Below are 281,434 nucleotides of genomic sequence, written 5' to 3' on the forward strand. Positions count from 1 at the left end.
CAGTAGGTTAAGCAACTGCCTTCGGCTCAGGTCATGATCCCGGAGTTGCGGGATTGAGTCTCGCATCAGGGTCCAGCTCCATGGGGAGTCTTCTTCTCCCTCTGACCTTCCCCCCGTCGTGCTGTCTCTCTCTCTCTCTCTCAAATAAATAAATGAAATCTTAAAAAAATTAAAATAAAAGTGGCACTACTGAGCCCATTTTGAAGATGAAGGAACTGAGACTCAGAGAGGTAAGCCATTTGTTTGGGGTAACACAGCTATATGTGGGGCGTCTGGGTGGCTCAGTCGTTAAGCATATGCCTTAGGCTCAGGTCGTGATCCCAGAGTCCTGGGATCGAGCCCTGCATAGGGTTCCTTGCTCGGCGAGAAGCCTGCTTCTCCCTCTCTCTCTGCTGCTCCCCAGCTTGTGTTCCCTCTCTTGCTGTGTCTCTCTCTGTCAAATAAATAAATAAAATCTTAAAAAAAAAAACAAAAACAAACAGAGCTGAGATTCAGACCTGGATCCATCTGATTCCAAAGGGGCTGTCCCCTAAGGGATGGGAATCTTGAGGTCACCAGCAGACCCTTATTGGCTTTGGGCCAGGAGCTAGGTGCTGGACTGGGCTCAGTGTCTGTCCCAGGATGATGACCAGACCCATACAGGATGGAGGGGGTCTAACCCATCCTCAGAAAGCTGTCTTTGGGGGTGCCTGGTGGCTCAGTCGATTGAATGTCTGACTCTTGGTTTAGACTTGGGTCATGGTCTCAGGAGGGAGTCTGCTTGAGATTCTCTCTCCTCTCCCTCTGTCCCTCTTTCTCTTTCTCCAAAATGTGCTCTCTTTCTCTCTCTCCAAAATAAATAAATAAATCTTAAAAAAAAAAAAAAAAAAAGGAAGAAAGAAAAGAAAAAGGAAAGCTGTCTGTGTGCCCAGAGTGCAACCCTATAGTAGCCTTCTAGCTCATTTTTTATTCGCTCTACACACATTTGAACCTGTTCCTGTGCGTAGAGCCATATGCTGGATCCCGGGGAGCCTAGATGAATTGGACTTGGACGCTGACCTCCACGTGCTGCTAGTCTGCTCAGGGAGGTACGTACCTTGCTAGAAAACCTTATTAGAGGGTGAGGGGGCCTAGGGATTAAGCACATGAGCTGTGGCAGTCAGCCGCCTGGGGTTGAGTCCCTGCTCTGTCACTTTGGAAACTAGGTTAGTCCCTTCAAGTTTCTGAGCCCCAGTTTCACATGAGTAAAACGGGGCTGATGATAAGACACGTTCCTAAAGAATATCGTGAGCATGAAGTACTTCTGTAAAGCCTAACAGAGAGGAAACAGCATCCACTGAATATTAGCTCTCTGTCATTAAGTGATGGGTGCCAAGAGGAGAAACTTACTCTTGCTGGGGACAGGGGTCAGGAGAGGCTTTGGGGAGGAGGCCCATCTGGGTTGGGTCCCCAAAGTATGAAGACTTCACCTGGAGAAGTGGGGGAGGGCATTCGGGGAGGGGAGCACTCCAAGGACAAAGGACAAGGACTCCAAGGACAAAGGCCCAGAGCCAGGAAAGGATCTGACCTGTTCGGGTGTGGCTGAGCAGAGTCTGCCGGCAGGAGGAGTGGCAGGAGAAGCGATAGGAGGAAATGAGGGTTTCAAGGGCCTCAAGTGACTTGCTCCTCAAGGTTTGGACTTTAAAAGACTGTGGACAGAGCAGGATTTTAAGAGCTGGGAAGGGGCATGGTTGTGCCAACTGTAGAAAGATGATTCTAGCCAAAGCTTATGGAGTGAAATGGATAGCAGATCTGAGGGTGCACCCCTGTGGGTTCAAGTCCCCCAGTGGCCCCCTCCAGCCTGCACAGGAGACTCGGACTCTCTTACTTCTGCCTGCCCACATGGCCTGCCCACGTGCTCTTTCCTCCGCGTGGGCTACCTTCCCCTTCTCTTTCTGCAGCAAATTCCTCACCCTCCCTCAGGTCTCCGTTTAGCCACTTTCTCTTGGAAAGCTCTTCTAGGCACCCCTGTCCCAGATTAGGTCCTCCTACTCCTACTGCTGTGGACTTGCCCGTCTCCTGGAGGAGACTCAGGGACTGTGTGCTTCCTGCTCACCGGTGCATCTGCAAGGCCCAGCCTCAGGCCCAGCACATAGGGGGCGCTCAACGCATGATCAGAGCGACAAAGGAACTAGCCAGTGAATGGATAAGCTCCTTAGGAGGCAGGTGTGATTGGGGTGAAAAGGATGGGGTCCGAAGTAGCAACGAGGAGAGAGAAGACCAGTGGAAGGTGGTAGAGTTGACAGGACATGGGACTGATGCGAGCATGGTGGAGGCGGGGGTGTAGGAGTGGGGAGACAAAATTGGCCCTAACTTGCAGGTCTCTTCCTTGAGTAAGCCTGATGCTTTAACCAAGACAGGAAACATGGCGGGGAGGTGGGGGGGAACGCCTGTGGGATAAACATCTGCTTTGAGCTCAGGTCATAATCCCGGGGTCCTGGGATTGAGCCCTGCATCAGGCTCCCTGCTCAACTCCCTGCTCAGCGGGGACTATGCTGCTCCCTCTCCCTCTGCTCCTCCCCACCTCACTCATTCTCTCTCAATGAGAGAAAAACCTTAAAAAAAAAAAAAAAAAAAAAAAAAAAGGAAACATGGGGGTGGGAGTGGGGAGAGGAGCAGGCCCGGGCGAGAGACTGGGGTGCTGGCCCAGGCTCTTCCCTGGAAAGCTCTTCCTCCCTGTGTCCCCACTGGTGGATCGCTTCCCTCGCAGGAAGTCACGCTGACCGTCCTAGATAGGCCAGCCCCCTCTGCATTAATCTCTGCCCGCACATCCTCTCCATTTCTTCCCAGTCCTTGCCATGCTTGTAATCAAGTATCTATTGATTTGTATTTTGTCTAGAGTGTGTCTTCCTCACTAGATTGGAAGTTTCAGGACGGCAGGGATCTTGCTGGCTCTACTGCCCGTGTGTACCTGGCAGTCTCTCGGGCACATAGCAGATGGGCCAAACCAGATTTGTTGCAGGAATGAGTGAGCGAATGAAGAAATGAATGAATGAAGGCCTTGAAGGCTGCGAGAAGGAATTTGACTCTTGGCCTGGAGGGAATGAGGAGCCACGGAAAGTTCTTAAGGAAGGCCAGGTCAGGATTCAGCTGGTGTTTTAGAAGCCTCCCCCCTGGGGGCTGTGTGGAAGATTGATTGGGAGGGAAGGCAGGGGGAATTGAGGAGCCACTGGGGGAGACAAAGACACAGCACCTGGGCCCAGGCTTGGGAGTGCTTCCCCACCCCCACCCCCACCCCCGGGGCCAGGCCTGTTGTCTCTGAGCCCAGCAGCGGGCGGTGGGAAGAGCAGAGCTGGCAAAGCTGACACTCACTAATCACGGCCCTCACCCCGGAGCCGCACTGACTGTCTGGTCTCCATGGAGACACGGCAACCTCCGGCCACTTGTTAATGGCAGCTCAACAAGGCTGCAGCAACGGGGACAGGCCTGACCGGCATGTCCCAGCCCCGCACCACCTGTCCCAGGCTGGGCCTCTGCAGCAAACCCCAGGGGCGCCTGAGTTGGGAGACAGGACCAGAGGTCTGGTGGCGGCGAGGCTCCCCCTCCCCCGCCCCTCCCCGGCCCCGCCTCCCTTGGCACTGCCAAGCCGTGAGAGGGCAGAGGCAGCCTCTGCCCCGGCTGACTCCTCCGCAGGGCTGCTGGGAAGCTGAGCTCATGCAGGTCACCCCGGCAGGGCCAAAGGGCTGGAGGGGGATGGTGAGCAGAGTGTGTGTGGGGGGACCCGTTTGCATCCCACACACAAGAGGAATGGAGGGGCGGGCGCTTCGCTTGCCCTGACAACCCTCTGCTCTGCTAGCCCGAGGCAGGGACCCGATTGGGAACCATCTGTCCAGAACCTCTTCCCTAGTTTGCTGTCACTACATCTGAAATCTGAAATGCCACCATTAGCAATTCACTCCTTCGGGAGGCAGCGTGGCATAGCACAAAAAAACACTGGCTTTGCAGTCAGGCGGGCCTGGACATACTGCCTGGCTCTGTCCCTCTGCTCCGGAGAATTGATTTTCCCATCCGCAAAATGGGAGGGTAATTGCACCCACTTGGACACATACTGGAGCGCGCTCCCTTCCCAGGGCTTGCTCCGACTGCTCCTGGAAGCCTGCGCTCAACACCTCAATTCCTCACTCCTCGAGGCTTTTCTTCCCCCTCCCAGATGAGCCAGGAGCCTCCTCCACAAGCCAGGGGACTGCTCCCTCTGCATTGACCACCCTCCTCTAGCTGCCCCACATTTGTCCTCCCCGAAGACTGCCCTGCAGGGTGGGGCAGAGTGACCTTCAAGAGAGGTTTGTCCAATAAACAAAGGAGGTAGGTAGTCTGAGAGCCTCCCTCTGCCTTTTGTCCTCTTTCCTCCTCAGGGGGTGCTTTGCCTTAGGACACTGGTTGAGGGCTTCCGCTCCCTTCTGTCTTTCATACCTTTGTTTGTCCACTTGTCTGCCCATGCATCCATCTTGCAAACACTGTCTGAGTGGGACTTCAGAGAGGACTCAGATGTGAACACAGCCTACAAGTGAGGCAGAGGCCAGATTCTTGGGTCCAGACACCTGAGACACACCTATGGCCTACCGGGGACCTCAGTACAGCTGCCTCTCCCCACTGTGTTTCTCCTTGGTCACTCCCTGGGCAACCGTCCAAGCCAAAAGGGCCCCTGGAACTCTTTTAGTCCAATCGACCGTGGCCAGATGAAGAAACTAAGGCCCAGAGAGGACTGTGGCTTGCCCAGGATCCCACAGCATCTCCGTTTTTGAGTTGACAATGTACCAATTATGTGGGTCTGCTTAGGAGGCGGCTTTTGGCTCTCTTGGCCCTGCTGACAGCTGTGTTCCCAGTGGCAGCTGGAATGCTGGTGGGAGGCCTGTCTGGCCTTTGAACCCTTACTCCCCAGGGCAGAACCAGGTGGCGCTGGTGGGGTCCAGGGCTGGGAGGTGGGGAGCCTCAGGGGGGCCAGCCCAGATACCAGTGGGGGCGTGGGATGACTGAAAGATGAGGAAGCAGCCTTGATCCTTAGAGGCAAACTCCTAAGGCCAGCTCCTGTCCCAGCTCTGCCAGTCACTTGCTAGGGAGCCTTGGGTGCATCATTTGGCCTTTCTGAACCTTAGTTTGCTTATCTGTAAAATGGTACTACCTTTGTAGCATGAAAATGGTTTGTCAACAGTGAGAACTGTATAGATTTCAGGAATTTTTACTGTTGGACTGAAAGGCTAAGTTTCTGAGGTGGGGAAGGACCTGCCTGAGGCCATAGAGTGAACTCAGTCTCCCTCCTACGAGCTCCCTGCTGCGATGAATTGGATACAAGGTCTGAGAGATGAAAGAAGTGTTCAGTCCAGACTATTCACTGAAGGAGGAAACAGGACCAGAGAGGGGGAGCAAGCTGCCCAAGATCACCCAGTGAATCTGGGGCCAGTGTGGGCCCAGAGCCCAGGCTGGGCACAGGGTCCCCCTGCCCAGCTGCATCGCTTGCTCATCCAGCCCCCTTGGTTTTGTCTCCCCCAGTGAGTGGGCGCAGAACAGGCCCAGCTTCCTTCCTGCCGCCCTGCCCGCCGTCTGCCACGTTGGCAGCCGCCTGCACCCTTCTCGCCCCTGCTGCTGCTGCTGCTGCTGCGGCGGCGGCGGCGGCATCAGCCGAGACCAACCCGCCGAGAGTTTGCCCAGAACAGCCAGGGCTGCTGGAGCCGGGGCTGGGTTGGCCGACTCTGCCAGACAGGAGGGAGCGAGCCAGCCAGCAGAGGGAGGGAACAAGGGCCGAGCCAGCCCCCCAGCCTTCCCGGTCCTTCTTGGTCCTTCTTCACCCTCACCAGCCAAGGGAGGGAGTCAGGAGCCTAGGGTGGGGAGCCAGAGGGCTGGAGGGTCCTTGTGTGAAGTTCAGAGAGCTGGGTCTGTCTGGTGGGGAGCACGCATACTTTCGTACACAGAGAAGAGCATGTGGGGGCGATTTGTGAGTCTGGGTTTGCCTCGGTGTGCACAGATGCTGCCGTGTGTGTGTGTGTTTGTGCTGGCTCGTGCGTACACAGGGGGTCACTGTGTGTCTGTGTAAGCACCAGGAGAAGCTACATGTGTTCTGAGTCTGAACACATGCCTGTGTTCCCAGAGATGCTGTGTCTAGCAGTGTGTGCACGTGGAAGCCAACTGTGAGTGACGAGGAATCCGTGTGTGTGTTGAAGGGTCAGTACGTGTGCCTGAGTTCACACACGTCCTGTCTGGGTGTGTTTGGGGCCCCTGCGAATTTGTTGTTGTCAACAAGAGGTTAATGACACAATTGTGAGTCGAAGCTCATCTGCCTGTGCCCAGGGGGCAGTGGCTGTGCGTGCCCAGAGAAAGCCACACGTAGTTGTGAGTGTGTGCATGTGTCCATGACTATGTGGGCTTCTCCAAATGTCCCTGGTGTGGCTCTGCGGTATCTCTGCACCCAGTGGCCTTTGTCAGAGCGGTTACCTAAAGCGAGGCAGGGGATTGCTGCTGTGTGGGACTGACATGCTGGGCTGCGTGTACCGGGCACAGACGTCATGCCGCTGGGCTGCGTCTGCCTGGGGTGGCGATGGCGGTGGTGGGCACGGTGGCGGCGGCGGTGGCTGTGGGTGCTGTACAGGGAGACAATATGCTATGGGTTTGCACTGGTTTCTCTGTACAACGAGGCCCTGTGTGTGATCATGTTTGTGAGTGTGTGAGCACCGTGTGCTGGGAACCGTGTGTGCTTCTGAGTCGGTGGTAAGCTGAGTGCGGGAAGGAGGGGGAGGACGTGGCTGTGTTTGTACTTGTCTGGGAGCCCGGGGTCAGATGTGCTCCACGTGCTACCTCTTGTGTGCACAGGTGGCCGCTGTGTCCAACCGTGTCTTTGTGTGTTTCGGGTCGTCTGAATGTGCACGGGAGGAGGACACAGAGGGGGGATTGGAGTGCGTGCCTGTGCAGGCCCCTTTAACGTGGCAAGTCTAAGAAATGTCGGCCTTCTTGGCAGCAGATCTGGGCTTGGTTCCACTGGGGGTGTCTGCAGAGAGGGGCTCTTAGAAGGGACGTGCTTGAGCGAGAGAGACAGGAAGGGAAGGGGGGGCCAGCCCCAGCTCGGGGTTTCCAGGAGGGAAAGCCAGACATTGGAACTTGTCAACGCTACCTCCTTCCCCACCCCCACCTCCCCGACTGCTGCCTCCCCTCCTGGCGCCTGAAGGCTGCTGGCAACCAGACAGACAGACAGACAGTGCACACATAGACTGGCTTACCGGCACAGAGCCCAAATGTGAGCCCCAGATACACAAGCCTGGATGCCAAAGGTCCAGAGAGGGCAGAGGACATGGCCAAGGGTTGAGGGGTGCTCATGTGTTTATATGTGTTGGGGGGGCAGGGGGTGCTGTTGGCCTCTCAGAAACCAGGCCCTGAAGGAGGAGGCTGCTCTGGTTGGGGAGCTCTGGGGAGGGGGCTTTCTTTGCTCTAATCAGACTCCCAAGGCTCCAGGCCTTCTCCCTATTTATACCGCCACTGAGTGCCTCTGAGAATCTCACTGCCTCAGAATCATCCCCTGCAACTCCTTCTTTGTACAGAGGCAGAAGGGAGACCCAGAGAGGAATAGCCACTGACCCAGGGTAACACAGCAGACCCGGGAACGCACAGGGCTGCTTCTCCCAGCTGTGCATGCTAGCCCATGGGCCGGTTGGTCCTATCCTTCCTTCCCTTGGCACATTCTTTCTTTCTTCCTCCCAGGACTTCAGGATTTGACAATGACTCTTGCTTTTTTGCCTTTTTTTTTAAAAAAATTGTCTTCTAGGGCAGCAGAACCTAGAAGAGAAGAAAATTTGGTTTGGGGCCAAGGACTACTGGGGAGGTGGGATGGGGAGATGAAGTAGAAGGAAAGAAACTCAAGGAGCAAGGAAGGAGGGGAGGGACATGGAAGGAGGGAGCAGGGGGTAGATCTGAGAAGCATTGCTTCTCCTTTGCCTCCACCTCTAGCCTGGGCACCAGGGGTAAACGCTGAGCCCCTTGGGGACTGGTGCGGAGACAGCAGGATCAGAGTCTTGGAGGTTTTCTGGGTACATGTGTGATCTGCAGTGACCACACTCACCTCCTGAGAAATGAGGGAGGGACTGTGGGTGGGAGATCGGGTCTATGTTAACTTAGGGTACGCGGCCTCTTTAGAGTGTGCAGGTGGGGTGTGTCTGTGTCTCAGTCGTGAGTGTACCAGGAGTCCCTGTGTTTACCCATGAGCGTGTGGCAAGCAGACCTGGACTTCACTGGGTTGGAGCAGGATTATGGGAATGTGTGCATGTGTATGTTAGCGATAGGCAGAGGGAGACATTTGACCTGAAGGAATGGTGTGCACGTGTGTGTGTGTGGGGGGGCATAGTTGTGCACTTATGGGCTCTTGTGGAGGCTCTATTCCACGTAGGTGGGTAAGGAGAACGTGTCCAGCTCTGCACACTGTGTGTGTGGCTACGTTTGTGCCGTGTCAGGTGTTCGAGTTGCATGAGTGTTTGTGAAGCGTGTAACTGCAGATGTGTGTGGCAGTGTGCGCGTGTTGGTGACTGTTGTGAGGTAAGTGTGGAGTTGTCTGTGTGAGTCTTGGCCACGGGCTGTGTGTGCTGTTGTGTGTATTTGTCAGGGAGCAAATGTTAGGGAGCCATTCACATGTACGGTTGTATATTTTGGGGGATTGGGTTATACATGTGGTTCCTGAAGCAATACTTTGCTTATTTGTTTTTTGTTTGTTGTCAAACTTCCTACTTCCCTCACGGGAACATAACATAAACTCCGCGAGGGATGGAGAATTTTTGCTGAATTCGCTCACAGTCTCCCTGGCGTTTAGAAGAGTGCCAAAACTCAGTCGTCACCAGAACTGCCTTCTTGACTGAATGACAAAGGAGTGTGTGTACACTTGGCCAGGTGTGGGAAGTGGGTTCTAGGTATGAACTGTGTGTGTATCTGGGTGTGTGAATAGACACGTGTTGTGTCTAGGTGTGTGAGGTCTTAGGCCTGTGAACCAAGTGTGTGCATAGGTGCACACGTGTGTATCTAGGTGTGTGACTGTGGGCTTGAAGCTGCGGCCCTCATGTGAGCACGGCGGTGTTGGGGGACAGGGCTGTGTGTGTGCACAGTTGTGTGTGCATGTGCATGGGGGCGGGAAGGCGCTGTCGGCTGCTCCCAGCCTTCAGCACTCACTCAGCTTCACCCCAGGTCGCCTGCTGCGAAATGTCAGTGGCAGAGAAGCTAAAAATATCCGCTCTCCTCCTCTGCTCACTGCTTGGGCTGCTGGGGCTGTGGGGCCTGGCCGGCCCCTGGGGCCCTGGGGGGAGCAGAAACTGCTGGATGAGGGGCGGGGTCTGGGGTAAGAAAAGGAGGCTCTCTCTTCAGCACACTCCCTCCCCCACTTCTTCGTGGGCTCCAAAGTCAGGTCCCAGGCTCACCTCCATCAGGAGGCCCTCGAGAACCCCCCAGGAGCTGCCACATGCTCTCTCACATGTGCATGCGTATGCGTGTGTGTGTGTGTCCGTCCATCTGTGGTGTCCAGAGCTGCCTGGGAGAGAGATATGGCCTCCATCAGACAGGAGCTCATCTGAGCAGGACAGTGCCTCTTTTGTCCAGGGATTCCAGAGGACGTCGCTTCAGACAGGGGCTCCCAGGGTGGAGCGGGGTGGTGGTGGTGGTGAGCGGGATCTTTTCCCTCCATCTGGGGGCTCCCAGTAAAAGAGCTGGTGGTTTTCTCCCTAGAGCTGAGGGTCAGGGGATAGGGCACAGGACACATGGGCTCATCTGGCAGTTGTCATGGGGCCACTTGGACTCTCTGACCCCAAGGCACAGACGCTGACGCTCAGGGCGGGGAGGAGTCTCTGCTCTGCCCACACCCTGGGCCGGCATGTGTTTGTGCTACAGTATTTGTGTGGGAGCGGGTGGGACAAGTCAGGGCCCGTGGTCTTTCAGGGACCTGTGCCTTTTCACGTGTCGGGCTCCTGGGTGTGTCTTTGCCTCTGTCAGTAGTGTCAGTGACTGTCTGCCTTGGGCAATCAATAAAGCTTTGGAGAGTTGCGGGTTTCTGTGCGCTGTGTGCGTGTGGGTGACCCTGTATGTGGGGGCCCTGACGTAGACCAGCACACTCTAGCTGGGATAAACTGGGTTCGTGGGACAGTTGCTGGTGTGAACACATGGAGGGGGGTTCTGTATACATGTCAGTGTGTTTGTTTGTTTTAAAAATTGTATTTATTTGTCAGAGAGAGAAAGAGAGAGAGGGAGAGAGAGCACAAGCAGGGGGAGCAGGGGGGAGAAGCAGGCTCCCTGCCTAATGTGGGGCTCAATCCCAGGAGCCTGAGATCATGACCTGAGCCAAAGGCAGATGCTTAACCGACTGAGCCACTCAGGCGATCCCATGGGATGGTCGGTACCTATTTATCCTCTGTATCAAGATGTCGGTGTGTCTGGGTTTCAACCACTTGATTACTTTGTTTCTCTGTGTTGGTTTGTCTGTCTGGGTATCATGGTGTCAGTGGGCATCTCTGTGCCCATGTGTGTGTGAGTGCCTAACTCAGTTTAATTTTGTGGGTCTTTATGTTCACATGTCCCTGAGAATGTTGGTGTTCTCTGTGCGGGTTGAAATCTGTGCATAAACTGGGCACCCCCCTCCCTAGTCCCTTTCTTAGTCTCCCATCCTTTCTGTGTTAAAGACCTCAGGTTGAGTATGTGTGTGTGGTTGTGTGTGTGTGTGTCCATCAACTTTCCCCAGCTCCAAAGCCTCCAGGTCTGAGATCTGCCCTCCCACTCTCTCCTGGTTGGACTTGAGGTGGGAGCTGAAGCAAAGAGGGCAGGCAGGCACGGAGCCCACCCGCAGCCGGGGGCCAGGGCCAGGCTGCCATGAGGGCCCTGCCTCAGCTTTCCTCCAAGCAAGCGCTAAGCCAGAGCCTCGGTTACATGTAAACACCAGCTGTGTCAAGACAGCGCAGCTTCTTCTAGGTCAACAGACAGCTGTGGGGTTGCTAGGCAACCGCCTGGTTTCCCCCCCCATTAGGCCCCCCTCCCACTTTCTCTACCTGCAAACCCTCTGCTGGCTCCCCCGCCAACAGGGTACCTTCGCCAGGGTACCACCGTGCCCCTCCATGCCAATTAAAACAGTGGGGCTAAGGGGGCACGGGTCAAGGCTGTATGAAAGGGGACTCTGGGATCGAGGTGTGGGGAGGTGTTAACCATTCCAGTGCCTCTGCCCCAGTCCCCTCAGTCCTCAGCGCACACTGCATCACCAGGCAGACTACAGGCAGAGAGCTGAAGTGTTGGGAACTGATGCCCTCCTCTCCTGCAGGTCAAGCCAACACTGGAGCAATGAAAATGGAGAGAGGGATGTGGATTGTACTACTACTAAGATCGGTCAAGTGCCTTTGTGGCTCTCCCCCCACCCCCAGCCAAGCCTAAGGACAACAGATTGATGGGCCCTCTGGCGACAAAAGGGTTACGTTCCCCCCTTTATTTCCCACCCTCCCAGGATAGCCACCCCCATTCCAAGGCAGCACCTGCGCTCCCAGCTGCCTCGCCTGTTTGGTGCCCGCGCCCAGGCCCAGGCGGGGCAGCCCCTGCAGTGTCCCAGGCCCTCGCTCCGCCCTCGCACTGCTTCGCACCACGGGTCTGGGCCTTCTCCCGGGAAGTCGAGGCCACAAGGGTCCGGGGAGCCAGGTCTCCTGACCGTCCCCCAGGCCTCCGGCCTTTGGAGTGGGGGTCGACGGCCGGGCAGCGGGCCTGAGTGACTTTGGAGGAACTGGACGAAGGAGCGGGAGGAGGGAGCCCGGCTGGCCAGAGGGCAGCGCCCCTGGCCGACCCATTAGTATGCTGCCGCGCTCTGCGCTCCATGGCAACCGCTCCCCCCGCCCCGCAATCCGCGCGGAGCCAGCCGGGCAGCCCCGGGCGCAGTGCGCACCTCTCCTCCCACAGGTGGCGGCGCGCACGGGCGGGTACGCACGCACGCACGCACGCACGGGCACGCACACTCGGGGCGCCTGGGGGCTCGCCGTGGGCGCCAGGTGCGCTGGGGCCGCGCTGCTCCCCACTCCAGGCTCCCGCCGCCTGTGGGCGTGTCCCCAGGTACTCCGGAGTGAGCCCCGAGGGGGGTTGTGTACCTGAGGACGGTCCGCCTTTGCTGGGCGTGTCCCTCAGTGCTCCTGTCTTGCCCTGGTTTGGGTTGTCCTTGAGGGTATTTGCCTGTCTGTGCTCATTTGCGTCCCTATCCTGAATATATGTGGCTCTGGGTGTTGATAGCTCAGGTGTAACAGAGTGTACCTGGGCCTTTGGACATCTGTGTTCCAGTGAGTGATTGTGTCTGCTATCTTTAAGCCTGTGTGTCTGCCCAAGACTGAAAGTGTGCTTATGTTTGTTTCCATTTGTGTGCCCATGGCTCTGGGTTTTCCTCTAGAAAAATGCACTGATTGTGCCTGTGACTGTTTTGGTGTGTGCCTGAATAAGTATTCATCAGTTTGTGTGTTCATGACCCCTTGGTATCTGCATGTGACCCTCTGTCTGGCACCCTTGGGTTTCTGGGCTTAGCAGTGTGTTGAACTGCGCACCTGTGTATATGTCCCTGAGAACCCATCTCTCCATGTATGTCATTGTGCGTTCCTGTGAGCGACCCCAGTGTGTCCTGGAGTGTGGCTGTGTGTCCAGGGGCTGCTGGCTCTGTGCCCTCCTTGGCTTCACTCCCTGCTGCCTGAGTGAGCTGACACCTGCTCCCTGAGCACTGGGCCCCTTCCCCCCACCTGGCAAGGACAAGGAAGGACACGGAGACAGAGTCAGACATGGAGGCAGAGACAGACTTAGAGTGGGGACAGAGAGCCAAGTAGGCTGGAGAGGTGGTGACCCAGAGTCATGTGATCAGCCTCTGAGCCCAAGACCCAGAAGAAAGAAAGAGAATGCCAATATCCGGACATCAGAGAGAGGGAGACCCAGAGTCACACAGAGACCCAGAGCACCAAGTCCGGAACTGCTGAAACAGACCAGAGATCAAGGATGTGGCTCCCCAGCCTCCCTCCCTCGCTCTCCCTCCCTTCCTCCCACTCTGGAGTTTCCAGCCCCAGCTGTGCCACCTCCACATACCCGGAGGAGCAGGAGCAGAGTTCTCCTGGCCCTGGGAGTCGGTGCCCTGGGACTGGAAACCAGTATCCTCCTTGCAGCAGCTGGCTGTATGTGTGTTTGTGTGTGTGCATGTGCGCTGGTGCCTACCTTGTGCACAGCCCTTCCCCATCACACCCCCTTCATCCTGTTGTTTACCTTTTCACAGGTCCAGCTCATGCACATCTTTATGCACATGCCACATAGGCAGCCACACGCATTCAAAGTTAGATACATGCCCTAGGTCTCCTTCTCTAACTCATCTACAAGTAGGGCCAGAGGCCCCCTGGCCACCTCCCCTGCCCCAAGCACATAGCAACCAGCATGTCTCACCCTCCTAAGATCTCCCAGCTAGACATTCACCACCCTTCGGCAACCTCCAAGGGCAGCTATCCCCCTGCCACACATAGGCAAAGACAAAAGACCAGTCTGTCAATTCCAAAAGATGATACACTCAAAGGCAGGCACCCCATCTGTTTTGTTCACTGTTGCATCCCCAAGTGCCTGGGCTATTGCCTGAAATCCTGTAGGTGCTTAAGAAATATTTGTTGAATGAATGTGTTTACAGTGCCTCTAACAGTCACTCGGAAAACCCATAGTAATTTACAGCCACTCGGTGAAAAGCACTAATGGATACCACAGTGCATACACAAGAAAAGCATCTTACAAACACCTGAACACCTAGGATAACACATTAAATATAGGTGTGTGCACACAGGTAGCTGCTTGTGTGTAAACACTCAGCACAATAGCTGGGTTAGTGGTTCTCCACTTGGCACATCAGAACCATCAGTGTAAGCTTTTAAAAATTTCATCGCCCAGACCCCATCCAGCCCAATGAAATCAGAACTTCTGGGCTGAGAACCACTGATCTCCATGAATGGACCTGAAAATGTAGACATGTGGGTTATTACCAGGGATGTGAGTAGAGTGGGTTTTCACTTTTAATAGGACAGCAAAGCAAGCAGACTCGACAACAAATTATTTGGGTTTGAACTCTCCTTTTATCACAATGAGTGGTCTTTGTAAATTACCTCTCTATGAGTTGAGTTTCCGGTCTGTAAAACAGGAGAATAATTACAATAAAGCCTTATCATAGAATTGTTGTGGAGATGGCATGAATTTTATATAGTTTAGAATAGTACCTGGCACATAATTAAAGAAATGATTTCCTATTCTTGTTTTTTTACTTAACCTTTAAGTGAATCTTTTTTCTGTGTGAATTTTTTCAGCAGGATTTTTTTCTTTAAATTGTTATGAAAGAGGAAGTCTCAGACTACTTCTTCCCACTTCCCATGTGATCTTGGACAAGTCACTTACTCCAGGTCTCTGAACCTGTCTTCTCATCTATAAATGGGATGAGTATCTTCTCTACCTCAAGGATTGTTTTAAGGAATAAAAACAGGGAAGTATTTACTAATGGTGGTGAAACCCAAACATCTGGGACCCACATTGTCTTGATGCTTTTTGCAATCAGGTGCAGGGCTGTGGCTGTGGTAAGGCTGAAATTTCTGAAAGAACAGATCAGAATAGGGTGACCCCCCCCATCCCTGCCCCACCCACCTGGACAGGGTCAGAGAGCCTTCCATCCCAAAGGCTGGGCCCTTGGTCCTGGCAGATCTCCCAAGTCTGCTCTCCAAGATGCACCTCTGCCCTCCTCACCCCTTACTAAGCCACAGACTGAGCCCCTCCTTTCCCTGAGCTCCTGTTCTCTCCTCACCCACCCCCCCAACTTCACTTTCCAGGAGCTCCCTCTCCAACATTTTCTCCCAGCCCAGAAACTGTAGCTCTACTCTTTGCAGTGAATCCCCACCTTCCTCCAAAACCCTCTTCAAGTTAATGAGCCCCCTCGCTGGGCTATAATCACCTCCCTAAACTCCCATTTCCTTCATGGGCTGTCCCTCCCAACCCCCACCAATTCCTGGGCACACAAGCTTTCATTCCTTCTCTCCCCATTTCAAGTAGAGCCCTAGTCCCTTCCACTGAATTCCCCCTCCTGTCCCTTTCCTCACAGAAACTCCTCTGGGCACCCTCCCCCTACGGAGCCTTCAGAGCACCGCCCCCCCAACCTGCCCCAACCTGGACAGTGACCCCAAGCTGCTTCTGCTTCCTCAGCAGTGACGAACACACTTATTTTCTCCCTGTAGGCGATTCAGGGGCTGAAAACAAGCTTCTGTCACCTCCTGCACTGGTTTCTTCCATGCCACCTACTCCAACCAGCCTCCTCTGGGCCCCAAAGTGACCTTGCCAAAGCCCCCTCCCGGTCCTCTCCCCCTGCACAAAGTGCAGACCTACCTACTGTGGTGGCCACCTGCCCCACCGCCCCCACCCCAAGGCCTTTGCACATGCTGTTTACTCCTCTGGGAACAAAAGATCCCCTTCCCGACTCTTACTGGGTCTTACTGCTCCCTGCCTCCGCTTGCAACAGCATACTAGATTGTGGCCTTGAGCTTGTGTTGTCTTTGCCTCACCAGGGAGTGTGGTGACAATGTTTTCATCTGAGAGTTGGGGACACATAGAGGGACTTGGGGGGGGTGGATAAGCCTCACATTCGGCAGAGAGGCTGTGGTTTTGGGGGATTGTTTTACCTGCCCCATCTGAATCCTCAGACATCCTCTCTCAGGTAAGGGTCCCCAGAAGCTGGGGGTGTGTGTCTCTCAGAGGGTTCCTCAGGGTCTCCCTGATCTTCAGTGGGGAGACAGAGAGCCACAATCAGCAGCTGATCTATGGGAAAAGCTGCTTGCTAAAGACCAGGCAGCCCAAAGTGGGCATTAATTTGATTAAGGGCAGTCAAGAGCTCCCAAAGTCAGGGAGTGGGGAACAATTTAGCCTTTCCAGGTCCACCAGAAATATGCACAGGATTGAGTTTTCTTTATACATAGTTTACAAATGCTGGGAGGAAACAGACCCAGCATTTGGGGTTCAGGGTAAGAATGGGGAAGGCAGAAATATTGGGGTTACTGGCCTAGTCAAACTCTGGACTTTGCACAGGCAGAAGCAGGTACATCAGGTGTGCTGAGGCAAAATGGGGGCCTGAAAGCCAAAGGACCTGGGGTGAATGAGAGATAAACAGGGGGTACTCCAGTCCTTGTGGGAAAAGGGGTTCCCCCATAAGAGTTCTTGGGCTTAGGAAGGCATGAGCATCTCAAAGACAGGTGTCCCCTGAAACAGAGGAGAACTGTAGGGCCCAGAAGCTGGGATGACACAGTACAAATGAAAGGGCTGGAGTCGGGGTGGGGGGGTGGGGTGGGGTGGGAGGTTGGGGGAACCAGGTGGTGGGTATTAGAGAGGGCACGGATTGCATGGAGCACTGGGTGTGGTGCAAAAACAATGAATACTGTTACGCTGAAAAAAAAAAAATTAAAAAGAAAAAAGAAAAAAGGGCTGGAGTCAAGAGACCTGGGATCTAGGATGGAATGAGAGGGTCCAGAAGCAAAGAAATTTCGAGACCTGATTTATAACAGGGATCCCTCCAGGAGAGGACACATAGGACTTGAGGGGAGAAGGGGAGAAGAGGGGTCTAAGACGCCAGCATTCCTGTACTTGTGGGATCCTAGGACATGGGACACAACATGGGTTTCAGAATCAGGGGAGACCCAGGACCAAGACAGGGTCTAGGAGGCAGAATCCCTGGGTCTGGGACCTAAAGCATGGGCAGGGGCCAAGAAGCCCTGGGGAGCAGGCTGGGATCCCCTTGCGGCAGGGGAGACCCAGGGCCTGGGCTGTAATCTGGGAGGGGTCTGGTACCCTCCAATGCAAAGCTGTCTCAGATCTCTGGCAGAAGGTGGGAACACATGAAGGGGTATTTCAATTCTGGGGAGCCAGTGTCTGGTGACAAAACCCAACCATGCCTTCCATTCCATCCACCCTTCACTCACCCCCTCACCCCCTTTCACAAGACACGAGGTGTTTTTTTTTTTGTTTTTTTTTTTTGCTTTTTTTCATTTCTTTTTAATACAAACTTGGATCTTTGGGTGTGTCCTGCCAAAACAGAAAACAACAACAACAACAGAAGAGAAAACCCAAAAGAGTGAAAAATAAGAAAGAAAGGGAAAAAAAAAAGCTCCCGCAAGAGGTTCTGCCCCTCCCCCCCACCATGCGAATTTGCACACCACGGGACCACAGCAGGTTTACAGAATGCAATATACAATCCACGATTTATAATAAAACAGTATATACAATAAATAGGATATTGTTCATTTTTGTCAAACGACCTGTAGATAAATGTCTCAGTGCATACTTGCAGGGGCTCTGGACACCTCGGGGGGGCCCCCGCTCGCAACCTCTTGCACACGCTCGCGCGCTCTCTCGCTCTCTCTCTCTTTTTTTTTTGTCTTTTTCTAAAACTGTGTTTTGTTTTTAAGTTTTGTACATTTTTAAAAAGTATTTACAATTGCTGGTTTTGTGCAGAAAGGGCTCACCTTCGGCTTCTGCGTGGAGGAGATGGGCGGGGAGGGGTGGGGTGGGGAGATGGTAGTGCAAGGGGGACAGGTGGGGTGGGGGGGGGAGGTGGAGGGGCAAGCGCTCCTGCCAGAGGACAATGCGGACGCTGGGAGGGATCTTGGCGTTGGTTTTCTGAAAGCTGCAAAGAAACACAAAAGAAGAAGCAGAAGTCAGTGGTGGGCACAGACACTGAGCTCTAAGAACAGAGAGGCTAAGAGTGGGACCCCCACTCAGTTCCTACCAGGATTCTGGGAGAAGCTAATCACATTGTTCCTTCTCCCGGAGCACTCCAAATAGCCCCTAGTGAGACAATGGACTGTTCCTGGTCTTCTCGGAACTCAGGTTCCCCATTTGTAAAACAGGTCTGTATCCACAGCCCGCCTCCCTGAGAGGGGAAGGAGGCTCCTGGCGAGGGGTTGGGTTTCCGGGCAGCGCAATCTGCCAGAGACTTGGGCTCTTGAGTCAGACACAGCTGAGTTCGAATGCCAGCACCACCCCTGGACAGCTCTAGGATGCTGGGCAAGTCAGTGCATCTCCATGAGCCTCAGTTTACTCATCTGTAAAAAGTTGATAATCAAACTATCCCATAGGTTTGTTGGGAGGATTCAGAGGCTTAAGATGGCTTAAGCCTGGTACAGGAAACATAAGAAATGATGCTGATTATACACCATTATTATTTTCCTGGGGCCTGAGCCAGCTAGGTGCCCCAAGCCTCGGTTTCCTCATGTAACAATGAGTTTAGTAATTCCTCCAAGCTAGGCTATTTGAGGAATGACACAGTGGGGAGCAAAGGGCTTGAGCACAGACAGGTATGAACTGCACACCTGTGCACTTTCATTTCTTCTAATTCCAACCCTTTCCCTGTGCCCTCCAATGCCGTTCGGTTCCTTCCAAAGGCAAGGTGACGGGGATGTTTGTCTGAATAAAGGAATAAAGAAATGGCCTAACACAATACCATCTGTGTTTGGCTGCTGAGGCTCAGAAACTTCCAAGCTCCCAGACCCTACAGTCACCAGATGCTGGAGCTCTGAAGTATCCCTTCTCCAGGCTTTGCAGAGGCTAGTGGGAAGATGCCCAGAGGGACAGGGATGGACTCCGTTATTCTCAAGACCCTGTCCCTGCACTCGGTGAGTGACCAGCCCACCAGAATTAAGGGGTGGGGGGAGCTACAACTGCCTTCTAACACCCCCTAGCAGAACACCCCCCCTCCCCCACGCCTGCAGGAAGCAGGCGGCCACAGAAAGCCTTTCCTCTTGTCCTTTCTTGGCTCCCCTTCCCAACAGGGCCACATTTAAATTCTGCTCAGCCTCGGCTGCTGTCTGCTGGGCAGTCAGCCCTGGGGAAGATTTTTGTCCTGAGGCTGGACTTGCCAGGACTCCCCCCACCCCCGACCCAAGGCCAGGGGAACCAGGTGGGCTCCCAATAGGTAGAGGCAGCCCCCATCCCAGTCTATCAGCCCAGGTGGCAAGCAGAGGCTGCAGGGAGCGAGGGAGCAGAGGATAGAGTATCCATCCAGGATGGAGGATGGAGCGGAGGATGGGGGAAGGGGTGCGCCTCTTAGGGTGCAGTTGCATCAGAACCGGGGCAAATGGTGGAAAAGCAGCTCTTGGGGCCAGGGGTGCCAATGGGATGGACAGTCCTCCAGTTCGGGTGATAAGCAGACCACCTGGAGCCATAAGGAGGGTATCCATTAGGGCCAGGACGACTATATCTGGGGAATGTGTTCAGCCAGGGCGTGGGGGGGGTGGGGTGGGCTAGAGGCCTTTTCTGTAGGGCAGCTTTACTTCGGCTGAAGAACAGCTGCCAAGCTAAGGAACCTCTGCTGGGGCGACAGGTAGAGTGTGCCTGGGTGACAAGTGAGGGGGAGATTCAGGACTGGCTGCCCCAAACCACTCAGCAAGTGGACTATACTAAGCCCCAGCCTTCCCTGCTCCCCAGAAGGGCCCCGGGGCAGGCTGGGAGCCTCTGCACAAATCCCTGTTGCCCCCGCCCCCTCCGGCCCTTAGCCACTGCCAGTGACCCTCTCCAAGCCAGGTCTCCATGGTGATCTCAGCCCAGCAGGCAGCTCCTGCCAGAACTGTTCCCGCGGTGCCTGCGGCCAGGCAGCAGGGAGGCTTTTTCCGCCCTCTGCTCAGCCCTCCCAGTCTCACCTTCCTCCTCCCCCTGCCCTCCCCACCTTTCAGGACTTGGCCAGCATCTGGGGGATGGTGGGGATGGTGGGGGTGAGGGCTGGGGAGAGAGTCAACTCCAGAGGGTCCTGAGCCGGGAGAAGGGAGGATCCCCCGTAGCCCCGTGAGACCCTGACCTCACTGGGTTCAACTCCACAAAACAGAACTAAGGCTGTGGTGCCAGGCGAGGCCCCACACTGGGCAATGGGGACACAGCGCAGGAGGCAGATCTGGCCCCTGCCCTTGAGGGGCTCATGGAGTCTAGAGGGAAGCAAAGCAGACCCCAGAACCAGCAATCCCAAGGCAGAGAGATGGGGGAGGTGCCAAGGGATGTCCGGAGGGCTCCAGGAGCACCAAGCGGGGCACCTAACCCTGCCTTGGCAGGAGGAACCCTTGCTTTTCAGGCCACTGTTGAGCACGGTGCCCAGCACACGCTGGGGTCGAGACGGTGCTGACTGAATGCCAGAGTGATGACCGCTCTAAGTCTGAGCGGCTCGGCGCGGTCCAGCTCAGGTCTTGCACACCTCCAGGATGCCTCCTAAGGCCACCCTGTTACCATAGCTACTGGTGCACTTCTCATTCCCTTCCACGCTCCTCCAGGGCAGAGACCTGTATGCGGTACCTCTCTATCCCCAGTGCCAGCCTGAGCCTGGCGCCCCAGGACACCAGCCATTGTTCCTGAGACTTAACCTTTTAGTGCCTCTATAATCGAGGACTGCAGAGCCACATTCTACAGAGTCCTCAGGGCCCAGCAGTTTTATTGGCTGAGGTGCCGAGGTGGGAAGCGGTCTCTGCCTGTCAGGAGGGGCTGCACTGGGAGCATCATCAGGGGCTAGCTGAGCAGGCACTCGCAGTGCTCAGCTCACGTATAAATCAGGCCGTCCACGGAGAGCAGCTCTCCCCCCAGAAGGCGCACACATCCGTGCACTCATTCCAGCGACCAGCAGACAGGTATTCACGCCCACTGACTGCCAGGCCGGGAGCTATGGTCTCACTTCCACCTGCAGATCTCTGCCCTCCAGAAAGGGGTCTAACACAAACAAGGCAGTAGAGCAGAAGTCAGAGAGAACGCGTGAGCGTCTGAGCTGGGTGTGCTGTGTCACCTAGGGCAAGTCCTCTCCCTCTCTGGGATTCAGTCTTTAAGTAAAGTAGGGGGCTGAACAGGTCATGGGGGAGCTTAGGAAGACAGGGAACATGCACAGCAGTGAGCAACCAGACTAAAGGAGCCGATGATGTGGTGAGGACATTCCTGGGAAGGGCTGTCATGGATGCATAAAGGGCTGGAGATTAAGTGGGCCTGGGAAAGATCCTGGAGCGCTTCTTGGAGGAGGTGACACGTGAATGAAAGATAGGAACTGACAGGTGGGAGATGGATGGTGGGCAGGAAAGGGGGAGCCCAGACCAGGGAAAGCTAGGGACAAGGCACAGGGCACACTGGGGTAAAGAAAGCTCCCTCCTAATTCCACATTCTAGGGCGGGAAAGGGATGGTATGTGAGGAGGAGGTCAGGGCAGAAAAGGAAGAGCAGAATATCTGGAATACCAGGCTAGTGGCTGGGCCCTTACTTTGCAGGCAAGGAGACTGGAGGGGCGGGGCGGGGCGGGGTGTGTGTGTGTGTGTGGAGGGGATGCAGTCGACAGATGGGAAGCAATGGAGGCACAGGAGAAAATGGGCTGGAATCCATTCATCCAGTAAATATCTGGGGGACTCCAGACACCATGCGTCCAGAAATGCTGAAGAACTAGCACTCTGGGGGCCACAATGAGGGGAACAGATGGGGGCTGGGGGCAGGTTTCAGGGCAGCAACACGGCAGCCACTGGATGACTGACCCAGGACTACAGTTCTGAAGCTTTAAATTTGTTCAAGACCCACTTTCTCTTTTTTCACTTTCTTTTTTTAAAAAAATAAAATAGGCGGGGCACTGGGGTAGTTCAGTGGGTTGAGCCTCTGCCTTTGGCTCAGGTCATAATCTCAGGGTCCTGGGATGAGCAGGGAGCCTGCTTCCCCCCCACCCCCACCCCCCGCCTGCTGCTCTGTCTACTTGTGTTCTCTCTCTCTGTTAAATAAATAAATAAAATCTTAAAAAAAAAAAAAAAAAAGGCTCAGAGCACCTGGGTGGCTCCGTGGGTTGGGCCTCTGCCTTCGGCTTGGGTGGTGATCTCAGGGTCTTGGGCTCCAGTCCTGCATCGGGCTCTCTACTCAGCAGGGAGCCTGCTTCCCTTCCTCTCTCTCTGCCTGCCTCTCTGCCTACTTGTGATCTCTCTCTCTGTTACATGAAGAAATAAAAAAATCTTGAAAAATAAATAAATAAATAAATAAATAAATAAATAAATTAAAATAAAATAGGCTCTACATCCAGCGCAGGGCTTGAATTCATAACCCAGAGATCAACACCCGAGCTGAGATCAAGAATCGGACACTTAACCGACGCCCCCAAGACTCATTTTCTGAATTTCTGGCTCCAGGAAGCTTTTGCAGCCTGCCCTGCTCATGGTTCAAGGTGGGGGGTCCCTGGAATTTCCAGGGGGCCCATTTCAGACCCTGTCCTGGAGAATGATGCTCCCACGGAGACTTTCAGTGGACACCTGTTGACAGCCCGTGAACTCCACGAGGGCAGGACACCGCTGGTCACATTCCGTGGTCTCCCCAGCAGCAGATATAGTGCCTGGCCTGGGGCAGGTGGCTGGTGTTCACGTGTGTTGAGCACAGACTTAACCTACTTCGCCCTGCCCTCTAGCACAGAGGGCACTACGGCAGCAAAAGTGATGGCGACAAAGATGGCAAGTCCGCCAAGATATAACCATGGCGTGTTTACAAAGACACGAGGCACCGAGAGAGGGGATTGATGTAAGGACCTGCGTGGGAAGGGTTTCTGGCTGACGGGGGTCATGTAGAGGTCTGGGTCCTGCTGCCCATCAGGCTTTAGGTCCCTTGGCAGGGGGCGGGGTGTATATGTATTGGTGACTTACCTTGCCTCGGGGGCCCCCCAGGGAGGAATCAGCCCAGTTGCTAAGGCCAAAAACTAGGTGGTGATTCAGAGCCTCCCACCAAAGGACCCACACCCACGTGAGACACAAAATCCTTCCTACGAGACAACAGGGACAGCAGGTGAAGGAGGCTGGCTACCCACAGAGTCCTGAGCGAGGAGGAAAGGGTCAGAGGTGTGTATGAGTCACACAGACTGGGTGACAAAATTCAGCTGGTGGGAGGCATTCGTCCACCCATGTACCATCCACTGACTACATGCTTACTGTGTGCCAGGGACCGGGCTTCATGGGTAATCTCATTAATTCTCACTAGAGACACAGCAAGGTGATGTGACTCACCAGGTCACGTAACTGGTAAGGGATGGAACCAGGCCCTGCACAAACGCTGGTCTGTGCCTCCGGCATGCTCCTCGCTGGCCCCCTCCATTTCCAGGGCCTCACTCCCTTGGGCTCTTCCGGGTCCACAGGGATGTGGGGAGATGGGAGAGGAGGAGTGTGAGAGAGTATGTTCACAGGGAGATTGTATTTCCAGGAAATGAAGGCTTAGAACAAGAAGGCTTGGCCTGAAAATGGCCGCGGGAGAGGCAAGACATAGGATGGGAGGGAGGACGACTTCAGAGTGTGAAGAGAAGCCCACAAGAGGCAGGGCAGGAATGGCTGACCCCTGACGTGAGGGCTCCTTGCTCAGAGCCAGAGGCAAGATCAAGTGACCTCTTAAGGCTTCAAGACGCAGAAGAGACAAAGCCCGGAGCAACTGGGGCCTGGCCCAGGTCCGGGCATGCCTGCTGACCCTGGTTGGCCGGAGGCCTTGGAAACTGCTTCCTGCTCTGGTTGGGCCCCAGGCTGGTGTAACCTTGGAGGACCTGTGACATTTCTCTTGGCCTCAGGTCCATGCCGGAGAGGGAATAAGGCGGAGAGGGGGACTCCTGAGCACCTTGGAGGGCCCTTCCCAATGGCACAGGGTGTGGTAGGACTGACTTCAGCTATGAGGGCCCAATGTGGAGTCGGTCTCCCTAGCTGGGTTTTCCACCTCAGGGTCTGGAGAGGTCTGCGCTGGGACCCCAGCACTCCCCGCCCTCTTCCTCTTCCCTCTGTTCTACCAGCTCAGCTCCCAGACCAAGGGGGTTCCACATTCTCCATTCTGGCTCCCTTGGGCTTTCCTCTTCTAATTCATAGTGGGGTGTGACCCTCCCCTTGCCCACAGTTACCTCTGCCTAGAACACCTTTCCCCTCAAGTCTCTGTCCATCCAAATCTTGCCTATTCAAAGCTGAGCTTAAATGCAGCGTCTTCCACAGAACCTCAAAATCCGCTTAAAATGTCAGACCCAGCGTACCTGGGTGGCTCATCTGGTTGGGCAACTGCCTTTGGCTCAGGTCATGATCCAAAGTCCCAGAATTGACTCCCGCATTGGGCTCCCTTCTCGGCGGGGGGTCTGCTTCTCCCTCTGACCCTCCCCCCCCATGCTTTCTCTCTCGCTTTCAAATAAATAAAATCTTAAAAAATAAAATAAAATGTCAGACCCTGAAACATTTGAGTGTCCAACCAAAGTGTCATTTTGCAGATGGGGAATCAGTAGGTGTGGGGTGTTCAGAGAGTGGTATGGCAGGGTACCCAGGTTCTGGGTGGGAGGGGCATTACTGGGTTCGAATCCCGACTCCACCAGACTAACTTTGGATCCCCTGGGCAAGCTTCCCAGCTGCACCCACTTCCTCAACTCTCTGATGGGGTGACAAGGGGCAGGCACTACCGTTTCCAGCCTGCCATGAAGGCTTAGTGGGGCAGTGTTGCATGAAGGGCCCAGCACAGACGTAGGTCCCTTTTCTCACCAAAAACTCTTGAGAGATGACCTGTGACCTGAGCACCCACCTTCCTAGTACACAAACTTTGTTTCTCCCTGCCTTTGGGCACCTGCCACTTGCCACCAGCTGTTTTCCGGTTCTTTGTGTACCTGTTTTATCTTCCCGGGGTGGATGCTGAACTCTTGAGGACAGGACCGTGTCTGCTTTGTCTCCTCTGTGCCTGGCATCAGGACAGGCAGCAAAAGGCTCAAGATGTGGGGTGGAGCTGAACCCGTGCTTCTCCAGTGCCCAACACCCAAATGCTCACTGCCTGCTGGCGAATGAGGTCTCCCTCCTTCAGCCCTTGCTCTGGGGCGGGGGTGTGTGTGTGTGCTGTATGTGTGGGTATGGGGGTTAGCCTTCTAGCTGATAACTTCAGTGGCTCCCCACTGGGTTTGGAATATAGTTCAAACTCCTTCCGGTGCCCTGCCCACATGATCTGACCCTGCCTGCTTTGCCTGCTCACTCAATGAGTAATTACTATCCTCTTATCGGTTCCTCAAGGTTGAGCTCCTTCCTGCCCCCCGCTTCACCCACTGCTGTTCCCTCTGCCCAGAATGCCCTTCCCACTCCCTGTCTAGCCGGTGTCCCTTCATCCTTCAGGTGTCGACTTCAGGATCTGGTCAGCCTGCTGCAGGCTCCCGAAATCTCCTCGCAGCCCTTCCTATGATAATCCTTACCAAATGCCTTGTGTCAGCCTACATACTGTCTTTCTCTCTCAACTGAAAGCCCTCTGAGGACCAGGACTTCATCTGTGGTGCTAAGTGGGGTGTCCCCAGTGCCTGCTTCGTGGCAGGGGATGGACAGATGTCTCCAGAACTGAATGCATCAGTCTGAGGACAGCACTATCAACTCCCAGCCCTGAGTGGGGAGTGTGGCCAGAATGTGGGGCTGGATGGCATCCCAGTTCCTCCTGTGTTCAGGCCTCACTGGATGGTTCCATTATGTATCTCACTGAGCTGTGACCTGCTCAAACACCCAGCCCCCACACTCGTTTTATTTTCCCATCCAGAGCCCAGGAGGAACGGTTTTTGGATTATTTCACATTTCTGGATTATCCACGAGACATCTCCCCTCCAGTGAGGAGGATCAAGAGTTTGACATTTTAAACCCTAAGCAGCTTCTCCCTGGCCTGCTTCAGATCTGCAGCTCTGCGGCTTGCAGTGAGGCGCATGGGGAATGGAAGGCCATTTTAATCTTGGCCTGGCTTCATTAGGAGGAAAATATGCTGCCAAAAAAAAAAAAAAAAAAGGAAAAAAAAAAGAGAAAGTTTGGTCCACTGTCCATGCCACGCAGAATTGCAAAACCTACGAGATGATCAAAGCCAAATTTCTTGAACAGATGGGGAAACAGAGGCCCAGGGCCAGAGGGAGTAAAAGTGTGGTCAAGGACACGAAGCATGTTGATGGCCAATTGGGGAATGGTCCTTCCCTAGGCCTCCTAATTCCCACGTGCTGCCCCTGGCCACCTTCAGGCACCAAGGGACCTGGGGTCAGGCAGAAAGGGGATAATAAGTTTCCACTGACACAACTTCAGGACCTGGAGTCACCCTGGCCTTGAATGGCCTCCCCAGCACAGGGATGGGACTTTCCAGGAGCCCTGCTGTTCCTTCTCCAGGAAGAGGCTCTCCCAAGAGGCTGCGGTGGCAGCAGGGGTGGAGGGCGAAGGGCTCAGACAGGCCCCTAGGCCACTTCCCCAGCACCCACCACATCCGGGGCAATTCTGTCCAAACAGAACTGTCCAAGCAGTGGGATCTGATAGGCCAGTTGTGGCTGTGTTTCCTGGAGTACCTTGTGCTTTGAAAAAATGATTCCTCTGACCTTGTCCCTTTTAACCCATTTTGGGGGCATTTCCCCTCTTTTATTTTCCGTTTCTGAAAACAAAACCTTGAGAATACTAAAACTTTGACTCTACCTCATGAGGACACCATGCCTGATAAAACACAGGATCAAAACATCCAGCAAAATTTAACTGAACTCTTGGAAAAGCATTTGGCTGTAGGAAAGGGAGACTGGCTTTTCTTAGGCAGGAACTATCCAGCCTGGGGATGGAGCCGCTGGGTGGGTGGGGGCTGGTCAGGCACAAGCAGGACCTCAGCCTTCCTTGTCCACCTCCGGATCCCCATCCCACTTGCCTCCGACCACTGTGAGCCCCGCCTCGGGTCAGAGACAGTGAAAAATAATCTTTGGGTGGGCCCTGAAGGAGACCAGGAAAGACACTTCAGACCATTTTGTAAAGCCCTTGCAGAGTGTAACCAAGATATAGTGACCACACCCTCAGCCTGGCCCTGGCCAGGCACCCTGAAGTAAATGTGGCTCCTAGAGAAACTAGCTAGCCAGGCTGGGTCAGCACCCTGGGTGGGCCCTGGAGGCCAATTATCCACCCTGCTTCTTTCACTCTCCACTCATCTCCCACGGGGCCATGCAAATGTCCTCCCTGGCAAGAGGTCATGGGGTGAGTGTTTCCGGGGATTCAGGTAGCACCTGCCCAGGACCTAGCACAGGCAAGGGAAATAAATATTTGACGAACTGAACCAGATGGCCCCATCCAACCTAGGGTTCTCCAACCATCTCAGTTACTGAATGTCCGAGTGGGTTCCCCACCCGAGCACCCCACCTCTTCCCGAAGACTGTCCCCAACATCTAACCCCAGGCGCCTTCCTGAATCCCAACTTCCTCTTATTGGGGTGCCTGATCTTGTCCTTAAATCCTCCTTCTCACTTCTGTACCCCTTCCCCTTGCCCGAGTGCTAATGTCCTCATCGCCGCCCCCCCGCCCTGCCCCGAGACGCCTACCCAGGCCTCTCCCCACTCTACCCACACCCCCAGACTCACCCAGGAACAAAACCTCGAGGTCCAGTCGGCATTTCAGTTGGCACTACAGGGAGGTGACGGTGAATGTGTCCTCGGGGTGAGGTTCCGCCATGGGCCCCAGGAAGCCGCTCTTGGGGCCCCCACCCAGGCCGGGATGCGCCTGCGGCATGAAGCCTGGATACCTGTAGGCAGTATCCTGCAGGGGCAGCAGCGAGTCCCTCGGCACAGGGGACAGGGTCAAGTCACTAAGGAGCGGGCAGCCATAGCCAGCGGCGGCGGCGGCAGGGCCACGGGGTGGGCCAGGTGGCCGGGCCATCTCCAGTGGCTCCTTGTCGGCCTTGGGTGTGGCTGGCGGGCTAGCCAGGTGTGGGGCACTGAGGCACGCGGCCTCCGTCCTGCCCAGGAAGTCAGCCAGCAGCCCCGTACCCACCTTCCCTTCATAGGGTGGGCTGCGGGCAGCTGAGCCTGGCGGGTACCAATAAGCTGTGCCCTTGCAGCTGGGGGAGTCGTAGTGGGGCTGGCCCAGTGGCAGGTCCCGGCAGCTAAGGTGGGCCTGGGCAGCAGCTGCGTGGCCCAGACTGGCCCCCTGGAGCCCATGTTTGAGGGGCTCACAGGCAGCCAGCTTTGTGGGTGGCGGCCGCAGTTCTTCCTTGAAGCCCAGCGTGGGTGAGCAGGTGGGTGAGTACGCCTTCTGCAGACCAGCGTCAAACACCGTGGGTGGGTGCGCCAGAGGTGGGAAATGCTTGCCGTCTAGGTCAGGGGCACCCAGGCTGGGCGAGTCGCAGTGGAAGCCTTGGCCGAAGGTGCCGTCAGAAGGAGTGGACGGGTTCATGGAGTAGGGTCCCATGAAGTCACAAGGGTCTCGCTCACCCACACCGAAGGCCCGCGACTGGGAGGGCAGTGGCGACATGCTGCTGTCCCCACTGTAGTAGTCCAGGCCGAGGTCTGGGCTGTCCTGGAACAGGGGGTTGACGGGCTGTGGCTTGGGGATAAACTTGGCTTTGGCGGCCGCCCCGCCCCGCTCCTTCTTAGCTGAGCAGGCCCCACCACCCCGTCCACCTCGCGGCTGCCGGGGCCCGGTGCTCCGTTTGGATGGGTAGCCTGAGGCAGTGGCTGAGGCAGAGGACGGGAAGCCCAGGTGTGAGGCCTCGAATAGGTCCACCTTCTTCCGCCGTCCACGGCCCGGCTTTGAGCTGCTCTGGAAGAGGACGCTCTGGTTCCAGTTGTAGCCGGGGGCAGAGGATGCCTCGTTCCAGTCCATCATCAGTTTCTCCAGGCTGGATAGGCTTGACTGGCCCTCGCTGCTCGAGGCCTCGCTGTTGGCGCGCCGGAAACCGCCGCCGACCGGCTGATTGAACTGGGTGCTGTCGGAGGACGATTCCGAGAAGGTCTCGGACACAGCCGTCTGCTGCTTCACTTTCTGCGGCGTGTAGTTGGAGATGTCCAGGATCACGTTGGGCTCGCTGACATGGCAGTCGAAACCAGGATTGTAGAGCTGACTAAAGGCCTCTGAGGCCCAGTCCAGGCCTCCATAGCCCTGCCGGAAAGGCCACTGAGAAGCCCCCGCAAACTGCCGACAGTTTTCAGGCGAGGGCTGGAAGGAGGACGAGGAGGAGGAGGCGGCAGAGGCAGCAGAGGTGGCCGAGGCCGTGGTGCCCTTGGGTACCATGTAGCCACCGGGAGAGACGGTGCTGGCCCGGCTGTCACAGCGCAGGGGTGTGGGGGCGGACCCGGAGAAGGGGGCCCCCTCAGAGCTGTTGAAGAAGGAGGCCTTGCCGGGTGGCAGGCAAGGGCCACCCGTGGGCGGTGGGGCGTAGCCGGCGCTGTGGGCGCTGCTGGGAGAGGCAGGCAGGCTATTGCCACTGCCGTAGGCGAAGCTGCAGTCCTTGCTGTTAGCACAGTCCTGGCCCGTGAAGGGCTTTGCTGGGGCGAAAACGCTCTGTCCGGCCCCATAGCCACCGTACTGAGGTGGGTAGGTGGTGGCGGGCGGGTGGGCGGTAGGCGAGCGGGCCACAGCTGACGGCGGGGGAGCCAGCTTTGGGAAGGTCTCGGATGCCCGGCAGTCTGAAGTGGCTGGAGTTATCCCGTAGCTTGCCGCCCGGCCTGGCGGGAAGGTCTGGCGAGTGGGCAGGACGGGCTGGAAGGAGGGGTCCGCACCGGCCCCGCCGCTGCCCACGGCCACCGGGCTGGCCTTGGCCCCCCGGCTGGGGAAGGTGGCCAGGCCCCGCTGGGCAGGTAGGGTGCTGGTGGGGGGCCCTGCGTAGGCGCCTGATGCCTTCCGGGACTCGGGACGAGAGGCTGAGAGGGCGAAGTCTAAGAGGTCGGAGGAGTCATCCGAATCGAGCAGTGAGCGGAAGTAGCCGGTGAAGAGGTTCTGGCGCTCCTGGCTGAGCTCGGTCTGGCCCGCGGGCGCGCTGGTACCGTAGTAGCTGCTGCGGCCCGAGGCCCCACTCTCAAGCCCAGTGGAGGCAAAGGCCTGGGCCTCGGTCCCCTGGAACCCACAGTTTCGGCCAGCTTGCCCTCCTGGGTGCCCATGGTGAGGGGCCCAGCCACCACCCTTGTCCCCGGCCCACTCAGCGCCAGCCTCCCCAAAGCCTGGGCCACTAGGCACCTGCTCTGGGAACAGAGTCCCATTCTTTCGGGACCGCCTTTTGCGTTTTGGCTTCCCGGTCATGGCATCCACCTCCCCTCGGCCCCTTTTGCGTGGGTGCCCCAATTCGGTGAGGCTGGGACCCCCAACACCAGCAGCTGCCACCGCCACCACTTTCTTTTTCTTGCCGATGCCCTCAAAGAAGTCACTGAAGGAGCATCGGGCCGCCTTGGCAGCATGGCCCCCGCCCCGGCCACCGAAACCGCCTGCTTTACCGCCCCGCCGTCGGAAGCCCTGCACCCGGTGCAGAAAGTGGGAGATGCTCTGCGTGTCGGGTGCCTGGTGTACTGACTCGGGCTCGCTGGGTGTCCAGCAGCGGGGGGGTGAGCACCGCCCAGCGCACTGGCTCTGGCGGTTCAGGAAGGCCAGCTTGGCGAGCACGTCGGAGTACTCAGCCTTACTGTCATTGGCGTCTGCTGCATATGATGGCTGGGGGGAGGCCAACTTCTGCTTCCGCCGCCGCCGTTTCTTCACCTCCGGCATGGCCATGGTGGCCGCAGCCACGGTGGCCGCTTCCGCTGCGACCACTGCTGGCTCCTTGGGCTTGCCGGGACCCAGCAGCAGGTTCTTCGGAGGGCGGCCGCGCTTCCGCTTAAGAATAATGGGCATCTCCCCAGGGGGGAAGACCACCACCACGTTCCGTCCATTGTTCTTCATCTTCAGCAGTGGGGTGGGCTCCGCGGACACGCGCAGGCCCAGCTCCTTGCCCTCTACGCTCAGACTGCTGCTCAAAGAGGACACCTTGTAAGTGGTCTTGTTCCGCCGCCCCAGCGACACGGGGATTTTGGCCATCTTCACCACCATGCGCCGCACGCCCCGGCACTTGCCTCTGCGGGCGGGGACCACGGGAGTCTGGGAAGATTCTGGCTCCAGCTCTGGGACCGGGGCCGGGCCTGGCAGGGCGGGAGGTGGTGGAGGCGGTGGTGGCGGGGGCTCAGCCAAGGCGGCCGCCAGCCCCGTGGGCATAGGCAGGGGCAGCAGGCGGCCCTCCGGTCCGGTGTCAGCCTTGCGCCCCCGTCCAGCTTTCCGCCGGCGACACAGGATCTTTGGCCTATCAGTGCGCCGCAAGGCGTACTTGGGGTGACCCTCAGGCCCGTGGGGGCCATGGGGTGAACACAAGTCCAGGCGTAAGGGCTCACCCAACGGGCAGGGCCCCAGGGGCTGCTGAGGCTCCAGACGGCGGCCAGGGACGTCAAGCAACTTGGGCAGCGGGTCGAGTGCCTGAGGGTCGAGCAGCTGCGACTCCAGGGAGTCGGGCAGGGTATCCAGGGCCTGGAGCGCCAGGCCTGGTAGCCCCAGAGGATCAGCAAGGGGTTGCAGGGGTGGCAGCTCCAAAGCTTCCCCAAGCGGCTCTAGTGCCTGTGGGTCCAGGAAGCGGGGCTGGGGGTCCAGGAGCTGAGGCTCTGGCTCAGGAGATGGTGGCTCAAGGGCCTGAGCCTCCAGCAGCTGGGCCTCGGGGCAAGTGAGGGAGGCCAGCTCGCTGAGGATGTCGGCGTCAGCGAGTTCCGAGTAATCAGGGCCGTCTGGCTCAGGCTCCGGGGGCAGCCCGGTGGCTGCGGCTGTGGCTCCGGGACTGTGGCCTTGGCCAGGCTGGGGGCTGTCCCTAGGCTCGGGCTCAGGCTCATACAGGGGATGGCTGGGCCTCTCTGACTTGGCGTGGGGGGCAGCCCGCTCCTCGGGGCTGCGGATGCTGTTGGCCAGGCTGGGTGAGGAGAAGAAGCTGTACTGAAGGTCACCGGGGGGTGGGGCAGGGGGGCGGCTGAGTCTGAGGCCACCGCAGTCCAGGTGCACACCACTGTGCTGCAGGTCCTGGGAGAGCCGTGTCAGGTCCTTCATGATGTCAATCAACCGCACTACTGGACGCAGCTTCACCCGCCCGTTGTCCCAGCGCCGTTGGGAGCTGTTGCTGTCTCCCGCGGGGGTGGGGCAGCGGGCTTGGGAGACCGGACGGGCTGCCCTCGGGGGCAGCGGGTCGTCCCCCTTGGCAAGGACTGGTGGGCGCCGGGTGCTGGGGTCCCGGCGTGGGGGTGGGCGTGGGTTCTCAGAGAAGGTGTGGGCGAAGGCCTTGTCAGGTGGGCTGGCAGGGGGCCGGGTGGGAAGCAAGGGCCGTGGGGTGGGGGGGCCGCCGGGGTAGTACTTGGGCTCCCGGAGGTAGTCAGGAGAGCTGCACACGGCACTGGAAGTCACCACCAGGCCCTGGGGCTTCACACGCATCCTGACCTTGTCCTCCGCGGGCCGCCGGGCGGGGCCGGGGCTGACATGAGGGTGCGAGAAGCCGGGACCAGGACCTGTGGGGCAGGACGGGCAAGAAGGCCCTCATGGAACGCCCAAGACCTTGGCTTCCCACATCCTCAGGGAGGCCCTGCCACCCCTCCTGGGAGTCCCCTCAAACCCTATTCCCCGCTTTGACTTCCAGCCTTTTCCCGAACCACCGCATGCACCAGGAACCCCTCAGGGGCCCCAGTTCCACTTGTCGGAAGCTCACCCTCTTCTAGACCCTGGCTATGGGCTCAGAGAGAAGAGGATGCCTGCCTGGGCGAGGGAAGGCCATCAGCAGGCTGGGGTGACCACTCCATCCAGATCAAACTTAAGGAGAAGGCCAGGAAATCCTACCCAGGGCATGACCTCTTCCCTCTTACCCACCCACCACCTGCCCCCCACCTCCATTTCAGAAGCCCGGCCACTCACCCTCGGCTCTGCCGCCTGGGCTGTCACACTGGAGATCTCTGTGGGCGACAAGACAGGAAACAGGGGATCTGAATTGTCAGGTGGCCACAGCCTAACCATTTGTGCCCACTGGCCTGATCTCCTCCACACACCACCCCCAGCTCCCTGGTGCTCCCTCCAGGGCACGCACCCTGCTGACCTGGGAGAGAGAGGGCCCCCGTGCCTGGGGGCTCTGCCCGTTGCTGGCTGTCAGCCGGGGGTGCTGTGGAGCAACTTCGGCCTGAGCCCAGGCCTCGGGGTGTGGACAGCGCCTGGAAAGGACCATCGCAGCTCAGGTTTAGTGAGCACCTACTGCGCGCCAGGCGCTGGGCTGGAAGCTGTCCAGGCATCGTTTCACTTAATTCTTCATACAAATCCTGTGAGGTAGGGGCTATTAATAACCCCATCTTGCAGATGAAGAAATGGAGGCTCAGAGATGAAGGAACAGCATTCATTCATATACTCATTACTTATGGAGTGCCTACTTTGCACAAAGACCGGGTAGACAGACAGTGATCAGATAATCATAAATGATTTAATTATTAGTGGGATAAGAGCTGTAAAGAAAAAGTGAAGAGTGCCTCAGGTCAGAGGTGTGACAATCATACCAGGGAGTCAACAACAACAAAAGCTCACACACTTTGGGGACACTTTCTCTACTGCCAAACAGTGGGCTAATAAGCACTTTATGTGGATTATCTCATCTAAGCCCCCTGCAAACCTGAGATCAGTAGGATTACCATTCCCACCTTCACAGAGGAGGAAACCAGCCACTGGAAGGCGGTGAGTTCCACGAAGGCAGGGATTTCTATCTGTTCACTTCTGTGTGTATCTCCCAACACCGTGACCCGCATGTGGCCCATAAGGGTGCTTCAGGAAATATTAACTGTTTCTTATGAATGAATGAATGAGGTGCAGAGAGCAATCAGCCCTGCCTTTTTCCCCGGTGGTTCTCTCTCATTCTTCTCGAGATCCAAAGGTGGGACCCAAGAAGGGTGTGGAGAGAGGGTGAGGGACAAGCACGTGGAAAGGGATGTTCTCTGCCCCTCTCCCACCTTTATCAGAGAGGCCCTCTCTGACTCCCCTCACCGTCCCCCGCCCCCCATCGCACCTCTGGCCACAGTCTGGCCCTTGCTGTGAACTCTCAGAGGCCTTTCTACTTCCCCTTCACACTATCTATCACAATTGCAACCAACTACTTGTATGACTGGCTTTTCGCGAGTCTCCCCCACAGAATGTGGGCCCTTCGTGGGCAGGCCCTGTGTCTGTCTTGTTTACCACTGTATCCTCTGACCCCAGGGCCTGGGCTTTGGATGCTACATAAATATTTACTGACTAACTCCCTGAGCTGGTCAGGGCAGAGCTGGGATTTCAATCCAGGCATGTCTGACTCCCAAGGGAGCCTGGGGACTCGGGGCCCTGACCACGGGGAGGGTCTGAAAGCTTGACCCCGATCACTTCTTAGTGTTTGGCTCTGACCTGACCCCCGGGGTCAACCCCCACCCCCACCCCCACCACACACACATGCAGACTCCCACCAGCTGCTCAGGAAGACCATGGAGTCGACTCAGGGACAAGATGGTGTGGAAAGGAACGCTCTTCCACTCTCCTGTGGTGGGCAGTGCTTTGCAACCTACAAAGCACTTCCACACATGTGACCCACTGAATCTCCCCAGCATCCCAGGAGGCAGGGCCGATTATCCCCATGGAGGCTCGGAGTGCTGGGTGTGGGACTTGCCTGAAGTCACATAGCTGCAAAGTGGCAGGATTCCTAAATCTGCCCCAAGCCCAAAGCCTGCTTCCCCTCCCAGCTCTGCAGCTCTCCCTCCGCCACTCCTGAAGGCGCTGCTCCTAGAGCTGAGGTTTAATTTAAGGCTGGGAGGAACCTTAAAATCTCCAAGCCAGTTGGCTTCCAAACCCTGGGCCTGGGGGAGCTGTGTAACATTCCAGATACCCAGGCCCTCGTCCAGGGGAGTCTGACTCACAGATCTAAAGGGACATCTGGGAATCTGTACTTTAAATCAGCTTCCTCATGGGTATCAGGTTCTGGTGCCACCTTATGCTCTTCCCATTTTACAGATGAGGAAACTGAGATCCAAAGAGGGAAGGGCCTTTGCCCAAGGTCACAAAACGGCCTGGGGAGAGCCCTTCGGTTGCTTATCCAGACAGAACATCCCTCTGACCACTGTCCCTTTTCCCTCTGCAGTTCCCAGGCCTCGGTTGCCCGTCACTGTCCGGACTGCTCCATCACTCAGGGTCCTGCTCTTGCCCAGGTTGTAGGCTGTAGGCTGCAGACTGGCTCCTCCCAGGCCAGGCTCTCACCCACTGCTCTTGCAAGAAGGACTGTGAGTAACAGGCTCACGAAGGAGGGAACGGGCGCAGACCCTGGCCCCTCCAAGTCCCATTTCCAAAGGTATGGTTGACCTGGTATGGTTGACCCGTGGCTCCCGAGAGTCTTTGCGATGCCTCCCTTCCTGAGGGTGGGGCTCACCAAGCCTCCCTGCTCTGGAGACCTCCCACTTGGGGCCCTGAGGGTGTGATCTTGGCAGAAGGGAAAATCTCCTCTCCAGTGGTTGCTTCTGTTCCACGCCCCCCCCCTTGAAGACCTTTGGGCATGTCCTCCTGCCAGACCTCCTGACTCTGTCCACTGCCCTCTCCAGCAGCCTCCAGGATCTGAGGGAAGCAGCTGGCTCCCCTCCCCACCACACCCAGGCAGCCATTTTCTTGGACCCCTCCCAAGGGCACCACCTATCCCATGTCTGTGAACAAAGTCAAAAGGGTCCTTCTGTCTGACAGTGTGCTTCTGGGTCAGTGTGTCTGAGTCTGCCATGGGGACACCAACCGCCTGGGAGGGGGCTGGGGGCCCCAACCTGCTGTGCACAGTGCCGGGAAGCGCCAGCCCACATCCTTGAGTCCCCAGCCCCACCCTCCCCCGCTGCGGCTGTGACCACCCCACCCCTTCCCCAGCCCGCCTCCCCCTCCCCCACCCACAGCCTCCCCAGGGGAGCCAGGCTGCCAGCCCCAGCTCTCACTTCCGGCCTCATGACCCTCTCTCCAGCCGGCACACTCCTCCCCCCACACCATTTCCCTCCCAGCCTGGATTCAAGGCCCAGGGATGTCCTCAAAGGAAAAACAGTGTATCAAAGGGGCTATTACTACTGCTGTGAGCCCTCCCCTGTCACCTCCCTTTGGAGCCTTTATCCCCCAGGATCTGCAGCACCCTTCTCAATCTCCTTCTGCCCCCTCCCACCCACCCACTAGTGCCCAAAGATCTTCCAACCTGACTCCAGCCCAAAAGTCTACCAAAGAGGACACTGATGAAAATAATTAACAGCAGCTGTCACTTATTTGGTATTTAAACAGAGGCACAGAGAGGTTAAGTGATGCCCTTGAAGACAAACAGCCAGGACTTGGAAGAGCCCAAGTCTGAATTTGGGTTTAACTCCTCCGGTGCAAACTTTTTCACCGTCCAGAGAGTCAGCTCCCTCCCTTGCAGCCTCCTCCAACAGTCCCAACCCTCATCACCCGTTCTAATTTTTGACTTCTAATTTACCCCTTCCCAGCTTCTTCATCCCCTCCCACCTCAGTCATCCAAACGCACTACCCTCCCTCACCACTAGGTGTCCCCTTAGAGCCACCGATGCCCCCAAGGGGAAGCAAGTCCTGCCTGGCCTCCTAGAGTCATCAGCCCCCCCCACCCAACCCCACGATATAGCACACCCCACCCCACCCTACCCCAGCCACACAGAGCTCCTTTGTGCAGCCCTCGCCCACCCCCTTCCTGCCCAGAGCGGGGCACCTGGCAAGCAGGTCTTCCTTAGACCCGCCCCTTGCCAGCCCCCTGCCCTGGGTGCCAGGTGTTGCAGGCACCACTGCCAGCTCTGGCTGAACCTGAGGGTCACCCTGCCGGGCGGCCCTCCCTTCCTCCCTCCGAGGTCACCCAGGGACTGCGCTTCCCGCCCTGCTCCACCCCCATCTCCTCCTGCCCTTGGCCCTTCCAGACTCCTGTCCTAGTCTTTCCTTCTGTCTCCCGGAGGACTCCCTCCTCCAGCCCCACCAGGCCCTCCCCACAGCCTCTCACCCCCGCCCACCTCCTTCCCCTGAGAGCTCCTCGTCCCGCCCCCCCTTCCCCGCCCAGGTCTGAAGAACTCCTCCTCCTGGAAAGTTGAAGCTGGAAAGGAAGTGACTTCAGCGATTTGGCCACAAGGCTGGGCACTGCTGAGACCAGCTCTGCTGAAGGCCTGCCCAGCCCACCTCCAAAGCACAAATGGATCCACACACACACACATACCACCCGCAAGTGTGCGCCCAGAACCCTGAACGCGAGCTTCCCGGGTGACATGCAGGGAGATCCCGTGTACACACTCCACACAGACAGTGTGCCCACATATCACCCCAGTGTGTTCAGATTCCTGGTTACACACCTATTCAGTGTGCACTAGCGCCCTGCACACATATACCATCTAGTGTGGCCCCCACCACTCTCCAGGACTCCCACACCTACCCAGGACACACTCTGAATCCTGCACTCAACACTCCCCTATAGTTCCCTCAAATGTCCCCCAGCCCAGAGCACTTATGTAACTCCTGCATACGGAACCCTGTGTACCTAAGGACAGAGCCCTACACACCGGCTCACTCACAAGCCTGAGGGCTCGCACACACGATGCCCTGTGCATTTACAGTTGGGTACACAGAGCCCTGCATCCTTCCATAGCCACACCTCCCACCCTTACCATCCCAGGAGGCCCCACCCCTAGACCTCAGGCCCCAGGAATGCTCTTTTGGAGGCTGGGTGGAGTCCCCAAGCAGGCTGGGCTCTAGGGAGCTTCCTGGAGCCTGCAGGATCCCTGTGTCAGTTCAGGGAGTTGCCTCTGCAGGGCAGGGCAGCCCCACCTGGCCTCTGGAGCCTGGGTGGGCTGATCAGGGCTGGGAACTGGGAGGCAGGTCCTAACCCCCACCCCACCTCGTAAGGATGACCTAGCCTACCTGAATTACCCAGGTCCTCTTGGCACCTCACTTTGGCCTCCCAGCTCTCTGCTTCCAGACTCCAGCAGACAGGGGTCCTGGGGGGGGGGGGTGGTCAGCAGCACACATCACGTACTCTGGTTTCTAACTCTGCCCTGAGTTCTGGTCACTGTCACAACCCTTTTCTCTTCCCAGTTCTCTCAGGCCCACAAGGTACTGAGAAGAGTCCCCAGACTAGGAGGCAGGACTCCAGGGGACTTGCCGCATAATCCATGGGCCTCAGTTCCCCTTTCTGGATAATGGGGAGATTTGAATAAGTGGGGTTAATATATTCTGATTCTATAATGGGTGACTTTTTGGCCTAAGCCAGGGGTGGGGGATTCCTGCTAAGACTGAAAAGTCAGTCCCCCTGACCCTTACTTTCTGGGAGTGGCCCAGGCACAGAACTGGCTTCCCCGTACACTGTTACCTGAACAGGCTGTGTAGACAAGGTCTGGCTCAGCAGGAAAGGCCGGTCTTTGTCAGAGATTCCAGGGTGGTCTCTGAGGCAGCCTGAGAGTTGCCCCGAAACCGGGGCCCTCTGCACGCACTTAGCTGGGCAGGCTCTGGGGTCCAGGCCGATGGGTAGACAGGTAGGCAAGCTCCCATCTGTGGAAGCAAACACAACACCCAGGCATAAGCGTGGACACAGGAGGAGCCAGATAAAGGGACCAGGAGGCTAGCATGGCTGGGGTCCAGTCTCGCAGAAAATGAAATCACCTGCGACTGGGGAACTGCACACCTGTTGACACCCCAGATTGCTGGGAAGCAATATCTTTGTACATGTACGTAGGTACATGCATGAACCTGAACACACATGCATGGGAGCCAGACAGTCCTTGGCTCAACCTTCAGCGTATGATCTTGGGCAAGTCAGTTCACCTCTCTGGCTCTCAGTTTTCTCATCTATAAAGTGGGGCAATATTATGAATTGGGGAGGCATGATTTGGGGAAACCATATACGCTAACAGCTTATTCAGAATGCAGGTGTGAGAACTGCTATTTGAAGACATGGTAAATGCAGATTTCCAGGTGGTGTGTATAGGCTGCTGGCCTTCACTCTCCTCCACGGGCAACTGGTTAGGCCTCTTGTTTTCTTTAATAACCATGGCCCTTCTCACCCGCCTCCCGTTCTTGCACATTTGTCTGCCTCCCTGGGGTCTGTACTAGAGCCCAGAGGGGGTCTGGGAACCAGGCCTCATGGACTGCTTCGGGTTCCGGCTGCCTGGGAATTTGTATGTGTGGCACAGAGCATTCCTGTCTGGGTAAATACACCTGTATGTGGGCTCCTGGGTCTATGCAGCCTTCTGTGCATTTCTAAATGTGCATGTGTCCATGTGTGTTTAAGAATGTACACACATGGGATCCTATGTTTGCTCAGTATGGTGCATGTGGTTACCTGTGTATGTGTGTGTGTGAGAGAGAAGAGGTGATGTGTACCTGGGTTCAGCATCTTCAGTTATACGTGTGGCTGTGTTTATCTGGGTCTATTCAGCTCTGTGTGTGTATGTCCAGCTGAGCCTGTGTCTGCACGTCTGTGAGGCCACGGGAGCGTGTGTCAGTCCCTCTGGAGTCACCCCAACCCCAACTGTGGTGTGTGTCTGCATGTGTACATGCTCCGCCCGTCTCTCTGCATCTCGCTGTGTCAGGAGCTAAACCGGCTTCTGCCTGTCTCAGAGCTCTCTGGATGCGTTGTGGTGGTGGTGGGGGGCGGTGCGTGTGGCTGATCCTCTGCTGTCCCTGCAGGTTTCCCATCTCGAGGCCTGTGACTGCCGGCACTGGTGTCACTGTGGATCAGTGTTACCTCCTGCTTTCTGGGCTTTCAGGGTCAAGGCTGACAGTGTGAATGGTCACGGTGTTCCCGTGGGTCAGTTCTGCTGGGGGTCACCGTGTGCCCGTGAGTGGGTCCTTGTATGCGTATGTTGTATGCCCTCATCACTCAGGGCCTGCGTGTCAGTGGGTCCTTGGGCCATGTCCCTGTGTCTGCACCACAACAGCGACGTGTCAGTGTCAACATGTGCGAGGGGGTCTGTGTGCCACGGTGTGCCTGGCAGCACAGTGGAGACTCAGTGTTTGTGCAGTGCCTTTGTGTATCTCCTCGGTCCGTGTGCGTGTGCGCGCGTGTGCATCGCATGCGAGAGACCCTTTGTGAAACAGTGTGTGTCTGTGTCACTGTTTGTGTGCCTGCTTCCGTCCTCCCTCCCTATCTCCTGCGTGCTCTCTCTCTCTCTCTCTCTCTCTGTAGGAGCCAGACAACTCCCCAAGCCTGGATTAGGGACAATTTATCCACAGGCAGAGAAGGAGAATTCCAACCTGCCAGAGCCTCCCTCCTCTGATCCATCCCCCCTTTCCCCGTGGTTGGGTGGGCACAGAAATGCAGCCCGGCAGCTCCCAAGCCCTCAGGGAGCCCCCACCTCTGCAGTTCCCTAGGGGCCCAGGAGGGCGGAAAAGATGGAAATCTGGGTGGCCCCAGAGCCCTCCAGTGGGGGTGGACTGGCTGCCCCCCATCCAGGCCCCCAGAGCTCAGTGCATCTTGGCCCTGTTTTCCTACATATGGTGGTGGGGGGGGCGGGGGGGGAGTCTGCATGGGGTCTGGCTGGCCCTGTGGGCTGGAGGGACCTCAAGAGCAAAGCTGCTCCCAGCCCCTCCACAACCTGATACTCCCCAACTGATAAACGCCAGCTTCCCCACCACCCCCGAAATGGGAATAACTGGGGAACTTGCAACTGTGCCCGCATAGGCTGGGGGAGATGCTGGGAGTGGGGGTAGTGTGGTGGGGGGGAATGCAGCAAAGGGGGGCACAGGGGGGCTGAGCTGGGACTAAGGCTCCCTTCACGGTGCTCCAGGCGCAAGGCAGAATCACATGTTTCCCATTAGCTGCTCTGGCCTCCTTGTTCAGGGGGTGTTGGCTGGGGGAGATTTGTTCTGGTTGCAGACACCAGCCGAGACCACACAAGAGAGAGAGAGAGAGAGAGAGAGAGAGAGAGAGAAGGCAAGGGAGGAGGAGAGAGAGAGAGAGAAAGAGGGAGAGGAAGAGGTTGAAGCCCAGAGGGAGAGGAAGAGACACAGAGACACACAGAGGGAGAGAAGGTGAGACAGAGAGACATGAGAGACAGAGACAGGCAGTGACAGACAGAAACCGTGAGACAGGCAGGCAGGAACACAAAAGCAGAGAGGCAGAGCCTAGTGATGGGGAGGGGCTCACAGGGGTTGGGGGGCAGGGAGGTGGAGAGGCAGGTGGAGAGGCTGGTCAGAGGCTCAGAGTGCGAGTTAGAGACTCAGAGGGACCAAAGGGGGAGAGTAGCACGGGGCCCAGGGGCAGGAGGGCGACAGGGACAAGGCATGGGGGTGCATCCCAGAGAGGGGCTGGGTGAGGGCACAGAGATGGCCCCGGCGGCGCTGTGAGGGCAGGGGGAGTGGACGCTGCGAGCGGGCCGGGCGGGGGCGGCCAGCGAGCCTGGAGCCTCCCGCCTCCTGACCCTCAAGCCTCGGCGAGATAACAGGCCGAATAGTGCTGACTTGCGGTTCAGAAATCCAATATCCTCCGCGGCGCACTAATCGACTACCTGAGCTCCCGGCCCGCGCCGAGCTGCCCCGATTAATCCTGCGGCTCCACAGCCTTAATTAGTTTAACAGTTTCAGGAGCAGAAGAGGCAGGGACCGGGGTCCCCCCCACGCTTGCAGGGACATGGACGGACCCCCATACCAACGCTGGCGGGTGCCCTGCCACCCCAGTCACACCTGCTTCTGCCCCAGAGGCCCCTTGCCATAGGGCCTGAAGAGCACTGGGTCCTCTTCCTTTCGGGAAACAGTCCCAAGGGTTGGCACCTGGGGCAGAAAGAAGGTCATGGGGGGGACTCAGACACCCCCTCGCACCCCCTCTGCTCCAGCCACCAACCCAACACACTTGTCCCTGTGCTCAGGGCTCTGAATGCTTCCCCTGTCTGCTTTTGAGGGCCCTGCGGCCTGCATGGGAAGGCCCCACCAACAGCGGGCCCCATACCACTGGGCAACATGTTGTCTCTTTAGGGTGAGAGACGAGCTCCCAAGTTACTGACAATCTCCCAACAGCATGAGAGAATCACACATGTCACTCCCCACAACAGCAGGAGAGGGACACGTGGTGACATCTCACACATCCCCAACAGTCAGAGACAGGCATGTGGGGTGGTGACTACCCTCCTAACGGGATGAGCTAAGCACGTAACCTGTCACTTCCCCCAAAGCGTGAGATGGGCACATCTGATACCCCCAGACAACAGGAGACAGGAACACACATTGTCACCCTCACCTCAGTGTAACAGACACATGGCCAGGCACTCCCACACCCGCTAATGGATGTGAAATGTGGAGAACCTGTCTCTCACACACACACACACAGACAAGCCTCATCTTTCAGGTCTGAGGAAGGGACAGCCCCACCCCCCCACCATGCTCACCACCCAATGTGAGTCAGGGACACCACCTCAGCCCTTCCCCGGGGGTCCTCCCTTCAGACACCAGATGGGCACACAACATACCCCCTGACTGCTTCAGACAGGTGACCCCCCCCAACCCTGCCATGGCTCCCCCATCGCTGGCGACAGCCAGTGTGATGCTGTCCTCTGCCTGCAGAGGCGTCACAGCTCACAGGGCATGAATGTCACCCCGGCACTGCCAAAGCCGGGCACAGCCGCATGTTGCCCCAGTGACAAACACCACTGGCCCCAGGAGGAGGTGGAGGCGCACAGGGCTCTGTGCACGACCTTGGTCCCTGGACACCAGGAGGGGAGGCGCTGCGGCCTCCCTCCTGGGTAACTTTGGCTGGTGCTGGGGGAGAGAGGGAGGGAAGCAAGTGGCCCTGGGGCATGCAGACGACCTGGAAACACCACCTCTCCACGCTGCCACCCCTGCCCCATTTCTAAGTGAATGTGGTTGTTCTCCAGGGAGGGGGCAGAAGGAGTGGCAGAGGGAGGGCTGCTGTTGGGGCTTGAGGAGCTGTTCTCAGAGATGGGTGGCAGGGAGGCAGACTGGGGGGTGCAGTTACCATGACCTCAGGCCCCAGGACAGAGAGGGGGTGTGATGACAGCTTCAGACCTGCACTGGTCCTTAGGAAGGCCCCCTCTCCAAATTCAGGCCACAGAGCCTGACAAGGAGGCCAAAGTCCAGGGGCATGACTCACCCAGGGAACAGGCCCAGCCTGCTGGCCAGAGATCGAGGAAGGCCAGGAGCCAAGGGGCCTGGGTTCAAGTCTGAGCTCCTCCCAGGCCAAGCTGAGTGACCTTGGAGCAGCAGCTCAGTCTCTATGGCTTATGGGGAGGGGGAAGGGGCAGCGGTGAGGGGAGGGCCAGAAAGAATCTGGGTCTGGAGCCTGCAGGCAGAGTCCTGGTAACCATGGGAAGGACCTCGCAGTCCAGTCCCTGGACCCACCGTTTCCTCACAAGGAACCTCAGCTTTCTGTACCTCAGTTTCCTCAGCTGGAAAGTGGGAATGATGTCAACCTCACAAGACAATGTGATGTGAAGTGGGCAGGTGCTCAAAAAATAGGAGCTTCTCACTGAGGAGGGGAAAACAGAGAGGGCGAGAGACTCGTCCAAGCCACAGAGCAAGTTAGTATCTGCTGAACTCGCCCTCTAGCTTTAGGTTTCCCACCTGAACTGCTTCCGTAAGACTCCTTGGAGATCAGTAATAAGTTGAGGGCGGGGGGGGCAAAGGGAAGATTTTGGGGTGTTGGTTACAGAGCTGCCCTCCTCTCCTGTGAAGACCAAGTGAACTGAATGGGAGTTTCCCATGCATCCCGACCTTTACCCCAAACCCCACTTGGTTCATCTTCAGACTCTAGAGCAGAGGGCCAGCTCAGGGAGGGAGGCAGCCCAAAACCCAGGCCTCCATGACCAAGGCCTGTATCTGGTGCTTAGAAGGTTGGGGGTATCTGGGATATCAGTTTTCAGAGCCCGCCCATCTTACAGGAGTCCAGAGAGGGACAGGCCTAGCCTGAGGTCACACAGCATGACAGCAGCAGAGCCCAGAGCCCTGGCCAGGGACAGTCTCAGAGCAGAGTCCCTCTAGCCCCTGGGGATGGCTGGAGCTGGGGAGCCCTGGGGGACTGAGCAAAACGTGGCGACAGATGGCCTGCCGAGGCAGCGGCGATCTGGGCGGCTGGCAGGCATGCTCGCTCCCGCGCAGGGAAGCGGCTAATTTTAGCTGAGGCCTCGATGCCAGCTTTGTTCCCCCCACCCACCCACCGAGGGGGCCCAGCATGCCTTGCGTGCAACCCGCCTCCCCCAGGCACCCCTACTCCCCTGCCGGCCCCTTGGTGAGTAGTGCCCAGACCCCAGGGTCCTAGAACTGTCTGCCTGACCAGGTCTCATCACATCCAGAGGCAAGGGCTAGGCCCTGGAGACCTGGCACCCCCACCCCAGGGCCTGTTTCTCATGACTCCAAGTTCATTCCTTGAAGAGGGTGGCAGGGAGGAGAGCCACTACCCAGACTGAGAGGGAGGGCCTGACAGAAGGGTCTGATACTCCTGGGGAGTGGGGGGCAAGGGGAGGTGGGGCACTGTCCACCACTCTATACTTAAGGGGATGAGACCCATATTCTAACCCTGCCCCAGACAGACTCTTCTGTGCTGGAGTCCCCCCTGGTGTTGGTAAGCAAGGGGCAGCAGCCCTTCTACCCCTTCCCTGTTCTGCATAACTTTTAACTGTTCCAGGAACTCAAAGTACTTTAAAGAAGTCAGAGATAGAGCAAGGCACCCTTGTGCCACTGGGGGAAACTGAGGTACGGTCAGAGACAGTCATCAATGTAGCAGGAGAGGAGACCAATCCCAGGGATCTGTGAGACCCAGACATGCTCTTCTTTGAGTTCTTACAGCGAGGGGGCTTCTTGGGCCAGCTCAGCCCCTGAAACTACCTTCTGCCCTGACCTGGGCTCCTAGAAGGTAGACTAGATGGTTGGAATCTGCATTCTAAAACCCCAGAAAGGGAGGGCTGGCACTCTTGGCTTCTGGGACCCCACCTCCTGTAGGTTCTATGGCCTTAGAACCTCCCCTTCCCATCTCAGATTCAACTACAGGTGCCAGCACATCTGGCCCCTATCTGAAAAGGGAATCCTTTGGGGAGACTCTGGAGGGCCCCCATCCCTGTTCCAAACCCAGGGCCATGGGGAAATCACCAAATGGAAAACAGAGGAAGACAACTTGAAAGAAATCTATGTATTTAAAGAGAGTCAGAAGAGAAAGAGAGGGAGGGCAAAGGGAAGGCGCGGAATCCGATTCAGGAAGAGAGAGACAGAGGAGGAGTGTGGGGGGCAAGAGACACAGAGCAGAATGGGGCTTAAAGAGAAGGAGATGGGGAGGGAGGGGATGAGAGAGAGAGAGAGAGAGAAGGAGGGAGAGAGGACAGGATGCTGGAGGAAGGAACACAGCAAAAGGGACTCAGAAGAGAAGGATAGAGGAGGAAGAAAAAGACAAAGACAGAGAGACAAGCAGGATGAGGCAGAGACAAAGACAGAGAGAGAGAGAGAGCAAGATCCACACAGAGGGGAAGAGATGGAGAAGGAGCCTGCCACAGACAGGGCAAGGCACAGAGAACTAAGGACACCACAGGGAGCTGGAGACAGACAGGGACTGACACACCCAGAGACCAACAGAGACAGTCGGGAGAGGGTGAGACACACTCAGAGAATGGGGCGGGAGGAAGGGGGAGACACGAAGTGATAGAGTGTGTGGGAAGGGGTGGGGGGGGACAGCACAGAGTGAGCAGGGAGGGGGCACAAAGAGGGGGGAGATGTCGTCGCCAGAGCTGGGGGGGGGGGACAGAGGACAGAAATGGAATGTGGGTCTGGGCATGAGGCTCACAGATGCATCGGCTCCGGTTTCAGCTGGGGCAGTTGGCTGCTGGGGGGCGGTGGGGGGGAGAAGGAGCAGAGCTGGTGAAGGAGGGGGGCCTGTTGCCATGGTTGCGGGCACGGCAGGGGCACAGCCGGCAGGGGCACAGCCGGCTGGCACTTGGAGTTCTGGGCATGGTAGGGGGCTGACTGAGGGGAAGGGGGGTGGCGATGAAGAAGCTTCACCCTGCCCTCGGGGCTCTACCAGGAAGAAAGTTTCCAGAGACAGGATGGGAGATGTTGGCACTGAGGAGGGCTCTGGGCCCTGCTCAACCCCATGGAGGCTGGAGGGGGGGTGGGTACCACTCCACAGGTCGCCTGTGGGTCTCCCAGGTTTCCCCCCCCCTTGCCGCAGGCTAGCCCCTGGGGACCCTCCAAGCTCCATCCCCTCCAGTCTAGCTGAAGCTCCCGCATGCTGCTGCTGCTGTTTTTGCTTGCAGGGGAGCAGCAAGATTGTGAATTCAGGATCTGTAATCCTAACGCAGAGCCCAGGCCTACCGGGCTCCAGTTGCCAAGGCGACGGAGGGTCAGAGGGCAGCGCGGGGCGCCCGCTCCTCCAAGTCAGAATCCCAATTGTTAAAGCCCAAGAATAAACAGCTGAAGCGCCCGTGGGGGGGCTGGGAGGGGGGCTGAGGTCTGCATCGGCTCAGTGTGGTGTTGTCAAGCGAGATGTCACTAATTGTCTGAAGGAACGGGCTGAGGCAGCTCTTAACTGCTTCTGTGCCACCGGAGACACCTTGGCTGCCTGGCTCCATCCCCCGGGCCTCCCAGCATTCCTCAGGGCCAGGCTGGTGCTGGGAGTGCTGGCCCAGCGTAATCTCTGCCTCTCCTGCATTGAACCCCCACATACCCTGGCTCCCAGCAACTCCTCTTTGCCCAACTTGGAACCTCCCACCTGCCAGCTAAATCCTTATGTCCCCAGAACCAGTACCCCCCAATTACTGGGCCCACAAAACAGCCCAGAACTGCCCGTTTGGCTGTGAAAGCCATCCCAGCATCCCCAGCATCTCCACCTCTGCCTCCCAGAAGTCAGGGGTTCTGATATGGATCGCAGAAGAGGACAGACTTCGGGGCCCTTCAGATCTTCGGCGGCTAGGCAAAGGCCTTCCTAGAGGAAAAAGGTCTGTGGCATCTTTCTGTGCAACTCCTGACTCAGGCACACACCAGAACCAAAAACCTGAATGGGGCCAGGAAACCCCATTTCTAGTGTGGGGTGGTCTACCTGCTTGCTGTGTGACTTCTGGGTACTCTCCCTCTGGAGCCTCCTCCATCCTCCAGCACCAAACATCTGGTAGCGCCTATTCTGAGCCAGGCTGTGTCTGCAACCTGTGCCCAGAGGATCTCCCGATCCGGTGGGTGGGAAAGGCTCTTACACAAAGTAGAAAACAATCTGAGATCCATCAGGTAAGCTATTCCAGGAAAAATACGGAGCAGTCTGGTACACAGTGAGCTGTCCGGTGGACTGCAGCTAGCTAGAAGCAGTAGTGTACTAGCAGCCCTTTATTACAGAGGGTCACTAAAAGGGTGTAGGTAATCAGGAAAAAGGCGGGGGGCAGGATTCTGGAAGGCTTTCCTGAGAAAGTGGTACCTGGTTAAGATTTGGACAGGTGAGCAAGAAGGTAGAGTGCTCCGGAAGAGAGATCTTGTGAGGTCCTTGAAGGGGAGCTGAGCTCTAAGGTCTCAGGGTCGCCAGTTGAGCCCCTTCCAGGGTAGGAAGGAGGCGGCCTTCTGTGGTCTCCCTGCCCCGCAAGGCTGCCCTGCCTCCTCCTCCTCCTCCTCCTCCACCCAGTGCGCCTCGGGATGGCAGGAGATTGGCGCCTGGGGGCGGGGCACCGTGGGCAGGGCTCCCAGGGATTGGTAGTACCTGGAGTGATGTCACGAGGGGCGGTGCCAGGGCTTCGGGCACTCCCCTTGCCTCAGGTCCCAGACCCCTAACCCCAGGCCCGAAGCACAGACCCCGGGAGGGGGCGCTCAGGCTACCTGGCCGCCTCCCCACCATCAGGTGGCGGGTGGGGCTGGGGCGCTGTCCGTGGGCGGGGAGCTGGGCGCGGAAACAGGGGATCCCCCAGAGAGGGCCCAGCCCAGCCCCGGGCTGCATGCGTACAAAAGCGACTTGTTCTTTCTTGGGATGCCTGCGTCTTCTCAAACATACCTACGGCCACACTCCGGGGACAGCTACACCCACACATTGCTGCACAAAGCCTGCCGGGGTGGGGACTAAGGGGCCCTTGCCAGCCCAAGGGGTCAGCTTTAAGAACATTGCCCCAACCACCGTTTGCCACAGGCTCAACACCGTTCATCTCACCCCATCCCACCCCAAGTGACCTGGATACTCCCATAGCCTCACATGCAGCTCTAGAGACACTGATGCAGTCACATTCTCACAATTATCCCCTCCCTCAGACCATCTGTAGCTCACCAACTCCTTCCAGCCAGAGTCAGACCTCCAGCTTCAGCAGGGTCACCGCATCATGTGTGACCTTAGCACACAATGAAACCCATTAAGGTTCCTTTTTACTGAGCACTTATTCTGTGCCAATCCTTTTAATTACCCTTTGTGGGGAATGGTATTAGTCTCATTTTGTGGGTGGGGAAACTGGGGTTTATGTTAACTAGCTCACCTAGGGCAGAAGGATTTGAACCCAAGACAAACTTGACTTCAGAGCCCCTGTTCTCGGTATTGTTTCTGCCAATCATCACACCACCTTACACTCTTACACCCCCCCACCCCGCCACAAAACCACAGAGGGCAAACCCATCTCAGAGTCAAGGTGTAATTCCCCACCCCAAATACATGTCAATGTCACCGCCTAGGATCAGGCAGTTTCTCTCACTCCTCAGACAGTGTACGTGTGCCGAGGGGAAAGAGTGTCCTACCTCTTAAGCTTTGCATCTCCAGGGCTGGCCGTCAGTCATTATAAATGGGGCACCAAGTAGAGCAGGGCCAGAACAGGCTCCCTCTAACCTTTCCAGCAGGCTCACCTCCACCTCCCCTGACCCCAGGATGACAAAGCACTGCCAGACTGGCTGGGGCACCAGGCCTGCAGCTCTCCCGGACCCCTTGGGCCATGATCTTCCCTTACCCCTAACCCCTGCTGGGAACAAGTCGAAACAAACTCCTTCCTGGGGATGTCAAAGCACCTTTCCTGGGGGAGGCGGCTCTGTGATCCCCTGAGCCTGGCTAGGGAGAAGGATCAGGTTACTCTTGCCCCAGCTGTGCTTGGACTCCTTGGGGCTGACCTTTCACCTCATCCAGGCCAGGACCCAAAGGGGACCAGAGTACAGCCCTCACCTCCTGTTAACCCTCTGCATTCCTTATCTTTTCATGGGAGGGGGTGGAGAATCTGCCAGGATCCAGAGGGTCCTGGAAACCCAGCTAAGCATGCCAACCTCGCCCCACCCTCCCATCCTGGGGTCCAGTTTCCCAGAGGGCTTGACAGAATGCTCCTCCCTGCCCCCTGCCCAAGCTGCCCGGCCCTGCCAGGATCAGATACCTCCCTCAGCCTAAGCAGCTGAAAATGACCTGGGCTATTTTCGCTCTAGGATCGCGTTGCAAACTCCCCCTTGAGCTGGCAGCTTCCCACATCCCTCCAGACCATTGCCCCTTACTCCTCATCCCTAACCCGGAGCCATTGACTTAGAGAACAGGAGGACTTTTAAAGACCACAGGCCTAAGCCCCTCCGATGGGGAGACTGAGGCCATGGGGGAGTCAGTCACAGGGCTGGGCAGAGAACCAGGCTTCCTGGGGCTCCGCCCAGGTCTCTTTCTACTGTCTAGCACAGCCTGCTCTGTACCCTAGATCTCAGAGCCTCTGACCCAGCCAAACACCCAGCCGACCTCCTCCAAGCCCCGGAAAGTCACAGTGGAGGCTACCCACAAGTCTCTGGGCTGCCCTGCATGTCAGAAACCGCTTCTGCCACACTCTTCTCTTTGTTTAGAACTGGGACCAGGTCTGTACCTGTATCACAGCTATGTGGATCATGGGAATGTTTTGGCAGGTGCAAACAGGGAAGACAGACAGGGAGACTGAGGCCTAGAGGAACGGGAGGTAGAGTCAGGCTTCTTGAGGTTTATATTGCAAATACTTCCATGTTCTCAGCAGCCCCCTGCTCAAGCTTCTTGGTACCCCCCTTTTCCACTCCTACCAACCCAGCCCCCTCCAGGCCCCTGCCCCCCTCAAGCCCCAGTCCTCCTGGGCAGGAATGTGACTGGTCAGGTCTGAGCTGACCACATGAGTGGCTATAAGGCGACAGACCCCCCATCCTCCCATCCCCCAAGCCTGGGGGAGCTCACATACCAAGGCAAGATTGGGGGGGGCTGCGCAGCTGCTTTAACCCTTTGCAGCCAGGCTTTTAGGGTGAAAAGAGAGGTAACTTTACTTGTAATGGCCACTCCCATTTGAGTGCTGCGGGGCAGTGCGGGGGGGGGGGGTGTGTGTGTCATGCAAGCAGAACTGACTTTACTGAGGAGGTGGAAATGAGGGATTTGCCCTTCTAGTCCCCGGTAAGAAAAATTATCCTTTGCCACCCCAACTGTTTAATCTCATCTCCCATGACATTTGGAAAAACAGTCAAGAGCTGGTGCTGAGGAGAGAGAAGGAAAGAACAAATCACGAACCCCAACCTCAGGAGCCCCTAGTCTGATGGGAGAAATATAACCCTGCCCTGGGGAGTCTGATGGGGGAGACTAGGCACAGAGGTTGGGACAAAGAGCTGTGAGCCGAGCAGGGAAGAGCACGTCGCTGTGCAGAAGTGGGAGGAAGCCAGGGCAGGGCAGGAGCAGAACGAGCCAGGTGGGGTCAGATCAGGCAGGCTTCCCGGAGGCCCCTCGGCCAACACCCCTCCCCCCCGGCTCTGGAATCTCGGGGGTCAGGGCTGAGGGACAGCCCCGCCCCCTGCTCCCCTCGGGCTCAGGAATTCCACCAGCCAGGGGGGGGGGGCAGCTGCTTCGGCCTCAGTCCAAGTTGGCTCCCACTGGACCGGGAACTGCAGCTCCTCCTCGGCCCCCCACCCCCACCCAAGCCCCTGGGCTGGCCCCCAGCCCCCTCCCCTCCCCCTCCCTGGCTGGCACCGTGAGTGCCAGGCGCTGGCAGAAAACAAACCCGCCGGGGTGGGTTTGCAGGGAGCGGGGTAACCTTGACACAGTTGCGGCAGTCGCTAATGGCAGACACACACTCCGCCTGTTCTGGGGGGACTGTTGCCGTTGCTAGGAAACCGGCAGCCGCGTGAATGGAAATGGGTCAGTAAACCTGGGGAGAGATAGTGTGACACTCGAACCACTGCAGCTGCTCCAGCCCACACCGAAATCCCTCCTCTTCAATATTTATCACTCCCGCCTGGGCCCTCAGCTCCTGCCAGACCCTGCACCAGCCTGGCCCTCAGGCCCCCCCCAAGGCTCAACAGGGAGGAGGGAGGAGAGAACAGATGGGGGGGTTGCTTATCCGCTCCTTGGGGGGGCCCCCCAGGCGGGATGGAACTGGTTCTGGAGGAGATTGAACAGGAAACAGAGTCTAATCCTGCGGCAGGGAAGGGGTTAAAAGGTCAATTCACGCCTGTTCCTGACTTAGGCACCGTGGTAAAATTACTGCAAGTGTGAGCAGGCTAGCAACCGCCTGCTTGCCTACCTGCGGAGGCACTGATTAAGACCGGAGACCTCCCTCCCCAAGAGATGGAGGGGGAAGAGGCACCCAAAACAGCGCCAGGATTCGCTTGCAGCTTGAAAACACCTTCCCTTACAGCCAGGCAATCTCCCTAATGTAGCCCAAGCTTTCTAACAGCTAGAACCGATGCCTCTAGCACAATCTGATAAGCACCCCAAATGGACACGGGCTGCCTATTGCCGTACAATAAATACCATCCTGTACACACACACCCCTCCAACAGCCAGACACTCACTGTTCAGGAAACCTTGACAACACCCCTGCATGAACACCGCCCCCCCCCATACAACAGGACAACTGCGATTCAGAACAGTGCAGTTCAGCTCAACACCTACAAACAAGCCCACAAACCTAGGCACAGGCAGAACAGTCAGATTGTGCCCAACCTTCCCAGTCAGGCTGGGAAGTTAGGCCTGTCCTAACCCAAAGCCTGGCTTCTCTGGTTCATCTGTTTCTTTCTTTCCCGTTGCCAGCTTTCTTGTCTTGTTCACTGCCCCCCACCCCATATACTGCCCCTGCAGTCGCTTTTCTGGCCACACCATCCCACAAGCTAGCTGCCCTGGGCACCGCAAGCCTCCCCTCACCCCCCCCCCAAATCCCTGGAGGCTGACCGGTCACTGACACACACATTCCCTTCCCCTAGAAGCAAGCAGTCTCACAGCCCGGGCTGACACGAGCTCTTATTCTTGGGCCTTTCTACTGACAACAGGGACCCTGGGAATCGGCAGCACCACTCACTTGGGTGATATGCCCCCTCCACCCACCACAATCTCAGCCAGTGTCCCTGAATGGTGTGTCTGGGGAAGGGAGTCTCTCCAGTCTTCTAGAGGTGGGGATACCTCCACAGGAATCTCCCATCTGACTCGGTTCTGTGTGCTCCTATCTCCTAGGATACATCAGTCAACACAGTCTCAGAGCCTGTCAGAGCTGGAAGGGGCCTCAGGGAGTCACTAATCCAGCCTTCCCCGCTATGCAGGAGGAAACCAGGGCCCAGAGAAGGGAAGCAGCTGCCCAAAGTCACACAGCCCCATAGTGGCTTCCAGTCCCTTTCTCTTCTGCAGTCCCTCACTGAGAGCTCTCTAAGGGCTGGAGAGAAACTATAGGGATACAGGCAGCCCTGGAGGGCTTCCCTGAGGCAGAGGGAGGTGGGGCTGGATTCAATGGGAGAGAGTCTACAGTCTTAAAGGGGAGTTTCTGAGAACTGACCAGCCGTGCATTCAGAGGCAGGCATCTGGCAGCCCTGGAATCTGGGCCACAAAAATTTGCTCGAATCTAGACTATGCCAAATGATCTGATGGACACTCATCCCTACCCAACTCCCTAGTCCAGGCTCCCCCTCTCGGCCCCCCCACCAAGCTGAGACCTAAACCAGCTGCCAAACCAAAGGTAAAGGAAGACTGATCTGTTCTCCATACCTGGCCTTCAAGGTACATTCTAAGGACTCGCTGCCTTTTATTATTTAAATAAATCTCTCTGCCAGGAAGCCTGGGATGCTCGGGAAAGAGGTGTCCTGCTAGGTAGCTTTTATATCAACTCCATTTTGCAGAAAAGCAAATCGAGTCTCATAGAGGTGGGGCAGTTTGCTCAAGTTCACACAGACAACAAATGGAGCCTTGAGTTCCTTCCAGTACATAAGGAAGGCCAATCCAACAGGAAACAGGGAGAACTGGGGGGGGGGGGGGCATAAAGGGGAGGGAAGAGTGGGAGTTGACACAGGCCCAGGCCCAGGCCCAGGCCCAGGCCCAGGCCCAACATCCTGGGCTGAGGGGGGAGCCAACAGGGATCTGAATTTGAATCTGGATATCTGGGCTCCACCCGCACCCCCTCTAGCAGAGGTGGAGTGAAAGGTCAGCACAGAGATGGGAGGGAGCAGAAAGAAGAATTCGCTTTCAGCCTGCCTAGGCCATACCCTAGGGAGCCAGGCCAGGGGCTGCCTCAGCTTCCCCCAGCCCAGAGCTCTTTTCCAGGCCCCACCCCCACCCCTTAGGAACAGCAGGAGTATTGTGAGACCAGGCCCCCTCTGCTGGCCTCAGTTTCTCCATCTGTACTAAGAGCTCACCAAGCAGGAAGGACTTCTAAGGGCCCTTCCAGCTTTAACAGAGTTTAGTGACCTGTCCTAGTTTTCAGTTCCCAACACACATTCAGAGGTCTCTCCCCTAGTATGGAGCTAGCTGAACAACGTTAACTATGTGCTCAATGAATAAATGAACACAATGAAACCAACATCTTTCCATCCTCCTCAGCCTTATTGAGAGCCACTACTTACCTTGGGAAGCCAAATTTCGCAGGGCTGTTAGAGGGGAAGGGGATTCAAAGACTTAAGGGCTCTGAATGAGGCGGTGTGTTACACAGGTGCCATTTATTTCCTGTCCTCACTCTGTGCAGACACTATGGTAATTTGCTTTAAACATTGTGCAACTTTAAGCTCCATAACAAGGCCACAGCCTACCTACTATTATCTAGTTTTTCAGATGAGCAAAGGGACTAAGGAGTGAAGGGACTAGCTCAAGGTCACACTGCCAGTTGCTCTAAGGCTTTTGTTGAACATGGTGAGGGTGTGATGGGCTGGGGCGAGAAATGGAAGCTGAACAGGGACCCTTGGCAAAGGGAGAGGTAGTCCACCCCAGGCGAGGGAGGTGCCGGAGTTGCCAAAAGGCTCAACAGTTTGCAGAGGCCAAATGGTACTGGAACTAGCAAAGTGTGGGAAAGCATCCCTTCCCCTCCCCCACAAAGGGCCAGGTAGATCTCCTTCCCTCCCCCTACTCACAGTGCCAAAAGTGAGCCCTCAGAGGTCACTTACCTACTCCCCTGGATCTCAGGGTTCCTCTAAAAGGAACCCCCTCCCTCCCGGGAGCCCTTTTCTGGACTTCAGGACCTGCAAGGTGCAGATCCGCCCCCAAAGAAGGCTGCCGCCAACGTCCAGAAAACGTCCAGGATTTTTCCGGCACGTCCGCCCCCCACCGGCTCCGCGGCTGCCGGAGGTGAGGACCGTTGGGGGGGGGGTTTGTTGAGAGAGGATGGCCTCGCCTCCCTCCTAGAAGCCCTGAGGCGCCTCTTGCTCAAGCAGGGAGGCTCTGGTCCGCAAGCCCAGCCGTTCTCGGGCCCGAACGGTCCGCCTCCGAGTTTTCCCGCCGCCGCCGCCGCCGCCGCCGCCTCTCAGGCTACCTGGCAGGCCTGCGCTGCCCCCTGATCCCTGCCACCCCCCCTCCTGATGAGGCCGCGGAGCTTCTGACTCCTGGAGGAGGTGACGGGCCGAGAGGGAAACCAGGCGGCTGGGGGAGGGGCGTTGCCTGCACCTGGCCCCTCTCCGCCGCCCAGGCCGGGAGGGGCGGGACTGGACCCCCGCCAGACCCGAAACGAGCGGCAGGGGGAGGGGAGGTGTGCAGCCCTCCACTCCCGCGGCCGGGGGGCGGGTAAGATCTCCCCCCACCACAGCCCTGGCCGCGGAGGCGCCCTCTAGGGTCGGGCTACGAGGAGCCCCTTCCCGAGCCGCGCGCTCAGCCCGCTCCCCCGGCCGGCCGCGCTCTCCAGCTGCAGGAAATTCCAGAAGCTCTCCATCATCCCGGCGCAGCGCTCAGTCCGGGCTGCCAAGGCTCCCCGAAGGAGAGCCACATGCCGGCCGGCCGCGCGGCCCGCCCTCGCCACCCCCCCACCCCAACCCGGCGAGGCAGCCACGTCGGGCCGGGCGGGGGCCGGGTCGGCCGCCCCTTCCCGCGCCCCGGGCCCGGCGGAATGCGTGGCAGCCCCGGCCGGGGGCTATTTTGAGCGGGAGGGGAGCGGCCCAACCTCGGTGTTTTCGGCTTTTTCCTGGCCCCCGGCCCGCCCTCCGCCAGCCCGGGCCCTCTGCTGCCCGCGGAGTGGGGGGGGGGGGTGTCACGTGGCGGGGGGGAAGAGGAGGGCCGCCGCGATCCGGCTCGGGCTCCGGCCCGGGTCCAGGCCCGGGAGGCGCCCGGCGGCAGTCGGGACCTGCGCTCTCCGCCCCGGCGGAGCGGCGGGATTATTAATAGCGCGCTTGGCTCTGGCGGCGGCTGCGGGGCGCCCGCTACCTGTACGCCCCTCCTCGGACAAGCACTGACAGCCTGGGCACTCCCGCCCCAGCGACGGACTCAGGCCTCACTGGATAGCGCCACTGTGCCCCAGTGGCCAATCACCGGCCTCGATTTCCTTACCTGTAAATTGGGGATGTGCCACCTGGCTTTATATAGTGGTACCAAATAAGGATTTTGCTTGCTCTGTGCCTCTTTTTGGGCAAAACGCCTTCCCTTTTGGGAGCCTCCGTTTTTCCATTTATAAAATGAGGGGGTCCGAGAGAACTCTTTCCAGGGCAAGAATCCCTTACATCTGAATAATGCATTTTCACTTACAACCCGATTGAACTTGTCAATTACCAATAGTAATAGCCAACACTGAGCACTTGCCCTGCATTGGTTAACTCACTTGAAGATAAGGTTCCCATAAAGTAGGTAATATTCCCTTTTCCTGATGTAGAAACTGAGGCCCAGGAAGGTTAAGTGATCTACCAAAGGTCCAATGGAAGGGGCCAGAGTCAGATAAACTTAGGCTCCAGAGTCTGAGTTAACTACTGAACTACAGTACCCTGAGACAAGCAGGACAAACCCTGTCCCTTCTTACAGTGGAGGAAACTGAGGCTTAGAGTGTCATTTGCCCAAAGTTACCTTTGGCCAGTTAGTGGCAGAGGTGAGCATCCAACACAGATCTTCCAATTCCTAGTCTAACACCCCATTGCAGCCCTCCGAATCTGCTCAGCTTCTGCCCTGGGGCAGCTAGCAGGGTTCCCAGGATGGAGTCTTAGAAATGAGCTCACAGGCACTATCCCCATGGCTGCAAAGCTATGTCCAGGGCCCTAGGAATCACCCTTTGTTCCCAAGGGACTGACCCAAGCTTCTGGGCCCAGAGGGGTCACCAATCCACCAAACTCTAGACTTAGCCTAGCCTTAGAGCCATGGAGGTGGAGGAGCTAGGGATGAAGGGAGATGGCATGGCGGGGTAACAGCCTGCGACAGAGCATGGAGTTGCTTCCTGCCCCCACTCAACCTCCAGCAAGGAAGCACAAAGGCTGGCAGGCCCCCCACTCCGCCCCGGAAACCTGGCAGTTTATTTCTGTCTCTGGGCCCCCTGTTTCCACAGAGCCAGTCCAGGAAGGCTGGCAGCAGCTGGCTTGGAGGGGTGGAGCTCCTGCTCCCTCAAGGGTCCAGCTGCTACCCTGCCCCACCCCCACCTGCCAGGCCAGACCAGACTCCAGATTCAGAGGTGACACTGGGATGAGGGAGGGAAAAGCTGGAGGCCACTTGGTCAGGACTACAAAGGAGGGACCCCCCTCCAACTCCCAATCCAGCAAAAGATGCTCTCCCAGGGTGAGCCAGCCAACACCCAGTTCTGTATAACCTTATAAGAGTATAACCTCTGGTGTGTCCAACTCTATTTACTCCAGATCATTCTGGCTGATGATTCCTCTGGATCATGGTCCCAAAGAAAAGCCCATTTCTAAACCTGTGCTGCCCAATATGGTAGAAACTAACTATTGAGCACTGGGAACGTGGCTAATTGGAATTAAGATGTGCCATAAGCACAGAATATGCATCAGGTTTTGAAGTCTGAAATATGAAAAAAAAAAAAAAAGTAAAATATCTCAATACTTTAAATAATGATTATATGTATTAAAGTGATAATATTTTGGATATACTGGGTTGCTATATTATTAACATCAATTCACTTATTTCTTTTTACTTTATTTAATGTGGCCATTAGAAAATTTAGATTACATACATGGCTCCCATTACATTTCTATTGGACAGTGTTGTTCTAGATCCTATGGTACTCTGGCTTAGGGCCAAGACTTTGCCTGCTCTAGATCAGTATCTGTGTGGCTTTAGCTCACCCACTTCCCTATATTCAGACCACAACCATATGTGTTGGTCTAAATCTCACCACCCCACACCACTCCACCCCAGTCTTTTGTGAATCTAGGCTCCACCAGAGATTATGGCTTTGTTTGTTTTAAACCACTCTCTATTACTAATTTCTTGTTCATCAATTCCTAACCCCTAGATCCCAGCAAGACCGTGGATCTCTCTTCCATGTTAACCAGGCTGACAGTCTAACACCACAACCTTATTTGCTTAGATTGCTATCTAGTAAGATTGAAGATCAAGATACCCTTAGGAAGAATGGGGTTCTAGAGTAAGGGTTGGCAAACTATGGCCCGAGCGCCAAATCCAACCTGCTGTCTGTTTTATAATTCAAGTCTGATGGGAACACAGCCATACTCATCCATTTATGCATTGTCTATGACTGCTTTCAAAGTACAATAACAGAGCTCAGTACTCATGACTAAGACCCAGTGGTCTACAAAGCCTAAATTTTTTTTTCTTTTTTTTTTTTTACTGACTCTTTACAGAAGTTTTGCCAACCTCTTTTCTAAATGACCAACAAGTCCAACCCACCAGAAATCTAGATTCCAGCCTAAGACCATGATCTAGTCTAATCTAGATCCCTTCCTCCTTAGAGGATACTGCTGACCAGGGTCTAAACCAGAGCCTGACATGCACCACATGCTGTCTGGGTCCCAGATTCCACTCTGATCTCAGGAGATGGCCTGGGTTACTCTTTTCTGGGATGGAAAGGGTGTCTCCACTTCTGAAGTGCCCTACAGGGATCACAGCCCATTTGAGAATGGGGAGGGAGGGATGATTCCAGAGACAGCACAGGAGGCTGTGTCCAAGAGTTAGTAGTAAGCCCTCCTCTGCCAAGGGGGCAGAGCAGAATCTCACCTAGAAGACAGAGCAGGTCACTTAGCTGGGGGTCATGTGGGACAGATACCAATCCGCCAGCAGCTAGACAAGGGGGCTTTAAATGGAGTCTTCATCTCTAGCTCCACACCCCCAACCACCTGATGCTTATCACGTCAGGTCTGGATGGCACCACTACACACCCCTTTTCCACCATTCACCTCAGCTCTGCTTTTCCACAGCTTTCTCTGAAAGTCCTCTCACACCCACCCCTCCTTGCCACGTCCCCTTCTTCCAACCTAGAATCCCAGCCTTCGTTTTAGTAGTGAAAATCTTGGGCTCTCGCACTGACAGACCCAGGCTTCAACTCCAGCTTTGGCTTGGGGCAAGTCACTCTACCTCTCTAGGCTTCCTTAGTTTCCCCATCTGTAAAGCAGAATAATAATAACGGTACCTACCTACCTCACAGGGTTGTTGAATGGACTTAACAAGATCAGGATGTGTATCACTTTGCCCAGCCCCTGGCCTGGTATAAGCATTTAATGCTAATTGCTATTTTTATTACTCCCGATCATCTAGTTTGGTTCCATGGATGGACTTTGGCAGGTTTGTAAAACCTCACAGAATTTTAGCCGAAATTTGTTTTTGTATTTTTCTGAAGAGAAGACCCATTGTCTTCTCAAAATGGATCCTTAGCTCAAATGTTGAGGAGAAAAAGGGGTCTTCAGTTCAATCCAAATGGGGAAACAAGGACACACAGATGGAAAAGGACTAACCGAGGGCCCCTCAGAAAGTGTGAGGCAGAGCTCGGAAGGTTATTGGTCAGGGATTTGTCTCCCGGGCTCCTCTCCCACTAGTCCAAGCTGTCTCTCCGATCTGACCTTGCCATATCTCGCCCGCTCAGCTGTGACAGTCCCCCAGTGGGCTCCCCACCTCCAAAATGCCTCCACGGAGCCCCCTCCACCTCATGCCACATTCAGCTGCCTCAGTCTCCTTCTCAGGACACAATGTCCCTGCTCCCAAACCTGTAATGGCTCCCTACTGCTGCCAAGGCCCTTTGCCTGACACTCAAGAGCCTCCACAGCCCACCCTGGCCCTCACCAACCTCTTCCTCGCTGTGGCCTCTTATCTGGTCAGTGGAGCTGACTTCTTCCTCGCCTCTCTCCCCCTCCCCACGGTCCCCATACCACCCACATGCTCACTCCGTTCTGGACGGCTTCTGCCCCTTTGCTCAATCACACAGTGTCTCAGGCCCAGCCGGCTGCCCCCGCTCTGCCCTCAGGGTTGCCCCTGGGTCCAGCCACGCTCTGAACTCACCCTGATCAGGCCATGCCGGGGTATGCTGACCGCAGCTCTGGCTCCGGGAAGCAGGCCTCTCTGCTGCTATATCCTCCCCTTCTCCCGTTAGGCCTTCTGTCCTCTAGACTTTTGGGAATAACACTCCCTTGTTGCTGGGAGTCCTAGGGAGTCAGCACTGTCCTCGGAGTTATGACTCCTGGGTCTGATTCTCCTCTTTGAGCCTCAACATCCTCATCTATAAAATGGGGACAGCAATATCTACATCTTGAGTGATTCTCATAAAGGAAAAATGCCTTATAGACTGGAAGGTACTTTTTCTATTAAAACCTGCTGCATGATGGGGCGCCTGGTTGGCTCAGTGGGTTAAAGCCTCTGCCTTTGGCTGGGGTCGTGATCCCAGGGTCCTGGGATCAAGCCCCAAGCTGGGCTCTCTGCTCAGCAGGGAGCCTGCTTCCTCCTCTCTCTGCCTGCCTCTCTGCCTACTTGTGATCTCTGTCAAATAAATAAATAATATCTTTAAAAAACAAAACAAAAACCCGCTGCATGAATAATACTACCAATAACCTCCATTTATGAGTTTACTTAAAACTGCAATCACCCTGCAACTCTGGCCCTCCCCAAGCCCTTTCCCAGTTTCATTTTTCTCTGTGACACTTAGCAACATCTCACACACCATGCATTTTACTTCTTTCTGGGTTAACCGTTTCACCCTCTAAATGTCAGCTCCTTGAGGGCAGGGATACTACCTTGTTCTCTGTTTACTTTACTTTGTTCTCTGCTGTGTGCCCTAGAAAAGTCCCCGACACTAAGTGTGCACTTGGTAGTTGAGGAATGAATGAATGAGCGAATGAATGAATGGAGAACTCCCTGCGCGCCAGGCACTGTGCTAACCACTTCTCATGGGTCTTTCCATCTTAGATGGGTACTTTCATGAGTCCTCGTTCTGAAAAATGAGACCTCAAGTGACTTGCTCTGATCACATGGTAGGAAGCAGCCTGGCTAGGACTGGACTCCAGAGCCTGCCCTCTAGATCACTCTGCTCTATTTCCTGTTCAGATGGGGGCTTATTTCTACTTCTATATTAGCTAAGCTTCTTGAATCTGTCACCCTCCCCATTTCCTTGGGGTTCCACTCTCCCTCTGCCCCTGAGGCCACCAGTCCTCCCAACCCTTATTCTGACCTCTCTTAACCATTTCCTCCACTTTTTAGCCCTAAGCCAAGCTGCTCGTTCTCACCTCAGGACCTTTGCTGATAACAGTGTGCTCCACCTGGACTGAGGGGCTTCCCACCTCTGTCCACTGTGCTCATTTCTCGAGACCTACATCTTCCGGTCTTGACTTGCTCCCTTCCCTGAGCTCATACCTTTTTTATTGCTGGGAAAAACCACTGGGGGAGCAAACGCTGACTTGGTCCATTCCCTCACTCCTTCCTGAATTTGGAGGCCTCGCTCACTTCTGTCTCCCTCCTGGTGAGGTCTCTCCCTCCTTCTTCTGCTAGATCACTGCCCCCACTCCACACCATCTCTTAAGCAGGTTTACAGCTTTGTAATTAAGAGCTTGGCTTCTGAGTCTCTCAGTTTCCAGCCCTAGCCCTTTCTAGCTGTGTTCCTCTGGGCAGGTCTGTATGCCTCTTTGAACCTGTTTCCTATCTGCAAAATGGGGACAATACAAGTACCTGCCTTAGGAGCTAATGCGCCTGGCATATAGTAAGCGCTCAATAATAAATCAGCCTGTTGTTACTTCTACAGCATTCTACTGTGTCGCTCATCCCCTCTAAAAGCCTCAGCCTCCTCTCTGAACAAGCCACCCTTAATGTAATGAGGATACTAGTAAGACTGCTAACATGTACTGACCACTTATTATTTGCTATGAGTAGCAATATGCTTGCTACCTAGCGGGTGCTCACTATTGCTTACTGAATAAATGAATTAACTAGTTTAATACTCACAACAGCCAACAGGGGGGGGCCACTATTATAATACCCATTTTACAGACAAGGAAATCAAGGTCCAGACAGTGTAAGCGACTCAGCATCTCTGGGATTTAAACCCAAGTGGCCTGACTCCAAAGGTGAGATGCTCATGGCCTTCCTCACCCTCACTGTTCCTGTCCTGATCTGCTCCAAGGGCAGACCTGGGACAGGGTGGAGCGGCGGGGAGAGGCCCTTTCCTTCTCCAGAGGTGGGACCTGAGCATCTAGATGGGATGTTCACTGAGCCCCCGCTCCTGAGCTCAAACCCTTCACACTTCATCTCATGTGAGCCTCATCAAATCCTAGAGTCAGTGCCATGCTTACTTCCCCTGGACAAACAGGGTAACCGAGGCTCAGAAAGGAGTCGAGTAACTAAGGTTACATGGGGATCCAAAGCTCAAAACTCTTTTCTTCTGCATCACATTTTGTGATGTTTTTCTCCTGTTGTCTTATACAACTGCTGGTAACTGTTCAGACACACCTCCCTTGTCTTTCCAGTCGGGAGACAAGCTCTCTGAGGGCGCCATCTGAGGTCCACCTTCACTGCCCTCCCCCCACCCCAGCCCGCACAGCAGCAGGTGATCCAGGCCCCACGGAAGGTTTTCCAGTAGCTGATCTGCACCTCCTAGCTAAGCCCACCCTCACGCTCTAACTGCTTCCTCCCATGGAACAGGTCTTAGCAGATTTGGGGTTGGTGAGAGTGGGGCCACATCTCCCTTTCAACTTAGGCTCCAGGCTCCCCCAAGATTCCACATCTCTGGGGAATTCAGGGCTCCTATTTCCCACCTACAGCATGAAGAGGGTAGGATATGTGGTAGCTCAGAACAAGGACTCTGGATCTCTGTGTTCCAAGTTCAAAGGCTGTCCCAAGGTACGAGCTGTGGGACCTTGGGCAAGTTACTTAACCTTTCTAAGCCTCGGTTTTCTGATATGCAAGATGAAGATGATAATGACAGGGCTACTAGCTGATTAAATGAGCATCTATTTCTAAAGCTAGAAAAGTGCCTGGAATATGATAAATGGATTCCACCTAGCCACGAAAGGATCCCCCTGGTAGGGTACAGTGAGAGTGACAAAGCAAACCTCAGATCCAAACAGAAAACTGAAGACACACAGGAAAATGGAAGCCGGACCTCATACCTCAGGAAGCCCCTTGTGGCAAGGACCCATTCCTCCTCTCCCCACAGTGTCCAAAGTTAGAGGACACCAGTTACCGGTCCTAATACCCCTACCCTAATCCCAAGCCACTTCCCGTCCCCTCCCTCCAACTGTTAACTTTCTCTGCAGCCAGATAGATGACAGCCAGAATCCAGGCCCTGCCATTCTTAGTTGCTGTGTGACCTTGGGTAAATCACTTAGCCTTTCTGAATCTCACTTCCTCATCTCTATAGGGGATCATCCTCCTTTAGAGAGTCCATTCTAGAGATTAACCAATAATTGAAAACGTGCCAAGGATGTGTTCACAGATGGACGGACATGCCAGCATCCTACAGGCCTGACCACACAGATGGGTATGCTGTTGTGGGCACTGGAGTGGGCGAGGGGGCTGCCGTTAAAGCAGATCCCCTCTTTGAAAGTTTCCCCAACCAGCCCTTAAGTATCGCACGGGTTGCAAGCCAAGCTCCCTATCCTTTAAACCACCACCCTATGACATTAAAATCTATTTGTTGGGGAGGTGGGGGAGGGAGGCAGGGGCCTTGTGCCAGGCCTCTCTTCACCAAGTTACTGCACAGGGAGCCCTGGAGCCATACTGGGGAGAGGGGAGGGAGGAGTAGGAGGGACCACAAGTGAGGGAGGGTGGGGAGGGCCCTTTGGAGGAGAGCCAGGGAGAGTGGAGAAGACCATTGGGTTGAGAAGGGCAAAGGGGAACAGGGACATGCCCCCAGGGCTCTCCCTCTCCCCCACGACTAACTCAGCAGTTACCTGGCCTGGCCTTCTACCCCTCCGAAAAGGAAGAGGAGCCAGAGGCAGCAAGTTAGGATAGACGATTACCCGCCGTTAATTAATTAAAATAAACAGCAAATTAAATACAGCAAAATTAAAATAGCACAGGAAATTAATTCTCTACCAGCCCCACCTCACAGGTAAGATGCTTAAAGGGCCCCTTGCAGCTAGGATCCAGGGCAGCTGCGGGGGCGGGGGGGGGGGGGGTGGTCAACAGAACATACCTTATACCACAACTTCTGGTGACCCCAGGTATCAATGGTGGAACACACAGGCATTTACGTGCCTCCACCAGCCTGAGAAGGGCCTCCTGGCTCCTCAACCCCAGGGGATTCCAAGCCCTAGGCCACATTCCTGAATTCCAGCCCTGCTCCTCCCTTAGTGGGCAGGAAGGGTCCTGACACCCCTTGGGCCAGGGCCTGGGCATTGTGCCCTCCTGGGCATATGGCCCACATCTACCACTGCGTGGGTCAGGGCAGAAGGGAAGAGGGACCTTGGCCTTCTCTTCTAGGTTACCTCTGGGACTTGGAGTCAGACCCTGGCAAAAATGCCCCTCTTTTCATGCTAAGCTCCTGGGTCTCTTGCTCAGAAGGCCTCAAATCTGTCTCTGGGGAACCCCTCAATTTGCTCCTTTCTTTTGCTCCAAATGCTCAGGAAAAAAGCACTGCTGGGGCCCAGAATCCCAGGCCAGAAGATGTCCTGCAAAGATGGCTAGACCAACCCTTGGGATGTCATACCAGGATCTCCTCCTGTATAGCACTGATCACCTGATCACATAGATGGGGACACTGAGACCAAAGAGGGCAAGGCATTTGTCTGAGCAACAGCTTAGCAGCAGCGCCTGGAGGGAGTCTCTCATGGGCCCATTCCACGTCACCACCACAGATCCACCCCATGCTGACCACCCCAGCCTGGCCGCCAAGGCCCCTCCTCTATGATTCCACCCCAAGACTCCCCAATCTTGTGTCTCCCACAGGGGCCAGATTAGACTCCTTGGTTTGCCCTCGGGCTGTTGTCCACACGGTCCCGAAGCTCTCCCTCCACCTCCACCTGCCCAAGTTCAACCAGCCTCTTCACGGTCTGGCTCAATGCCAGAGCCACCATGAGCCACCCAGACCCTGCCATGTGCTGCCTCGTCCTTCTTTAATCTTCCAGGGTGCTTTGCCTTCCCCTCCATGCTCAGCTCTCTCCTGTCTCCTGTGGTTCTCGGGTGTGTGAACTGCCCAGAGTCACAGACCACACCTCTGTGCCCCCGCACAGTACTAGCATGCAGTAGGTGCTCATGAAATCACCTCTTCATTCGATGTCCCCCATGTCCCATGGATACTGACAATAGTGGTTCTCACCGACTGGGCATTTACTACCCAGGAGCCCGGCTCCTGTTCTGTCCCATCCTCAGCTGATGGGCCTAACTTAGAGGCTGTGGGACCTTCCCAAGGTCACAGCTCAGGAATTGGGACACCACCGGTCCTTGCTCCTAAATGAGTCTCTCTTTTCCCATCCCATTTGCCTCCTCTAGATCAGACCAGCATCATCTCCTATCTGGACTCCTCAAGCCTCTCAACTAGCCTCCCTGCCTCCCATCTCTCCCCACCTTGTCTTGGCTCTAAAGTCTTCCCATGAGTCCCTGTGGCCCACTAGATGAGATCCAAACCTGTGAGCAAGGCATCTGAAGTCTGGGACACCCGGCTTCTGCTCTCTATGCATCTTCTCCTCTAGTCTCAACACTGCCCCTGTGCTCCTGCCATACCGTACCTTGATTTACTTCCAGGCTTTGCATATGATGTTCCCTCTGTCTGGAACACTTTGCCCCTACTTCTCCTGTGAATTCCTACACATCCCTCAACATACAAGACCAAGGGTTACCTTAAAAATCTCATCAGGTGAGATAAGCAACAAACAAACCAGTCACAAAATTGAGAACTCTATGCGGGAAGGACCTGTGTCCCCTGGGTCCCCAGTGCTTAACCAATAATCAGGGCCCAATCAGCACCGTTGATTGAATGCTCCGTATATATTTGTTGGCTAAAGAGAGCAATGACAGAAGAACACAAGGCCGCAGTGTCCGGGGGCTGGAGGTGGAGGAGAAGGGACCGAGGCCAGAAAGGCCAAGGACGTGGTGGAGAACAGTGACAAATGCTGTCAGGGGCTGTTCTGCGGCAGAGCTACACTCTTGGCAGAGGGAGTGTTTGTGAGAGACAGAGGAAGGAAAGCGATGGTGTGAGGGAGGCTCTGAAAGTGTGTGTGCGCGCGCACGCATGTGAGAAAGTGGTGAGGATGTGTGTCGGGGAGTGTGTGTGTGTGTGTGTGTGTGTGCTGCATTTGTGAATGAGTCTGTGAGGGAGAAGGTGAGGATGTAAAGGAGTGCCCGTATGTGGGCTTGGGGGGGTCCATGGAGAAGAAGGCGAGGGCACACAGGAAGGAGAGAGCCCGCGTGTTGGATTGGTGGGTCTGAGTGAGAACAGGTGAGGGTGTGTGTCGTGAGGGTTGTGGGTGTAGGTGCTCAAGGCGGTGCATGTGTGCTCGGGGTGGGGGGCGGGGAGTGGCTGAGAGAGACAACCAGAAAGAAGGGGACTACTGGGGGGCGGTGCGAGTGAGAAACGCTGTGTGGGCAGGGGGGTGCGGCGCTAAGCCTGTGCAGGGGGAGACGGCGGGCCTGTATGTGTCCGACAGGCAGGGCAGGGTAGAGATGTTGGAGCTCCACTGAGGGTGTGGCTGCCGTGGCCTCGACCACGGGCCCTGTGCCAGAGTTGGGGGGGCTGGCCCTGGGCCCAGGGTGGGGGGCTCCGACTGAGAGATTCCTCAGAGTTCTCCCTGGAGCCACAGGCGCCAGATTACCATGTCCCCGGGCAAGGAGGTCGAGGAGGCCCAGATGTGCGTGCTCCTTACATCTGTCCACAGCTAAACCTCTGGGCATTTATTTGTCTTTGTCTGTGTCCGGGTGTGCACGCCTGTGCCTGTGTGTGCACTGCCGGCTGTGTGTCTGTGCCTGCCTTTGTCTCTGTATGTATCTGGGCCTTTGTCTCAGTGTGTGTGGCTGTTGGTCTGTGCCTGTCCGCATGACTGTGTCTGGGTTTGTGTGTGTCTAAGTTTATCTGTGTCTACAGGGCACTGGGCGTCCTTGGCCTGTGCCTGTCCCTGTCCCGGTAGGGCTGCAAGCATCCCCCTGGGCGGCCTATTTGGAGCCGTGGGTCTGTGTGGCCTCGGTGTGAGGGAATGTTGTGCTTCTGAGGCTGTGGGTCTAGAGCTAAGTGTGAGTGTCTGCTTGTGTCTCTGTGTGTGAGACTCTGCTGTGTGTTGTATTATGGAAATGTTTATCTGTGCCTGTGGGATGTGCGTTAGTAAGACCAAGGATATGTGTGTCTGTGTGTGTGTGTGTGTGTTGGGTGTGAGGGTGTGAGGGGTTTGTCACAGACTGGTGAGCAAGTTAATCTCAGACTCCGTGACACGTGGAATAAAATCACGCTCCCATAATGGGATCATTCGTCTTCCTGTCCAAGGAGAGAACCAACTCTTCACCCTCCGCCCTGGGGGAGCCAGTGGGGCCAGGGCCAGGCTCGGCCCCCATCCAGGCCCCCTCTGTCTTTGGCACCCCACCCCCACCTCTTCTCAGCCGCACCAGGCCCATTCTGCCTCCGGAGTGCCCTGGTGCCCACTGCGGGCTGGGCTGGGCTGGGCTCCAGGACATGTGACGGAGAGCCTTAGAGGCCTGTCCTGGGCCCCCCAGCCCCACCCACTACCAAGGAGAGCCCAGCCCCAGATGGGAGGGGGGAAATGCAGGAAGGAGTTTTTGGGCCCCTCCTCCTCCCGGAGGGGAGGGATGAGCTGCAGGCCCGGCCCGGGATTTTCCATCTCTCAGCAACAAGATTCCTAGTGAGCAGGCTGCAGGGTTTGGCAGGACGCCTGCTGGAGACCCGCCCTCACCCGCCAGGACGCCTGGGTCCCCAGGGCCAGGCAGCAGTGGGTTCCCTGGGGAGCCAAGAAGGCCCCAGAACTTCAGTTTAATGCTGCCCAGGCCTGTGGGAAAGCCGACACTTCCAGCCACCCCCCAACCAAGATGGCTCTCCAAGCTCCTAGGCAAACCAACCCCCTTAACCTACCCCCCCACCTTGGGCCTCCCCCTAGCCAAAGCCTTTGCTTCAGAAAACCATCACAGGCCAGCTACCCGGCACCACCCACTTCCCACCTGAACCTCAGCACACGCCCAGACTGGATTCTAGACCTCACCTCTGGGTTTGAGGGCTCCCAAGGCCAGGGCTGTGCTTCTCATCTCAGACTGGGGCTTCTGAGGACAGGGCCTTGTGTCCTGCAGCTGCAAAATCCCTCTTGGTTTTAATGTTCCTTCCTGATTGAGTGGACAGGCACCAAGAGAGGATTTAAAACTCAAGACTAGGGAAACTGAGGCATTGAAGCCTTCTGCCCTACCTGTCACTATGAATCTGAAGCCAAATCCAGTAGCCTGGACACGCAAGGTCTTAATCCTGCCCAATCCTGCAACTCTTTCTTCCCTGTCAGAGGTACCTACGACTCCAGGAAGGGCTGCACATCAGTTGGAGGGTAAAGGGTATGGGAAGGAGGAGTCCCTCAAGCCCCAGTCTTGGATGCACAGCTGGAGAGCAGGTTTGGTAAGAGATTAAGGTCGAGGAGGAGGAGAACTGAGTTGCTCCAAGATTTATGAGCCTAATTCTTCTCTCTTAAATTCCCCTCCAAGCCCCCAGCCCCAGCCTGGTCCCTCCAGGGTCATGCTGTGGCCCCAGGCCAATGTCAGGGTCCTAATCCATCCATCAGGTGTTGCCAGGGAGTTTCCACCCCAATGGGTTCCAAAGGGAGGGGCTCAACTGACACTGTGGACCCAGACTGATGGGGAGGGGGCATGGCCCTAAAGACGCAGCCAACGGCCCCCTACAACCCTTCTAGGAGCTGGGGGCTCACAATCTCCAGGGCAGAAGCTAAGGCTGGTGGGTGGGGCCCAGGAGGAGGCCTTCTCCCCGCCAAGCACCACACCCTGCCCTGCCCTCTCAAGCGGCAGGGAGACCTGGGATCCCACGCGGCCCTCTAGCGCACCTAGTGTGTGACCTTGGGAGGTTGCTGCTCCTCTCCAGGCCTTGGTCTCCCCATCGCCCAGGGCAGGAAATGGCTCATATATCCCAGGTGTCCCCTCTTCAGCTCAGCTCTCTCAGCATTTAGCCCTGCCCTCTCTCCAGTCCAGAATCTGGGCCACATGGGGTGACACTGAGGCAGGTAGGTACCTGGCAGAGCCCTCCAAAGCCTCCCAAGACAGACCTGATGATCTTATGGTGAGTACCCCTCCATCACACATCTGTTTTCCAGAAGTGCAAAACTGACGCCCTGAAAGAGGGTCTGAGTCTGGACTAAAACCTGAGTTTTCTTGGTGGGGTGGTTAAGGGCATGTTCTGGGGACAGACAGAAAGACCGGAATTAAAATTCCAGCTGTAACAGAAACTGTGTTAAAAGTCCCTTGCCTTCTCTCAGCCTCAGTTTGTGCATCTGTAGAATGGGTAATGGGGCCTCCCTCCTGTAACTGGTCGAGCTGAAAAGAGAACAGGCACCTAGGGTTTGGTGCGGGAGAGGAAATGCTTGAACGATGGTAGCTTTCCTGTCATGGTAGCACTAACACGAACCCAAGCAGCCTCAAGGGAGGTGAGGAGGGGTCCCAACCTGGCTGGAGAATGAGCCATCCTCCAGCCAGATTGGGACCCCCAGGGCCTCAGCTCAGGAGGGCCAGCCAAATTCCTTGAAGCCCCCAGCTGTCTCCCCTATTTGTTAAAGGCCTCTCATTAGTGAGCTTGGGCACCTGCCCCTCCACACGTAATAAGCCTCATTAGTATCTTAGCCCCAAGCTCTGCGCCCAGAGTCTATGTGTGTGCACACGCATGAGGGCGGGGGGCTCCAACAGGCCACCAGCCAGGAGACGGCATCCTCGCCAACCACACCCCCTGCCTGTCATCAGCAGGGCCCGTCACCACCCAGCTTGTCACCTGCCTGCCTCGCACCCGCACCACCTGTCACCCACCCAGCTCGTCACCCACCCAGCCCATCACCTGCACCACCTGTCACCCACCCGGCCTGTCACCGAAGCCGCCTGACAGGCATCTGGGTGGGGGACAGGAGATGGAGAGAAGACCACAGGGGTGTGGAGCTGGGGGCCCCAGAGACCCTGTAGGACCCCCACTTCAGCTCGGCATCCTGCAGCATCGCCATGGCAACCTCTCAGCCGCAACCACTTTCCCAAACATCCCCCGCCCACCCCCCCCCAGGCCCTGCTCTTAGCTGAGCTGAGGCTGAGAAGAGCCTGAGTGACAGCAGAATGGGGCGGGAAGGAGGGGTTCATCAGCTGGCTGGCCTTGGCCATCCTTCCCTCTCTGGCCTCGGTGACTCCATCTGCAAAATGGAGGAGGCAGAATGGGTGAGGCCCCACTAGAGCAGGCCTGCCCTTCCCAGCCTGGATTGGCTGAGCAAGCTACCAGCTAACCTGTGAGGGCTGGGGGTGGGACAAAAGGACAGGGCTTTCTGGGTTCTTCCACATTCCTTGCCCCCCCCCCCGCCCCCCGGCCCCACAACCCCAGCCCAGAGAGGCTGGGCCTCTGGCCCAAACTCACACAGCGGAAGAGGAGGAGCAGGCTGGAAGGGAGAGGGGCTCTGCCACAGGCCTGCCAGCTGGAGACATCACACTGGGTGACCCAAGGTGACCGGGGGCTGAGCTGGCCCCCACCTCTGAGCTGCATTATTTATAATACCCGGAGCTTGGAGCTGAGCAACAGCTGCAGCACTGCCCCTCCAGGGGGCACATGCCACAGCGGAATGGAGGAGACAAGGTGCCTCCTCCGGGAAGGCCCCCAGGGTCCTTGGCGCCCTCCGCAGCTGGCTAGGGCAGAGGCTGAGGTGGGAACGGGGCTACTGCTCCATCCTTCCCCTCCCTGGCCCCTCTCCCCTCCACTCCTCCAGGCAGGCGGCGATAGGATTACTTCTGCATGACTGCCCGCTCCACGGGGTTCCAGAGACCCTCCTGCCTGCAGCAATCTTTAAAATTCCTCCAGCCCAACCTCGCTCCCTTTCTCCCTGCAGTGAATGCTCCAGCATCTACCGCAGTGTGCCCGCCACTGCCACCACCAAGCGGGCTGGGGGCCAGGTCCCTTGCACCTGTGGGCAAAGGCGGACTGGTCCTCAGAGTGTATGTAGCCCGGTGACCCTCTGGTCACCCTCGGAACCCTGAGAGCTCAGGCCCTGGCCCCTCTGGCTCCCAGGGCTGGTCTAGCCCCACAAAGCACGGCTCAAACTGGGGTTAGGCATCACAGTGGCACCAAGGTGGAGGGGCACAGATGTGCGAACACACCTGCTGGGTCTTGGTATGCCAGCCCGTGTCCTTTGCTGCTGGAACCGAGAGGCCCCCTCTCTGCTCCCACCTCTCCCACCTGCTCCCACCTCTCTGCTCTGACCCCCGCTCTGCCTCACCGATCTCGGCTACCCCTGGGGTGGGCAGACAGCTGGGCCGGGCCAGAGTCTGTGGCTCCCCAGGGCAAAGAAACAGGCAGGAGATCGATCCACTGAATTTTTTAAGGCTCTAATGGAGCCAGCATCCCAGGACTTGGGGCCTGGGACACAGGCGGTATCTTGGGGACCCCTCCCTCAGTAATGCAGTGGCTTCCTCTTTCAGATCTTGGGGGTTGGGAGAAACTTTCTCCGAGCCTTCTCCCAGCAAGAAAAGGCATGAGGGGCCCCTGGGAAAGAGATGGGATGTGGGGGGCTGCAAGCAATACCCAGAGCCCCCCCCATCTTCCCAGCCCTAATGCAGGCAGAAGCAGCTCAGCCTCTAAATCACTCCCCTCACGCTGCCCTCTGAGGCGGATTCTGTGCATCTGTAATTAGGGGGTGGAACAGATGGTGGAGATTCCGTTTAAAATCATGCATCTAGTAAAGTAACCTTCACTGTCGGAACTGACTCCCAGGGAGACCAAGTCCCGAAGCCCAGATTGGGGGGGGGGGGCATGTCAAGCCAACATCTCACCCATCTCTCTCCCTGAAGCCCCAGGCCCAATGTCCCTCTCAGGTAAGCCCGGGTTGGGGGGGGGGGGGCAGGCTGGCAAGCACCTGAGAATGTGCAGGCCGGGGTAAATCCCCCTACACACACCCCCAGCATACATGCCAGAGCCGGGGCAGGGTTGGGTACTCCGAGTTCTTGGCTGAGAGACCAGGGTGACCAGGTGCCAGGAGCCCCCAAAAGAGGCCCCAAACCCCCAAAGCCCAGGCCAGGATGCCCAGAGCACAGGGTCTTGGGTGGGGCAGCTCTGAACCAGATGCACAGCCTCACTGTCCAGGAATGAAAGGCCTGGGGCAGGGAGGGGGGCAGAGATGCCTCCCCAGGCAGAGGAGGCTCTGGGAAGTGGGGGAGGACTGGACAGCAGAGAGGGAGAGACAGCTACAAGAGCAAGCAAGTGTGTGTGCAGGGCTGGCTGAGGCTGTCTGGGAGGGTGTGTGTGGTGGGGAGGGGGCCTGGACAAGATGTGGAGTGGGGGAGCTGTGATGGAGAGTGCTGTGGGGGGGTGCTGGCATGTGTGGGGTTGGGGGTGAGAGCTACAGAGGAACTGAGTTGAGGTATGTTGGGGGGCGGGGGTAGGACAGAGCTGCAAGGTGTGGGGCTGTCCCTGGGCCCTGAGATGGCCAAGGAAAGGACTGGAGCTGGGGCTTGCTGGGGACATACAGGGGACAGCCTGTTGAAGTGCTGGGTCTATGGGGGAGTGTGCGTGTGTGTGCAGGGGTGTGTGCATGCACATGCCTGGGAAGGTATGAGAAGCTGGGGGGACATTATCTGTTTAGAAGTGAAGCAGAACCGAAGCTATGTCTGTGTTCAAGGTATGTGGCAGGGCTGAAGAGGGTGTTCTTGTTTGAGTGGGTGTTGAGCAGGCAGTGTGCGTGTGTGTGGTGAGTGGGGGAGGCTGTGTGTCCAGAAAGGTGTAGGGGTTGGTTGGTGTGTTCGGGGAGGTGCGGGGCTGCAGCTGGGAGAAACGCTAGGGCTGTAGGGAGAGTCTGAGTGTGCGTCTGGTGAGGTGTTGGGGAAAGTTCGAGTACGGGGAAGGTGTTAGGGCTGCTCTGGGGTCCTGTGTGTATCCAGGGAGGTGGGGGGCTCAAGAGGGAGTTAATAAATGTGTGTCTGTATGTGTTGGGTGTATGCTGGGGATCCTAAGAATCTGGGTTTGGGTTCATGACTAGGGCTATAACTGTGTGTGTGGGGGGGAAGGTGTGTGGTGGTTGTATGTTTGGGGCATGCTGGGGCCAGGTGTGTATATGGGGCAGTGGGGTGTTGGAAGGGTGGATATGTGTGGAAGTGTTTGTAGCTGGAGCAGTGGTGTGTTTAGGGGTGTTGGAGCGGTAAGCAGAGGAGGGACAGCTGGATATTCAGGTGTTGGGGGCTACAGTTGGGCCCCTGTGCTTAGACACGAGATAGGGCTCAGGGTGAGGATAGGTGCCCCTCTGGGGAGATGACGGGCAGAGTCCTAGCCTCTGCTCAGGGGCCGCCTGCTGGAACCCCTCTTTGGTGCGGGAGGGTGCCTGCCCACCCCCAGACCCTGAGAGGGGGTGTGGAGAACGGGGAAGGGGGCTTCGTCCATCTGTCTCAGCCTGCGCCCAGGCCAGAGGAGCAGAGCCGCCTCCTCGCTCCCTGGGGGGCAGCAGCAGATCTCAACCCACCCATCTGCCTTCAGATGGTTGAGGCAGGAGCTTCCACAAAGCTGCCTGGAGGGCATCACTGTGTTTGAAGAGGCCCAGGCTGGGGGCTGGGGGGAGCTGCACAGCAAACAGTCCTCATGGAGGCTCCTTTGAAAACCACTGACGCCAGGAGAGAGGAAGAGGGAGGACAGGGGCGGGTATGTCTGTCCTTGTGCGTCTGTGTGGGTCAGTGCCCAACTGTGAGCCTCAGAGCCCCTTCGCGTGTGTTCGTGCGGACGGCCTCTGTTCCAGCAGCATCCTGGCCTCAGAAAACAGCCCTCCAAGCCTGGCTGCAAGCTCGCAGCCTCACCCAGGCAGCTACCCCCTCCACACACACACACGCACACACGCGCACACTGCCTACACCCACACGCAACCCCCCCCCACACCTTCACATCTGCGTGACACTGCACCCTCACACACATGCAGCTCGCCCCCAGGGCCCTGTACCTGTGCGTCCACACACTCACGACACCCCCCCCAACTCTGCAGACCCAGGTGGCAGCACACACCTGTGACAGGCACACACGTCAGCACACACATGCCTGACGAGCAGCCATCGCACACACCCCCACACGCTCCACGCACCTTGGATCTCCCCGTCACGCCCATGTCCCACCTCACACACGATCATCTCTTCCTCACACCCGCCGTCACAGGCACCCGCCACGCTGTACCCAGACATACGTGCACATGTCTGCAGGTGGTGCACACACGCAGCCTCCCCAGCGCTCAGAGAGTGTCTCTCCCGTCACTCAGCCCACCAGCCAAGTCCTGAGGAAGGCTCCCGCTCACCGAGATGGCCCCCTAGCCTCCCCCCACTGCCAGCTGGGAAGGAGAAGGAGGGTACGCCACCCTCACACTGACACCTGGGACCACTGAGCTTCACCTCCAGGCAGAGCCCTCCCTCTGCTCTGGCGTGACCGCCACTGTCTGGGTGAAGGTGTGACTGTGTGCATGCATGTGTCAGCACGTCCTGGGACCCCATGACGAGGCATGCGTGTCACTGCCTTTAGGGATGAGGAAGTATAGGTATGCGTTCCCCAGTTACACTGTGAGATGAGGGATGAGTGTGAGGGTAGAGATTCACGTCACAGTGTGTGTGTGTGTGTGTGTGTGTGTGTGTGTGTGTAGGCCTGTGTGGACAGGTATGAAGATGGGAGTGCATTTACACAAGGAGACACCCAGTGAGTGATGAGTGTGATATTTTCTGACACAAGTGATATGTCCATCTTGGAGCAGGGGTCAGGGCTGGGAAAACTGCTCTGAGTAACTCCCTCCCCTACAAAGAAAGCAGGGAGGAGGGGGTCTCTCTGCGTGCTTCTCCCTCTCTTGTTCTCTCTCTTTCTCTCTGACCTCTTTAGCAGCTGGAAACTGAGCCGGGGGTGGAAGGAATGGAGACTTGGCTGGCCCAAGGGTTTGGGGAGGGAAGCAGGAGAAAACACCTTCCAGATTCTCATCAAATCCCTGTTTGTGGTCTGTAGCCTCAAGCCTCTCCGCCTCTCCTCTCTCTCTTTCTCTCTATGTCTGGGTTTCCCCTTTCTTTATCTCTTCCTGTCTCTCACCCTCTCCCTGAGTCTCTCCTCCTCCTATCTCAGTCACCTTGTCTCCCTTCTGGGATCTCTGTGTCTCCATGTCTCAGTCTCTCTGTCTGTTTCTCTCTCCCCAGGCTCTTCCATTTTTCTGACTCCTCCTCTCTCTGCCAGCACCTCTGTCTGTCCGTCTCTCCCTGTCCTGGTCCATCTGTCCGTCTCTCTCCGTCTGCCTGTGCGTGGGTGTCTCTGTCCATCTGTTCCACCACCCATCTGTCTGGTTGTCTGTGTTAGTCCTTCTAAGGGTGCCCACTCGCTCCCCAAGGTACCCTCCCCCAGGTCAGCAAAGGCCTCTCCTGGCTCAGGGGGTAGGGGGGGAGCGTGATGCAGAGCTGCAGCTTCTGGAAGCTTCAGTAGCAGCTGGGCTGAGCTGGGAGTTCGGGGCCAGCCAGCTGCAGAAGCGGCCCCTCCTCTGGGCTCCCAGGCCAAGGACCCCAGAGCAGAAAGAGGAGAGAAAGCAGGGCCTCCCTGCAGCTGAGTCTGTGCATGGGTAGGTAAGGGGGGAGGCAAGGGGCCTCACTTCAACAACACCCGCCCCCCAAAGCTAGGCCTTGCAGGGGAGGGATCTTCAGTGCCCACCTTCCTTATCCCCTAGCCAATGGCAGAGATTCTGGGATCCGGGAGGGAGGGGTTGGGGGGGGTGCCAGGATAAGGGAGAGGGAAGGGGCTAAGAGCTCACAGTTTCTTGTCAGCTGGGTGGGAGGGGGGTCCTTCTCTCTTCCCTTCCAGGCAGTCCCTGGGGATGTCTCTAGTTCTCTTCCCAGCTCTAGGTATGTGGAGCTCCCACAGGGGCCATTCCTGCCTCCCAGTTTCTCTAGAACCTCGGACCCATAGGGATTTGAGGGGGGAGATATAAGAATATCTCCTCCATCCCCAAGTGGAGGTTGGTTCTGGGCATGTGGGGACCCTGATCCTGTCTAGGCATTCGCCATTCTGAGAGGCCCCATGCAGCCTACCTACCACTGCCAGGCCAGCACCTCATCCTCTCTCTCTCTCTCTCACACACACACACACACACACACGCACACGCACGTACAGAGCAAACCCTAGCACACATGGCCTGCCACCCCCACTCTCCCACCCAGCAACTCAGACGACTCAAGAAGCCGCCCCACCCCAGAGACATGTGCCCTGCCCTGTGCTGGTGGCAGGCTCCAAGAGGACCTCCAGCACCCAGCCAGGAGCTATGTGACATCCCTCAGTACCCTCCCAGTCTGCTCTGTGCCCCCCATTCTCTCTCCGAGAACAGTCCAAATCCCACAGTCCCACAACAGATGGGGAAACTGAGGAAGGGATGGGAGGTCACAGTTATTCCTCCTGAGACCCTGGTGTGGAATCACAGAGAAAGGGACGCTGACCTACCATGAGCAAAGTCCATACTGGCTGCTCCCGCTGCACAGCCCTACTGCTGGGCCAGGGCCAGAGGCCGGCTCCCTCCCTCTAGAGCTCTCCTTGCCCCTGGCTGGGCCCCCTCCCTTTCTGAGCTTCTGAGCAGTCCTCCCTGCCCTCTCCCTCCCAGCCCTGGCTCTCTCATCCTCAGCTCTTGGAAGCCTGACTCACTGTTTCCCCTCCTCTCTCCCCTCCCTCCCTCTCTCTCCCGGCAGCGGCGCCTCCCCCTCCCCTGGGGGGACTCTGGCCACAAGGGTGCCCGCCTGCTCCTCTCTCCAGGCTCCAGGCCCCCTCTGCACCCAGGAGGCCCCCTGCAGCTGTCCTTATTCTCTAACTACAGACTGCTAGAGTGCAAAAAGCCTAGGTCCCAGGCCTGGCATTGCCAAGTATCTGTGACCCTGAGCAAATGAGTCCCTTCCCTAGACTGGGATTTCTCCTTTCAAACAATGTGTGAGGGGGTCCAATGGACGATACCCCTGGCATCTCTGGGACTCTAATGTTCCCCGCCTTTAAAATCCCAGGTGCCTCTTGGCATGGAGCACACACAACCTGTGGGCACCTACCTGCCTCAGGACCCGCCCCCCCAGTCCAAAGAATAGCTCTGCTCTGTTCCCAGACTTTTGGAGAAGGCAGAAGGGAGAGGCTACCCTGGGGCAGGACCATTAGACAAGTGACCCCTGGAATCCCCCTGGATCCCTATTCTCCCTCCTCCTGTGGGTGTCTTTCCCTCTCTAGTCCACCTGTCCTCCTCCTTCTTCCCAGAGACATTTGCTTGTCTCTCCTCCAAAAACAATGCCTGCTCATTCCAGGCTGTGGGGTAGCGAATGGCACATGCCTAGGGCCTTCTTGGTCCCCTGGGCCCCACCTCCAGGGGCTGTGATCCTGGTTCTTCCCCTCTACTGTTTGCTCTCTCACTCCCTCATCACTGGCTTCTGCCACCATCTTTCCCTTTCTCTACCTGGCATGTGGCTGTCTGGGTCTCTCCTCCCCTCTCCTCGCTCAGTCCCCTAGCTCTCTCCCTGGGGGGGCCCATCTGCTGGCATTAGCAACAATGTTATCCTTGCTCCCTCCTGCATTCCCCATCCTGGCTCCCCCTTCTTCGGAGCTGTCCCAAGAGACCCAGGGGGCCCAGAGACAGAGCTGGTCTCCATCCCATAATAGTGAGTCTGCTTGACCTCACTCAACCAGACCAGAAGTGTCTGGGCATCTGGTATGAAGGCATAGCACAGCACCCCCTGGTCTGGGTGACTGGCATGAGACACAGAGCTCTGTATTCCACAAACAAACAAAAAAGTTGGTCGGGGGTCAGCGGGGGGCGGGGGGGGGGGACATAGGGGGTATGAAGGGAAATGAAGGAGATCAGGTTAGCCATGAGAAAGCCCCTAGCCAATGGGAAACAGAAGCCAAGTGGAGGGAGTGGCTCAAAGTCAATGCTCCAGACTGATCTGAGAACCAGCAGTGTCCCTCTAGGGCTCTGCCAGTCCAGAGCAGCAGCTTCCCCCGACCCCCCACCCCCCCAAGTTTCCAGCCAGGGACATTTGGCTCCTCAAGCCTGGAATACAGCTACAACCTCAGGTGGCGATTCCACCCCTTAATCTCCTGTAGGATTGAAGTCCAACCTCCCAACAGTAGACCTCCACTTTAGCTCAGCAGGGGGTCCAAAAGCCTCCCTGCCAAGATCTAAGCAGGTGGAATGGGGTTAACAGAGCCCCCCAACCCCCAAGCCCCCCTCACCAAAGTCCCACTCAAGGTCTGGGAATCAATGCAAAACAGCCCTGTAACGTGCATACCCCCAAACTGAGAAGCTATGCTGTCCACCCACAGCATCTGGGGGTGCTGGGGCTCCCTGCCCCCCGACCCTGTTCCAGACCCCCCAGGCCAGCAACCGTAATAAACAGCAAGCTCTTTTTCTTTATGACACCAAATTTCTCCAAGCCCAACAGCTCCTTCCATCACTACCTCAGCCATAGATCACATTAAAAACTCACAGAGGGCAACTTAAACACATCACATTTGTTTCTCTCTATATTATTTCAAAAGTAACGGCATTAAAAATGGATTTTACTACAGAAAATAAATATCAGCACGTGGGCCGGGAGCCCAGGAAGGAGGAGGGAGCCCACCAGGAGAACGTCCCCAAGGGTTTGGGCACAGCTTAGGTACTGACCAAGGAGATGGCTGAGGCCAGACAACACCCTGGGGCCTGGGGCGGGTTTGGGGAGGGGGCTCTGGGGAGGGGGAGGACCCGCCCACCCAGGCACCTGCCCCAGTGCCAGACCAAGAAGGACAAGAGTCACGGTTTGGACTGGTGCCCACTGGTCCCCCTAAGCTCATACCCTCACTGATCTATGCAAACCTCAGAAGGGTGGGAGCTCTGGGGCAAGAAGTTCACCAGTCTCTGGGGGTTATTCCAACTATTGACACGGCAGGAGAAAAAAAATGAATTCAACTTACTATCCAGTTTGATTTTCCATTGCTATAAAAATAAATATACATCTGCTCAAAGGAGGGAGATGGCAAGCAGCACGCACATGCCACCTGGGGGGTCCCCCCACAGCTCACCACCACAACCCAGCCTGCCCCCCTCCACATGAGAGGTGTGGGGGGGAATGGACAGACTGGTAATCTTTCACTTGAAAGCCCCAGCTCACACAGCTACACACACACACACACACACACACACACACACACACACGCGGGGCCACACGGAACAGGAACAAGCCAACAATAGAAACACCCCAAATACTCCTGGCAGGACTCTGCCCAGGCCCGGGCACATGCCCCCGCCCCGCCAGCAGCAGCAGCAGCAGCGGACAGAATGTGGCCACCCTGACCCGGAGGCAAAGCTTGTCCTCACACCCTGAGCTCTGCCCAGGGAGCTGGGGCCAAGTCCCGCCTGACACCAACTGGTCCGGCGGGAAACGCCTGCCCAGCCAGACAGGCACAGGCCCCCCAAGGGTCCCTCCTTGTGCTCAGGGACCAGGCTGGTGCAGCCTGGCCCTGCCTCCCAGGGTGACGCCTGGGCCCAAATTCAGCTGGCCCTGCCAGTCAGGCACTGGTGCAGAACCGAGGGCACCAGGCTCAGCCCCTCCCAGCCCAGCCCCAGGGCCCCCAAGCTAGGAGGGAGGGGGGACTCCCCACCCCTCCACATCTGGCCCTGGCCCCCAGGGTCTGCGGTAGAGAATTCCCGCCCCCGCTTCTCTCTCTCTCTCTCTCCCTCCTCCTGCTCTGTGCCCGCTGCCCGACTCAGGGACAGCCCCAGCTCCCGCCTCCGGCCAGCAAGGCCCACATCCTTCCTCCCTCAGCTGGCCCCTTCGACTGGCAGGAGGCTGGGGGTGTCAGGCTGCTAGGGAACCCCTCCAGCTCCCATTAGTCCTCATCCCCAGCCCCCAAACTCTGGGTCGCTGTCCCTTTTCCTGTAGAACAGGAAACAAGGTTATTTCCTAGACTCCGAGCCAGCCCCCTGCCCCTCTGGCTCTGCCCGGGGACCAGGACCCAGCAGGAGAAGGCGCCCTTAGCCAAAAGGCATAGGGATTCAGCAATTCACCCCCAGCTCCCGGCCCAGGGGGCTGACAGCTGTCACTCAGCACCCCACCCCCTGGGGAAGAGGGGGCCCAATTCAATCTGAGCCCCAGAGGAAACGCATTGATAGGCGATTATTTATTTATTTATGCAAAAGTGAGCCGACTTTGTTCGCCAGGTAACCGGGCACGCGGCCCAACCCCTCCGGCCCTGGCCACCCCCAAATCCCTCCTCCGCCCCACACCCCCTCCGGGTCATTAGGTCCCCGCCCCTCAACTCCCAGAGCACCAGCGGAACCTTGGGATTTGGGGGTTGGAGGGGAGGGGCTCCTCCCTCCGCAGTCTCCCCCTTTCCCAGCGCCGTTCCTAAAATCCAGCCTTGTTCTCCGCTCCCACGGTCCCCCCTTCATTCTCTCCCCCCCCACACCACATTCTCAGCAAGCTGGAGAGCAAATTGCAGTTTTAAATCCAAAGACCGAGGGAGGAGGAAGGAGGAGGGGGCGCGCGGCAGCGCTGGGCGCGCACCTCGCCCCCGAGCCGGGGGAGCTGCGGGGCGGCCAGGAAACCCGAGAACCCCCCCTCCCCGCCCCCCCTTCTCGTCCACCTCCCCCTCCCCCTTCCCGGCGCTGCCTGCCAGGCTTCGAGCCGAGCCCAGCCGAGCCGCGGGCCCCGGTGGAAACAAAGACCGATCGCACCGCGGGCACCGCAGCCACCGGGTCCCGCGGACCGGACCGGGGCGCGCGGAGGGGGCGCGGGCCCCCCCCCCCCGGTGCGCTGCACAAAAGAGCCCGGCCGGCCGGTCCCCAGCGGGGTCTAGGGCTCGGGAGGAGGCGCCACTCACCGGAGTGCTGGGCTGCCGGCTCCGTGGGTCCGAGCCAGGCGAGGGGCTTCGGGGGGCGTCAGTCTTCCGGCGGCGGCAGCGACGCGGGCGCCCGGCTGCTGGGGAGAGGAGTCGTGGAGGAGCCCTGAGCCGCCCGCCGTTGCTGACAGCATGGCTCGCGTCTCGGCTCACATTCTCCGCCGCTAACTCCGCTGGACACGGCCCCCCGCTCCCGCGGCGCCCCCCCCACCTCGATCACTCCTTCGCTCTCTGCGCCCCCCTCGCTCCCCCCGCCGCGCACACACTCTCACAGCCCTGGACACCCCCGCCCCCACCCCCCCATTGCAAACCTGGGAGGGAACGCGCCCCGCGTAGTCCTCCTCCTGCTCCTCCTCCTCCGCCCTCCTCCCTCCCGCTCTCTGGCTGTCTGTCTGTCTCTCTGACTGTCTCTATATCTCGCTCTCTCTGCCTTTCTCTGCTTTCCGAGCTGGGTGGGAAAAGGAAATGAGGACAGAAAGCAGACGCTGGCTTTGGGTGGTGGTAGCTGGATTCCCTCTCTCCCTCCCTCCTCCTCCTCCCCTCCCTCCTCCTGCCTTCTGCTCTCTCCGCTGCGAGCGGGGCTGAGCGCAGCCTGGCGGGTGGCTCGCTCTGCCCGCCCGCCCGCCCGCCTGTCTGTCTGTCTGGTCTGCCTCGCTCGCTCCCTCCCTCCGTCTCTCGCCCTCGCCCTGCCTGCCTGCCTCTCTCCGTCTCCGCCGCCGCCGCCGCTGCCTCTGCGAGCTCGCCTTACCTTCGCCGCTCACCATCCGGAACCCCAGGGGGGAGCGCGCGCGCGGCACGCCGGGACTTGTAGTCCCCACCCCGGCCGCTCGGCGTGCGGGGCGGGCGGGGCCGAGCCGCTGCCCCGACGGCGCGGCCGGGAGCCCGCGGGGACTGAGCGCGGGCCCTTCGTCCGGGAGAGGGGCACGTCCTCCGTTTACCAAGGATTCTGGTTCTCCCGAAGACCAGGGGTGTTTCCCTCGTTCCTTGTTCCCTGCGGGGGAGCTCTGGCTTGAGCGGAGGTTGCGGGTGGGAGCGAAGGGGCGGGGTCTGAGGATGGAATGAGTCGAATAGGGAATCAAGGGATTAGCCAAAGGGTCTGCGACTTTCTGGGGCGCCCCAATTAAATGATAGACGAAGAAGAGAGAGGGGAGGACCGGCTTTCCGAGTCTGGGGACGTTCTCCCTTCCTGAAAGGTTTCCTACTGAGTAAAGCACGACGTTTTGACGTGAGCGCTGCTCCAGAAATCTCAAAGCCCCACCACCGCTTCCTCCTCATTCAGGGACCCCGGTCCCAAGCTCTGACCTCCGGGTTTAGCCCCTCCAACTCTTAGTTTTCCTAGAAGTCCAAGGGTGACCAGAGCACAGAGGTCCTGGCTAATCCACAAACAGCACCCCTCCCCCTTCCTGAATCCGACTGAGCAGTTTGGTTGGGTCAGGAAGCAAGATTCGGATTCAACAGTTCAGAGCTCCTGCTGCGGCCTGGGGGCTGGGCTCAGCACTTTCACCTACCTCCTCTTCAGGTCACATCTGTTATCCAGCCCCTAGCTCCAGGCCCCCTGCCTGGCCTATCCCCACAGATGGGAATGTGCCTTGTCTGGGCCTGGTTACCAAGGGGGAAGTGGCTGGACAGCTCAGGAAGGGAAACTGCTGTTGCTTCTGCTGCGATTTACTGGACACAGCAGGGCCCCTCTGTCCACAAAGACCCAGTGAAATGGTACGATTGTCATTTCCATTTTAGAGATGGGGGGAGCTAGGCCCAGGTTCCCTCATTTGGGAGCTGGACCCGGGACAGTCTGATCCCAAAGCCCACTGCTTAATCTCTGGGCCATAGCAGGGGATTGTGACTCCCAGGTCTCTGACCTTCATTCCCAGCATCTGTGTGTCCTCCCTTGGTACTTCAATTCAACAGATGTTAACGGAAATATGCAGGGCTCACAGGGGACACCCACCGGGACACCAAGAGGAACAATGCAGGGTCACTGTCCTGTCTCTAGTATCTACCAACATCAGCCCTGACTAGTGTTCTGCTAGTCCCTTTTCCTCTGTGTGTCTGACATTCCTTGGCCCTGTGTCTGCTGGCTTTGTCTGTCTCGCTCCTCCATCTAAAGTTCTTCCACAAGTGCCTTTGTTCTTGGGCCACCTGTTTCTGACTCCTCCTTTGGCCCTGCAGGTGATGGCCAGAGTGTGACAAAGGCAGGTGGTGACATTTCTCCAACTACAACTCCCCTGTCACCACCTTCCCTACACCTCTCCCCATCCCAAGCACCTCCTTTAAGGACAGTCTGAAACCCCAAAGGGCAAAAGAAGAGGGTTCTGGGGAGCTCTCTCTCTCTCTCTCTCTCTCTCTCTCGGCCCTTTGTTGGAGGCGGGGCTAGGAGGGCAGCAGCAATGAGAGAGATCTAGGGTTCTAAACAGTGTAAACAGTCCACCTGTTTATCTGGCATCAGGGGGCTGGCATGGCCAGCTGGAGAGACCCCCACTGGGAAGCAGCTCCTTTTTGTAGGCAAACCGTGGGTTCAGAGATTTCTTCATTGAATGGGAAGTATTATAAGGTCAGATATTAATGAAAGTAGTGGTTTAAGTTGTGAGGGGCACTGTTGGGTCCAAAGCCTTAAACTAAAGTTATTGCAAATAAATGAGGCTTTAGCATCTTGCTCTAGCTGGTACCCTATGGGAGACACTTTAACATTGGGAGGGTGGAAGAGGCTCCCCTTTCTCCCCATGCCACACACCCCAACCCTCACCTTCATGACATACATGCTTAGTCCTTAGGCTTTGCCCCAGAGCATGGAGATCCTACCTAGTCAGATCCAAGTTTTGGGAGGAAGCTGGGTGTTTTAGGGAAAATGGGAAGCCCCAGGTAGATTGAGATGAAGAGGAACTTGGGAAACTCCCAAGAGGGGAGAGACTTAGTGATGAGGCTCAGAGGGCAAGACCAGCTGGGTGGACCGTGGCACCTGGAAAGAGAGAGTAAGAGAAGTTAGGTTGTGTTTTCCAAGCACGTGCCTTCCATCCAGGCTGTCTCAGCTGGACAGCGTGGCTACTATTGACCCCTAAGGTACTGAGCATCGTGGGACACCAGGCATTACAGGATTTCCCCCGTCATTTAGAGGCTGGTCTTTCTCTTGGAGCTTCTCTAAATGATGTCGGGTTGTGGGAGGTGGGGGGGCGGCGGTCTTCCCAAACTCTGGCAGATTCTTCCCGTGGGCTGCTGCTGCCACCTAGTGTCAAAATTCCGCATCTGCTCCGATAGCTGCAATCTAAAAGGGGGCTACCCAGTCCTCAGAAATAGCGTCAGAGTCCCCACAGGCTGGGCTCGGGAACTCTAAGCTCCCCCAGAAGGCAGACTTGAAGGAGAAGACCTGCTGTTCCCGGAGAGCCTGCATCTTCACCTTTCCGAGTCTCACAATACTCCTACGTGTAAAATAGAGGAGTAATCCCTTCCCTGTCTTACAGGCAGGGCTGTGGAGATTTACTGAGCACAAGGATATGAGAGCACTTTGAAAACTGGCAAGGGTGAGCTGAGGGACTGAGTCATGAGAATAACAATGACAATAACTGAGAGGTCACAGCAGCGTGGAGCCAGGCCCTTGGGGCTCACGGAAAAGGCAGAGGGAAGTGTGAGCCTTGGGTGGGCATGGGCACTGCCTTCCCCAATTACAGAAATTCTAGGGCCAGCCCCACTCTTGGAGCTCACCTCAGGGGAGGAGTGGTTTGCTAGAGAGTGGTTCAGCCCAGTCCACAGAAGGAGAAACTGAGGCTGAGAGAAGTTGAGGGACTCTTCTAAGCCTCTGAGCTACTGGTCCAGAAATCAAGAGCCTTTAGGGCCTCGGTCTTCCCCTCCTCAGGATGGGAATAGCTCAGAGCTGGGGCCCTAGAGATCCTGGAAGCAGGAAGCCCCTCCTCATAATGGTACAGTGGGAACTAAGGCCCCCAGGCCCCCATTATCCCTCCTCCTGGGCTAGCCTCCCCCACCCCCCATGTCCTCCCACATTCCTCCAGGCAACAGGAAACCCCAGCTGCAGCCCAGACTTCAAACAGCTCCTCCCTCTGGGCAAGGGGTGTGGGAGGAGAGGCCAGAGGCCAGAGGGCAAAGGTCAGCTTTGTTCCTGCTGGAGGTGGTGAAGGAGGGGGGGGGGGGATGGGTCCACAGAAGGGGGCAGGGTAGGACCCTTGACAGCCACACTGCGTGTGAGTGAGTGTGTGTGTGTGTGTGTGTGTGTGTGTGTGTGAGGGAGAGAGAGAGAGAGAGAGAGAGAGAGTATGCACGAGAGAATTCCTGGGTCTGTCAGGGTATGGTATGTGTGGTTCTCACTGTCAGGCTGTGTCTGGAGGTAATTGTATGTCCTTGGTTTCCCTTGGGCTCATGCTCCTGAGTTATGCATCTGAGTGTGTATTACTATGGATTTGTTTGTCTGTGGGTGCTCAGCCTGGGATCCCCCAGACGCGTCTGGAGGTCACATCACATGTATCGATATGTATGGTTCACAGACCTGCTCAAAGCTATGCATCCTTCTATTAGTGGGATCTGGTGTGGTTCTTTGTATCATGAGGTATATCCCTGTCCTACCTCTTCCCCTCCCATTCCTCCTCTGCACTGGTCACCAGAGGGTTCATTCTGAAAAAGGAATCTGACTTTGTTACTCCTTTGCTCAAAATCCTATGGCTTCCCATTATCCACGGCCTAGAATCCTAGCCCGAATGCATGGCAGACATGCCCCATGGTAACCTACCTGGTTATCTTCATCTTTAGCCAGTAATGCCCCTCAAATTTTACGCTCCAGTCACACCTACCTAATTGTAACTCCCTGCATGGTCCCCTCTGAGCTCACTTAATTCTGTCGAGTCTAGAATGTCCTTCTCTTCCTTCTTTACCAAGCAAACTTTTACTCCCTTTGCAAGTTTCTGGTGAAGCAACACCTCCACTGAGAAGCCTTCCTGACTTCCTCCTGTCCAGCTGAATTAGGACCCGACCTTTTTCTCCTACAAACCCTTTATCGTCATTTTCAGCCTGTGCCTGTCCTATTCTCGCTACCATTAAGAGAGCAGGGAATTCCCATCCTCAAATGGGAAGTTCCAAAAGGGACCTAGTCTTCCCCTCCCAGGGGAAAGTTTCCTTGAGTTCTGGGTGTAGTACCCAAAATGGACACTAGAGGGAGTATGGACACCACTGTAGGACGGTCCAGGAGCTGATGCGCGCGTGCGTGTGTGCGTGTGTGCGTGTGTGTGTGTGTGTGTGTGTGTGTGTGTGTGTGTGTGTGTGTAAAATGGGGAGTGGGAGAGAACTACTGGAGTAGATAGTAGGTAGTAGGTCCACCCAACTCAGTACCAAAACAATAGGATTCAATATAGGTACCCCCAATAAGTCCTGGCCACCACCCAGATTTCTTCTGTGACTTTTCTCCATGACTAAGGGGCCATACCCCTTGGATTTCTGACCCTTCTGCCTTTTGCCTCTGACCTCCCAACCTTCTTCCATGCCTCATCTGCACCCTCAATCCTCCCATACATAATTATTTGCACTTGCCTGACTTGGCCTTGCTCTACCATATCTCTGAGCACTTGCACATGCTGTTCCCCTCATGTGAGATGATCTCACCCTCTGGCTGCTTCATTGGGCAGACTTTTCTTTCACATCCTCCAAGAAGTCTCCCTTGGCCTCCAGAATGACCTTGCCCCTAAGTGTTGTAATCATTTACTGCTCTGCCTCCTGGTCAGGACTAGCTTACAGGAGACATCAGTAAATGTGTGCAAAATTACTAAATGACTTGGTTCTTTTATGAATATAACCTTCGGCATATATGGGGTTGCTCCAGACTCATCTGCACTATGCCCTCCCCGAACTTGACTCTGGGTTGTTATTATAGGTTTCCATGCTGCTCCATTAAATAAGAGACTATGACACAGTGTGATTGCATGAGACTTTGAAGTGCAAGGTTCAAATTCTGACTCTGCCATCCAGCTGTGTGACCTTGGGCAAATGTTGAAGCCTCTCAGAGTCTTCATTTCCTCTTTTGTACAATGGGAATAATCACATTTCTGCACAGCCTCATAGTGGGGATCAAATTAGATGATGCCTGTGAAACACCCAACATTCATCAATTAGGTGTCCTCCTCCCCCACCACGAACTTGGAAATAAAATTGCCCTCTGAGTCTTTTTTTTTTTTTTTTTTTTTTTTTTTTTTTCAGTTTTTTTTTTTTTTTTTTTTTTTTAAGATTTTATTTATTTATTTGACAGAGAGAAATCACAAGTAGGCAGAGAGGCAGGCAGAGAGAGATAGAGAGGAGGAAGCAGGCTCCCTGCTGAGCAGAGAGCCCGATGCGGGACTCGATCCCAGGACCCTGAGATCATGACCTGAGCCGAAGGCAGCGGCTTAACCACTGAGCCACCCAGGCGCCCCTGCCCTCTGAGTCTTAAGCCAGTAAAACCCACACAGCATCACAGAGGAGAAGAGCCAGGTGGGGGAGTGAATGAGGCGAGAGATGGTTTCGTAAATGACTAAAGAGTTTTGTGAACGGTGGAAACCACAATCAAGGTGACCCGCCTGTAATCTCAGGGAGGCAGGGCCAGGATGTGATTGAAATTGAGAAAACAGAGGTCTAATCAATTGCATTGTGCTCTATCAGAAGGGAACAGAAGGATGCACAGAAAAGGGGGTGCAAGGGAGAATTCATTTGGCCGCATTAGAGGGAGGGTAGGGAACCAGTAGAAACAGGGTTTCCAAGCTCAGTGGGCTCTGGTCTCTGCTGCGGAGCACTGAGGGTCAACTCCAAGAGGTTCACTATTCTGCTGGGCCTTCATTTAAACCAAATAGGTGTCCAGGTACGAGGCATAGCCCCGTTGGACAGGCAAGAATATTCTGGTCCCAGGAGAAAGAGCTGTAGGGATTAAGCACACTGATTTTGGAGTCAGAGGGCCTAGTTCAAGCCCCTGCCCCTACTACTTAAAACTATTTGCTTCACTGTGCCTCAGTTTCCTTCCTAGTGGAATGAAGATACAACAGCCTTCTCCTCATGGATTTCTGTGAAGTTTCAATGGTCACAAGCGCTTAGCAGGATGCCCAGCAGAGAATACGTAATCTGTAAGTGGTAGTGACAGAGAGGGCGAACATGAGTTGAACATTTTATTGCCATTTCACAGAGGAGGAAACTGAGGCATGGAGAGATTAATAACCTTCCCCAAGGTTATATGATCAGTGAGCGAGTGGTGGAGGCAAGTTTCACACCAGGCCTGCAGCTCCAGGGCGGGGCTCTGATCTGCTTACCCCGTGAAGGTGGACACATTTGACTTCTGGCTTGTGTGTCAGGCTCCTGTGAGTTTAGTCAGCCAGAGACAGGCTCTTGGGAAGCCATGGACCCTGAGTTCGAGTGTGCAAAGCTAAGGATCCCACCCCTGGAACCACCCCTCTTAGCAGCCTCTTGGCCTCTCTCCATCTTACTGGTCCCATAAAGGGATCCCCAAGACAGCTCAGTACGGGGAACTCAACCTGCATTGGCCACTTTTCCCTTTTCCTTAGGATACTCAACGTGGGGGCATTTCCAGGGAACGTTTCTAAAAATGTCTAGAGGGGGAAGGATCCTCCAAATATCTACCTGGGGTAGATCAGATCACTTCCCAAAGCCCAGAGTCTAGAAAGATCGTGGGCCTTGGTGTGAGACCTAGGTTCACGTCCCAGCTCAGTCCCATGCACCTGTGTGACCTTGGTGTCCCAACTTGGTCCCATGCACCTGTGTGACCTTGGTACACCATGTAACCCCAGAGCCTCAGTTTCCTCATTTGTCAATGGGGGCTAGTCATAGAATCAGACTCAGAACTGGATTAAATGAAAAGATGGATGTAAACACATTCTGGCATGCAGTGCTTAATAAGTGAGTTATTATTATTCCTTTTTCTCCCCATCCTGGCTGTGAACTCCTCCAGGACAGAGACAGGTCTGGGGTCCTGCCTAGCAAAGGGACCTTCCCAGAGTTAATGCTTAGTAATTGTCTGCCAGTTGTAGCAGTGACTCCTAGCTCCCAGACTCTTCCCTACCCCTAACCTCGTCCATTCCCTTCAGAAGTCAGCAGTCCATGACCTCCTGATGGGACAGGTGGGAACCCTTATTCCTGTTCCTTTTGTTTCCATCTGGAGGCACATCAGTGGCCAGAGTCTCTCACAGCAGCAGCAAGGACATGGGACAATTCTTCATTGCTCAGGTGCCTGGCGAGTTGTTTAATACCCCCAATCCCTGTCTCACTACATGCCAATAGGAGCCCCCAGTCCTGTGACCCAACCTTCAATCCCCTCCAAAACCCTCTAGGGGTCAGAGTTGACTGGAGTGAAATCCAATGAGCTAGACTAGCTCTCAGACCTCTCTCCCTGTCCCGCCCTTCTGTCCTTTTCTTGGGGAGCTGCAGAGAGTCCACTGTGGTCTTCTCCACTGCCCTTGTAAAGAGAGGCCTAATAGATTCTGCTCTTGTGCCAGTGATGAAGGATATATCTGCTGAAATCAAGTAGGGAATTAACAAACCCACGGCACACAGTCTGAAAGCCACTTCAGTAACGAAGGGGACATTTGGAGCTCCAGTTGCCTATCTTCTGCATCCATCTCTCAACCTGTCCTAAACTCACATGGGGACAAGCCTCAGGACTTCCGGGTACCCCCAAACACACTGTGAGTTCCCTGTGTTCAGTAGGCATTAGGGCACGCTTTCACCTCCCCCTCCTCCCAGCAGCCAGAGCAATCACACTCATCTTCCTCTGGCCACCGTTCCCTCTAACAGAAGGGATTTTCATGGCTCAAGGATTCATATCGTCACTTTTCTTATTTACAAAAAGCAATAAACACACACGTGATTCAGAGAGGCGGTGGGTCCTCAGCAAGCCTCTCCCTCACCCTGGGCTTGGACCCCAGGCCCAGACCACAGCGTCCACCCAGCAAGAAAGGGATCCAGCAAAAACCTTCCCTGTCTTTGCAACTTACAGATGCAAGAGAACTGACTAGGAAGTGAACTCAGGGTGGGATGATACGGTAAAAAAGCAGGGATAGGAGGTGAGTGATGGAAAGGATATACAATTTTATAAATAACTAGACAAAGTCTGAGCATTTCTTTTGGGGGAGAGGTGGGGAGAGAGTCTAGAGGTAGGAGCCTAAGTGGGAAGGGGAGAAATAGTGCTTGGGGCCAGAGTCAGGGATGATCTCTAAGCCTGAAATGGCCCCATCTTTAAAAAGAGTGGGGTGCCCTAGGTGATGTCAGAGCAACCTGCTTGTTCTGACATGCTAGGATCCTATTGGGTTCTAAGCCTGGGGGCTTTGGGACCAGAGCCCTGGGGACTGGAAGGGATTGGTGGGCACCCCAGAAAAGTGGTGAATGCCCAAACAGGCTATGTCTGATCCCCAGGCTGGTACTGGGGTTCTGTGGAGGTGAAGTAGTCCTCAAGGAAGGACTGCAGGTACTCGAAGGTGGGCCTCTCCTCTGGGTCCAGACGCCAGGTCTGCTCCATGACTTCGTACAGGGATGCTGGGCAGCCTGGTGGGCACGGCATGTGGTAGCCATGCTCCACCTGTTCCAACACTTCCCGGTTATTCATGCCTGGAGGGAGAGGCTCTGTCAATCAGGGGGCCTAGCCCCTTCCAAAGAGGCAACCAAGAGGAAACTGTCCCCATGACCGCCCACTCTTCTCCACCTCCCCACCCCAGCAAACCTGGGTAGGGTACTCGGCCCTTGCTGATGAGTTCAGTGAGCAGGATCCCAAAGGACCACACATCTGACTTGATGGTGAATCTACCAAAGAGAGCAGCCTCCGGGGCTGTCCACTTGATGGGGAACTTGGCCCCTGGAGAGATTGGGAGAGAAGGGGGAGTCATTGAGGAGGTCCCTGGAACTGCTGGATTAAGAGAATGGCATGGTGGGGTGCCTGGCTGGCTCCATCAGAAGAGTTTGTAACTTTTGATCTTGGTGTTGTGAGTTTGAGCCCCATGTGGGCTGTAGAGATTACTGAAATAAATAAACTTTCAAAACTCACGACCCTGAAATCAAGAGTTGCATGCTCTTCCAACCGAGCCAGCAAGGTTCCCCCTGCCAGGCACTGTTTTAAAGTGATTTACAGGCATTAACTCATTTAACCTCATAAAAAAACAAAACCCCTGCGAGGTAGATACTATTATTATCCTCACTGCACAGATCTGGAAAAGGAAGCACTGACTAGTTAAGTGACTTGCCCAGATCACATAGCTTTGAAGTGTTCACATTCACTCCCAGACATTCTGGCTACAGAGTTCACACCATTACACTCCACTGTCTTTCCCTTGAGAATTACGGTAGTGCCTGGCGTATACTAGGTGCTTGATAAATATCTGTTGACTTCCTTTTCTCTGAATATTTTCATTTTAATTATGAGAAAAAACAGCTCACAAAGGTCAGGTGACTTGCCCAAGGCCACTTGGCTAGTAAGTAGAGGAGCAGAGATTCAAACTTAGAGTTGCCTCTTCTACTACATCAGGATGGGAGAATCCCAGATGTTCTGGGAGCGGAGGGAATGGTTCCTGAATATGGGGGGCCCCATGACAGCCCCTTAGTGTGCCAGGGAGCTCTTGGAAGGTGAGGTGAGGCACGCCACCTTGCTGGGGGTTGTACTCATCATCTTCAATGAGACGGGCCAGCCCGAAGTCAGCAATCTTGCACACCAGCCGTTCCCCAACAAGGATGTTGGCTGCCCTCAGGTCACGGTGGATGTAGTTCATGCGTTCCATGTAGGCCATGCCCTCAGCCACCTAGCGGGGGTGGAGGGGCAAGTTATGGAGAAATGGGAACAGAAACACCATGGCTTGTGTGAGAGATCACCTGAAAACCCCACTTTCCAGATGAGGAGACTGAGACTCAGAGACGGGCAGTGCCCTGCCTCCAGTCGCACAGATGATTCAGTGGATAGGGCTGGATGTACTTCCCGGGGTAGGGCAGGTGTTTGAGGGCACACGGATTTGTGGAGGTTAATAGGAGAGCAGTCTGAAATAAAGGTTGCTGTCCCAGTTTACCTGGGCTGCCATGTCCACCAACTGGGGCAGTGTCAAATCCTGGCCTTCCCGGTCCTTAAGGAACTCCAGCAAGCTACCTGAGGAAAGGAACTCAGAGATATCAGCAAGAGGAAAAAGAAAAAGAAAAAAAGAAATATCAGCAAGACCACCCTCAGCTCCAGGCCCGCCTTCCCTCCCTTGGCTCCGCCCCACCTAGATAGTATCTCACAGATTTGCCCCGCCCCCTGTCCCCCGCCCTCTCACTTAGACCCGCCCCCACCAGGAGTCAGCCGGCTCCCTCAACCCCCCACAGATCTCGCTCAGGACTCGTTCCCATAGGCACCCAGACTGTCTACAGCTCGTTTCTTCTCCTCCTCGGTCCCCCTAGACACGCCCCACTCAGACTGCGCCCCAGATCTTTCCTCATCACAGATTCGATCTTCATTTGTCCAAGCCCCACCACCAGGGGAGACCCACCACCCCACGACCGAGGCTCCGCCCCCAGCCCCTTATTTAAACTTGGACCCGCCCCCCACTACCAGGACTCACTTGATTTCACTCATCCCGGCCTCTTTCTCCGACTCTTGCTCAAAGTCTCCGGTCCCATCACAGGTAGCCCCTCAGGTCCCTCCCCTCCCCCCCGCCCCCGACAACCTTCTGAACTTCGCCCCAAGTCTCGCCCCCCAGACTCCGCCTCCTCACCCCGCCCCTCACCGTGGCACATGAATTCGGTCACGATGTAGATGGGCTCCTCCGACACCACGGCGTACAGCTGCACCAGCTTGTCGTGCCTCAGCATCTTCATGATCTGCGCCTCCGCCAGGAAGGCCTTCGGGGACATGGTTCCCGGCTTCAGGGTCTTCACCGCCACCTTCGTGCTGCCGTTCCACATGCCTGCCATGTGGTCGCGGCTCGTCAGCACCGGCTCCCTGATGTCCCAAGCCCTCGCCCTGCCCCCGGGACCTCCGTACCCAGCCACACGTCCCCGAAGCAGCCGGTGCCCAGCCGGCGCTCGAGCGCGATGGAGCTGCGGCTGATCTCCCAAGCGTCCTTGGCCAGGCCTATTGTCTGTGGCTTCATGGTGGTGCAGGCCACTGTGAGCAGGTGGCATAGCCCGTCGTTTACCTCTGGGAGCAGGGGTGTTGGGGGGTGTTGAAGGTCACAGGCAGGCCAGGACGCCCCACACATTCCTCATCCTACCCCAGGCACCACCACCCCTTTCCCAATCAGTGGAGAGGAACTAGGCCACAGGTGAGGTTGCAGGCTGGGGCAGAAGGCCACCTGACCCACTGAGTAGGTGACTGTGTTGGTGCCCAGGGAAGGAAGTGGCCCCAAGAGGGAGAGATGATCCCTGCAGGGTTTGGTTTCCTTCCTACAGGAGGTAGGAAGCTGGGTGGGATTCTGACAGGTAGAAATGGAGTTGGGGATTCGGGACCGAGGTGTGGACATGAGGCCCTCACCCTTCCAGGGACCTCACCTTTGTTGTAACTAACCGAAGCAGAAACCCAGCATCGGCATCGATTCTCAGCTTCCTCTCAACCCTAAACCCCATCCTCCAAGTCAGGTCTACTTGGCGCCCTGCTCGGCTAGACAGTAGGGGGCGCCCTTCGGCCGGGGACAGCCTTACACCGGTTTCCTCTGGAATCCTACGGAGCAGGATCTTGGGCTGGGAACCCAAACACTTGGGCTCCAGTTCAGCCCCCAGCCACTACCGCTTTGGGGCCTCCTTTCCTTCTCTGGGCCTAATTCTCAGCGGGTTGGCTCGGGGACCCAAAGCACACACCAGCCCGGGAAGCCAGCCCTCACCAATGTAGTGCTGCACCAGCTCCTGCACGGAGTCGAACTGGGCCCGTGTGGTGATGTAGTAGCCACCCGTATCCAGCTTGCGGACTTTGTAATGCTTCACATGGTCGCCTCTGGCCTGGTCCCAATCCCGGATGGACAGGGAGTAGCCACCTGTGGGCAAGGGTCGCCTTCAAGTCGGCTTTCCTCCTTGCTCTCCATCTTGGAGCTTGAGAGGCCCCAGTAGGATGGCCACACCCCCTGGAACCCAGACCCAGTCTATCTCTGCCCTCCACCCCAGTCCCGTTCTGGGCCCAGGCCCTGACCCAAGCCCCTCACCACGGCTTCTAGCCCACCCTAACAACTGGGCCTCCCAGTTGCCCCTTCCCAGGCCCCCACCTTTGGTAGTCTCACTCTCACGAATAAGAAAGGCCCCTCGGGGGTTCCCGGGGGAGAGCAGCTGCCTCTCCGCATCCTTCCTCCCGATCTTTCCAAAGTACCACCTGTTGGGAAGGGCCAGCAAGAGTCAGAGACACCCAGTTCAACCCCCAACTCAGCCTCCTGCAGAAAAACACCTAACTAGCCAAGATTCAATTTCCTCACTGGTTAAACGGGGCTCCTACACCTAATTCGTATCCTGGTCAGGAGAAGCAGACAGACAGGAAATGTGGGATCCTGGGCTCCAAGTACGTGACCAGTAAATGTTAGGCTCCTCCTCTTTGCTCTCTGGGTTTCTCTTCAACTAAAACTGCTAAGACCCCAGTCACTAGTGACCTCCTCAGGGTGCTACTAGTTCCTTAACGCATCTCACGACTGCTCCCCTGTGGGCTCAACTTTGCAGAGGCGGAACTTGAGGCTCAGAGAGGGGAAGTGGCCTTCTTGCAGGACTGGTTGATGAGGTCTACCTGAAATTCTCTACTGCCGAGTCTAGTTCTTTTCCCACCACTCAGGCAATCTCTTAGATCCTTCTTCCCACATCCACCCCCAACCCCCAAACCTTTTCCTCCTGTGACTTCCAGACAACAGTCTTTGCTGCTTCTTTCCCCCTGTTGCTGACTGTTCCTGCCTCGCTCTGACTGCTGCTTTTCCTCCACTCTCTGAAATTTGGATGTTCTTAGAAGGCTAGACTTCAAGTTCAGGTGGCAAGCATTCCTGTTCTATCTCGGATATTCTTCCGGGACTGAACTGTAGCCTTAAATCCACTGTGAAAGCACCCCAAGGGGAATTGAAGGGGATCCACAAGTATCATAGCAGACTCAGATGTCCTTTGATTATAAATCGGTCAGTATGGGGCACCTGGGTGGATCAGTGGCTTAAGGTTAAGCGTCTGCCTTTGACTCACGTCATGATCTGGAGGGTCCTGGGATAGAGCCATGTGTCCCATGTGTTGGGCTTCCTGCTCATTGAGGAGTCTGCTTCTCCCTCTCTCTCTGCCCCTCCTTCCCTCCAACACCCCCCCATGCATGCATGTGTACATTCTTCCCCTCCCTGCTCTTCCTCATCTTGCGTGGGCGCATGTGCATATGTCCTCATGCTCTCTCTCTTTCTCAAATAAATAGATAAAATCTTTAAAATAAATAAATAAGCCAGTCCACACCTAGGTACTAGGCACAGTTTGGGGAACAGGGAAGGAACTGGCAAGTGGCGTGTCCAGGCGACGAGGAAGGATGGGGAAGGAAGAACTGTTGAAGGACTGTGTAAATGGGACACGCTCTCAAGTTTTTTCAAAGGCCTGACCCATAATACCCTTGATAGTAGTTACTTCCTTAATAATTAACTTAATAATAGCAGTACTTATTTTCTGTCATGTGCTGCTTTAATACATGTTATATTCATTTAGTTCTTTTTTTAAAAAAAAAGATTATTTATTTATTTGACAAAGAGAGAAGTACAAGCAGAGGGAGCAGTGGAGGGAGAAGGAGAAGCAGACTCCCTTCTGAGCAGGAACCCACCAAGCAGAACTCGATCCCAGGACTCCAGGATCATGACCTGAGCCGAAGGCAGATGCTTAACCGACTGAGCCACCCAGGCGCCCCATTATTTATTTAGTGTTGTGAGGAAGGTCCTATTATTAAGCCCCACTAGACAGATGAGGAAATGGAGATTACTAGTGGTTAAGCAACTTGCCCAAGGCCACACGCTCTTAAACTGTGTTGCCAGAATAGGAACACAAGCTGTCTGCTCGAGGGCCTGCACTCTTAACCACAACACGGCTCTTAGGCATGACAATGCACGGAGTGCCTCTCAGGGCTTCGTGACACTGCCCCTAAGCTGTGGATGCAAGCATGAACCCCCAATACCTCCCACTTTCTGCATCTTCACCCCTTCCCTCCCCCATGACTCCTACCCCTTTCCCCAGATAAAGGCCTTTGGGCTCAGGACCCCAACCACTCCCCTCTGCTCAGGGACACCTCTCCCCTACCAACAGTCCCTTCCCCACCCCCCACAGCCTTTCCATCCCACCAACCTCTACATATACACCCATTTCTTCCTCCCCCACCCAAAACTTTCCTAAGCCCTAACTTGCCACCAACATTCTGCTCTATCTCTCACCTTCCCTTCTCTTGAAAAAGCACTTCACACTTGGGTCTCCACTTCCTCACCTCCTACCCGCCCCAGCCCCCACCCCCGCCCCAGGCTCTGCTGTCTGGCCCCCGCCCCCACTTCACAGCGAGAGATCTCTCACCAAGGTCACCCCCATTGCCAAATCCAGTGGCAGCCTCTGACACTCCCTTTCGTGTTTCCTGCAACCTCTCCTCCACCCTCTTGGCTGTTCTGACTTGGCTTGGCCTGATTTTTCAACAGCAACTTCTCCTTCAAGACAGCTTTCTCCAAAGTTGGGTCCTAGGGCCAATCTCTCTCTCTCGCTCTCCCCCCCATCCTTCACCCTCCCACGCAGCTTTGTCACCTCCGCTTTGAAGAATACCCAGGGGTTCCCTCTGCAAGAGCCATAGCAAACAAAGAGCCTTAGTGCCAACTATGAAAAGATGCCCCTTCCTCTGGGCTAATTCAGCGGCCTAGCCTGGCCTGGGTCCGGCACCTCTCATACAAAGCACAGCTGAGAGGCGCTTGGGTGGCTCAGTGGGTTAAAGTCTCTGCTTTCAACTCAGGTCATGATCCCAGAGTCCTGGGATTGAGCCCCACATCAGGTTCTCCACTCAGTGGGGAGCCTGCTTCCCCCCACCCCCCCACCCCCCCGCCTGCCTCTCTGCCTACTTGTGATCCCTGTCTGTCAAATAAATAAATAAAATCTTAAAAACAGAAACAGAAACAAAGCACAGCCGAATTCTATTGTTGGCAGTCTTCTACCAGGGTGTCACTCTCTGCGAACCTTAACCCAACAAGTCCCCCCACCAGAACCCAGACACCTATACCTGCTCATACGTTCCCCACTTTAGCAAATGACACCATCGCCCACTCAGTTCCTCAGGAAGACTTTGGGTCACCCTTGATTTCCTCCCACTCCCCAAACGCAATGGCAAATTAGTCACCAAGTTCTGGTGTCTCCCACTCTGCAGTCTCTCCAATCTTTTCTTTTCCCATACATGTATACATATATGCACACAGATTTAAAAAAAGGTTTTTATGAGCCCTGGTTTTCTCATCTGTAAAATGGGACAACAATAATATCGATATTGCAACTAGGAAAATTAAATGACTAAAGGTACGTAAAGTCCCTGTTGTCATATCTTAGGTTATAATGGTACACTATGAATGATAATTTCCTGTCTCATTAATAGGATTAATTCTTTCCCCCGCCAAGATTTGATTGATTTATTTATTCGAGAGATGGCAAGCAAGAGAGAGCATGCACGGGTGTGTGAGTGGGGGGAGGGGTAGAGGGAGAGAGACAAGCAGACTCCACTCAGCTGTAGCCAGATGCAGGGCTCTGTCCCAGGACCCTGAGATCATGACCTGAGCCAAAATCAAAAGTCAGATGCTGGGCCCCTGGGTGACTCAGTCTGTTGGGTGGCTGACTCTTGGTTTCAGCTAGGGTCGTGGTCTTGAGGTCATGGGATCCGGCTCTGAGCTCAGTAGGAAGTTTGTTCTCTCACTCTCCCTCTCCTTCTGCCCCTCCTCCTGCTCTAGCTCTCTTTCTCTCTTTCTAAAAGAAATAAATGCGGGGCGCCTGGGTGGCTCAGTGGGTTAAGCCTCTACCTTCATCTCAGGTCATGATCCCAGGGTCCTGGGATCGAGCCCCGCATTGGGTTCTCTGCTTAGCAGGGAGACTGTTTCCCTTCCTCTCAAAAATGAATAAATAAATAAGACAAAACAAAATAAAATAAATAAGTGAATCTTTAAAAAAATAAATAAATAAAAGGGTGTCTGGGTGGCTCAGTTGGTTGAGCGATGGCCTTTGGCTCGGGTCATGATCCTGGAGTCCCACGATCATCAGGCTCTCTGCTCAGCGGGGAGTCTGCTGCTCCCCTGACCTCTCTCCTCTCATGCTCTCTCTCTCTCTCAAATAAATGAATAAAACCTTAAAAAAAAAGTCGGATGCCACCCAGGTGCCCCTTTAACAGAGTTAATTCTAAGTAATATCCCCTTGTGTTTGTTTAGGGTTTTACAGTTTTTTAAAGCTCGTATGCTGTTGTTATCACTGACAGTCAATATGTATAATGCTTAGCAAGTGCCCTCAGACTATCTGGGTTCAAATACAAACTCCACCAACCTACTAGCCATGTGAACTCAGGAAGAATATTTAATATCTCTGTGCCTCACTTGCTTCATTCATAAAGCAGGATAATATTAGTTCCTCACTCTGCTAATACACAGAAAGCCCTTTGAATAGTGCCGGGAACATAGAACATGGTACATAAATATTATTTACTCTCATAAACGTCATTATTCTCTTCCCTTATTCTCACAATGACCTCACAGAAATATAGGTAAGAAGATAGGCTCAGAGTGGGGCTGTGACCCAGAGGTGTCTTTGGATGCCAGGTTCCCATCCTGTCCATAGGGATAGCCACCTCCTACCCCCTACTCACTCTTCAGCCTGGATGGAATCCACAGGGGCCACGTAGTTGCTGGGAATATAGCCAGTTTGTCCGGAGCTGAGAGAACGAGCTTCCCACCAGTCACCCTCACTGCAGACACAGGACACAGGGCATCAGTGGCAGCCCAGCACCCTGGAGCACCCTGGAGCCTGGCAGGGGCACGCGAAGGCTCAGAAGAAGACTAGCCCTGCCAGCCCCTCACCTTGGACAACCCCCTTTCCCCCCCGCTGCCCCAGGCTCTTGTCTGTTCTGCTCTCAGCCACTGAAACTACCTCAGGAGACTTTTCCCTGCAGAAGCAACATGTCTGGAGATGTGTGGGCCTTCTGGCTTTTGTCTTTGGCTCCTTAGCTGGGCTGGGGTTTGAGTGGGCAGTGGACAGGTAACTCCATCACTTCCCCGCTGAAATCCTCCCCTACCCCCAAGGACAATATATTTCCTTTTGGATAAAATCCAAATTCTTCAATATGGCTTAAAAAGCTCTATAGAATCTGTTTCCCCTGACTCTGTAGTTTCTGCTCTGTCCATTCTACACATCATACTTTATGATCCACCAAGATCAAACCACTTGGTGGTTTCTAGAAGTTATCATTTATTCTCGTGTTCTCTCATTCTCTCTTCCTTCGACACCTATTCATTTTTCTAGTCTCCCCTTAGAAATCACCTCCTTCAGGAAGCCTGCCTTGATCATTAGCCTCAAGACCATATTAGTGTTCCTTCTAGGCCCATATGTCCTCATGCTCCCCCTACATAGTGATTACTCAGAGTTGTTCTTGTCATATATCTGTGTCCCCAACTAGGCTGCTTTCTGAGGGATCAGGCAGGATTCCTCTCTGGGTCCTGCTCCCAGCCCCGGCCACATCCTGAGCCAGGTGGCCTGGTTACTTACGTGTTGTTCAGGATGTGGAACTTCTCACCCTTGGTGAAGGGGAGGTCATCCTCTGTCCGGGCCTCATAGTCATACAGGGCGACGAATAGGGTCACCCCAGTCCCTGTAGAGTCAGGGCTATTCAGCAGAGTAGGGCATGGGATGCGGGCTCCAAGGGGCCTGCACCCCCCAGAGTCCCGTTCCCCAACCAGGCTCTGTGCCTCCCCATGGCTGCAGCGCCTGGTCCCCAAAAGCCTTTGGAGTCCAGTGGATTTCTGATTTGAGCTTCACAGCTTGGCCTCCCATGGATTCAGGACACATGCCTTCCAGACCATCCCTCCCACCCTGGGGAGCTCCTATCACCCATTCCTCCTCTTCCCCACCAAGACTCCCTGCTTGGGCCTGTCATCAGGGGCCCTCTCTCAGATGGGAACAGAGCTGTCTTCCCCTCAGACTGGGATTTCCGATTTAGGGCTGTACTTTCTTCCTCAGACCGTGCTCTGAAAGCAGGGCAGTGTCTCCCACATCATACTCGAGGGTCCTAATGATGCCTCCCTTTCCCCCAGGTTCCTCCAGGGGCCAGATAGAGCTTGCCTCCAGCCCACTAGACTCACCTGAGATGCCCCTGATGGTGCTCCCATCGAGAAAGGCGGGGCTGGTGGACTGAGTGGAGAAGTTGTAGTTGGGGATATGGGCAAAGGAGGACACGGTCCGGGCCTGAGTCGGGTCAGGGCCATAGCGGTCCGCGGCCCCACTGCCCCTGAAGTCACTTTCCAGGCCAACATCCTCCTTGAGCCCTGGCTCCAACTTCTTGCAGAACACACAGCCCATTCCAGGTGCCCTGCTATAGAATGGGGTATGCCTCACTCTGGGGCCCCTGCCAGATAAGCCCCCTGCCTGTGTACACACACATGCACGCGTGCACACGCACACTCACATGGGCGTGCAGTTTCCCCTCTGGGGTCTGCCCTGGTGAAGGGTAAAGGTGAGGTAAGGCTACCTTTGGGTCTACGTCCCAGCTGTTGTCATAGGTTTGCAGACAGACTGTATACCCTTAGTGCGCTTTGGGCTGCTGCTGTGTTTATCGATCGATTTTTGCCTCCTCTTGCTTCAGTACATCGTGTTTTTGTGACTTCTTCAGGGTGCTTGGATATGCTTGTCTCTTTGTGTGTCTCTAAGTATTTGTGAGCTCCCCGTGGATATGTCTATGCGTGTGCAGTCTCTTGTGAATGTTTGTGTGTCTATGTGAGTATATGGGTGTGGGTGCATGTCTCTGGGCATGTGAAGGCTCTGTGTGTGTTCATGTCTTCTGAGTGTGTACGTGCATATGCTGTTTCTGTGCAAGCGCGTATGTGTGTTCCTCTGTATGCATGTGTGTCTATCAGGTGGTCTGTGTGAGTAGGTGCCTCTGTGTCCATGTGTATGACAACGTGCATAGCCCTGTGTGGGAGAGTATGTGCCTCTGTGTGTGTGTATGTGTGTGTGTGTGTATGCAGGTCTGTGTATGGGAGTATGTGTGAATGTCTCTGTGATGTGTGTGTCCAGGTCTCGAGACAGGTTTGTGTGTGAGTGTGTGTGAGCTCTGTGTGTCTGCACCTGGAGATTCCCTGCAGAGGGGGATCAAGGCCATTTCCTGTTGTGGGTCCAGCCTCTGGCCTCTCAAGCTGCCTCTTTGTGGCTCCCCCATCTGTTACCTAGCAACAGGGCTCTTGGAGGAGGAGGGGGCTGGGATGAGTTGTGGGGCTCAGGAAGGCCACCCCACCCCTTTTCCTGACCCCTTTTCCAAAGCCCTCAGTTTTTCCCTCCCCACTCACCCTCAGGCCCCTACTGCAGGGTCAGCAGGGCTGCAGCATGGTCCTCGGGAGGGGCCAGAGACCTGAGGGCGAGAGAGAAGGACATGGAAGGGGAAGGCTCTGCCAAGGCTCCTGCAAAACAGCTGCCAGCTTCTGCCCTCTTCAGGAAGCCAGGCCTGGGCTCTGTCCCAGCATGACTTCTGCCTCCGCTTTCCTTCCCACCGCCCCTGGCAAACTTACACATCCACCCTCACACGTGACACACCACCCACACCAACCCTCTCACACTCATAGCCACCTGACACACCAGCTCACCAACACGCACACACACCAGCACAGAGTCACACACCAACACCCACAGTGGACACTTGAGTGAGTGTGCTCACCAACAACACCAACACACTAACACAACTGAACTCTCATGTGAGGCCAAGCTCTGACGCACAAATACACACGCGCACGCATGTGCAGACACACAGGCTACCTCTCAGGGTGACAGACGCCTCCTCAGATACTTAACTGTTTGTGTCAGACCCACCGCTTTCGTTGGATTTCTATCACACCGTGCTCGGCTCCCTCCCAGGCACCCCGTCACTGCAGGCCACCTCTGCTCCCACCCTGGGCTCCGTGATCCCCAACGGTGCCAGGGTCACACCTGGTGGCAAGGTGAAGGTGGACACCTACCTCCACAGCTCACTCCTATCCCCACATTAGGGAAAGGCCCAGGTCAGAAGCCAGAGCCACCAGGATTCCTTGGGGAGCCCCCCTACATGAGCCGAGACTTTCCCAAAAGCTACATCCTCTGAGCCACAGGACAGGCAGGTCATTGAGCAAGGGCTCCCCACGCCCCACCAGAAACTCTGTCATTGCAACACTCAGAGAGGAACTGCCGGGGAGAGGGTTTCTTAAGCTGTGAGAGAAATGGAGAGTAGTAGGGCGGGGCCAACCCAGTGAACCCTGACTTCCCCCAGAGGGGCTGAGGACCCTTGTGACAAGTGCCCCCTCCTTGCCTTTCCTGACCCCCAAGTCCAGTTCCCTTATGGACATCCTCCTCCCCTTCTCTCTGTGTCCTGCTCCTCCTACTGCATATGCTCGCTCACCTCTTCCAGGAAGCCTTCCTAGCTCTACCGGATCCAGCCGCCTCGCCAATGACTCACTCTGTCACATCGGTGTCCTAATCTTTCCTCTCCACCCGCCAGCCCCTTTCACTCTTCACTGTAACTGTTCTCCGGTGTGTGTAGGGGAGTGACACCCAGCTGGCGAACTGCGAGGGCTGCTGTGGTGAGAACTAAAATAGCCTGTGTTCACTAAGCCATTGCTGAGATCTTCACCTCAGAACCCCTCCCCTGGGGTGCAGCCACTGTGTCTGAAAGGCCCCAGGACACTGAGGGCTGGTCAGGGCCAGAGAGAGGATATAAGTGAAGATGGGGGCATCCAGGGCCCAGGAAGGAAGGGATTTCAGGCGCTGAGGGGACAGATGGGTGTAAGAAGAAAACAAAGGTTACAGGGTGAGAATGAGGTCTTCTCACAGGAAGGCACCAACCCATTGCAAATGGCTCCCTGGGTCTACACCCAGATCCACACAGCCTTCCTGACACGTTCTTGGACGCACCTCACAGAGACACTGAGCTCCTTTATACCCGGACATCTTCGAGGATAGCCACATCCCCCTCACAGACACCCCCGGCCCTCACCCACTCATACGCATAGGTGTACATGCACACACTGCACACGCCTTTCTGCGAGAACAGCACAGACAGGATTTATAGCTCTCATGAGGGGCTGACCACAGCACTAAACACTTGACATACGTTATTGCATTTTATTCTCATAACGACACTCTGACGTATGACTATTATTGATAAGGCAACTGAGGCATGGCGAGCTTGAGAGACCAGCCTGAGGTCGCACACATGATGAATCCTAACATTTGGCTCCAGAACCTGAGCCACTTCTCTCCATCGCCTGGTCACAGAAACAGATAATGACAGCCATTCCTGCCAGCATGCACAGAGGCACAGAACCCCTAGAGGGACACACAGAGATATACAGAGTCCTCTCCCAAGTCATAGACCCATACAGAGCACCTCCGAAAAGAGACACGGATTACAGAGTACAACCTCTTGGGTCCCCACATAGATACAAGGTTGCCACTTCCAAAAACACCCAGATAAATATCACCACAACATTTTTATTTTTTTAATTCTTTTTTTAAGTAGGCTGTAGGCTCAATGTGGGGCTCGAACTCACAACCCAGAGATCAAGAGTCACATGCTCCACTGACAGCCAGTCAGGCGCCCCTTCCCACCCCCATTTTTAAGTCAGTCTAACAGGAGTCCCACATGCTGCATGCCTGGAATGGGTTTAGGGTGTCGGTGAGGGGGGTGCTGTGTACAAATTGTGAGCCTCTGAGAAGGAGGTAGAGGTCTCTGTGGGCTGAGGTAGAGCCCTGATAGGGTGGACAGTGTGAGGAACAGGCAGTGGGGACCAGCTCTCGGGACGTGGTACTCCTCGGCCTGCTGGGGACTGAAGTTCGGGGCTAGGCATGGCTCTCTGGGTACCGGTATGCTAACGGGATTGGGGGGTGTGGGGTGAGGGAGTGGGGCACAGGATCTGGCATCCGCATGGTCCAAGACATTGGTGGGGGGGCATGCTGGATGTGACCACACTCACCTGGTTTGTCAGAGGAAAGAAAGAGATGGGAGAAACGGAGAAAGAGAAGACACAGAGAGAGAGACAGAGACTGAGAGATACAGAGAGAAAAGAAAAACACAGTATGGTGTGCTGGCATACTGACTCTCAAAGGAAAAAAAGGCCCTGACTTGTAGCATTTGCTGACTTCTGTTGTATAAATATTCCCACCATGGCTGATTTCAAGTAACCGAGGTGACTTCTTGAGCGCAGGGCTGCGGAAAGGTTCATGCAATCAGCTCCCCAGAGCCCGGGCTCGCAGGCTCCAGCAGCTCACTGCCAGGAAGGAATAAAAAGAAAGAGACAAACAGAGACAGAAACGAGAAATAGAAAGACAACAGAGAGACACGGACCGAAAAAGAGAAAGGTAGAAATTAAGAGAAACTCGGGGAACCAAAGAGTCAAAGGCAGAGGAGAGAAGGCAGAAGAAGCAGGCTGGGTTCTCTGTGCTCAGGCATCAGCAGACAGACAGCCCCCAGCACTCTCCCTCCTCGCCCACCTCGGATCCTAAGCGGTGCCACCAACTCTGCCGAGAGTCATTTGACTTCCTAGAAGTCTGGGTGGCAATAACTATTGGTCTAAAAATTTCTAATTTATTAAATACTTACCCAGTGCCTGGCATTGTGCCAAGCAATTCTCACATATGATCTCATTAATAACCCTAGGAAGGAGCTTTCATAACTACACTTAAGCAAACTGAGTCGCAGATAAGCAAACTGAGTCGCAGAGATGTTAAGTAACTTCCCCAAGATCACACAGCAAGTAAGGGGAGGCAAAAATGCAACACCAAGCCATTCTAAGCACAGTTCTATTTTGTAGCCCTAGTAGAAGCAATAATGTGTGTCCCTTCAAGGGCACCTACAACGTGCCAGGCCCTATGCTACCTACTCTCAGTCCTCAATGCAGCCCACAGAGGCGAAGCCATGAGCATTCTGGTCACTGTAGGGACTTGGGTCTGTTTATGCCTCTCAAACACCTGGTTGATGGGAATTAGTTTCCAGAGCCTCATCTGTATCAAAATCAGGTTGCAGGTATTTGAGCTGAGGTCCACCCCTGGACCAGGGTGCTCCTGCCTTCAACATCTCTATCTGTGTGTCCCTTCCCAGCCCTATTCTTTTACTTTTTTTTTTTTTAACCCACTCAGGCGCCCACTTTTTTTTTTTTTCTTTTTTAAGTAAGCTCTCTGCCCCACGTAGGACTTGAACTCATGACTCCTGGATCAAGTGCTCTACTGACTGAGCCAGCCGGGCGTCCCTGTTCTTTATATAACATTATTAGCCTGGAACCCTGCATGAAGGCTATCAGCTCTCCAAGCCTCAGTTTTTGCATCTGTACCTTCTGTTGTGGGGAAGGCTTGAAGAGACATGCCTCTGGCCCCGTGTGCAGTGGCCAAGTGAGTCTGAAAACCATAAGCAGCAAAGCTAGAATGCGCCCCCCCCCCCAACCATTTATCAGTTCGCCTCCCTCTGGTGTGTAGAGGGGAAAGTGACTTGCTCAAAGTCAGACAGCCCCACAGGGGATTCAAAGCCAGGCCCATTAATTCAGGTCCAGAATTCAGTTCACACCGTGGCTGTGTTCTTCAGAGCCTGCGCAGGAGGTCACGCTGTCCCCGACGAGTTTACGTCATATTTCCAGCCCATGGCCAAGGGAACGTACCTCCCCTGCCATATGGCAGCTGGCCACTCGGCAGGGAGCCTGCTTCAGACCTAGCCCTGCTCCAGAACATAGAGCCCCAGGCCCACCCACCCTTTCTTGAGGTCCCTGCTTCCCGAAGCCGCATCAGGGCTTTAATGTAGACACAGGACGTCCTGTTCCCCCCTAACCCCTGCCAAGTATCTGTGGGACCTGGAGACAGATTTAAGCTTAATTCTCCATGGCCTGACAACTAGTTGGAGACATTGGGGAAGTCGGTTCACATCGCTGAGCTGTACTTTCTTTGCCTAGCAAATAGGAATATAAATCTCCACCTCAGGGCGCCTGGGTGGCTCAGTGGGTTAAGCCGCTGCCTTCGGCTCAGGTCATGATCTCAGGGTGCTGGGATCGAGTCCCACATCGGGCTCTATGCTCAGCAGGGAGCCTGCTTCCTCCTCTCTCTCTGCCTGCCTCTCTGCCTGCTTGTGATCTCTCTCTGTCAAATAAATAAATAAAATCTTTGAAAAGAAAAAAAAAAAAAAAAAAAAAATAAATCTCCACCTCAGGGGGCTGCTTCTGAGCATCAAATGTGAAAGTACCAGGCACATAGCTGGTGCTCAGCAAACTTTCACTTCCACTCCTTTATCTTGAGGAAGGCTCCTCCAAGGCCCAGGGAGGGGGAGCAGCAGGGCCGGGGAGGGGGGCGACGGGGGGGGGGGGGGGAGGAGGGAGTTCCCAGGGTGAGGGCTGAGCTGGTTCAGTCACCTGGGGGATTTCAAGAAAGAGGGAACTGGGACTTTGGGCAGCAGCAGGAAACCACCGTCCTGCAAGAGTTCCGGCTACTCTTCAGGGCTCCGGGGTGGCCAGGGGCAGGGCACAAGTCTCAGCCTGGCTATGCCCCATCCCCTCTATGAGGCTTCCATCGCTCACCCATAGAGGCCCTCCGCCCCTCCCTGAACTCCAGTGTCTCTTACTAACCCCCAACCCTTTCACAGAAGCCTCATCTCTCATTGAGCCTCTAACTATCTCACGCCGCCATTCTCTCTGGAGACCTTACAACACCTCACCCCTAACACCCAAGGCCTAAGAAGACATACCCCTGACTCTGACTCTACCACTTGGTGGGCCCGGTGTGGTGGGGGCATGTGAGAGAGGGGCCCTAGCTCTATCCCCCATGTGATCCCGAAGGTGTCAGCTGAATTTTCTCCACTTGAGGTCTGCTTGGTGCAGAAAGGGACCTGGCTTCTCCTTCCCCTGCTCTGGGGTCCCTCTACCCAGCCTCCCAAGGTCTAGCCACTTCCTTTGGCCAAAGTAGCTCCAGGTGGCTAGAGAACACCCAAGCACCCACATATACATTCACAGGCTGTGCTCATTCACTCAAAACCCAAATCATACTCACACTCTGACCGCCCACTCACAGCTTCAGGCCGACTGGGTTCGTGCCGCCCATGAACTCCACATCTCCCACAATTCATCAGTCAGCGGTCCCCTATCCACAAGGCTACAAGGGTCTAGCAGGGATGAGGAGGGAACACAGGTCTCAGCTCTGGCTACTTCTTTCATCACATCAGGGACAAGATGCTCTGGATTCCGAATCCCTGCTTCTGGTCCCAATCAGTCCTTGACTGCTGAACCTCGCTCTTCCTATCCGTGAAGTGAGAACAGAGCCCTGCTCTCCCATTACATCACAGATGCAAGGATACCAAGAGACTCAGGGATCACTGGGGATGGTACCATAAGGGTTGGGGACAGACCTCAAACCTGCTGACTTCCCCAGTATGGGACTTCAACAGATCCACAAACATTTATTTACTAGATGTCACTTGTGTGCTGGTCCTGGAGGCCCTGACAGGCTTTCTGTAACCCCTCCATGAGAAGGTGAAGGAAAGCATCCCGCCTAGGTCAGGAATAACTCTTAACCCCTCCAGGACACTCTGCAAAAACCGCTTTCTAAAGCACCTGATTCTGGGGATTCGGGGAGAGAGCGGGTGATGGGACCTAAGTAGGGACAAAGGTGATTTCCCCCATAATTCAATTGAGGAAAATGAGGCCCAGAGAAGCCCTATAACTTGTCTAAAATCACACAGCAATCAAGGGCCCGGTCTGGCTAAGCCCCTGCGACTGCAGATCCTCGCCCCAGGATGCCTGAACACTGAGCTTCACTGCCTTACTCCTCTGCGCAGAAACCTGCCCCTGACTGAGGATCCAAAATGCGGGCGGAGGGGTACCAAGGGGGCTGCATAGGCAACGCGTCGAACAGCAGCGAAGCGGGGCTCTGTCTCTCCACCCTCTGGTTGCTACGGAGACAGCCTCTCCGGGCAACTGCGGTCAAAAGCAGGATTTCCGTCGGGGCTGCCAGCAATTCCCGGATCCCTTGGGGAACGTTGGACCGAGACCGCCCCTGGAGGCGGGAAGGGGGCACCCAGAGAGGCCCATCCCTGCTGAGGGCGGGGACTTCCCCAGGAAGCCGGGACCCACGCCTCTAGCGCCTTGGAGGAGTCCCCTCGCCATCCGGGACCCGCCCACCAGTGCTGGCGCGGGAGGGTGTGGGGGACTGCAATCTTGGCAGCCTCCGCGCCCCACCAGGCTACGGTCTTCACCCTCGACTTCTGCTGATTTGGGATAGGGGGGGACTTCTCGGACTCCCGGAATCGTGCCCCACATTCTGCATCCTCCAGAAATGGTTCTCCTTGACCTCCTCCAGCAAACGCCCTCACCTGGTCTCCCAGCACACACACCCCCCCCCCCCAACACACACACCTAGTTCCCCTCTTCCAGAACGCTCAGCTTCTCCCCGGAGCCTCACTTTCAAGGTCCCCTCAATTTATTCCCCAACCCCCTTGGGAGGATCTCCTTAGTCCCTCTCCCCTGACTCAGACCCCTTCCCAAATTCTATTAATTTCACTCTACAGGTTCCCTCCGTTTGCCTACCGTTTTCCCTACCAGACCTTTTTAGGGGGTCTCTTTAATCTACTTTCCTCATATTCCTTCAGCCCCCCCCCCCCCGATTTTATCCGTCTCCTTCTCCAGGTTTCCTCAGTTTCCCTCCTGAGGTCCTTTTCGGGGATGAGGTCCCTCCTCCTCCAGGTCCTTTTCGGGGGTGAGGTCCCTCCTCCTCCAGTTCAGCCTTCCTCCCCGCACCCCCCCCCCCCAGCCGTCCCACCGAGGCGCCCGCGGGCAGGAGGCGGAGCACCGCGCGGCCGGTCCAGCCCCACCTGACGGCCGCCTACCTGGTCCCCGGGGAGGCCGCCTCGGACGGACCCCAGGCAAGCCGGCCGGGTTCCCAGCAGCTGCGAGTGCAGACGTTGTGGGGGACGGGGTGGGGGTAACTGAGGAGCTGCCGGCCTCTGACCGCCGCCCGCTCTGGGCCGGGAGGAGGAAGCCGCCTCGGACTTCTCTTATTGAAGCCCTGCGGCGGCGACGGCGGCGGCGGCGGGGAGGACTCGCAGTCACGCCCCAGCCCCAAGCCGGCTGCCCCAGGCGGGGAGGGGCCCTCAGATCCCAGGCCCGCCCGCCCCCACTGCCAGCCTTCCCCCGGGTGATGGGGGGAGGGGGTTGGGCACTCCCAGCCCTCTCCCTGCACCCCAGCTCCTCCCCGCAGACCAAAGGCCCCAGCACAGCCTTTCTAAAGGCCCCCTTCCAAGGGGCAGGTTCCTCAGCCTCAGAAGCACCTGCTGTTTTAGACTGATTCGATTTCAGATTAAGAAGGAACTTTTCTCTATTACTGAAGCTCACCCCACCCCATTTTCACAACTGGGAAAACTGAGGACCAGATGCGGGCAGGTCTTACCCAAGTTCTCCGGCCCGTTGACTTCAGATCGCTGTCGCCAGAGCCACTGCGGATCGGATCACCTTGCCTCGCCTCCCTCAGGAGCAGGACAAGTGGGGGCACAGGACTGTAGGAAGGTGGGGAGCAGCGCGGGATCCTACTCTCAGGAGACTGCTTTTCAGAGGAATCGGCCCTCAGGCCACACTGAGGAAGGGGAAGACTGTCAACCTCCCCCTCCAGCCACACCCAAGATTTAGAGAAACTGAGTGTCATCCTCTAGCACAGTTCCCAGCCTATGTGACTAGGAGGGATCCTTGATCACCACCCCCCACATACCTGGGGTTCAATCTCACCTCCCATCACCGTTCCTTCCTCACCTTTAAACCAAGGACCAGGAGAATCCCTCCTCCTCTGGGGAGGAGGAGATGTGTGTGTGGGAGAGCTGTTTGGTGAAGTATGTGTATTGCGATTTGAGGGGAAGGCAGGGAGGGTGTGTGAGCACAGATGTGTGTGTGTGTGTGTGTGTGTGTGTGTGTGTTGTGATTGTAGGCAATGAAATCGATGACTGCAATTTTGTAATCAACAACTGACTGGGACATATTTTGCAGGCACCTGTGTTTCTATGTATGAGCAGGGATGTGTGTGTGTATGTGAGCGTGTGTGTGCATGCACGCTCAGGTATGTCCCGATGTGACTGTGGGATGTAGATAAGAATGCTCTTCCCTTAGGAAAATGGAAGGAGAGATGGGGAGGAAGATGCCGGGTATGACGTAAAGGTACAGGGACTTGGGAATGGTGCTTCCATGTTAGCTGAGCAGCATCAAAGCCATCAGTAAACACTCCCTAACTCGCTATTGGTCCACATGTCAATTAACAAACAAACAAATATTTATCATTGTCTGCCAGGTGCCAGGCTTAGGGGACACAGAGATTAATGAGACTGATCCCTGTCCCTAAGGGATCCCCCAATTTACCAGGCTCTCTCTGTCATCCTTCAAGTTCTGGCTTCTCAAGAGGCCTTTCCTGACTGTCACCCCTATACCCGGTGGAGTACTCAGCACCTTCTACACGGTGACCCCTGCTTCCAGGGTTTTCCTTGAGGGCAAGGACTGACTGGTTCTTGTCAATGCTCCTAGCACCCAGAGTAGTACTGACACAGAGTAGCATGCGGTCTCTGGGTGTAGGAATGCATGAATCAATCAAGGAACAAAGGAACTAACGGATGAACAAATGAAAGCCCAATGAAAAGATAAATAATTGAAGGTAAGAGGTAAAGAATGAATGAAAAAAATCAAGAATCAGTGACTGAATAAGCAAATGAATGGAAGAAGAAAATTATAATTTTTTTAAAAGATTTTATTTATTTATTTATTTATTTAAGAGAAAGGGTGAGTGAGAGAAAAAGCACGCAGGGAGCCCGACTTGGGACTTGATCCCAAGACCCTGAGATCATGACCTGAGCCAAAGGCAGACTGAGCCAAACAAGTGGCTTTTGAAATACAAATTGGACCATGTCAGTTCCTCACTCAAAATTCTCTAATGGCTTACCTCCCAGTTTGCTTGGAATAAATAAACATAAAATAAAATACAATAATAAGGGGTGCCTGGGTGGCTCAGTGGGTTCAGTGCCTGAATTCAGCCCAGGTCATGATCTCAAGGTCCTGGGATCAAGCTCCGCATATGGCTCTCTGGTCAGCGGGGAGCTTGCTTCTCCTCCTCTCTCTGCCTGCCTCTCTGCCTACTTGTGATCTCTCTCTCTGCCAAATAAATAAATAAAATTTTTAAAAAATGCAATAATAATAAAAAACAGTAAAATTCAAGTGCCTTGTCATGGCCTCCTGGGCCTTGTGTGCCTTGTCCCTGTCTCCCTCTTCAGCCCCACCTGGGCCATCTTTCTTCTCAGCTACACTGGAATTTTTCCTAGTTCCCAGAAAAACATTGAATTTTTGCCTCAGGGCCTTCTCACATGCTGTTCGTTCTTCCTAGAACACACTTTTCCTTGCCTTTCACAGGACCGGCTCTGTCTGTCTTTGATCTGAAGAATGACTCCTCAGAGAAGCCTTCCCTGACCCACCCAGTCTCTCAGCGCCTAGTTTGTCTCTTTTGTGGCAGTTGTCACAATCTAAAAAGCTGTATTTCTCAGCTCATTGTTTATTGTCTATGAACCTCTTGATTAGATCAGGACTCTGACCTCAAGAGATGCTTGGCATCACTCAGGGCAGACAGGCAGAGTCTAGAACCCTCATTCATCCATTCAGCATAAACTGGTGGTTAGGGACAGACTCTGGGCCCCGACTGCCTGGTTTGTAGACCAGCTCTGCCTCTCCTAGCTCTATGACCTTGGACAAATTACTTTACCTTTCTGTGCTTCAGTATCTCCATCTATACACTGGAGATACTAGTAGACTCTATCTTAGAGGGATCCTGGGGAAAATCAAGGAGCTGTTAGAGTAGCGCTTGGTACATAGCAAGAGCCATAGAAGTGTTTGTCGTCATTTATTCAAACATTCCATCAAACCTCAGACCTTTCCTGTGACTTCCTTGTGCTAGGCTGGGGGCTGAGGTCTCAAATAGGAATCAGGCTCTAGTCCTTGCCATCTATGTGGCACAGGAGGCTGGGGGGCATGGGACAAAGAGGCCATAGGAGGGGCCTGTTGAAATCCCCCCTATCCTTCTAGCCCCCTCACTCACATTTTCCACTGGAACAATTCTGAAAACTCGTACCACAACCAAATACCAAAGTCCAGCAAACCTGCGGAGACCTGCCATCCATTTCTCATCTAGCCATCACTCTCCTCCTATTCTCGCTTCTGTTTTCAAGCAGCCTAGATTCTGTTGTCCGTCCTTATATCCTCCTTGGCAAAGAGCGTGCCCTGGTCTTCCTCCCTCCCCTTCCCTTGTTCTTGCCCGGAAGTCCCCAAGCCTGTAGCAAGCCAACTACCCACCTTCCCTGGGGTTGGAGGAGAAAAGCATTTACCAGGCAGACAGGGTCACACCTCCCAGCCTCAAAAGGACATGAACCAGACCCCACAATCCTCCAGTGGGTTTCCCAGTAAGCTGGCCCTGTTGGTCTGCCCAGAGAACCAGTTCTCATCCTTTCTTCTGTCTTCTACCTTCCCTCCTCCTCCCTCCCCACTACTGAGTACTTCCCACCTTCTGAAACCCACTCTCAAGCATCATCCATCTCTCCCTTTCCACAGAATTATCCTTATAGCATACAAATAGATTCTAGAATTTCTCATTTAAAAAGAAGAAAAACCAAAAACCTTCCCTCAGAGAATTAAGCATTTATCCTGCCTTCTTAGGAGGAACTGCATGCAGTTCATTCCTAGTTGATGAGGGAAAGCTTTTCTTTGCAGAAAAATGCCAACTAATACACTAGAAGGAATGTGAGAACTAGAAAAACCCCATTTGCAGCCCCAGTTAGATAATCAATTTAGGCAAGAATCATCAATGATGTGCGAGTGAGCTTGGGCAGCCATGACAAAATACTATAGGCTGGGTGGCTCATACAATTTATTTCTTCCAGTTAGGGAGGCTAGAAGTCCCACATCTAGGTCTGGTGGGACTGGTTTCCGGCGAGAGCTTTCTTCCCAGCTTTTGGACAGCCGCCCGTCTGATGCATTCTTACATGGCAGAGAGAAGGTGAATTCTCTCTCTCTTTTTTTAAGAAAAGCATTTTTGTTATTTTTTTAAAGATTTTGTTCATTTTAGAGGGAGAGAGAGTGCACACCCACATTCGTGTGCGAGCGGGAGGGATAGACAGGAAGGGAGAGGGATGAACAGACTCCACACGCTCGATCTCACGGGCTCAATCTCGTGCCCTGAGACCACACCCCAAGTGGAAATCAAGAGTCCGTTGCTCCACCAACTGGCCACCCAGGCGCCCTGGAAGGTGGACTCTTCGGTGTCTCTTTTTAGAAGGACCCCAGTCCAATAGGATTACAGCCCCACCGTTATGACTTCATTTAACTTTAATTATTTCTGTACATGCCCTATCTTCAAACGCATTCACACTGGGGGTTAACACTTCAACATATGAATTCTGGGGAAACACAGTTCAGTGCACAGTAGATGCCGAAAATACCAGGTGAAAGGTTTTAATTTTTTTTTAAGACTTTATTAGAGAGAAGTAGAGAGAGAGCACAAGCAGGCAGAGTAGCAGGCAGAGGGAGAGGGAGAAGCAGGCTCCCAGCTGAGCAGGGAACCTGATGTGGGGTTCAGTCCAAGGACCCCAAGATCATGACTCGAGCCAAGGTAGATGGCCAGCCAACTGAGCCACCCAGGTTCTTCCAGGTGAAAGGTTTTAAAGAACAGAATGTTCACACGGTGCTTAATCCTGTATTTACAAACGGGACCTTTCCAGGGCACCCGGGTGGCTCAGTGGCTTAAAGTCTCTGCCTTCGGCTAGGGTCATGATCCCAGGGTCCTGGGATCGAGCCTCATGTCGGGCTCTCTGCTCAGCAGAGAGTCTGCTTCCCCTCCCCTGTCTCTCTGCCTGCCTCTCTGCCTACTTGTGATCTCTGTCTGTCAAATAAATAAATAAATTCTTTAAAACAAACAAACAAACAGGGGCACCTGGGTGGCTCAGTGGGTTAAGCGGCTGCCTTCGGCTCAGGTCATGATCTCAGGGTCCTGGGATGGAGCCCCACATCGGGCTCTCTGCTCAGCAGGCGCCTGCTTCCCCCTCTTTCTCTGCCTGCCTCTCTGCCTACTTGTGAACTTTCTCTCTGTCAAATAAATAAATAAAATCTTTAAAACAACAACAACAAACAAACAAACAAACGGGACCTTTCCTATTTAGTGGGGACATTCAGTGGACACCTCATAAATGGAATCAGCTGGCACTGTGTGCCTCCTCACGTGATGACTGTTAAAGTTTACATCATCACCATGAAGAATTCTTGCTACAGATGCTTAATCTAAAAGCAATCAAGGGGTCAACAAACCATGGGTCCTATGCAACTGCAACCCTCTGCCTGTTTCTGTGCATCCCCTGAGCTAAGAATGGCTTTTACATTTTTTAAAAGATTTTATTTATTTATCTGAGAGAGAGAGAGAGAGAATGAGAAAGAGAGAGCATTAGTGGAGAAAGGTGAGCCGGAGAACCAGACTCCCTGTTGAGCAGGGAGCCCAATGTTTGACTCGATCCTGGACTCCAGGATCATGACCTGAGCCAAAGATAGCCGCTTAACCAACTGAGCCACTCAGGCACCAGGCTTTTACATTTTTAAGTGGTTCCAAAAGACCAAAGGAAGAGGGATGCCTGGCTCAGTTGGTTAAGCGTCAGACTCTTGATTGCAGCTCAGGTCATGATCTTAGGACCTGGGATCAAGCCCCACATTGGGCTCTGTGCTCAGCTCAGCTCAGAGTCTGCCTACACCTCTCCTTCTGCTGCTCCCCTTCCCCTGTTCCCCACCCTGTGCTCACTTGCTTTCTCTCGCTCTTTCTCAAACAAATAAATAAACAAAATATTTTTTAAAAAATCAAAGGAAGAATAATACAGCATGACATATGATAATTAGGGTAAATCCAAATTTCACTATCCATAAGTAAAAACTTGTTTCGAAGCATAGCCATGCTCCAGCAGCATATGTATTATATGTGCCTGCTTTCATGTTATAATGAGGGTCAAATAGTTGGAACAGAGACTGTATGATCCACAAAGCTAAAAATATTTAGTTGGCTTTATTGGAAGCTTGCCAACCCTTGCCAACCCTTGCTCTTGACCTAACTTCCAGGTATAAGAGATACAGAGTTTAGAGGATTAAGGTAAACCACACTGTGAGGGGAAATTCAGACCCATCTACAGTACGGAATATTCTTTCTTTCTTTCTTTCTTTTTTCCGTTTTTAAGATTTTAACTGACCACAAGAGAGCACAAGCATGGGGGGAAGCAGAGGGAGAGGAAGAGGGAGAAGCAGACTCCCCGCTGATCAGGGAGTCCAATGCGGGGCTCAATCCCAGCACTCTGGGATCATGACCTGAGCCACAGCCGAAGACAGACACTTAACCCACTGAGCCACCCAGGCACCCCTATAGTATGGAATATTCTATGAGACAACTGTCCTGGTCACTTAAGAAAGAAAGAAAGAAAGAAAGAGAGAAAGAAAGGATGGGGGTAACCATTCTAAACTGAAAGAGACCAGAGACCAAAGAGGCATCACCACCAAACATAGTGTGTGAACCTTGGTTAGATATTTTTGGAGAAAAACCCACTATCGCAAGTAGTGGTCGATGTGTTTTCTTCTCTCTCTCTCCTAGATTGCCCCCTCCACTAAGGCAGGGATTTTGTCTCCAGATCTACCCCGCACCTAGGAAGTGCCTGACACCAAGTAGGTGCTTGATAGATACTGGTTGAAAACAGGAATGAAAGAAGTCAGTTTTGCTTAAGGGACAGGGATGACCTCCCAGAGGAGACAGAGTCCCAGTGGGTTCGGAAGGACAAATAGGGGACTGCTCAGAGGCGAAACTTCTGATAGAGTCCCCCTGCGCAGTGGGGGGGCTGACTCTCATTCCGGGCGCCCCCGAGACAAGCAGAACTCTGACAAGTCGGGGGAGGCTCAGGCCGGTGCTTTCAGCTCAAGAGCAGGAAGCGCTCCAATCAGTGGTCAGAACAGCTCAGCAACAGAATGGTTGCTCTCAAGGGCGCCAGAGTGAGCAAGCTGAGACCCACATGTGGGCGGTGGGCCTCCAAGATGCTGCACACCATCACCAAACCTTTGCACCAAGGTGCACCCCACTTGCCCCCCCCCCTCCCGGCTCAAGATCGCCGTCCAGGCAGGGGCGATTTTCTCCCAACTGGGAACCTTGAGCCCTTCCTGTATCCACCAGTAGGGGGCGTTCTGCACGCTTGGCCATTTATGGGTAGGAAAACCTCCACCTGGTGAAATGGCAGGGCCTCTCACAGGCTGTATGACCTTGAGAAAGTGTCTGCCTGTCTCTGGGCTTCTGTTTCCTGATTTTTTTTTTTTTTTAAGATTTTATTTCTTCATTTAACAGAGACACAGCAAGAGAGGGAACATAAGGCGCGCCTGGGTGGCTCAGTGGGTTAAAGCCCTTGCTTTTGGCTCAGGTCATGGTCTCAGGGTCCTGGAATCGAGCCCCGCATCGGGTTCTCTGCTCAGCGGGGATCCTGCTTCTCCCTCTTCTTCTGCCTGCCTCTTTGCCTACTTGTGCTCTCTACCTGTCAAATAAATAACTAAAAAATCTTTAAAAAGAAAAAAAAAGAGTGAGGGAACACAAGCAGGGGGAGAGGAAGAGGGAGAAGCAGGTTTCCCGCTGAGCAGGGAGCCTGACGCAGGCTCAATCTCAGAACCTTGGGATCATGAGCTGAGCCGAAGGTTTAACCATGGAGCCACCCAGGCGCCCCAGTTTCCTGATCTGTACAAGCATACAGAGGAACAAGGCACTCAATGAGACCTCTTCAATCTCCAGATGTCTTTGCTTGAAGCCCGTCTGGTCCTCTTGGCCTGTATATGATTGGAGACTCCTGGGGAACAGAGAAAGTACTGGCTGAAGTCCTCTGCCAGACCCCCAGGAAGAGACAGGGCTCATGTCCACACAGCACAGGGCCAAGGGGGTGGGTGGTGGGCGGTAGTGGTAATGGCTGTTGGGGGCCTGGTGATGCTCTGACCTCCTTCCTGGTCAAAGGCAGTGAAGTTTGTTCAGGCCCCATGAGTTACCAGCTGTGTTATCTGAGGCAAGTGACTTAATTCTAGGCTTTAGCTTCTACATCAATAAAACCAGAACAGTAACAGCTTTCCTCCAGGATGGGGAGTAAAACAAATGAGGGCTTTGAAAGCACCTTTACCAGATATACAAACAGCCATCAGGAGCCAGTCAGGGGTGGTTATTTATTTATTTTTAATTTTAAAAAAATTTTATTTATTTATTTGACAGACAGAGATCACAAGTAGGCAGAGAGGCAGGCAGAGAGAGAGGAGGAAGCAGGCTCCCTGCTGAGCAGAGAGCCCGATGCGGGACTCGATCCCAGGACCCTGAGACCATGACCTGAGCCGAAGGCAGAGGCTTAACACACTGAGCCACCCAGGCGCCCCTTATTTTTAATTTTTAAAAGATTTTATTTCTTTATATGAGAGAGAGACCGAGAGAGAGAGAGAGAGAGAGAGAAAGAGCACAAGCAGGGTGAGGGACAAAGGGAGAAGACGACTCCTGGCTAGCAGCGAGCCTGTGAGGCATGATCCCAGGGCTCAGTCCTGGCGGTCCTGGGGCTCCGGCTTCATGACCTGAGCCAAAGGCAGACACTTAGCTAACTAAGTAAACCAGATGCCCCTGATCAAGAGTTTTAGAATCTCTCCCCCAACCACTCCTTACCCTGGTCCATCTGTCCTCATACGCTGATTGATGCAGGGAGAAATCATAAACACTTTCTGTCTATGTCTAAAGCATAGCCGGCCCATAGTAGACACTGATATATCTGTTAAATGAAAGGTTCATTCCATAACCACTACCTCACTTGAGCCTTGAAGCAAACTGAGAAAGGGCAAGATAGTGGTTTTCTGCTGTAAGGGTGAAGCCACTGCAGCTGAGAAAGGGAAAGTGACTTGTCACACGGAAGAGCCGGGTTTGGAACCGGGTTCCTTCGCCCTGCAGAATCCAGCATTGAGATCCCATGCCATGCAGCCCTCCGGGGTCAGGCATTTGCCAGGCTCTGCCTGGACTCACCCTCACAGAAGGGCAACCCAGTGGGTGACACTTGGACACGTCCAGGAGCTCAGCTCTGCTCCTTGATGGCCCGGAGGCTTTGCTCCTTAGATAGAAAGGCAGCTTACCTTGGCTTAGCTGGCCTTTTATCAACCATGGAGGCACAGGACAGGTGTCCCAGAGCAGGTCAAGCAAGGGGAAAACTGGCAGAGTGCTGGGGCTGGCTGAGTCTGTGGGACTGCCTCTGGACGGCTGCCCCAGCCAGGGGACTCATGACAAGTTGACTTGGCAGGTCGGGGGTATGCCACCCCAGGGCCTGGGTGCTCCCAACCTTTGGGGACTACTATCGTGTTTTTGGTTAGTGGGGCGCTCTTATCCTGGGAGTTGGGGGTGGGTTTATAGAGGAGGGCAGTGCTTGGCTGCGAGTACCATGAGGAAGGCAGTGAGATCATCTCCAAGATTTCTCCCACCAGGGGTGTTGACACTACCCTACCCTGATGCCCAGTAGCCGTTTGAGGCCCGGGAAGACAGGAGAACCAGCAAGGAGCCAGATCAAGTTCTTGGTGTGCCCTGGGCAGGCCTTGGAATCTCTCTTTCCTTGGGGGCAGGACAGAACAATTCAGGGATGTTAGGTATCAAAGTGGAGCTGGAGTGTTCCTGAAAGGGCAGCAAGATTTTCACAGGGTTGGGGGGGCTGCAGGGGTGGAGAACTCTAATAAGAGGGAGGGCTAGAGTATTAAAGTGGGGTGCAGAATATTATGTGTGTTGGTCTGTTTTGGGGAACTGGGGTAAGACAGTCGGAGCACACATTTTAAGGTTGAGCTGGAGGGCAATGCTCTTGGGTCCCCTCCTTCTTTAGTAGCTCTGTACTAACACTCAATCAACTTTGCTGCCCAAAAAAAAAAAAAAAAAAAAAAAAAAAGTTAAGCTGGAGCGTCACAGCAGTGTCTGAAGTATGTCAGAGATAATGGGGTATTGTGTAGTGGGGGTTACAGAATGTCATGGAGGGCTGGGTTGTTTCACAAGGTGATAGAATATTGTGGGGATTGGGGAAGACCTGGAGTATCTCAGAGGGAGGCTGGAATATTATGGAGAGGGCTAAAATCCCCTGGGAGAAGCTGGATTATTTGAGGGAGTAGGAGTTCTTCAGAAGGGGTAGAGTCTTTTGTGGGGGAGGGGGTTAGGATATCTAAGAGGTGAGTGAGAACAGTGTTGGGGATGGTGTAGGGCCCGGAGACTGCCAGGGGAGCCCCCCCTTAGCTGTGAATCTGCAGTCCAGATTCTAGGGGTGTCCCCGGGAGTCCAGTCTCATGATCGCTCCTGTCTCCTCCCAGGGGAGGTTATCACCTCCAATTCAGTCATAAGCAGCCCTTAGCGATGGGGTGAGATGAGATGCTGGTGACCGTGGCCTTGGAAGCCAACATCCGCCATTGCCTCCAAGTCAATGGCACCAAGGAGAAGCCAGTCCCAGTGGAGAATCCTGCCTGAGTTCTGGGGCTTCCATTAAGGGTCAGGCCAACCTGACCATTCCTCTGCCTCTGAGTAAGACTCCCTTTCCCTTTTCAGCAACCTTCTCCCAAGAGTGGGGTTCCCAGTTGAAGTAGGGAGCACTGATGGCCACAGACCCCTCTGGTTTCAGGGGTCTCTTTGCAGTCTGCCTACAATCCATTCTGCATGGATGCGGGCAGCGTTGCTGGTTTGCTCACTCTGGGAGCCCTTTTGGGGAGTGTGGGAGCCTATCTGTCTCAGTGATCCTGCAGCTTGTGAGATCGGAGGCCCTTGGGGGCCAGGAGGGCTCAGTGCTGGCAAGGGTGTTCATAGGCAGGGGGGAAGAACATGTGCCAACTCTGGGTGGCCTCCGGCCCTTAGAGAACAATTCCCATTTGTTCTGCCAGGAACGGCTTTAGCGACCTGTTGGGCTCTCACTTCACCAAGTATCAGTGGGACTCTGGCAACTTCTTCAACTGCTGTACACGTGACACGTTCCACCTTGCAACAGGTAAGGGGCCCCGGCTCACTTAACACAGGACAGAGCCCCATACACCCTCCTGGCCAGAGCAGCAACATTTCTACCTTCCGTGTCCATACCCCAGCCACACATGCTGTGCAATGAGGTGGCACAAGGCTGTGGTTTCTCACCTGTTGCCAGCCTGAGGCCGCTATCTCCCCTCTCTGAATGTGCTATGTCCCCATCAAACTAAAGACTATCCTCTCACCCCCCAGCAGACTCCCTGGGGGGAGAAAGCTCTTGGGGTGGGGGTGGGGAGCTTCCTGTAGTCCTCCAGGCCTTATCAGTATGGGAAGAAAGAACATAAATATTGTCTCTGACACAGCCTGGTCAGCCTGGCCTGGCATATGGCCAGGCCTGGAGTCCCCACCAGAGGAAGGAAGGGAAGAGGGGATCACCTTTTATTGAGCACCTACTGTGTATCAGGCCCTGTTCTAGACGTTCTACATGCATTATCTCCCTGTGAGGTAGACTTGCTCTTCCTTTTATAGGGATAGGGGAACTGAGGCCCGAGAGCTCCAGACACTTGCCCAAGGTCACACAGCTAGTGAATGAGTAAAAAAGAGCTGGGTTTTGGTTAAGGGTCTACCTGAACTGACTAACACCGTCTTCTCTCCATAACCCTGATGTGGGTCACTGGACAAATCCTCATTCCTCCATCTGTTGGCTGGGTGGCCTTGAAAAAATTGCTTAAAATCCAGAAGCCTCAGTCTCCTGGCCTGTAAAATGGGTATATTAATAAAATCTATGTAATATGATGAACAGAGATGATGCATGTGAAGTGCTTGTTGTATTGTATTAGTGTGCAGAATAAATGTTAGGCAATGTCTACATTTGAAACATATGGGAGAGACATAACCCCGCCACCAGGTTCAAGAAAGAGATGCAGCTCTGCCCTGGGATCCCCGAGTCTGAAGGAGAGACTAAGTACAGTGGCAGAAATCATTCCGCATCTGAGTTCATCAAGGGAAGGGAGAGGCATTAAGGAAGGGACCACTAACCCACAGCCCCACTTTGCCCCCAAAGTACTGTACCCTGTTGCTTGGGGTTTATTTTATAAATATTGTTTCCTTGTCAGCCTTTTCCTCTGGACCCTTAAGAGGCTGGCCCAGAGCTGGCATCTCTCAGTACTGATTATGTTGAAAATAACTTGTTTATTAAGTATTTAGAATGAGCCAAGTATTATCCTAAGGGCTTTTTGTACATTTGTGCATTTGCTCATTTGATCTTCATAATGACCACATTTGGGACTGTTATTCCCATTTTACAGACAGGGAAAGCGAGGATAGGGAAGGTAAGAGGTGGGTGTCTGGCATGTAGTTGGTTCTCCATGTACTCTGAAAGCCTGAATGAATGGATGAATACATTAAGAAGGGGTAGGTGGAAGCAAGGAGGTCAAGGTCACAGGTATCCATCTCTCCTCTCATCCAGCTTTATTAACAGCCACAACTGTGCCCATCACACCTTGTGCTTGGCCCCCAATTACCTGATGGACACCGTTCTAAAGAGCTGGCAGCTTTGTGGGGCCTGCTGACATCCTCTGAGCTGAATAAAGGATAAATCTTTCCTGCCAAGCATCCGGCTGGTGTGGCTCAGCTTGAGAACCTGACCTGGAAATTCCATGGTGAGGGCCCATCTCCAAGTCTCTGACAACCAATAAAGAATACAGGAAAACATTGCCCAGCTGCTCTCTCAGAGGTTCTAAGGAACTAGGAGGAAATTCATTCTTTATTGCAGCAAGAAAGATTTCAGTAAGACTGCAGAAGGGACTTACTGACAGAGCAGGGAACAAGCCTGGACTTCCTTACTAGAGTTAGAAAATGACACCGTGGTCCTTGTGGTTGGCTCCACAGGCTAAGTCCTGGGAAAGGAGAGAGCCAGAATGAGGCTGAACCTTAGTCCCAAAGTTCCTGCACAGGGGACTACTGTCTAATGAAAGAGGCATATCACACCTCCAGGTCAACAGCCAACTGTGAAGTTACTGGAGAGGAGAGTTGGGGGATAAGGGGGTTCTGAGAGAAGGAGCTCATGTGGTCACATGGGAGGTACTCCTGGGGTGCGGGGTGGGTCACAAGAGCGTGAAGATGTCCAAGACAAGTGAAGGGAGTAAAAGGGATACCAGGCTGCTGGATACCAGGCACCATGCTCAACACTTTACATGTGGTGTGTCATTTCACCCAGCCGCCCAACAAATATTTATTGAATGGGCCAGGCTCTGTGCTAGGGACTAAGGCTACAGCTGTGAACAAAGCAGACACAGTCGTAGTCCCTCTCCTCCTAGAACTTAGAAGGGGAGGAGACGATCAACACAAGCCTAATATCAAGGATGTTGTGTGCTTTGAAGAAAAGTAAAACAGGGAAGGAGATAGAGCAAGGTGGCAACTGGGAGTCAGGACTCTTAAAAAAAAAAAAAAAGATTGGGCACCTGGGTGGCTCAGGTCATGATCTCAGGGTCCTGGGATCGAGTCCCGTGTTGGACTCTCTCCTCAGCAGGGAGCCTGCTTCCCCCTCTCTCTCTGCCTGCCTCTCTGCCTACTTGTGATTTCTCTCTCTGTGTGTCAAATAAATAAATAAAATCTTAAAAAAAAGATTAACTCATTTAATTCTCATAACTCAACTGTATGAGGTAAATACTATTAGCCCTACTTTACAGATGAAGAAAGTAGGGCACAGAGAGGCTAGATTATTACCCAAGATTGCACAGCTTTCTAAGTAGCCGTTAGTTTTCTAGGGTTGCCATAACAAATTAGCACCAACCAGATGGCTTCAAACAGAATTTGTTCTCTCATAGTTCTGGAGGCTAGAAGTCCAAAACTGAGATGTCAACAGGGTTCATTCTTTTTTTTTTTTTCCCCCGAAAGTATTTTATTTATTTATTTGAGAGAGAGAGAGAATAAAAGAGAGTGCAAGTAGGGGAGTGGCAGAGGGAGAGGGCAAAGCTGATTCCTGGCCGAGCAGGGGCTCCATCGCAGGACCCTGGAGTCATGACCCGAGCCAAAGGCAGACGCCCAACTGACTGAGCCACCCAGGTGTCCCTATTTATTTTTTTTTAAGTAAGCTCTACATCCAGTGTGGGGCTTGAACTCATGATTATACCCATTGTGCCAGCCCAGGCACTGCATACCTTCCTTTTTAAAGATATTTATTTATTTATTTATTTATTTATTTTTACAGATATTTTTTTACAAATATTTACAGATATTATTTACTATCCCTGCTCATGAGCAGGGATAGGGACAGAGGGAGAAGAAGAGAGAGAATCTTAAGAAAACTCCTTGGGGGGAGTGGGGGAGGGCTTGATCCCATAACCCATGAAATCAAGACCTGAGCTGAAATCAGGAGTCAGTTGCTTGGGTCCTGGGTGGCTCAGTTGGTTAAGTGACTGCCTTGGGCTCAGGTTATGATCCTGGAGTCCTGGGATCGAGTCCCACATTTGGGCTCCCTGCTCGGCAGGGAGGAAGCTTCTCCCACTGACCTCTCTCATGTTCTCTCTCACTCATTCAAATAAATAAAAAGGAAAAAAAAAAAGAGTCAGTTGCTCAACCAACTGAGCTCCCCAGTTTTTTTTTTTTTTAAGATTTTATTTATTTATTTGACAGAGAGAGATCACAAGTAGGCAGAGTGGCAGGCATGGAGAGAGGGGGAAGCAGGCTCCCTGTTGAGCAGAGAGCCCGATGTGGGGCTCGATCTTAGGACACTGGGATCATGACCTGGGCTGAAGGCTGGGGCTTAACTCACTGAGCCACCTAGGAGCCCCTGGCACCTCACTTTTTAAACTGAATGTCCATTAAAGAAGTTTCTTGGGGCGCCTGGGGGGCTCAGTCAAATGACTGACTGACTCTTGATTTCAGCTCAGGTGGTGATCTCAGGTCATGAAATTTGAGCTCCTCATTGGGTTCCACACTCAGCAGGGAGACTGCTTGAGGATTCTCTTCCTGTGCCCCTCCTGCCACTCATGTGCTCTCTCTCTCTCAAATGCATGAATTAAAAAAGAAGAAGAAGAACTTTCCCTATCAGGACATACAGATCTCTCTCATTCTTTTTCATAGCTGTATAGTGTCTCATTTAATAGGTGGGCAGTCCTCTACCTAACCTAACCCCTTACTAATAGACAATTGGGTTATTTTGGGTCTTTTGCTGTTGCTAATAGTGCTGCAGAGAATAACATCATGCAAACTTCATTTCTCACCTGTGCAAGCATTTATGAAGGAGAAATTCCCAGAACCAGGATATCTGGATGCATTGAGAATTTTGATATGTTTTTGCCAAAATGCCCTTTTGGGGGCCTGTACCGATGTATATTCCCGTGTGCGAGAGTCGTCTAGGACAGCATGCATGAGAATGTGATTTCCTCACAGAAGGAGCTGCAGACTATGTTATTAAACTTTGGCATCTTATGCCAGAGTGATAGGAAATGGTACCTCAGTGATTTCCCTGATTTTCGTTTCTCCTGAGTTTGAGCTTCTTTCCGTATGTTGAGAAGCCATTTGTATTTACCTTTCTGCGAACTGTCAATTCATATCCTGTGCCTATTTCTATTAAGTTGTTGGTCCTTTTAATGATTTTCCAGAAATGCTTTATAAATTAGATGACCCTTTGTCTGTGATCTGAGTTGCAAATATGTTCCTCTAGTTTGTCATTTGTCTTATGACTTGATTGGAGTGTTTTACCTGCAAAAGGTTTTGGTTTGTACTTACTTGACTTTAATCAAACTTTTAAAAAATATATATCTGAGAGAGAGAGAGAGAGGGCACGAGCAGGGGACGGGGAGGGACGAAGGAGAGGGAGAAGCAGACTCCTCATTGAGCTGGGAGCCCGAAGCGGGACTCGATTCCAGGATCCTGAGATCATGACTTGAGCTGAAGGCAGAGGCTTCATCTACTGAGACAGCCAGGGTCCCTAATCAAACTTTTTTTGATGGCTTTTTGGGTTTGACTCATGAGTAGACTTTTCCCCCTCTAAGATTATAGATTCTCCAATGTGTTCCTCTCATTCTTTTTTATTTTTTTAAGATTTTATTTATTTGTCACAGAGAGGGATCACAAATAGGCAGAGTGGCAGGTGGGGGGGGAAGCAGGCTCCCCACTGAGCAGAGAGCCCGATGTGGGGCTCGATCCCAGGACCCTGAGATCACGACCCGAGCCGAAGGCAGAGGCTTAACCCACTGAGCCACAAGGCGCCCCTGTTCCTCCCATTCTTCCACTAGTGTTTTATGGTTTTGTTTTGGGTTTTTTTTTTTTTTTAAGATTTTATTTATTTATTTGACAGAAATCACAAGTAGATGGAGAGGCAGGCGGAGAGAGAAAGAGAGGGAAGCAGGCTCCCTGCCGAGCAGAGAGCCCGATGCGGGACTCGATCCCAGGACCCTGAGATCATGACCCGAGCCGAAAGCAGCGGCTCAACCCACTGAGCCACCCAGGCGCCCCTGTTTTGTTTTTTTTTAAATATTTAAATATTTGATCCCTTTAGAGCTTATCCTTAGTGAGGTACTCTGTATGACGTAGAGATCTAATTTTTTTCCCCACTTGGCTACCTAGTTGTCTTTTTTTTTTTTTTTAAGATTTAATTTATTATTTGAGAGAGAGAGAGATTGAATGAGTGAGAGGAGGGGCAGAGGGAGAATCAGACTCCCTGTGGGGCAGAGAGCCCAAAGCAGGGCTCCATCCAGGACCTGAGCCCAAGGCAGACACTTAACCGACTGAGCCACCCAGGCGCCCAGCTACCTACTTGTCTTAACACTGTTTATTAGAAAATTAAAAAACAACAACAACAGCAAAACCCCCACTGTTTATTAGAATCCATTCTCCACTTTGAGATGCTGCATTTATCAAATATTAAGTAACTATACATTGAATCTATTTCTGGACAGTCTATTCCAGTCCATTCGTCTGCTTGTCTCCTGCACCCAAATCAAGTTGTTTTAATTATTGACCCTTTAAATATGATCTATAGTAGTGAAGTTAGTCTTGTCCTCTCTGCCCCTGTCCCATGCAGTTTCCTGGTATTCTCCACCTCCCCTTTTTTTTTTCTTCTCCGAGAGTGGTGAACCTTAAGGAGATCTCATGGGACTTATACTCTATAAGGAAACACACAATAAACAATAATTACATGTCACTTGGTAGTGGCAAGAAAAACAATAAAGCAGATAAAAGGACCGAAGGCGAGTAGGGAGTCCCATTTAGTCAGGCAGGCAGGGAAGGCCCCCGGAAGAGGTGGCTACACCTGAGTGAAGGGATGGAGGCCACGCGGATACCTGGCAGAAGACTCTAGTAGCAGGACCAGGGACAAATGATGCAAAGGCCCGAGCCTTTGCTCGGGCACGCTTGGCATGCTGAAAACAACAAGGTCGCCAGTGCAGCTGGAATGGAGAGCTCAGATGGGAGAGGGGGAGGCGATGAGGTAGATCAGGCAGGCCTTGCAGGTCGTAGCAAGGGCTCTGGCTTTTCCCTGGAGATGGGGAGCTGTGGGAGGGGAAGGAGCAACCTTAGTAACGGGTTCTGACCTCCCTTTTTACAGGCTGCAGCGTGGAGAACAGACTGTGCAGGTGAGGGCTGCAGCAGGGAGGTCAACAGGATTTGGGCTGGGTGAGTGGATTGTAACTCAGTTTCCTTGTCCGTCTCCCCCACTGAACTGTGAGCTTTACAAGGACAGGCAGTGATCTATGCGCCCGAGCAGGCATGGATAAACATTGTGGGAGGAAGAAGGGAGGGAGGATAGACTGAAGCAGGCAGGAGACGCAGGTTCCCCTGGGGAATGGCCCTGCAAAGGCCACAGACTGTAGAGGGAGCAGATGTGATAACAGAGCTGGCTCCCTAGCAGAGATGAAGGCTGGAAGGGGCTGAAGTGCTGGTGCCCACCCAACCCAGGATCTGGGACCCCTCTCCCGCGCCCCGAGTAAGGACAGGCTGTGTGCAGTTTAGGCTGGAGTTTTGCTACCACAGGGACCCTGGAGAGGGTCTCTGTTCCTCAAGGACGGAAGGTTCAGGGGTGAGGTAGTCTGGGAGAGAGAGCAGCTTTTCTGAATTCCGGCACACTGAAGCCCTTGGGAAGGGATAATTTGTCCTCTTTACAGATGGTAAATTGAAGACTGAGACTCCAAGAAGGAAAGGAACTCATCCAAGGTAACATAGCAAATAAATGGACGAGCCCAGTTTCAGGGACTTGGTATCTATAAGAAGCTCTTTGTCCACTGCCTACTGGTCTGGTCTGGGTCTGGGTCTCTCTGCAGTTTTGGGGAGTGACCCGGTGCAGAAGGAAGAGAGTACTCCTGACCTTCAGCCAGCCCTTAGCTGCTGCCCAGGCACTGCTGCTGATGCCCCAGTGGGGGTAGGACCCAGCTATGGGGAAGAGGAGAATGAGACCCTTCAGGACTTCATGATGCTTTGAGCAGAATGGGCCTGGCAGGGCAGGTTTATATAAGAGGCACCAAGCTAAAGGGCAGAGGAAAGAGGTTGGGCTTTGAAGTACAGCTTGACTTTGCCACTATCTTGCTGTGTGATTTTAGGTAAATAGCATCTATCCAGAAACCTCAGTTTGTGCATCTGTAAAATGGGAATAGCATCTCTTCCCTACAGGGCTGGCATGGGGTTGAATGAGGCAATAGGAGTCCAGTGTTGCCTGAAAACACTTCCTTTCTGGCCTTCCCCCACCCAGATTAGGGTGCTGACATCCTGTCCTCTGTCCACTGCTCCTGGGTGAAAAGGAACATGAGTTGTGTCTCAAGTCCCAGGCCTACAAGTGAATTCAGGCTATGGAGAATCTGGCCAGTGCTGGTGCCTACTAGGGTCAGGTGAGCTGCATGACCCCCCAGGACAGGTGAGTGGACCCTGCTCTGCACCAAGTACCTCAAAGTACTTGCTCACTCTGGGCCTCAGTTCCAGGGAATTTTTTTTTTTTCTTTTTTTTCAAAGATTTATTTATTTATTTATTTGACAGAGATTACAAGTAGGCAGAGAGGCAGGAAGGGGTGGGGGAAGCAGGCTCCCCACAGAGCAGAAAGGCTGATGTGGGGATCCATCCCAGGACCCCAGGATCATGACCTGAGCCAAAGGCAGAGGCTTTAACCCACTGAGCCACCCAGGTGCCCCAATTCCAGGGAATCTCTTGAGCACTGGTTGGGGATTGGCAGGCCTTCTAATGGGCAGATGGAGTAGGCTGATTCAATAGTAGTGAGCTTCCTGTCTCTGAGGTATGTAAACAGATACTACACAAGCCCTGGGCAAGGATTCACTCATCAACAGACATTAAATCGTGGCAAGAAAGAGGGTACAAGATATGGGAGGGGATTAAGAAGTCAAGGACTGCTAAACTGAGTTCTGAAGGACCAGTATGAGTTAAAGTAGGGAAGAGAAGAGTGTTTAGGTCTGAGAGAACAGGAGGTACAAGGCCTAGAGGCAAGAGAGAGCCCTTCATTTTCAAGGAACTCAAAGTTTAGCATGGCAGAAGGGCAAAAAGCAAAGGCCATTGACTGAGTTGGGTGAGGTCTGAAGTTACCAGCAGTCATCTAAAAGGGGATCCATCTTAGAGGTCAGGATCCACCCTGCCCCATGATGGTCAAGGATGAGGAGTGAGCCAGGTGAGAGGATCGGGCAGGGAGGGAACCCTCTGTGCAAACACCTGGAGGAAAGGAAAGAGAGTTGAAAGCAGCTCAGTCTGCATAGAGTCTGGCTGGGAGAGAGGACAGGGAGTGTGGCTGAGACTAGAGATGCAGGTAGGGTCCCGTGGGTCTTGCTGGGTAGCCTGAGGGCCACTAGGAGTCACCAAAGGGTTTTACACAGTGGAAGTGTGTGTATTTGGTGGTCGTGAGGGGGGGGAGGGGTAGTGATCCAATCCCAGTAAAAATACTGAGGAAGGATATCTGAGATGCCCTTTAAAGTCCCTGCAGACCCTAAGACCGAGCAGAACCTCTGGGGAGTCCAGCTCTCTAAGGCACAACCCCATTAGAGGCATCTCAGGGAGGATGAGAAAGTTCATTTGTCAGAGGAACCTGAGAGAAGTCAAGTGACACCTGGAGGTGGTGTCTCGTCTCAGCTCATCACTGAGATTCAGTGAGTCAGTAAGTCTTAGCTCTCAGAAGGTAGGGGCTGGAAGGAAATTTCTCCCGTCATAAGATGGAGAAGTGAGGCTCCTGGACATAGATGAAGTGAAATTGCTCCAGACTCAGAGAAGATCAGCGGCAGGGTCCGGTCAGGGAGCAGGAAACTAGTATCAGCTGAGGACCTAGTACGTGCCAGTCCAGTGCTAGGCACTGTTACATCACATCATTTAATGCAGTACCGCTTCGTTCCGCAAAGCAGCTGACTCGGGTGCAGATGGCAGGACTCTCGTTCCGGCTCATTTCGGAGGTAGGGCTGGAAACCAGGTCTGCGGACTCCTCGTCCTGCAGCACTTTCGAGTCTACCTTTAAGGTAGGAGGGACGGAGGCGGGGCGTGTGCCGCAGAGTGAGGGGGAGGATGCGGCTCTGTCTCTGGGACTTTCCTCTCTGAGATCAGAGACCCGAAATAGTTGCGCTCCAGTGGGCGCCCCGAAGCTTGGCCACACTTTCTCAGCCCCGCCCGCTGCGGGGAGCGGTCTAGACACAGCGCGCGTCACCTCCGCCGTCCCATCTCCCCGGAGCACGGCGTGAGCCTCGCCAAACGCTCGGTGCGCCGTGAACGTGCCCCGGGGTATCCGGGCGCGCTGAAGCTGCTGCCGCGGCGCCAGGGTCCGGATGCCGGCCCCGGGGAACACCTCGCAGCACACCTCCGCCTCTCCTCTCCCAGCGCAGCTGCTCCGACGGCCGCGCCGCTGAGCGTGTCCGCCGCCGCCCGGCGCCCCCCAATTAGGAAGCAGAGGCGGACTCCGGGCACGCCTACCTATGACGTCACGCAGCCGTCCAGGAAGCCCCGCCCAGTGGCCTCCCCTGGGAAAGGCCTTGGTGCGGGATGGGGGGTAGTGGAGGCAGGCTCTTCAAGGGTGGAAATAACTCCCGGGTGAGTCACACACATTATACCTGCCCTGAGAAATAAAGGCAGAGTGAATAGTCTCCTAATTTTAAAATGTACTAATTCACTCAGTTGTTCTTCATCCACCCATCCATCTGTCCATCCGTCTGGACCATGCACTCAACCACAGCTCTTGGACACCTGTGTGTGCCAGGAGCTGAGCTGGGTGCTAGTGATAAATAACGATGAACCCTTTGCTTGTGCTCAGGAAGCTCGGATTCTAGTGAGGAAGTCTGACAGTAACAAATGCTTAAACCCATCATGCTTTTATTACAATCGTGATCCGTTCTAGGAACATAAGGTACAGGCTGCTGGGATAACGGAGTGTTTAATTTAGATTGGGGGCTTGGGTCTCTGGAGAAGTTCTGTTCGAGCTGACTCCTGAGGCAACAAAAGTGTTGTAGGCTGTGGGAAGAGCTTGTGGAGAGGCATTGAGGTTGGCACGCACTTGGAAGGTTCTGGAAAGGATTAAGAGGCCAGTATGGCTGGAAAAGAGTTGGGGGAGGGAAAGCAAGGTGAGGTAAGACTCTGGAGCTTTGGAGGAGCAGATTATTCAAGACCTTGAAGACAAGAGAAAAGGAGTAGAATTTTAAGTGTGATGGGCAGCTCCAGGGGGCCTTTGAGCTGGAAGCAGGGGGTCATTTTGTTTTGCTTTAAGATCTTACTGGCTCTGTGTGGAGAATAAACAAGAGTGGACACAGGGAGACCCATTAGGAAGACCTTGTAGGTGACCTCCAGGACTGAGGGTAGTGTGCTAGATGATTGGGGGCAGGAGGGATGATGTTGGTGGAGAGCCGTGAGCGGACTCAAGAAATAATGAGAAGATAGGATCTACAGGCTGGCTGGTTGCTGGATTGAGTGCGGAGGGATGGGTGGGACCAAGAGAGATTAAGATTAAGTACTTTTATTGGACAATTATTTGTAGATTCCTCTCTAGGTGCCAAGTACTGTTCTAGAGAGGCTGTCAAGATTCAAATCCTGGTCCTATCACTTGCTGGCTGTTTACCTTAGGGAACTCATTTAACCTCTCTCTGCCTTGATCTCTTCTTTTAAAAAGCAAGGATCGGGGTGCCTGGGTGGCTCAGTGGGTTAAGCCTCTGCCTTGGGCTCAGGTCATAATCTCTGAGTCCTGGGATCGTCCAGCATCAGGCTCTCTGCTCAGCGGGGAGCCTGCTTCCTTCTCTCTCTCTCTCTCTGCCTGCCTCTCTGCCTACTTGTGACCTCTGTCTGTTAAATAAATAAAATCTTAAAAAAGAAAAAAAAAAAAAGCAAGGATCCTAATAACACCCAAGAGGATTGTTGTCAGAATTAAATGAGTTAATATATGTAAAACCCTGGATCTGGAAGTCTGGGACTGGGCTCTGAGACTTAGCACTTGGACTTGGCTGTTTGGGACAAAGTGCTTAGGTCTGCTTCTTAGAGTAACCAAGGCTCCATTTCTTGAGCCTGCCCTTAACCTGACTGTCTTCTCTGTGGCTTCATAGCACATGAGAAAAGGGTGACCTGCCCTGTCTGCACTGTTTGCTCCACGGAAACCTCAGATGGAAGGGAAATAGAAAGCTGTTCTGGACCTCTCCATGGGGCCTTGTTGGGGCCCTTTTCTTTTCCCCCTAAGCCAGGAAACCCATACTCCCTACTCTTCTGCCCCTCCCCCATAGCCATCTGTTTAAAGGAAGTGGCTCTTTAGCTCTTCACAGGAAGCCACAGGCCTCCTTGGCCTCAGCTCCCTCCAGTTACTGCTGGCCCAGGCCCCCTTCAAGGCTGAATCCGGGGATACCCTATACCTGGCATCACTCTCTGCGGCCCAACCAAGGAGAAGTGTGTGGTGTGTTCTCGTTTCCTTTAGATCCCCGTGGCTCCGTTTAAATGCACAGGCTGGAGGCCTGGAGGTGAGACCTGATTCTAGAGGGTGCTGAATGCTGTGCTGGGGAGTTTGGACATCCCAGCATTGCAGGGCTGAGGGCCTGCAATGCAAGGGAGAGGAGGAGCAGACATCCTCAGGACTGACCACTTCTGTGAGCTTCAGGAGCTCCTACTGCAGAGCAGGGGCAGGGTCTGATTCATCTTGGTATTCAGCATCCGCGGTGGGGTCTGCCACAGGGAGCGCGGGTGGTAGGGGTGGAGCTGCTAAAGGATGATGCCAGCGGAGGGAGATTCAGGGCGGGGTTATACTGCCACCTGGTGGCCGTAGCTTCACATAGCGCCCTGGGGCGCCGAGAGGTCTACCCTGAGAGGGAGTGAGTGAGCTGACTTTCACGGGTCTGGGGGCCAGGGAGGCCCTTAAAGAATAAAAGAAATCCCCACGTGAAGGGATTTTATTAAAGAGAAAAACGCCTCTCACTTGAGTCCTTGGGAAAGACATTCTAGGTCTAGGTGAGAGTCCAACTCCTCCCCTCTTCCATTTCATAGACTAGGACACTGAGGTCCAGAGAGAAATGATGAGGACAGAGGACCTCAATGTTGTTTTCCATCAAGTCAGCCACACAGATGGGATCTATTTTGGGATTGTCTTAGGGTGTGGTCTCAGAGTGAGGAACTGCCCTGCTGGTTTCTAGTCACTCTCATTTGTGACCAAACATGGCCTCTCTTTGCACCATCACCCACCTTAGTCACCAAAGTTGGCACCACAAGGTGGCTTTTGGCAGCTTCTAAAAATAAAACCCACTCTCAGAGGGCCGAGATCAGACAAGAGGATTCTGGAGCGTGTGCTTCAGGCTCAGCAGCTTTAGGGCAGGAAGTACCTCAGAGACCATAATATCCAAGCCCCCATGTTTTAACAACAAGGAAGCTATGGCTCAGAGAAGGCAGAGAAGGGAACTTGCCAGAGGCACCACCTTCTTTCTGGGCCAGGACTCAGCTTTCTGTCTCTCTGAAGGCCATTGCCAAGGAGGTGGCTCAAAGTGCATTAGCATCTCCTGACTTGTTGCATTAGTGAATTCTGGTTTGTGTTCATCTTTCTCCCTCACACTTTGTTGACATGATGATTGTGGCCCATGATGGCTCACAGGGGTCTAGGGTGGGTGAAAGGAGAGGGGGCAAGGAGGTGGTGACAGGGAGGGAGGGAGAAGGGGGTCCTAGATACATGGTGGGGGGTCCTAGTTTGTGCCCTGTGGTCTCCAAGGAGGTAGGAACTGGGTCTCTTCCACCATGATGTTCCCAGCAGCTGGCACAGTGTCTGACACAGGCCAGGTGCCCAGTGAATGTCTGCAGGAGGGAAGCAAAGAGCTATCCTGCTTGGATCCAAGGGATCCTATGGTCAGAAGAGTGTCCCCTTGGGGCGCCTAGGTGGCTCAGTGGGTTAAAGTCTCTGCCTTTGGCTCAGGTCATGATCCCAGGGTCTTGGGATCCAGCCCCAAGTCAGGCTCTCTGCTCAGCAGGGAGACTGCTTCCTCCTCTCTCTGTGACTGCCTCTCTGCCTACTTGTGATCTCTGTCAAACAAATAAATAAATAAAATCCTTAAAAAAAAAAAAAAAAGAAGACAAGTGTCCCCTTAAAGATGGGTTGTTTTCAGTGCCATCAGTCTGAGAAGTGCTGAGGCTTCAGTCTGAAATTCTGGGGACAGAGCTGTCTGTCGCTCTCTGGCTTTGAAGATGTTCAAGGGAATAAGATGCCAAGGGAAGGGGTGCCGGGGTGGCTCTGTGGGTTAAAGCTTCCAATACACGGTTTCGGCTCGGGTCATGATCTCGGGGTCCTGGGATCAAGCCCTGAGTCAGACTCCATGATCACCACGGGGTCTGCTTAAAATTCTCTTCTTCTGCCCCTCCTTTCTCTCTTTCTCTCTCTCATTCTCCCTCTCTCTCTGGCAAATAAATAAGAGGTTTTATTTATAAATAAATAAATAAATAAGAGGTTTTATAAATAAATAAATAAATAAATAAAACCTCTTATTTATTTGCCAGAGAGAGAGCGAGAGCGAGAGAGTGCACAAGCAGGGGAAACGGCAGGTGGACCCCACGGAGGAGGCATTCTGAATAAATCAATCAATCTTAAATAAATAAATAAATAAATAAATCTTTTTTTTTTTTTTAAAGATTTTATTTATTTATTTGACAGACAGAGATCACAAGTAGGCAGAGAAGCAGGCAGAGAGAGAGGAGGAAGCAGGCTCCCAGCTGAGCAGAGAGCCCCAGTGCGGGGCTCAATCCCAGGACCCTGGGATCATGACCTGAGCCAAAGGCAGAGGCTTTAACCCACTGAGCCACCCAGGTGCCTCATAAATAAATAAATCTTAAAAAAAAAAAAAAAAAAAAAAAAGATGCTGGGGCACCTGGGTGGCTCAGTCGGTTAAGCGTCCTAGGTCAAGCCCAGGGGTCCTGGGGTGAAGCCCCGCATCTGCATCCGTGCTCCCTGATCAGTGGGGAGCCTGCTTCTCCTGCTCCCTCTGCCACTCCTCCTGCTTGTGTTCTTTCGCTCTCTCGCTCTCGCTCTCTTTCAAATAAATAAATAAATGGAGTCTTAGGGAAAAAAATGTCAAATGAATAAGTGAGGGGGCTTATGCTCCTGGGACAGGGTGCCCACCTTGAGGAGAGAAGAACAGGGTCTGTGAGCTCTGGAAAGTAAACCCTGGCTGTGAAGTCACATGATCCAGTCCTGGGTTGTTCTTCGGCTTTTTCCTCTCTGCTTTATCCCTTCATCTTACAAAGGAGGAAACTGACTCCCATGAAGTGATAGAACTGATATTAGGTCTGTAGGACTCCAGAGGAAATTCCTAAACTATGCTCCACGGCCTTGTTTGAAAAACCCAGCCTCATCCATGCTGAAGAACGCTAAGAGGTTAAAGACCTCTTTACTCCAGGAAAGGATTTACTTGGGTTTACTGGGTTTCCTTGGACCAGTAGTGTTAAAGGGGGTTGAGCTTCCCCATCCTCAGGCCTACATGGTAGTGACAGTGGGTGTTACCGAGGGTCCCTGAAGGAAGGAACAAGAGGTCTGGTCATCCTTCCCATGAATACTGGGGGAGGTGAAGGGACAGGTACGTGGAAGGAGACTGGCCTCAGGTTCAATTCTGCCCACATATATGAGCACCTACTGTATGCCAGGCCTAGGCTAGGCCTAGACAAATTAGAGGCAATGCCCTCCCTGAAGGTGTTGAGGGATATACACTGTGTCTCTGGGATGACAAACCCAGCTTGTCTAAACTGGGATGTAGGCCTTGAGGAGCAGAGTGTGATGCCTGAGACTCCCCCTCCCTCTGTAGGCAGAAGTCCACTCTCGGCCCCTCTGTGGATGGCCCTAGCCAAGACAGGACTCTGCTGAGGCCCTAAATGGTGAGTATCAGGTCAGGGGACTCAGCCCGGCTTTTGTTCTTGGACACAAGCCCTGGAGAGTGTGTGAGGAGCAGGTGGTGTCTCTCCCTCCTACACGCCTCTTCCTCAGGCAGTGTTTCTCTGGGGCCTGGGGCAAGTCAGCTGAGGCACATGATGGCCAGCTACAGAGATGGCGTCAGATCTGGGGACAGGAGCAGGCAGGAGGGACCATCCTCCCATACACATCAGTAACTAGAGAAGAATTTCTGGATTATAAGTGGGGTGAGGCAGGGCGGGGGAGGCCTGAACACAGCTGTGGTGGCCCTTTTGTGACCAGCTTTTGTGGTTCACACATGACCACTTCCCAGGGATGCAGAGGGAGGCTGGTCTGGTCTGGAGACTGGTATGCCCACTGAGGTGCTGGCACCAGGCCTGTCTTCAGTGCCATTTGATTTCTGGGAACTCTAGGCTCCCCACCTCCGACCCCAACCTGGGTTCAGTCACCCTGGTTCACCTGGACAGGCCTTGGCTAACTTTGAATCTCGCCAAAGGTTTGGGATGGACATTTCTTTCCATTCAGAGGGTATAAAGGCTCCAGATGCCAACTGTCCACTTGGTCCCCAGAGTTCTCGGAGGGAAAGAGAACTGGCCGGGCCGAGCCGAGCCCCCAAAACCTGCTGTTCCCTGGCCTTTGAGTCTCCATCTAAGGGAGAGTGCTCTGTGCTTCCTCAGAAAATGGAGATCAGGCTTCTCCATCTCTGCCTAATCAGAAAAGTAGCTGGAAGCTTCTCCCACTGAGAACAGACTGAGCTCTGCCTCCCCAGGCACCCTGTGAAATCGAGCCCGAGTGCTCTCGCTGTGGCAGAAGACTCTGCTGGGAAGGAATCCCAGAGGAGAGGCTGTCTCAGCTGGGTTATGAGCTTCGGAAGGACATTTGAGGCAGAGAGAACAGCACGTGCTGAGGCCCAGAGACAAAACCACCTGGTTGCGTTCCAGGAAGCTGTGGTTGGCTGCAGGGGAGAAGGGGTGGAAGGTGTGTGGAGAAGGCAAATCGGGGGCAGATCTTGTTGGGCTTCTCACAGCAAGAGTGACTCACAGAAGGGCGAAATTTGTTTTTAAGATTTTATTTATTTATTTGAGACATAGAGTAAGAGAGAGCACACAAATAAGGGGAATGGCAGAGGGAGGGGGAGAAGCAGGCTCCCCACCAAGCAGGAGCCTGATGTGGGACTCATTCCCAGGACCCTGAAATCATGACCTGAGCAGAAGGCAGAGGCTCCCAGATGCCCCGGCAAAACGTTTTCTGATCGAATTTTACTCTGTCACCGAGGAGTGCGACAGAGAAAGCTCTGGACTACAGCTGGAAGGAGTTTGGGGGTTCCTGATGCTGCAGGCTACTCCTCTTCCTCCACCTCCTCCTTGCTGTTTTCCAGGTATCTGTGGACGGTGTAGCCTAGAAAGGCACCAATCTTGCCCATGAGGGCACTGCCACCACTGGCCCCTGGGAAGCAAACATCACCAGGTCACTTGGGGCCCAGGCACCAGACCTGGGAATCCAAATGCCAGGAGACCATTAGTGAAGTCCAACTTCTTCATTTCCAGTTCGAGAAACAGGGGGCCCCGAGCCCGGACAGGACTTCCGCAAAGTGAATCCTAGTTCCCCCTTGACTTGCCATCTCAAATCAGAGATATGTTTCAGAGATGGAAAATACACAAATAACAACTCATTCTCTTCACATCTGCAGTGAGCACACTGTGTTATTAATAATGCTAACAACAGCCACCTCAGTGGAGACCTCCCTGTGGGGACTGGGGGTTCACTAGTAAGGGATTTCATCCTCCTGGCAAGCCTGTGGCATGTACAAGCATCTTAGAGCAGCACAGGGCTGTTCCTAGCTTTGCCCACACCCTTCACCTCCCACTGCTGGGGTGTGGCCTGATCTGTGTCTTCTCTTCTGCCCCCTCCTGAGAAGGACTCTGTTCTCTTTTGGGCTGGTTCTTTGAGCTTTTGTCATCCAGAATTGAGAGCAGATGGAAGATTCTGGAAGGCAGAGGGGAGTCTGCCAGGGGCAACTTTTCTCTAGGATTTTGGAGGCCTCAGAGAGTGAGTGAGGGAAAGAAAAAGAAAGAGCGAGCAGCGAATGCATTTTTTTTTTAATTAAAAATTAAAAAAAAAATTTTTTTTTCAGTATAATCTCTACATTCAACATGGGGCTTGAACTCACAACCGAGAGATCAAAAGTCACATGCTCTACCAACTGAACCAGCCAGGCACCCCTCTCCACCACCTTTCTTTGCCAATCTGGTTCCCTGATTGAGCAGATTCATAAAATGTTATATTGAGGATGGTCATCCCTATTAACAGATGAGGAAACTGAGGCTTGTTGTGACTTGGCCAAAGCATCAGTGAGGCACCTGGCCTTCGTGGTTAAAAGCGAGGCATAAAACGAGGTTCGAATGCTGGCTCTGGTGCTAATTCACTGGGAGAACTCAAGTAAATTATTCAGTCCCTCGGTGCCTCAGTTTCCCCATTGCAGGATGGATATTGTAGTAACACCCGACTGCTAGAATTACCGGGCTCTGGCATCCCTGCAGGAGGGCCCCGCGCCCCACTCACCGAGGCTCTGCAGCGTGGCCACCAGCCCCCCGGCGGGCACACCGCCCCGGTTCGCCAGGGCCGACCAGCTCATCAGGGAGGCGGCCACCGAGTTGGCGGCAATGCCGGTGCTCAGGAAGCCCAGCGCGGGCAGCCCTGCCGCCAGGAGGCCTGGAGGAAGAAGAGGTGATGAGAGAGCGCCCGCGGCAGGGGTGCGCCCCACCTTCCCGAGCTTTGCGCCCTCCGGACCCACCTCCTCCGACAGCCATGCAGGTTAGCGCGCCCCATAACCCGGAGCCTCCGCCTTCCGAATCTTCCTTTTCCCGTTGTCGTTTGCCTATCGGGAGGGAACAAGGTGGAGTGGGGAGCAGGGTTCCCTACTCTGTGCCGGATGCTCAAAACCACCCCCATCCTTCCATTTCGGGGAGCCTCCCTTAAAGGAAGAGACCTCCCCCGAGGCGCCGTGCCTGGCGTAGAACTGGCACCGAGATACCTTTCGGTGGAACGGAGGAATTGACAGGTGGGGATTCGAATCTGGGACCCTGGCTGCAGCGACCCGGAGCTGGCCATCGCAATGGCCCTTCTCGTCTGGGAATCAAGGATCCTGAGACTCTCTGCCGGGACTCTGAAACTCTGTGGGCTTCTTTATCCCACAGCCCTCCCAGGTGCGGGGACCCTTACCTGCCTCCACCCTGCAGCACGCGCAGAGCAGCAGGTAGCACAGGAAGAGCGATACCGCCTCTTGCCGCATGATGGCGCCGCGCTCAGTCTTTGTCACTGGCCGGGAGAAGGGGGAGAGGAAACAGATGGTCTCCAGAGCCCTTTTGGACCTGCTCGGTGGTTTCCCCGTCCTATTGGGGCGAATCCATAAAAAGCAGCGATTTGCTTTGGATTGAGCCCAGGACCCTCCTAAGGAGCCACGGGCTTTTAATCTCCTGGTGGCAACAACACAACAAACTGTACAGCCTAGACACACGTTCAAGACTGTCAGAATTCAAACATTATAGCACAGAATAGGAAAATACATATGCCCCCCCACGCTTACCTCTAATGTGATCTTTGTCAGCTCAATGAATTTTCCTTCAATTAAAAACGAATAACCTCGCATATATTGAGGACTTAGCACTTTATGGCACAAGGTCATTTATACCCATAACAACCCCATGGGGCAGGTACCATTGTTTTCAACCACGTGTTATAGATAAGGAAGCTGAAACTGGGAGAGGTTAAGTAATATTCCTAAGACTGCCCAGCTAGGAAGTGGCAGTTGGATTTAAACTCACAGTTGACTGATGCCCAAACCCATACTTTTAACAACCACTCCAGGTAACTTCATCTATCCTCAAAGATGAACTCACTGTCACCTTAGATCCTACATTAAAAGGGGTTTCAGAAATCGTCCAGTCCTTTGGGCAGGTAAGGTAGCTTGGTCTCCATTTTACAGATGACCAACTAAATCCAAAGAAGTGAAGTGCCAGGGTTAATTAAGGCCACAGATTGCTGAGTTGGTACCTATGACCTAAGTCTCATGCCTCTTAGGGTGTTGTACCCCAACCCCCTAAAAGCCCCCAACCCATCTCCTGGGACCAGTCCTAGCCCATGGCACTGCAAGGGACCCAGGGGCATAGCCTCCCTGAGGAATGGGTGTCCTGGCTCTTCGGGCATGAGGCTCACAGGCAGGGAGCCTGGTAGAGTTTGGCAGCTGGATATTCACACTTCCTAGCTTCTGGGTTTACCTTGGAGGGGGAAGAAGGTGAATCTTCCTTTCCCAGAGCCCGACGTTAGATGGGAACAGCAGTGAGGCAACAGCTCTCCAGCTGAAGGCTGGCTTTTTATAATCACATTTGGACTGCCTCCTCCCCCAGGCAACCAACCAATCCCAGTCCAGGTTTCCATTTCCTGGCCTCATCCTCGGTTTTCTTTTTCCTTTTCCTCCAGCTCTGTTTGCTCAGTGACGGCATCTCTGCAATATCCACAGGCAGAAACATGTAATTGAAGCCAGGGACTTTCTGAATAGCTAAGAGTATTCAAAGCAGATCGTACTACAGTGGGATCCAAGACCCCGTTGGGCTTCAGTTCCTCTTGGGATGCAGAAGCCTTTCACAATTCAGTTCATAATAATGCCTACCCATGTATCGAGCACTTTCTGCATAGCAGGGCCTATGTAAAATACCTTATGAACATGATCTCTTTCCTGTCCCACAACAGTCCTGCAAAATATCATCTATTGTTTATAATCTTCACTCTGCAGAGCATATTTAAGCTTGTGGAAATGAAGTCATTCGATTGCATCTTTTCTCAGGCTGACTGCTTCCGGGTGATGGGTGTATGGTAAGACTGGCACAGGCCATGTGCATGAGGCCATTGGCACACATCCTTTATCATAAAATGGGTCCTCTGGTTCTGGTAATAGATTGAGAATTCCTTAAGCCTTTGGATAGTAATGCTTGCAGAAGCACAATGAGTAAGAAATGCAATCCATGTTTGGAGTACACAGCAGTTCTAACAAGGATGAATCACTGCCTTCTCCAAAGTGAAAGGGGGCTGGTGTAAGTGACCTGCCACTAGGTGGCTGGCCATTCTCCCTGACCTATGTTAACTGCAGCCTACAGTTCCCTGCTGAGTTATTTCTTAGCAGTTGCTGGATTAACTTTGGTGAGAGGGAGCCCAAGTTTCGGGATCCATTCATAGCGTCCGTCTTTGCCACCATGGCCATTTTTAAATTGATCTTTTGCAAAGTAATAGAGTTGCTAAGTTCAGAACTTAGTTGACATCCACAATATGGGACATATGACCATCTGGCTGGACAGCCTCCAGCCACATTGTCTCTGCAGGATCATGTAATCCATTGGATTTAGGCTAAACTCCATCTATTACCTGGCCTCTGTTAGTCCCCACTCTAACCAGAAAGCGATGTTGGTATTTTGTGTCTGTTAGTTTCTGTGTCAGGTCAGACTCCATGTCTTTAATAATCTTTTGAAAATCGTGAATATTCTTCTCTTTCCAATGCCATAGATCCCTGCAGAGCAAGGCACCTTATTGTCACTTTGGCCTTGCTACCCATGACAGTAATCATAGTCACCTGGCCTTGGATGCCACCTCTGCCATTCTGGAATCCAAACATTACTGTTCATATTGGGAACGCCAGTTCCATGGCCACATCTTTTACTTTTCATCTCAGCCTACCAAAGACAAACACCACTAAGCTACTCAGAGATGCTGAGGTCCATTTCTCAGTGAACCCCTCATTGCTTTGGTAAAGAGAGTATCCTCTGGGCCCTCTTAGAGAACATAATCAGGTGCTGAGTTCTTGGATCTTACATTTCCACCTCCTCGAACTTTCTGACCCCTTCTTAAATACTCTACCATGGAAATTCTAGGATCTTGACCTGATTTATTGTAGGCCACCATCCTGCTTTAAAGAACCATCCTTGCAAAGTATTAAGACCATATTTCAATTATTTATTGCTGAGTAACAACCTTCCTTCCCCCCTCCAAAAAAAAGTTAAAGGCTTCAAACAACAATTATTTAATCAAACAAATAATCAAACAATTTATTATTTCTCACAATTCTGCAATCTGGGCTAGGCTTAGTTGGGTGTCCATATGATTTGTGTGGTATTTACAGGTGTTTTTAGCAGAAGAAATGTCCAAGATGTCCTTTTCACTTACATACAGAGCACTTCAGCTGGGATAGATGGAACCCCTGTGGACTGGTCAGTCATCCCTCTTTAAAAAAAAAAAAAAAAAAGATTTTATTTATTTATTTGACAGACAGAGGTCACAAGTAGGCAGAGAAGCAGATAGAGAGAGAGGAGGAGGCACTCTCCCTGCTGAGCAGAGAGCCAGATTCGGGGCTTGATCCCAGGACCCTGAGATCATGGCCTGAGCTGAAGACAGAGGTTAACCCACTGAGCCACCCAGGTGCCCCCCAGTCATCTCTTTTTGAGAAAGATTTATGTATTTGAGAGAGAGAGAATGAGAGAGAAGGTGCAGAGGGAGCAGGGGCAGAGGGAGAAGGAGAGAGAATCCCAAATAGACTCCATGCTGAGCATGGAGCCCAGTGTGAGGCTTGATCTCATGACCTTGAGATCATGACCTGAGCTGAAACCAAGAATTGGATGTGGATGATTAACTGACTGTGCCACACAGTTTCCCCAATCATCTTGTAATATGGTGTCTCAACATGGCTAAATTGTACTTCCTCACAGTAAGAAGGTCTCAGTGCGGGTCTTACATGATGGCTGGCTTCCAAGAGGGAGGAAATGGAAGCTGCCAGTCTTCATGAAGTTTAGGTCTGGAACTGGAACGGTGTCCTTCTACCATATTCTGTTAGTTAAGGCAAATCACAAGACCAGTCCAGATTCATGGAGAAGAGGAAAACAGACTCCGTCTCTTGCTGTGAAGAGTGGCACATATATAGAGGAAGGGAAGGAATTGATGGTGACCATCTTTGGAAACTATCTACCAGCAGCAAGATCTAGTTATCCCTTTTGTTGTTGTTGTTGTTGTTTAAAGATTCTATTTATTTATTTGAGAGAGAGAAGGAGAGAGAGCACAAGTGGGGTTTGGGGCAGAGGGAAAAGCAGACTCCTCGCTGGGCAGGGAGCCCCATGTAGGGTTCAATTCCGGGACCCCAGGATCACGACCTGAGCTGAAGGCAGATGCTTAACCAACTGAGCCACCCAGGTACCCCTGAGATCTAGCTATCCTTGCAAGAATATTGAAGACTGTGGGGTGACTGTCTGGCTCAGTCAGTGGAACATGAACTTTTTGTCTCGGTTTTCCGGTTTTGAGCCCCACATTGGGTGTAGAGATTACTCAAAAATAAAATCTTTTTTTTTTTTTAAGATTTATTTATTTATTTATTTCACAGACAGAGATCACAAGTAGGCAGAGAGGCAGAGAGAGATGAAGCAGGCTCCCCACTGAGCAGAGATTCTCGACTTGGGGTCGATCCCAGGACCCTCCCTGGGCCCGAGCCGAAGGCAGAGGCTTCAACCCACTGAGCCACCCATGCACCCCTCAAATATAAAATCTTGAAAAAAAATAATTTTGAAGCCTGAACTATGGGACAGTGGTCCACGATGATGAGATCCCTATTAGCCAGTCTTACGTTCTGCCATATCTGCCCCCTCACAACCATGTCTAAAACCCCCAAGATCTCTCCCATATATATTAACTCTCCCATATATATTAACTATGTATTTTTTTTTTTAATTTATCTGACAGAGATCACAAGTAGGCAGAGAGGCAAGCAGAGAGAGAGGAGGAAGCAGGCTCCCTGCAGAGCAGAGAGCCCGGTGTGGGGCTCGATCCCAGGACCCTGGGATCATGACCTGAGCCGAAGGCAGAGGTTTAAACCACTGAGCCACCCAGGTGCCCCAAACTATGTATTTTTTGATTCCTTTGATATGTAGCTTATTTTTCCAGTTCAGGACTTAAATTTCCCCACTCAGGATTTGCCGAAAACTGACCCCGGTTATTTGAGGAGGTGATGGGAGCAGGTCTTGAGGAGAATAAGTGTCATCTTAAGAGGCATCTGCTTGGGGCGCCTGGGTGGCTCAGTGGGTTAAAGCCTCTGCCTTCGGCTCAGGTCATGATCCCAGGGTCCTGGGATTGAGCCCCGCATCGGGATCTCTGCTCAGCAGGGAGCCTGCTTCCTCCTCTCTCTTTGCTTGCCTCTCTGCCCACCTGTGATCTCTGTCAAATAAATAAATAAAATCTTAAAAAAAAAAAAAAGAGGCATCTGCTTCATGTAAGATTATGCACAGTCTGAGGAAATTGTTCTTCCTTGGCAAGAGGGCGGGGGCTTCTCTACCCCCTTCCCCAGGAAACTCAGGAGAATTTGAGAGATAAAGATTCTTAGGTTTGTCTGCCCTAATGTCTCTATCCCAGGTCTCAGGGTCCTATTCTTTCCCTGTCAGGACTTTGACTCTGATGTAGGAGACCTACTTAAGTTACAAATTCAGAGTCCTTTCGGGGACTCCTGGGGGGCTCAGTCATTGAGCATTTGCCTTAGGCTCAGGTTGTGATCCTGGGCTGGAGCCCCAAACCGGAAGCCTGCTTCTCCCTCTCCCACTCCCCCTGCTTGTGTTCCCTCTCTGGCTGTCTTTCTCTCTCTCTGTCAAATAAATAAAACCTTAAAAAAAAATAGAATCCTTTGCAACTGTGCCACTTACAACCTACCTGATCCTGGATGTGTTTTTTTTGTGGGTTTTTATTTTGGTTTTGGGGTGTTTTGTTTTGTTTTTGTTTTTTTAGTCTTCCCTTCAACACAAGAGAAAGCTTTCATCATTGTTGCCAACCAAAGGGCAAGGTTATCACTCCATTTGCTACCAAAAATGAGATGTCTATTGCCTTCACATACATGAGAAAAACTACCACAGAATCATACCCTGAAGGTCTATTTTCTAGGACCTCTTCTGGAACTAAATATCAGTATCTGTTCCCTAGAAAACAGAGCCCAAATCTAAGAGTGGATGATAATGCTTTCTCGGGAGTTGCGATCCCCACAGCTAGGGAAAAAGAGAAGTGAAACAGAGAAGGAAGGAAAGATACAAGTTAGTGCATTACTTCGCTGGCCAGAGTCCCACAAAAATCAAAGCCAGTTGCTCAGTCACATGGGATCACTTCAAAGAGGTCACACAGAGCCACCGTGTCTCAGAATAGTCCATAAGAAGGATGAGGCGTGAGGAATTTCTCTCTCAGCAATTTTTCACTCTCTGGTCTCATGGTCACCAACAGAGTCTTAACAGTCTGCATTTGGGAATCGTGTGAATTCGTTCCACTGGGCTGTTTCTGGGCAAGCAGAGCCTTCATGGGTCCACTTGGGTCAGACATGAGTGCCAAAGCTTCTGTGCTTCCCACTACAGCAGGCTTCATTGAATTCATGCCAAGGACTAGCTAGCATTTGCCTCCTCCCCACGATGTTGAGGCATCCGGTAATGTCTGGAGACGAGGCAAGGATAGGGACTGCTGGAAGAAACCCAAACTGAGTCCAGGACAGTGAGAATAAAGACTGGCATTTATGGAGTGCCTGGGTGGCTCAGTTGGTGAAGCGTCTGCCTTTGGCTCAGATCATGATCCCAGGGTCCTAGGGATTGAGTCCTACACCAGGCTCCTTGCTCAGCAGGGGGCCTGCTTGTCCCTCTCCCTCTGCGGCTCCCCAGCTTGTACTCTTACTCTTCCTGTCAAATAAAAACCCTAAAAAAAAAAAAAAAAAAAAAAAGACTGGCATTTTCTTAGAGTGAGGTGGGAAGCTTCTGGAAGGATTTGACTAGAGTGACATGGTTCTAGCAGGATTAATCTGACTGCCCAGGAGTCAATTGCAAAAGGCCAGGTGTATCAGTCGAGGTTCTATCAGAGAAGCAGAACCATTAGGATCAGTATAAAATGAGGGGTTTGTTATAGGTATTTAACTTGATATAATTACGAGGGCTGGTTAAACAGATGACACAGGCTGCTGCTTGTGTATCTGGTGCTGGGCTAGGAGTCAACAAGGCAGATCCAAGACATGGGTATTCTGAAAGATGGACATGAAGTGGTGGATGTCAAGGTCAAACTGGGCCTCTGAAGGTGAACTGGAACCATCAAGGACAAATTAGATCTCTTTTTGGTCTTTCCGCACCTCCAAGCCTCCAGTTTTGAGGAGTAGCAATAGAAGCTGATGCCCTTCATCGATACACACACTTCAGCTTGTAGTTGGAGAAGCAGAAGACAGAGAACTGGGGGTTGCTGGAGGAGTTGTGGGTCTGGCTACTGCCTTACACGGATAAGGGGAGATAGCAGATCAGGGAAAACAAGCATGAGCTACAGCAGCATCTGACCCTATATCAGCCTTCCAAGACTAGGCATGACTACAGTCTCTCTTCTGCCAAATCCTGCCTAAATCTTCCTCTGTGGCAAATTCTCGCACAAAGCTACACAAGAAAGGGAATTCTGGGAATCATAGTTCTGGCTTAGCGAAATTGACAGAATACAAATTCCACCACACCAAGTAAGAAATTAGGGTGGCTTGACCCAGAGTATTGGCAACAGGGATGGGAGAAGGGCTTGAACTCTGGAGGTATCTTGAATATCCCTTACTCTCTGAATCTGTTTGTTTGTAAGCCTGGGTGGTGAATTCTGATGCAAAAGTAGCATGTGTTGAGTGAAAATCATATGCCCACCATGCACATCTATAGAGGCTGGGACAAACGTATAGAGGCGCACCTATTACATCTAAATATTTTAAAACTCTAAATGAAGACACAGCATATAATTTAAAATGTATTCTATCTTGGGGCACCTGGGTGGCTCAGTTGGTTGGGCGTTCAGGTCTTGATCTCAGGTTCGTGGATTCAAGCCCCATCTTGGGCTCCATGTTGGACATGGAGCCTACTTAAAATTAACTAAATAATAAAATAAAATATATTCTCTCTGTATACCAAAATGACAAAATAAAAAATATGTGTAGACTTACAACTTTTATGGGACCGAAAGTCTATCACAGTGAAGGCATTTCATGATCACATTACATATCTGGGTTTTCAGGTGATGGACTGGAAATATTTAGACAAGGGATACAAAAAATATACATAATTAATAAATTGTTATATATTTATTCCATATAAAAACGTGAGAAAAAAGGGCTGACCTGTAACTCACAGCTGAACCACGTTATTGAACATAAATGATCTCACAGAATACCAATACTCAACTGGTTACATGTTTACTCTGAGACCATGATAACATTAGACAAAACAAGGACACTTCATATGTTATTGTAGCACAGATAGCAACAAGATCACTGTGCCTCCCTCAGAATATCAAGCTACCCTTTCCTCCTTAGCTAAAATGAGTGACTGCTACTTTTTTTTTTTTTTAAGATTTTATTTATTTATTTGACAGAGAGAGAGATCACAAGCAGACAGAGAGAGAGGGGGAAGCAGGCTTCCTGCTAAGCAGAGAGCCCAATTCAAGGCTCAGTCCCAGGACCCTGAGATCATGACCTGAGCCAAAGGCAGAGGCTTTAACCCACTGAGCCACCCAGGCACCGCATGACTGCTACTTCTTTTTTTTTTTTTTTTTTTAAGATTTTATTTATTTATCGGGGGGGGGGAGAGCGAGCACAGGCAGACAGAATGGCAGGCAGAGGCAGAGGGAGAAGCAGGCTCCCTGCTGAGCAAGGAGCCCGATGTGGGACTCGATCCCAGGACGCTGGGATCATGACCTGAGCCGAAGGCAGCTGCTTAACCCACTGAACCACCCAGGCGTCCCTGACTGCTACTTCTTAACAATTAGTTTAACCCTCGTGCTAGTCTTGTCTCCCTATGGATAAGATTTGTGTATTGAGGGGCGCCTGGGTGGCTCAGTGGGTTAAAGCCTCTGACTTCGGCTCGGGTCATGATCTCGGGGTCCTGGGATTGAGCCCCACATCGGGCTCTCTGCTCAGCAGGGAGCCTGCTTCCTCTTCTCTCTCTGCCTGCCTCTCTGCCTACTTGTGATCTCTGTCAAGTAAATAAATAAAATCTTTAAAAAAAAAAAAGATTTGTGTATTGAGATTCCCAATTATAGAACTGCCCTTGCCTTCTGACACCCACAGAGTAAAAGCAAGCCCTCACTATCTTACACTTTCCCCAAGTCATTCAACCCTAGTCCAGATCCTATAAAAGGATCTGTTTGTAACATTCATGTTTCCCAATGTGTCTATTCTTCCTCATTGCAATGGGTGATAAATCCCAATTTTATTTATCTATAGGTGTGTTTCCAGTGGTTTTTGGCTGAAGAGCTTTAACACACTTAGAATATATCTTTCTTGACTTTTTTTTCACCAAAATTACTAATTTTTTTTTAAAGATTGTATTTAAATTCCAATTAGTTCACATACAGTGTAGTTGCACCTTTCATGCTCATGCTCAGCTCCTGGAAGGCCCCTTGCAGCCTTTCCTATTCTGTTAGGCCTTAGAACTGGCTTTGAACGTGTGGCTGTTAATCCTCTGGGGTGGCTCCCAGGCTGTGGCCTGCATCTGCTCTGGACCTTCTCTGTCACGCCTAACCACCTAACATTAGTTTCAGGGATAAAAGATACTTATTCAGTACTTCCATACAACACCTGGTGCTCATCACAAGTGCACTCTAATATTTCTTTCTTTTTTAAAGTGTCTTATTTATTTATTTGTGAGAGAGAGTGTGTGTGAGCACGAGCAGGGGGAGAGGCAGAGGGAAAAGCAAGACTCCCCGCTCTCCAAAATACTTAAATCATCTATTAAAAATAAAAAAAGCAAATATACACATTAATATGACATTTAAAATGAAAATTTAGGGGTGCCTGGGTGGCTCAGCAGGTTAAAGCCTCTGCCTTCGGCTCAGGTCGTAATCCTGGGGTCCTGGGATAGAGCCCCGCATCAGGCTCTCTGCTCGGTGGGGAACCTGCTTCCTCCTCTCTGTCTGCCTGCCTCTCTGCCTACTTGTGATCTCTATCTGTCAAATGAATAAATAAAATCTTAAAAAAAAATAAAATGAGGGACGCCTGGGTGGCTCAGTGGGTTAAGCAGCTGCCTTCGGCTTAGGTTATGATCCCAGTGTCCTGGGATCGAGTCCTGCATCGGGCTCCTTGCTCGGAGGGGAGCCTGCCTCTCCCTCTGCCTCTGCCTGCCACTCTGTCTGCCTGTGCTCGCTCTCTTTCTCTCTCTCCCTCTCTCTCGCTGACAAATAAATAAATAAAATCTTAAAAAAAAAAATGAAATGAAAATTTAAGGGACACCTGGGTGGCTCAGTCAGTCGAGCATCTGACTCTTGATTTTGGCTAAGCTCATGATCTCAGGGTCATGGCATCCAGCTCTACACTCAGCATGGAGTCTGATCCTGCTTTGGCTTCTCTCTCTCCCTCTGCCCCTCACCACACTTGTGCTCTAAATAAATAAATAAATACCTTTAAAAAAAAGATTTTATTTATTTATCTGACAGAGAGAGACACATCAAGAGAGGAACCAAAAGCAGGGGGAATGGGAGAGGGAGAAGCAGGCTCCTGTGGAACAGGGAGCCCGATGTGGGGCTTGATCGTGACCTAAGCTGAAGGCAGACGCCCAACGACTGAGCCACCCAAGAGCCCCTAAATAAATACTTTAAAAAATAAAATGATAAGGTTGATACATTTTTGTTTTGAAAATTCTATCAAGTCTTACTAAATTTTTTTAAAATAAAACTTTCTGCCCTTTTAGTGTTTAATATCCATCTAGATGCCAATAGAAAGAATTGGTACTATGCCTCACACATGTTACATCTAGATCTATGCATACCCAGATGAGTAATAAGATTTGTTCAATTGGAAAACATCCCTCAGCTGCCATGTGTAACTGTTGTGAATGCCAAGGTAATTTATGAGTACCTCCCATTTGGAATTGAAACTGAAAGAGAAACAGGAAAATGGACACTGGGCACTACTGGAAAATGATACTTTGTTGTGCCATAATTTATTACATTCATGCCATCAGAGAGGAAAGCTTTGGCAAGGCAATGAATTTGTCAGTTCTCTTGCCTGAGCTTGTTCTTTCAGCCTTCTGCAGACTCTGAAGCGATGTCTGTTTTCTGATGTTGGCAGTGACACCACCTGTAAACCTTTCCTGCGATCAACACAATTCACTTTTGTTTTGGGAACACAGGACCCAAGATTTTAGCGTCATTCCCTGGGACATGAACTGTGCTAGTCCTAGATGTTTATGATTTCGGGTTGTGCTGTGCTAACGCTGAACTTCCAAATCCTGAAGCACGGATGTACGTGGTGATGCGGGGTTCTCTAAAACACAGGGCTTGGATCTAAGCATGGTGGTGTCAGGTCTCTGATATTGAAGGATATTTCAAAAATTTTATTTGTGTCCCTTCGGTTTCTGAGTTTAGATAACAGGAGTTCAACTAGTGAGTTGTTATTTCAATATTTCAACCTGTTATTTCAATAATATAACCAATCAATAGCATTTATGGACCGATCAGAGGTGAGATAAGAGGGAAAGAGAGAAGTCAGGGATGACACCAAGATTTTTCAGCCAAACAACTGGGAAAATGGAGCTGTCGTTAACGGAAAGGGAGAGGACTGCAGAAGGAGCTGGATATATTTTTTTGGAGATACCAAATTTGAGATGCTTTCTAGACATCCAAAGGGAGATTGAGACACCTAGGAGAAGGACTTAGCATAAGTCGCACCATTTTTGTAAAAAGTGGGCATTTCGTAATGCAGCCATGTTACCGTACCCGTGTTATTGGAACCTTAGCAGAAAAAAACGCAAAATACTCCAGATAAAACAATTCCCGGAAATGTACCCCTACCTTAGATATCTGCTTACCCCAGCATTTTTGCTTCTGTACTGTGCTTGGCAATTTTTAGAAACTGGCAACAGGATGTGGTTTATGCCTTTATAAGTCTACCCCTGAGTTCATTCGAGGCTGCAAGATTTTGGAGTGCACGAGTCCCCTCACAGCCGCCGGCTTTTTAATAAAGACTCCTCAATTTGGCCTACTGAATGTGGTGTCCATCTGTACAACTCGCTGCTCTAGATATAACAACATGTCAAGTTCAGGGGACAGGTTGGACTAGAGACAAATTTCTTTTCTTTTCTTTTTAAAGATTTTATTTATTTATTTGACAAAGAGAGAGACAGAGTGAGGGAACATGAGCAGGGGGAATGGGAGAGGGAGAAGCAGGCTTTGCTCAGAACAGGGAGCCCGATAGGGGGCTTGATCCCAGGACACTGGGATGACCTGAGCCAAAGCAGCTGTGTAACAAATGAGCCACCCAGGCACTCTAGAGACAAATTTCAAAGTCATCGGTAGTAGAAAAGCCAAGAGCTACATGAGATCTCATAGGATGAGTGGAGAAAGAGAAAAAAGTCCAAGTACTTTTTACATTCCCTACCAGTTGTACCCTGCATGAACTAGCCTCAACCAGGCAGGCAGTGGAGGAACTCACTGGAAGAAATCTGGGTGCCTGGATGACAACATGGAACATTAGTCTTTCGACCATTATTGTCATTTTCAGCTGCTGTAACAGAATACCATAGACTGGGTGGCTTATAAACAGCAGAAATGTATTTCTCACAGTTCTAAACTGGAGAGTCCAAGATCAAGGTACCAGCTGGTTCGGTGTTTGGTGAGAACGCTTCCTGGTTGCTGTTCTCCCACCATGTCCTCACCTGGTGGATGGGAAGGGAACTCTCGAGGACCTCTTTTATGAGGGCACTAATCCCATTCATGAAGGCTCAGCCCTCATGAGCTAATCATGTTTGAGTCTCCACCTCGAAATACTATCACATTTGGGATTAGGTTTCAACATGTTAATTTCAGGAGGACATAAACTTTGTGCATTGCAATTACACTAGAGAAAAATAGACATCTGTCTTGGTCAAGCCATACTGATCATTCCTGTTGCTACAGCAGCCTAGTCTTACCCTAGGTGGCAAAGCTCATGGAGGTCCCTACCCCCAACATAGTCCAGGAGCAGAAGACAGGAATGGTTGAAGGGTGTGGCTCCTCATTGCTGGAGGCTGGTTCAGGGAGCAGTGGCACATTTCCTACAATCGCCTTGAGCAAAGCAGGTATGGCATGTATAGCTGGCAGACATGAAGGGAACTTACTGTCTAGTTGAGGAGGACATGGCAGCGAGACACATGGGCCAATGACTTGACACCAGATGGGAAAGAGGACGTCAGTATGGACAGATGACGAAGACTAGATAATCTTTACCCTGCTCCAACCCACATGTGTTTGCAGCTCAAAAACTTCCCAGAACTTAGGTACAGCTCTTGGGAAGGTGTGGACAGACTCTAAGTTACTCCTGCCACTACTGTTCACAGCAACTTTCAACTTGTATCCTGGATCTCATCCCTATTCACCTACTCAAAGGCTTTGTTCATTGAACTTCCTCCCACACCATCAAATTTCCCTTTTACTGTAATAGCCCCCTTTGAGAAAATAGAAAGGTAAATCTTCTCTTGCCTCTCACAATCTTTTAAAATTATCCTTGGTTGTTGTGTTCCAAATCCTCTAAATGCTTCTCTCTACGCACTGACTCCACTTCCTCACCTCCCATTCTCTCCTTTTTTTCCCCCCTGCCCCATCTGTCTTGAACTTAGATCTCAGTCAGGCTTTTCCTCCTGCCAACCCCATGCAACTGCTCTTGTCCACCCTGCCAAAGCTCTTATCAGCCTTTACCAATGATCACAGCTTTTTTTTTCCCCTTAAAGTTTACTTATTTATTCAAGCAATTTCTCCACCCAACGGGGAGCTTGAACTCACAACCCTGAGATCAAAGAGTTGTGTGCTCTTCCAACTGAGCCAGCCAGGGCCCCAGTGATCACTTCTTTCTTGAAGACCTTTCTTCACTTGGTCCTGAGACTCAGCACTCTCCTGAGTTTCCTCCTAACCTCACTGGCTGTACCTTTCCAGTCTCCTGTTTTCTGGAAGACCCCTTCCTCTCTCCTCCACCCCATCCTTCACTCAAGTGCCTGCTGACAGGCCTAGTCCTGAGGCACATTCCTGACAATTCCATTGAAAATAGAGCCTCTCCCATTTTCTCTCTCCTTTTGCCCTGCTTTATTATTATTTTTTTAATCTGAGCACTTATCATCCCCTGAAATTATATTATACGCTTGTTTACTCCTGTATCAGCTGTCTCCCCAACCCCTACAATGGAAGCTTCATGACAGCAGGGGACTTGGTTGTATTGGTTGTTGTACTTTTTAAAAAGTAATCTCCACGCCCAACAAGGGGCTCAAATTCACAACCCCAAGATCAAGAGTTGCACACTCTACCAAATGTGCCAGCAAGGCATCTCTGTGGCTGTACTTTTAAGACCTAGCCCTGTGCCCGATACATCAGTGCATGTTGATTGGATAAATAATAGAAATTAGATCCAGTTATATGTCAATATATCTCAATAAAGTCAGAAAAATAATTTTTTTTTCAAAGATTTTATTTATTTATTTGACAGAGAGAAATCACAAGTAGGCAGAGAGGCAGGCAGAGAGAGAGAGGAGGAAGCAGGCTCCCCGCTGAGCAGAGAGCCCGATGCGGGACTCGATCCCAGGACCCTGAGATCATGACCTGAGCCGAAGGCAGCGGCTTAACCCACTGAGCCACCCAGGCGCCCCAGAAAAATAATTTTTTTTAAAAATTAGTTTTTAGAAGTTTTATTTCTGAATTTCTTTTTTTTTTTTTTAAAGATTTTATTTATTTATTTGACAGAGAGAGAGATCACAAGCAGGCAGGCAGACAGAAGGGGGGAAGCAGACTCCCTGCCGAGCAGAGAGCTCGACGTGGGGCTCGATCCCAGGATCCTGAGACCATAACCTGAGCTAAAGGCAGAGGCTCAACCCACTGAGCCACCCAGGCGCCCCTATTTCTGAATTTCTATACCAAATTCATATATGTGATAGAAGACAGTTCTAACTTTTATCAACTCCCCTTTCTCCACCCCAGACCTCCACCATCCTCCTTAACATGAGGATTTTCTGGAGTTGGTGGATGGGAGGTAAGCAATGACACTCCGGGAGAGCTGACCCAGTTGAAGCTAAGGTCCCCTCTCTGGACTTCCTAAGCACAACACAATTTATTCATCCATTATTCTGTCAATCATTATTTCTTTTTTCCCCCCTTTCCTTTTATACTATGAACAATACTGCTAGAAAATTGTCTTCTCCTGCTCCCTCAGGGGCACACCCTGCTGCTGCCAAAGACACATGGAGGAAGACTTGATAAGGGAAGAGGGACACGCTTTGACAGGACAGACATCCAGCAAACACAGGTGTGTGTCCAGGTTAGTTCAGGAAGCATCCATCATTGTCCTCACTTCAGTCCCTCAGCAGCTGATGACACTATTGACTAATGTTTCTCGCTGCTTTTCTCTTGGCTTTTGTGAAACCACTCTCTCCTCTCTGCACTCTCTTGCTCGTGGCTCCCCTCCTGACTAGAGCTTGTACTGGATGCACTTCCTTTTGATTCAGGAAGAGGGCTCTGCTCCCCTTGCTCTATGGGCTTCCGAGGTAAAAATAATATCCAGTTTGAGGGCATTAAATACTATGTATATACTGATAATGTCCCCCAAACTCTATCTTTGTCCCAGACCTCTTCTATAAGACATATACAGACTACGGCCCACTGCCTACATAATGTCTCCCACTGGATGTCCCATAGGCTTCTAGAACTCAATACATGCTCACCTTGGAGACATTGCCAGTTGGGTTCCAGCCCCCCACAATAAAGCGAATAGCACAATGAAGTGACTGAGATGCATTTTTGGTTTCCCAGTGCATATAAAAGTTCTGTGTATACTGTGCTGTAATCTATGAAGTACATAATGGCATTATATCTAAAAATACAATGTTCTTAATAAAAATATTTTGTTGCGGGGCACCTGGGTGGCTCAGTGGGTTGAGCCTCTGCCTTCGGCTCAGGTCATGATCCCAGGGGCCTGGGATCTAGTCCCGCATGGGGCTCTCTGCTCAGCAGGGAGCCTGCTTCTCCTCATCTCTCTCTCTGTCTGTCTCTCTGCCTATTTGTGATCTCTCTCTCTGTCAAATAAATAAATAAAATCTTTAAAAAAAATATTTTGTTGCTAAAGAATGCTAACCATTGTCTGTTGTTTCAGTGCAATGTAATCTTTTTGCTGGTGGAGGGTCTTGCCTTCATTTTTGTTTTAGTCTCTTATAATTTATTAAATTTTCCCTGTTTCAATAGTTATTTACCCCTTCTCACTTCCTTTTTTTTTTTTTTAAGTGAAGTATAGTCAACATACAATGTTATATTAGTTTCAGGTGTACAACATGGCAATTTGACAATTCTGTACATTGCTATGCTCACCACAATAAATGTTGTTACCATCTGTCACCATATTATTATTGTAATATTATATAATATATATTATTACAGTATTATTGACTATATTCTCTGTGCTGTACACTTCATCTCCATGATTTACTATAACTGGAAGTTTGTACCTCTCAATCCCCTTCACCTATGTTGCCCATTCCTCCCACCCCTCCCTTCTGGCAACAACTAGTTTGTTCTCTGTATTTGTGATTGTGTTTCTTTCTGTTTGTTCATTTGTTTTGTTTTTCTGATTCCACATATCGGTAAAATCATATGGCATTTGTCTTTCTCTGTTTTAACTTATTTTACTTAGCGCAGTAACCTCTAGGTCCATCCATGTAGTCCCAAATGGTCTTGCCTTGACGTTAATAGCTGCTGACCGATCAGGACAGTGGGTGCTGAAGGTCAGGGTGGCTGTGGCAATTTCTAAAACAATGAAGTTTGCCTCTTCCTTTCACAGATGACTTTTCTGGAACATGCGATGCTAGAACTTCTTTCAAAATTGAAGTCATTTCTCTCAAACCTTACCACTGTCTTAGGAACTCAGTTTCTGTACCATTCTAAACCCTTTGTATATTTCAACTGTCTCACAATAGAAGTAGATTCCATCCCTGGAGACCATTTTCTCTGGTCATCCATAAGTAACCAGAAGTGTCTCCTCCTCTCTTCAAGTTGTACCATGAGACTATGGCCATTCAGTCCCATCATCAGGCTCCACTTCTCGTTCTAGCTCTCTTGCTGTTCCCACCACATCTGCACCTACTTCCCCCACGGAAGTCTTGAATCCTCACAGTCATCCATGAGTGTGGAAATCAGCTTTTTCTTTCTTTTTTTTTAAGTTTTTATTTATTTGAGAGAGACAGAGATAGTGAGAGAGAGACCATGAGCAATGGGGAGAGGGGGAAGCTGGCTTCCCACTGGGAGCCTGACTCCATCCCAGGACCCTGGGACCATGATCCGAGCCAAAGGCAGATAGTTAACAGACTGAGCCACCCAGGTGCCCTGAGGGAATAAACTTTTTCTAAACTATCAAATTTGATATTTTGACTTCTTCCCCTGAATCATGAATGTCCTTAATGGCATGTAGAGAGGTGAATCCTTTTGTGAAGGTTTTCAACTTTTCCCAGATCCCCCAAAGGAATTACTCTCTAAGGTGGCTATACCCTTAATAAATGTATTTCTTAAATAATAACATCTGGAAGTTGAAATTACTCCTTGATCGATGGGCTGCAGCATAAAATGATATGGTAGCAGGCATGAAAACAACATTAATCTCGAAGTGTATCTCCATCAGAGCTCGTGGGTGACCAGTGCGTTGTCAGTGAGCAGTAATATTTGGAAAGGAATCTTATTTCTGAGCAGTAGGTCTCAACCAGTGGGCTTAAAATATTCAGTAAACCACATTGTAAACGGGCACGCTTTAATTCAGGCTTTGTTTTTCCATTTATAGAGCAGAGGCAGAGTAGATTTGGCATTTTTTGTTTTTTTTAAAGATTTTATTTATTTATTTGACAGACAGAGATCACAAGTAGGCAGAGAGGCAGGCAGAGAGAGAGGAGGAAGCAGACTCCCCGCAGAGCAGAGAGCCCGATGTTGGGCTCAATCCCAGGACCCTGAGATCATGACCTGAGCCGAAGGCAGCGGCTTAACCCACTGAGCCACCCAGGTACCCCTGGCATTGTTTTTAGGGAATTTTGGAATGGAAATGAACATTGGCTTTGACTTAAAATCACCAGCTGCTCTAGCCCCTAACGAGAGTGTCAACCTGTCCTTTGAAGCTTTGAAGCCAGGCATTGACTTCTCCTCACCAGCTATGGAAGTCCTGGATGGCATCTTCTTCCAGTAGAAAGCTGTTTCATCTACACTGAAAATCTGTTGTTCAGTGTAGTTACCTTCATCACTGATCTGAGCCAGATCTTCTGGAGAACTTTCTATAGCTTCTACATCAGCACCTGCTCCTTCCCCTTGCACTTTTATGCTATGGAGATGCCTTCTTTCCTTAAACCTCATGAACCAACCTCTGCTAGCTTCAGACTTTCCTTCTGCAGCTTCCTCCCCTCTCTCAGCCTTCACAGAACTGAAGAGAGTTAGGGCCTTGCTCTGCATTAGGCTTTGGCTTAAAGGAATGTTGTGATGGCTTTTATCATTTATCCAGAACACTTGAACTTTGTATCAGCAATAAGACTACTTTGCTTTCTTATTATTCATGTGTTCATCGGAGTAGCACTATTAATTTCCTTTAAGAACTGAAACTTTGAGGGGACCTGGGTGGTCCGTCTTTAGGCATCTGCCTTTGGCTCTGGTCCTGATCCCAGAGTAGTGGGATCGAGCCCCAAGTGGAGCTCCCTGCTCAGGCAGGAAGTCGGCTTCTCCCCCTCCCATTTCCTCTGCTTGTGTTCCTGCTCTTGCTCTCTCTCTCTCTCTCTCTCTGTGTCAAACAAATAAATAAAATCTTAAAAAAAAAAAAAAAAGAACTGAAACTTGCATTTACATTTACAACCTGACTCTCTGGCACAAGGGGCTAGCTTTCAGCCTGCTTCAGCTTTTGACATGCCTTCCTCACTAAGCTCAATAATTTCTAGCTTTTGATTTAAGGTGAGAGACATTTGGCTCTTCCTTTCACTTGAACACTTAGAGGCCATTGTAGGGTTATATATTGGACAATTCCAACATTGTTCCCTGTGTCTCAGGGAACGGGAAGGCCTTAGGAGAGGATGAGGGAACAGCCGGTTCATAGTGTAGTCAGAACACACATTTATTGGGGTCCTTGGGTGGTTCAGTCGGTTAAGTGTCTAACTCTGATCTTAGCTCAAGTCTTGATCTCAGACTCACAAGTTGAAACTCTGCATTGGGTTCCACGCTGGGTATGGAGCCTACTTAAAAAGAAAAAAAAACCAGGGGCACCTGGGTGGCTCAGTGGGTTATGCCTCTGCCTTCAGCTCGGGTTCTAATCTCAGGGTCCTGGGATCGAGCCCCAAGTTGGGCTCTCTGCTCAGTGGGGAGCCTGCTTCCCCCCCCCCTCTGTCTGCCTCTCTGCCTACTTGTGATCTCTCTCTCTGTGTCACATAAATAAATAAAATCTTAAAAAACAAACACACACACGGGCCACCAGAGTGGCTCATTTGGTTAAGTGCCTTTGCTCAGGTCATGATCCCAGCGTTCTGGGATTGAGTTCCACATGGGGCTCCTTGCTCAGCGGGGAGCCTTCTTCTCACTCTGCCTGATGCTCCCTCTGCTTGTGCTCACTCTCTCTCTGACAAATAAATAAAAATCTTTTTTTTAAAGATATTTATTTATTGGACAGAGAGTTCATAAGTAGGCAGAGAGGCAGGCAGAGAGAGAGGAGGAAGCAGGCAGAGAGAGGAGAGGAAGCAGGCTCCCTGCTGAGCAGAAGAGCCAGCACCCCGGGATCATGACCTGAGCCGAAGACAGAGGCTTAACCCACTGAGCCACCCAGGAGCCCCAATAAATAAAAATCTTTTAAAAAATTACATTCGCATTTATTAATCAAGTTTACCCTCTTATATGAATGTCATTTGTGGTGCCCAATTACAATAATAACATCAAAGATTGCTGATCACAGACCACTGTAACAAATAATGAAAAGATTTGAAATATTGTGAGAATTACCGAAATGTGACACAGAGACAAGAAGTAAACAAATGTTGGAAAAATGGTGCACACAGACTTGCTTGACACAGTGTTGCCATAAACGTTCAATTTGTAAAAATGCAATATCTGCAAAGTGCAGTAAAGCCAAGCTCAATAAAATGATGCATGCCTGTATGTCAAAAATAAAATGCTTCATTTTGTCTCTGAAACCTGTCCTCCTTATCTTCCCTTTTGCTGGAAATGATACCACCATCCACATAACTGGGTACATTGATCATCATTTCTTCCTTTCCCTTACCACCTCCTAAATCCAATCCATCCCTAAATCCTGTTGACTCTTTCTCCAAAATATATCTTGTATCTCTCCATTTCTCTCACTGCAACATTTTAATCGTCACCTCTCACCTAGATGACTGCAATAGCCTCCTCCCGTCTCTGGGCATTTATGTTGGCCCCCCCACAGTCTATTTTCCTCATAGCAGCCAGCCCACATCTTAAAAAATACAAATCTCACTTGTGTGCTTAAAACTGCCAATGGCTTATGCCCCATTATACTCCAGACATTGTGCTTTGAAAAAAAATAATCCATGTCCATATCAGGGTCTACAGATTCTATACATCTGGCCCCAGCGAAGCCCTGCCAACCTCTCTACTTGTCTGCATCCCACTAAGCTCCAGGTATAGCGGCTTCTTCATTCTTGTACATGCCCAGCTCTATTCTACCGCGAGATCTTCACCTTTCCCTCTGCCCAGATCTTTCTTGGCTAAGTCAAATGGTTAAGGTCTTCCTGACCTTCATGTCTTGGCACCTCCTCAGAAAATTATCCCCTCATCTTCTCTACCCAGGTGACTCCCCTTATCTTCTCCCCTATCCTAACACTCTTCTCTATCCCTGCGGTACGTCTCATCATGCATGCAGTCCTTGCTGTTCAACTGTTTTTGTTAGTAGGCTTTCAGCTTCACAAGGGCAGGATTCACATTGGTTTTCCACACCAGTGCATCCCCAATGCCTAAGCCAGAGCCTGGTACATAGTGAACACTGAATAAAGATCTGTTGGAAGAATGGATTAATTCACCCTGCACTGGATAAAGAGGATACAGAAATGACCTAGATATGGTCCTTATATTCCATAATGCCATAGTCTGGTGGATGAAAAATGTGTAAATAGGCAATTAGAAAGCTGGTAAGTAATACACTGGAGACCAGAACTGGAACACAGAGAGACTCATACTCCAGTGTGGGGTTATAGATGTGAGTAAAAGGGAGGCTGTATTTACATGATCCAAGGCACCAGCGTCTCCCTAGTAAGAAACACAGTTTTTATCTTCTAATAATGAACATTTACCTAGTGCACCAAGTTCCATCTACTGTTTTCACTGTTTCTTGTTTTGTTTATTTTGTGTTTAATATGCCCCAAATAATACAGCTTTTAAGTGATAGAGCTGGGATTCAAAGCGACACAGTCTATCTCCCAAACCTACATCTTTTTTTTAATGATTTGAGGTAAAATTCACATAATATAAAACTGCCATTTTAAAGTTTAGTTTTCTTTTTTTTTTTTTTAATATTTTATTTATTTATTTGCCAAAGAGAGAGATCACAAGTAGGCAGAGAGGCAGGGGTGGGGCAGGGAGCAGGCTCCCTGCTGAGCTGAGAGCCCAATGTGGGACTCCATCCCAGGACCCTGAGATCATGACGTGAGCAGTGGCTTAACCCACTGAGCCACCCAGGTGTCCCAAAATCTGCCATTTTAAAGTGAACAATTCAAGGGCAGTAGTACTTTCACAGTGTTAGGCAGCCACTACCTCTAACTAATTCCAAAATATTTCCATCATTCCAAAGTAAAACTCCTTACTTACTGAGTAGTTTCCCCATTATCCTCCATGTACTGTTCTGTACTGTCTCTGATCCTCATAATGCTTCAGCTGTGCAGCTGAGGAAAGTGACGCTCTGAGAAGTTCAATGATAAATCCAAGGTCACATCACATAGCTAGGAAATGCGGAACAGTAATTTTGAACCCAGCGTTCTGACCCCAGAGCCTAAACCTTTGATTTAACACACATCTTTAGGTAAACTCCCAAGAAGGGGGCTGGATTTGGGTTTAAGAGGTCAATTTTGTTGGGCCAGGAATGTAGAAACCCTAAGGGCATCCTCAATTATAAAAAACGCACGTTGAAATAAAGCTGCGATTAGGACTGTATATTATATAGGTGGTTGGCAGAATCTGAAATAATCTAAGGCCAAGAGCAGCTATAGGGCAGGGACTTGGAAAGGTCAGCACTGCAGGAAACTTTGCCAAAGTGTCAAGAACAAGAAGTTCATATTTCCTCCTTGGGGGCCCCTATATGTGCCAAGCTGAGAACTGAAGAGTGGCCGAGTATCCAGGAGGATGTGGCTCCCCTTGGGGTGGGGTGGGGCAAGGTCAGCCAGGAGACCTCAGGTGGTTGCAAGAGAAGCTGGGGGTGCAACTGGGGAACACAAAGTAGGAAATAGGCCTCAGGCCAAATGTGTATCCCACTCTGAGGGAGGCCACCAGAGCAGGAGGTCTCCGAGGGGTAGAGGGCCTCGCCTTAGTATTCTTCTACAACGTCCTGCAGGGGCTGTCATCACTCTAGCAGCCTTCTTCCTCCACACAGGGGTCCTCTTTCTGGGGTTTCCCGCGTTCTCTCTGAGGTCAAGGATCCCCGAGTTACCCCCTTTTAGGGATCTCTCAGAGAGGACACCCCTCTTAGGTTGTCTCTCATGGTTTCCTCTTTTCTCTCCCTGTGTGGGCCCCTCCTGTCCAGACGATGGTAGTGTTCTCTCACAAGCCCCCAACCTTTTTCAGGCTCGGGATCTTGCGCGAGTTCTAGTCCAACAACGCGGTGCTCTTAGCCCAACCGCGCCCCTCCTGCTCCCAGGAGGCAGCTCCATGGAAACCAAAACATCACAACTCCGCGGAGATATCGCGAGAGGCGCCGTAGCCACCGCGGCTGGGGAGAGGCGGAGCGAGGGCGGGAACAAAGAGCGAAGTGGGAGGGGTCTGGGCACTTCCGAGGTCCCGGGCGGGAGATGGTACCTCCTAGTGGCGCCCCCGCGTGACTGCGCTTTACATAATCGAGGCCGCGCGCGTCATAAGTGGCGTACTCCAGTCCAGACCGAATCAGAGTTGTCATAAGCTCTGTGTTCCGCCCCTTCGTGCTTGATGGACGTCGACATGAACCAGTGAACGGGCGACCAACGCCGCCACGCCCGCCTTGATCCGCCCGCACTCGCGGGCCAGCCCGCCTGCCGCAGCCCGCAGCTTACTGCCGCCGCCGCCGCCAGCTTGTCTCTCAGACTGTCAGATAAAGCGGCGGGCCGGGCCGGCTGGCCGGTGAGCACGGCCCGGGCCGGACATGGCGGCGCTCTACGCCTGCACCAAGTGCCACCAGCGCTTCCCCTTCGAGGCGCTGTCTCAGGGGCAGCAGCTGTGCAAGGTGCGCGGGCTGGGGCGGCGGCCGGGAACTGGGACGCTAGAGGCGCGGCCCGGAGCCCCCTGTTCTGCGGGGCCGCTCAGCGGGGTCCGCCGGGCAGGGCGTGGCAGGCCCGCCCAGCCGAGGCGCCTCATCCTCTTCGCTGGGGGCCAGCGGGGCACGTGGGGGAGTCCCGGGCTCAGTCCAGGCCCCTGCGGCCGGCGTGTCCGGGTGCTTAGCAACCGCGAGGGATTGTTCTCGGACCCCTTGAGTTCAGGGGAGGGGACAGTGGGTCTCCTGCTTTCCCCCAACCAGACGCACCACACCGAGATCCCTCCGGGGCTGGCTTCCCCGCCGTTGGTTGCAGACTGAGGAACCCCCCTTGCCCCGCCTGGGACTGAACTCCAGAGTTGGGTGCTGCCTGGGAGGAGAGTCTCCCAACTCGGGCGCCTCACGGGCACTTTCCAGCCAGTCTGAAAGTCTGAGGTGGCGCGACTTTATAGAAAAGCCCTACAATTAAGCGCAGGAAGCAAAAGGATTTTTCAGCACCCAGTTGGTGACCTTCGGTCCCGGCCCTAACCAGCTACTGTTCAGTTTTTACTCCTGAAGTTCCAAGGTTTTTTTTTCGTTTGAGTTGCCTCATCTGCTTTGCCTATTTAAGTTAGTAGAAGTGCTGTGAGGTGACAGTTAAAAGTAAGCAAGGCTGCCTGGGACGGATTTTGCCATATTCCCAGATCATTCAGTTTGTGCCTCTAATATGGGTAACTCATAACTGTATGTCGCCGTTGCCTCAAATGGCCCTGACTTGTCTACTCTGTTTACTCTGTAAGAAAGAGCTCAGATGTTTGAGATATTTATATACATATATATCTTTTAAGGAAGTTTCATATAGGTAAGCAATAATGATTTTAATTTAGCATTTTCATTTTCCAAGTGAACCTGCTCGGAAATTAAATGGTGGAAGTGGCAGAACTAGAACCAGAATCGAGGGCTTTCGATTTCCAGTCTGAGCCTTATTCATACATACTTTGTTTTACAATTTATGACTAGTTCCTTATAAATTCCCTTTTAATTCCCACATCAATGCAGGCCAGTGATGCCAGTATTACAGAAGAGAAAAGGCCCAGAAAGTTCAAGTGACTCACTCAAGCTCAGTGGCTATGCTGGGAATAGTACCTAGGTCTTCTGCCTCCTACTGAAGGCTATTTCCATTTCTGACTGCCTTTTAAAATTATATCCTCATTTCATTTCAGGAATGTCGGATTGCACACCCTGTTGTGAAGTGCACCTACTGTAGAACTGAGTACCAGCAGGAGAGGTACAGTTTTTGTTCACCATGGAAGATGTTGATAGGCTTTTTCCTCTTAAAATCGACAGTTAGTTGCTTTTCACATTACAGATCTGTAATTGAGCGCATTATACACAGATTCTGGTTTTTTTTTTAATTATAACACATTGACAAATAAAAAACACACGTATCATTCCCTAGTTATCCATTGATTGCTTAAATTTTTAAAGTTACTTTTTTTCCAGATCCTTGGTCATTTTATATTGTGTTTATAAATCTTTATGACATGAAGAAACCACAACAGTAAAACAATGAACCTCTTGTTTCAGTATGTTTGTATTCAGAGTGTCAAGAATTTATAATCCAAAAGAAGATACTTTGGGAAATGTGACAGTTCTGATAAGGGTTTTTTAGCCCTAGTCACATTTGAAACTCACTTGCCTTATGTAAATCTCATTTTTTTTAAAATGTGAAAAACATTTAGGTGTCAGGAAACACACATTTTTGGGAGACTTTCAATAGTAGCAAAGTAGTTTATTGGTGTAAATTCTGTGGGACTACAGCTGTAATAGTTTCTTCAAGCAGGGTGGGGTCTGTTTGCAAGCTCACACATAGACCTAGAAGCCTAATTTTAATCAGTCTTATTTCAGTTCTAGAAACATTTTTCCCAACATTTTATTATGGATATTTCCAAACCAGAAATGGTTGAAAGAATTAGACAGTAAACACTCATATATCCATCACTTGGATTCTATAACTTACATTTACTATATTTGCATCTATGATCCATCTTACTTTAAAGTTGTGGACATCACTATATTTGATCCTAAACAGTTAAGCAGGCATATTGTTAACAAAGTTCAACATTTGTTTACGGTCCTTTATTTTTTAGAGGTAAATTTTGTGTACACTGAATGCTTGAATCTAAGTATGTCATTCGATGAGTTTTGCGAACTGTGTACATCTGTGTAGCCCCAAACCCCTTGCAAAATCTAGAACATTACCATCACCACAGAGAGTCCTCTCATGCCTCATCCCACTCAGTCCCTACCCTTCTTGTCTCCCCCACACTACTGTTTTGATTTTCCTTTCCACCACAGATCAGTTTTACCTGTTCTAGCTCTTCATAGAAATGGAAACATATAAAACATCTCCAGAAGCATTGTTTTAGCTTTAACATTTGGGTCTATGATCCATCTTGAATTAGTTTTTGGGTGGGGGGGTAGATAATGAAGTTTGACCCTTCATTCACTCTGCACATAAAAATTTACTGAAGATGGGGATGCCTGGTTGACTTAGTCCATGGAGCATGTGACTCTTGATCTTGGGGTTGTAAATTCAAGCCCCATGTTGGGTGTAGAGATTACTTAAAAAAATTAAATCTAAAAAAAAATTGATTCAGGGGCACCTGGGTGGCTCAGTTGGTTGAGTGTCTGCCTTTGACTTGGGTCATGATCCCTAAGTCCTGGGATCAAGATCTTCATCGATCCCTGTGCTTAGTGGGGAATCTGCTTCTCCCTCTGCCTCTTACCCTCCTCATGCTTTTTCTCTCTCTCTCAAATAAATAAATAAAATCTTTTAAAAAAAATTGATTCAAGATGGATCATAGTAATAGTTTTTCTTTGTATGTTTTCTAAGATGTCAGGAGCATTTGTGTGTGTGTGTGTGTGTGTATCCCACTTCTTCAGTAATCTAAACATAAACCAAAATGTTCAGCATCACAGAATTTCTGATGGGAAGCCTCTTTCTGAAAGTTTCCTTTAAATGCACCTTACTTTATTTTTAATCTCACATTTTTTTTTTAAAGATTTTATTTGTTTGTTTGACAGAAAGAGATCACAAGTAGGCAGAGAGGCAGGCAGAGGTAGAGAGGAAGGAAAGCAGGCTCCCTGCTGAGCAGAGAGCTTATGGGGCTCAATCCTAGGACCCTGGGATCATGACCTGAGCCAAAGGCAGAGGCTTTAACCCACTGAACCACCCAGGTGCCCCTCGCCTCACTACTTGTACTGCCTCTTTAAAATGGCAGAAAATTGCCCTGGAAAATATTTTGTTTGAATATTCCACTTTTAATTTAAATGTTTTCTACTTTGAGACTTCTCTTTGTTTTAACTTTATGGTCACTTTTGTAGGACTCTATGAGAAAATAATCACAGAGGCTAATAGGCTGGATTTTTATGTGATTTTATTTTCAGCCCCAGAATATAGTTTATTCTTAACACATTAAGCATTTGTTCGTACCTCCCTTTGTGAAGAATTAAACTTTATTTGAAGATGGTTTTATTCCCCCATGGTAGTTTATCAGTTTAGATATTTAGGTAATATTATGACCTCTGGACCTTCACAAGATAGAAGATGTTTTTATTTTTGTCAGTGCTTAGTTCTTAGGGAAATTGGAAGTATTGATAAAATATTTGGTCATGGGTGCTTGGGTGGTTCAGTTGGTTAACCAACTGCCTTCAGCTCCGGTCACGATCCCAGAGTCCCGGGATTGAGTCCCGCATTGGGCTCCCAGCTCCATGGGGAGTCTGCTTCTCCCTCTGACCATCTTGTCTCTCATGCTCTCTCTCACTGTCTCTCAAATAAATAAATAAAATATTTTTTAAAAAATTTGGTCATACCATCTATTTCCCCACATCTAGGATTTTCTTTTTTCTTTCCTTCTTTTTTTCTTTCTTTCTTTTTTTTTTTTTTTAAGATTTTTATTGATTTATTTCACAGAGACAGAGAGGGAACACAAGCAGGGGGAAATTAGGAGGGGGAAGCAGGCTTCCCTCTGAGCAGGGAGCCCAGATACAGGGCTCTATCCATGCGGGGCTTGGGACTTGATCCTAGGACCCTGGGATCATGACCCAAGCTGAAGGCAGACGCCTAACAACTGAGCCACCCACGTGCCCCACATCTGGGATTTTCGTATGCTTTTACCTACTCAGGAGAGAGTAGACATAATATAGTCAACATGGATAGAGTCTCTTAAGTTTGTATTCCAAACACATATACTTCATTTCTCACCTCAGGTTTCTCAGATGTTTATCTGAATTGAGGAATTACTGCGAGTGCATTTCAATCTAATCTAATATTTTTTTGAGGGTCCTGTCCATATTTGATAATTTTGGTTAGTGATACTTTGAGATGTGATAATCAGAAATAACTCACTCTCTACTTTAAAGTCTCATTTAGTCTGAGCTAATAAAATTAATAACCACAGGATAATTAAAAAAGAGTTAGTGGCCAGATACTCAGCCTTCAGTTAGCCAAGTATCTAGACCACATATCACCTTGGCACTTAGCAATGAGAAAATTCTGTGGGCTTAAGGAGAGACCAATTTTCAAATGTTGTGAGTAAAACAAGTTTTTTCTTATAAAAGTCTTGTGTGTCTTTTTTCCTTAACAGTAAAACCAATACAATATGCAAGAAATGTGCTCAGAATGTGCAGTTATATGGAACGGTAAGTAGGGTTTCTCTGTACCTAACAGTGAGTACTCAGGTCCTTGGAACCTTATATTCTGTGGATTATCAATGTAATTACTATATTTTTATTAGGACTTCTTATGTGTAAATACTTTCTCAGTGAACTTTATCCAGTATTTGAGCTTTCGAGCAGGTCTGTGTTTATGGTCATGATGGCAGGATTGTCATAATTTTCCTTGAGAGCTTCAGTAACCAGTGTGAAAAGAGGAGGAGAAAGATGGATCCTATGATGTGACCTCTTTGGTAGCATTTGACTTCATTTGGATGAATGGATTTTTTTTTTTTTTTTTTTTGGTCTCTCAGTATTAGGATTCTGGATATTATGTCCTTGCAGGGAATCTCCTAGCCTGTGACACTGTGATAATGACAAAGAGGTCTTTTGAGAAATTTGGAAGCACTTGCTGGTTTCTTCAAAGTACTGGTTCTTTTGGATTTCTCACAGAAGTCCCAGCATATACACGAATGGGCTTTTGTTATTTGTTCATTTATTTGTTTTAAAATCAATAGTCTTGTGCAGAAAAACACCTTACATAGTGTTGGGAATTGGGCTTCATTCGATTGGTGTAGAAGGAAATTTATGAAGTTGGGAATACATTTTTACAGTGAATAACGAACGATGTAATAGGAATGGTTGCTTTAAAAAATGTACTGACTGGTATTTTATAATATACTCAGTTGACACTTTTTCTCTCTTTAAGCCCAAACCTTGTCAGTACTGCAACATAATTGCAGCGTTTATTGGCAACAAATGCCAGCGCTGCACGAATTCAGAGAAGAAATATGGACCACCATATTCGTGTGAACAGTGTAAGCAGCAGTGCGCATTTGACAGGAAAGATGACAGAAAGAAGGTAAAGCTCTGTGTTTTTGTTGATTTTTTTTTCTTTCAGAGAAATTAAGGTGGGTCACTTATGTCAAAAAGACATAAACAAGGGGCGCCTGCTGGGCTTAGTGGGTGGGACCATATGACTCTGGATCTTAGGGTTGTGGGTTTGAGCCCCATGTTGGGTGCAGAGATTACTTAAAAATAAAATCTTTAAAAAGGGGGGCTGCTCCTGGGTGGCTTAGTCACTTAAGCATCCAACTCTTCATCTTGGCTCAGGTCTTGATCTCAGGGTTGTGAGTTCAAGCCCTGACTTGGACTCGGTGCTGGATGTGGAGCCTACTTTACTTTAAAAAAAAAAAAAAAAGGACATATGACAGAGAAAAGAATTCTCAGTTTCTCTGCTAGATGTTATTGACCTTGAAGAATTTTAGCCTTTAATTTCTTCTTTTACTAAATGTGGACCATTTTATTCTCTTTTTTTAAAAAATAGCATATGTATTTTTTAAAGATATTTGTTTGTTTATTTAAGTGATCTCTACACCCAAGGTAGGGCCCGAACTCATGACTCCAAGATCAACAGTTGCATATTCTTTTGACTGAGCGAGTCAGGTACCGCCGGAGCATTGTATTCTAGTATCTCATGAGAATCTGAATTACAGTGATCAATATCTCATGTAAGTGAAGTGATGACTGCCAAAAGTCTATTGAATTCTGTAAAGGAAAGATTGTGACTTAAGCAGGATGCATGACCAGTTTCACTATCTGACTCTTTAAGTGTTTCTATGTATTGAAGTTAAAAAATTACAAGATGAAGTGAAAGAGAGCCCTATGTGGAGGGATGGAGTAGGATAAAAGTGGTTTAGATTTGTTCTGTTTTAAAACCCAGTGGCTTCCAGCTGCACTTAGAATAAAACCCAAACCCCTTCCTTGGCCTGCATGGCCCACACCTGCCTCTCAGTCTCATCTGACCTCACACCTCCTGCCCCTCACCTTGTTTCAGCCACGTTGGCTGCCTTTCAGCCCTTTAGACATGCCCGTGTCATTCCCACCTTTGTGCTAGCTGTTGTTCTGCCTGATACATCCTTCTCCAAAGCATCTTTAACTGGTTCCTTATGCTCAGATGCCTCTTCTTCACAAAGACCCTTTACTAACTCACTTACTCACCCCTTATCATATTACCCTGTTTTATTGTCTTCATAGCATGTAACATTGTGAGAAATTAATGTTGTTTATATGTTTGTCAACCTCCACTAGAACATGAGCTCTGTCTTGTTCTTTGCCACATTTCCAGTGGCCTGGCATATAGTAGGTGTCCCCTCTAATATTATTTTATATATATATATATATAAAATAATGTAAAATATAAAATAATATTAGAGGGGATACCTACTATATATATATATTATTTATATATATGTGTGTATGTATATATAATATATATGTTACATAAATGTATATGTATATATTTAGGTTGATAAGAGTTATACTTTGTTGAGAAATATTTCCTTTTTCTTTTGTTTTACCAAACATGGCCAAAATATTAGTCTGAAATATATCTCCAGCTTGCTGTTACTTACTGAGAGAAAGTTTACTTCTCACTCTCTACTTTTTAAAAAGTGACTGAAAAAGTGATTATTTTATGTATCTTTTTAAATTGAGGTGTAACATACCTTATGTTAGTTTCCTATCTATAGCATAATGATTAGGTATTTGTTTATATTGGAAAGTCATCAGCACAATAAATCTAGTTAACATCCATCATTATGCACAGTTAACAGAATTCTTTTTCTTGTGATGAAAACTTTTAAGATTTACACTCTTAGCAACTTTCAAATATGCAACATAGTATTATTAACTGTAATCATCATACTGTACATTATATCCCTGTGACTTATTTTATAACTAGAAGTTTATACCTTTGACTACTTTTACCCATTTCATCTACCCTCCACTCCCTGCCTCTGGCAACTATCAATTTGTTCCCTTCAATAAATATTCTTTTATTTTATTTTATTTTATTTTTATTTATTTTTTTTTTAAGATTTTTATTTATTTATTTGACAGACAGAGACCACAAGTAGTCAGAGAGGCAGGCACAGAGAGAGAGAGGGAAGCAGGCTCCCCACTGAGCAGAGAGCCCGATGTGGGGCTCAATCCCAGGACCCCAGGACCATGACCCAAGCCGAAGGCAGAGGCCCAACCCACTGAGCCACCCAGGCGCCCCCAATAAATATTCTTTTAATGAAAGAATACAGTACAGACACTTTTTCAGTGTCCAGAGCTACTTTTTGGATACGTTTAGGCTCATAAGAGCTAACTCTTATTAACCAAATTCTATTAATTTACAATGGGAGGATGTAACTCTCCATTGACCAATGAGAGCAATGGTCATTGCTTCCTGCCAATGAGAGCACATTTTCCCTGAATCAAGATACTGGAGAAGCTGACTTAGGAATCAGGAGGCAGCGTATAATAATAGTTGGAGTATAAGCCTCTCTGTCTCATAGATCTGGGTTAGCTGAATGATCCTGGACGAGTTACTTAATCATTTTTTTTTTTTTTAAGATTCTGTTTATTTATTTGACAGACAGAGATCACAAACAGGCAGAGAGAGAGGAGGAAGCAGGCTCCCCCCTGAGCAGAGAGCCCAATGCAGGCCTTGATCCCAGGACCCTGAGATCATGACCTGAACCAAAGGCAGAGGCTTTAAGCCATTGAGCCACCCAGGCGCCCCGAGTTACTTAATCATATTATGCATCAGTTTCCTCTTTCCAGTGGGAAACAACAGTAGCTGCTTCATAGGACACAGGGAGATTTAGTTGAGGTAGAAGACTTGCCTAAGTTCACACATCTCACAAGTGGCAGAATTGGGACTTAACCCAGAGGTTCTAGCTCCCAGTACCTATATTCTGTAGTACCCATGTACTACATTCTCTTTTCTTTATCTTTATCTTTGTCTCCTTGTCTTTCAGGTAGATGGGAAATTGCTGTGCTGGCTTTGTACACTTTCGTACAAACGAGTCCTCCAGAAGACTAAAGAGCAGAGGAAACATCTGAGCAGCTCTTCCCGTGCCAGCCATCAGGAGAAGGAACAGTATAGTCGACTGAGTGGTGGCAGCCATTATAACAGGTAACCCCAAGATGCATAAGATAGGACTGGAAGTACTGGTTGGTCCTACAGAATACACAATTAGCCATGGGAGATACCATTTAGTATACATTTTCCTGGTCTTCTCTCTCTGGTTGCCTCTACCACATTTTACAGTTCGTATATCTTCCAAGTGCCGGAGAGATTTCTGTAAGGTATCAGGATTTCCTGACTTCGTTTGTACTATCTGAAAAGTTTGTGGAACTTTCCCTGTAATGTTTTCCTCACCTTTGGAGTGGGCTATCTCCTTAGAAGTTTGGACATTTCACTTTCTGAGGCATGCAGCATTTTTATGCATATTTGATCAGGAGATTGATAGATGTTCTAGGTTTGTCCTGGTGGGATCTAGTCAAAAAGACGTCCTTTCATTTGTAGCCTTAGCTTTCTCTCAGAGTATCTGAAGTGTTAAGAGTTCTGGGTCTGGATTGAATCCCAGCTCTGTCAGGTTCTCTGTGTGGGATCTTGGGCAAGCTTTTTTCATCTTTAAAATAGGGAAATAATAGTATTACCTCATGGAATTGTTGTGAAGATAAATTATATAGTGCATGCATAGCGATTGGTTTTATAACTGGCATGTAGGAACCATTCACTATATTTTAGTTACTGTTTGTTGCTGTTACCATTATGATTTTGTTTGTTCATTTAGCAAACGTTATTAAGTACTCTCATGGGCCAGCGACTCTGCTAGGAAGGCAGAGATGAATACAAGAATCAAACTGCTCATTGAGAGTATGCAGTCTGGTAGGGAAGACAGACCTGTAATCCAATCATTGCAATATAATTCGATGAGCATGAGAAACATCGAGATACAGGCACGAGAGGCAGTAGTAATTAACTACCTTGGAAAGTCAGGCAAGAGACCCTCAGAGAAGAGCTGGTGTTAGGCCTGGAGCTTAGGATGAGTTGGAATCCTCACAGAGGGAATGAGCAGATGCTTCCTAGGCTGAGGGAATAGCATTTACTGAGACATGGAGGGTGTGAGACCACATGGAACCCTGGGGAACTACAGGTCCTTTTATGTTGCTGGACCTTATGTTCGAGAGCCAGGAAATGGGAGAAAAGAAGGTTTTGCAGACATGTTAAGGAGCATGAACTTGAGCCTGGCGTCCTTAAAAAAAATTAACCCTGATTATTGTGGAGAATACACTGGAAGAAAGAGACTGGGGGATAGTTAAGAAGCTTTTTATATGAGTCCACAATAAGAGATACTAATATTAGAATCTCAACTGAGGCCATGGCACCGGAGATCAAAGAAGCAGATTCAGGAAGATAGTTTAGAGGGAGAATTATGAGAAATTTAGATAATTTGATGAACAGGTAGAAGGGCAGGAGCTGGGGGAGTAAGGGATAATTCTCAGGTTTCTTACTTGGGTGAATAGGTAGATTCTTAACTGAGAGAGAATATAGGAAGAAGGGAAGTTCAGTTTTTAAAAGTTGAGTTTGTGGGGCGCCTGGGAGGCTCACTTTGTTAAGTATCTGCCTTCAGCTCAGGTCCTGATCTCAAATCCTGGGATGGAGCCCTGCGTCAGGTGCCCTGCTCAGCGGGGTGTCTGCTTCTCCCTCTCCCTCAGCTTCTCCACCCACTCATGCTCTCTCTGTCTTTCTCTCAAATAAATAAATAAGATCTTTTTTAAAATTAAAAAAAAAAAATAAGTTGAGTCTGCGGCATCAAGAAGAATTATTTTTTGGGAGCTTAGCCTAGAACTTAGAAGAAAGGTTCAGATGTGGCCCATTGGTAGCAAGGAAGAGTCAGTAGGAATAGAAGTTGGTATAAAGTGTGGATTCCTGCTGCTTTACCCCCGACTTTAATTCATTAGGATGTAGGATAGAGTCCATGAAGCTGCATTTGGGGAATACCATTTCCAACCCATATGATAAGTAGTTGTTAAAACCATACTCTTGGATGATGTAATTCAAGTTGGAGGCTGAGAACAGAACTCTAGAAGGCCTCAAGAAGGATGAAATAGGAGTGCCTGGGTGGCTCAGTTGGTTTAGCCTGTGCCTTCATCTAGGTCATGATCTCAGGGTTCTGGGATCAATCCCCGAATTGGGCTCTTTGCTCAGCCAGGAACCTGCTTCTCCCTCTCCCTCTGCCTGATTCGCCCACTTGTGATCTCTCTTTTTCTCTGTCAAATAAATAAATAAAAATCTTAATTAAAAAAAAAAAAGGACGGAGTATTTGCAAACCATGTATCTGATCAGGGGTTAATCTACAAAATATATGAAGTGTTCATACAACTCAATAATTAAAAAAGCAAATAATCCAATTTAAAAATGGACAAAGGACCTGAGTAGACATTTTTCCAAAGAAGACATACAAATGGCCAGTAGATACATGCAAAGGTGCTAAACATCACTAATCATCAAGGAAATGCACATCAAAACCACAATGAGCTATTACCTCACATCTTTTAGGATGGCTGTTATCAAAAAGACAAGAAGGGTGCCTGGCTGGCTCAGTTGGTGGAGTGTGCGATTCTTGATCTCAGGGTCATGAGTTTGAGCCCTACATTGGGGATGGAGCCTACTTAAAATTTAAAAAATTAAGATTTCTAGAAAAGTACTTTTTAAACAATAAGATGAATTATACTTCTTATTAATATTTTATTGACTCTGTTCCCATAGTTATTAATAAAGCAGGTAATATTTAGTTCAAGCTAAGAATTTTGGGGGCCTATGAAGGAGAGCTAGCCATGCATTCAGGACCTATGAAATCAACATGTTGGTGGATTTTAATAATCAAGAATAGGGGCATATGGGTGGCTCAGTTGGTTGAATATCTGCCTTCAGCTCAGGTCGTGATCCCAGGGTCCTGGGACCTTTGAGGACAGACCCAGGGCCAGAGGATGGGAATGACTGTTGGTATAGTGGCTGGTTTCCAGCAAGGAGCTCAACGGGAGGTCTGCTTCTTCCTCTCCCTCTGCCTGCCGCTCCCCCTGGTTGTGCTTTCTTTCTCTCTCTTTTGTCAAGAGAATAACTGAAATCTTTAAAAAAAAAAAAAAAAAGACCGATTAGCTCTTGTATAGAAGAGCTATGATGTCATGTTGGTCCCATTTAACAAACCTTTATTGTGATGTTTTATAAATCTTTGATTTCTAATGTGTGTCTCTCTATTTTTGCATTAAAAGCCAGAAAACACTTTCTACATCTTCAATTCAAAATGAAATCCCAAAGAAAAAATCCAAGTTTGAGTCAATTACAACCAATGGAGACAGGTAAGCCAGTTGGTGTGTCTGCATGCTTCCATTTGAGCTCCTGATACAGTTCCTGAAACAGGACATTCCAGGGTATCCCTTGGACCTAATCTAGGGTTTTTATTGAGGCTCTGAGCATCATTACATTAGCCGCTCAGCATCTTACCAATAAGCGGTGCCGATGTTTGTTTATAACTAATCCTGTCAGTAAAAGACAAGCACATATAACTGGATTTAATAGCACCTGAATTCTGTAGTCCACAAATAACTCCCCCGCACTGATTCTAAGAAATCAGGAGCTATATGTTTTTCGCTATGATCTGTGCCTGTGGCCTCCTCCAGGCAGGACAGGAGTTGGTCTTGAGAGGTGCAACAGAGACCAGTTAGAGTTAAGGCAGTATTGCTCAGTCTGTGAGGGGGTAATCCAAGCTTCCTTAGTATGCAGAAAGCCCAAGGCAGATAACGAATTAGTAGTGAATGAGATGCATTCAAATATTTTTACTTCTTTTAAACCTGTCTAAATACATATTTTTACTCAGTATAAGCCATTTATAAAGTTTAAATGCTACAATTTTATACCAAATACTCCTATGTTTATTTGCTAAAAATATATATATATTTTTTTATTCTTTGCTTTCTCTTCTCCTGACCGATGTGTCCTCTTGCAAGCTGCTTTGTCCTAATATCCAGAGTGCCCCATCCATGTTGGTAGAGTGGCTGGTTTCCAGCTAAGTCTTGGGGCCACCCATTTTCCCGTTTCTGCAGGCTCAGGAATCCTGAAGTGAGACACTGACATACTCTTCCCGAGAATTCTTAGAATCATGTCCATTCTGAAAACTCCTAGTATCAGTTCTCCCTCCCAGCCAGTGGTGGGTATGGGAGTAGACTAGCACATAGGCTTACCAGGGCTGAATTTCATTTAGGGGAGCACAAAGCATCTGTGAAATTTATTCTTTCCTTTTACCTTTTTTATTACGTTGATTTTAGATTCTACAAGGTGTCTAATTTTTTTTTAAGATTTATTGATTTATTTGAGACAGAGAGTGTGTGAGGTGGGGAACGGCAGAGGGAGAGAATATCCAAGCAGACTCTCCACTGAATGCTGAGCCCAACCCAGGACTCCATCCCACAACCGATGAGATCGTGATCTGAGCCAAAACCAAGAGTCGGGTTTAAACCAACTGAGCCACCTAGTCACCCCTACAAGGAGTCTTTTTATCAGCCAGTATCACTGATTTATACTTTTTGAATTGAACCTTCTGGAAATGTTTAACTTAGATATTCAAATTATATGGGAGAAAGAACCATAAAGACCATCTTCTTTGGTCAACTTCACTGTGCTGAGCACAGAGCCTGACATGGGGCTTGATCTCACAACCCCGAGATCACAACCTATGCCAAAATCAGATACTCAACCAACTATATAGCCCCCTCAGATAGCTTTATACTTCTAAAATGGTTTTTGTTGGTTTTTTTAAGTATCCTGCAGAATTCATAGCCTCCCTCTCGTATTTTCTAGTTTGTTGAAATTGTAGCAAAAACTTTCCAATTTGATGAAAGTCTGAGTTGATTTCTAACTTTCCTTCCCAGAGGAAAGCTACTTTTTGATCATATTTATTTATTGTTCTGTTGGTAATAAAAAAGTACCCTCAATAATGGGTGATGCCCAGGCAACCTTGTGGTTTATTGTTTCTAAAGGAGTTTCTAAAGGACATTCTTTTCCTTTCCTCATAGGTTTTTGTTTTTGGTTTTTTAAGATTTTACTTTTATTTTTAAAGGTTTTTTTTTTTAATTTATTTGACAGAGAAAGAAAGATTACAAGTAGGCAGAGAGGCAGGCAGAGAGAGAGGGGGAAGCAGGCTCCCCGCTGAGCAGAGAGCCCGATACAGGGCTTGATCCCAGGACCCTGAGAGATCATGACCCGAGCTGAAGGCATAGGCTTAACCATTGAACCACCCAGGTGCCCCAAAATTTTACTTTTTAAGTAATGTCTACACCCAGCATGGGTCTTGAACTCAGGACCCTCAGATCAAGAGTTGCATCTTCAAGTGACTGAGCCAGCCAGACACCCCCTCCCCCTTGTAGTTTTATTTCATTCTTCATTTGAAATATGCCTGAAAGAGTAGACTTACTTTGTGTGGCCTTTGAGGAAAGAAGAGGATGGGAATGACGAGGCAGGTTTTGGCTTAACCTGAGGAGGATTATTCTTATATTAAAAGGTTTAGAAATGACAAGAAGCTTCCCAAAGAAGTGTAGTGAGTTTCCTGTCATTGGAGATATTTGAAAAGAGACTGGATCTAATTTTCTGCCTTGCTAACCTAACCATTTGTTTTCATTTGATTTCCAGCAGTTCTTATTAATCAAAAGTTAGAGAGTTAGAAAGGTCAGGCCCTAACACAGCATAGACATGACTGGTTTTGTCAACAATGTATTGGAATGGGAATAATCTTCCCTTAAGAAGCAGGTAGAGAAGAGCATTAGAAACTTTGGGGACCACAAGATTAATATTAGCCCATGACTCTGTTTCATTTGTCATTCTAGTTATGGGCTTACATAAATTCTTTTGGATCGAGGGAAGATAGTCCCTTGGCAGGTATTGAAACTGGTGGAGACTTTGATGGGTTCTGTCAGTATTTTCTCCTGCTTGCCTTGTTTTATTATATGGCATTTACTTTTTGTCACCCAGTAATTCTGCGTATTCATCAGTTATGAAAGCACAGGTCCTTTCTTCTGACATGCTTCATGTAGACCAAGAGAGAATATTCTTAGCAGTGGACTGTGTCTTTTAGCCATAGAAATGTTTGACTTGGTAACTGTGAGGCTGTCCAGTGATTCTGCTTGCTGTTTAGAGGTTCTGCCTGTGTAGAGGAATGCTGGTTGTTAGGTGTAGTTCAAGATGGAGGAACGAGCCAATAGCAAGGGGGACCTAGAGTCCTTGCCATATTGATGCAGGGAGCTGAGAATAAACATTCTGGTGTGTGCTTAGGAAAAACAGGTCTGTGTTTTACTTTAAAGGTTGCCCGGGGAAGAGTAAGAGCTTTCTTTGGGAAGTCTTTAGAGAAGGGCAGGATTTGACTCTCATGGCGATGATTCCTTAACTTGTTTTGGGTATAAGACATCTCTGACCAACCAGGGAAAGCTATGGATCCTCACCCTAGAAACTGCCCATTGTATGTATACATTGAATTGTACATACAGTTTCAGGGGGTTACAGATTCCCTGGAGCTGGGCCTGGTTAGAAGACTCTGCTAAGAGGACAGAGTTCACCTGGCACTTGGAAAAGATGAAGTGCTCAAGTGGTGTTACTGGGAAGAATCTGTTAAAAACCCAGGTTGTGGTGTGACTGGAATTTGCTAGAGTCTTTTCTGGGAGTGTGCTAGGATTGAGCCCCACATCTGGCTCCCTGCCCAGTGGGGAGTCTGCTTCTCTCTCTCCCTCTGCCCCTCCCCCTGTTTGTGTTTTCTCTCTTTCTCTCTCAAATAAAATCTTTTTTTTTAAGATTTTATTTATTTGACAGAGTGAGAGAGAGCACGAGCAGGGGGATCTGTAGGCTGAGGGAGAGGGAGAAGCAGGGTCTCCCCTGAGCAAGGAGCCCCACCTGGGACTGGATTCCAGGAGCCTGGGATCATGACCTGAGCTGAAGGCAGCCGCATAACCAAATGAGCCACCCTGGTGCCCCAATAAGTAAAATATTTTTTAAAACTATCATCTTTTTATAATTTTTAAAAGGGACTGACTGCCTCCGAGATGGAATCAGCAGCTTCTTTTTTTTTTTTTTTTTTTAAGATTTTATTTATTTATTTTAGAGAGAGAGAATGGTGGGGGGGAGGGACAGCAAAAGGAGGGAGAAGCAGACCCCCACACTAGCAGGGAGCCCAACGACAGATGCTAAACTAACTGAACCACTCAGGCACCCCTGTGTAGCGGCTTCTTAGCAGCTGTACCACATCACAGTACTTTGGAGCAGAAAAAAAAAGAACCAAAAGATGAACTCTATGGGGAGCTTTAAAAGAAAAATACATGAGCTTACAATTGATCATTTATCCAGATTCTGGGGAAATTAGTCACAAAAAATTGACTGTTTCACCCATAAATAATTGGGCATCTTCAGTGCACCTGAAACAAAAAGTCCCTGACTCTTGGAGAATGCATTTGCTTTCACCTTGACTATGAATGCTGCAGAAATGCCCTGGGTTGTGGTTTGGTTGGTATAGTTATCTCATGATCACCGTGCCTGTGCAGTTTCACAAATGCTGTTGATTCTGGCATTTGTGGAGCCTTGTGCTTACTGCTGGGAATTCAGATAGTTGTTCTCACCCTTGAGCTTGTCATCAAGTGGCCTATGGTGTGTCCTCAAGGAGAAAAAGGTTTATCCCTCCAAGTTATGATTTTTTTCGCCCCTCCATGTTTCTACTCAGCTTTTCCCCAGACCTGGCTCTGGACTCACCAGGCACTGACCACTTTGTCATCATTGCCCAACTGAAGGAAGAAGTGGCCACTCTGAAGAAGATGCTGCATCAAAAGGATCAAATGATTTTAGAGAAAGAGAAGAAGGTACAGTTTTGTTAATGCCTCTCAGGCCAGAGTGATGCCAGGGTAAGCATGTGTACCGTGGGGCATGGTGCTGACTCTTGTTTAACTGGTATTTATTTGGTACTGACCACTGACGCTTTGAGAGATCCAATGGCAAGGTTGGGCTATTCTGGGGGAGAGTTACTATCTGCCAAGATGACTCATGATCTGGTAATACTGTGGTGAAGCTACCTTGGTCAGGTGCATTTAGCAAGTTGATTTTTCTCAGCATTTGGTGGGAACTTCCGCTTTTCAGGGAGGACTTGTGTTGACCAGGCTTACAGAGGTTATGTAAAAAACTACAGTGCCCCTCTTAATTCACAGTGGGGCATACCTGGTTACCATTCTCAGTGTGAGCTCCTTTAGAAGGTTGTAATCAGAAGGTGCTAAATGAGCAGAGAGTCAGGACAAGAGGAGGTAGTTATGTAATTGGAATTTTTAATGCTCTCAAGCTAAAAGAACCTGATGTCTCCATCTCTATTATTGGGAAGGCCATGTCTGTGGGACGTAATACTCAAAATATGTGGGCCAGGTCTTCCTCCTTCCTCGACAGTGTTCAGGTAGGCCTTCCTCCATGACTCTTGTGTTACTTTGCTTCCATTACTTCCATTGCTGACAACTCCCTTCCTGAGTGACCCATTCTTGAAACACATTAACACCTTCAGAAAGTCTTACTCTGGTCTAACAGTTAGCCTCCCTCTTTAAGGGAACTTTCTACATCCTTCTTCTGACTCAGGTCTATTTATCTTGTTTTTAGGTTCTTAAACAATATCTCATTTTTCTCTTAATATATTAATAACAGTAATAGCTAACTTTTATCAGATACTTAAGTACCTGACTGTTCTGCATGCTTTCTGTGTATTAACTCACTTGTCTTTTTTTTTTTTAAGATTTTATTTATTTATTTGACAGAGAGAGACACAGCAAGAGAGGGAACACAAGAAGAGGGAGTGGGAGAGAGAGAAGCAGGCTTCTCGCTGAGCAAGGAGCCCGATGTCGGACTTGATCCCAGGACCCTGGGACCATGACCTGAGCTGAAGGCAGATGCTTAACAACTGAGCTACCCAGGCGCCCCCTCATTTGTCTTTATAATAGCTCTTTGAGAGGGGAATTACTGTTATCATAATGTCATAGTTGAAGACAGCCTCCAATATTTTCCCTCTTAGGCTTCCATTCCCTTCACCTGGTTGGGTTTGTTTTTTTTTTTTTCCCTGAAGCTGGATGTTTTTTTGTGCCAAGTTTGGAGTGCTAGTGTTCATTGTGAATGGCTAACAAAGGCATTTATAACATTAAAATATTTATATGCATTCTTTCTACTTTCAACCTCATTTTATAGATGAGGAAATGAACCCAAAGATATTAAATGATGTACCAAATCCCACAACCAGTAAATGGCAGAACAAAGTAATTAACTCAGATCTTTCTGACTCTGCTGTTCTTTCTACTAGCCTATGCTCTCTTCTGCCAGCAAGGTGGAGATTCATGGGGAGAGACCAGTATTTACTACATGGCTATTGGAAGAAAGCAGACCCAAGTATATTTTCTTCATGGACTAGATCAGAAGGGCACATTAAAGGATTTTGCAAATTAAGATTAAATGGACCCTTGGTTTACTGCTTTGCCAAGTTTGGGCTTTAAAAGGAGCAAAAACAGGGCGCCTGGGTGGCTCAGTGGGTAAAAGCCTCTGCCTTTGGCTCAGGTCATAATCCCAGGATCCTGGGATTGAGTCCCGAACTGAATCGAGCTCTCTGCTCAGCGGGGAGCCTGCTTTCTCCTTTCTCTCTGCCTGCTTCTCTGCCTACTTGTGATCTCTGTCTGTCAAATACATAATTTTTTTTTTTTAATTAAAAAGAGCAAAAGCAAATAGTAGAGTTTCTCATCACTTTTAGGATCAAGGTCACGCTTCTTGGCTTAGAACACAGGCCCTTCCACATCATGCCTGCCTATCTGTTGTATCATCTCCTGCCACTCTCCATGCTCATCAGTCATTCGAACAAGCTGTCATTTACCTCGTACTCTCTGGCTGTGTCCATACAGTTTCCTTAGCTTGGATGCTCTTCTCCCTATCTCGTGTGCCAGTTGTAACTAATGTACCTCAAGACTCAGCTCACACATCACTTCCCTCTCTGTTCTTTGATTAGTGTAGTCAGTAGAAGGAGGCCTAGGGTTTGAATTCTAGCTCTGTTACTTGCTAACATGTATGATCTTAGCCATGTTACTTAACCCTTTCTAAGCCTTGGTTTTCTCATCTATAAAATGGGAAAAATAATATTGCCCCCCCCCCAAAGATTTATTATGGGATTGAATTAAAAATATAATCAAATAGGTTAGGGCCCCTGACTGGCTCAGTTGGAGGAGCATGCAACTCTTGATCTCGGGATTGTGAGTTCAAGCCTTACACTGGGTACAGAGATTACCAAAAAAGCCAGAACAAGGGGTGCCTGGGTGGCCCAGTGGGTTAAAGCCCCTGCCTTCGGCTCAGGTCATGATCCCGGGGTCCTGGGATCGAGCCCCACATGGAACTTTCTGCTCCGCGGGGAGCCTGCTTCCTCCTCTCTCTCTCTGCCTGCCTGTCTGCCTACTTGTGATCTCTGGCTATCAAATAAAAAAACAAAATCTTTAAAAAAAAAAAAAGCCAAAACAAAACAAAAACAACCACAGAGAGAGAGAGATTACTAAGCAAAAACAAAACAATTGTGTATATATTCAAACATTTTGCCTGGAACAGGGTTAAAAATTCAATAAATGCTTTTATTCTCCTGGCTTCTCTCAAACCGTTAGTCATATTGTATTATAATCACTGATTTATTTGGAGGATTATTGACATGTATTAAATACATAAAGTTTTTGTTTTTTTGAGATTTTTTAATTTATTTGACAGCGCTCACAAGTAGGCAGCGAGGCAGGCGAAGGGAAAGGGAAAAGCAGGCTTCCTGCTGGGCAGCAAGCCCAGCGTGACATGGGGCTCATGACCTGAGCTGAAGACAGATGCTTAACCGACTGAGCCACCCAGGCACCCCAATACATAAATACATAAAATCTTTAAAACCTGGCAGTGATGAAGTATCAGAAATGATATGTCAGGATTTTGTATAATTTTCAAGAAATCTTCAGACTAGGATACAGATCTCTTGGCTTTGATTTAGTCATGGATCTTCAGGAGAGTCCTGGATTTCATTCATTTGGGAAACAATTTAGTTCTTTGGTACCAGAACATTTTTCATTGCACAAATATTTCTTCTGGTCATTCCTTTTTTTCCCTCCCGTCAGATCACAGAGTTGAAGGCTGATTTCCAATACCAAGAATCTCAGATGAGAGCCAAAATGAACCAGATGGAGAAAACCCACAAAGAAGTCACAGAGCAATTGCAGGTGATTCTGCTTATTTTATGTGATAAGCCTGGTGTATTTAGCTGATTGTATTTTAAGTGATTGTCCCTTATATTTTTTTGTTCTCAGGGAATTGACAAGTTCACATTAACTCACCTTATAGTTGTCTTTTATTGTTTGACTGTTGGGTGTGTTCTGATCTTTTTCCCTCAAAAACAGTGGAAGTAATAAATGCGTATTTTAATTTTTGGATAAGCCAGATGTGATTCCAGATGTCTGGATTATGCATTCTGTTTATCCAGCACGTTAAGGCACTCCATGGTTTGTTTTTGTTGCACAAAGCACCTTTTGTAACCGTAGATCCCAGGAGGTTGTAGTGTGCTGATTAACCTCCAGCAAACACTGTCTTCCTCTAAACCAAGCCCTAGAGCTTTCTGTTGTTTTCTGCCTCAAGAGCTTGTTCTCTTCCTGACCCTCTATATTGTATGCCCTAGCATCTGCATGAAAAACGTGTCCTGTCCTGTTAAAACATCCTTCTTGCACTGACTTTTTTTGTTTAGGCCAAAAACCGAGAGCTCCTGAAGCAGGCAGCTGCCTTGTCCAAGAGCAAGAAGTCTGAGAAGTCAGGAGCTATAACCTCTCCATGAGAGATCATAAGGAGGCTCCCAGCCAACAGCAGCGGGATTCCTGGGTTAGGCTTGGTGACCGGGCTATTCTCTGGGAATTGCAAGCTTTCTTAAGAAATCTCTATTTTATTACAGTTGCCCTTCTATGTGGGATTGCAGTGGGCTGAATGGAAACATCTGGTTAGTGCTGTGTCTTGACTGCATGCTTGGATGTTTGGGGTTCCAAGCTCTCTGTCTCGTGCTCTTACTTCTCTTCCCCCCCACCCCCAACCCCCAGTCCTACTCTCTGTCTCTTTGTCTCTCCCTTTTGGTACTATTCTTTGTGTGTGTGTGGTGGTCACTGCTCAGTGTTACGTGCAGAATGATTTTTTGTTTGTTTGTTTTGTCCATCATTGCATCCTGCCATACCCATGAGCAAATAGTTTGGCATTAATTACATATCACTGCCACCCTCTGAACTTTCAAAACTGCCACCTTAAGACTTGGTAAATGGAAGAGGCTTTCTCTCTCCAATAAACCTTTTGCTTCAGGGTATATTCTTGGGTTTTTTTCCAGGTATATTATGTATGAACTTTGTACTATGTATAGCCAGAGTTTTATTTATTTTTTAAAAAAAGAAACTTTTTCTTGATAAAGGAATAATGGTAGCCTAGCTTGTTCTTCTTGTAAAAGTGATGCCTCTTAAAAAAAAAAAGTTCTACTCTCTACCTTTTCGTAAAGGAATAAGACCTTTTCTTGTTACCTTGGAGTCTTAAAAACTGATTGCTGAGGTCAAACAACTCAATGCAGAAGTATGGAGTTAAGTGCCTTTTGGAGGATTTCTTGGAAGAGCATTTAAGAAGAGGATACTTAAGGGAGATAGCAAAGATTTGAACAGTCTGTCTTTTTAAGTAAGGGCAGAAAGAAAGGTTGTCCAGGTTTTACTGGACATTTTCCTCCCCTATCCCTTTCTTGATTGTTTTATGTGACTGATTTTAAATTCTCACACTGCCACTTCTTTAGAAAAAAAAAAAAAAAAAAAAAAGCACCCTTATATCAGTTGTTATATTGGGCCATTGTCAGAGAACTTTTTTTTTTTTTTTTTAATGAGCAGATTCAAAATAGAATCATACTCGAACTACAGAGCATTTTGAGAGTCAGTATGAGCTGCTCAAGTATGGACTCTGAATCTGATTGCAAGAATTGATATCACCGTACCTTCTCCCTACTCCTCCTCATCCACCCCAGCCTGTACACTCCCTGCTTTGAATGGAAATATATTGAAAACAGGTGCTTATCAGAAGCAGCTTGGCCTCAGCCAGAATTGTTTGTGTCCTGTTTTCCCTTCTTGACCCAACAGGCACATGGATTTACTTTTCTAGGAGAGGAGATAGATTTGCACTTCTAGCCATTCTCTCAGGTCCTGTATGGGATGTTTGTGAAAGAAATGAAAGATGTGTAATATGCCATGAAACACAGTAAAATCAACTACCTTGGAATCCTTAATGGAGAGGGAGGGGTGCTGAGGCTAGAGGTAACGATGAGGGCAGATGACCTTTGTACCTCAGTGTACCAAAATTGTAAGCAGTCAGTTTAACTTGCTAGGCAATTCCTAGAGGCAGATGCTTATGATTTGTAATAACATTCTCACAAGTGGAGCCATGCACAGAATTGGACAGAGATGTGGAAATGGGTAGCTTTTTTTCTGAGAAGAGAAACAATGGACCATGTTGCTTCTATCTCACTCTAGTAGGGGAAGTCATTTTCCCTTCTAAGCAGGGGGAACGGCAGTGCTAAATAGTTTTGTAACTTTTTGAATGAGAAACTTTTAGGTAAAGATAAACTGTCAGATAATATTTTTCAGACGCATTTACATTTGACTATGGGGAAATGATGGTGAAAAAAGTTACAGTCATGGTTTTTTGGGTTTTTTTAATTTGGAAGACTTGAGAAATTCTGTTTCATGAAGTGATAATATAAAAACACATAGTTAGTTTTATACTAAATCTTTTTTTAAGGTCTTGGCATTTAATATAAAGCAGATTCACACATTTTCTAACTTTCCACAAGTTCCAAAAAGTAAAGGAAGAAAACTCAGTCTTAAAATATTGGTTTTTAAAAATCATGACACTGTTTTACCATGAAATTGAGTAGCTAACTTTTGGTAACACCTTTTGTTCATTTGTATGTTTGTATAATGGACATTTTGAAACACAGGAATGTTTTGGTTTGTACAAACTTTGAAAAATGTGTGTTAATAAAAATTCAAATTGACCCAAGTATAATTGTTGGATGATTGATTGATTGATGGCTGGTTTACCAATGGACATACCCATGGTGCCCATCAGCCTAGAAAACATTTGTCTTGCTTGTAGACTTAAACAATTAAAAGCCTAACTGTGGTAACAGGGAGTTTCAGATCTCCATGATCAGAAAATAAACTCTCTTTTTTCTTCCACTTTATTTTCCAGTTTAAGTGCTTATTTTGTTATAAACACTATGCTAGACAATTGAAGGAAATTGAAAAAGTTACTGTCCTTACAGGCTTCCATTTAGTGAAATACTGGACAACACTAGTTGTCTTGTTTCTTGATTTTGTATTTACCATTGTTTTTCAAAATATAGGATGAATCTTTATAAGGTATGAGTGAAAGGATTTTGAGATACCATCTCAAGAAGGAGAGGAATGTTACTAGTTTGAAACTTTGGTACTGATGGGTTTTATTTTTTTACTTTTATAAAGATTTTATTTATTTATTTGTCAGAGTGGGAGAGATAGTTAGAGAAGGAATACAAGCAGAGGGAGTGGGAGAGGGAGAAGCAGGCTTCCCGCTGTGCAGGGAGCCTGATGCGGGGCTTGATCCCAAGGTCCTGGAGCCAAAGGCAGATGCTTCACAACTGAGGCGCCCCAGTACTGGTAGGTTTTAAAATTAATAATGGGTGCTTCTCATGTACACTGGAATGTTTATAGTCCCACAGTAGCCAAACTATGGAAAGAAACTAGATGTCAATCAACAGATGAATAGATAAAGAAGATGTGGTATATATATATATATATGTATATATATATATATACATATGTATACACACACACACAAGGGAATATTATGCAGCCATCAAAAAACTCTTGCCATTTGCATTGATTTGGATAGAACTAGAGGGTATTATGCTAAGCGAAATAAGTCAATCAGATAAAGAATTATCATGATCTCTCTGATACAAAGAATTTGAGAGGCAGGGCGGGGGTCATGGGGGGAAGGGAGGGAAAAAAATGAAACAAGGTGGGACCTGGGAGGGAGACAAACCATAAGAGACTCTTAATCTCAGAAAACAAACTGAGGGTTGCTGGGGGCTGGGGGGTGGTAAGGGATAGGGTGGCTGGATGATGGATATTGGGAAGGGTATGTGCTATGGTGAGTGCTGTGAATTGTGTAAGACTGAAGATTCATAGACTTGTACCCCTGAAGCAAATAATACATTATATGTTAATTTTAAAAAAACACATACTTTTCAGACATTGTCGCTGTCACATCCTGATCTTTCTATTCCATAGACTCAATGACAACTTACTTTCCCTAAATTAAAGACTGTCTTATTTTGTAAGTACCATGGTCTGAATGTGCCTCCCGAATTGATATGTTGAAAACTTATCCCCAAAGATTATAGTGTTAGAAGGTGGGACCTTCCTTTGGAAGGTGCTTAAGCTCTGCCTTCATGAATAAAATTAGAGATACCTTGCCTCTACCAATGTGTGAAGACGCACCTTACATAGGACCCCTCCATATGTAACTTCACCTTCTCCAGTATAGTGGGTCAAGGATATCACACTTCTTTCATGGTGGCTCTAGAACTCCAAGCACAAGTGATCCAGTGAACAAAGCTGAAGATGCAGACGTCTTCTGATGTGTCCTCAGAGGTCACATTACCTTACTCGTACAGCAGTCTATTGGTTGAACAGTCAGAACCCCATCCAGAGTTGAGGGGAGGAATCATAGATCCCTTCTCTTTATGAGAGGATGACAAAGTAGAAGAGCATGTTGGATGGAAGCTATTGTGGTGGCTAACTTAAAAAAATAGAATCTGCCATGTAGGGAATAGATTCTGGAACCAAACCAAATCCAAAAGAGCAAGACAGAGCTGCAATGTCTTTCATGGTCTACCTTCAGATGTGACTCTCCGGCATTTCTGCAATACCTTACTGGTTACAGAGGTCAAATTACTGACACTATTCAAGGTAGAATGGTGCCACCCACGTGGAGGCAAAGAGGTAAGGATCATTGGGGTCTGTCTTGTAGGCTGGCTACCACATTGCCTATAGAACTGAGTAAAATGATGTGAACCTCTAGATTTGGAAGCCAGAAATGAAAGCTGTCAGTTTGGGGGAAGTAGTTCATATTCCTCAGCTCTTTGTGGAATCAATGACTACTTTCCCTACCAGTGTCTGTCAGGTTGTTATTGCAACAGATTATCAACTCTGCTTGAAAATTGATACCGGTGCCATGCCACAGGTAACTCTGAAGTCAGATGCCAGAATTTGAGTTCTGTCTCTACCTACTTTGTGGTGGTTGTGAAGATTAAGTCACATCTGTAGAAGTCATTAGAACAGTGCTTGGCATTTAGTACGCACTAGATTTTGTGAGCAATTTTTATGTGTGACTTCTATAGAATCTACATTTTCTGTTTCCTGAGAGAGAAGGTAATAGAGTCACAAATTGGAATAACCATGGATGTTCACTTGCTTTTGGTTTCTATAGTTACTGTATCCTAAGATCACATTTAGGCCCTCAGAACACTCATGCAACCCACAACTGGTATATCCTTTTTTTGACTCCAATCTATGCATCTCATGCATGGCACTTTATCACACTGGTTCATGACACACTGGTGTCATATATTTTTTTAGTTTAATAAGATATCGTTTGCATACAGTAAAATTTACCCATCTTCGTATATAGGTCAAAGAGTTTTTATAGCTGTATACCATTGTATAATCACCATAATCAAGATATAAAACATTTCTATCAACCTCAAAACTTCCCTATGCCCTTTGGTAGTTAATCCCCTTCCCCCAACTCCAGCCCCCGGCAACCATTAATTTGATTTCTAGCTCCGTAGCATTGCCTTTTCCAGAATGTGTCATAAATGGAATCATACAGTATGAAGGCTTTCATGTCTGACTTCTTTCATTCAACACATGCTTTTGAGATTTGCCCACACTGTTGGCATGTCTCAGTAATTCATTCCATGTTTCAGTAGTCTGTTCCTTTATTTTATAGCTGAATAGTTTCCCATCGTGTGAATACACCACAATTTGTTTATTCAGTAGCTGATGGGACATTGAGTTATTTCCAGCTTTTGGTTATTATGAATAAAGCTGCCTTGCACATTTATGTACAGATCTTTATAGAAACATGTGTTTTCATTTCTCCTGGGTAAAACACCTGGGGGTGGGATTGCTGGATTGCTGGATTGTATGGCAAATTTGTTTGATTCTCCAAGAAACTACCAAACTCCTTTCCAAAGTAGCTATTTGATTTTGCATTCCCATGAGCAATGTATGATGAGTGCCCATTTGAATAGTTTTCGTTGCAACCTATGTGAATATCTCCATTGATCCTTTCCTATCATTCCCAAGAAAACTTGCCATATTGGTGATAATGATACTTTATTTTTAAAATAGGAAACTTATTGGGGCACCTGGGTGGCTCAGTGGGTTAAAGCCTCTGCCCTCGGCTCAGGTCATGATCCTGAGGTCCTGGGATCGAGCCCCACATTGGGCTCTCTGCTTAGCGGGGAGCCTGCTTCCTCCTCTCTCTCTCTCTGCCTGCTTCTTTGCCTACTTGTGATCTCTGTCTGTCAAATAAATAAATAAAATCTTTTAAAAAATAGGAAACTTATTTACTGATGTACAGCATACTTCAGAAGAGGACACATTACATGTATATGACTTGATTAATTTTCACAAAGTAAACACACCTATGTAATAATCACCACCCAAATCAAGCAGACTGCTACCAACATCCTAGAAGCTCACTTTATGTGCCCATTCCCAGTCACTTCCTCTCTCAAAACTAACTACATACTGTCCTGACTTTTAATAATAATTTTGTTGATTATGAATCTAATCAAAATGGATTAATACAGAATGTACTCAATTTTTCTTTCTCTCTTTTTTTTTTTTTAAAGATTTATCCATTTGAGAGAGAGTGAGAGAGAGAAAGCATGAGAGGGGAGAATGTCAGAAGGAGAAGTAGACTCCTGGTGGGAGCTGGGAGCCCAACGCTGGGACTCAATCCCAGGACTCCAGGATCATGACCTGAGCTGAAGGCAGTTGTTTAACCAAGTGAGCCACCCAGGCGCTCTATACTCAATTTTTTCTGGCTTCTTTTGCTATACATTATGTTATTTTTTAATTTTTTTTAAGTAGGCTTTATGCCCAACATGGGACTTGAACTCATAACATCAAGATCAAGGGTCACCGACTGAGCCAGGCAGGCACCCCATAATGCATTGTTTGGATGAGTTCACCCACATTGCTCACATAGGAGTAGGAAATTTATTTTTGTGTTCTATAATATTACTACAATTTATCCATCCTACTGTTGATGGACATTCAGATCGTTTCCAGGTTGGAATTAGTAAAAATAAATGCTGCTGTGGCCTTCGTCATGATAGCCTCAAATTTGAAACAATTGAAATGTCTGTTGATAAGAGAATGGATAATGCAGGGACACCAGGGTGGCTTAGCTGGTTGAGCACCTGCCTTTGGCCTTTGGTCATGATTCCCATCCTAGGATCCTAGGATCCAGGATCGGGCTCCTTGCTCAGCAGGGAGTCTGCTTTCCCTCAGCCTGCCTGCTCCCCCTGCTTGTGCTCTCTCTCTCTCTCTGACAAATAAATAAAATCTTAAAAGAGAGAGAGAGAATGAATAATCAAATTGTAGTATATTCATATGATAAAACAGTACTAAATGATAAAAAAAACTAAACCACTGATATATGCAACATCATGAATAAATCCCCAAAATATTTTGTTAATTGAAATAAGCCAAATCCTAAACAATACATAAAATTTGATTCCATCTCTACGAAGTCTAAGAACAGGGAAAACAAATCTGCAGTGATAAAAATTGGAAAGTGATTTCTGGGGATGAGAGAAACTGATTACAAAGGAGCACAGCTTGTTAGAGCAACGTGTACAAACCTGCAGTTCACTGGTGTTTTCGTACAACCCACACCCATTTGCTATGTTCCTTTTTTCCCCCCTATAAAGTATGCGATAGAAAGGAGCATAGCTCAAGGAAACTTCATTGGGTGATTAAATGGTCTATATCTTGAGATAGGTGGTTGTTCTATGGATGTATACAAATGTCAAATTGAACACTTAATACCTGTACATGACACTGTATTGTAAGTCAATTATAACTCCATCAAAATAATTAATACAGAAAAATGCTGCTTAGTCCTAAAAAATGCTATTATGAACACTCCTATACTTGGTTTTTGAAACACATATGTATTCATATCAGTTGAGTATTTAGTTAGGGGTAGAATTGCCCGGTCATAGAATATGTATGAATCACGGCTTTGCAACGTAATAGCTGTAGAGCACTGGGCAAGTACCCAGGACCTCTAGAGAACACCAGATTCCTTATCTGTTACCAAGGAGCTAATCTCCCAGTGATGGGTGCAAACCAAGAAAACCGTTTTTGTCGGTTAACAAAAGGACATAATGCTGAGAAAAATCACAGATTTTCAGGATATTTGCTATTCGAAATATCAGTAGGAATGGAATATTCCACTCCTGCCTGGAGGATTTGAGTTACTTTGACACAGAGGAGCAGCCTCAATTTCCAATCCAGGTGCAGAGCTTCAGATAAGGGGTTTTCAGATACAACAGTCCACATTTATCTTCACGTTGTAGTTTCCAAGGAAACAAGATCCTGAGTCCTCTTGTTAGCTCAGGCCTGATGATAATCCCCTTAGCCTGGTGTGCTTTGAGGCTATCAAAACACTGCTTCTTTTAAATTTTACCTACACTCCATCTTTTCCCCAAATCCTAGGATAACTCTATCTCCTCCTGTGCTTGGTGAGACACCCCATGATTCCTCTGACGTGCAGTCTTCCTTGCAGCATTAAGTTAATAAACCTAACTATGTCAGACCACAGGTGGTCTTTATCAGATAGGTTTTATCTTGGGGGATAAGGTTCATAAAATGTGTTCACATTGCCTGGATAGGCATTTAAGAAACGGTAGTTATTTTTTACTATTCTTGTATAAACATAATAAATGTTCATTTGACATCCAGTATTTGCAAGACACAAATGTATTGCTATAACAGTAGGAATGAACAAGATAGCACAAGGCACAGATGGAAAACCACTTTTATTTTAGATGGAGAAAGAAAACAGTAACAAAACCTTATGTCTTCAATTCCTAGGAGAAAAATACCTTTACTGAATTTCACTCTAAATAGAGTCAAGTATAAATGAAAAAATACTCAAGACTATTTTATAGGTAAAAATGTACAACTTACATGATTAGCTAGAAGATTTGATATGAAACTATGGATTCTAAGAAACGGTAGCATTTTCATAACCAGAATGAGAGCTCACAAATGTCATCTGTCCCTTTCTATAGAGAAATGCTCTTAAAAATGCTACAAAGAGATCTGCGTACAAGATCTCTAAAGCTCTTTCCCTCATTTGGGGTCTCCTCCCAAATAGGCAAACAGCTTCCTCTCTTGCCAATCCCCAGAGATTGAAGAGTAGGCAGGGGTGGGGTTGGGTGGAGAACACAGGAAACAAACATTGCCAGTTTCCCTTTCGCTTCTCCCTGTCTAGATCTCTTCCAAAATCCAAATCCTACCCACGTCTGTCCGTTTACGATAAGCTCACAAAATGCATTCTTCTAAGGGAACATTGAGGTCATACAAATTACTTGGGGAAATTACAAATTACAAATCTGCAAATTACTTGGGGAATGACTTTTCCCCACCCTCAAGGGAATGATTTTTAAAATTTGAGAGTGTAGCTCTCAAAAAAAAAAAAAAATCCTGGTTTGGGATATATAGTAAAGGAAGAGGCTGTTTGGGAAGGATTTAGATGGAGAATGAGTTTGGGAATGTGAGAATGCGTTTAGGGAAATATCGAGATGAGTATGGAGTTAGCTTAGTGTTTGGGTTTGCAGTCAAACTTCAGAAAAGCAAATTAACCACTGTGGTCTTCATTTTCTCAGTTTTGCAAAAGGGAAAATAACTCTTGTTTTATCGAATTACTTTGCTTCAACAATTAAAAAACCGATTTTCCATTATCTATTCTGAACGTAAAAATATGGTTAGAACATTGTCCTTTGCTATGGTAGAGCTTATGAACAAATGAATTGCATTGAAGGCTCATACATAGTATATGCTCAATAAATATTATTATCATCGCTTTATTGTTTAGATTAGAAGAGGGGTGGAGGGAGAAATGAAAGCGGTCTGTAAACCATAAAAGCGCTCTGCAATTACTACAAAGCCCTGCAGGACCCAAGTAGAGTGAAGAATTTCAGGAGTTTGGTTACCGATCTGAGTTTCAGGGTTGTCGAATTCTCCCATATTTGGGCCTGAATTCTCAGACTAGAACAGAATAGGCTGTCAGGGCTGAGATCATCTGGTACAATTTTATGCTAATCGAAAATTCTTGCCTCCTGTCACCGTGCTCCGGCGAGAAACAACACTACCACACCAGCTCCTCCAATCCGAGCCCCGACCGTGTGACGTCACGCCCCGCCCCGTTTCCCCAAGGCCAAGGCGTCCAGTCTCTAAGCTACGGTCCCCGGCACCAGTTCCAGCGGCGCCTGCGCACTGTGGGGCGGGGCGCGTGCGCGCGGCGTGGGGGCGGGGCTAGTGCGCACGCAGCACTAGTCCCTTCCCCCGCCCTTTCTCTTCTCGGTTTCCCCGTCAGGCTGCGGGTTCAGTCTGGCGGCTGCTTCCGGTAGGAGCTCGGTGCAGGAGAAGTCGGTCCCAGTTCCTCGTCATGTCCTACGGTCCCTTAGACATGTATCGGAACCCGGGGTCCTCCGGGCCCCAGCTCCGGGACTTCAACAGCATCATACAGACGTGCAGTGGCAACATCCAGCGGATCAGCCAAGCCAGTGAGCTGGGGGTCCGGGATGGGGGGCAGGGGCTGCCCCGGGGACAGGCCCGGGTAAGGTTGTCGGGATGCGGAGCCCGGCCGAGGCTATGGCCAAAGCCACACCTGAGGCGGTCTTCGGGCTCTCCAGTGCGGGGGCGGCGGCTGCCATCCTCGAGTCTGTCAGGCCCAGGCTCCCCGAGGGTCCCGAGCCCCAGCTGAAGCTTGAGTTTCTTCTCAGGTGTACTGCCCTCATGGTATGGGGGCCAAAGCAGGAGCCTGACAGCCTTAGGGTGGGAGGGGTATGGGTGTCATCTCGGGAGCAGTGAGTGAGTTCACTTGGCGCAGTGGTCAGCCGAGTTTTTCCTGTCATCTGCCTTATCCCCACCCACCTCTCTTTCCTCTCTGGCCAGTTTGGATCGCGAGTTGTTTACTGATCAAGACTTTCTAAGTTACATTCTGCTCAGCTTTTTGCTCCTTGGAAGTCAGCAGCTTTCAATTAAGGGAAGTGGAGAGTGCATGTGTTTGGGTGACTTAATACCCAGCTCTTCCTGTAATGAATTTGGAAGTCAGATACAATGACATGTATATGAGTGGTAAGATAACTTCTGTTTTAATAAAGAGAATTCACCGAAAACATTCCCATTTACATGGTTTTGTCTTTTGTAGCAAAAGATCTGCACATATTTTTGGATTTCAAGCTGATGAAACTTCTGCATTCCTTCCCTGTTCAGCAGCTTTTTTAAACAGATCTCTTAACACAGAGAAGTTCAGGGACTTGGCCACAATCACATAGCAAGCAAGACATGGTAGAGTTGGTGGTGGATTTCAGAATGTCTTTGCTCATCTTAAAACTAACCCCCACCCCATCACTAAGGTCTGAGTAGGACTGATTGAGCTGATTGAGTCAAATATAGGCAGTTTCTTGTGCGGGAAAATCATCACAGAGCCTTATAAACAGGTCAGTGGCACAACTTTACTTGGAAAGAATGGGGACCAGCATCCTTGTTTGTTACTGTGTTTTTGTGAGCTTGGCTGTACTCTGTTAATAGGTAGAGCTCAGTTAGTCCTGGATTATAATTATGTTCTATATAAAGAGGGGGAAAGTTTCTGATGAAGAGTGTGAGACTGGGTGAATTAGAAGTGGAAGGAAGATGACATGGCCTGCTATGTATAAAAATTAAAAAGAAAATTAATGTGACCACTGGTTTGAAAGTATAGTACTTTGTGTTCCAATATATCCTTTTGTGAGGAAACTGTAGTACCAGTTAGAAGATTCTGGTTCAAGGCTGAAAGGTTATTGTTGAGGCTAAACCTAACCTTAATGTCTATCTGTGAAATGTTCCACATGTATTTGTTTGAGTATTAGGCATATGAGTATAGGAACTGGCATGGTGTGGATTCTTTCAACAGGGAGCCCTTAGAGTACATAACAACTAAAATATAAAGTTGAAAGGGTTCGGTACTATAGAAGAGATCTAGCAGCATTGAGTAGGCATTCAGGGGAGAAAGATACCGTTTTTACTTGGGAAGGATCTGGGGGGTGGGGTGAGGGAAGGGGCAGAAGGAGAAGTAGGCTCCCCACTGAGCAGAGAGCCTGACTCAGGGCTCCATCTCAGGACCCTGAGATCATGACCTGAGTCGGAGGCAGCTGCTTAACTGACTGAACCACCCAGATGTCCCTTGGATTTAGTTATTTAGAAATGTATAAATTGAAAAAAAAATTATAAATTAAATTGGAAGGAAGAGACTGGAATTAGAGACACCAGTTAGGAATTGTGAAAATGAAAAGGAAGGAAAGGAAAGGCTTCTTTGGTGACAGAATTAAATAGGTATTTAGCTGTTGGTTGGGTATCTGGCTCAAGGGATCATTGGAGTCAACCATTAAGAACACTAATAGAGGGGCGCCTGGGTGGCTCAGTGGTTCAGCCTCTGCATTTGGCTCAGGTCATGATCTCAGGGTCCTGGGATCAAGCTCTGCATTGGGCTATCTGCTTGGTGGGGAGCCTGCTTCTCTCTCTCTCTCTGCCTGCTTCTCTGCCTACTTGTGATCTCTGTCTGTCAAATAAATAAATAAAATCTTAAAAAAAAAAAGAACACTAATAGATAACATATTGAGTACATACTGTGTGCCAGGCAATGCGGGAAGTGCTTTATATGCAGTATCTTACTTAATTTTTTAACAACTCCATTAAGTAATTACCAATATTATTTCCTTTTATGGGTTAGGAAACAGGCTGAGAAGGTTTATTTTTTATTTTTTTAAAGATTTTATCTATTTATTTGACAGACAGAGATCACAAGTAGGCTGAGAGGCAGGCAGAGAGAGAGGAAAGCAGGCTCCCTGCTGAGCCCAGGACCCTGGTACCATGACCTGAGCTGAAAGCAGAGGCTTTAACCCACTGAGCCACCCAGGCACCCCAGGCTGGGCAGTTTTAAATAATTACTGAGAAAATGGGTGCTTGGGTGGCTCAGTCGGTGAAATATCTGGCTTTAGCTCAGGTCATGATCCCAGGGTCAAGGGATTGATCCTGATGTTGGGCTCCCTGCTCAGGGGACAGTCTGCTTCTCCCTTTCCCTCTCTCTCTGCCTCTCCCCCTGCTTGTGCTCTTCCTCTCTCTCTCAAATAAATAAATAAAATCTTTTTTTTTTTTAAGATTTTATTTATTCATTTGAGAGAGAGACAGTGAGAGAGAGAGCATGAGCGAGGAGAAGGTCAGAGTGAGAAGCAGACTCCCCATGGAGCTGGGAGTCTGATGCGGGACTCGAACCCGGGACTCCGGGATCATGACCTGAGCCGAAGGCAGTCGTCCAACCAACTGAGCCACCCAGGTGTCCCAAATAAATAAAATCTTAAAAAAAAAAAATTACTGAGCAAACAAGTGGCAGTGGCTGAATTTGAAACCAGGTCTATCTCTTATGACCAGTAATTAGGATTTTTATAATTTTTAATTAATATTACAGTATTGTAGCACCTGGCAGTTCAAGTTAGAAGTGACTTGGTTTTTTTACTCTCCATAGGAAACTAGGGAAAACCTGAGGCTATAGAACTTTCTCATGTGGTGTGTCTAACCTCTGCTGCTAGATTGTTAGCTCCTTTCATGAAGCATGGGGCATGACTTACTCATTTTTATATTTCTAGTACTTATCTCAGTCCCAAATATATGATAGATTCATACATTTATTGTTGTTAACAGATACTCTTTGAGCACCCTCTATACACTGGGGTTGGCGTCATGAATAAGAGACAAAATCACTGCTGTGAGAGTGTGTGTGAACATATGTGTTTGTATACAGGTGTGTGTGTGTGTGTGTGTGTGTGTGTGTGTGAGTTTCTCCAGTAGTAACAAGTGCTGTGAAGAAAATGGCTGGGTAAGGGGATGGAGGTGAGGAGAGAAAGAGGGTGGGTGTTGTATATTTTAGATCAGATGGTTAAGGAAGGGCTCTGTGAGGAGACATTTGAGTAGACACCTGAGTGAAGTGAGGGAGAGAGCTGTGTGAGTAGCTGGGGGAAGGCATTCTGGGCAGAGGGAATAGCAAAAGCAAAGATAGTAGTGTGTTCTTCTTCTTCTTTTTTTTTTAAAGTCGGCTCAGTGCCCAGTGTGGAGCCCAACTCAGGGCTGGAACTCACAACCCTGAGATTGAGATCTGACCTGAGACCAAGAATCAGAGGCTTAACCAACGGAGCCACCCAGACGCCCCTCAAAGTTTATTTTTAAGTAATCTGTACACCTGATAGGGGGCTTGAACTCACAACCCTGAGATTAAGAGCTGCGTGTTTCACCAACTGGGTCAGCCAGGTGCCCCCTCCAGGGTGTTCAAAGAATAGCAAGGAAGCTAGTGTGGCTAGACTGTGGTTAAAGATGGGGAGTATAGTAAGAAAGAAGTCAGGGAGGTAGCCAGGGGTCATATCATTTAGGGTCTTGATGCTTACTAAATGGTACATTTGAATGAATGAGCTTTTCTACCATCTTTGGAGTCTTCCTGCCACATTCTCCCTGTACTGTGTGGTAGCTGCCACATCTTAGGACCTTGGGTGGTGTCAGTTGGAATTCTTCCCTGAGGGTTGTTTGGTGAGGAATTAGGAGTTTGCAATTAGCAGAGTTACACTGTTTCCACCGTGTTATCAGGTTAATGACTTTCCCCACATCTCTCCAAGAGCTGGTTGGTGGTCATACTAAGTGTCCGCTCTGAATGTGAGCTCACAGACATATACCTGCGGGGAGTATGTATCTGTTGAGAATTTGAGAGGATAGTTGTTCTTTTTTCCCAGCTGTTCAGCCACAGATGTGGGTTTGAAATTGCTGAGTGTATAAGCTGAAATACAGCAGGCCACTACTTGGGTTGTTAAGGGTACAGCTAGGGTCGATTGCCTGGTACAAAAAGGGCTGTTATCAGTATGGGTGGGGTACAGAAGAAATGTACTTGACTGTGCCTATTATGGGGATCTGGGCAAGTATTACTGTGTCAGATATAGGAAAAAAACTAATAGCCTCCAAGTTATCTCTGAAGAGATTAAAGAACAGCATTTCTCTTCTTTAATGTTGCTTACTTATTACTATGTTTTTTGTTTTTTTTTTTTTACTAAAAAAAAAAAAGAAAGGGAGTTGAATTTTTTTTTAAAGGTTTTTTTTTTTTTTTAAGATTTTATTTATTTATTTGACAGAGAGAGATCACAGTAGGAGAGAGGAAGGGAAGAGATCACAGAGAGAGAGGAAGGGAAGCAGGCCCCCTGCTGAGCAGGGAGCCCGATGTGGGACTCGATCCCAGGACCCTGAGATCATGACCTGAGCCGAAGGCAGCGGCTTAACCCACTGAGCCACCCAGGCGTCCCGGGAGTTGAATTTTTAAAACCAATTATTATGAAGTCCCATAGGCTGTTTTTTCAAAGTTATTTTCACATTTGCGATTTGCTTTTTATTTCATTGCCATCTCTTAAATCTTCCTGATCTCAGTATCTGTATCACAGCAGCAAACTCTCAGTGTCTCTGTTTCCATTCCATTCATCCTGATAACGCTCTCAGTAGTAGTATGTCTAAAATCCTGTTTTCATTATACCACTCACCTTCTCAAGAGCCTGCCTTAGCTCTCTCTCTTTGTCTGCTGCATCACTTTCTACCTTGTTTTCATTCTCTGTCATCTTTTTTCCCCCCAATATTTTATTTTTAACCAATCTGTATGCCCAGTGGGGGGCTCAAACCTACAACCCTGAGATCCAAAGTCACACACTGTACCGCCTGAGCCAGCCAGGCGCCCCTCACTCTCTGCCATCTTAACCCGGATCAGCGTGATTGTCTCTACTTCTCTGCACCCTTTGCCACAGGCAGGCTATTTTTCTTAACATCCTTAAACACTGGTTTTTGCTCCAAGTTTTTACTCATTCTGTGCCTCCTTTAATATCTTTCCCTAACTCACTAGCTATCTAAATTATACAAATCCTCTGAGCTGTGCTTCAGTCCTGCCCTTTGTAACTATCTAAGGTCTGTAGATAGTTATGTATACACAATATGCATTGTGTAGATACAATGTGTAGATTTGATTTTGAAAGAAAGTCAAATCAGAAATAGCATGGGTTTTAGGGTCAGCAGTTCTGTGACTGAGTCCTTGCCCCTTATATGCGCTGTTAACCTTGGGCAGGTCATTTCCCCTTTTTATCTATAACGCTGTCTGTAAAATGAATAGAATTGTCCGTTGTTGTTTTTAAGATTTGTTTGTGTATCAGAGAGGGAGAGAAAGAGCACTAGCAAGTAGGTGAAGGGCAGAGGGAGAGAGAATCACAAGTAAGAGTCCCTGCTGAGCGTGGAGCCCCATGTGGGGCTCGATCCCAGAACCCTGAGATCATGACCTGAGCCAGAATCAAGAGTTGGCCACTTAACTGCCTAAGCCACCCAGGTGCCCCATGAGCAGAATTATTAAAGTGGGGTTTTTGAAAGTAGAGTGACTGGCACATTGTAGACATTCAGTTAATGGTGATATTATTGTTTGAGTCTCTTGCCCTACTATGGTAAAGTAATTAGGTGAGCGGGTTTGGGAGTCAGACTGTCTGGGTTTGAATCCTAATCTGCTTCTTACTACCTGTGTAAACATACAGCTTTACCTCTGTAATTCTCAATTTCCTCATCTATAAAGTAGAGGTAAAAATAATATCTACTTCATAGGGTTTTGAGAATTAAATGATGTAATTGTGTAAAGTGCTTAAAACAGTGCCTGCAACATAGATGTTTAAGAAATGTTGGTTATCCTTTTGCTGTTGTTTCATTGAATTTGCAAGCACTTTTCATTCACAGTTTAGCACTTTTCCGGTATTCTTTAATTAATTTTTTTTGACCTTGTCATTCTGACCAGGGAGATTATTTTTCATTTTCTGGGGCTAGAGTCCGCGTGCATTGTATGGTTAGTTCTATTTAATTCCAGTGCCTGGCACAGCAATGGATATGTAGTTGGCATTCAGTATGTACTTAATTGATGTTATCATTGCTAAATATATTGTTCTTGGTCTTGAGTTTGATAATTATACCTATCCTTAATTGAGTTCTTTTATGTGCCAGACACTGTTCTAAATTTAGCTCCACATTATCTCATTTTATCTGCTCAAAAACTGTATGAGAGTTCTCTTGTTACTCCCATTTTTTAGGTGAGGAAACTGAGGCACAGAGGAGTGAAGGCTTTTGCTCAAGATCATAAAGCTAATTTGGATGCCTGGCTGGCTCAGTTGTTGGAGCATGCAACTCTTGATCATGGTGTTGGGAGTTCAAGCCCACATTGGGTTTAGAGCTTTCTAAAAAAGGATCATAAAGCTAAGAAGTGGTAGAACCAGGAAAAACACATAGGCAGTCTTAATTCAGAGTATGCTCTTCACCATTACATACGTTGTCACTGGTACAGTAAATGGAAGATTGTGCCTTTGATATTTAGTGCTTATGTTTGGTTTAGAGCCTTAATATTATAATATAGTGACTACATTTTTCAAGTCAGGTCATTTTCGTTGTACCTATATGAAAACAGAATATAAACCTGATTTTCAGAGTTAGACATTGAGATAACTTCATTGTCATAATCACCACATAGGCTATCCTTTTCCCATTTGAAAATTTTCGTTTGGTGTAAATAAAGATTTTCCTTTGAAAAAGAAACACTGCAATGGTCGTTACTTTGATATGACTAGACTTCGATTTGGATTAAGGTTCATTTGGAGATTTGGGGGTGCCTCAGTGGCTTAGTCGGTTATGCATCCAACTCTTGATTTCAGCTCAGGTCATGATCTCAGGATCCTGATCTTAGGGTTGTGAGATCGAGCCCTGTGTTAGGTTCTGTGCTCAGTGCAGAGTCTGCTTGAGATTCTCTCCCTTTACACTACCCCCCCAATAAATAAATAAATAAATAAAATCTTTTTTAAAAATTTAGTTTAATTTAATTTTTTCAGTGTTCCAAAGTTCATTGTTTATGCACCACACCCAGTGCTCCATGCAATATGTGTCCTCCTTAATACCTACCACCAGGCTCACCCAACCCCCCACCAAATAAATAAATAAAATCTTTAAAAAAAAAAGTTCATTTGGAGATTCAGATTCTACTTAAAGCTGGTATCAGCTAAAAGCACATAAAGAGTATTCAATTTAGAGTAGTTTATAGTGTGGATATCAGCTGTAATGTACAACAAATTGATTTGTTTTGTAGTCTTAAAAGTTCTAGCCAGGACATGCTTTTAAAAATAAGAGGTCAATGATAGATATTGAGATCTAGTTTTAAAAATAACAAAATTGCTTACACAGAACTTAAGGACTTGTCTTTATATTTGGCCTAGTCATCTGGTTTCCAGATTATATAGCATTTCATAGACTATTATTTTCATCCAAAATGTTGTAACAAGTCTACCTAAGGTAAAATTTTTATTTACCAGAGTGCTTAGAAAAGGAGTTTTCTGACTAACCAAGTTGACCAGAAAGTCCTTATAGATTCAACCCATTTTTATAAAAATCTTTCCAAAAAGTATCACTTTACTTCATTGTAAGTACACTCCAGTGAAAATAGCTGTGTATAGGAACATCCTATTCCTTTCTGGGCTTTAGGTTTACTAAGGGATAATATTCTTAGATATAAAATAGATGGGTCATTGAGTCACTATTTTTTTTTAAAGATTTTTTATTTACTAATTTGACAGAGATCACAAGTAGGCAGAGAGGCAGGCAGCGAGAGAAAGAGGGGGGAAGCAGGCTCCCCGCTAAGCAGAGAGCCCGGTGCTGCTCCATCCCAGGACCCTGGGATCATGACCCGAGCCAAAAGCAGAGGCTTTAACCCACTGAGCCACCCAGGCGCCCCTTGAATCACTATTTTTTAATAGATCCCTGAAGTTGGTGGTTATGGAGGATAGTACACAAAAAATTCTGCTTCTTTGGATTTTAGTAAAGTAAGACACTACTGTCCTTACGATTTGAGTTTTGTGGTATCTGTTACCTGAGTCTTGCTGGAAACTCTTAGGAAAATACCTTAATATTCAGAAATTTAGTAGGAGTTGATGGAGGCTTGGATTAATTCTGGTGCTTAGTTAGGAAATGACTCTGTAAATCCCTTTTCCCCGAACTTTTGTAATTGGCACCCCCACAAATTCAGGTACCCTCAACAAACAAAAGAAGTCAGAAAAGTCTAGATGAAAAAAGTTCTCAGTTGAGAATACACGAAGAATAGTTGATTAATAGATTTTTTCCATGTCCTGTAAAATACCATTGTTCTCTAGGGTATTTACTTATTTTTATTATTATTTTTAAAGATTTTTTATTTTATGTATTTGACAGAGAGAGATCACATGTAGGCAGAGAGGCAGGCAAAGAGAGAGGGGGAAGCAGGTTTCCTGCTGAGCAGGGAGCCTGATGCGGGGCTCGATCCCAGGACGCTGAGATCATGACCTGAGCCAAAGGCAGAGGCTTAAACTGAGCCACCCAGGCACCCCTCTAGGGTATTTAATACAAAAAATTTTTAAGTTTATTTTTTAGTTAATCTCTATACCCAGTGTGGGGACTGAACTCACAACCCTGAGTTCAAGAGTCACATGTTCAGAGTTTCTGGGTGGCTCAATAGGTTAAGGGTCCATCTTCAGCTCAGGTGGTGATCCCAGGGTCCTGGGATCTAGTCCAGAATCCCGCTCCCTGCTCAGTGCGGGGAATCGGCTTCTCCCTTTTCCTCTGCCCCTCCCCTAGCTTGTGCTCGCTCTTGCTCACCCTCTTTCCCAAATAAATAAATAAAATCTTTAAAAAGACACATGCTCTTCCAACTGAGCCAGCCAGGTGCCCTGGGTATTTAATAGGTTTTGATAGATGATTATTGATACCTTGATACTTTGACATGTCTCTAGAGTTTCTAAGGAGGGTACTCTGTAAAGACAGTCAATAAGATGAGATCTGTTTCCTTAAACTCTTTGTAAGACCTGCCTTTATATGTCTTCATATATTCAACCAGCTATTTTCTGGAAGTGTATATGTGTGTGTTGTTATGCAAATTCAGAAATGAGTAGAATGTGGCCCCTGCCCTCCTGGATGGGAGGACAGAGCACATACTTCATCCACTCCCATTTGTACGCAGGTGGAACCTCTCTAAACCAGACTCTGGCTTGCAAAACGCACTCCTTGATTACACAGCATCATTCTGGGACTAGAGCTTATTTATTATCGTTTTAGCACCGAGCAGGATGGGAGGACTCAAAGAACATTTATTCCTCACACAGTTGTAAAGATTTAATGAGGAAAAAATAGTATAGATGGTAAGTATTGTAATGATAGGAAGTGCTCAGTATGTGTTAGTTAAACCTGATTATCACATACAATTGGTGAAGAGAGACCCAGCAACATGAAATGACTTGCTTGGCACCATGCATCGAGTTAGTGGTCAAGTGTGGCTTAGAGGTCAGGTTTCACTATTCCCAGCTCATGTTCTCTCATATCTTCTGCCTTAAAGAAAGTGTCATGATATAAAAGGGAGGTTAACTCAACCAACAATGACTTATGTACCCACTGGGTGCCTGGCACTTGGCTGGATTCTGGGGAGTACACAGGAATGTTCCCAAAGGTGGGAGGGAGTTGGGGAAGAGAGCAGGTTAGAGCAAGGACATCGGCCTACCTCTGCCAGAGAGCTATTGAGTTAGGGAGGCGTCAGATAAGCAGGGTGGGGCTAAGTGGAACACTGGAATTGAGGCCTGCCCTGTGTCACTCCATTCTGTTTCCCTTAAGCCTTAGCCTTTTGAGAAAACATAACGTGGCACAAAGAATATAGCCATTGGAATTTGCCCTGGGTTTGAGTTCCGGTTATTATGATACCATGTGGCTTCCCATTTCATTCCAGTTTAAAGTTCTTGCTCTAGTTAAGAAGGCCCTATATGATCTGGCCTTTACCTCTTTGGCCACTCTCTCGCTTGCTCTACTGTAGTCTCACTGGCCTTCTCACTGTTCCTCCTTCACAAGAAGCACTTTGCCTTGGGGGTTCACTTCATACTCTGTTAGAAAGCTGCCCCCACGCCCCCCCCCAAAAAAACACAAGCAAGCAAGCTGCTTCCCCATGTCTTTGTATGGCTTGATCTTTCACTTCCTTTCTATCTCTTCTCTGTGTCACCTTCTCAGAGAGGTTTTCTCTGACCACACTGTGGAAGCTAGTATACTCTCCCCACCCTGTCTTTCCAGCCCTTACCTGAATTTCTTTTTCTTTTTCATTTTTTAAAAGATTTTATTTATTTGACAGAGAGAGAGCATAAGCAGGGGGAGCAGCAGACAGAGGCAGAGGCAGAGGGAGAAGCAGGTGTCCTGCTGGACAAGGAGCCTGATGTGGCACTGGATCCCAGGATGCTGGGATTATGACCTGAGGCAGACGTTTAATGGACTAAGCCACCCAGGCGCCGTTATTTATCTTTATAGTACTTAATCACCACCAGAGATACATGCTTACTCTCTGTCTCTTTTCTCTAAAATGTTAGCTTCTTGGGTGCCTGGGTGGCTCAGTTGGTTAAGCAACTGCCTTCGGCTCAGGTCATGATCCTGGAGTCCTAGGATCGAGTCCCACATTGGGCTCCCTACTTGGCAGGGAGTCTGCTTTTCCCGCTGACCTCTCTCCTTTCATGCTCTCTTTCTATCTCTCTCTCAAATAAATAATAAAATATTTAAAATCTTAGCTCTTAAGAGCAGTTGTTTTCTAGAGCATAGGACATAAAGAGTAGGTACTCTGAATGAATGAATGGGTGAATGAATGAATGAGTGAACTAACGAATGAATTCTGTCTCAGTCATGAGCCTCAGTGTACCCATCTATAATATTGAGATAATAATGTTTATTTAAAGGGTTGTTGGGATCAAATAAAATCATGCTTATCAAGTATAAAGGAAGAATACTCCTGTTTTTCCTCTACTTCAATACTTCTGACATTAGATGTGTGGATTTTCCACACACCAAACAATTCTGAGATTCTCCAAACACCAGTTAGATATCCTGCAATTTAACCCAATTCTGACACTTCTACCTGGAGTTAGTATCAGATGCCACAAGGGTTGAGTCCCATGTAACTGTTCCCCTTCAGACAACAGTTGCATCCGGTTGATACTTGTGCTTCTGACCAATGGACTCTAAATCAGAGATTCCCATCAACCACCCCTTGGGTTTGATTAATTTGATGGAGCAGCTCACAGAATTCAGGAAAACATTTACTTATTACAATATCAATTTATTATAAGAGGACATAATTCAGGAACAGCCGGATGGAAGAGATGCCCAGGGCAAGGAATGTGGGAACTAGCTTGGACACCCTCCAACACCCTCCCTGTATATTCACCTGTTGACCAACCCAGAAGCTCATCGAACAGTGTTCCCGAGTGTTTTTATAATGCTTAGTCTCAACCTGCAGCGCCTATCATCCCCGCCCCCTACCCTACCGCGATTTCCCTAAAGTCAGTGGGTGGGGCTGAAAGTTCTGGCGTAATCACTTGGTAGTTCTGGTGACTAGCTCCACCCAACCTAAGGCAGTCTTGCCCTACCTCACCCTAGGAACTTAAACTCAGTGTGCTCAGAAGGGGCTCTTTATGGGGTACCTAGAGGGTTCAGTCCCTTAAGCAGCTGACTTTTCTCGTTGGCTCAGGTGGTGATCTCAGGGTCCTGGGATCCAGCCCTGCACAGGGCTGTGCACTCAGCGAGGAGTCTACTCGAAGGTTCTTCTCTCTCTCCCTCTGTCCCACCCCCTGGTGCTCTCTCTCTTTCTCAAATAAATGAATAAATCTTAAAAAAAAGGGGGGGGGAATCTTTATGAATAACAAAAGACACTCCTATTACACACAAAATTTCAAGGGTTTTAGGTGCTTTGTGCCAGGAACCAGGGACAATGACTATATATATATGTATATATATATATATATATATATATATATATATATATATATATATATATATATTTAAGATTTTATTTATTTGACAGAGACACAGCAAGAGAGGAAACACAAACAGGGGGAATGGGAGAGGGAGAAGCAGTAGGCTGCCTGCTGAGCAGGGATCCTGATGCAGGGATCAATCTCAGGACCACCTGAGCCCAACGCAGACGCTTAACCAACTGAGCCACCCAGGCCCCCCACAAATATATTTTTTATTATAGCATGTCAAGTACCTAGCCCTGTGTCTGGCACATAATAAGTGCCCAGTTAATGCTAATGTCAGCCCTCTTATAAATTATTTGTATGGCTAGCCAGCTGATAGCTCTGTTGGTATCTTGATTCTAATTTGACTGAGATAAGAAGGGAAATTCCACATGTTAGTAACAGAAAATTTATTTATATCTTACAGAATGTTGTCTTAGCAAAATACATTCATTAGAGTGCTTGCTTTTTCCTGTGGAACCATTAAGCTAAAAGTAACGCTTAATAGAATAATTAATCTATTTTAGGAAAGTTGGTCAAAAGGCAAGATTTAAATCACTTGAACACTATATTTCCATTATAAAATTGAAGTTACATTTTTGCTAAACAAAAGAAAAACACGGTCTCAAAGTAAGATAAAATCATAATTTGAAGTGCTAGAAGTTTATATATTTTTGACTTTGGAATTTTTTGCTTTCTAACACGCATGATGTAGTGATTTTGGCTAGACAGAAATAACTTGTACATATTTCTAAGGAATAGGTTGTTCATTTTCTGCTTATGAGTAGAGAGTCACCAGCAATCAATTAGATTTTGCTTCATCATTGTTTCTTATCAGACTTAGAGGCTATTAATTCATCTGTGTTTGTAAAGGTAACTTGGTATTTAATAAACTTCAGCTTGCCTTTTTACTACTCTCTCTCTCTCTTTTTTTTTTTAAGATTTGTGTATTTGTTTTAGAGAGAGAGCATGGGGGGTGGGGCAGAGGGAAAGGGAAATAGAAGCAGATACCCCGCTGAGTTCAGAGCCAGTCTACAATCCTGGAACCCTAAGATCATGACCTGAGTCAAAATCAAAAGTTGGACTTTTAACTGGCTGAGCCACCCAGGTGCCCACTTCTTTGTTACTCTTGGTGACCAGATTAGGAGCAAGATTATGATTGACCCTCAAATTTTATTATTTTAAGGAGCACCCTATCATAAGTTTAAATAAGTGAAGGGTTTTTTTCTTAGTGGACATGGAAGCACAGTATGTACGTTGTCCCTGTAATATATACAAATGATGATTGATTTCCTCCTCATTTTCCACTAAGCCAGTCATTTAGCAGTCTGATATCTCACAAGTGAAACTTTGGCATTAATGCTGAGAGAATAGGAAAGGCCTTCACAAAGGAGACGATGTTTTGGCTGGAAGAGTCATGTACCTATTGTGTCCTGTTATCTCTTGAAGTTCTGGTGAAACTTGAAGATAATCCTGTTTCCTCTGGGCAGGAAGTACTCTGTTATTATGTTCTGTACTCCAGCAACTTGGAATAGAAAACAGCAAATGCTCTTCAGAAGCAAGCAAGCAGGGGTACCTACCTGGGTAGTGCAGTCAGTTGAGCATCTGACTTGGTTTCAGCTCAGGTCATGATCTCAGGGATGTGAGATCGAGCTCAGTGTCAAGCCCCATGTCAGGCTCTGGGCTCTGCATTCTTCAGAGTCTGCTTGGAATTCTCTCACGCTCTCCCTCTGCTCCCCTCCACCCCCTCCACCATTGCACACGTTCTCTCTCTCAAATAAATAAATCTTAAAAAAAAAAAAAAAAAAAAAGCAAGCAACAACAAAAAGAAATAGAAGAAAATTCCAACCTCTACAAATGAATGAATGAATGAATGAATCCAACTCCTTCATCCTCCCCGGCCAGTCAGGAGAGGAACAGAAAGCAGGACACAAAAGAAATCAAAAGGTCAACTGCACTTCAAAAAAACCCACCCCAAACCCCAAAATATTTAGAATAAGAGAAAAAAAAAAAAAGAAATCAGGGCTCTATTTCTGGTGCACAAATCGGTGAGGTCCAGGGCTACTCACATTCCCAGGCAAGCTGCTGTTGGAGTGTTTTTCCTTATAGGTAGATGATCAGTTTCTCTGGACCTCTGCTTTCCTAGTCCAGGGCTAGAGGCCTAAATATCTAGAATTCAAACATGACTGTCTTAGCAAAATATCTAGGACGTTATCTGAACAAAACCATACATTTGACTGTAGACAACATAGTTTAAAGGACATAGGCCTTGGAGTACAATGTATCTGGGATTGAATTTTTTGCCCTGTTACTTAACCATTGTGTACCCTTGCATAATTAACTTATATAAATTTAACTTTTATAACTTAGCTAAATATATTTCCTCATCGGCAAGATGAAGATACCTACTTTAGACCATTGCTGTGAAAATTAATAAAATAATGTATATGGAACTTCTAATATAAAAGCTCCTGGCACATGGAGGTGCTCAGTCAGTGGTAATTTATTATTATTATTTTTTCAATTAGCAGTAATCGCACCTTGTATAAACCTCATTGGCTATGATACTGCCACTGCACAAAGCTTATTATAATTACTTTTTAATGGTAATTTATTATTAACAACAAATGTACATTGATTTCCAAAAATGTTTGCTATAAAAAATTATTGTGAAAAAAAGGAAAAATTATTGTGTACTATGAATTTAAATTTTAATTGTTGCAAGTTGATATTTGGTACTAAGACGCTTGCAAAGGTGTTGAAACTTTAAACCAGCAACATGGGAAATCTGGAAAATTTTGGAAGTTCTTTGGGAATGATGAACAAAACTGCCACCCTCTACTTGGTGACATAGTTATCTATAGGAGAAAGGTGAACCCCGTGATTAGTTTTAGAAGGAATAGACATGCCGAAGTTTCAATCATAGCATGCTTTCTGTTAGTTGCATGAACTTATTCAGGATGTGGACAGAGAGACCAGTGATCTAAGAAGTAGGATGCTCATGATGAATGTATTTTTCTTTTCCCCCGTCTCCCCAGCTGCTCAGATAAAGAATCTGATGAGCCAACTAGGAACTAAGCAGGATTCAAGCAAGCTACAGGAAAATCTGTAAGTAGCTTCCTAATGTGGTTGGGTTCTGTGAGGCCCTGTGAGAATTCTTTTGAGGACACACCCACTGTCCTTGCTGCATGGCAGCTTAGGTTTCCAGGAAAGCCTGTGGAGTCAGCATGACAAACAGTGGGACACGAAGTAATAGCTTAGCTGGATCTAGATGAGGGACAACAAAATATATTCATGGGTTGTGATCTCTACTGCCTTTCAAAATCCTTGAACACAGATTCTTTCTTCCCTTGGGCTGTTTAGCAGAACCCTCTGAGGAAGTAGGGAGGCGAACTTTGACCACTATTAGTCTGTAGTCTGCCAAAATGAGCCTCCTTGTTGGCCCAGGTACTCCTGATCATCTGCAGAGATCATCTAGTCTAGTGGGATTTCCAACCGTAAAAATTCAAAAAACGTATTCACAATGATCTGAGGGGTGTCTGAAGGAGAGGAGAATGGACTTGTAGTAGGGACTCACGATTCTTTTTATTACATCCTTCTTGACCCCATTTCTGCTTTTAGAAGTTCTTTTCTTCATCTTTAAAATATACTGAGCAATATTCTTTGTTTTCTGTCCTCAACAGTGTGAAGTGAGAGAATGACTTACTACTTTGAGCTTTTTCCAGGGAGATGTGAAAAACACATCTTTGGATGTGTTAGTAATGTCTAGGAGGTACAGGCTCCTGACTGCCTCCTTTTTGTTTTTGACTCCCTCGGTTTTTTGTTTTGTTTTGTTTTGTTTTTTTTAATCTTGGAGGCCCCTTTGCAATGAAAAAGTAGTACTGATTGAGTAGTATGGTTTCTCTGTCCTCCCTTAAAACCTCTGTAGAAATGGCCATAGAGTAGAGGAAAATCATGACCAAAAGGGGCTCTTTTTGTGTTTCCACTACTTTCCAATCCCACTTAATATGATGCATATTCCTCCTTTTTTAATATTCTTCCTCTTATACTCCTTATATGTTTTTATGCAGTACAGGGCTTCTTTGTTTTGGAGGGAGGAGCCAGAAAGTCAAGCATGAAGGACAATAGGGAGCCAAGAATAAAGCTGAAAAAGCACCAGCTTTAAGCAGGAACATGGGAGTAGATCTTCGGAGATTGTTCCTTAGGGTAGAAGCTGTGCTTTTTTTTTTTTTTTTTTTTTAAATTTTATTTATTTATTTGACAGAGAGAAATCACAAGTAGATGGAGAGGCAGGCAGAGAGAGAGAGAGAGAGAGGGAAGCAGGCTCCCTGCTGAGCAGAGAGCCCGATGCGGGACTCGATCCCAGGACCCTGAGATCATGACCTGAGCTGAAGGCAGCGGCTTAACCCACTGAGCCACCCAGGCGCCCCAGAAGCTGTGCTTTTAATGCATGTTTCATCCAACCCCCAGTGTCTGGATCCCATCTCCAATCAGTGCCTGGACAGACAGCAGCTAGGCAGAACTGCCGGGTGATGGACGGGAGAGTTTTGTGAGACCTTGGTGTGTTCAAACTATCAGATTTAGATGTGGGGGCAGTTGCTCTTATATTTCTATCAGAACTGCTGATAGGCCTTTCTTTTCTTCCCAAAGACTTAAAATACCTATCAGCAGGTTTCACTGAGGTAGGTTTTTTCTTCTCAGTAATATGGAGATGCCTTGCAGTGGGTCTGACTGAGTAGTATTTCTGGAATTTTTTTTTTTTTGTGAAACTGGGCCTCTGGGAACCCATTCTTTCAAACACCCCCTTTATTCCTTGTACTGGGGCACTCTGAGAACTAACTGTACTAACTGTAACAGCTCTCGAGCTGTGGAAATAATCCTGAAACATGTCTTTTCTCTCTTAGGCAACAGTTACAGCATTCAACAAATCAGCTCGCCAAGGAAACGAATGAATTACTGAAGGAATTAGGGTCCTTGCCCCTTCCCTTATCTGCTTCAGAACAGGTTGGTATTTTCTGGTATGTGTGTTTGTTTAATAGGAAAGGACTTTGTTTTAATGGGAAGACTGTGTGAAACAAAAACAAGTTGGTCTTTGGTGTCAGGTAGACCTTCTCTGACCCTCAGTTTCCTTATCTGTAAAATTGGGCTATGTGACTATTGTGACAATATAAAGAATGTATGCACTGGGTCTTGTAAAGTGCTCAGCATTCAGTAGCTACTCAGTATCGGCTGTTATTATTCATAATAACATACTATTATGGGTGCCTGGGTGGCTCAGTTGTTAAGCATCTGCCTTTGGCTCAGGTCTCTTGGGATCAAGCCCCACATTGGGCTCCCTGCTCGGCGGGAAGCCTGCTTCTCCCTCTTCCACTCCCCGTGCTTGTGTTCTCGCTCTCCCTGCATCTCTCTCTCTCTGTCAAATAAATAAATAAAATCTTAAAAAGAAAACCAACAACCCATACTTACATATTGATAAAATTAATTTAACTGGTAAAGAACTTCAGTGTTTGCATCTCTAGGGTTTGGCCAGTAGCTTTATGTTGCAGGTTAGGTCCTAGTTTGTCTTGTAGTCAGTTTCTATAAATCTCAATCAGATGTTTTGCCTTCTATTTTGCAGTCACTTTCATGTCCCATCATGAGTCATTCGTAGGTCTCAGGTTGAAGAAATGCCCAGGGAAATTGAAATCCTTTAAAAAAAACACAATTTTTAACAGGAGTTCATTGTTCCCTTGATGTTCCAGGCCTTTTCTTCACACATTCCAGAAGTCAGTGTGCCTCTGCCTTTATTGTGGCTTCACCTGTTTTAATTATCATTCATAGTTCTACCTCAAATCCTTTCTCTTCCAGGAAAAAAAATCAAAAACCTTCTCCATCTACATTAGCCTACTATGATTCCATTTTTCTTTAGCTTCTCTACCATTCCTAGGAGCACTTGACTTGTTTTCCTTTTTATTATTGAATTTTTTTCTGATGATGTCCTATCCCTGATGGCTATAAAGACAAAGCCTACAACTTCCCCATTCTGGGTTATTTTTCACTCTGTGAGTTGTGCCTGGTTGGAACATGAAATAATTTTAGTGTGCTGTGCTCATCATTTAGAAAATAAAATAGAGGGGCGCCTGGGTGGCTCAGTGGGTTAAGCCTCTGCCTTTGGCTCAGGTCATGATCTCAGGGTCCTGAGATCAAGCCCTGAATCGGGCTCTCTGCTCAGCAGGGAGCCTGCTTCCTCCTCTCTCTCTGCCTGCCTCTCTGCCTACTTGTGGTCTCTCTCTCTCTGTCAAATAAATAAATACAATCTTTAAAAAATAATAATAAGGGGTGCCTGGGTGGCTCAGTGGATTAAAGCCTCTGCTTTCGGCTCAGGTCGCGGTCCCAGGGTCCTGGGATCGAGCCCCGCATCGGGCTCTCTGCTCAGCAGGGAGCCTGCTTCCTCCTCTCTCTCTGCCTGCCTTTCTGCCTGCTTGTGATCTCTGTCTGTCAAATAATAAAATCTTTAAAAAAAAAAAAAAATAATAATAATAATAAAATAGAGTAGGAGTATCTGAATATATACCATGTAATAAAGGAAACTATTCTTACAGGAAGCTTTCACTTCATACATATGTGTATATGCGGTACTAGGTCAAGATGTCACATTATTTCTGCATGTCTCCATCAAAAAAGTTTAAAAATGTTGGTTTAACCCATACATGGCAAGCTCTTTAATGGAGCACTAGTCTGTGGAGTTTTGGCGCCCCCCCGCCTTGCACAAAAGAGAGGAACCAAGACTAGATGGTTTGTTGTCATGCTACAAAGGAGCTCTGATAAAAAGTAATCTTAAGGGGCGCCTGGGTGGCTCAGTGGGTTAAAGCCTCTGCCTTCAGCTCAGGTCATGATCCCAGGGTCCTGGGATCAAGCCCCGCATCGGGCTCTCTGCTCAGCGGGGAGCCTGCTTCCTCCTCTCTCTCTGCCTGCCTCTCTGCCTACTTGTGCTCTCTGTCTGTCAAATAAATAAATAAAATCTTAAAAAAAAAAAAAAAGTAATCTTAATGTAATCACCTTTGGTTGTCCATAGGTGTGCTGTTATTCTTGCTGAAATTTCACGTAGAGGCCAGTTCCCCTTGCCGTCCAGTATCTCCAATAAACATCACCTCTTTTGTCCTCCCAGCTGGGCACTTAGGCTAAGCTCCACTTAGGGAATACACACTTGTGAATGGTTCTAGTTAGTAACAAAAAAGGAGTCTAAGGTTTTTTTTTTTTTTTTTTAAAGATTTTATTTATTTATTTGACAGAGAGAGAGAGAGAGATCACAAGCAGGCAGAGAGGCAGACAGAGAGAGAGGGATGCAGGCCCCCCGCTGAGCAGAGAGCCCGATGCGGGACTTGATCCCAGGACCCTGGGATCATGACCCGAGCTGAAGGCAGGGGCTTAACCCACCGAGCCACCCAGGTGCCCCGAGTCTAAGGGTCTTGATGAAAGCAGAAGTGTTGGGAGTCCTTAAGAGTTAATAGTAGCCTAAGCAAAAATAAATAGAAAGTTATATCTGCTACCAAAAAGAGAGAGAGAGAGAGAAGGATTTAATGTAGTCCAAAGTCAAATAGAAGTTATTTTTGGGTCATGCATGCTATTGTTCCCTTCCGTCATCTTGGATCCTTAAGAACACGAAATAGATCTGCAAATAATTTTTTTTTAAGATTTTATTTATTTATTTGACAGAGAGAGATCACAAGTAGACAGAGAGGCAGGCAGAGTGAGAGGAGGGGAAGCAGGCTCGCCACTGAGCAGAGAGCCTGATGCAGGGCTTGATCCCAGGACCCTGGGATCATGACCTGAGCTGAAGACAGAGGCTTTCACCCATTGAACCACCCAGGCGCCCCTGCAAATAATTTCTTGATCCCTGTCCTGTTGTGCTGAATACCGTTTGCCCTTTCAATTCTTTCTTCATCTAGTCAATCTTAGTCTTACCACCATCTTTTTGCTGCTGTCCTGTATATCAGATCATATATCCTCCTTTCAATCTTTCGTACTTATGTGCTATCATCAGTGATCTTCTTGCTGCCAAATCCAGTGGGCTTTTTTCTGTCTCATTTGAAACAGCCCATCCCATCTCTACTGAAACTGTCTTCTTCTTCCCATGATCCCCTTTCAGTATGTCTTCCAACTCTGGAATCCCTTGCTGGCCTCTTCTCTCTTTCCCCAGGTAGAGTCTCATTCTCCTTCCCTGACTCTTGGTCTTCCTAGGAGTAAACATGTCCCAAGGCTGTGCCATTGACCTCTCATTTTCTTAGTCTCTGCTTTTTCCCTCAGGAGGCTGATCTATTTTTATGAGTTTACCTTTATGAACATGACCCCGAGATCTTTTCCTGGCTCTAGGCTCTAACCTCTAAGGACTGGGCCCATATTGTCATTTCCTACTCTAAGATCTCTTCTTGAATATATTGCCTTCATCTAAAATTTAATGCGTTGTCTTATACAGGATTTCTCCCATTTCACTCATATCCCTTAACTAAGCTGATTGATATTACTGATTGTCTTAAAAAAAAAAAAGTTTGTGCCTTTTGACCTAATATTCCCATTCATGAAAATTTGTCCTAAGGAAAAAAAGTTGGAAGAAAAAAAAACTGTAGTCTGGAGCTGGATTTCCTGTATTTAAATTCTACCCCTTCCACTTACTGACAGTGTGATCCTAGGCAAGTTACTTAACTTCTTCGTGCCTTGGTTTTCTGATCTGTAAAGTAGGGACTATAATATAGGTTGTTTAGGTTAAAGTGAGTTATTATGTTGAAGTACTTATAACCGTATTAGTACATGGTAAGTACTGTATTAATATTAGCAATTACAGTGGGGCTTCCATTAGCTTTCTTTATAATAGTTAAGTAGTTAAAACATGGGCATAATCTAGAAGGAATGTTTACATAAAATTTCCTAGATCAAATTTTCCTTGATAGGGTATTATGTAACAAAGGCCATAATTGTGAAGAGGATGATAACATGGGAAATGTTTATGATATACTTCAAGATAGCATTTTTTGTGGGGCACCTATCTGGCTTAGATGATGGAGCATGCAACTTTTGATCTCAAGGTTGTGAGTTCAAGCCCCATATAGCGCCTACTCCCCAAAAAAAAAAAAGAAAAGAAAAGTGTTTTTGAATAGTAAGATTAGGGAATGATGATTTTTCCCTCTTATTGTTATAATGTTAATGTGAAAAATTTTTTAAAATTCCAGAAAAAGAGGGAAATGTTCCTCATGTAAATTTGCTCTCAGGGGCACCCGGGTGGCTCAGTGAGTTAAGCATCTGCCTTAGGCTCAGGTTATGATCCTAGAATCCCTGGATTGAGCCCCACACTGGGCTACCTGCTCAGCGGGGAGTCTGCTTCTCCCTCTGCCCTTTACCCTGCTTGTGCATGCGCTTGCTCTCTCTCTCTCTCTCTCTCTCAAATAAGTAAATAAAATCTTAAAAAAAAAAATAAACAAATTTTCTTTCAGGGCGCCTGAGTGGCTCAGTTAAGCATCTACCTTTGGTTCAGTCATGATTCCAAGTTCCCAGGATCGAGTCTCCCATTGGACTCCTGGCTCAGTGGGGAGCCCGCTTCTTTCTCTCTCTGTCCCTCCCCCCTGTTCATTCACACACACACTCTCTCTCTCTCTCTCTCAAATAAATAAAATCTTAAAAAAAAAAATAAATTTGCTTTTAGTATTACCATAATTCTCCCAGGTGTGATATTTGAGTCATTCTTGACTTTAGCCCCCTTGCAGCCCTATAGGCAGTTGCTAAGTCATAATGTTTCTTAAATTCATGTCTTTGGGGTTCCCATTATTGACACAATGTCCTCCTGACCTTTAACCTAGAATATTGCAAAAGTCTTTTTGACATGCTTCTTTTTTCCATCCTACCCTGTACTCCATGGCAGACTACTTTTTCTAAATTATCATTTTGTACCCATCATGTTTCCTGCTCAGGAATCTTTGTTGTTTTTTGCCTTAGGGATTGAATCCCAAACTCATTAGCTTAGCATTTAAAACCTGCTCCAGTCAGCCCCTTCTCTGTCTTTCCAGTTCTGTCTTTTAGCTAGTCTTACGAAAAAAGCTTTGGTTCCAGCCAAACCATCTCCTTATAGATTCTCTTCAAATATTTACTGTCATGCCTTTGCTCACACTGTTTCTTTGACGAATTTGCCTTACTCCTTCCATCTGCTTATTCAGACCTTTCTCTTCCTTTAGTGTTCACTTTCTCTTGGCCTTTATGGCTACTTGAGTTCTTAACTGATTATACCTGCCTCCAAACTCCTATAGTATTAATAGGATATAGCAGTTATTTATAATGACTTGTAATTTTTGTGTCTATATCCCTTATCTATAAGTAGTTGGTAAGCTGTTTGAGGTCAGGGATGAGTTTTTACTTCTGTGTTCGCAGCATGTAGCAGGAGCTCTCAGCATGTGTTTTTTGAGACACAGAATCAGTAAGCTTAGTAAAGATAGCCTATAAGAGTTTCCAGGTTCTCAAAGATTTTAAATCTCATTACAGTATAAAGGAAAATGATTCTGTAGTTTTCAGGGACACTATGAACTCAGTGTGGATGAATATTTTTAAATATTTTAATATAAAACAATCTCTTTTGGGGTTCAGTCTGAGTCTAAAGTTATTTATTCTGCTTTTAGATTCTCCAGGGAACCAAAATTCTCAATTGCAATTCCCTCTGATATTACCTTACAAGGTAAATGACACACAGTTCCAAGTTTGTCAGAATGAAAGAAGGAAAACTCAGACTTGGTCTATGGCATTTGAGGGATTTGAGTTAGCAAAGAACAAATTTATTAAGGAAGAGCCTGTTTTATAGTAATTTTCCTGGTTAGAAATCTTTAGGGGGAATAATTTTGTTTTTAATGGGAATTAGAACCAAATGATTCAGGGTTAATATGAAATTTCAAGTCCTTCTTTATTTCCGTAGCGCCAGCAGAAACTTCAGAAAGAACGCCTCATGAATGACTTCTCTGCAGCCTTAAATAATTTCCAGGTTGTGCAGAGAAGGGTATCTGAAAAGGAAAAGGAGAGCATTGCCAAAGCAAGAGCTGGATCTCGTCTCTCGGTGAGTTGATTCTGCAAAGAAGACCCTTGCAATTGCAGGATGTTCTTTCCCACCTTGTTGGGTTATTTTTTTTTCCTCTCCTATTTTTGACCATTTTGACCCTTAGCTTTTGTTGTTATTTGCTCCCCTTAATAATAATAAATATAGTCATTAGCTGTTGTGAAAATACCAGACTGGCTCAACTGATATAAAAAATATGTATGCAGGGTACCTGGCTGGCTCAGTTGGTAGAGCATGTGATTCTTGATCTCAGGGTCGTAAGTTCAAGCCCCACGTTGGGCGAGGAGCCTACTTAAAAAAAATTTTTTTTAAATAAAAATAAATTTTAAAAATATGTATGCCTGTAGTCTCAGACTAGAAAAGAATATGCACAAAGATTTGAAAAAGTGACAGAATTATGTGTAATTTCTTTTCTGTTATTTTATTTGTCTTATATTAAAAATTAAGAAAAAAAGGAACAATGAATCTATTTCCTAGAATAAGGCGGCCTAGATTATTTGCACTAGACCTCTCTCTGAAACAAATTAACAAATATTAAATTTTAACAACCGAACTTCTCAAAAGTATCAAAGAGCCATGAAAATATTAAGGTCAAAATCTAAGAGAAGATGAGAACCCATAGAGAGGTAAGCAGAGCACTGAAACTGTTTGTGCATGGAATACATTTACTGAGGGCAAACTTGAACTTCAGTTTTGATGTCCTTATGGTATGAGGGGGAAGAAAAGCCCAGAGTCCACACAAAGTGGGAAATCTAAAAGAAGTTGCTCCTCCAATCAAACTGGACCCCAAAAGACTATATCCTTCGGGTATGGGTAAACCAAAAGTAAACCCTTCTTTCCTACAAAAAGATTGCATTAGCACTGAACTGAGTAGGAGGTAGAGGACAGCAAGAGAGAGGGGAAATCCTGACACTAACTTGTATCACAGAGGAACTTTGGGGCAAATTTACTGCTCAAATTCATATTGCATTAATGATCCAAAAGCATCAGGCTAGATGCCAGACAGAAGCAAATACAAATAAATCCTCTCTGGTTAGACACGTTTATCCTAGCCCTGAAAGAATACCCTCAAACAATTTTTGAAGTGTTATGAGCAGCACAGCGTTAAAAAAACCCAAGTAGGGGCTCCTGGGTGGCTCAGTGGGTTAAGCCTCTGCCCTCAGCTCAGGTCATGATCTCAGAGTCCTGGGATTGAACCCCACATTGGGTTCTCTGCTCATCGGGGAGCCTGCTTCCCCTCTCTCTCTGCCTGCCTGTCTGCCTACTTGTAATCTCTGTCAAATAAATAAATAAAATCTTTAAAAAAAAAATACCAAAGTACACAAAGAAACAACTCTTAAGTAAAGTAAGAATGAATAGAAACAACAGTGAGGTGAAATGGACCTACTTCATGTATTAGAATTATAAGACAACTGTCCTTATTGTATTTAAAGAAAATCTTGAAAACATCTGCAAGAAGCAGGAGGCTACAGAAAAGACTTTGGAAAAGAGTTAGAATACTTTCTAGAATTGAAAAATATAATGTGGAAACTAAAAACTTAATGGGTAGGTGATTTAACTAGGAAATAGAAAATATTGTGCTCGCTTCGGCAGCACATATACTAAAATTGGAAATAGAAAATATTATCTATCTCACGATATTATGTATCAACATGTAGGACAGAGGGTTAAGAAGTTCAATAGGAACGGGGCGCCTGGGTGGCTCAGTGGGTTAAGCCGCTGCCTTCGGCTCAGGTCATGATCTCAGGGTCCTGGGATCAAGTCCCGCGTCGGGCTCTCTGCTCAGCAGGGAGCCTGCTTCCTTCTCTCTCTCTCTCTGCCTGCCTCTCAGTGTACTTGTGATTTCTCTCTGTCAAATAAATAAATAAAATCTTTAAAAAAAAAAAAAAAAAAAGAAGTTCAATAGGAAGAAAGCTTATGAGAAAGGGAGAATGAAGAGGAAGGATCTGACCTAGTTTTTATTGGAGTTTCAGAATAAGAGTGGAGCAAACATAGAATAGAGGGGAATGACTGGTAATATTTTAGAACTTATGAGAGGCACTCATTTGCAGTTTCAAGAAGCCCAACAAATCCCAAAAAGAATAAATAAAAGACTCTTATCTAGATACATCAGAGAGAAACTTCAGAACACTAAAGACAAAGAGAAAATCATAAAAATAGCCAGGAAAACAAGATACTACCTTCAGAGACACAGTAGTTGGATTGGCAATTTTCTTCTCAGCAGCAACAGGGGAAACCAGTCGAGGGCCATCTGTAATATTCTAATAACTGCCTGGGAATCTAAACCCAGTGAAAGAAGATATACGGAATGAGAATTAAAGACATTTTCAGTCAAAGGTGAGTTAGCTGTCAGCATATCTTACTTAAGAACATTCTAGAAAATATACTTCAGGCAGAAGGAAGGTGATCCCAGATGGGAAGTCTGAAAAGCAGAAAAGAATGAAGAGCAAAGAAGGTGGTAAATACATGAAAAAATAAACTACAAACAGGGAGAAGATACTGTTATATGTATAATTAGCAAGGGACTAGTAACCAGAATAGATACAGAACATATAAAAAATTCCTGTGAATCTGGGGCGCCTGGGTGGCTCAGTGGGTTAAAGCCTCTGCCTTCGGCTCGGGTCATGATCCCGGGGTCGTGGGATCGAGCCCCGCATCGGGCTCTCTGCTCGGCGGGGAGCCTGCTTCCTCCTCTCTCTGCCTGCCTCTCTGCCTACTTGTGGTTTCTGTCTGTCAGATGAATAAATAAAATCTTTAAAAAAAAAAAAAAAAATTCCTGTGAATCATTATGAAAAATATACAACCCAATACAGCATGAGTTTCTCAGACTTTTTGATCTCAGGACCCTTTTAGACTTAAAATTATTAGAGACCCCAGTGAGCTTTTTATTTGTATGAATGGTGTATATTGATATATGTTAGAAATTAAAACTGTGAGGTTTTTAAAATGTTTTTTCATTTATAATTAATAATAAACCCAATATATAGTAATATAAATATAAATGACATTTTAATTAAAAATAACTTCTTTTCCAAAACAAAAAAGAAATTAGTGGGAAGAGTGGCATTGTTTTCATTTTTGCAAATCTTTTTAATATTTGGCTTAATGGAAGGAAGCTGGATTTTCACATCTGCTTCTGTATTCAGTCTGATGTGATAAGTTGTTTTGGTTGAGGTATCTGAAGAAAATCAGACTTACAGAGATATGCAATTAGAAAAGGAAGGAGTATTTTAATTAATCTTTTCAGATCATTGTTGATATTATTCTTTGATACTACATCAAAACTTAACAGAAGTTAGTGGAATTACGGAGTCTAAAACGGTATTAATTACTTTTTCAGACTCTGCTACATTCAAATCTGTTGGTCGTATGTTTTGATTGGATCTTTTTTCCATGTATGATTTTTATATCATATATTTATCTTTTGGAAAATATTGATTTCCTGAGTTATGCAGGTCTTCTAAATGTTGATATATTTAATTATACAATATCAAAAGGTAATGTAGTATCTTTAGTTTTATCGGAAGAGTCTTTAGATATTTTAAGGGGGGTTGTGAATCTCTTAAGTTCACAAGTGGTGCCACCCAGGTGCCCCTTATTTTTTATTTTTATTTTTTAAAGATTTTATTTATTTATTTGAGGGGGGAGAGAGAGAGTAAATGAGAACAAGCAGGGGAGGGGCAAAGGAAGAGGGAGAAGCAGACTTCCTTGCTGAGCAGGGAGCCCCACTTGGGGCTCAATCATAGGACCCCAGGGTCATGACCTCAACCAAAGGCAGACACTTAACCAACTGAGCCACCCAGGCACCCTGAAAGCTAGATTTTTATCACTGGCAACATACACTGTCCATTGTTTTCCTTGATGTGACAGGCTTACATTGTTTATCTTCAAGAGTTTATCTGCCAGGGGTGCCTGCGTGGCTCAGTCTGTTAAGCGTCTGCCTTTAGGTCAGGTCCTGATCCCAGGGTCCTAGGATTGAGCCCCTGACTGGGCTCCCTGTTCAGCAGGGAGTCTGCTTCTCCCTCTGCCTTCTACTCCCTCTTCTTTTACTCTCTCTCTCTCTCTTTCAAATAAATAAATAAAATATTTTTTTAAAAAGTAGGCTTACATGGAGCCCAATTGGGGGGCTTGACCTCACAACTCTGAGATCAAGTTCTGAGCTGAGATGGAGAGTTGGATACTCAGTGGTCTGAGCCTCCTGTGATTTTGCTCCATGAGTATAAACGTCAGCACAGTGAAAACGGCAAGTAACATCTTTGTATTATTTTGAATAATGGTCAAACAAACGGAAAAGTGCCCAACTTCTTTAATCACCAGGAAACTGCAAATTGAAACCACAGTGAGGTAATATTTCATGTCCAGATGTGGGGCAAAAGTGTAAAATTCTTTGAACACTGAAGGTGATTGTTATAGATATGATGCAACAGAAACTTTCCTACCTGGCCAGTTAGAGTATGAATTGGGACAACCACTGGAAGATATTTTGCCTGTGAACTTCTGAACACATCAGTTCTACCCTAGAGAAAACTGGAAATGTTTGTATCAGGATATATGTATAAGAATGTTTATTGCAGGGTGCCTGGGTGGCTCAGTGGGTTAAAGCCTCTGCCTTCAGCTCAGGTCATGGTCTCAGGGTCCTGGGATCAAGGCCCACATCGGGCTCTCTGCTCAGCAAGGAGCCTGCTTCCCCTCTTCTCTCTGCCCGCCTCTCTGCCTACTCATGATCTCTCTCTCCCTCTGTCAAATAAATAAATAAATAATGTTTAAAAAAAAAAAATAAAGATTGTTTATAGCAGAGACACCTGGGTGGCTCAGTGGGTTAAGCTGTTGCCTTTGGCTCAGGTCATGATCTCAGGGACCTGGGATCGAGGCCCCCATCGGGCTCTCTGCTCAGCAGAGATTCTTTCCCTCTGCCTACAGAGACAGAGAGAGTGATCTCTCTCTCTCTCTGTCAAATAAATAAATAAAATCTTTTTTTTTAAAATATTTTATTTATTTATTTGACAGAGGGAGAGAGAGATCACAAGCAGGCAAAGAAGCAGGCAGAGAGAGGGGGAAGCAGGTTCCCCGCCAAGCAGAGAGCCTGACGTGGGGTTCGATCCCAGGACCCTGGGATCATGACCTGAGCTGAAGGCAGGGGCTCAACCCACTGAGCCACCCAGGTGCCCCAATAAATAAAATCTTTAAAAAAAAAAAGAATGTTTATAGCAGCATTATTTGTTGGAAACATCTGAATGTCCATCGGTAGTTGAATAGGTAAATACATTATGGTATATTCACATAATATCATACAGCAGAGAGAATTAATGAACAGCAGTTACATTCAGCATCAGGGATGGATCTGGCACAATCTGGCATGATCCAGTGAAAGCACGGAAGAGTATAAACAGTGTAATTTCGTTCATGTGAGGTTCAGAAGCAGGTAAAATGATATTAAATAAGGATACATGTCTATATTGAAAATACGAGAAAATGATCATTGGAAAGTCAGGATGGTGGTTACTTTAAGGGCAGAGAGGGTGTGTTGTAATTGGAGAAGGGGAGAGAGGTAGGCTGGAGGGCGCTACCAGTGTTCTGTTTCTTGAAAAAGTAAAAATTTCAAACAACAACAGTAACAACAAAAAACCTCACAGTGTTCCTCTGGGTGGGTAGAACTTTGAAATTTTCCTCATTTTGCTTGTTCTGTTAATTATGAAAAGGGAAAGACTTGTTTTTTTAATGGGAATAGATTGCTCTTTTAACATTTTTTCTTAACTTTTTTTTAATACATGCATTAGACTGATTTTTTGAAATGAGTCTGTCGCTTTAGCACCTGATGTGCCATACATGCCCATTTTTTAATCTTTACATGTTCTGAAGATTTGTTTCCCTGCAGGTTTTCCACTTGTTCCCTTATTCTGCTTCCCTGCAGACTGTAAATAAGTTATCACTATTACTGTTGTTTACTCCTCTCTCCGACCCATGTTCCTCCACCCTATTCAGTAAGGTTACCATTCTGAGCCCAGATTTGCTTTGAACTACTTCACGCCCATTTTATAGTAGAGACAGATTGCCAGAGCCCTGTGTCGTCTTACAGATCCCGTTGGAGCCAAGGGTTGTTGCTTCTTTATACTGTAGCGACAGGAAGCCATTGTTTTGTGTGTCTGTCTGTGACATGTTTCTGGATAACAGCAGTAATAATGCCATCTGCTTTCTAGGTGGAGGAGAGGCAAAGAGAGGAACAGCTCGTCTCATTTGATGGGTAAGGAGTTATCCATCCAACCCCCTGGCTTGTTGAGAAGGGATTCTGTACTTTCTACTTAATTCTAATTTAAAACATCAGTGTGGAGAAGAAGGAAAAATAAAGGCAGACTTGGGGTGGGTAACTTATAATCCACCAAGTAAAATAAAAAAGTCAAAACCTTGTGCTTTTCCAAGATCTTTGAATTAGGGAAGAAACAATTTCAAGGTAAATAAAAAAGCCAGAGAAATCCCTGATGTCTTTGTGTTGGGGAGAGGGCTTGGCTCACTAGGAATAAGTACGAATCTATGAATCTACAGATTAGGACTTTATCTCTAATACAGATTTAAGTTTTTCTAAGTTCTTGGGTGTCCGTTTACCCATCTGTAAAACAGAAGCAACTCATTTTTTTAGGAGTAGTGCAAGAAAAAGCAGACAATTTGCATCTGAAAGACATCTTCTTTCTTAACTTCTCCACACTGAGTTAACTGATTCCATAGAAATGTGTTGGTGTTATTAATTCAGAACTTAGAATGTTTTATCATAGTTATGTATCTGTCTCTTCCCACTACACTGTGAGCACCTCAAAGGGGTCCCTGATGGGCTCTACCCTACTCCATTTTGTGTCTCTAACGTGTGGAAGAAACTCTAAATACTGTGGAGACAATGTCTGATTTATGCATACTGTTGGAAAAATGCTTAATACTGGAGTTTCAAAATGTTTTATGTCTAGCATCATATGTAGTATGCCTTTCTTCTAAACGTGGTACCTGAAAAGAAGAGTTACAGCATTTTACTAGCTTTTTTACTTTAGTTTTCTCTTAAGAGGCATTTAACCCAGGAGCTCCTGGGTGGCTCAGGTGGTTAAGCATCTGCCTTTGACCCAGGTCCTGATCCCAGGGTCCTAGAATGGGGCCCCTGGGGCAGGCTCCCCGCTCAGCGGGGAGTCTGCTTCTCCCTCTTGCTCTGAACCTTCTCCTGCTCATGCTCTTGCTCTCTCTCTCTCTCAAATGAATCAATAAAAAAAACCTCAAAAGTATTTTTTATAAAAGAGGCATTTAACCCAAAATATAATCTCAAGGAATGATCTGAAAACCAGAAGGTGTGATTCTGTTAGATTAATTGGAGAAGCCCTGACAGGTCACTTCGCTTGCTTTTCTCCACCCACTTAGTACCAAAGAGACCAACACAGCTTACTCTCTGAGGGTGCTCTAGAAGAGGATGGGTCAGTGTGCTTCATTGACTTGAAGTCTCTGTCTGCTTTCCTTGTCTAGCAAGCTCTAGCAGGATTGCAGAGTGTACCTCTAACTAGAAACTAGCAAGGAGGCCCTTATAACCCTGTTTCATCTCAGTTTTGCCCAGGGAAGCTGAGACTTTGTTTTCTTGTGGTATTATCAACTCTTTGGCTCCAGATATGAAGAATGTGGCCCTTAAGGACTTTGTATCGATGCCAGAGGGGTTGGAGCCCTGGTAATGGCTTTGGATAGGCTCTGCTGGTAGTAGAAATGTGGGTGTCTTGTGCACACCTTAGAGGGGAGGAATCAACTAGTGTGCTTATCTCCTTGCAGCCATGAGGAGTGGAACCAGATGCAAAGCCAGGAGGATGAGGTGGCCATCACTGAACAGGATCTGGAACTTATTAAAGAGAGAGAAACAGCAATTCGGCAGCTGGAGGTAAGAGCCAGGTCGTGTCTTTTGTTTGACTCAATGTATCTGCCACTCTAGTCCACCCGGATTTTCTCTCAGCTATTAGAAAAAAGTATGAAATGAGTCCTTAGGTGATTTTCATATTATGTCTCAGTGCAATCATGGTGAATTTGAACTACTTTTATGATGGTATTAGTCATGGTGCCCAGGAAGATTCAAATCCTTTCCTCCATGGTCTTACATGGTCTCTGGGAGAACAGGGATGAAGAACAGAGCAAGGCAAGGCAAACAAATATTTTATTCCTCATTAAGACTCAGTCTGTTGGGCATCTGCCTTTGGCTCAGGTCATGATCCCAGGGTCCACAGCAGGCTCCCTGCCATTTAGGATTTTTATGGAGGCTTCATTATGTAGACACGATTGATTAAATCATTGGCTCTGGATGGTTGATTCAGCCTCCAGCCCTCTGATAACAAGGTTGATTCCCCTGGCAACCAGCCCCCATCCTGAGGGGTTGTTCTTTAAGCTCTGGTGTGGTTGAAAGGAGTTTGTTATAAGTAACAAAAGCTAATTTTCTCTCTTCACCACTTAGGAAATTTCGAGCATTTTAGGAGCTCTGGTCTAGGAATGGGATGAAGACTAAATATATCTTTCTTATTATAAATCACAGTTTCACACTCATGTTATAACCAAGCTAAGCTATTTGTCCTTTAACTCAATTAACTTTTTGTTTATTTGGCTTTTCTTTTGCTTTAAGGTACAACTCAAGTCTTGCTGCTTCTGAAGCCTTCCTCTGCACACCTTCGTATACCATTTACTAGTCACTTCTTCTGTAATGACTTTTCTTATTTATCTTGCTATATGCTCATCCCACCCCCGTTAGCTAGTAAGCCTTTTTGTATCCACAGCAACTAGCAGACTGTCCCAACTACAGAAGACTCTTAGCAAGTAACTAAGGTTTTGATGTGCTGGAAGAACTAGTCTTGCCAAGCTATGATTCGGAAGTCATGGCTTTCAATGCATTGTTTCGTTTCTTTTCTTTTGTTTTTTTCCAAAGATTTTATTTATTTATTTGACAGACAGAGATCACAAGCAGGCAGAGAGGCAGGCAGAGAGAGAGGAGGAAGCAGGCTCCCTGCTTAGCAGAAAGCCTGATGCAGGGCTCGATCCCAGGACTCTGGGATCATGACCTGAGCTGAAGGCAGAGGCTTTAATCCACTGAGCCACCCAGGCGCCCCTCAAGGCATTGATTCTGACTGTAGTGTTCTGAGAGGCAGTGTATTGTAATCCAGAGAGCATGGGCTTCGGAGCTATTCTGGCTGTAATGCTTAGTTTCCTAATGGACCAGCTTTGTAACTGGACAGTTATATAACCTCTCCGAGCCTTATTATTCTCAAAGATACTTGACTTCATAGAGTGACTGAATGATTAATGTAAATATCAAAGAAGCATAGTAACATTATGAAAACATCATGAGGGGCACCTGGGCGGCTCAGTGGTTTAAGTCTCTGCCTTCAGCTCAGGTCATGATCCTAGGGTCCTGGAATCGAGCCCCACGTTGGGCTCTCTGCTCAGCAGGGAGCCTGCTTCCCTCTCTCTCTGCCTGCCTCTCTGCTTACTTGTGATCTCTGTCTGTCAAATAAATAAATAAAATCTTAAAAAAAAAAAAAAAGGAAAACATCATGAACTTTTAATTCTCAGCTCTGCCACTTGCTAGCTTTGAGACCTTGGGACAAGTCATTAAACTTTCCTGAGCCCCAGTTTTCTCTTCTGTACGATGGGGATGATACATGTCTCATTGTGTTGTCATGAGAACCAACTAAATAATGATTAATCATAGCTGACACATGAAGTGCTTATTGCACAGTTCCAAGAACTTTACATATATCAACTTACTTAGTGCTTCTGTACTTTAATATGAGGTGGGTACTATCATTGTCCACATTTCAGAGGGAACAGACCAGAGGGGTTCTTTTTTTGTTTGTTTGTTTGTTTGTTTGTTTGACAGAGATCACAAGTAGGCAGAGAGGTAGGCAGAGAGAGGGGGGGAAGCAGGCTCCCCGATGAGCAGAGAGCCCAACGTGGGGCTCGATTCCAGGACCCTAGGATCATGACCTGAGCTGAAGGCAGAGGCTTAACCCACTGAGCCACCCAGGTGCCCCAGGCCAGAGGGGTTCCTAACCTACAATGGTACAATTAGACTGTGGAGGATTAACCTCACACAGCAAGACTATCCTCTCTAGCTGACTCTCAGGCTCCAAGAGTCTGTTTAATTACCTACTTGGTATAGTTCTTGGCACATAGTAGGCATTTAGTAGATATTAGTTAACTTTATTTTCATTTTCAGTTTACGGAGAAAGCATGATTTATAAGCCTTAGAAACACATGTGTTATGTTTACAGCCAAAATTTTAGCTAAGTAGAGGGATCGTCTAACACTATTGCTTTATGTTTGTTATTTTTTGTATTCCCTAGGCTGACATTTTGGATGTCAATCAAATATTTAAAGATTTGGCCATGATGATCCATGATCAAGGGGATCTAATTGGTATGTATCATTGATACCATAAACCTCGAGGTGAGTTGATAGCAGTACTTGTGTGTGAACAAGTCAGTAAGACATATCTGAAGAAATTAGACATTTAAAAATTATTAAATTCTTTGTTTAGCCCCCTTTTTATATTGTCAAATGTAAAAACTGAAATGAGACCTCTGTGATTGCTCAGCTCCCTTGCCGTTAGCCTCCTGCTAAGTCTTTGGCTGTTGAGGGAAATAGCTGTTGGCTTCCCAGCTTTTATCTCCAGAAACTTAAATAATTTGGGGATTAGTAACCTCTTTTTTAAAGCTTTTTATTTGGAAATGATTTAAAGAAAGGTTGCAAAAACAAAAAGACTACAAGGAATTCCTTTGTAACCTTTACCCAGATTTACCTCTTGTTAACATTCTACCCCATTTGCTTTAGACTTGCTCCCTCTCTCTCTAAATATATGTGTGTATGCATAATTTTTTCTGACCCAGTCATGGATAAGTTGCATACTTCACAGTGCTTTGCCGCTAAAATAGTTCAGTGCTTATTTCCAAAGAATAGAGCTATTGTCTTACCCAGTTAGTAACTTTGGATTCCATGGCTGGATAGTTGGAATGGTGGTAGTAAAACGAGGGCCAACATCATCAAGAGTGTGTTTAATTTGCAATCTTGAAATGTCTGATTTGGTAAAAACATCCACTGCCCTCCTTTTTTTTTTTTTTTTTTGCAGATAGCATAGAAGCCAATGTGGAAAGCTCAGAGGTACACGTAGAGAGAGCAACTGACCAGTTACAGCGAGCTGCTTACTATCAGGTAAGAGCACGTACCCAGGAAAGTCACTGGGCTGCCGACTTCACGAGCCATCACAGCTCATTGACACACTGAGAACAACTGCAGCTTTGGCTTAGGTTTAAGCTGGAGGCTGGTGTTCATAGTTGCTGTGGTGGTCCATTTGTAATATTTTCCTCTGTAGAGAAATCTACAAAAAGACATCAGTCCTTGAATAAACTTATACAGAAGGCTTTTGGCTACAAAGCTAACCCCATTAGCTGGCATGCTACCTAAATCTGGTATAAAGCTAATTTTATATTATGAATAGCTAAAATTTGTTTCAATTAGTGTAGTAATAGGGACAAAGTAAGACTTTGTGGATACTTTATGTTGACTGTGGCCACAGAGGATGGACATAAAATCAGTTCTAACTACTATTTGTGAATAAAGAGGGGGTTCTCATTCTTCTAAGAATAAATGGGAGTTAATCGTTCTACTTTGTATGAAGTGATGTTTTTTTACATATTAGCTGAAATGCTGGTTTTGTGACTTTTACCCGAGTCTTTATCTCAAGTGTACAAATACTGTAAATGAGGTCCTTTTCATTTCCTCTCCATTTGGTGCTATATGATTTTTTAGGTGTAAACAGCATTTCAGTCATTTTCCATGTTCCTAGGTTAGTTGTATTTTACCTGGAAATGTTCTTAAAGGAATTTGTGTTTAATAATAGTGTTTCCTTTTAAAAACTGAGTGATGATGTTAGTGTCAGACAGTAAAGGAAATATGAAGTAAATTATATGCATCTACTCAATATTATGTGGGAATTAAAAGAGATGTTTATAATAACAACAATTTTATGCTAAAATAGTAAGTGAGAAAAATGTCAAACATCATACAGTGTGATCCCAATTCTGTCAGATAACAATATGCATAGATAAAATATCATGAGAAAATACAATAAAAATGTCAGCAATTTTGGGGCGCCTGGGTGGCTCAGTGGGTTAAAGCCTCTGCCTTCAGCTCAGGTCATGATCCCAGAGTCCTGGGATCGATCCCCGCATGGGGCTCTCTGCTCTGCGGAGAACCTGCTTCCTCCTCTCTCTTCCTGCCTGCCTCTCTGCCTACTTGTGATCTGTCTGTCAAATAAATAAATAAAATCTTTAAAAAAAAAAAAAAGTCAGCAATTTTATCTGTAGGTAATTATTTTCTTTGTATTTTTTAAGATGAACACAGAATTTTATAATTGGTATAAAACCTTTATTAAAATACATATGCACAATGGGGTGCCTGGGTGGCTCAGTGGGTTAAAGCCTCTGCCTTTGGCTCTGGTCATGATCCTGGGGTCCTGGGATTGAGCCTGACATCAGGCTCTCTGCCTGGCAGGGAGCCTGCTTCCTCCTCTCTCTCTGCCTGCCTCTCTGCCTACTTGTGATCTCTGTCTATCAAATAAATAAATAAAATCTTTAAAAAAAAAAACATATGCACAAATAACTTATTTATTACAAATAATGCCTAGCAGCATAGGTATAAACAATCCCTTTGCAGAAATGTATTAGGGGATCTGGAATTAAAATTGGCACTACTGCCTCGTGCTGGTAACTGTTGAGATTTGGGGAAGATCTCTGAATATTCATGTGCCGATAGTTAATGCTGGATTATGAGGTGGCAGATTTATGAACCACTCTTGAAGTCTCAGATAGCAAAAATTTTACTTGTCTCATGAGTGTCTTCTTTATATATTTTATATTTTTCTCCTCAGAAAAAATCTCGCAAGAAGATCTGTATCCTGGTGCTTGTCCTGTCTGTGATTATCGTAATCTTGGTACTTATTATCTGGCGAATTTATAAATGAAGTGATTGCCTCCGAGCCACCTTCTGCTGAGCTGTTTTCAAGGGCACCTGCTTCCTGGAGTCTTGCCAGAACAAACTGATCACAAGAAGAGAGCATACACCAGAATGTCCTGTAATAATTTAGTTAGAAAATAACTACTAACTAGTCCTTTGGAATTAGTGACCCGTGGAGACAGTATTTATCAACTTATGTATACATTTTATTGATTTCTCAAATTAGTAATTAATTTATGTGGATTTTGCTTTCTCTTGTATTCTGATTGCCCTTCATCTCCAAGTGTTTACTGAAAATTCCATTCTAGATATTCTTCTTTTGACAGGTGACACTACAGTCTTGTAATATTGTCATTTTATGTGTATACTGGATTCACCTTTTTCTAGCCACTGAGATAGAATTACTTTCTGACAGCCAGCACATTTGTCAGAAACCATATAATCTGATACTTTTTGTTATTTAACATTTTAATTTGAATTTCGAAGAAGCCTATTCTCTATCTGCTTTGAAAGATTTTGGCAATGTATTTAACGAGAAAGTAAAAAAAAAAGGCACATTTGATCCCAATTAAAAGTATCTATTTGAGCTAGCCAGTCGTCAAGGTACCCATTAATGGGGTTTGAAGTTTACCTTATTATCTGCTAGTGTCAGCCATGGCCGTTCATCTGCACACACACTAAACCATCTTGTTCACTTTTTTAAGAGGTTAATTTAATTTAACATTATGCTCTCTGGGGTCCCTCTCCCCCTGTCTGTATAGAAAGGGAGAATTAGACAAAGCATGCTTTTGGAAAGCAAATAGGAACTGTTTGGAATGATTTAAACTTTTTGTTGTTGTTCACTTGTGGTTCTACATTCCTGGTGAATGATGAATATTGCTGTCAAAAGGCTGCCCCTTCCCCATAAGGGTTGCTGGGCATTTGATGGCAGGAAGATTTTAAAAGCTAGACTTGAAGTTGGTTTAAAATTTAGTTCTGTGAACCTGTGATAAAGCGAAGAAAAGGTTCATTTTTGTAAATACTGATGGTTTGGAATAGTGATGTTAGACTTATCCTAATTTATGAACAAGAGATTAATCTCCATGCATAGTTTTAGACAAAAAAAAAGTTTCAATAAAAGATTGCTGTCTTGTAATAGAAATGTTGTCCACTTCCCTTTTTCACACAGGTCTAGAGCCGTTAAAGGGAATATAATTTTTGTCGGCTCACACATAAGTGTGAATTGGGCCAATGATTTCAGTTCATCCTTTAGTGAATTAGAGGACTGGGCTGCCCTGGATATATTTATGTTAATTTCTTCCACTCTGTTTAGTGTTAATCTCCTTTTTACCAAATTAATGTGAATAGTAGGGAAACAAGGGCCCAGATGCCCAAGTTTCTTTGTACTCTTGCACCATTCCACTCCTTAATATAAATAAACATTTTAAAAGCTTTTGTAGTAAGTTTTTATGAGTTAACTTGTGGTAGCTATTAGGTAATTTGCTATCCTGAGAAAAATTGAACCTGGCAAGAAGACTAGAGGTCAGTTGATTGGTTTGGGGGTGGAATAAAGGCTGCTGCTGCCCTCTCCTTGAAAAACAGGATGACACCCTATTGGGGTGTCACAGTGGCCCAAGCAGCAGCTTCGGGGTTCATTCCTTGGTTCCACAATCATGGCCCCTTCAGCTCCAAAATTACAGCTGGACTTGGATACATCATTTGTAACATTTCAGACAAAAAAATTCCTGATTGTGAAAAATGGTTTTCAGTTTGGGTTAAATGAAGCTATTCATAGTTCTGTTCTATAATACTGTGTAATCCAGCAGTGGTGGTGGTAATAGTGATTGTGGGTAGCAAATTTGACCTTGGCTTAGAATTCGAGTGGCCTGGAGTTTAGGGTAGTTGCCATGAGGTTCTGCTAGATGATCTTAATAAACCTGTTCACAGAATCCTCCTTATCTGTGCTTTGTTTGTCTTTGGGGGGAAGGGGGCACCATGGTCTAGGACAGTGGTTTTTAACCATGGCTTCACATTAGAAACTAAAAAAAATACTGATACCTCAGTGCCCCGCCACAAGATTTTCATTCAGTTAGTCTGGAGTATAGACTGGGCATTTAAAAGCTCTAGATAATTCTCATGTATAACCATGGTTGAGAGCCATTAGTTTGGTCAAAAGCCAGACTGGAGCACAGAAGGCTGAAGAATCTTGGCTCTGCCATTAACATGCCATAGGTATTTGGATAAGTCATTTAACCTATGGGCCCTAAGTTTTCCCAGTAACTCTCTTCTAGCTATAACATTTTTTTTTTAAAGATTTTATTTGTTTGACAGAGAGATCACAAGTAGGCTGAGAGGCAGGCAGAGAGAGATGGGGAGGCAGGCTCCCCTCCGAGCAGAAATCCTGATGTGGGGCTCAATCCCAGGTGGAGGCAGAGACTTAACCCACTGAGCCACCCAGGGGCTCCTCTATAACATTTTCTAGTTATAAGGATCCACAGGGGTTTGGTCTGAGCATATGGATTCTGTTTGCCTTGATATTTCTTTCCTTTTCTCTTCCCCTTTTTCCTTCCTCTACAGAATGTTCTGGAAGCACTAAGCAGATCTACCATTCTTTTCAAGTAAATTAAAACTATAGTACTATATAGGGTAAAGTAGAAATGTCATTGTGGGCCTTTCCTCTGGGAATGTTCTAGAACAAGAATTTGTAGCTGCTAAACTGATACTCACAGGGCAGGTTTTGTCTTACCTGCTAAGGGGTGGTGATACACACTGCCTTATACTATTGGGCAACAATATCAAATTGGAATTACCATTGCATCAGTGCAAAGTTAAACACCCTAAGCCGCCTCCATTCATTTTTTTAATTGAAGTATAACTGGCATACAGTATTACATAGTTTCAGGTATATAACATAGTGATTTGATATCTATATACAATATGAAATGGTCACCACAGAAGTCTTATCACCATCTGTCACCAAATTTTTTACATTATTGATGATATTACCTATGCTGTTACATAATATCCCCATGAGTTATTTTATAACTGGAAGTCTGTACCTCTGAATCCCGTATTTTGCCTGCCGCCAACCCCTCCCCACTCTGGTAACCAGTAGTTTGTCTCCTGTATATAGGAGTCTGTTTCTGTTTTATTTTCTTTGTGCATTTGTTTTGTTTTCTAGATTCCATATAATTGAAATCATATGGCACTTGTCTTTTCTGTCCTATTTTATCTAGCATAATACCCTCTAGGTCTATCTATGTTGTTGCAAATAACAGTATTTCTTTGTTTTTATGGCTGAGAAATATTATATATATATGCCATTTTCTTCATCTGTTCATCTATCTGGACACTTGGTTTGCTTCCATGCCTTGACTATTGTAAATAATGCAGTGAACATCGGAGTGCATACGTCTTTTTGAATTAGTATTTCCATTTTCTTCAGATAAATACCCAGAAGTGGGATTGCTGGATCATGTGGTAGTTCTATTTTTTTTTCTGTTTTCAATTTTTCAAGGAAACTCCATACTGTTTTCCATAGAGGCTCTACCAATTTACATTTCACCAACAGTGCACAAGTGTTCCCATTTCTCCACATTCTCACCAACACTTGTTATTTCTTGTCTTTTTGATACTAGCCATTCTGACATCTGTGAGGTGCTATCTCACTGTGGTTTTGCTTTGTATTTCCCTGATGATGATGAGTTTCTTTTCATGTGTCTATTGGCCATCTGGATGTCTTGGAAAAATGTCTACTCAGGTCCTCTGCCAATTTTTTTTTTTTTTTTAAAGAAGATAGCTTTCTTTTTATTTTAAAGATTTTTATTTATTTATTTGACAGAGAGAAATCACAAGTAGGCAGAGAGGCAGGCAGAGAGAGAGAGAGAGGAGGAAGCAGGCTCCCTGCTGAGCAGTGAGCCCGATGCGGGACTCGATCCCAGGACCCTGAGATCATGACCTGAGCCGAAGGCAGCGGCTTAACCACTGAGCCACCCAGGCGTCCCGTTAATTGAATTTTTGTATTGAGTTGTATGAGTTCTTTATATATTTTGGAAGTTAACTCCTTATTGGATATATCATTAGCAAATATCTTCTCTCATTCAGTAAGTTGCCTTTCCATTTTATTGATGGTTTCCTTCACTGAACAAAAGCCTTTTAGTTCGATATAGTGCCATTTGTTTATTTTTGCTTTTGTTGTCTTTGCCTGAAAAGACAGATCCAAAAAAACTATTGCTAAGGTCAATGTCAAAAAGCTTCCTGTTTTCTTCTAGGAGTTTTATGGTTTCAGGTCTTATATTTAAGTCCTTAACCACTTTGGCTTAGTGTGTGTGTGCGTGTGTGTGTATGTGTTTATAAATTTTTTTAAAGATTTTATTTATTTATTTGGCAGACAGATCACAAGCAGGCAGAGAGGCAGGCAGAGAGAGAGAGAGAGGAGGAAGCAGGCTCCCTGCCGAGCAGAGAGCCCGATGCGGGACTCAATCCCAGGCTCCTGGGATCATGACCTGAGCCAAAGGCAGTGGCTTTAACCCACTGAGCCACCCAGGCGCCCCTAGTGTGTGGGGTTTTTTTTTTTGTTTTTTGTTTTTTCATTTGCAACATGGACTTTTTTTTTTAATATTGTAGTTTTATTTTTCTTTAGTGTTCCAAGATTCATTGTTTATGCACCGCACCCAGTGCTTCATGCAATATGTGCCCTCCTTAATACCCATCACCAGCCTTACCCAACCCCCAACACCTCTCCCCTCCAAAACCTTCAGTTTGTTTCTCAGAGTACACAGTCTGTAACTTAAAAGAGTGGTTCAGTTTCATTGTTTTGTATATAGCTGTCCAGTTTTGCCTACATTTATTTTTTTTTAATATTTTATTTATTTATTTGACAGAGATCACAAGTAGGCAGAGAGGCAGGCAGAGAAAGAGGAAGAAGCAGGTTCCCTGATGAGCAGAGAGCCCGACGTGGGGCTCGATCCCAGGACCCTGGGATCATGACCCAAGCAGAAGGCAGAGGCTTTAACCCACTGAGCCACCCAGGTGCCCCTTGCCTACATTTATTGAAGAGACTCTTTTCCCCTACTATATATTCTTGCCTCTTTTTGCCATAGATTGACCATATGAGAGTTAGTTTATCTTTGGGCTCTCTACTCTGTTACATTGATCCATGTGTCTATTTTTGTGCCAGTAACATACTATTTCACTTACTATAGCTTTGTAGTATAGTTTGGAATCTAGGAGTATGATATTTCCAACTTTGTTCTTTTTGTTCTTAAAACTCCGTTCTTTTTTACGGGTGCGTGGCTGGCTCAGTTGGTGGACTGCGTGACTCTTGACCTTGGGCTCATGAGTTTGAGCCCCATACTGAGTGTAGAGATTACTTAAAAATAAAGTCTTTTAGAAAATCCAAACAACTTCATTCTTCTTTTTTTCTTTTTTTAAGATTTTATTTATTTATTTGACACACAGAGAGAGAGATCACAGTTAGGCAGAGAGGGAGGCAAAGAGGGAAGCAGGCTCCCCACTGAGCAGAGAGCCCAGATGAGCCCCGCTAAGCAGAGAGCCCTTACTGCTTCCAGAACATTCTGGCCCTATCCCAGGACACTGAGATCATGACCTGAACTAAAGGCAGAGGCTTAACCCACTGAGCCACCCAGGCGCCCCTCTTTTTTTTTTTTTCTTTTTTTTTCCCCCTTCCTATTCAGAGGTTATCCTTAGTCACAGGAATGAAGCCTTTGCTTTTGATCGCTAAATGCAGACCAAAACCCAACTCAGATTTCATTCAATCCTATTTCCTCAGCTAGGAATCACCCGCTTCTCCCTGCTTTTCTAAACATGTTAAGTGTATCCCTACATTTCATGGGATTTTTCAGTACTGTTTTTCAGTGCTATGAAATACAACTATTTTAGACTCTCCATTTAACCAGGGTATAGTGTGAAGGATTTTTATACCCAATCCCAGATCATACTCACGGGCCGTTTGAGTAATTCATTTTGATATTTATCCAAAATGGAATTTGATTGACAATGTGGCACTTGATTTTTAAGGGATAAACTTGAAATAATAGAATTTTTAATGTTGGACTCTGATTATGGACCGAGTTTTTACCAGTCCGTGATGAGAAAAATGATGTAATGGGCTTTTTATTTTTATTTGAGAGAGCACAAGCCAGGGTAACTGCAGAGGGAGACGGAGAAGCAGGCTACTTGCTGAGTAGGGACCCAACACAGAGCTCCAGGGGATCATGATCTGAGCTGAAAGCAAAAGCTTAGCCAACTGAGCCACCCAGGTGCTCATGTAGTAGTAGGCTTTTTAAAAAGTACCATCTTTGAGTATGAGATAATGACCTTCCACCTTTTTTTTATTTTTTATATTTTTTTAAAGATTTTATTTATTTATTTATTTGACAGACAGAGATCACAAGTAGGCAGAGGCAGACAGAGAGAGAGGAAGGGAAGCAGGCTCCCCGCTGAGCAGAGAGCCTGATGCGGGGCTCGATCCCAGGACCCTGAGACCGTGACCTGAGCTGAAGGCAGAGGCTTAACCCACTGAGCCACCCAGGCGCCCCACCACCTTTAAAAAAAAAAAAAAAGATTTTATTCATTTATTTGACAGAGAGAAAAATCATAAGTAGGTAGAGAGAGGGGCGGGGAAGCAGGCTCCCCACTGAGCAGAGAGCCCAGTGTGGGGCTTGATCCCAGGACTCTGAGATCATGACCTGAGGTAGAGGCAGAGGTTTAACCCACTGAGCCACCCAGGCACCCCAACCTTCCACCTTTTTAAAAAGGATATTTCAAAACTATAAAAATAGGTGATGTCAGTTGGAAGTCTTCATTTTTAAATCTTCTTAGGTGACAAAAGTTGAGATCCCTGTATTACTTTTTCCCCCTGGTCCATGACATCTCTAATGTCTGTGAGACACTCATGTAGTCTAGCCCCATCACTTTACAACTGAAGAAGCTGAGGCTGGGAATGGCAGCCTAATACAGGAATTTAAAGCTACAGGAAGTGTTCTACGTGTGCATGGTCATTTGTGGGATAACATTTGAATCCTTACTACCTTATTATGCTAAATGCAAATTTTTTTGTGTATTTCTTGTCTTTTTATGGATTAGGAAACTGAAGCATAGTAAACTGCAGTATTGTCTGCCTGTGGGCACACAATTTAGGAATGACAGAGCCAGGATTTGATCTCAAGCACTCAGACTTAAAACCACACTTGAGATACTCTACACTGTCTTTTGCTCACCTCCTCTTTCATGTAGCAGTCTCTAAAAATCTGGAGTAGTGGCAATTTCTGCCCATCTTTTCTTTGGTCAGCACCTTGTGAAAAACTTTTCATTCACCACCCTGCTAAATGAAGCCTCTGCTTTGTAGTATCTATTCACAGAGAAACTTTTGGTGTCTCCAGTCGTTCACTCATAAATCAAAAAGGTTTTAAGAAAGTTTTCTGACATCAATATACTCCTAATGTCATTAGGTTCTATTCTAAGGTGGTCTCAAAGTTGAAAAAATTAACCTTAGTTGAGACACCAGATCCCAAGGCAGCTGGCCCATCAGTCTTTCCAATTCAGGGACTGCTGCCTTTCAGTTTGCTGATCTATACTGACATCATTGGCGCCCAAACAAAGAGCATTTTGCTTTATAAGGCCTAGGTAAATGTAAGGTGCCATTACATCAGAAGCCAGTATGACTATCAGCTGTGCTGGAAACAAGAAGCATGGCCAAGGAGTAAAGAATCATAAGGGTAAGAATGTAGCTTTAGGTTTCTTGGATGTATGGTCAGCACTAGAAGGAATCAAATAATGGACCACACACAGAAGCTGAGAAATTGAAAGGCAAAGTTGACGTTTGTTATCAGGTCACTGTTAGCTAGAAATGGTTTCAACACCACCTTATGCCTGAAAAGGGCATGGACACTTGAAGGCCTGGACAATCTCTGTAGATAAAAGTACATTGTTCTTTTCTGTTACACTCAAAATACTTGAGAATAATTCCTTCTCAGGAATCACGTGCTCATGCTCAAAGGAGGGTGTTTCCTCAGAATTTGTATTTTCCCTATCAGCCTGGTCTTTAGTATCCTATGTTTGGAAAGGAGGATATTAACAGGTCATTTGATAAGTGTTCCAATCAGTTAGCATCCTTGCCGGATAAGTTTACTCTGCTTCTGAAGGCCAGAGGAAAAGGTGATTCTCCTGCCTAAGAGTTGGTAATTTAAAAATCCGAGTTAATATTATGCTGCAGTTAAGTTTAGATGCCTTGGAAATGTCAAAAGGGCAAACACCAGGCTGATGTCTGATTTAAAAAATCTAAAGCACCAGCAGCAGGGAATGAAGAAAAGAAGTAACCCCACTACAGCAATAACTTGCTATGCAGGGCCTGTTTTAGTGAACAATAATTTTGCAGTTGGTTTCTTTAAAAATGGCCAGATAATCATTGCCTGTTTTCTACAAAAACGAAAAAGTGTCGGGAATCAACTGTGTGCTAATAATAAATGTAATTGTACTAACATCTAAGTATGAAAGACAGTGGTGACTTAAGAGCATGACCTTTGGCATCAGGCAGATTTAGGTTCGAATCCCACTCACCACTTGTTCTAGGGTGAGACTGGGTAACTCAATCTCTGAGTCTCCCCTCAGGAATCATTATACCTATCTCAACAGTGTTGTGAGGATTAAATGAGATGACCCATACAGAACACATACTTGCACAGACAAGTAAGCATTCAATAAAGCCATTACAATCAGAGGCCCTGCTATTTATTGGTCTCTTTCAGCCCGCCGTAGGCCTAGGGCAGGCCTGAATCCTAACGCTTCCTCGCACTATTTTATTACCATGACCAAAATTTTAAAATACGAAGGAGCCACAGCTGGACTATTTCATTAATGCACACTTAAAATTTGAACGCCTGCCTTCAAATTGGATCCGCCCCCTGCTGCAGTTTGTGCAGTTTTCATAAAAAAAACTAGAGGACCCCCTAAAGCGGCCTCCCAGATCACAATCTACAGAAATCCTCTGACCCAGATTTGGATTAGGAAGGTGATGTAGTAGCATGCATGCGGCTCTGCGGAGAAGGGCCGTTAGAAGAGAAACTGAGCACTCCATGCTCTGAATTCTGTCCTCTAGCTTCTCTCCAGATTGGGGTGGAAAGGCTGATGGCGCAAGCCCAGCACAAGGACAGGGTCCCAAGACTTTAGAGCCCAGCGGCATGTCTGGAAGAGAACACAGGGTAGACCGATACCTCTCCTTACAAGCCTCTTTCCTCAGACACTCCCCGGTCAAGAAATGCCCTACCCTCCCGAAACTCTTCTAGAGACTCTTCCAGAGAAGGCCAGCTGTCTCAAAACAGCGAAAAAGAACTTAAAAACCACATCCCAGTCTCCACGGCCGCTAGACACGTCCTACGCGTGCGTAGATGTACGTGCGCGCACCCGCGCGCGTGCGTACGCACGGACTGCTGGGATGCCGCCTCTCCTCTCGGGTCTTCCAGTTTCCCGGCGTGCTTAGGGCCCGCCAAATGGGAGGGGGAGACGCAAGATGGCGGCAGCCGCGAACTCCGGCTCCAGCCTCCCGCTGTTCGACTGCCCGACCTGGTGAGTGGCGGGGCGGCCAGGGCCGGAGTGGCCTGGCCCGGTCCGGCTTGGCTCGGCCTGGCAGGGCGGCTTATTTCTCGCAGCAAGCCGAACGGCTCAGAGACGCTGGAACTGATTGAGGGAGAACTGCCCGTCGGGCCGGGCGGCGTGTGGAGGAACCGGGAGCCTGGAGCCCGGGCCCAGAAACTGAGGAAACCCAGACTTGGGGGGCTCTGAGGTGTTCGCTTAGGCAGTCCCTTGGGCGATCAGCCGGTTGCCGGGGCGCTTCGGGGCCTTAGCCCCGAACTTACCTCAACTCCTGAGTGAGTGCCTGGTGCTCTTGTGGAGCACGGTACCTGCCCCCCTGCTTTCTGTCCCGAGCGCGCACGAGCCCGCTTCCCGGCCCCAGCCCAAGCTCAGTGCCCCGCATCCCTCTGTCGTTGCTGCATCTCTTTTGCGGTACTTGTCTGTCTCCCGCAGACGGGAAGCGCCCTGAGGGCAGGGACGGCTCTGACCCACCTCGAAGCCGGCAGGCAGTAGTTGTTGGGATGAACCCCTTTCAACCCTTCTCAAGCTCTTGGGAACAATGGAGGAATTTAATTTAGTCTTTAAGCAAGGTACAAGATGGATACATATGAATTGCCTTGCAAGGAGACCCATCCGAGAGAAATGTTTCTGCTGTAGCTCATCACAGTTTATGCTTATTTCTATCTCTTTCCCTTTATAGGGAGCTCCTCAAGGGCAAGGGCTGTCTGATTCATCTTCCTGTTCCTAGCTCCTGGGCCTAAGCCAGGCACATAGTAGGAGTTCAGAAAGGATGTTGTGGATGTAACATTTAACACTCCTTTTTCCATACAAAATGAGCTTTTGTCCAGTACACTGCCCTTTCAGCTACGGTAGAGGATTTGGGGCAGGAGAGATGACTGTGTTGCATCTTCAGTTAGATGGATGAGGATGCATTGTGTGTGCGCTTGCAAATGTAGGGGCTCTGGCAAGATTGTTCTTTCTTCAAACTTAAAAGGAACAAAGACCAGAAGCAAGTGAAAGGGTGGCCGTTTTCTGGGTCCTTCTGCATTTTTTAGTACCCAGTTGTTTCATTCTACAAATTGTATGCCTATTTTTGGTCCCTTGCTGCATTGATTTGGACCAGGACTTAAAGTTGGACCAGGACTTAAACTTAGAGTTAGAAGAGACTAATTGAGATCACCTACCATTTCCTCGGAGTCTGGTATGCACCAGGCACTGTTTGGTGTTTTGACGTATATGTATCCCCCATGAATGGTGTTAAAAGAAATATAGAGAACAGTTCCTTAAACATGCCATTGTAGGAAGACCTGTTCAAAAGTGACAAACATCTTTTGTATTTATTGGTACCTGGTTTTATGGGCATGCTTTTGGATTGCCTTAGCTCCCTATAATTTTATACCCCTGATTTGGTCTCAGGAGCTCAGGACAGTACCCTCTGTTTATTCTGTGATGAGACTAATCTTGACCAGACCCACTCACCAACTGATTTATTTTACCTTTATAGGGTATTAGTGGTAAATCTTAGATTCAAACTCCAAGTAGCCAAACTACCCTAGCTGTAGTACTTGGGCTCTTTGTGCTGCTTTTTCTCTGAGGTTGATATCCAGTGTTAAAATATAGGTTTCTTTGGTGCTGCTCTAAATACAGATCCAGTAAAGTCTGTTTTAGAGCAATTGAATCACTGGGGAAGTGTCAGATGTAGAAAGGAGCTGTAATAACAGTGAAGTAGATGACATTTCTGCTTGAACATGAACTAATTATAGGCTGGTAGAAGAGCTGCATTGTTGAATGGGACGGTGATTGTAAACGACATTTACAAACTCATCCTGAAAATGCTGTTCTCACTCTTATTTTTCAGGGCAGGAAAACCCCCACCTGGTTTACATCTGGATGTAGTCAAAGGAGACAAGCTAATTGAGGTATGGAAATACTTGTCTTCCCTTTTTTTCTCATCACACTAAACATTTTTGCCAATGACTCACTTTTCCACCCCCTCTCCTGTGCTTTGTTTTCCACCAATGCTACTTTCGTTCATCCTGATTTTTTTTTTTTTCCTATTAAAAGCACATGGTGATATAACACATTCAAACCTGGTATCTCCCACAGACACTCATTTTTTGGTGACTTCTCTCACCTTCCAGATGAGGGTTTTAATTGATCATAAGCTTATGGGTCCCTATGAAACTGGGCTTGGGGAATTCTGTCTTTCTGAGTACATGGAGTTGTGTGGAAGTTGCAAGATATGCAGTAAGTGTAGAAGAAAGTGAATGATGTAGATTGCATTTCACTTTTAAGTTCCTTTTATGCTGAAAATTCAAGCCCAAGCCCTTCAGAGAAATATAGTAAGCTAAGACGATTGCTCAGAAAAGAGAATGGCATGGTGATGAAACTCATTCATTCATTCAAAACATTTATTGAATGCTTACTGTACGCCAGTCATTGTACTCAGCAGAGGAGGGACTACAACAGTGAACAAAACAAACATGGTAAGAAACACAATCACACAAAAATTACATGGCTATAATTGAAATAAGTACTATACTGGAAAAGTTTAGCAGAATTCCAGCTTTTATACAAGTCTTTAGAATGGACACCACATGGAACTTCAAGAGAACATGAATTTTGATTAGCTCTTAGGTTCTGTAAGTTTTTTTAATCCTTATGGTGCCATTTACTTACCAAGAAATGGAGATTATGGCCCTATGACCATGGAGTTGTGAGTCTCCATGTCTTAAGACAATTTTATGTTTGCTTACTTAGGCAGAATTTAGTTTCAAAGGCCCCATTATTGAATGCAGTTGGTTTTCTTTGGTGTGTATAGTAAAGATCAAGATGTTCCATGGTTGAAAGGCATCTGAGATCTGAAGGAGACCCAGGTGTTTTGCAAATTATTAAGGCATGAGTTGTGATGAATTCTGTTAATTCATCATACCATTAGCCAGTCACTGATAGAGGCCTTTTGTGTTGAGTTCTTCTATTTTAGAGGTTACGAAACACCCAGATTATTCAAGGAAATAATTTAGCTAAAATGTCTGTCTTTTTTACTACAAACTGTTCCACAGATGTAAAGTATTGTTGCTAAATAGCGTGAAGCTTTGAAGACATAAAGGAATTTATTTTCATACTAGAATTTAGTAAATCTTTAGTTTGTAGTAGAAACAATGAGGCATAGCCTTAAAGCTAATATCACATTCCTTTGTGAAATAATTTATATTTTCAAAGCACTAATTTGTCAAACATCCCTCTGATTACTGGTTTCTAACTGATCATCTTCTCTGTCTTTCAGTGCTCTTAGGTATGCTCAGTTGCCACACAATTGTCAAGTTACAATCCTTAGGTGTCACTGTATTGTTTCTGAGGGGAGTAGACCTAAGATGTGCTTATTTTTAAGGGTTTAGGCAGCACTTGATACTAACCGGGCTATCTATATCCTAGCCTTGTGTCAAAGGCTTGTGATGTGTTGTGATAGCTGGGTTTAAGAAGTGCAATATTAAAACAAAAGCCATGAGTCTCTTAAGCCCAGTGTGTAAAGACACACTCTGAGTTATAACTCAGAGGCACAACTGAATACTGTTACTAGCGATAGCTGGGCAAGAAATTGTGGTGTTAGTTACTATTGAAAGAGCAATGTATTATTTTGTTCAGTTGGTATCATTCAAGAATTAACACATTTCCTTGATTCTAAGTTATACTATTACCCCCATATATTTGAACATTCCTGTAATTGAGATACTTTTTTTTTTTTTTTTTTTAAGATTTTATTTATTTACTTGACAGAGAGAGAGTGGGAAAGAGCACAAGCAGGGGAAACGGCAGGCAGAGGGAGAGGGAGAAGCAGGCTTCACCACTGCACAGGGAACCCGATGTGGGACTCAATCTCAGGACCCTGGGATCATGACTGAGCCAAAGGCAAACACTTAACCCACTGAGCCACCCAAAGCATCCCTTGAGATCCCTTTACTAATGAATGTATATCTTTTTAATTTGGAGACCCTTTCTCCTTCCCCACCCCCACCCCACCAGATTACCAGGAGATAACCTGGTATCTCCTTTCCCACCTGGAGATACAGGTTAGGTGACCGGACACCTAAATCTGGTTGGTGTTACATTAGAACCCAGGAGTGGGTGATCTTACATATTACTTCCTTGAGACCAGCCTGTGGGCACTGTAGTTAGCAAATTGAAGTTTTGTGCATACATAATCTGTGTGCATGTAAATATAAACAAAAAATGCTGTGAGATTCAGCCTGCATAGACAGTACCTGGAAAGAACAAGATGTTGAAATTTCAAGGATCTCTCAGTTCTAAATCAATGTCCTATTTTTAACCTAAACATTAAAACTTGGTAGTGACGTTGGATGGTTGATTGAGCTGTCAGGCTGTGGTTCAGTCTCAGTGCTCCATAGTGGTACGGACCTTGCACAGGCTCTGCCAGCAGTAGATGGGCACTGCTGGACAAAGTTTCCCAGAGGTGACCCACATACCTAGACTAGCTTGAACCAGTTGAGCCTTAAGACTAAGCTTGGAAGAGACTAGGTAAGTGATAGTTAAAAGAAAAATTAACAATGCGACCCATAGTACTTGTTCACTTCTTAAAATGTTCCTTGCCTGATGGTGCATTTTTTTTGATGTAGGTAGAGTGAAGAAACTATATAATGTAGTGGCTAAAAGAGCTTGGACTCTGAAGAAGATGGACCTGGATCTCTAATCCAGCTTAAAAATCAGTAGTATCCCCCATTATCCATGGTTTTGCTTCCCACCATTTCAGTTACTGACACAGTTGATCCTCCTGACATGTCAGAGATCAGTAGTGGCCTGATGCTGTGTCACAGTGTCTTTGTCATTCACCTCACTTCATCTCGTCACATAGGCATTTTATCATCTCACATCATCACCAGAATGATGAGTATATATTGAGTATAGTACAATAATATATTAATTATTAATATATAGTACAATAAAATATTCTGAGAGAGTTGCCACATTCACATTCACTTTTATTGCAGTATATTGTTAAAGTTGTTCTTTTTTATTATTGTTGTTAATCTCTTACCGTGCCTAATTAATAAATTAAACTTTATTACAGGTATGTACATATAGGAAAAGACACAGGATGTAAGATTTGGTGTTATAGGAGGTTTCAGGCATCTGCTGGTGGTCTTGGAAGGTATCCCCTGCAGATAAGGAGGCAACTACTGTGTTTAGTTGCCTGAACTTGAATATGTTAATTATCTTCTTTTGGCTCAACTTGATCATCAAAATCAAATAAGAATAAAAGTATCTGCCCCCTGCACAGAGTGGTTGTGGAGATGAAGGGACACAGCAGGAAACCTAGCACAGTGCATGGCACCGAAGTGTTGTGCAGTTGCTGCAGTATCCGTAGGGGATATATTTCTGGATTCACAAGAGGAACACTAAAGCATGGGGGAGAATGGTGGCCCACTGTGCGTTCAGTGATACAGCCAGGAATGAAATCTAAGCCTCTTGGGTCCTACCTAACTTGACTGTTTCTCTACTCAGCTTCGTGCTATCTTCTCTTGGGGATTTTAGGAGGAGTGTAGTGTGAAATGTGAACTAGAGCTTAAGGAGACCTTGTGTGTAAAGGAAAAGCACAAACATTTTCTTGAGTGGTCAAGTTACAGACTTTTGGAACTGGGAGAAGTGTAATTCATCTAGAGTCCTTCATCTATAACAACCCAGTCTACAGCCAACCAGCAAAGTCTTTACTGATTCAGGGTTAAAGAAAGATAAGGATTGGGAGCCTGGCTGGCTCCGTTGGTGGAACGTGCCACTCTTGATCTCGGGGTCATTGAGTTCAAGCCCCACATTGGGTGTAGGGATTACTTAAATAAAGTTTAAAAATAAATAAATAAAAATAAGGATAATGTGAGTGTTCCATAAAGCTAAAATGGGCTCAAACAATGTCCTTTATCCTTATCCTTCCTACTTACTTGATGTTGAAATGACCTTCTTTTATAAAATGATTACGATGATACTAATTGGTGACAGTTTTTTTTTTAATGTTCTTATTTGGCAAAGTCAAAAGTTAACAGTGCTACATCAGCTCCTACTCTCCTCATAGCTTTTTTTAAATAATAGTTTGCTGGTCTGTGAAATCTCCTTTTATGATATTATATTGGGTCATTCTATAGTTTTAGATTCTTTTTCGTGCCATAGCAGTGTCTAGAAACGTTCTAGAGCTCATCTCTTAGAATTGTTTCAGACAATGGCACATTCTTTACAATATTGGCATTGCAGGTCATTCTCACCTGAGTTCAAATCCCAGCTCTGCTACTTAACCAGCTGGGTCACCTTGGATGAGTGACTTCATCTCTTTCCATCTGTGTTCTTGTCTTTAACAATAGAGGTGATACTTGTTTCACAGAGTTGTTTTGAGAATTAGATGATATCATGCTTAAAATGCCTAGCAGTAAAGGGTCTGTCAGTCAGTGTTAATCCCCATACCCTTCTAACCCAGACCTAGAAAATCTTTGCCCCATGAAGTAGTTCTATGTTTGGATATAACAAATACTTATTTAGAGTTAACTTAGAGTAATACTTTTTTTGGCCAATGAAGTTGGATTTAAATACCCATACCATGATATGTAATGTAATTGTACTTCCTAAAGAGGGTTCCAAAAATACTCTGGGGCTATGGCAGCACGATTAAAATACCCATAGGTGGGGCGCCTGGGTGGCTCAGTGGTTAAGCCGCTGCCTTCGGCTCAGGTCATGATCTCAGGGTCCTGGATCGAGTCCCGCATCGGGCTCTCTCTCTCAGCAGGGAGCCTGCTTCCTCCTCTCTCTCTCTGCCTGCCTTTCTGCCTACTTGTGATTTCTCTCTGTCAAATAAATAAATAAAATCTTTAAAAAAAAAAAAAAAAAAAAAAAAAAAAAATACCCATAGGTTTTTACACCCCTTTCCTTTCCTCACCAGTTGTTACTATTCATCTGAATGTAGGTTTTCTGAATAGCATTCTCATTACTTTGTAGTCATGCTTTGTACTTCTTGTTTCCTGGTTGACCTAAAATTAAGATCTAGTAAAATCTTAAATTTCCAATGGGTGGAAGACCGCCACTCCCACAGGCTACATTCATCTAATAGAATTAAGAAAAGTTCTTTTCGTACCAACACAAGATATTTAACCACTGCATTTGGGGAGATTAATTACAATTCACCCCCCAAAAATGCTAGTATATTATTCTGAGCTTTTTATCTTGAAGAATAGTGGGAAATAATTTTGTTTTCACCATGGGGCAAGGAATTTTATCTACTCAAGATTCTCTGTTTACTAGATTGGAAGAATTTTTGCTGAACCCTGTTGAAACAAGATTTAAGTAATATTTAATTTAATATTTATTTAGAAACTGATTATTGATGAGAAGAAGTATTACTTATTTGGGAGAAACCCTGATTTGTGTGACTTTACCATTGACCACCAGTCTTGCTCTCGGGTCCACGCTGCCTTGGTCTACCACAAGCATCTGAAGAGAGTTTTCCTAATAGATCTCAACAGTAGTAAGTAACTTACATCCCATCCTGTTTCACACATTCCCTTTGGGGCAATGTGCAAATACTCTTTGGGTTCTTCAGTTTTGAAATCATGTTTTATTGCTCATCAAGGAAGAAGCTTATGTTTGGTTTTTAAATGAGCTCTTTGTTTCTGTGATAGCTCTCATTTTCCTGAAATAATTGATGACTAGAGAGAGAAGAGGGTTTTGGGGAATCATTTCCTGGAATGGCAATAGGTATATACAGAGAACAAAAAAACGTACCCAGGAACCACGGGCTCCGGGTATTCAGGTGTTCATAGGACTGCGATAAAATTGTGGTCTGGTTTAAGCAGAAGCTGTGGAAAGTTACGTTAATGTATTAGAGTAGTATTGCAGGACATTAAAAAATACTTACTTTGAGCAAAATTTAATTTTTTATAGTGGGTTCTTTATTCCAGCTGCATTTTGCTCTGACTACTAATAATACCAATTTTAATTCTGTGAGCACACTCCGAGTAAGATTTTCATCTTTGCCAAAGATAATCCCAGATATGCACTTGAGACTTAACTGCATGGGGCTCTGAAGTTTGTTCAGTTTGCCCACATTTCAATATAATGTAAAATGTAAAGCCTGCTCCTGGGCTGATCATATGCTACTCTTTCTTCCCTCCCCTAACACACACACACGTATACCCCCAGTGTGCTTATATAATGGCCTTGGAGAGCCTTGTCTCGTAAGTACTTACTTGCAAATTTATCGCATCTTTTCTCTCCATTTTGTAACATGCAGAATGCTGACATGAGAAAACACTGAGTCTCTCCAGTAGAATTTTGGCTTATCTTGGCATACATATTGCACCTGTTTCAGCCAATGTCCTTCGTTGCCCTGGGAAAACCCAAACATAACTGCTACCAGGCCAGAAGTTCTTATTTTCCTTACACTTGGGGCTGGAGAGGTCAGACCACAGCAGTGCCTGTCTTCTGCCTTGTGGGGCATGGCTGTTGCTGGGTTAGTGCCATGCCTGCTGGACCCAGAATGAAGCCAAACCTACCTGGCACCAGAGAGCGAGCCGTGGTCTTTGTTCTGTGGGGTAACGACAGGTCTGGAGATGTGTAAGAAATCCACTGAAGAGATTCAAGACTCAGTGAAGAGTGTCCTTTTCATTGTGACCCATGACAAGGGATGCAAAGTGGACCCAGTGCTATTTTCATTTTAAAAAGCAAAAATGATGTGCTGGGAGGAGCTACTTGCCCTTCTACAACTCAGATTGGTTTTTGTTTCTGTTTTTCTCTCTTATATTTCTGATTTGGTTATTCCCAGCACACGGCACTTTCTTGGGTCACATTCGGTTGGAACCTCACAAGCCTCAGCAGATTCCCATCGATTCCACAGTCTCGTTTGGCGCATCCACAAGGGCCTACACTCTCCGTGAGAAGCCTCAGACACTGCCATCAGCTGTGAAGGGAGATGAGAAGATGGGTGGAGAGGACGATGAGCTCAAGGGCTTACTGGGGCTTCCAGAGGAGGAGACTGAGCTTGATGTAATTCTACGTCCATCTATGCTGTTGTTTTGTCTTTGGGGACTCTGGTTTTTGCAGTATGTAGCTGTTTTGTGCAGCTCGAAACGCCAGTGACTTAGCATCGGGAAATTTTCTTGAGCGCAATAGTGGGCCTCTGCCATTTTGCCATACAGAGTTGCTAGATATGATGCACCTGTGCACACGTGGTGCTAGATATGATGCACAACTGTGCTGTGTGGGCTTGGTTATGTCCAGCTGGGCCTTGAGAGGAGTTCCTGTCAGACCTTCATGGTAGTCTGTGCCCCATCACTGGATGTTAGAAGCCAAGGCTGGGAGTTGGACTTTTCTAGAGCTGCCCTGTCCAGTGTGGTAGCTACTAACCACATTTCTGGTCCTCAGTAGTCAACATGTGGCTAGCGACTACCATATTGAATGACAATGATATAGAACATTTCTGTCACTCAGAAAGTTCTGTTAGACATCACAGGAGAGAGACTGAAGCTTTTGTTCATTTACATTGCTTTTTTTGATATGGTTCAAAAGGCCCAAGAATCTCTGAGTAGAACTAGATTGCTTTTGGTCTTATGGACCTAGCTGTCCAAAGGCCGTGAATTTACAGGATGTGATTTTCTAGAGGCTAGCCCCAGTGGTTTATGATGTGGCTGTTGTCCTTAACGTATCCCTCACTGCACTGGTGTAACTGGTCTATTCATGTAGACCGAATGCCAGCATGTCCTCAGCCATCCTCGTGCATTTACCTCTTGTTCCTCCGGGCAGTTTCCCGGCCCTTAGGAAAAAAGCACAACAAAAATCTTATCATTTAGAAGTTATTTGTTCTAAAAAAGTAGCCTCGTAGCTGGGCACCTTGCTGAGAGTCACTCTTGCCCATCTTTCCTCCAGGTTGCTCCCCTGCTTCCCTGTCTTTTAAGTTTAGTTTGTTAGGTCTGCCCTGGGTGTTCCTTCTCAAGACTTTTGGAGTGTCTCAGACTGCAGTGCAGATTGGAATAAGTCCAGGGAATTGGGAAGAGGCAGGCAGCAGTGCTGAGGCCAAGTTAATCATTGAAATAGATGGGTGGTTATGAATAGAAATGGGGCCGTACACAGGGCCGGGTTGCGACAAACTATTACTGCCAAATATTAAGTGCTCTGGCCCTGTCCTTCTGAGCTTCAGTGGGGAGAGCTGCTGGGAAAGATGCTGTCAGTTGCCCTCTCTCATCTCTGTTTCATTACTTTAAGGCAGTTCGTAGAGTTCCTCCGAGTCACGTTCTTTGATTCTCAGCATGAAGACATGATAGTCTTTTCCCCCAAAAACAGAACCTCACCTCAGTGATATTTGCACAGATGACCTGTTCTCAACTCAAGGTTCTTCACCTCCTTTTGACCATCACTGCCCCACTAGTCAGGATGTTCCATATTTTGTCGAAAGAGGCTTGTTAATAGTAGCAGTCTAAGGCCATTAATGAGTTTTTCCTGAATACAAGAGAAACTTGTTTGCCTGGAGAAGTTAATGTTCGCTCCTAAAGCCTTCTTGCCCTTTATTTAGCTGTATATTCTTCAGATCGCCTGTGTACTGACTCCTGTCTGTCTTGTGTGAACCCTGGCCTAGAACCTGACAGAGTTCAACACTGCCCACAACAAGCGGATTTCCACCCTGACCATTGAGGAGGGGAATCTTGACATTCAGAGACCAAAGAGGAAGAGGAAGAACTCGCGGGTGACTTTCAGTGAGGATGATGAGATCATCAACCCAGGTGAGGTGTCTTCCTAGCTTCTTCCGATGACAAAGCTGTGACCTCTGAGAATAGTGTGTGCAATGTGTAGGCTGGTTGTAATGTTTCTCAACAAGGTGTAGGATAACCAGTGCTATATTAAGGAATGAGAATTCTTACAGGTCACTGATGGTGTGCCCTGCAGCCCTCAAGCATCATGCAGTTGCAATGTAATAGAAATAGCGGAAGGGCCTATGTAACTCAGTAAACAGAGCCAGGCTCTAAGTCCCACATGATCCAGTAGGTCGGTGTCACAGTGGAGGCTGAAATAGAGTTGTTTGTTGTGTTTTACCTCAGAGTAGAGCATTACTTTCTTTGTGGAATTCTTTTTTTTTTTTTTAAGATTTTTTATTTGAGAGAGAGACAGTGAGAGAGAGCATGAAAGGGGAGAAGGTCAGAAGGAGAAGCAGACTACCCATGGAGCTGGGAGCCTGATGCAGGACTTGATCCTGAGACTCCAGGATCATGACCTGAGCTCAAGGCAGTTGCTTAACCAGCTGAGCCACCCAGGCACCCTCTTTGTGGAATTCTAAGTGTGAGTGGTAACTCTAACATTGGAGAGCCTTCTGCTGCCACCATTAGGTGCACGAAAGACTTGCTTCTCTGTAAGGAAGTAATGTGTAGAGAGTTTGTACCGTAGTGTCAGCAAGATGAGAGCATCTTGTTTATGGGAAGGCCGCCACTTCCACCAGTTTGTTCCATCATTCAACATCCATTTCTTGGTCTCAAATTGTACGTCAAGTACCTGGTAGGTAGATAACATCAAGCCAGGAAGTATCATTTGTATAATGAGGATGAATTTGAGATTCTGAAAACCTTGTTAGAAATCAGTCTCAATGGATAGAAACAAGGATCCCAAACTAATAAGTTGCTTTTACTTCCCAAAGGAAATAACAGTGAGAATAACTTTCAGGTCCTACATTTAGGTTCAAAAATACCAGTTATTTCAGTGGAGAGGATCCATCCCAGTGACAGCTCATGAAAAAAATCTGGCGAGTTCAGTTGATTGAATGAGCCATCAGGGGCATCTGGAAACTAAGCAAGTGCTTAGTTCATAGAAGAGTAGGGGACAGTAACCCCACTCATCTGCGTTCTGAGCAGAACTTACCCAGACAGGTTACCAAATGCAAACACAGCCTCAACCCTCAAATGTGTTGTGTAGTTCCTGAGGGAGAAGGAGATGCAGAGCTATGGAAGACTGTCCCCCAAATGCTAGGAATGGGGGGGGGGCATGCTTGAGGCAAGGCCGCCATAGTTGGATATTTGTGGGGCTGACCTTAGGAAGGAAGGAGTGGGCAAACCTAGAGCCAGTGAATAGCAAGTATTTGGCTCAGCATAAAAAGAAACAACAAATCCTTCTTATATTTAGAAGAAGAGTCAAAAAGAGCCATATGAAAGATCCAGGCATCCGTTTGGTGTGAAGTAGAGGGTTACTATCCAAGCAGTGGGTGCCCAGTGGAAGTGTTCAGGCAGGGGCTGAGTGACCAGTTGGGAAAACACTTCTGGGCCCCAGAACCTATTGAATAAGAATTCCTATGGGTTGGACCTAGAAATTTTATAGTTTTAAACAAGCTCTTATTTGTACTGATAAACAGCCAGCAATTTGGGAATCACTGGGCTAGTCAGTCTTTTTTTTTTTTTTTTTTTTTTTTTAAGATTTAATTTATTTGACAGAGAGATCACAAGCAGGCAGAGAGGCAGGTAGTGAGAGAGGGGGAAGCAGGCTCTCCGCTGAGCAGAGATCTCAACATGGGGCTGGATCCCAGGACCCTGAGACCACGATCCAAGCCGAAGGCAGAGGCTTAACACAGTGAGCCACCCAGGTGCCCCTGGACTAGTCAGTCTTTTAAATCCCCTTTAGAACTCAGGGTCTGGTCTGCTGTTTTTCTCCTTGAAAATTATTGCCCTGGGGGGCACCTGAGTGGCTCAGTCAGTTAAGCATCCCATTCTTGGATTTGGCTCAGGTTGTGTTTTCAGGATTGTGGGATCAAGCCCCTTGTTGGGCTCTGTGCTGAGCGTGGAGTCTGCTGGAGTTTCTTTCTCTGTCTCTCTGTCTGCCCTTCCCCTTGTATGTTTATGCTGTCGCTCCCTCTTCCTCTCAAATAAATAAATCATTTAAAAAATTTTTTTAAAAAAGAAGAAATCATTTCCGTGGAGTGAAATGTATATTCAGACAGAGCCCAGCATAACAGTTAAGAGGACCTGGGTTTGAAATGGACCTCTTCACTTAGTATAAGCTCTGTGACGTTGACCAAGTGACTTAACAGATATCAGCCTCACAGGATTGGTGGGAGGCTGAATGATTAATCCATGTATAAATACTTTAGATCAGCGCTTGGCACTCATTAGGCCACTGACAGATGTTAGCCATGATCCCCACTGTCATCAAGCCCTGCTTTTGCATTTTATCCACGCCGCCACTCCTGTACCAGAGGTCGACGTAGTAGCAGAGAGCTTCGAGGAGCAGAGATCTCATGGAATGGGTGTATCCTCTTTCTTGGAGTGGAGTGGCCAGAGATGAGGAGAGGGTGAGAGGCCCTAGCACTGTTCAGCCAGCGCAACCCAGGACGGGGTCCCCCAGAGAGTGAGCCTGCTCCTCTGTAGGCCTGTTGCACTTGCACACGTGGGGCGCATACCCCATGAGCCAGCCCAGGCTGCTCTTCTGCTTCATGTCGCTTGCCTTGCTAAAGGGATGGTTGGAACAGGGCTCCTATGGGGATGAGGAAAAAGGTAAGGGAGAATGCTTTTCTTAGAAACCTTGTCTTTTTCCTAATGAGCCTGGATATCTTTCCTTCTTTCCTCTATGTAGAAGTCATTTGATTGTTCGTTCACTGAACAAAGACAGGGTCTCTTGTTTGGAGGCATCATAAAAAACCAGACTTACTAAATAAACCAGGGATTAATTACTCAAATACTGAATCTTTGTTCAAAGGGATTCATAGGAGTGTTTTCTTTGAATAGCAGACCCCCTCTTTGCATTTAAAATAAGCTGTACAGGGGCGCCTGGGTGGCTCAGTGGGTTAAGCCTCTGCCTTCGGCTTAGGTCATGATCTAAGGTCCTGGGATCGAGCCCCGCATCAGGCTCTCTGCCCAACAGGGAGTCTGCTTCCCCATCTCTCTCTGCCTGCGATTTCTCTCTCTCTCTCTCTGTCAAATAAATAAATAAAATCTTTAAAATAAAAAAATAAAATAAGCTGTACAGCTCCTATTAGGGAAACAGTTCCTTTCCTACGCATATATTAAGACAAAGGGTGCATGGAGTTATTTTTTCAGTAATGATAATAAGTCTGCCTGCCTTTTTCTACACCCCCAGCCTTTGGCGAGAAAGGTCCGGTTCATCCAAGGTGATCCAGGCCACTCGTCTCCTGTGTGCTCCAGAAATGCTATCTTGCACCGCTCCGTTATGTTGTAGCCTATATTTTTCAGCTGTGAACTTCTTAAAGGCAGGACAGTATCTTGCTCTTTCTTTCTATGCTTGATGTCCAGTAAATGAGGCATGAGAGCGTTACTGCAGGCATGTCCCTTCCTTGGTCTTAGCACTTTCTTCCTGCAGTGAATCAGGCTAGAGCCAATAGTGTGTGTGTACCCCGTGAAAAGGGGGCTGCTCTCCACCCTGCCTGAACACTGGGCTTCAGCTCCTTTAGTAAGTCTTGACTGTGTACAGTTGTTCAGGTCACAAGGCCGGGTTAACTTGGAAGCCCTGAGCCTGAATCCTATTTCTGGTGTTTGCTAAGAGCAGGCACTGGCAAGGTACGTGGTGTGTGATCCCTTCCCATGTGTCACGTGTCACTGTGTTATCACTAGCATGGGATTGACCAAATCTACTCTTTGGTTTCTCCCTTCAAAGAGAGATGTATATGGAATGGAAAAGAATTTGGGAAAGGCAGTACAGCGCAGTGGTCCAGAGCCCAGGCCTGTTTCTGACCGCTTGGACGTGAACCCTGGTCCCTCCACTCCCCAGCAGGGTGACTGGACCAGGCACTTCACCCATCAGGCCCGAGCATGTCTGTTAGGTGCTAACTGGTAGTGCCCGCCTCGTAGGGCTGTGAGGGTTTAACACAGTGCCAGCACTGAGTAAGCACTTGAAGTGTTCACTGCGTTTCTCTGTTTTGATAAGAGTTGTGATTACTTTGTTTGCAGTGGGTCCTGTTCCCTTAATCTTTCCAGCAGAGCATCACACTAACCCAATCTTGTTATCTTCTGCAGAGGATGTGGATCCCTCAGTCGGTCGCTTCCGGAACATGGTGCAGACTGCAGTGGTCCCAGTCAAGGTAGGAAGCATGTTGTAACAGTATTTGAAATGCCATACAGTCTGGTTTAAAAATCCACTCTTTTATTTGTAGGTAAGTGTTCATTGTGTGCTTAATTTTAAAACACATTCTTTGCTTTTCATCATGTGGAAATACTTTCATTCCACCTGAATCTAGGGGATCCTGGAGTGCTGTAGAAAGACCGCAGGTGACTGCCAGCTTGATGCTGCGTGTTAATGGTGGTACACTGGGAGTCTGTAAATTTACCTCCCAGCAGGGTGCAGAGAGACCCACTTTTCTTTAGCCTTGCCTTTCTGACTCCAAGTAAGCTAATCGGTGAGGAAGAGGTATTGTTGCATTTCTGCATGGCCTCTCCAGCTTTGGCCATGCCTTTGTTTTGTGATTGGAAATGGTATGGATAGGAAAGACAGCCCAGATGTGGATTAGGCTGAAAGGTCGGATATGTTGAAGAGCCAGGAGATAGAAGTTACAGAGATGGTCTCATTGCTCAATACATGGAGGAACTATGTGACTGCTCGGACTGTCCAAAGGGAGCAGATGGCCCCTTGAAGTAGTGAGATGTTAGAGATGCTCACGAAGTGATTGGAAGATGGTCGGAGGTGTGATAGAAAGTTTTATTTTAAAAACTTTTATTTAAAAAAAGTCTTTAGGGGCGACTGGATGGCCCAGTTGGTTAATCATCTGCCTTTGGCTCAGGTCATGATCCCAGGGTCCAGGGATTGAGACCCACATTGGGTCTCTACTCATCAGAGAGTCTGCTTCTCCTTCTCCTACTCCCTCTGCTTGTGCTTGCACTTTCTCTTGCTCTCTCTCAAATAAAATCTTCTTTAAAAAAAAGATCTTCAGGGGCGCCTGGGTGGCTCAGTCAGTTCTAAGTGTCCAGCTCTTGATCTTAGCTCAGGTCTTGATCTCACGATTGGTTGTGAGTTAAAGCCCTGAATTGGTTCCATGTTGGGTGTGGATCCCGCTTTAAAAGAAAAAAATCTTGGGGTACCTAGGTGGCTTGGTTGGGTGTCTGCCTTTGGCTCAGGTCATGATCCCAGGGTCCTGGCTGAGCGGGGAATCTGCATCTCCCTATCCCTCTGCTGCTCCTCCTCCTTGTGCACGCGTACTCTCTCTTTCTCTCTTGGTGTCAAATAAATAAAATCGTTAAAAAATAAAAAATCTTCAGACTGCAATAAACTACAGTGTGATTACCTATGTCAAGTTTTTGGTTAGTCTTTTTTAATCCAAAACGGGTAGAAGGTTGAGGGGGATCTTTCGTGAATGTTCATAAATGTGAAAAAGTACTAGAGGGAATGTTTCTCTGCATCTCTATAGCATTTATGTCACATTTCTCGTAGAGCTCTTTTCTCTTTTTGCTTCTTCCTTTGGAATGTTCTCTTATCATTCCAGTATAAAACCAGGGGCTCCTGGGTGGCTCATTTGGTTAAGAGTACTCTTGATTGTGGCTCAGGTCATGATCTTAGGGTTGTGGAATTGAGCCCTGCATCCGGCTCCCTGCAGGCATGGAGCCTGCTTAAGATTCCCTCTTTCCCTCTACCCCTCCCCCGCTAAGAAAAAAATACAAAACCATCAAGGGGCACCTGGCTGACTCAGTCAGTAGAGCAGGTGACTCAATCTGGGGGTTGTGAGTTTTGAGCCCCACTTTAAGTGTGGAGATTACTTTAAAAAAAAAAAAGGGCGTAAAACCAGCAGATATTTTTACTTCTTTGTCAGTTTTATTATAATTTACATACAATAAAATACACACATTTTAAGTGTATAGTTTGAGTTTTGACAAATGTATGCACATGGGTAGCCACCATTATTCTAATTATATAGATTAGAAACCCCAGAAAGTTCCCTTATGTCCCCCTTGCTGTCAGTTTCCCCCACTCACAGCCCCAGGCATGCAGTAGACTACTTTCCATCACTACAGATTTGTTTTGCTCTCAGAGTAATGTTCAAAAATTGGGCTGTCAGTATGAAGATACTAGCTTTTTACTGGAATTCTTTTTTTTTTTTTTTTTTTTTTAAAGATTTTATTTATTTATTTGACAGAGAGAGATCACAAGTAGGCAGAGAGGCAGGCAGAGAGAGAGGAGGAAGCAGGCTCCCTGCTGAGCAAAGAGCCCGATGCGGGACTCGATCCCAGGACCCTGAGACCATGACCTGAGCAGAAGGCAGCGGCTTAACCCACTGAGCCACCCAGGCGCCCTTTACTGGAATTCTTATCACCACCTAATAACACCTCTGCTTCCTAAAAGGGTATTTTAACATCAGAAGAGAGGAAGGCTATGACCATAGGAGAAAGAGTAGTCACTTAAACTGGATAGGTTTGCTTTATGAAAAGCTCACACATTGTCTTCATTTTTCTCAGCGTGACGTAGGATGGTGAACCCTTTGTGGGCAGTGGTGTTCGGGAGCCATCGTGTTAGACAGGGACCGTCTGGTCTCTTCAAATCCTGAGACTTAAGGACAGTGAAATAGGTCGTCTGGGAAACAAAACAAGCTAGAGGGTTGGGGGCCTTCTCCATGTTTTCTAGGACTGGAATAGAAAAGGCTAACTAACACCGTCTTGTGCCTCACCCCTTGCTTCCTCTGTTCCTTATGAACCACAGAAGAAGCGGGTGGAAGGCCCTGGCTCCCTGGGCCTGGAGGAGTCGGGGAGCAGGCGCATGCAGAACTTTGCCTTCAGTGGAGGACTCTACGGGGGCCTGCCCCCCACGCACAGTGAAGCCGGCTCCCAGCCACACGGCATCCACGGGACAGCACTCATCGGGGGCTTGCCCATGCCATACCCGAACCTCGCCCCTGACGTGGACTTGACTCCCGTCGTGCCGTCAGCAGTGAACATGAACCCTGCACCCAACCCTGCAGTCTATAACCCCGAAGCCGTCAACGAGCCCAAGAAGAAGAAATATGCAAAAGAGGCTTGGCCGGGCAAGAAGCCCACACCTTCCTTACTGATTTGATATTTTTGGTCATGGAGAAGGGTGGGATTGGGTGGGAATTGGGTGGAAGGGTGAGGGGGGAGCTAATGAACTAGGGAGAAAACTTTCCATGTGTGCGGTCTCGTCTTTCAGAATGTCTCCTGGGGCCCTAACCATGTACTATTAAAGCTGGGGAGTAGCCCATAAACACCTGTCTTCAGAACACTCCGAGTGTAGAGCAGTGTTTCATATTTCCTGCCAAGTAGGCTGCCCTGGCTCTTTCCCAGGCCTTCCATGACCTCCTTTTTCTGTTCTCCCTTGTTTTAGGGTCATTTTGATTTAAAGTCCTATACCCTGAGGGGAGATTCCAGGCCCTCGGGTGGGATCTCGAGCCATGGCGCTGGCAGCAGCATCAGCAGCCTGTGGGGCCAGCAGCCGGATTTCTGTGGACTTTCCTTGCAAGCCCCAGGTAGCAAAGGGGTTGCCATGGATCCCAGGTCGATCAGAAGGGGGTTTAGAATTCTTCAGTTAAGCTAAGGTTTCAACTCCGAAATGTTTGCCTAGGTCACTGGTTTTGAGGTCCAATAGTTAGGCTTTTTTCTCTTTTGTCCTTTCTGTTGGAATGAGAACATTTTGATTTTCCTTCATCTGTGACCAGTGCCATAGACACGGATGGGTAGTTAAACTTACAGTATTGTTGGATCTTTACCTGTTTCTCTCGTCACACCTGAGTACTCCACTTCCTGAAGTTTCTCGTTTGATTCCAGAGTACCGTCCTCCACTTGCTAAAGCCTTGCTTTCCTTTTCAAGTGTGTTGTGAAGGTAATTTTTTAAGGATATGACCAGTCAGAGCAGCAATTCCATTAAAAAGGAAAAGATTACTTTGCAAATAACGGATGTCTTTAAGAGGACATTTTTAAATGTTGGTTCCGCGGCTCTCCCCTCCTTCACTGAGAGCTCTCCTAACCCAGAGCTCCAGGACTGGGCCCAGCTAACAAACCTAGGAGACGAAGGTAGCAAACAGTGATACGAGCTTTGTACAGAGATTTGTACATTTGTGTAATAGGCCTTTTCACGCTTTATGTGTAGCTTTTTACCTGTAACCTTTATTACATTGTAAATTAAACGTACCTTTTGTCATTTGTGCCGGCTGTGATTGGGTCGCCAAAGGAATTCCGGCTGCTGTGGGAGCAGCAGAGGATGGGCTTGGGAGGCACTGCTCTGGCCCTGTTTCATGACGACAGATAAAGATGCTCCCTGCCGAAATTCTCATTAGAGATTCCAGTTCCCTGACTGGAGCCTTACTGAGCAAAATGGGGTAAGAGGTGCCTGCTGCCCTTCTTTGGGAGGCAGAATTGCGCGACGGACACGGGGAGACCTGGCCTCAGGCCACCGGTGTGTGGTGGGCACTGCTCCAGCCTGGCCGCCTGTGCTCTGGCTCCGGCCGCTCGCCTGGGGAGGTCTGTACCCGCAACCTCGGATGCCGGGAGTGACTTTCCTAAAGATGCCTAGTGGCTTCTAGATCCCTTGGGTTGAGAGTTCGGACTGGGGGCAGGAGTGCAGAGGAAGAGGGATCCATAAGATCCCAGCTGTGTAAGAAGCTGACTTCTTAGCTGGCTTCTGTAAAAATGAAGGTCCTTGTCTTAGAAGGGCGCCTTCAGCTGTAGTGAAGGTGACTGTCCGTGCTGGTCACAGCCCCTCACCAAGGCCCTGTCTACCCTGCCCACCATTTACAACAAGTCATTTCATTTCCATAGCCCTAAGGAGGGGCCTGTTTTTATCCCCACTTTACAGGTTAGAAAAGAGAAAAAACCTCCCCCTGATCCCACTGTAGCGAAACTCCAGCCTGAAGCCAGAGCCAGAGCGAGGGCTCACACAGCCTCCAGGGCGAAGGTGACTGATGTGCTGGGCAGCCTGCAGCTCTGTTGGGGGCTAGGTTGGTTAAGAAGTTTAAAAAAAAAAGTTTCCCAAACTGGACAACTCACTGGAAGTTACACTAAAGGGTTTAGATGTAGTTGAGATGATAAAGTAAACCCTTGCTGGTTTCAGAATTTTAGTTGGGGGTTGGGGATGGCAGTGTTGTCTCAGAGAAGGCTCAGCAGAGAATATCCGAGCCTGCCAAGATACTGTAAGGGTCCGTTTGACTGCAGTGGAAGCAGGACCGGCTTAATCCGGTAGTTCCTAACATAAGGAGGTGTGTGTGTGGAGAAACTGGCCCCTCCGCACCATGCTTCCGAGTCATTCCAGTCATGTCCTAGCACTTCTCAGAGACGAGCACCACGGAAATGGGCTCAGTTGCCTCCTACCCTTAATGCGGCTCGAGATGGGCCACAGGTGCCTAAGCCCGTCCTGTTCCCCACCAGGATCTGCGGATGGTCGTCGCTCCAGTGAGCGTGACTCTGCGGAGGAACACAGCGCCTCCCCCACCTGGGACGCACACCCACTCCAAGAGAAGCAGGTTTCCATGGAGTCCCCTGTCCACTCATGGACCATCAGCTAAGGAGGGAGGGAATGACCATTGTTCCCTTCCCCAGGACAGGGGAGGGTGGTGAACCCCACAGAGAAGGATACCTGTTGACAGGAAGCGGCCCATTCCCTAGGTGTTCCTGGCTCAGGGTCAGCTGTTTGGTGACAGTTTGCCAAAAATATGCCCATTATCTGCAAATCATAGGATTCTAGAGTCCGAAGGACTTAGGAGATCCTGTCTGGATCCTTCATTTTGCTTGTGAGCAAACTATGGCAGTGGGGACCCACTTCTTTCAGCTCTTAGGCATGGAAATGTGCGAGCTGGGCACCCAGAAGGGCACCACGCCGCCTGCAAGAGGCTTGCCAGGCTAGCGACGTGGTCACCTGCTGAGTGCTTTAGTGGGACGAGGACGGACAGGGTAAGGACAGCAGAGATGGACAAGGGGGGGGCGGTCAGGGAGGCCTCTCGGGAGATGACATTGGAGCAGAGCACTGAAGAAAAGTAGGGAATTGCCATAAGGAGGAGTGTGTATTCAAGCTTCTCCAGGCAGAGGAACCAGAAGGACGGGGGTATGACCCATAGTGGGAGAAGGGAATCGGAAAGCTAGAGGCCAGGTCCCACCCTGTAAGCTTTCCCCCCGCGGAATTGGAAAGTTTTGAGTTACCAGGAGACACCAAAAGGTGTTCTTCCTCCTTACTTTAAAAAAAAAAGAAAAGAAGAAGAAAGGGAAGGGTTAGTAGAGACATGCTCATATAGAAATACTAGAAAATCCAGAGCTCAGGCATCTCGCCCCCTGCCACCTAGAGTCACGGAGGCTTGGGGGGGGGGGGGCGGCGGGGGGTGGTTCAGGAATCAAATGACAGAAATGGCTGTCCTGACCACAGGTGAGTCTCCCTGAAGCCAGTTCTAGCACTCCCTCTCTCACAGTTTAGCAAACCTAGAAGTTAAGTCTACCTGTCGAGAGAATAAGGGAGAGAAAGTTTCCAGTAATTCTGTCTTCGGAAGGGAGGTGGGCCTCAGGCGAGAGGGTCCTGGAATGCTTCAGAGGGGCGACCTTTGATCTTCTCTTTTTCCTTTTTCCTTTCCTTTTCTTCTCTCTTCTCTCTCTCTCTCTCTTTTTTTTTTTTTTTTAATGTTTTCAAGTGGCAGAGGGAGGGTACGCAGGAGGAGAGGCGGCAGGTGGATTAAAGTCCCCCGCATATGATGAGCCTGGCAGGAAGGCTCTGGAGTGCTCACCTACTGAGTTCGGAAACCACTGCTTGTCCCCCTGGATTCCGAGGCAACCCTCTCTGAAGCCGGGAGGAGGTGCAGTTCCGAACTCGGCCAGCAGGCGGGGCCCCGCTCCAATTCCTGGAGCTGCCGTGGTTCCAGCGTGACCTCCCAGGGCTGTGGTGTGGGAGCGGAAGCCAAGAGGAAGGAGACCCGTCTGACTCCTGGTCGCGCGCACCCTTACCGCACTTCGTGTATGTTATTCCCCTTCATTCTCCCAACAGCTCTGAGAGGAAGCCAGGAGAGCCCCATCTCACAGCCGGGGAACTCGAGGCTCTGGGAGAGTCACACGCAGGCAAGTGGTAGAGCAGTGATTCAAGCCTGGGCCTGGTGTTTGGGACTCTGAAGGGCACAAGGAAGCTCCTGACCTGGGTTGCTGCCGTTTCCGGGCAGGGGGTGTGTGTGAGAGACTGGAGCTTGGGCCTGGGCCCTTTCTAATTTTTCTCCCTCTCAATGTCCTACTGTGGCCAGGACATGGGGGTTCAAGAGCATCCAGCTCCGGGGCCCCTAAACAGACCAGGTTTGGCCACTCACCACTGACAAAATCCAAAGACAGAGGGACGAGTGGTGGCGGGACAGGAAAGGCATTTATTGGGGCTCCTGGGTGGCTCAGTGGCTTGAGCTGCTGTCTTCCACTATAGTCATGATCTCAGGGTCCTGGGATCAAGCCCCACATCCCTGCTCAGCAGGAGCCTGCTTCTCTCTCTCATGCTCCCTCTGTGCTGTCTCTCTCTCTCTCAAATAAATAAAATCTTTAGAAAAGAAGGGGGGCGGTATTTATTCAGTGAGGCCGACACCGGAAAGACAGGGGACTAGTGTCCCAAAGACTTTCTCCCAAGTGCCAAAGTGCCAGGCTTATATTAGGAGAATGTGGGACAGGGGCCAGTGGGTCCAAGCAGGGGGACAGTGAAGGTCAGTCAGGTCCATCATTGTCTTGGGGTCACGGGGTCTTGCTGGCTCAGGGCTGTCCTTATTGCTTGAGGTAGGAGTTCGGGTTACCTCATGCTAGGCTTTGCCTGCTCAGTCTTTCACCTGAGTTAAGAGGTAAGCTGGAAGGAACTCGGAAAGTTTGGGGTCAAAATGGAGGTAGCGTGAGGCCTCTTTACTCCTTCTGTCTCCATCTCTGGTGTCTTCTTCCAGCTGGGCTCTCTCTACCCCAAACCACACACACTATCGCACCTTAGCCAGGGAACAAGGTTACTTACTCATCACCCACAAGCAGATGAGCAGAGCAGCCGTGCAAGGAGCTCTCAGGAGAGAGCCTCTGCTGCCCAGGTCTCCTGCCCGCCATTGCCTCCACCTTCCTGCTCCAGCCACGTCATCTGGGCACCAGAGCCTGTCTGCCCTCCCTGCAGCTATGCCCTCCTACTGACGGTCAAGCCCACCCTCTCCTGGGCCCATTACTGAGCACTCAAGCTCAGACCACTCTAGACCTTCTCTTGATTCCCTTTCCCCACCAGCTACCTCAGCTTCCTTCCATTTCTCTGCTGGGCTTTGCTGTCCACCTCCTGGAAAGAATGGTCTTGTCTTGCTGCATCAGCTTCCTCTTTTCCACTCCCTCCTGCATCCACTCCTGGCAGGCTTTAGCCCCAACACTCCCTCAAAACCTCATCTGCTTATATACCCTGGTCAGTTGCGTCACAATCACTGCTCCTCCTAGAATATTCCAGAAGTTGCCCCTTAAACCTCCAGAGGAAGACCGATCTTTCCACTGCAAGTCTGGCTCTACTCCGCACCCACCCCCAATATCTCTCAGTTTTCCTGCGTCTCCCCGCCTTGCTGACACTGCTGCAGCCACCCTCGGGGGGCTGGCAGGTCTCCCAACCCTACCCCTGTGGCTGGGACTCTTCCCCAGATGTCAGCATGGCCCCCTCCCTCACTGCCTTCAAGTGGTGAAAGAGGAAAGCAGCTCCTCTAGGAGCTGGCCTGGCACTCACCGCTGGGCCTTGGTGTTCTCCTATCGAACAATTTCACAGCACATCGACATCAGAAAAAGCCCCGCTGTGTCGATGATGAACACAAACAGGACCACTCCATAACCAGGTCTGAACACAGACAAAACACGAACATTGCCCAGACCACAAAAAGGACCACCATCGGGGCACCTGGGTGGCTCAGTGGGTTAAGCCTCTGCCTTTGGCTCAGGTCATGATCTCAGGGTCCTGGGATCGAGTCCCGCATCAGGCTCTCTGCTTGACAGGGAGCCTGCTTCCTCCTCTCTCTCTGCCTGCCTCTCTGCCTACTTGTGATCTCTCTCTCTCTCTGTCAAATAAATAAATAAAAAATCTTAAAAAAAAAAAAAAAAAGAACCACCATCTTTATCATGGGTTGACTTGTGGTTCCAAAAGGTGTGCCCACCCAGAACCTCAGAATGTGACCTTCTTTGGAAAAAGAGTCTGCCATGTAATTACAGGATAAGGTAGGGATCTTGAAATGAGATCACCTGGATTAGAATGGGCACTGAATCCAATGACAAATGTCCTTCTAAGGAACAGAAAGGAGGAGAGACACACAGAGGGGGAGGCACGCGAGATGGTACAGAGTTTGGTATGACGTGTCCACAAGGCAAGGAATCCCAGGGATTGCCAGCAGCCCCTAGAAGCCAGGAGGAGGCATGGGACAGGTTCTCCCCCAGAGCCTCCAGAAGAAACCAGCCTCCAGTCTCCATGCCTGGGAACGGCCACATTAATGCTGCCATAAGCCATCCAACGTGTGTGATTTGTTATAGCAAACCCTGGAAAGGAATGCACTCTCCCGTGCCAGCTCCTAGGAGAGGGTGTTGCTTCTTACCAAAGACAGCTGTGGCCTTGGCCGGGTTTCCTCTCCTTCTAGATAGAGTTTATTAGGATCCCCAGGGGTGGAATTGGCCTGGTTTCCTGAAAGCATCCAGAGTCAAGCCCTGCTTCCATCAGCACTCCCAAATCCCCTACCCCAAGCTCAAATCCTATAGCAATGCCTTCCTAACCCTCCCTCACCAAGTCACCTGTAATCCTTGTGGAACCTGCTGTCCCTTGCTCCCGAGTCATAAATCCAACTTGCTAACTGTCCTGTGTTCCAGCCCTCTGTGGCTGGAGGGCACTGACAAAGTCTTCACCCAAAGGCCGGCCCACCTCCCTCTCTCCTCCCCCCTCCCCTTCTCCGTCTCCCCCTGCCTCTCCTCACCTTGTCCCACACTAGGTCACCTTAGTGACTTTCTCTGTGCTGATGGTGGTCTGCTCCCCCCAACCCCCATCTGAATGTGAACTCCACCACGGGGCAAGGATTGTTTGTCCGTTGTGTTTCTGGAACTTTTCAAAATGGTGAGAACCCAGCCCTCCCTGGGCTCTTGGGGTAAGACTTGTTGAGTGAGGGAATGGCAGCCAGGCCGGGAGCAAGCCCAGGGAGCTGCTAACCAGTCTGGCCATCGAGAAAGCTTCCCTGGAAGGGCCTGGGGTGGGGGCTGGGACTGGATGAGTAAACAGACATGATCCAGGCACAAAGAGTGGGCTTTATGAGAATGTTCTGGCATGTGCGAGAAGCCTGGGGAGGCAAGGGGTTACTTCAAGATTGGAGGAGAATGAGCACTTCAAGGTGGCTGAAGAGGAGGTTCTGGAAAAATCAAGCCAAGAGACGAGGCTGAGAGCTGTCAGGGGCTGGGACGTGAGAGGCCAGGTCATGGGGCGGCAGACTGTGCTGGGGAGCAAGTGAGCTTGGGAAGGCCAAGGGCGTGCCCGCTGGAGGGTGAAATGCCCTTAGCTGGGTCATTGGCAGCCGGAGAGAAGGGGCAGGGTCTGGGGAGAAGGGAGAAAGCCCAGGGTGAATCCTGGGTGTCTGGTCTGGGCATCTGGGGGTGCGGAGGTGCCATTCACCACGGAGGGGAACACACGTCTGGAGTTCAAGGTTGGACTGGAGACCAGGCTTGGCAGATGAGACTGAAGGCGCAGAGGGGGATTCCGAAGATTTCTACCAGAGAAGCCATAGTGGGGAGGGCTTCTGGGAAGGGCGGAGGGAGGCTTACTTCTCTCCTCCTTTCTGTCTGGGGCTCGGGGTCACTTGCTGGGACAGAGGGCTCCTGTCTTTGCTAATGAGTAATTCGCTGCTTCAAGCTTCTTTCGCTTCTTTCGAGAGTGGGGGTGGAATGGGGGGGACGGGAGGGGGTGAGTAGGGGTGGGAGGTTCTGCGAAGCAGCAGCCCAGACAGAGGCAGCAGTGGCCACTCTGGAACCAAAGCCCCACCTGGAGGCAGAGAGGGTGTTCTGGCCCTGGGACTCAGGCCCTGTTGTTCTGGGAAAGCGCATTACCAGCGCTGAAGTGGGCAGTCACCAGAGGAAGTCTGGCCACCATCAGCAGTCCACAGGCAGCAGGGCTGGGGGCGAGCCTGGCACAGGCTGGCACGGTCCCTCCTCGTCCCAATGGCCTCAGCCCCCAGCTCCCCCGCAACCCCCACCTGAGCCGGAGGCAGCCCTGCCCAGGTGGGAAAGGGCAGGCGGGTGCTCTAACCCAGAGCCCATGGGCTCCATCTCCTGATACCATGCTGCCTCCTAAATGCCTTTCTGGTCTGCCTCCTGCCCTCTCGCCTGCCAGGCCTGGTGGGGCCTCCCCACCGCCCTCTGAGCCCAGCAACAGCCTCCTCAGAGCTGCCCCTGCTTTCCACGCCCTCTTCCTCACCTCCACCAGAATCTTGCTAAAGTGCAATTCACCTCATTCAGTGAATCAGAGACTCGTTCTCAAAACCTTTGGGTTAAAGGCTAGACTCCTTTCTGGAGTTTTGCAGGGCCTGTTCCTACCAGAAAACTTCTTTTCAGTTCCTCAGTGTGTATCCTTCCTGCTGCCCTCCCCCTTGATCTCTCCCTCAGTCTCCGCCTCCCATCACTTCCTCTGGGCAGCCTTCTGTGGTCCTGGGGTGCGGAAGGGTCTGCTTGTGTAACCCACACTGGCTGGGTTTTCCCCCACCGGGGAGCCCAGAGGACAGAGACTGGTAGCCCGGTTCACCACGATTTCCCAGCAAACCCACAGGGGGCCAGAAATAGAGATGGTTATGGAGCTCTTCCAACCCCCTTTCCTCCCTGGATCCTTGGATCCTGCCCCACTGGGAAAGCAGGTTCTTCCCAGCTAGAAGAAACAGGCTGAGTCGCGACGCTGTGTCCTTTCGCTTGTGACCCCAGAGCCCTGAGCCCAGTGGCCCTCCCACTGGTGCTGGGAGGACAGAGACATCACCAATCTGAAGTCACATTTCCGCAAGACTCCCAAATCCTTGAGGAAGTAAGGGAATGAGGAGGCAGGGCACAGGCTCCTGTGGAGATGCACAAGAGAGGATGAGGAAGGGACCTTTCCCTTCTCCGAGCCGCACAGAGGGGTGGTTCGAACCCAGGATCCTGGCTCAGTCCTTTCCTGACTGCAGGACTTGGCACATACCGCTTTACCTTTCTAGGTGGCAGTTTTCCCATCTGTAAAATGGAAAGAAGATCTTTTATCCCTCGGGCTATTTGCAGGCTTCATGAAACAATGCACAGAAAGCCGCTGGCACAGTGCCTGCCCTTGGTGAGCCAAGTTCCCCTTCCTGGGCCTTCTCAAGGCCTCATGTATAAGCAAATTCAAGTTTGTGCATTGCCTGGCAGGGGATGGATGGGGCAGACCCAGGGGAGCGGGAAGAGAACACAAGGCAGAGTGCTGGGGGCCCGTCTCTGGGCTGTGGGACAGGTTCCTGGGGCTGAGGAAGACGGAGAAAGCCTAATGAGAGAGAGAGGGATCTCTCACCTACTCCAGTCCCCTTTCCTTACAGCTGGGGAAACTGAGGCTAAGAGTGGGCAGCAGCTGTTGTTGTTGCCCGAGTATCACTCAGAGCCAGGTTAGGTACTGCAGCTTTCCTGAACTTACTGCAATGAATGCAAGTTTTGCCCCTCTCTGGAAGCCAGGCCAAGAGAATCACGATGGTGAGGCCACGCACTTTAGACTCAGACAATTCTTTGGCTCAAGGTCACAAGGAAGAGGCTGTTGTGTGACAAGCCAAAAACCCAGGGCTCCAGACTCTCTGGAACCCTTTCTTCTGCCCCAAAAAGTGTCATCCTCCCAGGATCTGGAGGAAGGCATGGGGCCTGGGGGAATGAGGGCTGATCCCATTCCAGAATCCTCCCATTATCTGTTCAAGGAATGCTAGGAAATAGGCAAAGAAGAGACACGCCCAGCTCTCGTGGAGAAAATCTGCCAGAACAGAATGTGTCTTTGTGGCAAGAGGATTAATTTAGGCTGACTTTTTTTTTTTTTTTTAAGATTTTATTTATTTATTTATTTATTTAAATTTTTATTTATTTATTTATTTGACAGAGATCGCAAGTAGGCAGAGAGGCAGGCAGAGAGAGAGAGAGAGAGAGAGGGAAGCAGGCTCCCTGCTGAGCAGAGAGCCCGATGCGGGACTCGATCCCAGGACCCTGAGATCATGACCTGAGCCGAAGGCAGTGGCTTAACCCACTGAGCCACCCAGGTGCCCAAGATTTTATTTATTTTTTTGACAGAGAGAGAGAGAGATCACAAGCAGGCAGAGAGAGAAGGGGAAGCAGGCTCCCTGCTGAGCAGAGAGCCCGGTGAGATCCCAGGACCCTGAGATCATGACCTGAGCCAAAGGCAGAAGCTTAACCCACTGAGCCACCCAGGTGCCCCTAGGCTAATTATTTTTATGAAACAGAAAACTCAAGAAGTTTTTCTTCTTGTCTCTCCCCCAACTCTTTAAAAGGATTTTGATGGAAGACCTGTCCCAGGAAGGGAGCTGTCACCAAAGATAACTACCGTATAATATAAACCTGGTGTGGTAGACAGGAGGAGACTAGGAAAGTCTGCTTGTGAAAATTCTCTCTAGGCCCCATCGTTTCTGTAGGCACCCCCACCCCAAACCTTTGTTAACCAAACATTTACTCTTTCTCACCTTCCTGTGATTGTCTTCCTTCTCTTTGAAGTTCCAGATTACTAAGCCCTTCTTTTTAGCTCCTGATGGCCTATAAACCTTAGCTGCCAGACTGGGTCTCATATTCTTATGGCATTGCCATAGATAACATAATTACATTTGATTTTCTGTTGATCTGTCTCCTGTCAATTTAATTCTTAGACTATCCAGAAAATCTTGAAAAGTAGAGGAGAATTTTTTCCTTCCCAGCACAGCCTGCCAGGGAAGAGATGCTAAGGAAAGAAATCACAAGTAAAGGTCACATTGTAACCATGAGGAGGGCTGTGGAGAAGGGGTTCCTGGTACTGTACTGGGTGACCTAAGGGACCATACGCTGTCTGTGGGAGGGTCAGGAAGCCTTCTTGAGGACGTGATGCTTAGGCTGAGACTCAGGATGGAAAGGTTACTAGGAAATCTGTATCTTGGTCTCTACATCCTGTTCCTGACAGAGGGCTCCTAAGCCCTTATAAATTCCTAAGTGGGGGCAGCTGGCTGGCTCAGTCAGTGGAGCATGAGACTCTTGATCCCAGGGTTGTGTGTTCGAGCCCCAGGCTGGGCCTAGAGATTACTTAAAAAAAATTCTTAAGTGAGAAGAGCACTAGGAGCATCTTTGTTCTATGGAGGGGACTCTGGGTGGGCTCCTGGATGACTCCTGGAGGGCGGCTGGTCACCAGAGGGACCAAACCATGACTAGAAGCTTAGAATTTTCAGACCCTGTGCCCGCCCTCCACACACTTTTCCGGGGAAAGGAGAGGGGCTGGAACCAGACTTACTACCCGATCAGGCCTATGGGAAGCCTCCATAAAATCCCAATAGTACAGGAAGGTGTGAACACATCCACACCAGGAAAGTGTTATACCGCAACTCTTTAGGGATAGAGGTTCCTGCACTTGGGACCTTCCCACGCCTTGTCCTTTATATCTCTTCACCTGAGCGCTCATCTGGATCCGTTATCACATCCTTTAATAAACTGGTAAGTGTAAGCAAGTGTTTCCCTGAGTTCTGTGAGCCACTCTAACAGATTAATCAAACCTAAGGAGAGGTTCCAATCCATGGCCAGTTGGTCAGAAGCACAAGTGATGACCTGGGCTTGCAACTGACAATGAAGTGAAGGAGAGGGTCAGTCCTGTGGGACTGAGCCCTTACCGTGAAGCTCTCTCTGGGTAGATAGTGTCAGAACTGAGTTGAATGGTAGGACACCCATCTGGTGTCACAGAGAATTAGTTGGGATGGAGGAAATTTCTTGGGAAGATGTTTTTTTTTTCCCTACACAGTTACCCAGGCAAGAAGGTGATGTGTATTCTAAGCAGAGGGAATGTCATATGCAAAGGTCCTGTGGTGGGAAGAAGTACAATACAATCTAGGAAAATGCTCCAGCTTTACCTTTTCAAGAATGCAAAGTAGAGACATCTTATTTCCCTTTTCTTCTCCAAAATCACTCCCTACCCATATACACACACATACAGGATGAGAAGAACAAGAAACAGAAATTACCTTCTAGGAAGATACTTCCAGGAAGTTACCTCAAACTATAATACTGTAGAAAAGCATCAAATGCTCTGTATTCCAGTACTGTTGAAAAATGGAATTATTAAATAATTGTGTCTTTTTTCTAGTTCTAAGACTTGGCCTCCTTAGGTCAATGAAATTCCAATATCTGGCTGTAAGAATGAAAATCTTCCTAATGAACAAGAACTGTGAAAACAAGCCTCAGAAAGATGAGAAGGTACCTGTCCTCTGTGTCCTGAAGCTGTAGAAACAGAAATACTTATTATACTCCATCATAAAAATGAGTTCAAGGATCAGACACCATAGGGGTCAAAACAAGAACTTTCATAAAAGTATCCATCTTTAAAAAAAAAAAAAAAAGTATTCATCTTGTTTTCCTGTCCAATACAGGAATTTGATTTTGTCCATTAAAAACATATTAGCTTTATTAATATAAATCTGTCCTTGCACAAGAAAGTCTTCTTCTTTTTTTTTTTAATTTACTTATTTATTTATGAAGAGAGAGAGAAGAGAGAGCACAAGCAGTGGGGAGAGGCAAAGAGGAAGCACAGCACCCAACTGGGGGTGGGTAGGAACTCGATCCCAGGCCTTGGAGATCATAACCTGAGCTGAAATCAAGAGTCAGCTGCTTGGGGCACCTGGGTGGCTCAGTCAGTTGGCCATCTGTCTTTGGCTAGGGTAGTGGCCCCGAAGGGGACTTCCTGCTCAGTAGGCCATCTGCATCTCTCTCTGCCCCTCCCCTCACTCATGCATGCACAGTCTCTCTCTCTCTCTCTCTCTTTGAAATAAATAAATAAAATCTTAAAAAAAAAAAAAAGTGTCGGCTGCTTACCTGACTGAGTCACCCAGGTGCCGAAGCACAGGAGAATCTTGAAAGATGATCATTTCACATTGTACGACACTCTGTGGAAGTAACTTTAAATCCAAATATAAGCCTGAAGCTTTGCACAGTGGCAGGATCATGGGCAAGGAGGTTTATTAGAGGCACGATTATTGCTAATTGAAAACAAAAATAAGGGCTCCTGGGTGGCTCAGTCAGTTAAGCGGCTGCCTTTGGCTCAGGTCATGATCTCAGGGTCCTGGAATCAGGCCCCACACCAGGCTCTCTCCTCAGCAAGGAGCCTGCTTCCCCCCTCCCTCTGCCTGCTGCTCTGCCTACTTGTGATCTCTCTCTCTCTCTCTCTGTGTCCAATAAATAAAACCTTAAAAAAAAATTAAAACAAAAAAAGAAAACAAAAATAAGCCTGTGATGGTACTGGCTATCTTCATTGATAACTTGGTCTGTGATAATTATGTTACAAATGTCATCTCTTAGTTACTTCTAAGCCTTTTCCTGTGGAGGGGTGGGTCAAAGCAGAAGTCAATCCTTGGCAACTCCCTTTCTCACATGATATGTAATACCCATGAAGAACAGAATGAATCAAAAATGCAATTTTTTTTTTTTAGATTTTTATTTTTAGGTAATCTCTACACACCCAATGTGGGGCTCACAACCCTGAGTTCCAGACTTACACCCTCCACTGATCAAGTCAGCCAGGCACCCCTCAAAAATACAATTTTAAAGAAGTTCTTGTAGATTAAAAATATAAAAGCAGAAACTATTAGAAGTAGAAGAATGGTTCGAAGATGAAGTCTGAAATTTCCTAAAAATTTCCTAGAATATAGAACGAGAGGGCAGGAGATAAAGAAGTGGCCCAGAAGATACAACATATATTTAAAGGAGCTCCTGAAAGAAAACAAAACAAAACAAAACAAAACAAAAAACCAGAAAACAAACAGAAAAGCAAGGAAATTTCTAGAACTGCGGGGTGTGAGTTACCAGATTAAAAATATCCATAGGTGGGGCGCCTGGGTGGCTCAGTGGGTTAAGCCGCTGCCTTCGGCTCAGGTCATGATCTCAGGGTCCTGGGATCGAGTCCCGCGTCGGGCTCTCTGCTCAGCGGGGGGCCTGCTTCCCTTCCTCTCTCTCTGCCTGCCTCTCTGCCTACTTGTGATCTCTCTCTGTCAAATAAATAAATAAAATCTTTAAAAAAAAAAAAAAATCCATAGGTGACCAGAAGCAAGAATGGAAGACCCACAGACGGCTGAACGTGTGAAATGAGCCTCAGGGACTGAGAGAAGACTCCCAGCCTTCATACTCAAGGGGTCTAGGATAAGAATGACCTTAGACTTCCCAACAGCAAACACGTTACTACAAGACCATGGAGCCATGCTTCCACATTTGGGGGGAACATTGCTTACAACCTGTACCTCAATACCAGCCAGATCAGTGTTGAAGAATAAATGATGCTAGTGGTGCTTGGGTGGCTCAGTGGGTTAAAGCCTCTGCCTTTGGCTCAGGTCATGATCCCAGGCTCGTGGGATCAAGCTCAGCAGGGAGCCTGCCTCTCTGCCTACTTAGGATCTCTGTCTTTCAAATAAATAAATACAATCTTAAAAAAAAAAAGGACTTATTTAAAAAAAAAAAAAGACTTATAAGAATAAACGATGCTATCCATTGGATTTAGGTTTAGAAACAGAGATGATTTTTTTAAGATTGTGATAAAATACACATAACATAAAATTCGCCATCTTAACCATCTAAAAAATTTTATTTATCTATTTATCTGTCTATCTATATTCATTTAGAGCATGTGCGTGTGGTGGGAAGGGACAGAGGGAGAGGGAGAAGAGGGAATCTTAAGCAGGCTCCACTGTGGAGCCTGATGCCAGGCTCCATCTCATGACCCTGAGATCATGACCTGAGCTGAAATCAAGAGTCAGATGCTTGGGCGCCTGGATGGCTCAGTGGGTTAAGCTGCTGCCTTCGGCTCAGGTCATGATCTCAGGGTCCTGGGATTGAGTCCAGCATCGGGCTCTCTGCTCAGCAGGGAGCCTGCTTCCTCCTCTCTCTCTCTGCCTGCTTCTCTGCCTACTTGTGATCTCTCTCTCTCTCTCTGTCAAATAAATAAATAAATAATCTTAAAAAAAAAAAAAAAGAGTCAGATGCTTGACCTACTGGGCCATCCAGGCATGCCTAAAAATATTTTTTTAAAGTAATCTCTACACCCAGCATGGGGCTTGAACTCACAACCCCAAGATCAAGCGACATATGCTCTTCCAACTGAGCCAGCCACGTACTGCCCATCTCAACCATTTTTCTTCCTGAAGATTTTATTTATTTGTTTTCTTGAGAGAGAGAGGGAGAGGAGCTGAAGGAGAGGGACAGCTGCCTCTGCACTGAGCGTGGAGCCCCACGTTGGGCTCGGTCTCAGGACCCAGAGATTAGGACCTGAGCCAAAAATCAAGAGTCTGACGCTGAACCCACTGAGCCACTCAGGCACTCCACACCCCACCCCCGCCCCCACCAGCCATTTTTAACTACGGACTTAGTGATGTTAAGTACATTCACACTGTGATACAGCCAATCCCCAGAACTTTTTCATCTTGCAAAACTGAAACTCAATCTTGTTAAACAACAACTCCTTATTTTTCCCTCCCTGTAGCTCCCGGCAGCCACATTTTACCTTCTTTATGAAGTTGGCTGCTCTAGGTATCTCCTAGACTGACTTATTTCACCGAGCATAATATCCTCAAGGTTCATGCTTGTTGAAGCACGCGTCAGGATTTCATCCTTTTTTATGGCTGAAGAATATTCCACTGTAGGTGTGTCATTCATCTGCGGATGGACACTTGGATCTCTTCCACTTCCTGGTTATTATGAATAACGCCACCATGAGCATCGTTGTGCGAATAGCTATTTGAGTCCCTGCTTTCAATTCTTTTGGGCGTATACACACCAGAAGTGGGGTTGCTGGATCATACAGTAACTCTATTTTTAATATTTTGATAAAGAGACCACTTTTCCTTTAACTTCTGCTGGAAGGAGACAGCAGCCCCGGGCTGCTCTCCGCTAGCCCAGAAAGCCTGATCCCTGCCCCAGAAGGGAGCCCTGGTCCTTCCCTCTGCTCACCAGCCAAGCAGGTGCTGTGGTTCCTCCGCAGAGAGGAGCAGGTGGTCTGGCCTCCATCGGATCCCAGTGAGGAAGTACAGGGCCAGAAAGCTCTCTGGGCTCAAACCCGCTTCCCCAGGCTGGAGGCTGATGGTTTCCCTTTCTGGTCTGTTCCTTCCTGGGCTCTCCCCCAGTTTGAGACCTAGTCAGTTCCCTGGCCCGGGGAGCTCCTGCCCAGCCCTCCCCAGCAGCGGCTTTCCCTCCCTTCCTCCCCTCTTCCTCTCTCCTCCAGGCTCCTCCCCTCCCCAACCGCCCCGTCTCTACCTCTCAACCCTCGGTCTCCTCCCTTCTCCCTTCCCCTCTCAGATTTCCTCCCCTCCCCCTCCTTTCTCTCTTCCCCGCACCTTCTCTGTCCTCTTATTTCTCTCCTCTCCTTCCCCCTCCTTTTTTCTCTGCCCCTCCTCCTTCTCCCCTCTCTCACGCCCTGCCCCTCCTCCTCTTTCCCCCCAACACTGGGGGCTGCGAAAACTCCTTCGCCTGCCCCTGCTTCACAAGGTCTAGAAGATAAGGTTTGAAGGACTTTCTCATCACACGGAGGCTGACAGCCCTTCAAAGCTTCACAACCAGTCACGTGAAGTCTTCATTGAGGACAGACGGAGAGCGGGCATTTCTTTCCAGAAGTCCCTACCCCCATCCTTGTGGAAATCTGCAATGGCGGTGGTGGGGGTGGGGGGCTCCCTCCAGGATGGCCTGTGCCATGGTCTCAGGGAATCCTTGGCAGGGAGCGGCTTATGTTATCCTTACAAACCATGTTCTAGAAAATCTAGAAAACAGGGAAAAGACAACAGATGGCTCTTCAGGTCCCCGGGGCTCCCGGTGCGGTGAGCAATCCTGGTTTCATCCGTGAGTTCTGGGAACTTGTCTCTGCTGACCTGGACGGTGACGGGCCCCGGGGCTGAACCTATGAGCCTGTGTGTAACTGTGCAGGCAGGCACCCCCGAACCCCACAAGAGCCTTGGGACTTGGGAAGGGGCCACCTCTGGGCAGCCAGTAGGGCCTGTGCCAAGAGACAGAAGCCCACAGCACCAGAAGCCTCCTGACTGCTACAGTGTTTTCCGCCGACCCCCCCTGGCTAGCGGGCCACACTGGTGGACATAAGGGGACAACAGGTTGCTGTTAACAACGTTAACAACGCCCCCCCCCCCCCCAGATGCTGCATTGCCCTCCTGGAGAGGACCTCCGCCCCTGTTTGGGCCAAGTACCAAGTGCAAAAGTGTTTGGTGTCAACAAATCAGGCAGGGACCCAACCCCTACCCCCTCACCCCCAGTCACCCTGAATCACCCTACTACTGTGACCACAGGAAGCCTGGAGCCACTCATCCTCTGATGCTGAAAACTGTGAGACTTACAGAAATGAGGAACTCCTGTTCTGGGTTGTGGCAGGCCTCTCCTCAGGCTGCCTTCCCCACTTCCCCCTGCCTGCCCGCCCCTCCTCCCCTCATCTCTCCCCCAGGCCCCGCCCACCCGGACCTCTCCACACCCCACTCCACCTCTGAGGAGCTCCCAGGCTGGGAAAAGTGCCAAGGGCTGAGGCCAAGGCTACCGCAGGCCAGGCCCGGCTTCCAATACCATTTCCTCCATTTGCATGCTGTGTAACAGCGAGGAGGAGAGTTTTCCACTCGGAATCTCATTTACCTAAACTAGAAGGCAGGGAATTAAGAGAAGTAAATGTGATGAGGTTCCTGAGAAAAGTCAGAGGCACAAGAGGCCCTCCGAAAACAATCATAAGAACAGATATTGAGCGCTGGGCACGTGCCCTAAGCCCATCACTCTACCATTTCTACCAAGACCCTGCTCCCACCAGCCCACTGGAAAGAGGGGGACCGAGGCTCAGAGAGGTTAAGGAACTTGCCCAAGATCACACAGCTAAGAAGTGGTGGAGCCAGGCTTTGAGCCCAGCTCTATTTTCAAAGCTTATCTTTTTATTCTTCATCCTCTGCTGCAATTCTAGGCCAACCCGAACCGAGCAGAAATCTGTCAGACTTGCTTGGTCCACTGAAACCTCTGGGGAAGAGATGAATAATTATCACTGTTTCCTCCAGCCTGCCTCAGAAGCCCTCGGTTCCTCGGGGCGTCTGGCCGGCTTGGTGGTAGAGCACATAGCTCTTGGTCTTGGGGTTGTGAGTCTGAGCACCACACTGGGTATAGAGATCACTTAAATGAATAAATAAAAACTTAAAAAGAAAATTCCTAGCTTCCTCCACTTTCTTGTCGCATGATCTCAGACAATACTTTTCTGAGCCTCAGTTTTCTCACCTGTGAAATGGGAATGATAATGTCTGTCTGTCTTGCTTGTGGGGAGGCATAAGTGAACATATGTTTGTATTGAGCCTGCGCAGGGTAGGTGCCCACAGAATCACACCTGCCAGTGTTTCTGGAAACAGAGAAATGGCCCCCCTCTGCTTCACATATCCTCCTCCCTGGCCTGTGGCCCCATGGTCCCTGGCATACCTGTGTACCTCTCCTCTCAGCTCTTGCAAGAGTCCTTCCTTTTCTTATTGGGTCCATTGGAGGCTCAACAACCTTTCAACATGACAAATATGCCCACAGAAGCTACAAACACCAGCATACCATTTGACCCAGAAATTCCACTTTGGGGATCTATCTCAAGGAAACATTTTCCACGCATTCATTCAGTGAGTCATTAACAACAGTAATTTATTGAGCATCTACTGTTTGCCAGGCCCTGTGATATGCTGGGACTATACTGGGGAGCAAAGCAGACTGCTACTCCAACCTCTGACCACCAGAAGACAATGATCTTTTTTTTTAAGTTCTGGATTTAAAAAAGTTTTTTTTTCTATTTTATTGTAAGTAGGCCCCACACCCAATGTAGGGCTCAAACTCGTGACTCTGATGAACAGTTGCATGCTCTACCCACTGAGCCATCCAGGCGCCCCCAGAAGCTAACTGACTAATTGCTGAGGAGACATTAAATAAACAATTACACATATAAATATAAAACTGCAAAATTGTAATGGCGAGGAAATGTTTCAATGTGTTGTGTTGTAGCAGGCTTTTGCCTGCTAATCTTGTAGGTCCACTTCTGTGCCCAGGAATCTGGGAAAAGATAAAGGCAAAGGAAAGGGAGGATGGTTTTTTTTTTTTTTTTTTGAAGATTTTATTCATTTAGGGGCACCTGGGTGGGCTCAGTGGGTTAAAGCCTCTACCTTTGCTTCAGTCATGATCCCAGGGTCCTGGGATCAAGCCCGGCATTGGGCTCTCTGCTCAGCAGGGAGCCTGCTTCCCCCTCTCTCTCTGCCTGCCTCTCTGCCTCCTTGTGATCTGTGTCTGTCGATTAAATAAATAAAATCTTTTAAAAAAATTTTAAAAAAGGATTTTATTCATTTATTTGACAGAGAAAGAGATCACAAGGAAGCAGAGAGGCAGGCAGAGAGAGAGAGAAGCAGGCTCTCTCGATCACAGGATCCCAAGACCATGACCTGAACTGAAGGCAGAGGTGTTTTTTTTTTTTTTTTTTTTTTTAAAGATTTTATTTATTTATTTGACAGAGAGAGATCACAAGTAGGCAGAGAGGCAGGCAGAGAGAGAGGAGGAAGCAGGCACCCTGCTGAGCAGAGAGCCCGATGTGGGACTCGATCCCAGGACTCTGAGATCATAACCTGAGACGAAGGCAGCGGCTTAACCCACTGAGCCACCCAGGCGCCCCTGAAGGCAGAGGTTTAACCCACTGAGCCACCCAGGCACCCAGGAAAGGGAGGATTTTAAAGTTTTCTGTTGAGTGTTATCACTCAGGAACTTCTCCTTGAAGGTCAAGGCTGGACCTGATGTCAGCTGGGTCATGGGGTGGGCAGCGCGTCTGTAATGTTTAGGCAAAGAAAGAAAAAGACAAAAATAAGAGGCAACCTCGTGGCATGGCGTACTCTGCGACAGATTGTGGGTTCCAAATGCCATTCTCCAATAAAAGGAACCAGGCTTCTGGGGGAAATGGCTGCATGCAGGGCTGGGGCAGAAAAAAGACCAGATGAGCCCGAAGCATCTTGTAGCATCAGACAGTAAGAAGTGCTGAGAATGCAGAACGAGGAGGGCATGGCCAAGTTACCCAGGGGCCAACCCGAAGGAACTCCCCAGGCTGGAACGATTTGAACAACAACAGAAATAATGTAGTAAATACCCATGACTCCATACTCATGTAAATAAATAACAGAATAAATAGATAAATGGGAGGAGAAGAGACACATCTTTCTTACAGAGGACTCCCAATAATTTATTTGGATGTTCCTTCTTCTGTGAAGTGGGGCTTAGCTTTTCCTAATGGTGGGCTGCACTTAGCGACTTGTTTCCAAAGACTGGAGTATAAATGGTGGAAATAGCAGGTATCCAGTGGAGAAACCCGGAAACACCGCCTTAACTAAGCTATCACGGTTAACGTCACAGTGAAAAGTCCTGTGCCCATGTCATGTGCTCCCTAGGAGAGGCAGTGATGAGAAGGGCATATCACCTTGGTAGTATCTTGCTGGAAAAACCAAAGCCCCAGTCTAATCATGAGGACGGCATCAGAAGAAATCCCATTTGAGGGGCATTCTGCAAAATGCCTGATCTGTTCTCAAGACTGTCAAGCTTAGAAGAACTGGAAAGGTTGAGAACGGGTCACACACAGGAGACATGAAGATTAAATGCAATACGGATTCCTGGGTGAGATTTTGGAACAGAAAAAGTACATCAGAGAAAAAGCAGATAAAATCCAAATAAAGTCTACAATTTAGTTAACATTAATGTAGCAATGTTGGTTTCTTAGTTTTGACAAATGTGCCCAGGTAATGTGAGATGATAGCATTAGGGGAATTTAAAACTAGCTGAGGGATGTATGGGAAATCTATTTTTTGCAACTCTAGTGTAAATTTTAAAAAGTTTAAAATCTGCACACAAACAGAATAAAGAGTTCAAAGAAACACAGCCAAGTGTTTGTAGTAAATATATTTGGATAGTGGTAAAGAATGCCCTCTTTTTGTCAGTGTCTTTTTTTTTTTTTTTTAATTTTTGTCTTTTTTTTTTGGTCAGTGTCTTTAATTAGGGCTAATTAGGGTCTATTCCTTTTTTGTCAGTGTCTTTAATTTTTTTTTTAAAGATTTTATTTATTTATCAGAGAGAGAGTGAGTGAGAGCACAGGCAGACAGAGTGGAAGGAAGAGTCAGAGGGAGAAGCAGACTCCCTGCGGAGCAAGGAGCCCGATGTGGGACTCGATCCCAGGACGCTGGGATCATGACCTGAGCCGAAGGCAGCTGCTTAACCAACTGAGCCACCCAGGCGTCCCTGTCAGTGTCTTTAATTAAGGTTAATTAGGGTTTATTCCTTTAATTTCAAACATTTATTATTACTTAAAAAAAAGATTTATTTTAGAGAGAGAGAGAGAGCAGGGGGGAGAAGCTGAGGGAGGGAGAGCATCTCAGATAAGCCCCTCCCCCTCTCTTCCGGCTGGGCTCAGATCTTTCTCCACCGGGAGATCATGACTTCAGCCCAAACCAAGAGCTGGAGACTCAATCGACTGGGCCACTGGGGCGCCCCAAACCTTTTATTATTTATGATTAAAAGTCTATTACTTTTTTGGTAACAGAAAGTGAAATAATTTTGCGCAATACCTAAATGATCTCATTTAATCCTCACAACCAGCTAGGAAAATATTCTTTGCCCTATTTTACAGATGAGGAAACTGAAACTGAAAAGTCAGTGATTTGTTTAAAGTTAGATACCAAGCAAGAGGGCTCTCGCCTAAACAGATTTCTCTCTAGCCCAAGGAAGAAATTTTAACTACAAATGTCCAGCAGGTATGAGCGTTCTGGAAAGGTGGTGAGCTCCCCGTCCGTAAAGGAGTGCGAGTGTCCCGGAGAGGGAATCAGGAGACCTGACACTGCATCTTTTCTGCGGATGCAGAGTGCAGGGCACAGGTCTTCTGTGAAACCCAGAACTACAGCAGGCGGGCCGCGTTTCCTCCTTCTAACTGGGAAGACGGCAGGGGCAGGTGGGGAGCAGCTGGGACTTCTCCTTCATCTCCCTCAGCGCCCCCTCCTCCACCACGGGATACATCACAGACCACTGGGGACGAGTGGACATTTAGTCGGAGCCTCTGGGCGTCAGGCCCTGATCTAGACCTTTGACGTCGCGCAGCCAAGGTGAGAGGTAGGCACTGCTTCCCATTTTAGGGTTGAGAAAATCGAGGCGGTCAGATGGCACCCGCAAGGGCCCCTCGCCCGGAGATGAAGAGGCTCCGCCCACGTGGGCGGAGCATCCCCGCCTACATCGGCGGGGCGGGGCGGGGCTGCAGGCTCCGAGCGCCTGCAGCTGCCACTCGGTCTAAGTCCAACGAACCGCGAGGACGATGGAGCCGGTGTCGCTGCAGGACTTCGTTTGCGCCTTGGACCTCGCCTCCCTCCCGCGTGTGCTGCGGGTCTGCTCGGGGGTCTACTTCCAGGGTGAGTGAGGGGCCGCGACCCCTCTCTCCCGCCGCTGCCTGGCTCTCGCGGGGTGGTGGGGCAGGGGCGCTGCCCAGGCGACGGAAACCCGGGAAACCCAGCTACGCTGCCGTTGCCCAAGCCCAGGTGTGACTTGGGGCCACACTCAACCTCTCTGGGCCTCGGCTTTTGCTTTCGTGGAATGGGAGAGCGCTGATTGCCCGCAAGGTGGTGATGAGAAGTCAATGAGCTTAGACACTCAGGTGTGTGGAACCGAGCCAAGCGGGGGTGAAACCGCGGTACGCACCCCGGGAGGTCTGACCGTGGGAAAGCGGAACACTGGGGCTCGTGCCAGGTCAGCCCCCTCCTCCGCCTGCCGTCCCACTCCGCCCCCTTGACGCCTGTCTGCGCGCCTCCATTCAGTCCTTCCACCCCACCGTCGCCCTCAGTTTTGCGACCTGATCTCTCAGCTTGGTTCTCCGCGTGCGCGACTGTTCCCCGCAGCAGCCTTCCCCGCTCTCTGCTCCTTGCGCACCTGCACATCTGCCTACCTGGTTCCCAGGAATGGGTGCAGAGGAGGGGCTCAACGGCTCCTGCTGCCTGAAGGAGCAAGAAGGCGAGAGGGACAGGCGGCGGAGGGGTGGGGAAGCCGCTAAGAGGGGGAGGCGAGGGAATGGGGACGTCGGAGGTAGAGGGAACTTGGGAGACTGGGTGGAGGGGGAGAGGCTCCTTCCTGAGAAAGCAAACTAAGGCAGGGGTACCCTTGCGCATCTGTTCCCTCTTTCTCTTCCCTTGCTTTTGCCACAGCTGCTCCAGGGGAAGTGTTCTGGGGCTCCAAGGGGAGGAGCCCAGACCAATGGGGCGACATATGGAGGGCCACACAGGGGACAGGACCTGCCACCATACACTGGGTTTGGCCAGGAACTCTTGGGAATCTGGCAGATGTGGGTTCAGAGGCTGACTTTCGTCTGGGGGCTCCCTGCAGGCGCTTCTCCTGTTTGAGCTCCTGCTGACATCATCCCCTGACCACCAAGTGTCACAATGGCTGCTTCCTCATTCTGCCTGACCCAGGGCATGGGAAGTGGTGGACGTTTGGTGAGAGAAGAATCTGGGAGGAGGCCAGGTGGTGGGAGTCCTGGGGCAGGTTAAGAGGCCCCACCCGGGGCGCCTGGGTGGCTCAGTGGGTTGAGCCGCTGCCTTCCGCTCGGGTCATGATCTCAGGGTCCTGGGATCGAGTCCCGCATCGGGTTCTCTGCTCAGCCGGGAGCCTGCTTCCTCCTCTCTCTCTGCCTACTTATGATCTCTCTCTCTGTCAAATAAATAAATAAAATCTTTAAAAAAAAAAAAAAAAAAAAGAGGCCCCACACTCCGAAGCAGTTAGCTGCATCATGAGGGCTTCCAGCTGTAGAGAGAAGCGCCCTGAGCTGGAGTCCCCATTCTGCTCCCTTGGACCCCACCCAGCCTCACCCCAGGCGCAGCTCATTATTTTTAGGGTGGGGAACAGGTCCTGCCTCAGAGGACAGTCATGGGTCTTCACTGCAGAGCACATCGGCAGTCCAGTGCCCAGTGCCTCAGCTGCTGTTCACACCAGCCCTGCGGGGCCGCCCCCTGAAACTGCAGATTATGAGCCCGGGTGCATTTTCCCAGTATGGGGGTGGGATTATCATCAGCTTCTGAAAGCCCTGCTGGGGATGCTTTGGAAGGGCTGGGGTCAGGTGGCCTCAAGGCTGACCTCCGTGTGCTGTTGGGTCCCGAGTCCATAGACGGAGTATGTCCAGCCCGTGGGCGGGGGTGTGGGGGTGGAGATCTTTATCGAGCACCTTCTATGTTTCGGACACTGCTTTAGACACTTGAAAATCATTAAGTGGGACTACTGTGCTTGATGGTGGCAGCCCAGACACCTGCCTCCTGTACCCACCCTGTCGGCGGCCCTCCGCTTCCTCCCATTCTTCCTTTAAACACAGCTCACGTGAAGAAGAAAGCACTAGTGCTGGTGTCAGGCTGTGTGTGTGACCTCCAGGCAGTCTCTGCCCTTCTCTGGGCCCGATGCGCTAGCTGTACAGAGGGAACTGGGACTTTGGGCGTTGCTTACTCGCCCAGGACTTCAGCCCAGGCTTGGCGGCAAGGTCTGGGCCAGGGCCGGTGATGCTGGGGTGGACCAGCCCTGCCCTGCCTGTGAGCTCCGTTCAGGAGGCATGGGGGTGTGGAGAAGGCCTGAGAAGTGTCTCACAGAGGGTCCATCCAGCGCTGAAGGAAGACACAGGAGGGTTCCTGCGGCCTGAGTGTGGCTGAGCCAAGGGCCATTGGGCAGGGAAGGACAGGGGAAGCCGCTCCAGGCTGTAGGAACCGGTGCAGAGTGGAGGCAGAGCGCAGCCTGTCAGGGAACAGGGCGCAGGCCAGCTAGCACTTGGCTCCTGTGACACACAGAAACCGAATCTGTCTCTTGGCAGGCTCCATCTACGAGATCTCTGGGAATGAGTGCTGCCTCTCCACAGGGGACCTGATCAAGGTCACCCAGGTTCGCCTCCAGAAGGTGGTCTGCCAGAACCCAGGAACAGGCCGGACCATAGAAATCCCCCCCAACTTCTGTGGTAAGGCAGACAGCTCTGTGTCCTGTCCACCACCAACCCCCCCCACCCCCACCCTGCCAACCCCAAGTGCACCCTCCAGCCCCAGCATGCACTCCCAACCCTCCAGTTTGGCCCCTGTGCTCTCACATCCCCCACTGCTCTGCCCCAAGGCCCCGGATGTCCTCTGAGGGGTCTAACGCATGTCCTCTGAGGGGTCTGACGATGCCCTTAACCTGGAGTGGCTGCACCCTCTCCATATCCATCTCTCTGGTCACATCTGCCTCTTGGCTGGGACTCTCTTTGTTCTGGATCTTTGTCCAGGTCCCTGTCTCTGTGTTTGCTTACACCTTTCCCCCGCCACACATTTACTGACACCTGTTGTGTGCTCGGGGCTGGGGCTGTGGAGCTCAGGATGACCTGGGAGGGCGACAGTGAGAGGAGGGCAGGAGTCAACACAGAGTTTAGAGAGGGTTCCTGGCAGGAGGAGACCACCTCCGGGGTCTGGGCAGGCTTCCTGGTGGGGGTGGCACCAGAGCAGGAAGGAGGACTTCCAGAGGGAGTAACACAGGGAATAGTATGGGCATATCTGG

At 49.1% G+C, this 281,434-nt stretch overlaps 8 protein-coding genes, 1 long non-coding RNA gene, 1 other non-coding gene and 1 pseudogene across 29 annotated transcripts in view; 5 read left to right on the forward strand and 6 right to left on the reverse strand.

Moving 5' to 3' along the window:
- Positions 1–17,585: 17,585 nt before the first annotated feature.
- AHDC1 (AT-hook DNA binding motif containing 1) lies at positions 17,586–81,055 on the reverse strand. Of its 8 annotated transcripts, none has more exons than XM_059135226.1 (7): positions 81,004–81,055; positions 80,238–80,335; positions 38,114–38,292; positions 32,837–32,948; positions 32,659–32,696; positions 27,342–32,258; positions 17,586–17,653 (listed from the first exon to the last, which is right to left on the reverse strand). In XM_059135226.1, the coding sequence occupies exon 6, from the start codon at positions 32,182–32,184 to the stop codon at positions 27,385–27,387; it is 4,800 nt and encodes a 1,599-aa protein (XP_058991209.1). In that variant the 5' UTR covers positions 32,185–32,258; positions 32,659–32,696; positions 32,837–32,948; positions 38,114–38,292; positions 80,238–80,335; positions 81,004–81,055; the 3' UTR covers positions 17,586–17,653; positions 27,342–27,384. The 8 variants fall into 8 exon arrangements, with proteins under 8 accessions (XP_058991209.1, XP_058991210.1, XP_058991207.1 ...); XM_059135227.1 differs by having other exon boundaries at positions 80,238–80,332; positions 81,004–81,047; XM_059135224.1 differs by lacking the exon at positions 81,004–81,055 and adding an exon at positions 80,567–80,943 and having other exon boundaries at positions 80,238–80,332.
- Positions 81,056–89,041: 7,986 nt separating this feature from the next.
- FGR (FGR proto-oncogene, Src family tyrosine kinase) lies at positions 89,042–108,927 on the reverse strand. Of its 8 annotated transcripts, none has more exons than XM_059136421.1 (13): positions 108,804–108,927; positions 100,712–100,773; positions 99,512–99,741; positions 98,919–99,021; positions 98,023–98,121; positions 93,431–93,534; positions 93,056–93,205; positions 92,221–92,376; positions 91,964–92,143; positions 91,271–91,347; positions 90,856–91,009; positions 89,941–90,072; positions 89,042–89,828 (listed from the first exon to the last, which is right to left on the reverse strand). In XM_059136421.1, exons 3-13 carry the CDS (start codon positions 99,726–99,728, stop codon positions 89,620–89,622), a joined length of 1,581 nt encoding a protein of 526 aa, XP_058992404.1. In that variant the 5' UTR covers positions 99,729–99,741; positions 100,712–100,773; positions 108,804–108,927; the 3' UTR covers positions 89,042–89,619. The 8 variants fall into 8 exon arrangements, with proteins under 8 accessions (XP_058992404.1, XP_058992409.1, XP_058992405.1 ...); XM_059136426.1 differs by having other exon boundaries at positions 99,512–99,738; positions 108,804–108,820; XM_059136422.1 differs by lacking the exon at positions 108,804–108,927 and adding an exon at positions 108,244–108,465 and having other exon boundaries at positions 99,512–99,738.
- Positions 108,928–125,249: 16,322 nt separating this feature from the next.
- On the reverse strand, positions 125,250–132,436 carry LOC131809956 (uncharacterized). The gene is made up of 3 exons (XM_059137463.1): positions 132,408–132,436; positions 128,734–129,404; positions 125,250–125,533 (listed from the first exon to the last, which is right to left on the reverse strand). The coding sequence occupies exons 1-3, from the start codon at positions 132,434–132,436 to the stop codon at positions 125,418–125,420; spliced, it is 816 nt and encodes a 271-aa protein (XP_058993446.1). The 3' UTR covers positions 125,250–125,417.
- A 3,360-nt stretch (positions 132,437–135,796) lies between these two features.
- On the reverse strand, positions 135,797–139,149 carry IFI6 (interferon alpha inducible protein 6). 3 transcript variants are annotated; one of them, XM_059137419.1, is made up of 5 exons: positions 139,021–139,149; positions 137,966–138,135; positions 137,538–137,621; positions 137,263–137,455; positions 135,797–136,189 (listed from the first exon to the last, which is right to left on the reverse strand). In XM_059137419.1, exons 2-5 carry the CDS (start codon positions 138,033–138,035, stop codon positions 136,003–136,005), a joined length of 534 nt encoding a protein of 177 aa, XP_058993402.1. In that variant the 5' UTR covers positions 138,036–138,135; positions 139,021–139,149; the 3' UTR covers positions 135,797–136,002. The 3 variants fall into 3 exon arrangements, with proteins under 3 accessions (XP_058993402.1, XP_058993403.1, XP_058993404.1); XM_059137420.1 differs by having other exon boundaries at positions 137,306–137,455; positions 139,021–139,146; XM_059137421.1 differs by having other exon boundaries at positions 137,966–138,061; positions 139,021–139,120.
- A 21,628-nt stretch (positions 139,150–160,777) lies between these two features.
- Positions 160,778–183,885, forward strand: FAM76A (family with sequence similarity 76 member A). Of its 2 annotated transcripts, XM_059136496.1 has the most exons (9): positions 160,785–161,198; positions 162,428–162,492; positions 165,854–165,908; positions 166,630–166,782; positions 169,730–169,887; positions 173,034–173,120; positions 177,518–177,653; positions 180,942–181,043; positions 181,562–183,885. In XM_059136496.1, the coding sequence occupies exons 1-9, from the start codon at positions 161,118–161,120 to the stop codon at positions 181,646–181,648; spliced, it is 924 nt and encodes a 307-aa protein (XP_058992479.1). In that variant the 5' UTR covers positions 160,785–161,117; the 3' UTR covers positions 181,649–183,885. The 2 variants fall into 2 exon arrangements, with proteins under 2 accessions (XP_058992480.1, XP_058992479.1); XM_059136497.1 differs by lacking the exon at positions 181,562–183,885 and having other exon boundaries at positions 160,778–161,198; positions 177,518–177,695.
- Positions 183,886–191,499: 7,614 nt separating this feature from the next.
- On the forward strand, positions 191,500–230,101 carry STX12 (syntaxin 12). The gene is made up of 9 exons (XM_059136095.1): positions 191,500–191,743; positions 207,136–207,205; positions 209,002–209,101; positions 215,028–215,165; positions 221,363–221,406; positions 222,954–223,059; positions 225,506–225,578; positions 226,288–226,370; positions 228,088–230,101. Exons 1-9 carry the CDS (start codon positions 191,626–191,628, stop codon positions 228,178–228,180), a joined length of 825 nt encoding a protein of 274 aa, XP_058992078.1. The 5' UTR covers positions 191,500–191,625; the 3' UTR covers positions 228,181–230,101.
- On the reverse strand, positions 206,512–206,682 carry LOC131810611 (U4 spliceosomal RNA; annotated as a pseudogene).
- A 7,488-nt stretch (positions 230,102–237,589) lies between the features above and the next one.
- On the forward strand, positions 237,590–256,855 carry PPP1R8 (protein phosphatase 1 regulatory subunit 8). 2 transcript variants are annotated; one of them, XM_059136749.1, is made up of 7 exons: positions 237,590–237,737; positions 239,602–239,662; positions 245,109–245,262; positions 246,559–246,779; positions 248,365–248,509; positions 252,734–252,798; positions 255,402–256,855. In XM_059136749.1, exons 1-7 carry the CDS (start codon positions 237,682–237,684, stop codon positions 255,753–255,755), a joined length of 1,056 nt encoding a protein of 351 aa, XP_058992732.1. In that variant the 5' UTR covers positions 237,590–237,681; the 3' UTR covers positions 255,756–256,855. The 2 variants fall into 2 exon arrangements, with proteins under 2 accessions (XP_058992732.1, XP_058992733.1); XM_059136750.1 differs by lacking the exons at positions 245,109–245,262; positions 246,559–246,779.
- LOC131810713 (small Cajal body-specific RNA 1) lies at positions 241,143–241,308 on the forward strand. The gene has a single exon (XR_009345690.1). It is a non-coding gene; the product is annotated as a small Cajal body-specific RNA 1 (non-coding RNA).
- A 7,804-nt stretch (positions 256,856–264,659) lies between the features above and the next one.
- Positions 264,660–272,059, reverse strand: LOC131810027 (uncharacterized). Its single transcript, XR_009345369.1, has 2 exons — positions 271,380–272,059; positions 264,660–264,874 (listed from the first exon to the last, which is right to left on the reverse strand). It is a non-coding gene; the product is annotated as an uncharacterized LOC131810027 (long non-coding RNA).
- Positions 272,060–277,851: 5,792 nt separating this feature from the next.
- The window catches only part of THEMIS2 (thymocyte selection associated family member 2), a 17,438-nt gene continuing 13,855 nt past the window's right edge, over positions 277,852–281,434 (forward strand). Inside the window, exons 1-2 of one of the 2 annotated variants that reach the window (XM_059136682.1) lie at positions 277,852–277,995; positions 280,725–280,865. Coding sequence is in view for 1 of the 2 variants with exons in the window: in XM_059136680.1 (XP_058992663.1) it covers positions 278,202–278,295; positions 280,725–280,865 (235 nt within the window). In the remaining variant the exon portion in view is untranslated. Of the gene's footprint in view, positions 277,996–278,151; positions 278,296–280,724; positions 280,866–281,434 lie in introns of those variants that run through there. The other variant, XM_059136680.1, reaches the window with a different exon arrangement.

Source organism: Mustela lutreola, chromosome 10 (genome assembly GCF_030435805.1).
Source record: "Mustela lutreola isolate mMusLut2 chromosome 10, mMusLut2.pri, whole genome shotgun sequence".
In the NCBI taxonomy this organism is placed as follows: Eukaryota; Metazoa; Chordata; class Mammalia; order Carnivora; family Mustelidae; genus Mustela; species Mustela lutreola.

What these genes read in the sequence shown, in the direction of transcription:
- PPP1R8 (XM_059136749.1), top strand. Translation starts at nt 237,682, where the DNA reads ATGGCGGCAGCCGCGAACTCCGGCTCCAGCCTCCCGCTGTTCGACTGC. An exon ending in AGGAGGAGACTGAGCTTGAT is followed by an intron (nt 246,780 to 248,364) that starts GTAATTCTACGT and finishes ACCCTGGCCTAG; the next exon opens with AACCTGACAGAGTTCAACAC. An exon ending in CTGCAGTGGTCCCAGTCAAG is followed by an intron (nt 252,799 to 255,401) that starts GTAGGAAGCATG and finishes TATGAACCACAG; the next exon opens with AAGAAGCGGGTGGAAGGCCC.
- FAM76A (XM_059136496.1), top strand. Translation starts at nt 161,118, where the DNA reads ATGGCGGCGCTCTACGCCTGCACCAAGTGCCACCAGCGCTTCCCCTTC. An exon ending in ATGTGCAGTTATATGGAACG is followed by an intron (nt 165,909 to 166,629) that starts GTAAGTAGGGTT and finishes TCTCTCTTTAAG; the next exon opens with CCCAAACCTTGTCAGTACTG. An exon ending in GGAAAGATGACAGAAAGAAG is followed by an intron (nt 166,783 to 169,729) that starts GTAAAGCTCTGT and finishes CTTGTCTTTCAG; the next exon opens with GTAGATGGGAAATTGCTGTG.
- LOC131809956 (XM_059137463.1), bottom strand. Translation starts at nt 132,436, where the DNA reads ATGGGCCACAATCATCATGTCAACAAAGT. An exon ending in AATCATCATGTCAACAAAGT is followed by an intron (nt 129,405 to 132,407) that starts GTGAGGGAGAAA and finishes CCACCCTTGAAG; the next exon opens with AGCCTGCCTCCACTACCCCC. An exon ending in CTGCTTTGCGGAACGAAGCG is followed by an intron (nt 125,534 to 128,733) that starts GTACTGCATTAA and finishes GTTTCCTTATAG; the next exon opens with AGTATAAGTCCCATGAGATC.
- FGR (XM_059136421.1), bottom strand. Translation starts at nt 99,728, where the DNA reads ATGGGCTGTGTGTTCTGCAAGAAGTTGGAGCCAGGGCTCAAGGAGGAT. An exon ending in CACCATCAGGGGCATCTCAG is followed by an intron (nt 99,022 to 99,511) that starts GTGAGTCTAGTG and finishes CTGACTCTACAG; the next exon opens with GGACTGGGGTGACCCTATTC. An exon ending in GATTCCATCCAGGCTGAAGA is followed by an intron (nt 93,535 to 98,022) that starts GTGAGTAGGGGG and finishes CCTTCCCAACAG; the next exon opens with GTGGTACTTTGGAAAGATCG.
- IFI6 (XM_059137419.1), bottom strand. Translation starts at nt 138,035, where the DNA reads ATGCGGCAAGAGGCGGTATCGCTCTTCCTGTGCTACCTGCTGCTCTGC. An exon ending in GTGCTGCAGGGTGGAGGCAG is followed by an intron (nt 137,622 to 137,965) that starts GTAAGGGTCCCC and finishes CCCTCCCGATAG; the next exon opens with GCAAACGACAACGGGAAAAG. An exon ending in CTGCATGGCTGTCGGAGGAG is followed by an intron (nt 137,456 to 137,537) that starts GTGGGTCCGGAG and finishes TTCTTCCTCCAG; the next exon opens with GCCTCCTGGCGGCAGGGCTG.
- AHDC1 (XM_059135226.1), bottom strand. Translation starts at nt 32,184, where the DNA reads ATGCGTGTGAAGCCCCAGGGCCTGGTGGTGACTTCCAGTGCCGTGTGC.
- STX12 (XM_059136095.1), top strand. Translation starts at nt 191,626, where the DNA reads ATGTCCTACGGTCCCTTAGACATGTATCGGAACCCGGGGTCCTCCGGG. An exon ending in TGATCAAGGGGATCTAATTG is followed by an intron (nt 225,579 to 226,287) that starts GTATGTATCATT and finishes TTTTTTTTGCAG; the next exon opens with ATAGCATAGAAGCCAATGTG. An exon ending in AGCGAGCTGCTTACTATCAG is followed by an intron (nt 226,371 to 228,087) that starts GTAAGAGCACGT and finishes TTTTCTCCTCAG; the next exon opens with AAAAAATCTCGCAAGAAGAT.